The 252,567-nt window shown below is 40.5% G+C and overlaps 2 protein-coding genes across 6 annotated transcripts; one reads left to right on the top strand and one right to left on the bottom strand.

Annotated features, from left to right (window-relative positions):
- The first annotated feature begins 20,451 nt into the window (after window positions 1-20,451).
- ITPK1 (inositol-tetrakisphosphate 1-kinase) lies at window positions 20,452-204,519 on the top strand. 3 transcript variants are annotated; one of them, XM_089522430.1, is made up of 11 exons: window positions 21,489-21,561; window positions 49,139-49,273; window positions 66,845-66,869; window positions 121,206-121,331; window positions 143,868-143,985; window positions 175,500-175,598; window positions 177,355-177,395; window positions 184,849-185,014; window positions 194,758-194,825; window positions 195,717-195,879; window positions 200,631-204,519. In XM_089522430.1, exons 3-11 carry the CDS (start codon window positions 66,855-66,857, stop codon window positions 200,948-200,950), a joined length of 1,116 nt encoding a protein of 371 aa, XP_089378556.1. In that variant the 5' UTR covers window positions 21,489-21,561; window positions 49,139-49,273; window positions 66,845-66,854; the 3' UTR covers window positions 200,951-204,519. The 3 variants fall into 3 exon arrangements, with proteins under 3 accessions (XP_089378555.1, XP_089378557.1, XP_089378556.1); XM_089522429.1 differs by lacking the exon at window positions 49,139-49,273 and having other exon boundaries at window positions 20,452-21,561; XM_089522431.1 differs by lacking the exons at window positions 49,139-49,273; window positions 66,845-66,869 and having other exon boundaries at window positions 21,479-21,561.
- Window positions 204,520-216,232: 11,713 nt separating this feature from the next.
- Window positions 216,233-248,081, bottom strand: CHGA (chromogranin A). Of its 3 annotated transcripts, XM_089522427.1 has the most exons (9): window positions 247,866-248,081; window positions 245,626-245,672; window positions 230,286-230,379; window positions 229,886-229,954; window positions 228,053-228,151; window positions 225,695-226,255; window positions 224,707-225,158; window positions 219,557-219,607; window positions 216,778-216,867 (listed from the first exon to the last, which is right to left on the bottom strand). In XM_089522427.1, exons 1-8 carry the CDS (start codon window positions 247,912-247,914, stop codon window positions 219,575-219,577), a joined length of 1,404 nt encoding a protein of 467 aa, XP_089378553.1. In that variant the 5' UTR covers window positions 247,915-248,081; the 3' UTR covers window positions 216,778-216,867; window positions 219,557-219,574. The 3 variants fall into 3 exon arrangements, with proteins under 3 accessions (XP_089378552.1, XP_089378554.1, XP_089378553.1); XM_089522426.1 differs by lacking the exon at window positions 219,557-219,607 and having other exon boundaries at window positions 216,233-216,867; window positions 247,866-248,079; XM_089522428.1 differs by lacking the exons at window positions 219,557-219,607; window positions 247,866-248,081 and adding an exon at window positions 243,327-243,379 and having other exon boundaries at window positions 216,233-216,867.
- Between the last annotated feature and the right edge of the window lie 4,486 nt (window positions 248,082-252,567).

Below are 252,567 nucleotides of genomic sequence, written 5' to 3'. Positions count from 1 at the left end.
ATTCCATAGGTGTGAGCCATAGCATCTAAGCTGCTCTAATTCCATAGTGTAGGTACATTTTGTGGCAGTTGTGTCATGATACAAGTGTCATACTGACATTTTCATACACAAAACAATGTTTTTGGAGGCTCATATGGTAAGATCTGTTCTTGTTCTCTCTGTATGTGTATGTGCCTTCAGGTTGCCTGTCAACTTAAAGTGACCCCATTAATTACATTAGGATTTCTTAGGCAAGGAATACTCAGAGGTGGTTTTGATAGTGCTTTCCTCTGAAATATAGCTCGCAGCACCTGGTATTTGTTGGTAGTCTCCTATCCAAGTGCTAAAGAGGGCTTCCAAGATCATACAAGATCTGGTGCCTTCAGGGTATTTAGGCCTTTAGGGTATTTCTTCTATGTAGGGCCAATTCCAAATCTTCCCATGTGACACTTACATGATACTGTCCTTCTCTGTGGCACATCAGACATGCTAGTGAGAACTGGTACTGAGCTGGGAAGGGGAAAACTATCTAGCCTACTGAAAATGACCCAGATATCAACATCAGCCTAAATTCCTGCAAAGATGTCGTTTTTCTCTTCCCTGTCTGCAGAATTCTACCAAAGCCCACTAGATGGGGCACAATACCTTAAGAAGAGTTAAAACTCACTAGTCAGTGCTAAAGTGCTGAGATACTTCTAAAATAGTTGTGATCAACTTTAGTGTTATGACTTCCAGTCTAGGGTTTTCTATAAACTGAGTGAAAAAATGTTACGTAATACAAAAGAGAGGAATGTTGCAAAGATCTTTCACAAAAGAGATGCAATGCTAACTGCTTTTGGATGTTGTTGTTGTTGTGTACCTTCAAATTGTTTCCATCGTATGGCAACCCTAAGGTGAACCTATCATGAGGTTTTCGTGGTAGGTTTCTTCCAAAGTTTGCCATTGCCATCGTCTGAAGTGGAGAGATTATGACTTGCCCAAGGTTGGGATTTCATAGCCAAGCAGCTATGGTTTCAAAGCATCCTAGTCCAACACTCAAACCACTATGCCACGCTGGCTCTTTCGTATGGTGGCACACTATTATATTTCCACTGGTCTCCCTGAGTTTGATTTTACAAACTATTGTAGAAGAGTTTTATAGTCTATATATCTATTATCTATTCATATTCCAGCTGCCATTGCTCTAGCCTCTAAGAGAGAGAACACATTCATTGTGCCTTGAACCGAGCAGAAGTTTTCCCCTCCATATTCCAACTGCAATTGCTTTTATCTTTGGGGAAAGAAGAGCAGTGAAACACATCTCCCTAATGCCTTGGCCCCAGCAACTGGCAAAAGCCCCTCTCTCCATATTCTAATTGCCATTCCATTGGTCTCTGGGGAAAGAAGAACAGTGGAAGTACATTTCCATATTGCTTTGGCCAGAGTGGCTGTTTAGAGCCTTCCTTCTATATTCCAGCGGCCGTTGCCCTTGCCTTTGAAAGAGAAAAGAGCAGGCAGCATCTGCTGGACTTAATCCTTTCCCCACTATCACCACCTCCACCAGCACCCTTTCCTTGTGTATCTTGGCTTATTTAGATTGTAAATTAATGATTTGTAAGATTCTCTGGGAGTCTTTTTGGCAGAAGCACAGGCCGTAAACCATAAGGTTGTGAGTTCAATACCAGCCAGGGGCTGAAGCTCAACTCAGCCTTGCATCCTTCCAAGTTCGTTAAAATGAGTACCCAGCTTGTTGAGGGCAATTAGCTTACAGGTGTAAACTGCTAAGAGACAGCTCAGTGCTGTATGAAGCAGTATATAAATGAAGCTGCTATTACTAAATACCCTTTTAATAAAATAAAATAAAATTGGGCCATGAATGGAAGTCCAACAGAGATGCCTGCTTGGCTGCTTGGAGATCAAGGGCTGGGATTCTCTAAGGCAGAGCAAAGCAACTGGAGAGTTTCAAGGTTTTTTTCTGCTCTGGAATCTTCTGGAGGCCTCACAGATTGCCCAAAATGCCACTCCTGAAAAATAATAAAGGAGAAAAATTACAGTTCTGCATTTGAACAACCTTTTAAAAACTTTAAACAGTGTGTGTGATGCAATCTACTCTAGGCTAAAGAAAAATCTTAAACGAGAGCATAAGGTAATAATTCTCTCAAGGAAATTTAATGTTATTTTGAGGATTTTTTTCTGCATGGAAAAATATTCATCTAACATTTTTCTTTGCTGTCTTTTTCCTATCCTGTTTGTCACTTTCCCATGCCATCCTGGCTGGGATTTTTCACTCCATGGTGGGCTGCAGCAACTAGCTGTGGCAGCACAAATTGCAATGGACAGCAATTAATATTTATTTATTTCCCCCACCTTTATCTTAATATGATACCCAGGCTCACAATACAAATCAGGGGAAAAAGTTAGAACAACATATTTAGTTAATGAACATTTAGATAAAGAGGTTAATGTATAATTAGATAAGCAGCCACTCCATGCCATTGACCCTGCCCACTTATCAGCCACAACAGTGGAAGTGTGCTATCGCCAGACAACCAGCTGTCAATGTGGGGCTTGGTGTTTCATAATTTCCTGGTACCAGGGCAGCTGAGAGCCTGACTGAGACCAGAGCCATGGCTGGCAGCCAGAAGGCGTGGACTACAACACTGACATTCCACTGACAAAATTAATATAGGAAACCTTGTCCTTTCAGTACATTAGATTTATTGTTGTTCTTCTTAATTGTCAAATTGACATTGACCTGCGGTGACCATATGAATGAGAGATCTCCAAGTGACCTGGTCATCAGCAGTCCTGCTAAGCTTTTGCTAATTCAAGGTTGTGGCTTCCTTGATTGAACCTACCCACCTTTATTGTGGTCTTCCTCTTTCCCAGTTTCCTTCTAACTTACAAAGCATCATTGTCTTTTTTAATGAGTCATGTCTTCTCATGATATATCCGAAGTCTCCATTTAGTCATTTTGGCTTCTAGGGAGAATTCAGGCTTGATTGCTCAAAGACCCATTTATTTGTCTTTTTGGTAGTCTATCGTATCCACAGATACCTGGAGATGTCCCATTCATGGGATCACTATGAGTCGGAGTCGACTCAAGGACAGTTAACAGTGCTATCTGTTTTCTTCCAGGTGTTGGTGCTACCACTGCTGCTGTTTCAGGCGTCACTGCCATTAAGGAAAAATATGAAGACATGGAGAAGCTTCAGAAGCCATACTCTAACTTACTCTGGTAAATAAATAGTTTGGTAGAGAGTCATAACAGTGTCACCCTTATAACCCAGAAGGGGAAAAACTAGTTGTAAAGTGCATCTGGTGGCGCAGTGGGTAAATGCCTGTATTGCAGCCATTCACTCGAAACCACAAGGTTGCGAGTTCAAGACCAGCAAAAGGGCCCAAGCTCGACTCAGGCTTGCATCCTTCCGAGGTCGCTAAAATGAGTACCCAGACTGTTGGGGGCAAATTAGCTTACTTGCTAATTAGCTTACTTGCTGTTCACCGCTATGATCTTTGGAATAGCGGTATATAAATAAAACAAATTATTATTATTAAATTATCTATTTCAATCCCATTGCCATGGCAGTCTTCAGCAAGAGGCTTTATAGCTGACATGAAGCAGAATTTGAAGGTAAACACTGCTATGGCCATGTGCTAGTCTTGCTCATTTGTTCTTTTACATATAATAAGGACTGTACATCTGCACAGCAGAAATAATCCAGTTTGACACCACTTTAACTGCCATGGCTCAATGCTATGAAATTCTGGGAATTGTAGTTTGTTGTGGCACCAGCTCTGGTGCCACAATAAACTACCATTCCCAGAATCCCATAACATTGAGCCATGGCAGTTAAAGTGGTGTCAAACTGGGTTATTTATGCAGTGCGGATGCAGCCTATTTTAAATATTTTGATTGCACTGTAAGTGTATGGTAATATGTTTGCAAATTTGGTCTTGGGTTTTGCTCTTTCCCTTTATGTCTTTCAGAAAGTATATCTTGGAAAATTAAAAAAGAATCATAGGTGTCACTGGAAAAGAAAGGGGAAAGGCAAGAGGAGAGGAACATTGACAATGTGTTAATATGTCCAAGGTTTGGGAAGAGGTGATGTATAAATATAATAGACAAATAATGCCATCCCTGCATTGGAGACTCAAGCATCAGGACAGTTAATTGTAAGCCAGGTTGCTTTTGACAAAAGAATTGTTAAATTTGGGACAGAGACACTGCTAGGAGGAAAATATGCTGTTCTGAATTTTGCTCCCAAAACATTATTCATAGGTGTCAACACTCTAGGGAATAAAACTGGGCAGACTGCAAACAGTCTGGGCAGACTGCAAACAGCATGCACAAATAACTAATAGAATGGACAAATTCTGTGTCATATGTAGCAACCAGTTTGTATTGCTGAACCAAAGGCAAGAAGAATAACAGTTCACTAAATCAGCCCCAACTACTTTTAAGCATGAGTTTGCAATAGCCTAGATTTCAGAAATAAGCAGAGTTTAAAAAAGATTTGTTGGACTACAGATCCTAGAATTCCATGCTTGTAGAGGGTTTCTAGGAGTTATCGTCCAAAAAGGAAAATAACATTTCCAAGTTCTGGCAATAAAGAGTATAAGCCAAACTTCTTCACCCTTATTCTAAAAAATTAATTCCAGAACAAAGTTTTGTATTCTCCTTCATCTGTATTTTATAGGGCAATGGTTCTGAAACTGTGGTCTGCAGATCCCTGGGGAGCCACAATGTCCTCACAGAGGGTCCATGAAGTCTAGCTGTTCTCCTTTCCCCCTCCCAAGGCTTCCTGAGCTCAATCCAATGCTGAAAAGTGGAGAGGGAAAGAAAGAGGGAGGAGGAAGAGGAGAAAAGAGAGAGCTCCATCTCTCCCACCAGTCCAAGAAGCAACATTATGGCTCTGCCTCCCTACTTGGTAATGCAGCCACAAGGTTGTGAGTTTGATCCCAGGGCTCCAAGGTTGGCTCAGCCTTCCCTCTTTTTTTAGGTTGGTAAAATGAGTACCCAGCTTGTTGGGGGCAATTGGCTTACAAATTGTAACTTACTTTATTTATTTATTTATTTATTTATTTATTTATTTATAGTCTGCCTTTTCATGGGGAATTAAAGCGGGTAAACCGCTTAGAGAGTACTGAGTTCACTGATAAGCTGTACAGAAATGTAAATGCTATTGCTATGCTACTCCCTCTCCCTCTCTTGCCTCTGCCTTCCCAGCCCTCCTCGCCTTGGCTGTTTCCTCTCTGGTTCTCTGAAAGAAAAGGGCAAGAACATGCTCTAGCCAAATAAGTCCCCACAGCCCTAGCTGGGATTACTTCTCATTTGCTGGCCCTCTGGTTCCCTCCCTCCCTTCCTGTCCACCTCCTTTCACCAAAGTGAAATAGTGTGCAGAATGTTGTGCAGAATGTTGTGCAGAATGACAGGCTTTGGGGCTGTCAGTGTGTGCAAAATTGGAGGTCAAGAGAAATGGCTAGAGGCTGGCAGGCAGGCATAACCAGGGGTGGCAGGAGCAGCAGCAGTTCTAGAACAGAGAGAGCTGTAATCTGGATGTCTGTAAGCAAGGGAATGTATTACACACACATATGTGTGTGTATATGTATGCATGCATGCTTGTGTTTGTGTGTTATTCTGCCTTCAGGAACCTCCTTCTCTGCTCATCAAAGCAACGCAGGGGGTGGAGGAATGAAAAGCAAGCCCAATCTCTCCGCATCTCATATGTGCACATACACATGCCCAACAAGCAAAAATATAGTAGGAATGCATTCATTTATTTATTTCTCCCTTCTTTCCAGATTTGAAAACTCTTGATGAACAATTTTAAATAAATATTCGATGCACCGTAGGGTTTTAAATCTTGAGTTAAGTCTTAGTGGTTTGCAGCAACAAAATATATTTAAAGGGGGTCCATGGTAAAGATTTTAAAAAAGAGCAACTGTTATAGGACATTGTCAAGGTCCTCTGTTTTAGAACATCTGATATGCCTTTGTAGCTACAAAGGTACAAGGTTCCCTTGAGAAAACTGTGCTGCTATTAAAACTATTAGATGTGAGGAGTGGAATCTGGAAACCTCAGTGGAGAAAATCTTTCTTCTTTTGTTTTTCTATTTTTATTATCATTACACATCACAGAAGGATTTTGTTATATGCTTGGGACTTGTTTCCCTTGTTCAGATCTGACCCTGTGCTCACCATGGTATCTGAGCATTAATCTGTAGTTATTAAACTGCACAATCTTCTCTCCGGGGGGAAAAGAGATTTGGTCAAATGATTGCTTGGTAGCTTCTCAAGCGGGATGCAATATAAATCTGCTCATCACTGTCTAATCTGTTTGTCCATATTTCCATTCTCCAAAATGGAAAAATACATTGAATTTCTTCTGTCACATCCAGGAATCTTGTATCACGTCAGTTATATCCACAATTAAAGAAACCACAGATATCTGTGTTTACATTTTTTTCTGTTATTAATTACCACTATCAACTTCAACCTATGGTGACCTTGTGAACAAGAAACCTCCAAGATGCAACAGCCCTGCTCAAGTCTTGCAAAGTCAGGGCTATGGCTTCCTTAATTGAGTAATTCTGTCTGTAATGCAGTCCTTCTCTTTTTTGCTGCCTTCTACTCTGCTGAGCATGATTGTCTTTTCTAGTGAGTGATATTGTCTCATGATGTCCAAAGTACAATACCCTCAAGTCTAGTTATTCTGGTTTCTAGGGAGAATTCAGACTTGATTTGCTCAAAGACCTATTTATTCACCTTTTTGGCAGTCCATGGTATCTGTAGAACTCTCTTCGAGCACCACATTTAAAATTAGTTGATTTTCTTCCTGTCAGCTTTCTTCACTGTCCAGCTTTCACACCAATATAGAGAAATCAGGAATACTTTGACATGGATGATCCTGACTTTGATATTCCATGATATATCTTTACCTTTGAGGATCTTATCTAGTTTCTTCATAAATACCCTTCTTTAATTTAAGGCTGCATCCCCAGAAATAATCCAGTTTAAAAAGGGTTGGTTCTCAACCTTTGGCTTTCCTTATGTTTTGGACTTCAACTCCCAGAAGTCTCAGCCAGTTTGCCCAAATGATCAGGGATTCTGGGAGCTGAAGTCTAAAATACCTGGGGGAACCAAGGTTGAGAACCACTGAATGGAGCCACTTTGGGTTTCATATTGCGAGAAAGTTGGGATGTAAAATAAGTAAATAAATAAAAATGCATCTTGCCTATGAAAATTTGTTCCTCCACTACACGGAATTTTTCCATTCCCCCAATAACAGCCCAGTTCCTTTGTTTTGCAAAATGTGAAGCATGGCAAAGAATATCTGAGAAATAAGTAGGCTTCATCTGCAATGCAGAATTAAAGCAGTTTGACACAGCTTTAACTGCCACGGCCCAATGGTATGGAATTCTGGGATATGTTGTTTTATGAGATCTCTATCAGAGAGCTCTGCATTGAGCCATGGCAGTTAAAGTGGTGTCAAACTACATTATTTGTTAAGTACGGATGCAGCCTTAGTCTTCTGATTTCTTGACTAGTCTCCATTTTGATTAATGACTGAGGATAGGTATGGAAAATCTTTAATCACTTCAAAGTTGGTAAATCATCTATGTTTATTAGTTGTGTCTTCTTAATAATCAGCTGTAACTTTGCTTTGCATTTTCTTCCTTGACTTTCTTCAGTAGTCGTTCCAAGTCTTTGCTATTTTCTGCTTAGTAATATGGTATCATGTGCCTATCTTACATTGTTGATCTTCCTTCCTCCAATTTTCATGCCTTCATCCTCTGAGTGTAATCCAGCTTTACATACGATATGTTCAGTGTATATATTTAAAAGATAGGGTGATAAACTGCTGGCTCGTCTTACCCCTCTCGCCAGTGGGAAAACCATTGTTTCTCCATATTGTGTCCTGAGAGTGGCCTCTTGTCCTGAGCATAGATTACATAGCAGAACAATAAAATGTTATGACACACCCCTATCTTTTAGAGCAATCCATGGTTTTCATGCTCCACACAATCAAAGGGTTTGCTATAATCTATGAAGCACAGACTTTTCTCTGAATGTCTGTTCTGATTGCCAAGACATAAGTTAAGAGTTAGGCACTCTTCTTCCCTCAGTCATGGCAGTAATTTGCCCAATATCCAAGACTATCTTCTGTCATATCTTTGCTCAGCAATGGAATTCACTGAATGTTATGGCGCACTCCTATTTTTTAGCAAGACAGCTGTTCTTGGCAAGTCGTGGGCTAGCATACTCCATTCCTTCTCTTTAGCATGACAGACTTGTTGTATTTATATTTCTTTATAACTTTCCTTTCCCCCAGCTCAAGGCAGCGTAAAACAGTTAAAACAGACACAACTAAAACATTCACATCAAGCAAAAGCTTAAAATACAATTAAACTTTCAGTAGAATTAACAGACTTTAAAAACATGACCATTAAAAAGAAAGCAACAAATATAAACAGTGGAGCACATTCTAAACGGCCTTTTCTCCCTAAGCAGTCAGCATCAAAGATCTGCCAAAACAAAAAGGTCTTCATTTGCCTAACATATAATAATAATAAATAATAATAAAATTTTATTTATATGTTACCTCTCTATCAAGGAGGATGCCAGTCTAACCTGGGAACAACCTCCAGGAAGGCCCCCTCCTTTGTTTCCACCAGATGTATCTGTGAAGGTAGTGGAATAGAGAGTAGCACCTTCCCAGAAGATCTCAAGGTTCAGATGGTCCTCCAGATAACCTGGACTTAAGCCTTATAGAGCTTTACAGATCATAACCAATACTTTGAAGTGTGCCCAGAAATAAGACTGGTATCCAGTAGAACTTTTACAATAAGGTAACTGTGTGCTCCCTGTTGCCAGCTCTGGTTAGCTATCTGATGCAGGTTTTTTGGACTAGCCGAAGTTTCTGAACCCTTTTCATAGAGATCCCCATGTGCAGTGCATAACAGTAATCCAAATGGGATGTAACTAAACTATGGCTCTAGGAATAGGAAAAGCTGGCAGGCACATAAGCCTTAACTATGCAAATGCATTCATGGCCATCACTGAAACATAAACTTCCAGGCTCAAGGTTGAATACTAGAGTGCAACTGAGCTGCGATCCCAAGTTTTCAGGTAGAGTATAACCCGATCCATCACAGTTTCCGGTAATGTTCAAAATCACAGAGCATTGGCTTGCTTGAATTAAAGTCAGTGAAAACAAGCCAGGTCTGAAATCATATGTGAGTTTATTTTCCCTTCCACAGTCAGTAGAAATTTAATCAAAAGAAATATGTGTCTTGAAATATGTTTTGTTACACAGCACATGTTACATCATGCTTCTTTTTTATTTTCAACAAATGTTTCACAATGATTATTTGTTTTTATTCAGGCCCCCCGAAATGTTGTATCCAATTTATGCAAACATATAGGAAGATAATAAGAAAACTGAGTTTCCTCTTTGAATTCTCCAAAGGGAAAAGCACTTTAAAGTGTAGAATACTCTTGAAATTATGTTATGACTACTTGATGTTTTAATTGTAGCAGTGACAACTCTATTCAGTTTCAAAATGATAGACTAGAAGCTGCTGTCATTGATATAGTTCATGAGTTGGCAACATACAGCTAACAGACTGATTTTCAGTTTGTAATAAGGTTTGTGGGTGAATTATTTACTTTATTGCATCATAAATATAATCTGGATTTTTAATGGTCTGGGCAGACCATTGTTTAGTATTAAGGCCAGAATTAATTAATGTGCAACTTCTCTTGAGGACCAGAGAGCTGATTTTGGGTTTTGCAAACTGACCCGAAGTCTGATCACAAACAGATTCTAGATAGATGTGGAATTATGTATGCATTTTTTGTAGTAAATTTAATCAAATGATGGGTTAAGAAAATTGAAGAAATTAGTTTCCAATTGCTTTACGTCTTTCCCTTTCCCCCTTTTTCTGTTTTAAAATTATTATTTTAAGCAGTGCTGCATTGCTACCAGAGATTAGAAAAGTTACTTTACTGAACAAAAATTTACAGTGTCCCAGCCAGTTCTTGTACTGGCTGGGGGATTCTGGGAACTGTTATGACAAAAGTAACTTTTCCAAACCATGGTGGGGGAAAAAACTACATTCTTTACCTGTGACCTAAACCAAATCAGTTATGTATTTGGAGTTCTAAAATAAGAGCTTACAGAGATAATTCACCCTGGAGCAAAGTGGAGGGAGACCGGAAGATGAATAGTCTGCCAGGGCAGATGCAGCCAAAACCTATAAGAAATGAGACATCATAACCCAGGGCTAGACAGAATCTCTTCATGCTTTGCTTCATCTCCAACAGAAACCCTAATTTGCTTGATAGATTCTTCATATTCAGTCAGTCCATTTTATTGTACACAACCACAGGCTCTTACAGCTTTGTGAAGAAAAACTATTTTTAAGAGAACAATAAAATCAATATATTCTTTCTGTTGTTCTTTTGTTAAAGAAAAAGTATTTTCACCCATAGCTTCAACAATATTTCCTAAATCGTGTATATATACAATGTCACGTTTGAAAGAACATGGAATAGTTGTGCCTTAATGCTGTTGGTTTGGATCCTGAGTAGATCTGTTAATAAAAATCTGCTTCTGAAATGCTCCCTACTAGAAGGAGGAAAGGGAAGTGATTTTTGCTGAATTCTCCTGCAGCCTCCTCATCCACTCTCCCAAGCCGTGATAGAAGATCCTCCGGAACAGTGAATTAGGTGTAACAGAGCAGTGCCAGCAGAAGAAGAATAAAATGTTCCTTTCCACACATTCCCTCATACCTTCCAATATTTTCCAAATGAAAACTGGGACATGTATAGTCAAGGAACATGAGAATGTGGTCAAAATGTAAAAAGTTATTAATGACAAAGAACACACAAGCTAGGAGAGGCTGCCACAGTTTGCTTTTGCCTGAGACTACAGGAAAGGATAAGATTCTGCCCTCCTCTCTCTGCTGAGGTAATTGAGTAAAAACTAGTTTTGCACTTAGAACCTGGTTTGCAGCAATTGAAGGCGGCTGCAACAGAAAGGGAAGATGAGAAGAAGGAAAAGAAACTGACATTTTGAAAACATCTGAAAAAGTGGGACAACAGACGATTAATAAGAGGGACTGTCCCTGCCAAATGGGAACAGTTGAAGAGTATGCCCTGTAACTGGAGACTCTGCTGGATCTAAATGCTTTCTATTTGCAAAAGGGGCACTCTGGATCCAACCCTTTACTTTACTGATAGAAAAATCAACATCTAATGGAATAAATATAAAAACAATCACACTGTTTGTCTTACATCAGACTATGAGCAATTGCTACATTTCAATATTTTTTGTTCCTTCCATAGAGGCTATATATCTATGCCTTTTATTTAGAAACCATTTACCCTATAAAGTTAATGCAAACAGTGAGCCCTAAAAGAGCAAGCAGCTAATAATTCACTGGAACAGTTAGGGTGTGTCCAAACTGTCACTACTGTAATTCAGTTTGGTTTTATCTTTCAGTGTCCTGGCAATAATCTTATGTATTTTCTGGATCAGACAGTTTCCTCCACCTTTAAATTGCAAGCTAGGTTCTAATTTCCCTGAAACAGTGAAGCATTTGCAGAGTTCAACCTATATAAGCATTTATGCTCTGGTGAATCTTTTAAGAAGGGATTAGAAAGGTGAAAGCTTTGGCTTTTGCTTAAAGTCAGTGGCTGCAAAATTCCAAAAAGGGTGGACAGTAATAATAAAACAAGCTTATCATGAGCATATGCAAAAGGACAGTTCCAATATTGGAGAAAATTATGAGTGAGAAAGAATTATCTGAAAGATTTGCAAGATTGCTGTCCACAAAAATGTCAATGTCTATCTTTTTCATTAGACAAAAGTTTTCATATGGCAAAAGAAAACTGAAAGAGTGGCATATTAAAAAAATGGATGATGGATGTGGCATAGATTCGTAAAAGAAAGAGTTCACAGTGTTTGGTAAGAGCACTCTGAAAAAGAGCCTTTTCTCACTACATAGCTATAGCGGTATGATTCCCATTTAATTGCTGTGGCTGCATCCCATGTAATCTCGGGATTTGCAGTTTAGGGAGGCGTGTTTAGAATTCTTAGCCAAAGAGTCCTAGTCCCTTACCAGACTGCAAATCACAGAATTCCATAAAAAGCTGCCATGGTTGTTAAAATTGTGTAGTATAAAAGGGCCTCTATATAGAACACATTTTACTCTGGAAGGCAATCACATAGAGACTCTTCTCTTTTTAAAAAATGTACAGCAAGCTAGTATTTATTCTAGGAAATACATTATGATAGGGAAAAAGTAACAGTCCTAGTTCTATCTAATCGATGGGGGACGGGGACGGGGACATGGAAGGAGCCACACTTGCCTGACCTTTCCAGAAGACGTCTTTTCCAGTAGTTCATGTGGGCGGGTGAGTGGGATTTTTAGCCTGTGAACTATGTGCCACTCTTAGGGATTTTTTTCTTTTTGGGACGGTTAGGCTTTGCCTAGTCCCATCAAAAGCCTTGGACACCTAACTCCCACTTAAGTTTATTTTGACCCAGAATCAAACATCATGTCCCATAGTTGATTGAGCCACAGCCCAAAGCAGACTGAGTTTAAAATACTAAAATATTGTTTAGAAGTTACTCTTCTTTCTGATAGTCTGCCTGCCTCACCACCCATCACAGAGGGCCACATGAAATTAGACCAAGAGATAATAGCTTCCCACCTGTCTTCTCAGGAATATTTGTCTTTCTGTAGGTGATGAGGAAGAGTGGAGACGCATTGGTAAGCGCTGTCCCTTCCCATGTGTGGTATGTTTCCTGATCAACAATCTTATATAGAATCATCAACTCCAGGGCCAGTGCATACTTGGATCTATTAAGGCAGAAATGGTTGCCTCAAGAAATAAATGGTGGAAGTAGTACCAAGGTACTGGAGGAGAGGGCTATGTGCTGAGCACCTGCCTTTTAGCACCTAATCTTATGCATTTAAATTTGCATGAAGATGTGTCCTGTTCATCACTGTGGAAGAATGATTCAATAACCAATCCATCTGGCTTCTGTATAAGGAAAGGGAAAGTGTATCATCTTGCTTTTTTCAATTTCATCATCATTTCTGGGAGTTGCAAAAGCTGACAGTGAAATCACCCTCTGAGCAAACAGTCTGCAAAGTTTTAATCTTTTCATCTTCTTTGTGCTGTAATGTAGTTGGGAAATTTTCTTGTCAGAAGACCTTCCCTGAGGCACATCTATAGTCACACCATTGAAACCAAGGAAACATCTTCCTTTGAATGTCTTGGGGGGAAAATAAGTGACAATTTGTCTGCTGGGTTTTATGCAGTCTGATAGAAGTATTCATAGCTGGGAGCATCATCAGTAGATCAGTTAGCTAAGGGTTAGGGAATAGCAGGCCTGGGACTAAAATGAACAATTTTGCAGATTTTGGTAAATTGTTATCAAAAATTAACTGAAAAAAATAATTCCCACCTTATTCAGAATAAATGAAGAGGAATAGATTGTTACATTTCTTGCCTCAGATTGTCATAGCCACAGATCACATAGTGCAGTCACAGGCACATTTCTTTTCACACTCCCCCTTTGGGAACCAGTGTGTAAATCGCTGTTACCAGTCATGTCCGGCATCGGAACAAGCCCCTCAGGCCTTGACTTTCCTGTATGCACACAATAGTAATACTAGTGTTTATTGTACACATGAGTCATGACACACTTTGTCTGTTACAACATTCAACCATCAACACCACCAACTTTTCCTGTTCCTATGCAAGTTCCCCCTAGGAAAAAAAAAGAGCCAACTTCTGCCTAAAAAAAGGAAAAGAAAAAGTTCAATGCAGTTCACAACAAGTCACACCCAAAGCTAGTGATGTACTCAGCATCTCTGTAGCAGCAAAGTTCTGTTTCCTGCTCCATCAGGCTGGGTTTCCAGAAAGATTCTGCAGCTCACATGGAAGGCAGTTAGGAAAAATGAACTGGCCATGATATGCTGTCATAAAGCATGCCTTTTACAGAAGCCTGATTCTGGGATTTGGAAGATCCATCTTTTAGTTCACACCGAACCATGAAATACACTGAGTGACCTTAGTCCAGTCACTTTCTCTCAGCCTGACTTAACACACAGGATTGTTGTGAAGATAAAATAGGGAGGAAAGCCATGTGCACTGCTTTGAGTTGACTGGAGGAAAGGTGAGATACCGATGATAAGTAAATAAAATATAAGTTAGGGTGGCAAGCTTGCAAACCTGAGTGAGATTTTAAATGCCTACAACAAGCAAAAGCTAAAGTAGTCACAACTTCTTTCATCCATTCTTTACTTTCTTAGTTCTTCGTTGAAACCTACCACCACCATCATCTTAAAAAAACTGTCCTGAAAATTGCCTGCAAGTGACTTTTGGTTCCCAGAACATCTCTTCCAGTTTCCAAAAATGTAGACACAGCAACTCACTCAGGGCTGGAAGAAAGGAAAATGGTTGCCTGACCATCAACATTATTTGGCCCAATATTGTCTCCTCTGACTGGCAATTGCCTTCCAGGGATATACTAGAGTGGGCCCTTGGTATCCGGTTCGGTTCCTGGACCCCTCTGCGGATAACAAACTCCATGGATGTTCAGGTCTCATTAAATACAATAGATAGTAAAATGGTGTTCCATATATAAACTGGCAAAATCAAGGTTTGCTTTATGGAATATATATATATTTAAAATATTTTCAAGCCATGGATGGCTGAATCTGTGGATACTGAGGGCTGACAGTACCTTATGCAGAGATATCTCCTGCGACTGTATGCAGAGGTGCCAAAGGGAAAGAATCTGGGACCTTTCTACATGTGAAGGCTGTGCTGTTGATGCTGTGTGTCTTCAAGTTGTTTCTGACTGACGTGACTCAGGAGTTTGTCGAACTATCCTTTCAATAGTCCCTTCCTCTGGAGTTAAGCTCGAGATGAAAACTTTTAAACACAGATTTTATTGCACGCCTTCATGCCCGGACAGGAGGCATCTCGTACCCGACCATGGCATCCTGTACCCAATTCAGACCCATTCAAAACTTCTCCTGCACCTTACAAAGAATGGGAAAATCCAATTCTTTCAAAAAGTGCCGGAGAAGTACGGATCAGGTGCCATGATCGGATATGAGATGCCTCCTGGCTGGGCACAGAGGTATGCAATAAAATCCATGTTTCATAGAATCAGAGTTGGAAGAGACCACAAGGGCCGTCCAGTCCAACCCTTTGCCATGCAGGAACTCACAATCAAAGCATCCCCAACAGATGGCCATCCAGCCTCTGTTTAACATCCTCCAAAGGAGACTCCACCATTCTCCAAGGGAGTGAGTTCCACTGTCGAACAGTGTTGCCAATTTCGCGACTTTCACACGAAAACGGTGACTTTTCAGAGCTTTTCGTGTGATTTCCGTGCCCTCCTCTATTTCAGTGCATTTTCGGCGACTTTCAGCTCCAGCCTGAAAGCTGCCTGCAGCATGCAACCAACCCTTTGGATTGTAACAGTTTCAGCCAATCAGAAAGAGGGCTGAAGAAAAAACACACTCTCTCTCTCTCTCTCCAACGACTCCCTTTGAGAGCCAGAAGTTCAGAACGGAGCAAAGAGCAAACCAACCAACTCTGGAATCACACTAACAGTTTTTTCAGCCAATCAGAGAGAGAGGAGGACAGTGATTGATTGCCCCCCCCCCCTCAGGCATTCAGGCTCCGCTCCAGGCAAAGCGGCTGCTGGAGAGAGAGAGAGGCAGGCATTGGGCAAGCAACCAACCCAGGCACAAAGTGTTGCCCAGGAGGAGTGAGGGATTTGGCTGGCTTAATCCCAATTGCTTTGAATTTCCAAGTAAGCCATAAGTTTTAAGGCACACAATCACAAAGGCAATAGTTGATAATGGTATCATGGGTTGATGTTGGGACTACTGTGTGTGCCTGAGAGTGACATTTGAATTTCTGAATTCCTGAGCTTGGGCAGAGTGCCCCAAGCCTACCTCTCAGGGTTGTTGTTGTACTGTGAGGAGGACCATTTGGGTCGATGGGAGGAAAATCTAGTAGGGAAAAAGTAGAAGAATGGAGGAGAGAAAAAGAGGTGGAAAGGTGCTTCTGAGCATGGGCAGAGCACCTGGGTAGAATAATCAGGGATGTGTTTATCTCCATCTTCCCTCCCTTCCATGGGCTGCCCTACTAGTTAGTTGTGTGATGTGAATGTGATGTCCCTGAGACTGTGTGTGTGTGTTAGTGATTAAATATGCCTCTGAGCATGGGCAGAGCACCTGGTAAGTTGGCATCCCTGCTCTGTCTTCCAAGAAGTTTGTTTTGTGGCTCTCTTTTTCGTTCTCTTTTCCATTGCCATCCATACTGCAGAAATAATCCAGTTTGGCACTGCTTCTAACTGCAAGGCTCCCTGCGATGATGGGATTCTGGGCACAACAAACCACCAAGCCCAGAATTTCATGCATGGAGCCCTGGCTGCCGGTAAAAGCAGTGTCTCATGTCACAACAAACTACAATTCCCAGGATTCCCTGGTTGAACAAGGGAATTGCCTGCACACTTCCATATCACAGCCCCAGAGAATGAGTCTACAGGATTCAGTGTTGCCAATTTAAGTCCAGTTCTTAAGCTGCATTTGGATTTGATAATGATAATAATGATAATAATAATAATGGTGATGATGATAGAGAGATCTTGTAGCACCTTTGAGACTCACTGAAAGAAAAGTTGGCAGCATGAGCTTTCCTAGACTTAAGCGTATTTCCTCAGATGCATGGGAATTGTAGTTCATTGTGGCACCAGAGCTCTTTCTCACAAAACTACAATTCCCAGGGTTCTCTAGCACTGAGCCAGGGCAGTTGAAGCAGTCTTAAACTGGTTTATTTCTTCTGTGTGTCTTGGACCCAACTCAGGCTGCATCTTCACTCCAGACTCCAGAGACAATCCAGTTTCATACTGTTTTTACTGCCACGGCCCAGTGCTATGAAATCCTGGGAATTGTAGTTTGTTGTCACACCAGAGTTTGCTGAGAGAGAAGGTTAAATGTCTCAGAAAACTAGAATTCCCAGGATTCCCTAGCACTGAGCCATGGCAATTAAAAGGGTGTCAAACTGGATTTATTTCTGCAGTGCGGTTGCATCCGAACACATTTCTATTTGGCACAAAGCTTCCTGAACCCCCTTCATGTCAAAATAAATATCTTAAAAGGACTGAAAGATTCTTTGTTTGGTTCAATGGTGATTTTGAGAGTTGAAATAAGTTACAATTATTTTTATTCAATTATATTTACGTTTATTTGCAAAACATCCGCCATTTTAACATTATGGGAATTTTCTGGGAATTGTGACTGAAAATTCAGTGTGATGTGAGGGGATTCAGCGGGTTTTGGACAAGCATTTCCGGGAATTATCTCCGAGGCTTGTTGGCAACACTGCTGTCGAATAACTCTTACTGTCAGGAAGTTCTTCCTAATATTTAGGTGGAATCTTTTCCCCTGTAGCTTGCATCCATTGTCCTTTTCTCTCGAGCAGAAGAAAACAAGCCTGCTCCATCCTCAGTATGACGTCCTTTCAAATATATAAAGAGGCCATCCAGCCTCTTTTTAAAAACCTCCAAAGAAGGAGACAGCATTTACTGTCAGGAGGTTCTTCCTAATGTTGAAGTGGGATCTCTTTTCCTGTAGTTTGAATCCATTGCTCTAGGTCCTATTCTCTGGAGCAGCAGAAAACAAGCTTGCTCCATCTTCAGTATGGTGGCCCTTCAAATATTTAAACAGTATCACTTCTTAACTGTCTCTTCTCCAGGCTAAACATACCCAGCTCCCTATTAAGTCTCTGGTTTCCAGACCATGTTTAAAAGTTTTCATTTTGCACCTAGCTTGGGAGAAAAGGACGGGAGATAAACTTAGAGGCACTCCATCACAGGGTTTTATTGACAAGATTTGTTTAGAAGGGGTTTGCCAACACTCAGACACTCAAACCACTATACCATGTTTGCCGTACCACTAAGCTGAAGTCCTCAGAGCTCTCACCAAACATGTGTTTTCAGGGCTGTTGTTTCCTTCAACATTGTTTGTGTACATATTTTGTGTATGTTTTTACTCTATACTGTCTCCAAGATTATCAAGGACTGATAGAGCGTTGTCAGACTTTTGGCTAAGACAGTATAACAGGGCCAAGGACACTCAGAGTTGGGTTTTGTGGCCAAGAAGATTTTAAACCAGATCTCCCCAGTTCAATGGGGTAACAGAGTGACCAGATGTCCTAACCGCAAAGGAGGAGAAGGCATCTCAAATGTAAGACAGTCAATAAAAATGCAGGGTGTGACTAAATAAAAGCTAAAAACACTCATATAAATAGAAATTCAAGCTTCGTAGTTATGCTCAAAACAAGGATATTTTGAAATTCGTCCTGGAGAGAAGGTTGAAATGTAGGACATGGCATGGAAAAGAAAGAGACCACAAGTGCCATCCAGTCCAACTCCCTGCCATGCAGGAACTCACAATCAAAACAGGCTTGAAGGCACACAACAACAACATGTTGCAGTATGAGGAGAGGAGATAAATGTTGAAGGGGATGTTTGACACTGGAATTTGTCACACGAAGGAGATTGGGAGTTTATCCTGTGAATATCCCAGAAAAATCACATAATTGTGTGAAATTATTAGATATGATGTCATATAAAACCTGCCATTAAAATGGTCACAAAGAAGCATTAACGCTCATCTATTTATTTTCGGGATTTCAGTGACAATGCATTTCCGATATCACTTTATTTGCACAATTGCATATGATAATCATTTGTGCAATTGCACACCATTTCTGCTTTATTTGCGGGATGCTTTAAATGTGCTTTAATGTCTTTTTAATGTCGAAATTAGTCCCAGTGTGATAAACTGTGAGTTACCACACTGGGTGATGCCAACCCTAGTGATACTACTGCCCTGGCTGGGCCTTTTCTTTTTTCTTTCACAATATGACAATGTATGTATGTAACCTGAGTACAGAAAAACATTACTAAGGTCTCTGTATTGTGTGGTATGAGGAGAGCCAGTGCGCTGTAATGCTTTGAGTGTTGGTTTGGTCCAAAACACACTGCGGAAATAATCCAGTTTGAGACTGCTTTAACTGTCCTGGCTCAGTTCTAGGGGATCCTGGGAATTGTAATTTATTGTGGCACTAGAGCTCTCTGGCAGAATAGGGTTAATGTCTCACCAAACTAGTTTCCAGAATTCCCTAGCTTTGAGCCAGGCCAGTCTCAAACTGGATTATTTCTGCAGTGTGTTTTGGACCACTGATTCTGGAGACCTGGCTTTGAATCCCGCTGCATGATCTTGTCCAAGTCACACTCTCTCAGCCTCAGGGGAAGAAACTTGCCAAGAAAACCCCATGATAGGTTTGCTTCAGAGTCACCATAACTTGGAAATGAAGGCACACAACAACGACAACATGGTGTGGTATGAGGAGGCCAATGTGTGTATGGCGGGGAGAGTGACACTATAAGTTACCACAGTGGGGCTTTATTTTTGGCCTATAGCTCCCTCTGCACTACAGAAACAACCTGGTTTGACACCACTTTTAACTACCATGGCTCCATGCTATGAAATCCTGGTAATATTTGTTGTTGCGACAACAAACTACAGTTCCCGCAATTCCATATCATGGAGGCATGGCAGTTAAAGCTGGGCCAAACTGGATTATTTCTGTAGTGCAGAGGAGGCCCACAAAGGGGCACAGAGTGCCAAAACATACTACAGAAATAATTGAGTTTGAGACTGCTTTAACTGGCTCATTGCTATGGAATTCTGGGAACTGTAGAGATACTTAGCTCTGGTGTCACAACAAACTACAAATCCCAGAATTTCATAGCACGGATCCATGGCAATTAAAGCAGTGTCAAACCGGATTATTTTTGTAGTGCAGAAGAAACCCATGAAGGGGCACAAAGTGCCCAAAGACACAGCCGAAACAATCCAGTTTGAGACCATTTCAACTGCCCTGGCTCCATTTTATGGAATTCTGGGAATGTACAATACCACTATAAGAGTGTGGTGTGATAATCTGGAGCTCTGGTGCCACACAACAAAGGTACAGTTCCCAAAATTTCACAGCACTGCAGGTACAATCCAGTTCGAGACCATTCCAACTCTCCTGGCTCCATGCTATGGAATTCTGGGAACTGTAGTTCTGACTGTGAGCTACTTAGCTCTGGTGCCACAGAACAAACTACACCCCCTGGATTCCACAGCATGAATTCCACAGAAATGGTCTTTAAAAACTGGATTGTTGCCTGCAGTGCTATGGAATTCTGGGAACTGTGTGGTGTGTGTGTGTCGACTGTGGTAAAGATAAGCCGAGGAGGAGGAGGTGGAGGCAGTGCTTTGGTGCTGCTACTGAGGAGGAGAAAAAAGGAGGCGGAGGCCAGGGCCTCTGAGGGTGTGTCTTTCTCCTCCCTCCCTCCCTTCCTGCAGCCTCCCGCCTTCGAGAGGAGGAGGAGAATAGCGGCAAATGGAGCCCTGAGAGGCTGCAAGGAGGGACTGGAGGCTCTGGGAGTGCCAGGTCCCCATTGCCCGCCGTTTTCTGGGAGGAGAGGGAGCAACAACAGGAGGAAGCAGTGCCCCTGGCTCCATTGCATGCATTGCAGAACTGGAGGAGAAGCAACAACAGCAGCAGCCCCCTTTCCCTGCCCTGGACAAGGAGGGGAGGAAGGGAGGAAGGAGGCACCTTCTTCCCCTGGTCTCCTCCATCCGCCTCGCCTCCCTCTCCCAGGGCCTGCTGCGAGGAAGGGTGGCACCCAGCTGGATGGAGCCTTTCTGTGGCAAGTTTCCTGATGGCTGCTGAGGGCTGGCTGCTGCTGCTCTTCTTTGCCAGCCCCAGCCCCCTTTTGCAAGGGCTCTGCTGACTGAAAGGGGTGGGAAGGAACAACAACAACACACACACAAACACCAGGCTCCTCCATGGATGTGAAATCTTAAAAGGTTTCTTCCTCCTCCTCCTCCTTCTGTCCAGAGTTGTTCCCTGGGCAAGCCTAGAAGAAGAAGGAGAAGGAGAAAAGAAGGAGAAGAAGAAGGATCTGCTGGGAAACACATATCACACACACACAAATATACATACATACATGCACACACACATATTAATATATATCATATACATACACACACATACATAGATATATGTCATATATACACACACAAACATACACACACTTAAATATATATCATATACACACATACATACACAAATATATATAATATATACACACATACATATACACACATAAATATATCTCATATATATGTACACACACACATAAATATCTATATACACACATATAAATATATCTCACACATACACCTATATACCCACACATATATACATATACATACATACATACAAATTAACATAGACACGTATATAATCTCTGCGCACACTTCATTGGTTTTCATTTCTGGGCTTGCCCCCTTTTTAAAGACCATAAAAAGGAGAAGACCAGCTTGCTTTGGTGGAAGAGAAGATGCAGACCTTTCTGAAGGGGAAGAGGGTGGGATATTGGCTGAGCGAGAAGAAGATCAAGAAGCTGAATTTCCAAGCCTTTGCAGAGCTTTGCAGGTAAGAAATGGGGTGGGTGGGTGAGCAGACATGTCCTCCTTTTTCCAGGATGTGCCCTCCATCCCAATCTTCTGTCCAGGAGGAATGTCAAAATGTTCTTGATGGGGATGGCTAAGAAACATAGATTTCCCGCCTGAGTGTTTCCAGCTTCTGTTTGGGTGTGTCCTACATTCTTCCTTGCATGTCCTACATTTTGTGGTGTCATGTGTCCTCCTTTGTGGTTATGAAGTGTACAAAATAATTCATTCCCCCCCCCTTCCCAGTAGACTCAAACTTAACTCACTTTGGCATCTCTCCCTCTCTCTTTAGAATAATCATAGGATGGGTCTCTTGTTCTTTATCCATGCAGGATCTTCTGGTTATCAAACCAACCTGCAGCTTACAAGACAGTTTACAAGAAGATCCTGATAATTGCCACTTGGGGAATCCAGCTTTACAAATCATAATAACACCCGTGATCAAAGAAGGCGGGGGGGGGGAACCTTTGCCTGATGCCATGAAGATGGGAAAACCTTGTAATTTGCTAGGCAATTTTTGGCTGTCACCTCCTCCTCCCTTCCTTCCTACACTCTCTCTTAATATACCAATAACAGATGTGGTATTAATGTGAGACTTTGGGGATTATGTAGACATGTGCAGGTTTTTCATACTGAGGGAACTTCGTAACTGCACTTGTTACTGCTTTTAAGGAACTTCCTGTTATCATAATGAGTGGTCCATGAAGGCAGATCATTAGCCTTTGGACAAAGATGGCAAAGTAGGATGCTGGTCTTGAGGGTTAGTTTATTTATTTTGTGGTGGCTGGGAATTGCTTATAACTAATTCTCTGCCTCTGTCAATTTTAATAATAATAATAATAATTTGTTTTATTTATATACCGCTATTCCAAAGATCATAGCGGTGAACAGCAAGTAAGCTAATTAGCAAGTAAGCTAATTTGCCCCCAACAGTCTGGGTACTCATTTTAGCAACCTCGGAAGGATGCAAGCCTGAGTCAAGCTTGGGCCCTTTTGCTGGTCTTGAACTCGCAATTTTGCTTTATCGCCCCTAATTGCTTTCTCTTCCTCTTCCTTAATATACATCAGGAAAACTATATGTATTAAAACCAAGATGGCCTAATTGTTACCAGTTTGCAAAGAGATCTTGTTGCACCTTTAAGAGTATATGTATTACCGTATGTACTCGACTATAGGTTGACCTCATGTATAAATTGAGGGCAGGTTTCGGGGCCAGAATTATGCTATGACCCGTGGATAAGTCAAGGGTAAAACTTAGGGGCATGTAGCAAAGAATCTAAAGAGCCAGAGCCAGCCATATAACACCAGTGCTTAAGGATCTGCACTGGCTGCCTATTCGCTTCCTGGCGCAATACAAGGTGCTGGTTATAACCTATAAAGCCCTAAATGGCTTGGTCCCAGGATACCTTGAGGACCGCCTCTCCCCATACAATCCGCCCCGCACTCTCAGGACATCTGGGCAGCAGCTATTGAGGGTCCCAGGGGCTAGGCTAGCCTCCACATCTAGGAGAGCCTTTACCATCTCGGCCCCGACCCTCTGGAATTCGCTGCCCAATGAGCTCCGCTCGGCCACCTCCCTGGCCCAGTTTAAAAAGGGGCTAAAAACATTTCTGTTTAGGTCTGCATTCCCTGATATTTGCCCCAATTAGTTCTTCCCCGCCCCAAGCCAACAGTGGCAAGTTGGTTTTGATTGTTTTGATGTTGATGTATTTTAACCTTAACTGAATGTATGTATATGTATATTGAGGACTGTTTTGTAATATTTTATGATGTTGTACACCGCCCTGATTGCACAGAGGGGCGGTATAGAAATAAAATTTTTATTTATTATTTATAAAGGATGAAGCAAAGCAAAACAGTGTCAAAGAACTTACAAAATTTGTGCTTCCTCTTAAGACTGGATGGATGAGAGAGTAGAGGGGTCAGTGCTTCCAGGACAGATAATACTCTTGCTTTTCAACAGAGGATGGTTCCTTCTTTTAAATAAGAGTTAAGATACAGTACTTACATTTACCCATGGATAAGTCGACTCAGATTTTTTGGGTCAATTTTTTGAACTAAATTTCTAGACTTATATATGAGTAGATACAGTAAACTGTATGTGTTAAAGCAAGATAGCCTAAGTGTTACCAGTGTGCAAAGGGATCTGGTAGCACCTTTGAGACTATATGTATTAGCTGTATATATTAAACCAAGACGGTCTAAGTGTTACAGTACGCAACAGAATCTTGTAGCACCTTTGAGACTATATGCATTAACTGTATGTATTAAAACTAAGATGGTCTAAATGTTACCAGTGTGCAAAGGGATCTTGTAGCACCTTTGAGACTAACTGAAAGAAAGAAGTTGATAGCATTTGCTTTCATGGGCTTGATCCTACTTCCTCTGCCAGCTACCAGCTAGATCCTGCTACCAGCTTCGCAAATAAGTAAATAATCAATTTATGAAGGACATTTCTTTCATCGCTTCCCCAGCTTTTCTCTTCAGGGCTTGCATCTTTCATTCAAAATCTTCAAAGCCTTATTAATAGTAAAAAATAAGACAGACTTTTGCTTCAGGCTGGGAACCAAAATGGTAACACAGCCGGTTCTTCCTACTACACCAATGAATGACCTGATTGTCTTGCGATATAAGACCAGTTATTGAGGTTTACTATAAAGTAGTCCTGCTACAGACAGTGGTGGCTTCATAGAAGTATTGGGAGACTTCTGAAGAGGTGAACAGTAAAATCTTCTCAGGCTGTAGGAAGTTAAGTAATTTTTTAAACATGCTGCCAACTTCTTTCAGTTCCTCTCAAATGTGCTACAAGATCTCTCTACATACTGATTCTACAGACTAACATGGCTATATCTTTGAATTCTGAGACATAAGTTGAAATGGACAAGCAAAGGTTAAGTCCATTATTGGTGGTGACACCTTCATTCTGTTACTGGTGATGCTTGCTCCTCAGGCTTTCTTGTCCTGTTGAACTCTCTAATGCAAGTGCCATCCGTATTCCAGATAATATTTTGAGTGAAAAGCCAATGAAAACAATTGAGGCTTGATTGCCAAACATCCAAACCACTTTTCAACTGTGTGGCTGTTCTAAGACAGATTTCCTTGCTTCTTTTAAACAGTACTCCATCTTAATTTGCCAATGGTGTTGAAACAGTATGTATTTCCAAGTATTGTTTGTCTCAAAATGCAGTAGTTGAACTCTTAAATATTTTATTTTGTTGTGAGAGGTGCTGAGAGGATAGGAGTGATCAGATCTGCTGGCCCACAAACTTGGCTTGGACGTTGAATAGAAAGTGAGTCAATAAACTAGATGAAGAGAATCCCACAATTTGAGAAGAATTTGGCTATATGAACAAAATGTGTTGTCAGTGCGTGGTGAATTTCGTTTTCTAAGTAGAGAGAATCTTTGCTGGCTACTTGAACTTCTCAAAAGTGTGTTGCAATATACAGGAAGCTGTTTTAGACTGAATTGGGCTATTGGCCTATCGGCACTGTTGACTACCTTGAATGATGATAGCTCTCATACATTTTAGATGACAACTTTTGCCAAGCATGCATAGCGATGCCAGAATTTGAATCTGGAGCCTTCTGTATGCAAAATATGTGCTCTTCCAATCAGTTTCTTGGGAAGGTACAAAGTGTTGGCTATTACATTTAAAGCTCTACATAGTTTGGGTCCAGGTTACCTACAGCATTACTTTCTCCTCTATAATCTCCCCCCCCCCCCCCATGCTCATGTCCTTTGGGGGATATTTACTCTATTCAGTCAGGTCTAAGTTGGCAGCTATCACCCAGAGGACTTTTTCTTCCTCCTCCTCTAGACTGTGGAACAACCTTCCAGGAGAGATCTGACAGCTGAATATGCTATCCATATTTAAAACAGCATTAAAGACAAGTCCTTCTGGCAGGCCTATCTAGGTGATTTTTAAATTGTAAATTTTAAATGATGAATTTTAAAATATGGATTGTTTCAATATGTGTGTGTCTGTTGCTGTCCCCTGTTCCATGGGGACAGGTAGGTAAGAAATATTAATAATGATGATAATTATAATGATAATATCACTGAGGGACAACATCATCCCTCTGAAATAAAAATATGCCATAGGCTCCCGGCTACCACTCTTTGTATGATTAGTGCCATACTCTGACCAACTGAGTTGACATGAATGACATCTGAAAGGTTTGGGGAAGTTTATGCTGCCATTTTCAATATATCTTTGACTTGTATCTCAGTGGCCTCTGGCCTTTAGATGATGAGGAATTCTATTGTCTTTTGTAGAAATCCAATCTATGGTGAATTACTATTGGTAGTATATTTTCTGCTTAGAAAGCAGTAGATGGAATTTTATTGTTTTACCATCTGAATTGAGGTCATGTTCATGAACATCAGAGGTGGGAATCATGCAGCCCTCTAGAGATTGAAAGATTGCACCTCTCAGCAATCCTAGCTATCATAGCCAATGGTGAAGAATGCTCTTCTTGATGGATGCTTTCTCTTCTTAAAGAAATGTACTTTCATGTTTAGGTGGTTTGAAATTTAAAGCTTCAGAAGAGTGGAACTCTTGGTTCATGATTATTGGGATGAGAATGATACTGGTATTTTTGCCCCACTCCTCAACCACAGAGGTTCTCAGAGGCAGCCTAGATCTCAAGGGAGGTTAATTTTCTGTTGCCAACAGAGCTGAAATTTTATTACCTGTCTTTTATTGCCATTTGTCCCTGGTTCCCACATGGCCAAGAAGAGGATGGGCCTCTGCCTGCATTGAGATCCTTCAATATCATCTTAATGGACAACAGAGTAACATTTGGGACAACATATAGGCTTCATACTCAGGGGTAGCCGTGTTGGCCATGCAGCAAAATACAACAAAATCCAAAATCCACAAGAGTGATACATATATGCAGCCACCTCCAATGCATAAAATTCATTATGCAAGCTTATGTGAATTTCACTGGTTTCTCTGAAAGGCAAAAACCATACAAGAATTTCTTCATATTAAATGTTGTTGAATGGTACTGGATGGGAAAAGCATTTTACGCTCCATCCAGCCATTGCTTTACAGTAAGCACTTCACATCCATAATTTTTTTTTATCCATGGATTCAAGCATCCATGAAACTATTTTTAAAAATATATAAATTCCAAAGAGCAAACCTTGATTTTGCTATTTTATATAAGGGACACCATCTTACTACACCACTATATGTAATGGGACTTGAGTAACCACAGATTTTGGTATCCATGGGGGTCCTGGAACCAAACTGCAGCAGATACCAACGTCCCATTGTATTTATGGCCCTCCTTTTATGCATACTAGGACACAAGACAGCTTACAAAATAAAAGCACATACCCTGTGTTCCCACCAAACCTGCCTGTGAAGGTGGTGGGACAGACAGATGTACCTCCTCTGAAGATCTTAGAGCTTAGGCTGGCTCATATGGGAAGATGTGGTCTTTAAGATTTATTTATTTAGGTATTTATATCCTGCCCTTCAGCCCTAATGGCTCTCAGGGCGGCTTACAATATTATTTTTAATAATATTTTTAATATTTAATATTAATATTTTTAATTTTTAATAAGACAGCATCCCTCGGGGCCTTGGAGGGGGCAGGATTATCTATCTGACTTCCCCAGTGTGGGTACTTTGAGATATTTTAGACACAGGTCATCATAGCTCAGTGGTAGAGCATATGGTTTGCATGTTGGAAGGTCATAGCTTCAATCCCTGGCATCTCCAGGTAGTGCTAGTTAAACTCTGACCTGAAATTCTGGAGAGCTGTTTTCAGTCAGCATAAGCTATCTGATGAGTGGTTTGTTGTTACAGTTGACCCTCTTCATCCATGGATTCAACCATCCATGGTTTGAAAATATATTTTTTAAAATATAAATTCCACAAAGTAAATGTTGATTTTATAATAATAATAATAATAATAATAATAATAGCTTTATTTTTAGCCCGCCTTTCCTGGGATCAAGGCGGGTCACAACAGCCAAAAACACAATACAATCAATATACCATATAATATAAGGGATACCATTTTACAGTACAATTGTATATAATGGGATTTGAGCATCCATGGATTTTGGTTTCCATGGGGGGGTTCCAGGAGCCAAACCCCAGTGGATAGAAAGGGCTAACTATAATTTCTGTCAAGTTGACTTCAACTTATGGCACCCCATGAATGAGAGACCTTCAGAATACCCTGATGTCAACAGCCATGCTTAGGTCCAGCAAACTCTGGGCTGTGGCTTCCTTAATCAGGTTTACCCACCTGTAATTATGGTGTAGCGGCGTGAGCATTGGACTGTGACTCAGGAGAACAGGATTCAAATCACAGCTCAGCCATGGAAATGGGTGAACTTGGACAAGTCCTATTCTCTCTGCCTCAGAGGATGGCAATGGCAAACCCCCTCTGAAGAAACTTGCCAAGAAAACTTTGTGATAGGTTCACTGTACGGTCTCCATAAGTCGGAAACAACAAAAACAGTCTACCTCTTTTCTACTGTGTTCTACTTCACCAAGCATTATCAACTTTTCTAATTAATCATATCATCTCATGATGTGGCCAAAATAGGGTAGCCTCATTCTGGCTTCTAGGGAGAGTTCAGGTGTGATTTTCTCTAGGATCCATTGTTTTCTTTTTGGCAGTCCATAATATCTATAGAAGTGGGGAACCAAAAATTTCAGTTCCCCCTGATGTGTCAGGGATCAGTACCATATTTGTTCCCATTGATTACAGTTTTTGCTTTCTTTCCTGGAAACTCACCAAAGGACCAGTGGCCAATGACTTATGTATTGCCACTTTGAGTAGCATTGCCTTAGCGAATTTTAGTATTTTTAAAATTCAGTTTCCCCCACAAATGAAACTCAAGGCAGCTTAATAATTATTGTTGTTGTGGGCAATAATACAATACCTGAAATGAGTTAAATAATAAAAAATATCCAGCACCTGTCCATTGAAAAGCCTCCTTTGCTGCAATCACATTTTCAGGTACGATTCTACAAATGCCTTTGGACCTTGGTATGTATGCTTTTGAATGGGCCTTAAAAGTATTCTAGTCTTCTCTTAAGTGAATGGATGCCAGTCTTTATTTTACAACTTGGAGTTTCCATGAACATTTTTGTCTTTTAAACGGCCTTGTAGAGATTTTGTATCAAAAGGTAATATAAAGGTATTTTAAATAAATGTAGGTTAGAAAGTAAGCAAAAGCTATTTTGAGGCTGAATGTACTTTCTTCCTTTTCTGAACCCAGCCTGAAATTTCTGTTAAGTCATGAAACTTATGAGAACAATTAAGTTGAAAAGAGAGATCAACTTATCTCTAAAATTGCTGGGAAGATCAGAGATAAGAACTGTAAGGTACTCAATGCCAGAAAGTACAGTGGAAATGAACAGTAACAACCACTCTAGAAACTTGCATTGGTTTCTCCCACCCCCTTAAAAAATTAGAGGCAAAGTGTCAAAGTACGATACTAATCTCTTTAAAAAAATCACTTCTACTATCCTGTTTTGTACAGCATCCTTGTAAGGTTTTATGAAATCTCTTTTATTAGTCTCTTTCAAATATGTTTAAAAGTATAAGATCTACATTCTAATGCCAAATACCAACTGATTAAATATGTGGTATTTATTTAATTTATATTCTCGTTACAAGGCGGGTGCTTAGGGTGGTGAATCATATCTAATGCGAATATACCATAGTAAATGAAACACTAGTACAGGTATATCTTGATTCATCTTGGTTTCATTTTGACCTGTTTTTGCAAGAAAATTCACATTACTTTTGTATGTATTTTATCCTCAATAGCATTTTGGTATGTGTCAAGTTGTAGTATAATGTCCCTGTTTTGACCTGGTAACTATGTCCTAAAATTTGGAGAAGGAAAAAAAAAAAAGAATGATAATGGCGCTCTGATTTGAATTTTGACCTGGAAAGTGTGAATCAACTTGGTTCATATAAAAAGGCAGTCTGAACAAAATCCTTGAACATCCATTCTTTGAAATGAGCTCTGCTGAGACCAGTAGGGTTTGCTTCCATATAAGGACGACTGTGATCACATCTGTTTCCCATTAAAAATCAAGATGGCAAACTCCTGTGCTAAACTGGCCTCCTTGAATTATTCTGTCATTTGACTCGTGATAATCACAGTCGGTGGGAATGCTGGAAAGTTCTTAAAAGTTTTACCATATAGAGCTGAAGAAGAACTCTCCATTAAGTATTTACTTTCACCTCCTTCTGCAAATGTACAGGGACATCTTTGCTCGCCTTTCTTGGATTGAAATCTTTGGGTTTTAAATTGGCAAACTGTAGTCTGGGGGGCGGGGGAATGGGAGGCTGAATAATGCTACAAAGGAATTTACATCCAGTTTGTTGTGTCCTTAAATATATTACATGTTTCCTATGGATAAGGGAGAACATTAATTAGATATAATCATGGCAAAGCTGGTTCTCAGTGCAGTTGTGTTAATAAGTTTTAAGTGGGTTGGGATCTGAAAGGACAGCTTTAAAGTGAAGAATCAGTGTGCAGAAAGGGGATGCTGAATCCATTAACTGTGCATTTCCCTCTGGAAAATGATTCCTGAAAGCTACCTTTTTTTCATGGGGATACCAGCCTATTTTTTTGGACAAAGTCCCTCTGAGCAAGCCCATCTGTATATTGTGCTTGCAGTGTGGGTTGGCAAGTGGAATAGTACATATATTTTTTTCCCTTAGGCAAGAGTAAGGAAAATGTAAGGTACTGCACTTAGGGCAGAAAAATAAAATGCACAGATATAGGATGGGGGACACCTGGCTGAATGAGACTACATGTGAAAGGGATCTAGGAGTCCAAGTAGACCACAAGTTGAACATGAGTGAATAGTACGATGCAGCAGCTAACAAGGCCAATGCAATTTTAGGCTGCATCAATAAAAGTATAGTGTCTAGATCAAGAGAAGTAATAGTGCCACTGTATTCTGCTTTGGTCAGGCCCCACCTGGAATATTGTGTCCAGTTCTGAGCACCACAATTCAAAAAGAACACTGAGAAATTGGAGCGTGTCCAAAGGAGGGCGACTAAAATGGTGAAGGGTCTGGAAACCATGTCCTATGAAGAACGACTTAGGGAGCTGGGGATGTTTAGCCTGGAGAAGGGAAGGTTAAGAGGTGATATGATAGCCCTGTTTATATATCTGAAGGGATGTCATATTGAGGAGGGAACAAGCTTGTTTTCTGCTGCTCCAGAAAACAGGACCCGGAACAATGGATGCAAGCTACAGGAAAAGAGATTCCACCTCAACATTAGGAGGAACTTTCTGACAGTAAGGGCTGTTTAACAGTGGAACAAACTCCCTCGGAGTGTAGTGGAGTCTCCTTCTTTGGAGGTCTTTAAACAGGGGCTGGATGGTCATCTGTCGGGAATGCTTTGATTTGGATTTCCTGCATGGCAGGGGATTGGACTGGATGGCCCTTGTGGTCTCTTCCAACTCTATGATTCTATGATTCTATGAAGAGTGAACTCTGGACCAGTGCCACTGGGCAAAAGCCACAACACATCAATGAAGTGATGAGAAAGAAGGTGGATATATATAATGTTAGGACAGATAAAGGGGTTAGGTCCTTCGAAGTGTGTGCTTGGGAAGGAAGAATGGGGCATACTGATCTCAGTTTGCTTTATTGCATATTTACTGTTTTTGTCTGATGGTGAAAAAAAAACATTTCCTTTTCAAAACCAGAATGAATATCTCAATTAAAAAGACATATTGTAGGAATCACTTTGGGCTTCATATTGGAATAAAGGTGGAATATTAAATAAATATTTAATAAATATTTGATTAAATATAAACAAATAAACAATGCATTTTACATATGTGTTGCAGAAGGCTTGAGAAGAGTTATTAAGAGTTATGCCATCTTTTGAAGATTTGTTCCTCCATCACAGGGAACTTCCCCATTCCTCAAAATAACAACCCAGTTCTGTTGCATTACAAAATGGGAAGCATGGCAAAGAATATGTGAGTTGTGTCCTTAAATGTATGTAGTGTATATATTTGTATATATAGTGTACAACTGTATATATACAACTGTAGTGAGGATAAAATGCTGTGAGCTCCTTTGAAGGAAGAGGCAAGATATAAAGTTTTAAAAATTAGGATGGTGTTGTGATGGTTGTTTATTTTCCCCGGCCTCTGCACATTGTCTATTACTTGCCTCCTGCCTTATCTAGTAGGGAATTAGTGTCCAGTGGCTTGTAAAAATTTGAATATGCCAGGGCTGGTGTATGGGTGAAAGCAATCACCTGCTTGTGCTGAACATTTAAATGAATTAACCTTTTTTTAAAAAAAAGAAAGAATAATTTTCAGGACCAGCCCAGTATGGAACTATTTTCAGCATGGATTAAATTCACTCAGTCTGGAGTCCTTTTGAATTACAACAAAGCCAGATCACTGGAGCAAAGATGATGACTGTTTGAAACCTGTTATGTTACAGTCTAATTAGACAGCTGAAGTACAGTGTGTTTCAAGCACAGAAGAGCTCTTAAAACAGCTTTTGAGTGGGCAAATGAAAGATTCTCAACTTCTGCTCAGAGTAGGCAGGGTTTACATTTAGTGGAAAATATTTTGCAAAATCATTTGCTTGCGAAACTGTACATTTTAAGAGTGGTAATCCCAATGGTACGGAGTGATACCCAGTAAAATGATATTATTGGTTCTTCAGAGTAGTGGGGTTGTGAGTGTCACTGGTGTGTTTCAGTGTTAATCGAGAGGATCATAGAGTTTAATGCTAATGTTAAACAAAATCATAGAATCATAGAGTTGGAAGAGACCACAAGGACCATCCAGTTCGACCCACCTGCCATGCAGGAACTCACAATCAAAGCACCCCTGACAGATGACCATCCAGTCTCTGTTAAAAACCTCCAAAGAAGATAGCTAGCTACTGCAAAAGATATACTTAGCTGAGCTAGGCTCTTCAAGGCCGCTGGTTAAACACAGGCCATTGTATTCAGAGCCCTCCAGAGGAAGGAGGGGGTGATTATGTGAGTGCGTACGGTGGACACACACAGGAGCAAAAGGTAAGGGGCCATTTGCCCATCTGCACTTTACTCTGTAGCTCATTCTATGAGTCTACTGTAACCACTGATTCTTTTGCAAAGCCATGTACAGAAGCAGAAAGCACTATTATGTCCCTCTCAGAGGGAGTATGTTCCACTGTCAAACAGCTCTTACTGTCAGCATGTTCTTCCTAATGTTGAGGTGGAATCTCTTTCCCTGTAGTTTGAATCTATTGCTCCAGGTCCTATCCTCTGAAGCAACATAAAAAAGCTTGTTTCATCCTCAATATGACATCCCTTCAAATATTTAAACAGGGCGATCATATCACCTCTCAACCTTCTCTTCTCCAGGCTAAACAGACCCAGATCCCTAAGTCTCTCAGAAGGCATGGTTTCCAGACCCTTCACCATTTTGGTCATCCTCCTCTGGACATGCTCCAGTTTCCCAACAGGGTAAAAATTCATTAAACAAATAAGTAAATAAATTGCCAACTGTTACATGCTTTGCTGAGACAAAAGCTTTCCTTCTAGCTACAATGTGTGATCTTGATATCTGCTAGGCTTTGGTTCCAGGACCCTCCTGTGGTTTCCAAAATCCTTGGATGCTCCAGTCCCATTAAATACAATGATGTTGTAAAATGGTTCCCTTTATATAAAAAGGCAAAATCAAGGTTTACCTTTTGGTAAAGGTAACACTGTAGTTGATTGAATATATGTGTTTTGTCCCAAGAGCGATGCTATGGACTTTGGGTGTAGTAAGGCCTCTGGCTCTCGGGATCACAGCCAGAACAAAAGACTTGTCCACAAATTTCTTAAGTTTTCAAAAGCTTTACTGGTTATAACACAAAAACTCAAAACTGATCTCCTTTTTCTCAACAGTCCTTTTCAAATACCTTGCTCTCTCTTCTTGGTAGATTCTATCTTTCTTCTTCTGAGGACTATCTTTCTTCTTCTGTGGACTTATCTTTTTGTCAAAGGAAAATACTCTCTCCAGGTCTGACTTGGCTGAAATCTTACTACACACTGAAACTGACTAGAGGGAGACAGTAAGAGACCCTGGGATTTCCCACAATCCTTGTCTTTCTTAAAGCTATAGATCTGTATTTCCCCTCTTAAACTAATACATAGAAAACCTAATATAATCTTAACTAAATATATGTCTCACGAGCATCAAAGATGCTCTGGAGGCATGACAATATGGATAAACAACAACAACAACAATATTTATTTGTATTCCACTTTTTCACAAAGGAATCAAAGTTGATTCCAACAGTATAAATAAAACATCAAACAATTAAAAATTACAATTTTAAAACCCCAACCCTCTCCCCAATCATAAAAACAGTGATCAATACAGAAAAAGAGATTAAACATCAAAAAATTTAAAACTATCAAATAGAAATACATTAAAATTTTGGGCAGATTAGTGGAAGAAATGAATCTTCCTCTAGAGTAGGGGGGCGGAGGTGATGGTATCAAACCATTTTGGTGTCGGTAGCAATAGAGCTGTCAACAGAGGGGGGAGGCAAGTCTAATGGATCTAATGGATCTAACCTAGTCTGGGAAGGCCTGTCGAAAGAGATCTGTCTTAATAGCCTTAGCCTTCCAAGGTAGTAATATGTCAGATCTCGTCCGGCGGGTCGTTCCAGAGCCTGGGAGTGGCTGATGAGAAGGTCCTCTTGGTCACTGCTGAAAGTCTGGTCTTCTGAGGTTGTAGTAGATTCTTCCCAGAGGACTGAAGTGTGCAGGGAGGATTGTATGGAAGTAGGCGCTCCCGCAGGTAGTCAGGACCCAAGCCATGTAGGACTTTAAAGTTTAGAACCTTTGCCCAGAAAGTGATAGGCAGCCGTATCTATGGATACAGAGAGCTGACTGTATTAGAAGGGTATAGGGGGTGGTGTGATCAGCTGATCAGATTTGGAAAGTTTCTGACTGCTGTATTATATGCATACTGTAGCTTAATAGAAGAGCACATGCTTTAAATGATACAGATTGAGTATACCTTATCTGGAATGCCAAAATCCTAAATACTCCAAATTTGTCCATACGGATGGCTGAGATAGTGACGCTTTTGCTTTCTGGTGGTTCAGTGTACACAAGCTTTGTTTCATGCACAAAATTATTAAAAAGACCATGTATAAAACACTTTAGGCTATGTGCATAAGGTGTACATGAAACATAATTGAATTTCATGTTTAAACTTGGGTCCTGTCTCCAAGATATCTCTTTATGTGGTATGCAAATATTCCAAAACCTGGGGGGGGGGGGGGGCGGAATCTAGAATCCAAAACACTTCTGACCCCAAATATTTCAGAGACAAAAGGGAGACTCTGACTGTACAGCATGTGGAAAAAGTCCTATGTTCAATCCATGATGTCATCAGGTAGTGCTGGAAAAGACCGATATCTGCAACTCTGGTGAATTGCTACTAGTAGAACAAACATTCCAAACCTGGTGCCTTTTACATGCTTTGGCACTACAACTTTCATGGCATACATGCTGGGGGATGAGGGGAGTTGTGGTCTCCACACATCTGGAGGCCACCAGGGTGGGGAGGACTGATGTAGATAGCATTGGTTTCAGAATTGCTAGACAGAACAGCTGGCCACTACACAGATGAGTTTTAAAAAGTCAAAGAAAGCCATTGTTTGGGATATTTTAGACTTGCCCTTTTCTTCTTATAAAAGTCCATAAATATCATTTTTATGTGCCATGGATATATGGTATTCCTTAGCTCTTCTGTTTGACTTTTAATGGAAAGAACATGTGACATGGAAAGAACATGTGACATTACGCTTCGTATCAACCAGATAGTGAGTCTCAGGCAAGGCCAAGAATCCAGTGCATATTGTTGTAAAATTGTAATAATTCTTTGACATAAGAACTATCAGGAAGCTAATAGATTATGAATTAAATGGGCAGATACCGTATGGTTGACATGGTTGTTTTATGTAATATTTTTGAAAATGTTGAATGTTTAACTTCCTTCTAGAAGTATGATATGGCTAATCACACAGTTATATCAGGTAGATGAATTTGGTGTGTAGTGGTCTGAATGTTGGATAGAGACTCAGGGAGACCAGGATTCAAATCCTTGCTCAGCCATGGAAACTCACTTGGATGACTTTGGGCAAGTTATACTCTCTCTGTTTAGGAGAGGGCAGTGGTGAACATCTGAACAAATCTTGTTAAGAAAATCCTCTGATCAGGTTGCAATACACCCGAGTCATCTTGAGCGCACATAAAAACAACAAATAGGGACTAGCATATAAGGAAGCCATCAAAATTTAGTCTTGGTGGCAAGTTCTGTTTTATATCAATGAAATCTAGAGTTCTGGAGAACTCAAAAGCCTGATCACTATTATGGGATTGTACTTGATCCTAATGAAGGTAGATTTGGGGTTTTGCTTTTATTATGTCTGCTTGAGACTGTGACAACTTTACAGTCTGACCTCACAGACAAGACCCCATGATGATGACCAGTAGTAGCCCTCTGAGATTTCTGTGCAAAGAATGAAAAAAATTACCCAGGTGATCCTGTAATTGTTGAGCCACTCCTTCAGCTGTCACACAGCTACAGAGATCATTAACGAAAAGGAAAACTTGGAATAACTGAATACCTGAGGTTTTGAAATAATTAGGCTTAGTTCTTCATTCATATAGTATGTAGGGAAAATAAACTGGTAGCTGGTTCTTTTCCATGTTGAAATAAAGCAGCTGTGGGAATCCTCCTTATCTAAGTAAAGTCTGCTTGTTAGTATAAAGATGCTAATCTCTTCTATGGTATGGCAGTAAAAATATCACTTTGCAGAAGTCCATAAGACAGTATAACTTGGAGCTTTGTTGGAGTTCAACATTATTAATTAGGGTTAATGAAGATCTGATGCTTGAACAGTCTGATGCTGACTGTGCCCTTTCTAATCTTGACATTATCATCATGATGGTATTTCTGGTTAACTGTTAACTGAACAAATGATGTGGCCGATGATTAATTGGTAAAGAAATTGCTATAAAAAACTTGTTTATTGCCCTTCATTACACTGATAAAATGCGCCAGTTATTTCAATGACACTACCACTAAATTATTTCTGTGGTTGAATTGTGTTATTTCTTCAAAGTTACCCATACTTCCCTGTTCCACAGGGTATAAATTAGCAAGTGGTGGGCCTAACAAGGCACAGTTTGAATGATAAAGGGAATTATAAGATTTTAGATCATTTGTTTTTTATGGGATGTTGTAATTTAGGGTTCATGTCCGTATATGATATACTGGTTAGGAGCAATGCCACTCCAAGTGGTGATCCACAGTGAGTTTCGAAGAAAGAAACAAGCATAGCCAAAGGCACAAATATGGTACCACTTACTGATAATTATTTTGGGGAAAATGCTGGTCCACTTGGAGATGTGAAGTCCTAGAGGAAAAACCCTTAAAATAGGGTAATTTGTGGGTCCCCCCCCCGAAGTCTTTTTATTCTCAGAAAAAAGGGGGAGAAAAAAAATGGGAGGGGTCATGGAATATTTTACAATTAAGACAAGTTGCTGTTATGTGCTTCAAGATGACTTGATTTATGGCAGCCTTATGAATAAGAGACCTCTTAGGTACCTTGTCCTCAACAGCCCTGCTCAGGTCTTGCGGACTCAGGGCTTTGGTTTTCTTGATTTAGTCTATCCATCTCCAGTGTGGTATTTCTCTTTCCCTTTTGCCCTCCACCTTACCAAACATTACTGTTTTATCTAGTGAGTCCCATCATATGATATGGCCACAGTATTGCAGCCTCAGTTTAGTCATCTTGGCTTCTAGGAAGAGTTCAGACCTGATTTGTTTTAGAACCCATAGAACTCTTCTCCAGCACCACATTTCAAATGAGTTGATTTTCTTCCTATCAGCTTTCTTCACTAACTTTCACAACCATACAAAGAAATGAGAAATACGAGCAATCCTAACTTTAGTAGACAATGATATATATTTATCACTTGAGGATCTTGTCTAGTTTCTTCATAGCTGTCCTTCCAAGTTCTAGTCTTCTTCTGATTTCTTGACTGCAGTCTCTGTTCTCATTAATGATTGAGCTAAAGTATGGAATATCTTGAACTATTCTGATATCATTTAAGTTATGTAAATTATCTGTGGTTGTTATTTTTGTTTTAATGTAAACTTGCATTTGCATTTTCTTCCTTGACTTTCTTCAATAATCATTCCACATCTTTGCTATTTGATATTAGAGTATGGTGCCATCTGCATATAGTGTTCACATATTTATTCTTCCCAAAATTATTTGTTAAAACTATGTAACAGTGGAGGAGCAGAGGAGACAAAATAAATTTCTCTGTTTTATTAATGTTGATAGTTTTTTCTGTCATCTTCCTCTTCTCTCCAGCACTAACTTCTACTTATGTTAAATTCTATTTATTTATTTATTACAGTAAATTCATTTACTACTTGTCTTTCATTATGGCACTCACAGTGATACACATGTAGTTCCCAACAGTTCTGTCATCCAGGTGCTGACCACAAGTAAGTTTAGCTTCAGTAAAGTGGTTGGATCATATATCTTCAGATCTTCTCCTTGGACCATAAAAGTGCTCTTTTCTCTGTACCTTAATTTCTATTGCCTCTGCTTTACTTGTTTATTGTTGTTGTGCCTTCAGTTTGCTTCCGCTGTATGGTGACCATATTGTGGGGGTTTTTTTGTGGCAAGATTTGTTCAGAGGAGCCTTGTCATTGCCTTCACCAGAGGCTGAGAGTTTGTGACTTGGCCAAAGTCATGGCACAGTGGGATTCCCTGGTCAAATAGGGGTTCCAACCTTCATCTCCAGAGTCGTAGTCCAATGTTCAAACTACTGTGCCATTTCTCTGCTGTAATACTTGATCATATAAATGTTATACATAAAACCTGGTGGTATTAATGGTTTCTTGATGGTGTTAATGATTTTATTCCCGAAACCATTTTATACAAAATGCCAGTACTGTTTAATGGAGGGATGGGAATCATGTGTCCCTCCAGATGTTGGACTGGAACTCCCACCATTCCTCACCATTGTCTATGCTGGCTAGTTGATAGGACTTGCACTCCACATCATCTCAGGGGACACATGATTCCCACCCCTAATTTATTGGATGGATGGATACATACACACAGACACACACACACACACACAGACACACACACACACACACCTATACACATACACATATTAAAAAAAATCACTTCAGTAATCTTGATGTTTTGAGAAGCAGCAAGTAGAAAGCCATGCTGAGGTTCTTTTGAGTCTTAATGTTGCATCTTAATTTGATAAATAGATTCTGTGTTCTGTTTAAGTTCAGTGTTCAGCCTAAACACTTTATCTGGCATATGTGGGGTAACCATGCCTCTAATAAGTAGAGACAGACATGTCTCTAAGAAGTAGAGCAAACATTATTCAGTCACCATACCTGCCTGAACACACCTGATCTCATCTGATTTCAGGAGCTCAGCAGACCTGGCTAATATTTTGATGAGAGACCACCAGGGAATACTAGGGATTTAGAGGTTGTGCTACCAAAGAATTTCTGCCTGACACACTAGAGAACTACTTAACAGTTGTTAAGAGGTCAGTGCTGGACTGGGCAGACCAATGATCTGCTCTTGTTATAAGCCTTACATTATAAGGCAATTTCTTTTGTTCCTATGCATTTTAAAAACTGGTCAATAAACCTTTATCTCTGTGCAAGGAGCAAACAAGTACTGTAACATTTTAATTCCTCAGAACAATCCTCGAGTTGTGTCTCAGGAGAACCTCATAAAATTGCACATGCAATGATTATTGGATTATTTATTTATTTATTACTTTGAAACAGTTATTTCCTGATTAGCCTGTCACCCTCTATGTCCACATTTGCACAATGGGCATTGTTTCATGGGAGACTTGGCACAGATCCCTCTTCCTGTAATATATTTTCCTTTTCTGCCATGAAGTTAAAAAGTAACAGTCATTATAGCCCCATTTATTTCATTTTATTATTTTTGGCTAACTCTCCCTATGATGTCTGTTGCTGACATAAAAGAATAAGAAAAAATATTATTGGTTTTCATAAACTGGCTGGTATATTTAGCACTGTTCAGAGCTGGCAGTTTCACTGGTCCCAAGCTGAAATCCCTTGATAGCTATAGTATTAAAGCTTGAAAATATACTGCTTGAAAACACAAGACAGATTTGGAGACTTGTGAAATTTAATTCTAGAATACTGATTGCTGTCTTCCATGGACGTTCCTTTATTTTCATGTCCAATTCTTTATATGTGAAATAGGCACAAAAGCCATCTGATGTGCAAACTGATCTGGTGAATACAAGTTGCAATTTTCCAAGTCTTTGAACTTGAAAATTGTATGAGGGTGCCTTTGAAATACAGTGCAAACCTTGTGGTTTTTTGTTTATGAAAAAAAAAATGGTAGAACATAGCACTTGTCTGGATGGGATGTTGGTATACAGTCATTTGACTGTAATGTATAACTATCTTATTATAAAAAGACAAACAATTGCCTGGTAGCATAACTGTGCTTTCCAGCTTTTATGCAGAGAGTGAGAAATGGAGCCTTGGTTTCCTTATTCTGCAAAATAAAAACAGCCCAAAGAAGTAGTTATAGCTACCAGCTAGTCAAGTTGGTACAGTAGAGATGGCTCTCTGTATCCACAGATGCTGCTGCACCCCCATTCAACCATTCATGGCTTGAAAAGATTAAAAATAAAATGAAATACTGCAAAAAGACAACCTTGATTTTGCCATTTTATATGAAGGACACCATTTTACTACATCACTGTATTTAATTGGATTTGAGCATCCATTGATCTTGGTATCTACAGGCGTCCTGAAACCAAACCCCTGTGGATACCAGGGACCCACATGCACAATCAGTGGTGGCTAGTGACGGCTGTGCTAGTGACGCAGTGAATCTGTTCCTTGCTTTAGTCTGTTTTTTTTTTAAAAAAAAGCTATTTAAGACACTGGATGTATTTGGGGGCTAGAGGTCAGTACTCTGGATACTCCTTTAAAATTTGTACTCAAATTCAGAATAGGTTCACTGTCTCACTGACATGGAAGCTACCAATAGCCACCAACACTGATCCCTGCAGAGTTCAGGTGTAGTGTCTACTGTCGGAAGACAACTGTTACATTATTTGATCCTGTAAATACCATGCTGACTATTACAGTAGTTGTTCCTGTAAATACTGTGCCCAACAGCAAATAGTCAAAGGTCAGTTTGCTCCAGGGTAGCTATGCTTGCACAGACTTGGTGAGAGGTATGTATTTTATTTGTTTTAAATTCCCTTCCAACATCCGGGTTGAAATGAAGTCTGAATACTGCTCTTCCTCCCAGGGCCATTAAACCCATTTCTTACTTAGTACAAAATTTATAATCTAAAGGTATTTCAATGTTTATTCTCTTCCCTCTCCGCCTGCCTTAGATATATGCAAACAAATGGAAAATTATTTATATAATCCCAATATTCTTACCAAAGGTATATGTTGGAATTCCCTGAGGACAGGAAAACAATTAATTAAATACTATGGATAATTTTAAAAATGTGTATGATGGTTTTCTCAATAAATCAAAAGTTCTGCAGATAATGTCCTAGTTTTGTTTGGCTTATGGAAATGCTAGATATAGTCCCTTGAACTGTTTAATTTGCAAGGACCAGCATTTACATTCATTTCTTGCTTCTGTGCTTTCTGCATCTTTGTACTAAAGTCATTTTATGATTTCATACAAGTATCTTCTCTTGAATTTAGATGCCCCAATTAGCTTATAAGAACACAATCAGTTCATTTCCAGAACTCTGAGGAATAATGAAATTACTGTTATGGGTGGGAGGGTATATTTCACATTATTAAATTCATCCAGAGAATGATGTTAATATATTGTAGTGGGAAGAGTCATCCTAGTTGAAGATAGTTTCAGATAGTTGCATATTATTCATTCCTTATGAATCCAAAGCAATACCTGTGTGCAGTGTCTCTAGAGTCAAGATGAGCACAAATGCTGTAGTAGTTCATTACTCAATTAAAATAATAATGATGATGGGATTGAGTTACATTAGACTGGCTCCTGCCTTTCTCCCCCATTCTTTTCCTAAGCAAACGTTTGTAAAAAGTGAGTATGATTAATTAAATCTTCTGACTACTTGAAACTTAAATAATAATAATAATAACAACAACATATATATTGAGGTTAATAATAAATGTATGTGAGTGTAGCATCTGATAGAAAAGCTCTGGAACAGCAGGCTGGAAAACATAAAGCTGTCATCCTTTACATTAGTATTTAATTAAAAAAAATTTTTTTTAAAGGTATTTAATTTTTGTTTCTCTCATTTTCTAGTTAGAGTGTTTCTAAGTACAATCTCCAGGCAGGTTGAAAATGATTCCTGGCCTATAAATAGATGGTCAAGATAGTTTAAATAGGATATATTACTTGGCCTGTTATCTATTTCATTTTAAATACTGTTAGAGTTAGTATTTTAATAGGCATAAAAATAGAATCTGATTTTGAAAGTTGTAAATGGACTGTGGGTTTGTCCCTCCCTTCTCAACGTTAAATGGTGACTCTCTGGCAGAAGTCTTAAAAATTAACTGGGTCTACAAGGTTCTTCCCCACACCCACTGGAAAAAGAGTATTGAAGAAATAGGCCTTTCACTGACTGAAATAGTTTCCCTCAGAATGGACCAAGTGAAGCTACTTAGTGTGGGAATAATATTTGGATTTGATTTAATACAGCCATTTTAGAGCATAACTTTAATAGCCTGCTGGAAATATTTGGATTCCTTAATTTCGGTGGCTGTGTAGCTGGGTGAAACAAAAGCTCTTGCAATCTCACTAGTCTTGCTAAATTGAGACTTGGCTGCTGTTGCTGTTTTTTGAACAGTGTTTTCTTCACCAACTGTTATTTTGTAGGATTGGGATTTTATGGTTATTTCTGGCTATTAGGGCTCAGATCTGGGAGTGTAATATTTCCATCCTCAGAGTACAGAGATGTTTAAGGACTTGAAATGGAACTTAGCATCTCGAAGTTTATCTTTCCTCTCGTCAGTCTTAACAGAAACCAGGAATTTGAAACCAGCTTCAAATTTCAGTTGAAAGCAAAGGGTATGGTGCAGGGTGGCATTACCACCAATGTAACCATGCTTATAAAATTAATTTGTGACAACAAAGGAAGCATTTGATCCAAGTGTTGATGTTCTACTGTTCTGGGCTCACATTTCTTTGATACATGTTCCCCCCTCTGAGATTTACTAGAACAAGGTAGGCAACTGTGGTCCTCTAGTTGGTTTCTAGATTACCATTCCCACAATCTTTGCTGTCTGCTTTGCTGCCTAGGACTGCTGGGAAATTTTAGGCTGAAGTTGCTCACTTGTACCAGAAGGTACATATGAATCATATCATAAGCATTAAGTGATTCCCATTTTAGATAGACTCAGTTTGTTACTACAGCATTGTTAAAGCTCCCACCCTATCCCTGTTATCTAGAACTGATGCATATGCTGGAAAACCTTTGGTTGACTATTTTGATAAGGTACGAGAACCAGACTCAGACTCCTGAATGGCAGTGTCTTAAAAGAAGCTTAGTCATTTCCTCTTTGACATTCAGGAAGAGTGAAAAGGAAAGAACATGAAAGGGTTTGCGGTACATTTTGACAGGCCAACTGATTAAGGCATGCAATATAAATAACGAAATAGTAGCAAAAAGGCTAATTCAGAATCAGTTTTCCTGTGGTAGAATGATTAAAATGAATGGCACTTGTTAGTTCCGGCTAATGCAAGTCCCTTACATTTAAGTGCTCTGTTCCAGGGAGGATTCACAGCACCACTACCTCACTCCAATTGCATAAGCTTAATCTGTTGATGTGTACTAGATCTTAATAGTATTTTTTTGCCAGTACTGGGGGTCTGAATGCAGATATTCTAGGCTATGTGGATTTGGTGTCAAGAACAGATTAGTTAAAATGATGCTCATTCTACCTCTGAAAGCAAATTTACTCAGCCCACATAAGGTGTTATTGCTAGATTACTTGTGCTTTTAACTGTGCCTTTGGGTATTAATTTTATTCATCCTTGCTCTTGCACTGCTCCCATGAATGTGAGCTGCTCACCAGGGAAACTGAAAGTGGCTAGTTTTGATCTGCTTCCTTCCACATCCCAGGCTGTATCTTTAACTGTGTGAATCTCATTGTGCAAATGGGATAAGATTGATTTTGACCTTGCATAATTAGTTGCTGCACCCTAATGATGATCTATCAAAGTAATAAACTAAGCATCTTTATGCTTAGAGATATAACATGCTTCCAGCTTCTAAAAAGCTATATGAAGAGTAACAACAGGTACATCACACATGGGCCCTAGATTGGGGAATTTACTGAAGTATCAACAGTGCAAAGGTAACAGAGTCCTCAAATCATAGAATCATAGAATCATAGAGCTGGAAGAGACCACAAGGGCCATCCAGTCCAATCCCCTGCCATGCAGGAAATCCAAATCAAAGCATCCCCGACAGATGGCCATCTAACCTCTGTTTGAAGACCTCCAAGGAGGGAGACTCCACTGCACTCCGAGGAAGTGTGTTCCACTGTCGAACAGCCCTTACTGTCAGGAAGTTCCACCTAATGTTGAGGTGGAATCTCTTTTCCTGCAGCTTGCATCCATTGCTCTGGGTCCTAGTCTCTGGAGCAGCAGAAAACAAGCTTGCTCCCTCCTCAATATGACATCCCTTCAAATATTTAAACAGAGCTATCATATCACCTCTTAACCTTCTTTTCTCCAGGCTAAACATCCCCAGCTCCCTAAGGCGTTCCTCATAGGGCAAGGTTTCCAGACCCTTCACCATTTTAGTCGCCCTCCTTTGGACACGCTCCAGTTTCTCAATGTCCTTTTTGAATTGTGGCGCCCAGAACTGGACACAATATTCCAGGTGGGGCCTGACCAGAGCAGAATATAGTGGCACTATTACTTCCCTTGATCTAGACACTATACCTCTATTGATGCAACCTAAAATCGCATTGGCCTTGTTAGCTGCCGCATCGCACTGTTGACTCATGTTCAACTTGTGGTCTACTTGGACTCCTAGATCCCTTTCACATGTTGTCTCCTTAAGCCAGGTGTCCCCCATCCTATATCTGTGCATTTCATTTTTTCGCCTTAAGTGCAGTACCTTACATTTCTCCCTGTTGAAGTTCATTTTGTTAGCTGTGGGCCAGCTTTCTAAAGGGGGTTTCTGGGAGTGTGTGCCTTGCCCAAGGTCACCCACTTGGTTTCCATAGCCAAATGGGGAATCAGACTAGAAATCCTAGAAACTTACCCCTTTAGTACAACTAGAGCATGATGTAAATCAGCTTTCTTCTACCTGGGGTCTTCCAGGTATTATTTTTCTACAAGTCTCATCAACCTCACCCACCACAACAGGAGTTGTAGTCCAATACATCTGGAAGATTGTAGACTGAGGAGGGCTCATCTAAATCTGTATCTTTCAGTGTAGGAGCAGCTGCAATGGTGATGAAAGGTTTTGTGCTAGTGATAGAAATCGATGTGTCTTCATGTTGCTTTTGGGAAGCTGCTAAAGTTATTTCCCCCCCTTTTTTACAATGCTTTCTTTACTGCTTATATAAGTGACCTGTAACCATTTTTTAGCAGCAGATAGCTGCAAGTCTTTTTTCCCTTGGCTCTTATCAAGTCGGATATAAATGTGAAAGGTCGGAATTCCTGTATTTAATAGAAGAGAATTTCTCTGAGGTGAGTTAACACTGTGTCACAAGACAGTGGTCCCTGTGTTTATGTTTGTGTGTGTGTGCGCGCAATCTCTCACACACTGAAGAATGACCCAAATGAACTCAAATGTAGACCAAAAGAATAATCATTTCTCTATCAAATTCTTAAACTTCTCATTGTTAGAATATTTATAATGCCATGTTAGACTCATTAACAGGTAGTCAGAAATGCATAGGTGAAACAATCTTGAATAAATGAACTCTGTTCAGATAGCCGTGGTTTTATATTGACTTCCTCCATATCGACTTTTTATTATAATATATTCCTCAGAGCAAACATCTCACCTGGTTAAAACTTACTTGCCTGGTTTTATGAATTGCCACGCTTTGAGCTACAATTGGGCTAAAAAGGGACATGGTCTGCATATATAAACATCTCTTCATCAGCAGTTAAAAAAAGAAGTACAGCTGAATTATCTTCAGCAAGCTACTTTTCTGGGAATGAAGAAGAAGAAGGAGGGGGGCGGGAGAGAGAACATTATCCTGAATAATTTAGTAAGAGGAGGAAGTTTACAGAATTACCCAAGAATCTGTGGGAGGTTTCTTGAAGCAAAAGTATTCAGAGGTCAAGGGTTGTCAGGATTCCTCAACTTGCAGTTGGCATGTTGAAACTTTATGACCCTGAAGATATTAAAAGATATGTTCATATATGGCCATCCCACTTCCGCTATCCTGGTTCTTCAGTGCTGTGCCTCCATCATGCTTGGAAAGAAGTCCTGTCCTTCATTTTTCTTCATTTGTTTGTGTACCTCTCCTCTCCTCCTTTCCCAAGGCTGCAAAAAGGCAGTTGGAAGCTTCTATTTTTTTGTTTCTGCCCCCTAAAAACAGTGCTTACAACAAAAAGTAAAGTAAAATGTAAATAAAAACAAAGACTCCGTATTATGCAAATTTGTATTACAGTTGGCTCTTCATATTCCAGGGGGTTCCATTCCGGACCCCTCCACACAGATGGCTAATTCCATGGGACCTCAAGTCCCATTCTCCTCAATAGTGGCACAACGCAGTGGTGTTACTAGAATTGGTGTCACCAGTGCAGTAACTCATGGTGTCATCCCCCCCATTGATGTCCTCCCATACTACACCCATATGGAATTCCAAGTAATGTTTTTTGTACTAATTTAATCATAAATCATAATTCCCATATATCACTGACTCTAATGGTACTAGTTGTGACAAACAACTTAAAACTTATCTTGAAATTACAGTAGCATATACACAGAATTAATGTGTTTACTGTATACACTTGACTATAAGTTGATCTCATGTATAAGTCAAGGGCAGGTTTGGGGGCCATAATTATGGATTTTGATATGACCTGTGGATAAGTCGGGGGTAAAACTTAGGGGCCTCTTTAAGCAGAGGCTGGATGGCCATCTGTCGAGGATGCTTTGATTTAGATTTCCTGCATGGCGGGGGGTTGGACTGGATGGCCCTTGTGGTCTCTTCCAACTCTATGATTCTATGTAATGAGGGATGCAAAGGATGAAGCAAAAGAAAACAATGCAAAAGAACTTACAAAATTCCAGCAGGCATAACTGTTTGTGCTCATACTAAAGGCTGGATGGATGAGAGAGTAGAAGAGGGGAGGGATAATGCTTCCAGGATATATGACTTAAAATATAGTACTTACATTGACCCATGGATAAATCAACTCAGATTTTTTGGGTCAATTTTTTAACCTAAATTTCTAGACTTATACATGAGTTTATACAGTACATATACAGCATTCTCACTCCATATGCGGGCGTGCTGAATGCGGCTTCTGGTTTACGCAGAAATGGTGTGCGTGCCCACGGCATGGGCATGTTGTGCCGCTGTGAATACAAGCCCCATTCTATTGAATGGGGCTTGAGCTTACATGGTATTCGCCTTATGCAGAATGGTCCATAACGGATCCCCACATAAGGCAAGGCTCCACTGTACACAGTTTCACATGACTAAAGTGAAAATGTGATGTTGTTAAAGAAAATTTAATTTTTTTAAAAACCTGGAGCCTCTCCTTTCTCCTCCCATTGACCTTTACCCCACTCATACCATTCCTTCAGCATTTTAAGGGATATAGGCAAATTCCACAGCCTGTTTCTGCCAAAATACAGATGTTTGAGGAGCAGTGGTGTCACCCGCCCTTAGGGTGTCACTTGGTACATTCTGCACCCCTTAGTGATACCACTGCCATGACATGCACGTGACTGTGTTGGTGCAGCTGTCTGCATGTACCACCATTGAGGAGAATGGCACAGGCTGTCTGTGGATGCACTAATATGCAGATGGAAACCCACAGAAGAGAAGAGCTGACTGTACATAGTTTCAGTTGTACATGGCGATCTGCAGCCCCCATTGTTAGTTGTGTTTGCATACTCTCCCTGTCAACATCCAGTAGAAGCATACCATAGAATTGCATTGGAGGACCTAGAAAATGCCTAGAGAGAACACTTTGTCTTTCATTTCAGGTAAGAAAAGTAGGGTTCCAGATTATATGCAAGTTAGATATTATGGAACGGATGCCTTGCAAGGTCTGACTGTACCATTAAAACAGAAAAGCATGTTGAAAATACTAGAAAGGGAGGCTGTGAGCTCCAGATTTGCTTCAGTTTGTTCTTGGAATGGTAAACCATGGTCAGTCTCTTAGAAGGAATAACACTGATGTATACTGTATTTAAATTTTTCCTTATGTGTTGATATGGTTGCCAGAGTGCATGGAGAAAGCTCTTGTTTTTTTATTGCTTGTATAGCAAATTTCAGTGGGTGTTGCTTATCATGCAACCAGGTAACAAGCAATACCTGCTGAAATTCCCATGTCTTCACAAACATTAAAGATCTAGGAGCCCTCTCAGTTTTTACTTAAACAACTAAAATGTGTTGCATCATTGAAGAGATCACTTTGTGAACCTCCATGGATTTGCACTTATATTGTCCTTTCAGAATAATCTTATTTTTACTTTTAACCCCCTTCCTTTCTGTCAGGGTTAAAAAAAAGTCCTCACCCTCATCATGGGAAAAGGTATGTTTTGTTCTTTTGTGCAAATAGTTACTTGCTTAATGAATCATTTTTTCAATATTTTCCAGGGAATTGTTTCTCTACAAAATGTTCCATAATTATATTTTAGGCTAATAGGGTTGTAGAGATTTTTTCCCCAGGGGGATGGGGGTGTAAGGAGATGATGGGATCTTCCAGAGTTTTCTCTCAAACATCGCAGCTCCTTAACCCTCAAAATTGTCTGCCCCTAATGTACAGCCTCATCTTGAATGTCTGCATATCCCCACACTCCATTCCATCTGAATACATTGTTTAGGCAGATTGGCCTATATCAGGGGAACTGTGTTGAACTGTAAGTCCCAACTCTCTTAGTCAGCATAGCCAACAGTAAGGAATGCTTAGAGTTGCAGTCCAACTCCAGAGAGCCACATAAATCCCACTCATTTTACTTGTCCCAATTTTGTTGGACCTATTGAATCAATGGAACCTACATTATTGATTTGTTTACTGAATTCATTGGATCTAGCCTTATTGAAAGCAATAATTGGATTGAAGCCCATGACTTCAGCGCTAATACAGGTTATGGTTTGGATCCACTCCTCCTTTGGCCAATAGAGTTTTCTTTGCTTTTTATTTTGGACTGCGTGCTCTTCTTTGGCTCTTTTCATAGGGTAGCTTGACTGATATTAAATGACTTGCCAGTTTAATTCTTTATTAATGGGAATTTTCCATTGAAACACACTGTCTTCATCCTAGCTGTGCCTATGGCTGTAATCACTTCTCTTCTGAACTTCACAACAACTGTCATTTGACCTATTCGAGTATGAACATGTGGTGCTTGTACTACAGTGAATCATCCTCTTCCATTCTTCCTTGAAACTCTGTAGGGAGGTAAGACACAAAGAGATTAGGCAGACCACATATCTTGGTTAATCATTGTATCTGGTTCTTCCTGCACAGTGAAATAGGACAACCATTATGTCTATGCTTTGTGTCTCCTTATAGAAAATAGAAATTATCTTAATGCAATCTCTGTTGAGTTTGGTGAGAACTGATGGATTTTCTAAAGGAATTTCTGTACCCGCTTTCTGAAACGCATCAAATGATATGTACAAAAAATAACAATACAGTAAAAGCCAGTATGATTTAGTGGTTTGAGTGTTGTACTATGACTCTGGAGACCAGGGTTTGAATCCCTACTTGGCCATGGAAACATGCTAGTGACCATGTGCAAGTCACACTTTCTCATCCTCAGAAGATGACAGTGGCAAAGGCAAATCCTCTCTGAAGAAATTTGCACAAAAAAAAAAAAAAAAAAAACCCGTGAGAGGGTTCCCATAAGTTGGAAATGAAGGTACACAATAACAACAACAAACAACAACAGAAAATCCCATCTAAACAAAATAAAGCAATAGAAGCATTAAAAACAATTAATTCATAAAGCCAAGAAAAAATGGGCCACAGTTCCAGCAAGTGTGTCTTCCTAAACTGGAAACAGCAGAAGAGAGAGCATCCTTCCTTAGGTGCTCAGCAAGTGGAGCTCCATTTTCAAAATGGCCTTTCCTGCTGATCGTAATAACAGAGAAGGCTGATGCCTGAGGGTGTAGCCACGCTGCAGAATTAAAGCAGTTTGACACCACTTTAACTGCCATGACTCTATCTTGGAGAACAGAGTTGTAGTTCGGTGAGGTTTTCAGCCTTGTTTGTCCAAGAAGTCCGGTGCCCTACTAATCTACAAGTCCCAAGATTCTGGGTCCTAAACAGTGGAGCATAGTGGGTCTAGGAGATGTCTCATCCATAATAATAATAATAATAATAATAATAATAATAATAATATATTTATATCCCGCCTCTTCCATTTGGGGATTGAGGTGGGTAACAATAGAATTTATGCAGTACACAATACAAAAACAATAAAACCCACAAAACCCTGACCCAGCACTCCCTCCCAAACTATAACATTGACATAATAAAACATGATTTAAATATATATCAATACTACAAGATTATTCTACAATCCGCGAATGACAACAAGGTATAATAAGAAGGACGGATGCAACCGGTTCTGTGTGGTTATCACTCAGAGAAGGCCTGTCTGCCAGAAGAGAAAGGTTTTTGTCGCTTTTTTGAAAGTCTCCAATGAGGATAATTGGCGAATCTCTTCCAGCAGGTCATTACAAGCTTTAGGAGCCGTAGCAGAAAAAGATCTCCGGGAGGTCACTGCCAGTCTGGTCTTTCTTGGTTGTAAAAAATTTTTCCCGGAGGAACGGAGTGTACGGGAAGGATTGTATGGGAGGAGGCGTTCCTTCAGGTAGACTGGATCCAAGCCATGTAGGGCTTTATAGGTGATATCAATACCTTGTACTGTGTCTGGAAGCTGATAGGCAGTTGGGGTGACTTGAGGGCAGTTAACAACAACAACAAAAATACTGTTTTTTGTTCCAAAAACCTTAATGCAGTTTGCAGTACTGCATATTTTAACGCACCAAGGTGAAATAAAGTTAAGTAATAACTATATTAAAGCAATAGAACAAAACAAAAATTATTAACATAACTAATTCACCAAGAATACAACTATCCAGCTATGGCAGTTGTAGTCCATTTTATGAGGGAGTATAGATTGGGAAGGTTGATATAAAGTACTAGGGGCAAGCAATTTCCACTTAATCAAACATGATCATGTTAACAAGTGTTCTTTTTCTTGATAGCATTGCTAGTAAAACTAGATTTTGTTCAGCCCAGTTAAGAGCTTCACTTTTGTCTCATTTAGTTTAGCACTTAGTTTCATTTTTGTTTTAGGTCAGTGCTCATGTCTCTTAAAGGCATGTGTGGTTTGCAAACTTGACATTTTGTAGTTCTGTTTTTAAAAAACACACAACAAAATCAGCTTACTATTATTCCATAGTTTTGCTAATGTGGTTACAGCTGACCTATGGAACAGTGTTATTTTAGGCTTCCCCTACAACCAGAAAAATGTGTCTACTACAAAATGAACGGAGTTTCATTAAAATGTATTTCATGCTTCTGTTATGGAGTTGTGTGTTTGCATCTGTTTGTTTGTTTGTTTGTTTTTCATTTTGTGTAGAAGGTGAGATGAAGATCTATCACTTTGTGACAATCCACACCAATTCTCTTGCAAGGCCAAGAGACTCCTCTTTGACTTGGCATTTTCGTTTTGGGGGTCCTGTGTTTGATGTTGAAGATGAAGGAAAAGAGTCCAGTCAGAGTAGGGAGGTGTAGTTGCTGTGGGAAATAGATGTGTGGACCCTTGGCCACAATTATTTTTATAACGTGGGCAAGCAGATTTTCCATATGATGCCCCTTCCAAAGGAGGGCAACTTGTTCACAACAGCAGTTGCTTCACACTGGACCAGATCCTTGCCTTTTTTTCTTAATCTTGCCCAAGTTGCTGAGGGTGAAGGATTGAGCAGGGAAACTAAACATTCAGTTTCTTTCCCTCCTTCATTGCTACTTCTTTTTCTCACTGCAGCTTAGTGATTACACTGCAGCAAGAGAAAGAGGAAGAGAACATGTTGGCAGATGGCAAGGGATGCAACTTAGAGCGCTCAATCTGTTCTTTTTATAAGCGCTAAGTTCCACCACATAATTGCAGGCATTGGTATAGAATCCAGGGGCTGACAGCGGGTGAAGAGAAGAGTAGGTCCAGATCTTTCTAAAATATACCTATGTATTTTAAAACCCATTAGGATGGACTGTTTTGTTGGTTCCTTCTAGCCAGATGTATCTCTGGGAGTGGAGCTCAAGTTAGCTGGCAACAAATAATATTTGGATGTCCAGGATCAGTTCTTAATGCTTTTTACTATTTGAGCGAAAGAGGTACAGTTCACTGTTTAGTGGATTAATGCTGTTTTTCCCATAGTAGCTTGCTTATGGATACGTACACGTATGTATGTATGTATGTATGTATGTATGTATGTATTTACTTCTAGAAGCTTTGTGTTGGTTGTCTTTGGACAATCCTCCTCAGAAAAAGTGCTGAGAAGTCAGTTGCTGTTTTAAAAAAGAGTATGCTAAATTTCTCACAAAAGTAATTTATTCATGTGCATGAAACAGTATCCCAGCTTTGTAGACTGCCTTTAATACTGATATGGAATCTAGTTTTAAATTTCATTATTCTTTTGCATGTTTATCTGTGTGAATAATAGACGGGATGGGGATAGAAACGAAGTTTACCACACACTGGAATGCCGCCGCTGCCGTCGGGCATTCCAATTGCGTCCTACATCTGTTCCAGAGGGCGCCATTTCTGAGAAGTGTTCCAAAACTCTGTTTCTAGCCCCATCCCGTTCTCTGCGCGCCCCCATTTTAGAACGCAACGGGCTCGTTTCAGGGCCCGTGCAATATTCTTCAAAGTAACATAAAACATCATAGCCAAAATGACTATCTTAAAAATGGTGCCAGCATATCCACATTAAAAATCAGTATGCTAATTTGGCAAAATGGCTTCACATAGTTTGTAAATTAAAAAGGAAGGCTTAATCTTTTACTTCTCATTGTCACCCAGGAAAAGAGAAGCAAAGCTGTTAGCTTAAGGAAGTGTGGATGTGTTTCACTAAAATGTTTGTCATGTCACACTTTTTAAATCTGCTTTAAAAGATGTTTCCATGAGTTAAGTGACTATGGATCCAATAAAGAAATGTCTGCTAAAGCACCAGTCAAACACCATTTCTTCTTGTGCTACTGAAGAACAGCTTATCTTTCTTTGTCCTAGGGGAAGTAAAATAAACTCTTATAGGATTTTTGCCCAGTGTTCAGCAGTTAACATTTTATTTGTTGCACATCTATAACATTCTTATTCTGAGAAACCTCTTGATGGCTGGACTGTTGAAAGAGCATTGTATGTTTGCAGTACATCAACAGAAGTAGGGATAGTGGGTTGTATCCTGATTTGGATGTGTGCAACTTGGCTGGCTGAAGCAGATTTTCCTGTCTTTATTTTCCCCATTCCCCTGAAAAAGTTACAGGGAAGTTTGGGAGAAGCTGGTTAATGGATAGAATTGAACCCTAGTTGGATACCAGGAGACCAGAGTTCAAAATCTGCCTTGGCTGTAGAAAACTACTGGGTAAGTCGTGCTAACTACAGTCAGGAAATAAGACTAGGAATGGGAAGGGCAGCTATGGAGGAACTAGAAAAAACTATTGAAGAGTAAAGATATACAGCTGAGCACAAAAGTTAGAATTGTCCAAACCATTGTATTCCCCATCACTATGTATGGATGTGAGAGCTGAACAGTAAGGAAGCAGACAGAAGAAAAAGCAACTCATTTGAGATGGGGTGCTGGAGAAGAGTGCTGAGGATACTGTGGACAGCCAAAAAGACAAACAGATGGATTTTAGAACAGATCAAGCCAGAGATCTCATTAAAAGCCAAGATGATAAAATAGAGACTGATGTACTTCGGCCATATAATGAGAAGGCATGGATCCCTGGAAAAGAGAATAATGCTAGGAAAGGTAGAGAGCAGAAGAAGGAGAGGAAGACCACATGTCAGATGGATTGACTCATTCAGGTTGATGTGGGCATGGGATTGCAAGAAATAAGCAGTGACGTGGAAGAGAGAGGTTCTTGCCATGGGTCAAGGTTGACTCACGGGCAGTTAACAACATGTCATACTCTCTCAGCCTTAAGAGGAAGACATTGTTGAACCTCCACTGAACCAATGTTGCTGAGAAAACACCACCACACATCAGAAACAACTTGAAGGCACACAACCACCACAACAGCCTACCTGTTCACCATAGAAGACAGATCTTCGATAAAAAAATGTAGTGTCTTGCCATTTCCGTTGTGTGCTGGAACATCTTAGAAGATTTATCGATTGTCATGTTCTTCACTAGCTACTGTTAAGGGTGCATTGGGAAACATACTATTATCAGACTGACTAACAGTGACAGTAGTGACTGGAAAAAAAATGAATGGCAAGCCAAAGATTTTTCAGCTTATTTCTAGGGCCAAAGAATTTGAGTACTGAAAAATAAGAATTGTTGTATAGAATATTTCTCTCTCCCTCCATCCTCTTGCAAAATACATCTATCATAAGTCTGGGCTGTTTTGAGGCATTTCATTTTTCGGAGGAAAATCTATGGTATGCAAGGAAGGGTGATAAATCATTTCTAAACAGCCAAGTCTTCTAGTCAGCTGGGGTAATGATCAAGAGTACTTACAAAATTAATCCCCTGGATTGAGGATCATGAGTCAGCTCTTCCCTTTATGATGTCTGATAGCATGGCAGGTCTACTTTCAGATTTCTTGATGCATTGCCACCCCCACACATGCTAGAGAAGCCCTTAAAACTGAATACTAAAGTTCCTGGTTTTTTTTTTTTTTAAAGCAAGGTTTACGTAAGTTCACTGAGACAGAACATGCATTGATGACTAAATACTGCAAAACCCCTCTAATCTAATGCAAAAACAGGAAGACTGCAAGTAACACAAGTTCAAAAGGAAAAGGATTATAATGTCTGTGCTGAAAGGCCAAATTCTCTATTGTGGCCTAGGAAACCCTGATTCTTTAAGAATGTTACTTCTGATAGTATGATATGCATCCACCTCCTAAAAAGTTTGTTTGTAGCAATGTTTGTGATTGTAAAATGAATGTTTTACTCAAATTCACCTAGCATTTTCCAACTAAATTTTATTATCTGGTAATATATGTAATCTTCAGTGTAGAAAAAATGCCACTGACAAAAGTATAGATGAATGCTGCATTATATTAAATTAGACTATTATATTAAATCTCAGTCCAAGGCTTTTTTTCACAGTTAGTTGACTGATCCTTTCCTTAGTGGGAGATGCTGTGGGTTATACCAGGGTTTTTTTGTTTGGAAGATGTTTGCCCTTGGTCTACCACAAAGTTATGATCCCTTCCTAAAGCAATATGGTCTGAATATTTTCCAATGAAAAACAGTTAAAAAAACCCAACATTATACCAGGAAGGTACCGTTCATATTTGCCGAGGTTCGTGCATATGCAGTAGTTGTGTGCTTTAAAGTTGTTTCTGACTTACGGTAACCATAAGGTGAACCTAGCACAGTGGGGTTCTAGGGCTGAGAATGCGTGACTTGTCCAAGGTCACCCAGTGGGTTTTCATGGCCAAGCAAGGAATCAAACCCTGGTCTCCATAGTAATAGTCCAACTCTCAAACCACAATACCAAATTGCATATATGTATATTAATATGATATTGTCCTCATGTACATTTGTAAATGCAGTCATTATTCCCAGTGGGCATAGACCCACTGAATCAATGGAACTTAGATGAATTTTGATGTACCTGATTCCCAGTGGTCCATTGGATCTACTCTTACTGGAACGAACAGTTTCATTTAGTTAAAACCAGATAAGTGAAATGAATTAATATAGGCCCATTCTAGACAGGCCTTTAATACGCCCCTGTCATGTGCTAGGGGTTGGCCGAGGACCTAGTGTCCATACCGGCCTCACCCCTAGCATGTGATGGGGGCGTAAAAATGGCGGCGCCCTATACACATGGGCCCCGCCATTTTGACGTGCCGGACACTTAGCGTCCGCACGTCCCCCTGCGCTTGTGACATCACGAGTGTGCCATTTGTGCACTTGTGCGTCGTAAGTGCGACGCAAAAAGAAGCCGCTTTTTGCGGCTTCTTTTTCCGCCACTGGGAAGCCTCCCCGTTTGGAGGCTGAGGCTTCCCGGCGGTGGAAATGGAGGCGGCAGCAGATCACCCTTTTTGGGCGGTCTGTAAATTGCTATAGTGTAGACTGGAAAAGAATTTAAGTTATTTCAGGAAAATAATTTAAGCTATCTCACAAGTGGTCACAAGTGTTAGTGTTTCTGCTTAATCATTTGGCACTTCCAGCATTATAGTAAAGCAGGTTCATATTGCCATGGCATAAATCTTGAGGGAGATGTATTACTCTACACAAGCCCTGCACTGTACACAAGCTATGGACTACAAATCCCATAATCACCCAGTTATCAGATGTGTGCACTCTCGGTGCATCAGAACCATGTTGGGGGAGACTGCCCTGGCTGATTGTACTTACTCTGCCTCCTCTCTAATACTTTGGGTAGTTCATTGTGAGAATACAGAATCATGCCATTACTTCATATTACTATTTCAGTAATACCATTGCTGTGTGAAGTCTTGCACTGAAGCTTGGCTATCAGGGCTTTTCTTGATACTGTGGGAAGAAACAGGCTGGCACTGGACAGTATTACTCAGAAAGATGGTTCTGAGTCTAATCCATAGCAGACTGTTCTTGTGAACAGATGTAGGAACGCAGTTTTCCAGACTGCTTCCCCTTTAGCTACACCCCTGCCTGTCAGTTTGGGAAATCTATCCTGAGGAAATTTGTTGAGTACTACTAGAAGCAGGCTATCTCAGAAGATTTTAAAAGGTAAGTGATTTGGAGTAGAGTTTTAAAAAAATAATAATTTAGGAGAGCAATGAATTGGATATTTTTCATTTTCCAGTTCAGTGATGGGTATTCTTGTACAAACAGTATTTTATCCAACCTTAACAGTTAATAGTAGGCTCCCCCCACCCTTCATTTGACTAAATTAATCAACTGAATTAAAACCACTGATGATTCTGATATTTCAGGCTTTCCCAATAAGGTGCCCTTCATATGTTTTGAATTTCTATCAGTGCAGTCAGCATGGTCAATGGTCATGGAAGATGAGCACTGCAGTTGAAAATATTTGAAGGGCACCAGGTTGTGGAATGCTATATGTAGCATGTCATGGTTGGTCTCACTCCTGCCCCAACATTAGTGATCCATAAAAGTCTAGATCTTAGAAAAGTATCTTCAGAAGGAGTGGAGAAAGTATAACCCCAATGTCTTTTTGTAGCCTCCCCAAACTTACAGACCCTCCCCTTTACATTTTTCCATGTGACTTTTCATTCCAAAATTGCCCATGCAAAAATGTGGAGGTTTTACTTCCCTTACCCCAGTGAATCCTGCATCTCTTTCAAAACTGTACAAAATAGAAAACAGGAAGTGACTTCATATGAAGTCTGTGGCATAGAGAACATGGGGTGTGGTGTCATTAATATATCAGTGTGCATAGTTTTTGTGTCTCAGTTATATCAATTTCAGCAGTGGTTATGACAACTGATGAAGAATATTGGGACGGTAGTGTTGGGTGATGGTTTTATTTGGAAATCAGATAAGATGGAAGATGACAAATGATGACTTGTGCAATTGGGGGAAGGATTGTTGGATGTGGTTGAGGATAACACTCACCCTGATGAATGAGGGTTCGTCATCTGGGTGTAATGCTGCATCTGACATTGTATCATATACTGTGTCAAATGCTTCTTTTCTTGGATTCCATTCTAGTAACTATGGTTGGGAGTGCCTTTTTATCAGCTGCAGCTGACTTGCTGATGTGTCCCTTCCCAAAGGACAAAGACCTTGACCGTTTTTTGGTAACTTCTCTAGTCCTCAAATTTGATTGCATGCATACAGAGCTGCCCTTTAAAAATCTGGAGCTAGAAGCAATATAGATGTTGCATCTTAACAATATCATGCCCCTTTCCCAGCCATTAGCATTTCTGGACAGGGCCTGTTCCAGTTCCTGTATGTTCTCTTCATGGAAGAGTGTTCTTTGCAATAACGATACATTGCAGTACTTTGGCTCTTCAGATCTCAGCAACTTTTAACCTGCACGGCTAGTGGCAAGTGATTATGGGAGTTGTATTTTAAAACATCTACAGGGCTAAAGCTTCCCCAACTTGGCTGTATGATGGTGTTGCCACTTTGCAGGGACATAGCTATGGGGTAAGGTGCAAAAATTCCCCAATAGGAATTCTGAAACTTTCATTCAGACCCCAAATTTCTAGCATTGTAGAGAGTAAGGCATTGCAAACTGTTCAAACCTAGAACTCTTATACAGTGGATCCTTGTTATACGCTGGGGTTTGGTTCCAAGATCCCCCGTGTATAACAAAATCCGTGTATGCTCAAGTCCCATTAAGTATAATGACATAGCAAAATGGTGTCCCTAATAAAAAATGGAACATCAAGGTAAATTTATACTTTTTTGGAACATTTTCAAACCGTGTATGCTTAAATCCGTGTATAAAAAATCCGTGTATAAGAAGGGCCGACTGTATGTGTTAGTATTTCCTTGATTACTTTGCCTGCATCCTTTGTTTTTATGCCTGAACAGTGTTTCCAAATGCTCCATTGAGGTTGCTTTACGTTATTCCAATGCCAGAAATGTGAGAAGAAAATTTCATTGGAGGAGGCAAAATTCCTACTTGGGGGACAATGCACCGCTTTCCCCTTAGCTATACCTCTACCTGCCACTTTGGGAAATCTATCCTGAGGAAATTCGTTGAGCACTACTAGAAGCAGGCTATCTCGGAAGTTTTTAAAAGACAAGTGATTGCTTTGGAATTGTGTGTTTTGTCATGGTGGCATAGCCTGTGTGGTTTCCTTGGTTGTTCATTTGCCTAATTTACAGCTGAATTTTGTTTAGGATTTTTATTTTTGTTGTTTTTATGGATTTTTGTAAGCCACTATGGAAAGGCAATTTATGGATTTTTAAAAAGAAGAAGAAAAAAACACCCCAGAATTCAACAGGTTTCTTATAGCCAAATTACTTGCAGTCTGCATTGCATAATTATCACAGGAAAAGCCTAAGGCTATACCCTGCACATTGCAGATTTCTAGGAATTATTATTATTATTAACCTTTATTTATAAAGCACTGTAAATTTACACAGCGCTGTACATACAATCTTTTAGTTAGACGGTTCCCTGCCCTCAGGCTTACAATCTAAGAAGACACGACACAAAAGGAGAAGGGAGTGGTGGTGGGGAATGGGATCAGGTCCAGCAGTTCTCCACCTCCGAGGCCTGGACCAAGGCAGATGGACTGGAGGAAGTGCTTCACTTCTTAATTAATGGTTAAAAGGAGGCTTCCTGGGTCAGAGAAGGGCTAGCCTCTGGGAATGCTTCTCTAAACAATATAGTCTTTAACTCAGTTTTGAAACTGAATGTCTCTTATCCTTGCAGCATATCAAACCACTGAATGTTGAGTTAGAGGGATGATATCAAGAACCTGTTTTCTGGTCCTTACTGGACCTGCACATTATCTTTTATTTATTATTATTAACCTTTATTTATGAAGCGCTGTAAATTTACACAGCGCTGTACATGCAATCTTTTTAGTTAGACGGTTCCCTGCCCTCAGGCTTACAATCTAAAAAGACATGACACAGAAGGAGAAGGGAGTGGTGGAGGGAAAGGGTAAGAGGTCCAGCAGTTCCTCTCTACCTCCGAGGCCTGGACCAAGGCAGATGGACTGGAGGGAGGGCTTGGCTCCAAAATGGAAGGTTAATCATTATCCAGGGAAAATACATACTCACAAGTAGGATAATACATATACAGTACATAGCAATACAGGAAATGGATCGATAAACAGCCAACAACAGAACATCAGATAGTAAGCGACAATTATGCGATGCCTGGGAAGGCTTCTCTGAACAGGATGGTTTTCAGCTCCGTTTTGAAGCTGGTTAAAGAAGTGATGGCTCTTGCTTGTGGAGGAAGAAGGTTCCAGGAGTGAGGGGCAGCAAGTGAAAAGGGGCGAATCCGAGATGGGGCAGAGGAAATCCTGGGCTGAGACAGGAACCCTTGACTACCAGAACGGAGGGCCCTGGTGGGAAGGTGAGGAGAAAGAAGGTCTGATAAGTAAGGAGGGGCCAGTCCATGGAGGGCTTTGAATGTCGACAGCAGGAGCTTATACTGAATGCGGAAAGGGAGAGGGAGCCAGTGAAGGGATGCCAACACAGGAGAGATGTGGTCAGAGCGGTGGGTGGAAGTGATAATGCGTGCAGCTGAATGCTGGACAGAGATTAAGGGACGGAGGTGAGAAAAAGGAAGACCAGCCAGGAGGACATTACAGTAATCAAGTCGTGAGACCACTAGGGCATGGACCAGGATCTTGGCAGTAGAGGCGGAGAGATATGGTCGGATTTTGGCAATATTGTACAAAAAGAATCTACAAGCCTTGGCTGTGGTCTGGATCTGAGGGATACACGACAGAGAAGAGTCAAAGATAAAGCCAAGACTGCGGGCTTGCTGGACTGGTTGAATGGAGATGTTGTCCACAGAGACAGAAAAGGAGTGTTGAAGGTTGGGGTTAGGAGGAAAGACAAGAAGCTCCGTCTTGGACATGTTGAGCTTCAACCGCCGATGGCGCATCCACTGCGAGACAGCTGTAAGGCAAGACGAGACTTGCTGTTCAAGCCTTGGAGAAAGGTCAGGGGCAGAAAGATACAGCTGGGTGTCATCAGCATACAGATGGTAGGAAAAGCCAAAAGAGCTGATGAGTTTTCCTAAGGACAGTGTGTAGAGAGAAAATAGAAGGGGACCCAGAACAGAGCCCTGGGGAACTCCAACAGATAAGGGAACAGGAGAAGAAGTCTGACCCCCTGCAACTACTGCAAAAGATCTGCCAGACAAGTAAGATCTAAACCAGTCGAGAACAGAGTCTGAGAACCCAAGGTCAGAGAGTATGTCAATTAGGAGACAGTGATCAACAGTGTCAAAGGCTGCAGACAAATCGAGAAGAATGAGAACAGAGTAAAGGCCATTAGCCTTGGCCTGTAAAAGGTCATTCGAGATCTTAGTGAGAGCTGTCTCTGTAGAATGCCTTGGGCGGAAACCAGACTGAAAGGGATCGAGAATGGAGTTGGCTTCAAGAAACTCAAGACAGCGCGAATAGACAACCCGTTCCAAAACCTTAGAAAGAAAGGGGAGAAGAGAAATCGGACGATAGCTAGACAAGGAGGAGGGGTCAAGAGAAGGTTTTTTCAGAATTGGGGAAATGAGAGCATGTTTGAAGTCCGAGGGGAAGGAGCCTGTAGAGAGAGAGAGATTGAAGATATGGAGAAGCGAGGGCAGAAAGGAGGGAGCTATAGAGATTAGAAGACGAGTAGGAATAGGATCAAGAGGACAGGTAGCAGGTTTGGAAGAGTTCAGAAGTGTAGAGAGTTCATCCAAAGAGGCAGGAGGAAAGACAGAAAATTTGTTAGGCGAAGGCGATAGAAGATTAGGAGCAGAAGAATCAGGAGGGACTATCTCAGAGCGAATAGTGGTAATCTTAGAGATGAAATAGTTAGCAAAGTCATTAGGAGAGAAAGATGAAGAGACAGGAGGAGAGGGAGGTTTAAGCAAAGTATTGAAGGTGGAGAACAAACGCTGCGGGCACCTCTCATTGGCAGAGATCAATGATTTGTAATAATTCTGTTTTGCCATAGAGAGGGCGCGTGAGAAGGAAGAAAGAACAAATTTGAAATGGATAAAATCAGCCCACTTTTTGGACTTTCTCCAAAGACGTTCGGCCGCTCTAGAGCAGGACCGGAGAAACTTAATGTTGGGGGTAAGCCAGGGCTGAGGTCTAGTCTTGGAGGAAGAAGTGTGTACAGAGACAGGGGCAAAATGGTCAAGAGTTGAGGAAAGAGTGGAGTTAAATAAAGACATAGCTGAATCAGCAGAATCCCCGAGATTTAGGGAAGAGAGAGATGAATCCAGGGTCAGACCAAGATGGTTAGAGTCAACAGATTGAAGATCACGAAAAAGACGTTGAATAGTATGGCGAAGAGGAGGAGTATAAGTGAGAGCAAAGGAGATTAAATGATGGTCAGAGAGTGGAAAGTCAAGTGCCAGGTAGTCAGAAATGGCGCAGTTTGCAGCAAGAACTAGGTCAAGACAGTGACCAAGAGAATGAGTTGAAAAGTTGGAGTGTGGTTGGAGGCCAAAAGAAGCTAGCAGAGAGTTAAAGCGAGATGTTGTAGGGTTATTGGAATCGTCAACGTGGATATTAAAGTCACCTAGGATCAAAGTGGGGACTGAATCCGAAAGGAAGAATGTCAGCCATGATTCAAAGTCAGATAGGAACTGGGTGGCAGAACCAGGAGGGCGATAGATGACTGCAACCCGGAGCTGTAGAGGAGAAAAGAGTCTAATAGGATGAAACTCAAAGGAAGAGAAATGATAGCTGGGGGGAAAAGATAGAACTTGAAACTGGCAGGAGTTAGATAGCAAGATACCAACCCCTCCTCCTCGACCCTCAGGGCGGCTTGTGTGCGTGAAGGAGAGACCACCAAAAGAAAGGGCAGCAGTCCTCCCCCCCCCTTTTTTTTTTTTTGGTGGGCATAATAAAGGATAGCTGATCTGGTTCAGTCATCTACTTGTTTTTGCAAAGGCAAAACAGTGCGTTTCAAATAGACGGAGTATAACATTGGAGCTGCAAAACAACTCTTTTAAGGATTTCCCAGCCAAAGTAAAATAAACATTAAATATTTGCCTCTTGCCTCATTTGTTCTCTATGGATGTAGCATTTCAGTAAAGCTTTTGACAAGATCACCCATGATATTCTTGCAAAAGAAAACCTAGTTAAATGTGGGCTAGATGATGCAACTGGATTTGTAACTGGTTGACCAGCTGGACCCAAAGAGTGCTCACCAATGGCTCCTCTTCATCCTAGAGAGAAGTGACCATTGAGGTGCCACAGGGTTCTGTCCTAGGCCCAGTGATATTTAACATCTTTATAAATGACTTAGATTGATGGAATAGAAGGCATACTTCTCATATTTTTAGATGACACCAAATTAGGAGGGATATCTAATACCCCAGAGGACAGGATCAGAATTCAAAATGACCTTAACAGATTGGACAGCTGGGCCAAAACTAACAAAATGAATTTCAACAGAGAAATGTAAGGTACTGCACTTAGGCAGAAAAAAAAAATGAAATGAACAGATATAGGATGGCTGACACCTGGCTTGACAACAGTACATGTAAAAGGGATTTATAAGAGTTTTAGTAGAGCACAAATGGAACATGATTCAATAGTGTGACAGGTGAAAATACAATTCCGGTCTGCATCAATAGGAGTATGGTATCTAAATCAAGAGAAATAATAGTGCCATTCTATCCTGCTTTAGTCAGACCACACCTGGAATACTGTGTCCAGTTTTGAGTGACACAATTCAAGAAAAGTATTGACAAACTGGAATATCTCCAGAGGAGGGTGACTAAAATGGTGAAAGTTCTGGAAACCATGCCCTATGCGGAGTGGCTTAGGGATGGGTATGTTCAGCCTGAAGAAGAGAAGGTTAAAAGGGGACATGATGGCCCTGTTTAAGTACCGTATTTTCCGGTGTATAAGGCGACTGGCCGTATAAGACGACCCCCAACTTTTCCAGTTAAAATATAGAGTTTGGGAATATACTCACCGTATAAGACTACCCCTCTTCCAAAGCACACCAAATACAAGTTAAAAAACCATCAGATTTGATTTCAATATGGTAATTTTTAATTCAAATGACATGCAGGTACTTAGCAGGAAACCTTGTTGTATACAAAGCCTGCTTGGATTAGTCAGCTCTCCCTGCTTGCCCAGCCCTCCCTGTCTCCAAGACTATCAGAGCGGTAGCTGCTTTCATACGATCGTCGCATACGGTGGAGATGCAGCCGCGGCTGTTTTTGAGCTCCCCCCACCATATGCAGCGACCACAGATTCTCCAGTTCAACTCAGAGGTTTCAGCACCTGCCCTATAAGATGACACCTGGCATATAAGACGACCCCCGACTTTTGAGAAGATTTTCCTGGGTTAAAAAGTAGTCTTATACGCCAGAAAATACAGTAGTTGAAAGGGTCTCATATTGAAAATGGAGCAAGCTTGTTTTCTTCTGCTCCAGAGACTAGGACTCAGAGCAGTGGATTCAAACTACAAGAAAAGAGATTCCACCTATACATTAGGAAGAATTTTCTGATGGTGGTGGACTGTGGAATGTGCTGCCTTGGAGTCTCCTTCTTTCGATTTTTAAAAACAGAGGTTGAATGCCCATCTGTCGGGAGTGCTTTGATTGTGTATTTCTGCATGACATGAGGTTGGCCTGGATGGTCCTTGTGGTCTCTTCCAACTCTATAATTTAAGGAACATTTCTAATTTTCTTACTTGCAGACAAGGGGAAGAACCACCATGGTGTAGTGGTTTCAGTAGTGGACTAGGACTCTGGAAGATGAAGTTTCCAATCATACTGTACCATGAAAACTCAGTGGGTAACCTTGAGCAAGGCACACTCTCAGCGTCGGAAGAAGGCAATGGCAAATCTTATAATAATAATAATAAATTTTTATTTATATACCGCCCTGTGGCGAACCAATCCGGGCGGTTTACAGCATTAAAATAACATACAGCATAAAAACAGTTTATTTCCCTCCCCCCTTAAAAAGTAATTAAACAACATATCTAATTTAAAACCACAATAACTAGTTAAAATAACAATAAATTAAACAAAATAATACCAACCAATAAACCACTGCAACTTCAGTTCTAAAGAAAAGGGGGCTTTGGAGACATTACTGAGGAGGGGGAAATCCTAAGATCCTGAGGCCGGGATATTTCAGTCTGGGAAGGCCTGCCTGAAGAGATCCGTCTTGACAGCCTTTTTGAAGCTGTCCAAAGATGTTAATTGACGGATCTCATCCGGCAGGCCGTTCCAGAGCCTAGGGGCGACAACAGAGAAAGCCCTCCGGGAGGTCGCCGCAAGCCTCGATTTTTGAGGCTGCAACAAGTTCCTCCCAGAGGACCGGAGAGCGCGGGGAGGATTGTATGGGAAGAGGCGGTCTCTGAGATAGCTTGGACCCAAGCCATTTAGGGCTTTAAAGGTAATAACCAACACCTTGTACTGGGCCCGGAAACCAATAGGCAGCCAGTGGAGGGACCTCAAAACCGGAGTGATATGGTCCCTTCTGGATGTTCCTGACACAAGCCTGGCTGCCATGTTTTGAACCAGCTGTAGTTTCCGAACCAGGCACAAGGGTAGCCCCATGTAGAGCGCATTACAGAAGTCAAGGCGTGAGGTTACCAGCGCGTGCACAACTGTCTCGAGATCCCTTGCTTCCAGAAAAGGGCGCAGCTGGCGTATCAGCCGAAGCTGATAACAGGCGCTCCTGACCGTCGCATTAACCTGATCTATCATCAGGAGCGACGAGTCAAGGAGCACCCCCAGACTGCGAACGCAGTCACTAGAGGAGAGTGTGACCCCGTCCAGGACTGGTGGTTGCAACCCAATTCTTGGTTTCGGGGCCGCTACCGTGAGCACCTCCGTCTTGTTCGGATTCAGCTTCAATCTGTTTTTCCTCATCCAGCCCATTACCGCCCGAAGACATTCATTGAGAGAAGAGATGCCATTAGAATTCGAGGCCGACGAACGAGACATGGAGAAATAGATTTGGGTGTCATCAGCATACTGATAGCACCCAGCACCATAACTCCGTATGATCTCACCCAGCGGCTTCATATAGATGTTAAACAACATTGGGGACAAAATAGCTCCCTGAGGGACTCCACAAAGGAGCTCCCTCTTTCTGGAGCTACTGTCCCCAAACAGCACCCTCTGGGACCTGCCTGAGAGGTAGGACCGGAACCACTGCAATGCAGTGCCTCCGATACCTAATCCCCCCAAGCGGTCCAGGAGGATGCTGTGATCTATCGTATCGAAAGCCGCTGAGAGGTCTAAGAGCACCAACTGGGTCACACTACCCCTGTCGATGCTCAGACGCAGATCGTCAGTCAAGGCAACCATGGCAGTCTCAACCCCAAAGCCTGTCCTGAAGCCAGTTTGAAATGGGTCTAGATAATCGGTTTCATCCAAGACAGCTTGGAGCTGAAGAGCAACCGCCCTCTCGATTACCTTGCCCAAAAATGGCAGCAAAGAAACAGGCCTGTAGTTGTTCATATCCAGGGGGTCCAGGGAAGGTTTTTTCAGAAGCGGCTTAACAGCCGCTTCCTTCAGACAAGATGGAACATGCCCTTCCCTAAAGGATGCATTGATGATATCCGTGAGGAAATCTTCTCTGAATAAATATGGATGAGAAAAGTTCAATATGTCTACCCATTTCGTTTGAACTTTGATCTTCATGTAGTCAGTCAGGCTGGTCCTAGTGAATCATCGCTGAGTGAAAACCATTTTATTGGTGCTGTAAATGGGTTTTGGGATAGAGCATGAGTGTGTTTGACTACTGGTTTGTTGTCATTAGTTCCTTTTGAAAGTGCAATAAAAACTGTATTATAAAGGGAGGGTAATGTCCAAATCTTTGGGAATGACTTCATGTTTGGTTATTTTTGCCTTTGTCATGTTGCCAATGCAACTATGTAGGTATAAATGCCAAATATACCAAGAAGATTGTATATGGAAATAACCTGGATTTGAAAAATTGCTATCTGGTTAAGGACTTATAACTGGATGATGCAGAATTCCCTAGTTAAGGTCTGTTGTCGTCAAACACATCTGAAAAGTAGCATTAGTATTCTCTGTGTTGGAAATGTAAATATAAACGGCTGGGAAAATCTGAGATAGTGTTTTTAATAATATCAAACAATAACTAATCTTGCATTTTCTTGTCAAATAACTCTTTCTTTCTCTTTTCTTTCCTCAGGAAAAGAGGAATGGAAGTTATACAGGTGAGTACACCAAAACACTTCTCATTCACACATCCCCTCCTCAAACACCCATTATGTGAAAAATTACATAGATAAGTTATATGAAAAGATTATTTTATCTGTGACACTGAAGTCTAAACAGAAAGATTATTACATTTTAAATTTTCTTTTGTGCTGCTTGAACTAGATTGCTTATGCTAATTATAGATAGGTCCAGAACTTGAAAACATTCCTTGTTATGTTTTGGAACAGTGAAGTTATCATTTTGCATAATGAATGATTTTACTTGTTTAATATGTTATTTTAGAATGTAAGACTAGAAGTGCATTTTTAGTATTTTTTCTTTTTATCAAAAAATATTCACAAGGTACTAATGTGTAATATAATTCTTTAAAACTGACAATGAGTAATTAAAATCACAATAGATAACGTCATTGAATAGTGTAAAATAACATAAACATTAAAAAGTAATGCTTTCTAGTACATTAACTCATATTATTGCAATACAATCAGATAGAGGTAGAAGCCAGCCTTCATACAGTTTTTTTTAACATATAGTTAATCCCTAAGCTGCATAGTTGGCCTGGAATACCACCCTTAGAAAAATCCATCCTCACATCTTTATGTCCATATCTTTCTGTTAGAGATGGAGAATGGGTAGGATGACTGTCCTGTATATGTGTGTGTGTGCACACACACACATACACAAAACACCCTACTTTAAAACAAAAGATAAACTTCAAAAAGGGGAAAACTTATTTCTATGACATTCAGATATTGCAGTGCCAAGATTTTGATGGACAGGAGCATAATTGCAGTTCTTTTGGATTTCAGCTCTTGAATGTCTGTAAAAATGTAATAAAACCACATCTGAAATATACAGAGAAGAACTAATAAATCTTTAATATAATGTTGGCTTTGGAAAGAATTGAGTAACTGAAACGTGGCATGCGATGCAGGCTGGAGAAACATAGGGATGTCATATTGAGGAGGGAGCTAGCTTGTTTTCTGCTGCTCCAGAGACTAGGAGCCAGAACAATGGATGCAGGATACAGCAAAAGAGATTCCACCTCAGCATTAGGAGGAACGTCCTGACAGTAAGGGCTGTTTGACAGTGAAACACACTCCCTTGGAGTGTAGTGGAGTCTCCTTCTTTAAAGAGAGGCTGGATGGCCATCTGTCGGGGATGCTTTGATTGAAATTTCCTGCATGGCAGGGGGTTGGACTGGATGGCCCTTGTGGTCTCTTCCAATTCTATGATTCTACGATTCTACTATCCAAAAGACACTTTCAGTTTCTAGGCTAGCATGGCTTACCCAAGGACCCATTCCTTCCTTTCTATCAACATTGTCCTTGAATATTGTTATTAGTTGGCCCCATCGTAACATAATGTATTCACAACATCAGTGTATACAAACAGGATGGCAACATCTAGGAACCTGAACACCATTGGCTGCTTTTAACTGGAAGTTCACAGCTGATAATTGATCTCTTAGCAATTAATTCAAAAATAACTGTTTGGGAGAAGGTAAAATGGAAAAACGAATAAGAATATAATTTTGAGCCATGATGATAAACACAAATAAACTTTATGCTGTTGCATTGAGAAGTGCTGATATGTATATGTAATACATATCTGTATGTATATTTACTATAGGCAGATATTAGATACAAAGATTCAGCCTTGGAGGAGTATTATATATGGTCACCTACAAATGCATTCTTAGAGTCTGAAACGGCTATTAGAATGGAATATGTATCTGACTTCATGTGGTTCTGAATAGTTTATTACACTGTGACAATCTCCAGTTTTGGTATATTTAAGGATATGAATATATGTCCCCTCATGGCATACACATTGTTTTAATTGTATCTTTGAAAGTGGAATTTGTTTTTGAACTGCAAGTTCTATAATACCGTATAATTGGTTATTTTGGCTAAGGCTATTAGGAATAGTAGTCCAACCACCCATTCCTATGCCTAACATATAAGACAAGTACATTGTCATACACCCAAGCCTGAAGATTTGTTGATCTTGTCAACTTTTTGTGGCATACACTTATGGCTAGGATTGGAACTCTTCTTCCTTTTTATCAAAATCCAGATTGTAAACTTCTAGGTTGCATTTATATAGACAGTTATGTGGGTATCAAGAAACTATACCCAACCCTCCTTATCTAAGGATTCTGTATCTATAGATTCAACCATCCACAGCATGAAAATATATTTTTAAAAAATTCAAAAAGCAAACCTTGATTTTGGCATTTTATTTAAGAGACACCATTTTACTCTACAATTGTATAGAATGGGATTTGAGCATCCACATTTTTGGGTATCCATGGGGATGTCCGGGAACCAAATCCCAGCAGATACCAAAGGGCCACTGTACTTGTTCCTGTTGCTGCCGTTGTTCTTTCCTTTTCATAGCAGAACAGTATTTTCCTTTCAGCAGTGGTGGTGGTGATTCACAGCTTCACATTTCCCTGGTGGCGCAGTGGCCAGTACTGCAGCCACTGACATAAGGTTGCAAGTTCAATACCAGTGAAAGGGCTCAAGCTCAACTCAGGCTTGCATCCTTCCGAGGTCGCTAAAATGAGTATCCAGGTTGTTGGGAGCAATTAGCCTACGCTTTGTAAACTGCTTAGGGAGCGCTTAAGTGCACTGATAAGCGGTATAGAAATGTACTTGCTATTGCTATTACTCTTGAACAAGGATAAATAAGAAAAGAGAGGCATTTTGTACGGTTAAGGTTTTAGGTTTAGATTCTTGTTTCTGTCTAAACATACCTACTAGGAATTGACTTTAAAGAATATGGTAAATCTGCTGCAAAATTGCAATATACAGTGGACCCTTGTTATACGCTGGGGTTTGGTTCCAAGATCCTCCATGTATAACAAAATCCGTGTATGCTCAAGTTTCATTATATATAATGCATAGCAAAATGGTGTCCCTTATAAAAAAATGAAAACTCAAGGTTTGATATTTGAAATTTATACTTTTTTGAACATTTTCAAACTGTGTATGCTTGAATCCGTGTATAAGAAGTCCGTGTATAAGAAGGGCCGACTGTACTTCAAATATACTAAAGATAGTAATTCCCAACTCTACTTCTTGTGTATAGCCCTCTTTTTTTGGTATGCAGCTTTGGGCAATTAAGCTTTGTCTTAATAGCAAAAGATTGCGTAGTTCAGGAATAGGTTTAGCACAGAAAAATAATTGGCCCCTGCCAGAGCTCTGCTGCGCTGTAGATTTGGCCACTTTTACGTCTGCTGAAGAGTTCTTCTCATGACATAGCAAGGACTCTAATAAATCTTCACTAAGCTTATGACATGAAATCACTGCTAGCACTTGAAGATGTCACTTCTCCACTGCTAAACCATTCTGCATGCTGTGGAGGGAAAATGCTGAAGGTAGGATCTGTGCACTTGAGGGGTTTAATTGGAGCTCTTCACACCAGCTTCTACTGAAAATGGCCAACTTCTGAGCTAGCTGCAGCTCATGTACTCTGTTGCTCAATAGGTCCTTAATTAGGTTGAGCTCTGGGTTGCTGCTAAGCTTTAGAGCAGGGTGAGAATTGTGTGGCTAGACCACAACTTCTGTTGTCTCCTACTGGCTATACAGACAAGGCTTGATGGGTATTGCAATCCAATGGTATCTGGAGGACCACATGTTCCCCATACCTGTTTTCTTTTCCCCAAAAAACATGCTTTTTGTTCAAGAGCTGCAATGTCCATGTGAAATTAGATATACTCTTTTAAAAAATAAAATAAAATATCAACACTCATTCACATGTGATGTTTCTTAATACCCATGGAAGATAACATGTCCATGCATGCATGCATGCATGCATCCATCCATTTATTTATATCCCACCTTTCTCCCAGCCTGGAACTCAAGGCAGCTTACATAAAGGCAGAAATTACAATAAAAACACACATGGTTCAAAACATACAAAATTGTAATTAAAACAGTTACATAACAGAAAAACACTTGTTTATTAAAAAAATTAGTTCCCAAAGGCTTGCTAGCGGAAAAAAAATCATGTCCTGCTGCTGAAAAGAGAAGGAGCCATCCTAGTTTCCCTAGGGAAAGAATGACAAAGTATGGAAGCAGGTAGCATGGAGAAGATCTTCTGCATTCCCACCAGCTGTGCCTGCAAAGGTGGTGGGATAAAGACTCTTCCTGGAGAGAGGTGACTAGTAGAATGCCACAGAGTTGTATCCTGGACCCAGTGCTATTCAACATATTTATCAATGACTTGGGTGAAAGAACAGAGGGCATGCTTATCAAATTTGCAGATGACACCAAATTACTAATACCCCAGAGAACAGAATCAAACTTCAAAATGATATTAATAGATTAGAAAGCTGGGCCAAAACTAACAAAATGAATTTTAACAGGGAGAAATGTAAGGTACTACACTCAGCTAAAAAAGCCAATGCGATTCTAGGCTGCATCAATAGAAGTATAGTGTCTAGATTGAAAGAAGTAATAGTACCACTCTATTCTGCTTTGGTCGAGTCTCATCTGCAATACTATGTCCAGTTCTGGGCACCTCAATTCAAGAAGGATGTTGACAAGTTGAAATGTGTCCAGAAGAGGGCAACCAAAATGGTGAAGTGTCTGGAAACCATGCCTTAGAAGGATAGACTTAGGGAGCTGGGTATGTTAGCCTGGAGAAGGGAAGGTTAAGAGGTGATATGATATCTCAGTTTAAATATTTGAAAGTGTGTCATACTGAAGATGGAGTAAGCTACTTTTCTGCTGCTCCAGAGAGTAGGACCCAGAGCATTGGATTCAAGCTACAGGAAAAGAGCATTAGGAAGAACGTGACAGTAAATGCTGTATCTTTTTGGAGGTTTTTAAACAGAGGCTGGATGGCCATCTGTTGGGGATGCTATGATTGTGTATTCCTGCATGGCAGGGTGTTGGACTGGATAGCCCTTGAGGTCTCTTCCAACCTCTGATTCTATGATTCTAAGTTCCTCTCTTGCAGATTTTAAAGCTCAGGCAGGCTTATATTGGACAGCATCATGGAAACAAAGCAGAATGTAATAATATCAAATTACATTTTAATAAAACAGCGTGATAACAGCTAAAAGGGAGATCATAGTGTAAAATCAATTTGAGAGCAATAATCTGCAAAAGCTTGCTGAAATAAATCTACCCGTTTGCCATTAAAAAACAATCAATTATGGGATTAGATAGAGCTTTACAGGAAGCGTGTTCTAGATTGTTGATGCCACAGTCAAAATGACCCTGTCTCAGATACTCACTTAGATACTTGATTGTTCCTTGAACAATGTTTGCAATTTTTTTTCATGTAATAACATAGGTTAGATAGGCAGATAAAGGGTGCATCTATATTGTAGACATAATGCAGATTGACATCACTTTAACAACTATGATTTCATCCTATAGAAACCTGAGATTTATAATTTTGTTAGGCACCAGCACCCTTTGACAGAGGAGGTTAAAGACCTTGTAAAACTACAGTCGGCCTTCCATATCCACAGATTCATCAGCTTGAAAATATTTTTAAAAGTATAAATTCCGGAAAGCAAACCTTGATTTACCATTTTATATAAGGGGATACCATTTTACAGTGGACCCTTGTTATATGCTGGGGTTTCGTTCCAAGATCCTTCGTGTATAACAAAATCTGTGTATGCTCAAGTCTCATTATATATAATGCATAGCAAAATGGTGTCCCTTATAAAAAAAATGAAAAATCAAGGTTTGATATTTGAAATTTATACTTTTTTTTAACATTTTCAAACCGTGTATGCTTGAATCCGTGTATAAGAAGTCCATGTATAAGAAGGGCCGACTGTACTATGCCATTTTAATTAATGAGGCTTGAGCACCAGGGGCTTTTTGTCCAAGGGGGTTCTGGAATTTGCCCCAGTGGATAAGAAGGTCCTACTGTACAAATGCCAGAATCCCATAGGCTAGAGCTAGAGGAATTAAAGGGGTGTCACACTCCATTATTTCTACAGTGTAGATGCCTGAAGCAAAGACACTTGTGTTGTACAAGCTAAAATAGTTGCACCACAGTAAGTTGGTGATCATGAGAGGAAGATACAGTTTTGTCATGTTCTTACATTCCTGCTTCAAAAAGGAATGATGGGAGGGATCCTTTTTAAAACCGCTGGATTAATCAGCACACTACAAAGAAGTGAGTTTCTCTGCCGTCTATGTAAAATACTGCTGAAAATAGTTTGCACTAATTGTTGCTAGGCAACACTTGTTTTTATGAAATGTTGGGTTTATTTTCGTGTGCAATGTTAGCAGACAAAGCAAAGAACAGCCAAATGTATCCAAGGAAAAGAATCTTGTAAAATGCATCACCAATAACATATACATAGAGACTTGACTGGAAGCCCTCCAAACCAAGAAAGGTTTGAAGGATGTTGGAGAGTTGGTTCCCTAGTATCAGGAGAAGGGGAACAACCGTATATACAGTACTTGGCTATAAGTCGACCTCATGAACGAGTTGAGGGCAGGTTTTCGAGCCAAAATTAGGGATTTTGATATGACTCATGGAATAGTCAAAAGTAAAACTTAGGTGGGGTACAGACTGCCCAAAAAGGGCGGTCTTCCCGCGCCTTGTTTTGCTGTGCGAGGAAGCTGCAGCGGACAAACTGCGCGGCTTCCTCGTGCAGCAAAAAGAAACAGCAAAAAGCAGGTTCTTTTTGTGGCGCCATTGTAATGGCGCACTCATGATGTCACAATGGCGTCACGACATGCGGACGCTAAGCGTCCGTTGTGTCAAAATGGCACCTATTTGTACAGGACCTCGCCATTTTGACACCCTCATCATGTCTGGAAGTGCCTCCCCTCGCACGTGATGATGGCGCCCCATTGTGCCCGTCTGTAGAGCATCTTAGAGGCATGTAACAAAGGATATAAAGGATGAAGCAAAGGAAAACAGTGTCAAAGAACATACAACATTTCAGCAGACATTGTTTGTGCTCATACTGCAGGCTGGATAGATGAAAGAATAGTGGGGGTCAGTGCTTCTAGGACGGGTTATGCTCTTGCCTTTCACCAGGGGATGATTTCTTTTTAAAATAAGTGTTAAAATACAGTACTTACATTAACCCATGGTTAAGTTGACACAGTTTGGGGGGGGGTCAAATTTTTAACTAAAATTTCTAGTTTTATCCATGAGTATATACAGTATTATTATTTTTTTAAAAAAACCTTTTCAAATCTTTATATGTCAACATCTTAAAAAGGACACATCTTGTATTTTAAGACCCTCACCTGGGTGCTTTTGGAGGTAACACTTAAACATATGCTTTAGAAAACAAAGTGACCTTGGTTTTATAAAAGCTGATCCAACCATTTGTACATACTTGTTCGTACTGTCCATCCATCCATTGTCCACAGAATTGAGCCAGGTAGGTATGAGACAGGAAATTGTTTTGGTGTAGAAAATTTTCTTTATTGCAAATCCCACAAGTAGACACTGGGCCTGTACAGACAGGCCAAAATAAAGCTGCTTTGGGTCACTTTGGAGACATGCTATTTAAATGATGCATGTGTCCCTAAGAGTCCAGAAGCCATGCCAAAACCATGCTCCAGTCTAAGGACTGGACCACAGCTTTGGCACAGGTTCTAGCCTCTTAGGATGTATGTATCATTTAAACAGCATATCTCTAAAGTGACCTGAAGCAGCTTTATTTTGGCCTGTCTGTATGGGCCCACTGATACGTAGAGACCCCTATATATATCAGGGCCTGATGTGGAGGACCAACAATTATTGTTTTCCATTTTACTAGGGACTGGTACTGATTTTGTACAATTTGGGTATAGATGTTTATTTCTGGAAACTTGCCAGTGACTGGAAGCCAATGGCTCGGGGACTGGCTCTGGTCCAGCGATCACTACTTTGAGTAGCACTGATCTAATCCAATCTTAAACCATTACAACTAAATTCTGTATCTATATAATCCCCAAAATACAAATTATGTGGAACCAGGAGAATTTTCATTTCAAACATAAACGGTTTACTCATTCCATGCCAGAAAATTTTAGGCCATTCTATTGTTCTGGAAAGTCATTACTCCAGAAATTAGTAAAGACTTCAAAATTTCTTCCCTTGCCCAGCTCTCTCTTGCCAAATAACAGCCAGTTGTTTATAATGCTCTGATAAAATCACTTGAAGAATGGATAGAAAAGACATCACTAGGATGGAGCTAATAGTGCCTTGGATCAAATGTAAGGAAAACAAAAGAAGAAATATGTTGGCTAGTTGTGCAAACAAAGGAAAACTTTTAAATCTTCTTGAATAAAGCACACAGCCTTATGGTTGAGAAGTATTTGAAAACTGCTCTGATGGAATCACTTCATAGAACACCTGATGTTTCCAATTATAAGATGTGAAAATGAAAGGATTGCTTTTCATGGGGAAGCTAATTTTGTTATTATTAGTTGCCTTCACGTTAACTCCAACTTATGGCAACCCGTTCATAATGTTTCCTAGGCAAGATTGATTCATAGTTGGTTTGCCACTGCCTTCCTGTACATCTGAGAGAGTATGTTCTGCCCACAGATTTTCCCACTGATTTTCCATGGCTAAGTCTGACTAGCTTGACTACTAATGATAATCCAGCAGACAGATAGCACATTCTGGGCTAGAGAAATCCTGGATACTCTGCTATTTTGGAGCCTATTAATTTATGAAGGTGTGTAAATAGATAAGGCTTTGTTTATTGCTTAAGTAAACAGAAGAAGATATGTTCTCATGGCTTGCTCTATATCAGTGGTTTAGTGGCCCCTGATGATGTCCTCAGAGGTGGTCTGCAAAAACTTGAAAGGTGCTCAGCTCATCTTCTTCTTGCAGTGGAGCAGCCACATGACAAGTGCCAAGGCAAAGGCTGGCTAGGTGGGTATGCGTGGTTGCTATTCAATTTGCTCCAGCTGCAAACTGGCGGGCAGAAGCAGGAGGAAAAATCTTCTCCCCCCCCCCCATTACCTCTGAGGAAAGGTTTGATGAATAGTGTAACTGGTAATGGTTCAATGGTCAGGTGTTGTTGTTGTTGTTGTCGTCGTTGTTATGGTTTTAAATCTTGAGTTAGGTGTTGGAGGTCCATGGCAACAAAATATATTTAAAGGGGATTCATGGTAAAGAAAAGGCTAAGACCACTGCTCTATATGATGAATGGTTAATGGAACTGTTACACAGCTTATACCCTGAAGTTGATGGCATCACGAAAGAACACTTGTGATCTCTTTGCCTTCATCCTTAATTGTGATCTCTGCAAAGTGAAGGACCATAAAAGTTTATGAGGGACTGAACTAAAGCTTTTCATTTTGATTGCAATAATTACTTAATACAGTTGGTTGTAAATAGTAATTTTCTCTGACTCCCTGCTGATTGACATTTGACATCTTTCTTTATGGAATATCTCAAGGTTATGTATGGCTTTGTGTGCAAGTGTTTGTTTTCAAATTGTGACATAGCAACGGAGCGTGTTGCAACGATGGTCACACATAACAAGAACAAGCGTGGATGATAAATCATGATATATTGTAAGAAATGTTTCCTGTTGGATCAATGGAGCTAAAGTCCACCAAAATAAAATAATGAAGTTATTAAAATGTGTACCCTTGAGACTTCACATGTTTTCATTAAAACATAACCTTTTGTAACATTTGCTTATAAGTTCTTCTTCTCCATGTATGCCCTCCAAAGAGGACACTGACGTACATAAATTTTCCACTTGCTAATTTATATGCATAGATAAACAGTTTGGTTTCGACCAGACGGTTTTGTTGGACATTATTTCAGAGGTCTTGCGTAAATGAGAAACAATACGTAAATGCTTTAACAATCATATTTCTCTTTATGAACCTACTCAAGTTTTGAGATTCTCAGTAGAAGGCTTTCTCTCACTTCCACCTGTGGGCATATTTGGTGAGGACAAGTTTGAGGGCCTCCTTGGTGGAAGTGTCCATTTCTGCCAACAGGCAAACATATAATTTTGAAAGGCTTTTGACTGTTGCAGAAGGACCTTTTCATGGGAAATCCTGTGCCTTTTATCTTCATTGTTATATTTTAAATGCTTTTTCAATATCTTTATCATATTGTACCACATATAAAACATACAAAAGCAGTAATCTATCCCACCACCTCCAGTTACAAAACAAACGATAAAAACTGGCTTCCCAGTCTCCAGGTCCAGGACAGAATATCATATACGTCTTCAAAATTACTTAGTAAATATTTACATTACTTCCTTAAAAAAACCATACCTGATAAAACTGAATATTTCAAGATTACATGCATAGCCATCACTTCCTTCTTCTTCATAAAAGATATAAATATTCCTGATCTTTTATAAAACTATCCAGTGTCTTCTCTTGAATCAAAATGGACAGTTAATCCATTTCAGCTAATTCAAAGTTCTTCAATGTCTAGTCTTCTTTGGTTGGGAATCTCTTACTCTTCCAGTGTTTTACATGAAGTAATCTTGCTGCTAGGATCATAAAATGTAGCACTTTATAGTTCAAACTTTTAATCTATTCATTTGGAAAGCTCAAGGGGAAAAACTACCAGTAAGTTTTCAACTTTATTTTGATTTAAAAAAATATAATAATAATAATAATAATAATAATAATAATAATTTTTATTTCTATTTTCCCGCCTCTCCCAACGGATCAAAGCGGGATTACAACAGTATTTCAACAACAAAATATCTAAAATTACAGTTTAAAAACAATTTAAAACCATGTAATATCAAAGTATGACAGTACAATATTAAAACCACAATACATCCTGCGATAAAGTTATCTTAATTTCCTGAGGTGAAGTTTTCTTCAGATCTTATAAAAGATCAGGGGGTATGCTTGCCGGAAGAGATGTGTTTTTAGTGCATTCTTAAAGGCATCTAAGGTTGGAATCAGTCTGATCTCTTCCGGAAGATTGTTCCAAAGCGTGGGAGTCATAGCTGTGTATGCTCTTTGGGAAGTAGTCTCTAGTCTGACTTTTGTATGAGCTAGTAGATTCTTCCCAGTTGTTCTGAGAGTGCGGGGCAGATTGTACCAGGAGAGGCGTTCCCTCAAGTAACTCGGGCCCAAGCCATATAGGGCTTTAAAGGTAATAACCAACACTTTGTACTGCGCCCGGAAGCTAATTGGTAGCCAGTGTAGAGATTTTAATACAGGTGTTATGTGTTCTGACCTGGAAGTTCCGGTGACCAATCTGGCTGCTGTGTTTTGGACTAGTTGGAGCTTCCGAACTTGGTACAAAGGTAGCCTCTGTAGAGCGCATTGCAGAAGTCTAAACGAGAGATTACCAGTGTGTGTACCATAGTTTCAAGGTCCTTTCGGTCCAGTTAGGGGCGCAGTTGGCATATCAGCCAAAGGTGGTACCTAGCACTCCTGGCCATTGCATCTACTTGAGATGATAATTGTAGAGATGAATCCAGGAGTACTCCCAAACTGAGAACTTTGTCCTTTAGGGGAAGTGTGACCCCATCCAGGACTGGATAGCAAATTTCCCTGCCTGGGCTTGGGGTACCTATCACAAATACCTCTGTTTTCTCTGGATTCAATCTGAGTTTGTTTTCCCTCATCCAGCCCATTACTGACCCAAGGCAGGCGTCCAAAGGAGAGATGCCATCCTTAGTCACTGTGTCAGTCGAAGACATAGAGAGATAGATCTGGGTGTCATCAGCGTATTGATAACACCGCACTCCATGTCTCCGGATGATATCACCCAGTGGCTTCATGTAAATGTTAAACAGTATGGGGGACAGAATAGCTCCCTGACGGATGCCATATATCAGCTCTCTTTTGTGAGAGCAGCTGTCCCCCAGCCTCACCATCTTGAATCTACCCGAGAGGTAGGAGCGGAACCACTGGAGCACAGTGCCCCCGATACCTAACTCTCTCAGGCGTTCCAGAAGGATATCATGGTCTATGGTATCGAAGGCCGCTGAGATATCCTGCAACAATAGCTGTATCTGCTTCCAAAAGTCCCTGACTATCACATGACCACCACATATGATAAAAAGATCCTTCCTTTATTTTCACACTTTCAACATAGGCCTGAAACACGTGGGCCAAAAGAATTGATTTCTGGCCACATTGGAGATGCGCTGTTTATACAACGTACTTCTCCAGTGCGACTGAAACCATACCAAGACCATGCTGCAGTCTTTTAGACTGGAGCAAAAAGGGGGCGGGATAATCCAGCCTTGGCATCGTGACCTGGGTCCGGTGTTCGTGGACCACTTTCAGAGCGGGCTGTGCAATTGCCGCAAACCTGATCCTCTTGCAGCCAGAGTTACCTTGGGCTGCACTTTCCCAGCCATCTGCTTTGCCCCATGGATTCTTAGCTTCTTTATACATCTTAGTCTTGTTGGCCTCAGGTACCATCTGCGAGTAATTAAAAAAAATCTTTCAGATCATAACACAAGATATCTTGGTTCACATCCTTGATCCACATCCTTTCCCATTGTTCCAACTCAGTGTTATAGCCACATTTTGAAACCATTTGATCGTGCACTACTTTCTCAGATGCAATTGTCTATGTACTTTTTTAAAAAAGTGTCTTGTATTTTGTTAAGACAGTGATCACATATGTAAATGTATGGAAAGAAATCCCATCATATTTAGCAAGACTTACTTCTGAGTAAATCCTAAGGATTAAGGCATAAAATGGAACCAAATAAGAAGGAAATTACCAAGTAAACAGCTCAACAGCAAAGCCTGTTCCAAGTTTGAGGCCATGCTTCTCGAGTACTGAAATGAACAATATTAAGCAAATTGACTTTTGCAATGAATAGCTTCCAAATACTGTTTTCTGGTCCACTGCACTGTGCTGTTTTCTGGTTGCTTGGACTGGTCCATTAACACATCCAGTACACGCAAATACTCTTGAAGTAAAATTCACCCAACAGCAGGTTTATGTGTGTTTGTACTATGTAGGAAAAGATAACAAAACTCGAAAAAGGACATAAAAACATAATACATTTTATAAACTAGTAAAATGCCAAAATGTGTTTTTGTGAGGAAGGCTTTTGATGAAAGTCTTAAGGTGTTGCCTCTTTTTGTCACATCTTAACACAGACAACTACAAAGAACATGAATCAGTAAAAGTTAAACACTACTGATTTATGGATTTCAAGGCACGTTCTAAGCACTTGCTTACACCTTTTCTCTCCCAGTTCAAATAAATGGAACTTCAGAGTGTTTCACTTTGGTTGCTTTGCTCCCAGAAATTTTTTGTTTGCAATTAATAAGTTGAAAAGGGCACACTGATCCAGTGTGGATCTTTTTACCAGCACAGTTTTCCCTCAAAGAGAATCCGGTGGCAGATATATTGTGAACATCATTTCTCTCTCTCTCTCTCTTTGTCCTGTTTAACTTAATCCTGTGTAGTAGCCGTCTTGGGATTTGGGTTATGACTTTCATTTTATCACAGAATTTTGCTGATATTTTCTGTTTTTGTTAGTCCTGTTTGATCAAGAGCTTGGGTTTTTGTAGTCATTATTAGCAGTTTTAATATTTTGGGTCCTTATAGCTGAATATTTTATTCAGAATTGTTATGAAGGGAAACCATGGAAATGCGTGTGATCCTACACTGCATAGAAATAACGTCTTCTCATCCTACTGCTAAAAAACTTTCAGTATGCATAGCCAGCTATCAACAATTTAAGATTTGCAGATGACACCATGCTTCTAGCCAGAAAATAGCAAAGACTAGGCTGCATCCTCACTGCAGAAATAATCCAGTTTGATACCATTTTAACTGCCGAGGCTCAGTGCTATGGTATTTTGGGATTTGTAGTTTACTGTGGCACCAGAGCTCTCTGACAGAGAAGGCTAGATGTTTCAGAAAACTGCAGTTCCCAAACTTCCATAACACTGAGCCAGGGCACAAAGGCTGCATCCACACTGGAGGAATAACCCGGTTTGGCACCGCTTGGACTGCCTTGGCTCAAGGCTATGGAATTCTGGGAGTTGGAGTTTGTTGTGGGGCCTGGAGCAGAGCAGGAGCCCACAACAAACTCCAGCTCCCAGAATTCCATAGCCTTGAGCCAAGGTAGTCCAAGCAGTGCCAAACCGGGTTATTTCTCCAGTGTGGATGCAACCTTAGAGTGATGTCAAACTGGATTATTTCTGCAGTGCGGATGCAGCCATTCACAGGATAGTATAAACTGATGTCCACTCAGAGGCAGCTGACAACAACAACAACAACAACACTAAACTGTTGACTTTTTGAAGCTTGCTTTATGGGATGGCAATGAAATTGAAGGCATTTCCTACAATAAACTATGGTGGAAAGATGTTTTTGGACACTTAAATGGGAGAGGTTTGTTTTGATAAAATCCTGTATTCCCCAAACTGATATGGGTATAAGTCTCTATGCCTTTTCCATTTCATGTTTGTTCTTCATCCAAACCATCCCACTCTCTCACTATTTTTGTGGTGGCACTACAGTAGTCATCTCCAGCCCAGTGCCCTCCGAGATGTGTTAGTCTACAGCTGCCATTGTCACCACCCAGTATACAGTGTTGCCTGGTGATGGTGGCAGATGTAGTCTAACATATCTGGAAGGGTGCCAGGTTGGGGAAGGCTCATTGCTTGCCTTTCAACCTGATTCTGTAATTGGTAAATCTGTGTAGGCAGATCCTTTCCCCTTATGCCACTCAGCATGCACTTTAGCTGTCCTCAGTTCTTACCAAGGGATTACTAATGTGGTTGTCATCCCTTCTCTGCCTTCACAGCTTCAGGGAACTATATAAGTCGGTAATGTACAGATGTCAACTGAAATAACTTACTGGAGTGCTTAGTGATGGAATGTAGGAGCCAGTAGCTCTTGTATTTCATTGCTGCCTTAAACACAAATGTGAAGATGGTACTCCTGTGCAGGACAATTTTTATTTATAATATTTGTACACCACTTAATACTGCAAGAGCCTCCTGTGATTTACATTAGAAGTAAATCTAAAATACCTTTTAAATAAATATTATCAGCAATGCAAAATGTTCATCAGTACAAGAAAAGGGAAAAACCCTTCCCAGGATAATTTTTTTGTTAATTGTTGACCTATGGTGACCCTTTGAGTGAGAGACCTTCAAGATACCCTGTTATTGGCAGCCCTGCTCAGGTCTTGCAGATTCAGGGCTGTGGCTCTGTTGGTTGAATCTATCCACCCATATTTTTGTGTGCTCTTCCTCTTTTCCTACTGTCTCCTACTTTACCAAGCATTATAGTTTTCTCTAATGAGTTGTGTTGTTTTGTGGTAGGGATAGACTAGAGTAAGATAGCCTCAGTTTGGTCACTGTAGCTTCTAGGCAAAGTTTGGGTTTGACTGGCCCTAGGACCCATTTATAAGTCATTGGCAGTCTATGCTATCCATGCTACTCTAGCACTACATTTTCTATTAGTTGGCTCTCTTCCTGTTAGTTTTCTTCGTTGTCCAGCTCTCATAACCATACATAGAATTCTTGCTGTGGCATAAATGAAAATTTATTAAAAAAATCAAATCTTACCATATCCTGAGATAGGCCTTTAGTAAAGAACCTTGGCAGACTTTGGCGATAAAATGCTCAGATTTAACTGAATCATGTTAATTAGGTTCCTGGAGGACAGAGGTTATATAATCCAAACCTTTAGGACTTTTAAGAAGGACTAGTAATGGTTGTTGCAAGATTAATGAAGATAGCATTCTGTGTTAATGGAATTGCTTCAGGCAGATAGGTGGAGGCCAAGAAGCAAGGGAAGAAGAAGCTTGTAAGTTTTGGTGGCCTGCGATGTGGAGCTTCATATCTTGAGTTATGCAAATAAATGGTTTCACATTAGCATTATTTCAGTTTATCAGATTATACCCTTTTTGCATATTCATTCCTACATTTTTTCCCTCCAGAACCGTAGAATTATGATTCAGGAAAATAGTATGCCCAAAATGTTGCCATGGCATCCAATTTTCTGTACTCAAGACCATACTAAATGAATTAAAGGTGAACAACTTGTAACTTGTCAAGCCCTTCTTACCAAGTTAGATGAGTCACTCTTTTATTTTGTATCTTGCCAAGTTCTTTCAGAGCCGTCGTTGAATTGTAAGCAGTCTTTATTTATAGTTCCACCCATTTTTGAAGAAGTACAGTTAGTTTTTTTAAATTAGAATACACACTTCCAAAAATATTTTGATGTGAAATCCCAGTTGAATTAATTTCCCTTGGAGAAGGGATATAGTGGGAGAAGCAATTAACCTACAAAGAAATGTGGGAGATAATGGAGGAAATATTTGCTGTGTCTGGGATAATTTATAGATTCTATCCTGCTGCCATTCTAGAACAGTTTTAGGGTGTTTTAATTGTATGCTTTTGTGTTTTTGTTTTATTTATTTCCTTGATACTGCATTAAATCTTGGAGAGAAAGGATGCCAATGGGCTCAAACAGACAGGCCAAAATAAAGCTGCTTCCGGTCACTTTGGAGGTATGCTGTTTAAATGATGCTAAGAGGCTGGAAGCCACACCAAAGCCACGCCCCAGTCCTAAGGACTGGAGCGCAACTTTGGCGCAGCTTCTGGCCTCTTAGGACGCATGCATCATTTAAACAGCATACCTCCAAAGTGACCCGAAGCAGCTTTATTTTGGCCTATCTGTTTGGGCTCATGGTTATAGAGAATCTCAGACTTCAAATAGAACCAATCCCATATGGCCATGATTTTACCTATGGTCAAGCCCTCCTTCCTCTCCACACCATGTTTGATGGTTTCCCAGCCTTTCTATCCTCCTGCATTCTAGAAAGTTGATAAGCCTCTCTTAGGGCATAGTTGCTGGCCATAAGAGCTTTAAGTTAAAATATCCTGGTGTATGTGATACCATCCTTTTGCTTTCAACTTAACTCACCTCTGGAATGTGGACCCTGAAAATTTATCAGGAATTGCACTTGGATGTAAGGATGAAAGAGCTTTCATACCCTTTGATTAAATGAAATTTCAGGTTTTGAACTTCCTGCTTCCAGCCAGCCAAACATCCTGCTACTTAGCATTGATCCATTGTGCATTTTCTGCACAGGTGTTTATTGGACAGAATAGAAACATGTTTAATTCTTAGTCATGAGGTGTTCGGGTGTGTGGGTTTATCATCTTGGCTTGTATATAAAACCTATCTCACAGCTTCATCACTTTAACTATTCTTTATGACATTGTTGAGACTGAACATGTCACCCCATCACCATACAAACATTTTCTATTTCTATTACTATTTATATTCCTTCCTACACATATTGATAAAAATGCCTAAACGCTTCATTTGCATCTGACGAAAGTTTATGCTAGAAGTTATTTTTTCTGTTAGTCTCAAATGCAATACAGGATTTCATTATATCATTTCATATTGAAAAAAGACTAACATGGCTCTGCCTTTGGGTACTGAATCATTAATAGAGATATAGCACTGTTTCTAAGTGATTCATTTTTAAACTATTTTTCATGTGTTATAAAATTTCCAAATAACCCTCAATCTGTGTTGGCACCAGGATGGTGTACAGGAGTAACTAGAACAATAAAATTATTGAAACATTAAAACTCTGAGTAAGACAAAGAAAAGCATCAAATACAATAAAACAGAGATATAATTTTTTCCAGATATAATTTTAATCATGCATATAATATCCTTGTAAGATAGATCAGTGCTACCCATATTGCTAGTTGAAGAGAGGCTGTATGAAAATTACCTCTGCAGGTCAGTTTGGAAGTCCACAGCTAAAATAAAGTTTGAATATGGGCCTTATCAATTTGCATTTAATAGAAATGTATGTTCTGTTCTCAAAGTATCATTGAGTAGATAATAGTCCTGAAACTATCTCTGTCCCAAGGGAGCTTTCAGGACATACCTAATCATCCAAAAGTTGAATGGTTTCTAAACACAGGAATGTACAGTTGTAGTTAAATAAACTGTAGTTAAATTTCCAAATATGGAAATTTCCAAATATGATAGTGTGCATAGATCGACACGTAGTCCTCCTGTGTGTATTTTAGCGAGATGATGGGAAAATGCTGTGAACAAAGAGAAGTTGGACCATGGTTTTAGTCCAGTATAACTTTTGGATTATCAAATTTATGGACAGAGGTAACAAATAATTTGTCTTGCACTTCATTGGGCTAGGTGTTGTCTCCATTGGCTGTTCCAGTAGTGTTTCTGCAGTAGCAGAACTACTTTCTCAACTAGCCTAGGACCTTCTCAGTGCTGCCCCTAGGCTAAGCCTTTGAGAGATGAAGACTTTAAAGAAATGATTTTTGATGAGGGTGCTGTACTGTTTTCATTGTTTTAACTGTACTTTTTTTTAAAAAAAATGCTGCTTTTTATCATTTTAAACAATGTTTTAAATGTTTTAGAATGTTGTTCATAGTGCAATTCCATTTTAATGTTTTTTTTGGAGGGGAAGACAATATATATATAAAGTTAACAAGGCCGAGAGCAAATGGGATTTCCAACCAGGAAGGATATTCTAGATTTATAGAAACTATATAGCTTTGCCTGCTGTTCCTTCCAGAGGGAAAATTATTAATTTCTTATTTGAATTGCAAGACTTCTTTGGCTTGAAAGATAATGCATAAAATTATGCCCAAATTATGCCTAAAAGAACATTGTGTCTACAAGCTTTATTGAAATATTTGCCTTGATCTAGGGTAGTAATGCTGCCATTTTATCTCTGTTTTTAATCAGTAGTGCATGAAGTTCTTGTTAAAGTTTTTGGCCACTCCTTTCTCTTTTGGACTGTCACCAGCTAACAAGATTATACTAGAACACTTGTCTGTCTCACTTGATTTTCACCTCTTCCTCAGATGCCCAATGAGTTCTGACTTCTTTGTACTTCACTTACCCAGCTTGTTTTCTTTGCTCTGTTTTTAAGAGTGTGCCTAGCTACCCAACTCTGTAGGGGACAGGCCAAAAATAATGTTTTTTAACATGATCTGATGGCTTAACTAGAGAACACTGAGATGCAATTAATATTCAGTAAAACCTAACCTTTTTAAAGAGTAAAGTGAAAATGAGTTCTTCCTTGGAGGTTGCTCCTAGATAATGGAACTCCCTTCCAAAGAAGGCAAGGCAGGATTAGCAATTTAAGATGTTATTTAAGATGTTTCTTAAGGCAAGTTTTCAGCAATTTACAATGTTGTGGAAGGGCCTGGCAAATGCCTGGATGCTGTTCTTTCTTTTATTTATCATTTTAACTTGTGGTTAAACTGTATTTGTTTTATTTTGTTTTATATTTGTTAGCCACCTTGAGGTGAAAGGTGAATGATAAATCAAATTAAATAAAATTCCGTAAGTTGTAAACAGATGGACATTCTCCATAACTTAGCAGTTGATTTATTATTCTTATTTTATTATAAATTTTTATTATTTTAAAAAGAGAACAAAATTAAATCCATTCATTAAATCACAGTTGTAACACACACATTTACATACCATGTCTTTTACAGTCTACAAATCCTTCTTTCCACTTCATTCTTCTTTCGCGTCCATTTCTCCTTACATCCTTCGTAACCACATTCAAACTAGGTGAATAGTTTACATTTTCGTGGTATGTCTTGTTTAACTTCTTTAAATAAAAATAAAAAAATTACCTGTCCTTTAACTTTTCCAAACAGAAGAAAATCCCATCAAACTTTTATATCTTTAATATTCTCATCTTTTTATGTATGTCTCTTGTTAGAATCGGTTTCCACTTCTTGTCTAAATAATTTCCTACTATTACTAAATTATTTTCCCCATAATCTTCTTACTTTTTCCCATTGTTCCTCATAGTTAATAGGAGGACGTTAGATCAAACACTGGTAAAATCTCAAATGTATTGGTTTTGCCAACCAAAGACCATGGATTTGAAATGATCTAGTTCAGTGATAAAAATTGAATGAATGAATGAATCAATCATTTGAAATGAAAGAGGATTCTGGGAGACAACTGGAGAAAGGTTCCTTTAGCATTTGTGATAGTACATTTAAAAAGTTGCTTTCCTCCATTTTCCTTTCTTTTCATCTCTCTCTCACTCTCTCTCTCTGTGGATGCAAAAAGAGACCATTTGTTATTTCTGGATAATCTGCTAGGAGATGGTCAACTAAATTAAAAGCTGATAAAACATTAGCATAGATTGACAATCAGACTAGACAGGTTGGGACATAGCCATGTTTATAGACATGTCTTCCCAGTCTAGTTATAAAGCCAAGGGGTGTATAATTTTTGTAAAGAAAAAAATGCACTTATTAGGAGAATTGGTGACCTTATTATCTCTGTATAAGTCACCCCCAGCCTGGCATGTTGCTGTTTATTTGATTTATGTTGTGGGAGGAAAGTGCTTCCAATCACCCGTGTGGAAATGGGCCATATATATTTTTTTTGTTGTCTAGTACTGCTGTTTTAATCTACAAGATTGTTGCATTTTTTTTTAAAAGGAGGAAAGTACTGTATCATTGGGACAAAAGGGATGGTAGAGGCATCTTTGTTTTACAAAACCTGCTAGTTCTCTATATATTGTTAGAAATTGAAAACAGGAGTGTTATTTCTCATCTTACATCAAGAATAAGCAAGTCTTGGGAGTGTCCCAGCTAATAATACCAGATATCACTTTGTCATCAATGTATGCTGTAATTGTAATCAGGATAAAATAGTTGGTTATGGATCATATAGGAAAGTGCCATAAGCATTACTGTGATAGCAAGAGAGCAGTCATATACAGTACCACAATAAATGTGTTACTGTGAGGCATCAGAAGACTGTTTGTTTTTATAGCCACAGGCAAAGTGAGGCACTTAGATGAGATCAAAAAGATGAGATTTGCAAGTACAGTTGGCAGGTGGAGAAAAACAATAAGGAATGTGTAGAATTTGGGGTTTGTTTGCTTTTCAATAATGAGGAGGGAGGACTAACAGCTGGCAGAATGCTTTCAACAAATGATTTTGACACTGAAAAAAGTTGGATGAAATAATCCCTGAGTTAATGCCCAATTTTGCTGTTTTGTTTTGAACAGCTTTTGGCTGAGTACTAATCAGAGTTTGGGGAAATTACTTTTTGGACTGTAACTTTGGGAATGTAACACCTGCCAGCATGCACACTTTGGAGGGGATTTGGCCATGATGGGGGTCGTTGGGGAATTGTAGCCCTCCCCCCAAGAAACCCCTATGCACTCACAGTAATGTATTTGTCCTCAAGGAACATATTATTATTATAATTATTATTATTATTAACCTTTATTTATAAAGCGCTGTAAATTTACACAGCGCTGTACATACAATCTTTTTAATTGAACGGTTCCCTGCCCTCAGGCTTACAATCTAAAAAGACACGACACAAAGGGAGTGGTGGTGGGGAAGGGGCCTCTCTAGTAGGATAATACATATAAAATACATAGCAAAACAGGAAATGATTCAATCAAACAGGCAACAAGAGAACATCAAATAGCAAGTGACAATTATGCAATGCCTGGGAACACTGCCCTGAACAGGATGGTCTTCAACTCCGTTTTGAAGCTGGTTAAAGAAGTGATGGCTCTTGCTTGTGGGGGAAGAAGGTTCCAGGAGTGAGGGGCAGCGAGTGAAAAGGGGCGAATCTGAGATGGGGCAGAGGAAATCCTGGGCTGGGACAGCAGACCTTGACTACCAGAACGGAGGGTCCTAGTGGGAAGGTGAGGAGAAAGAAGGTCTGATAAGTAGGGAGGGGCCAGTCCATGGAGGGCTTTAAACATGGACAGCAGGAGCTTATACTGAATGCGGAGAGGGAGGGGGAGCCAGTGAAGGGATGCCAACACAGGAGAGATGTGGTCAGAGCGGTGGGTGGATGTGATAATGCGTGCAGCTGAATGCTGGACAGAGATTAAAAGACAGAGGTGAGAAAGAGGAAGCCCAGCCAGGACACAGTAGCTTCACTGGTCAGTACCTGGGGAAAAGACCCATGCTAGCCCAGTGGCCTTCATAAACAATAGTAAACCATAGTTCTTCATTATGAGGATGAGCTTCAGCAAGCCTTTGGCTCTTGTGCTTCCCTTTTCCTGTAACAGATCCATTCTTTTGGTTGGCAAGCTACAAAGGAGACTTCAGAGCTCATGACTTCCATGATAAATGAATAGCACTTGTTATGACATCTGAACTTTGACAAACTGTGGTTACAACAAGCTATAGTTCAAATTAACAGTGATTTAGGGAAGAGGTGGGCAAGCACATGGAGGCTGAGAACCAATTTTCCTCTAACCTCACGCACTCTGTACCCATTCATCTCCATGCCAAAATACCTCTCTTGGAAAGCCATATATATCAGTCAAAATGGCAACTGGAAATGGCGTAGTGTCATTTCTGTTCACCACTTTAGCTGTTACATGGGTAAAAGAGATTTTTAAGGGTTAGGGAGTGTGAGGGGATAAGAGTGTGTTTTTACACACAATGTAGAGTCTTGAGGTAGAGTTTTGTGTCAAAAATGGCCTGAAAAATCATACCAAAAATAAAAATGCGGGGAGGGTTCATGGGACTGCTGTGAAGGGTTTCAGAGATTGCTAAAATGGGGTTCAGGGCCTGCTTGCAGCCTTTGGGTTGTACTTTCCCAGTTTCCAGTTTAGGGTTTGGACAACATGCTAAACTGCAGTAATTGAAAATGAAAACATGTACTTGGTTACCTCTTGGGTCACAATGAAGGAGGAAAAGAAGCATGTGAACTCAAGGTTCATTGTGATTTATCCTTATAATGCTTGAGCCTTTCTTTAGCATTGTATGTCTTTGGAGCCTTGTGATCTGTTGGTATGGTCTGCTTTTGAGTGGCTACCTGCCCTATAGGCAAATTCTAGACAAGAGCTAGTATCATGTAGTGGTTTGAGTATTAGCCTATGACTCTGGAGACCAAGGTTTGATTCCCAGCTCAGCCATGAACCCTATTGGGTGACCTCAGGGGAAGGCAATAGTAAACCTCCTCTGAACAATCTTGACAAGAAAACCTCATGAGAGGTTTGCCTTAGGGTTTCCATATGTAGTGAATGACTTGAAGGCACACAAAAACAACAACAGTAATCTCTTTTGAGCATGGAGAACCAGTCAAATGACTTGTCTTTTAAAAGGCAAAATATGGTTGGATTTCTTAAACAATGCTATTTCGAAACACTTTAAAAGCAACGGCTGAAATTATATCTGAAATGTTCCCATCAATTATATCCTACTTTATCCTAGCTATAAAGAGAAGAATACAGTGCTGGTGACATTGTGGTATTCCCCCCCCCCTTGATCTAGACTTTCAATGGTCCTTGTCACATTTAGTGAACTGTACCCAAGGGTCATTTCTTGTGTTACTTATTCAGGTTTGTTAATAGCAGTGTGTTTGACAGCCTATACCAAGTAAGATTAACTTTATAAGTTACTAGAAAGAAAAGACACTGTTAAAATGGAAGGCGCTGTAGCATTCCCGCCCCCCCCCCCCCACTGGTATGCTTGTGGATAGGACACAAACAGTTCACATAGTCTGTGCACATACTTGCTACTCAAATGTTTTATAGGACAATAACTTTTACTGATTTATTTGCCTAGGCATACTCATCCCAAATCAGCATCAAACTCTGCATAGTAGGGAGCAACCAAAAGACACAGGAAATGTTACACAACTGAACTGGTTTGTGCTTGTAATTTCCAAGGCCTATTGCAGGCAAGAGGCCAGTGATTTTTCTGAGACATTTAATAGTTCAGCATTGACCTGTTTTCATAGTTTTCCTGTCATGTCTTAAGATGCTGGTCTGGAACAATATGTAATACGGGTGGCAGACCTTACTCAGCCCAGTGCTGTAGCATGGATAGACTGGTATGGTTCAGTTTGCAGCTTTTCTCCTACTTCCTTATACAGAAAAGTTAGTAAACCTTTAGCCGTTCAAATGTTTTGAGCTTCAATTTCCGGAGACTTCAGCCCCAGTGGGATTGTTTGAGTTGTAATCCAATACATCTGGAAGACCACAGATACCTGTCAGTGTTGCAGAGTCTGTACCTGTTTCCTTACTGCAGATCTTGAATAGTGGGCTTGGCAATAGGCTGCCATTTGGGGTTTTGCTAAAGGTACATCTAGTAGATTTGCTGCCAATTTGGTATCAGACTGACTGTTACAGAGGGGAAGGGTTTGCAGTACAATCCTGTATGAATTTGGTTCAAGTGTATTTTGAGGATCTATGCAGCACAAATCAGGCCCAGATCCCTCCCTGATGACTGAAAAAAATGGGATAAAGCGCTGTTTTTCAGGGCTTAAATCTGGTGAAGATACACCCTCTGGAGAAGTCCCCAAGGGCACCAAGGGATTTTTTCCAAGGAATTTCATTCCAGAGTTCTGGTAGGGTAAGCTTACTTAGTGGGATTTTCTTTAATTTCTCCCACCCCTAGTGTCCAGATGGAGCTTCATTTTACTGTAAGACGGGATAGCAGTGAAGTCCTTCACTTGTTGTTGGACTGCAGCACCTATCTGCTGTAGCCAGCAGAGCCAATTGAAGAGTAGTCCTGAGAGTTGCAGTTCAGCAACATCTGGAAGGCCACATGTCCTCCATCAGATGGGAGTTGTGTGTTGCTGTTGTGTATTTCACAATGGTTTTCTCAGGAGCTATAGCAAACAGCCATAGTGGATTTGAACATCAGTGCTTACCCAATGTCCAGTAAAACCAACTTTCTAATGGCATAAAAAGACAAAAAGACAATAAATTCTTGCCTAACAAGAATTTCTTTCTCCAATGCTTTCCTGTGTTGTGGGTTTGTTTGCTAAATAATTTTGAGAGGCTTGAAATTTGACTCCAAAGCCTTTGTTTGGGCACAAAACATGAAACTAGTGTTTATTCCATAGATAGGATGAAGGGGACTGTGTTGCTGTTTGTTTTCATCATAACATTGATGTACACAGTGTGTTAGATAAACATAAGCAAACACACACAGAAGTTCCTTCCCCAAACAAGCATTGTCTAAATTAGACAACAGGGGAGATGACAAAACACAGATGAAAATGGTGGGCCATGCATATTTGTACTCAGAAAAGAGCAGGTTTCAAGAAACTGGTGCCATAAAATACTCAGTTTGGGGCTGACTGTGAAGTCTTCTGTTTGTATCACTGTGTCTGCTAAACACTGTCCAAATCCTAGTTTGTAGTCACAACTAAAGGTTAGATGTGCAGGCTACAGATTGAACAAGTCAAAGCAGAATACCTTGAGAAGTAAAAAAAAAATGTAAAGAGGAGAACCGGGGTCAGTGTAGTGTGGTGGTTTGAATGTTGGACTACTACTTTAGAGACTACGGTTCAATCCCCTGCTTGACCATGAAACCCACTGGTTGACCTTGGAAAAGTCACATGCTCTCAGTCTCAGGAGAAAGCAGTGGCAAACCTCCTCTGGATAAATCTTGTCAAGAAAATGCCATAATAGGTTTGCCATAAGCCGGAAACGATTTGAAGGCACATAGCAACAACAAAGTGGAAAATAGAGCATATATGCTTGAGCAGAGGCGACAGACAAACATAACAGTCTCATGGTGTGCCCCCAGTCTCTCTATCATACGGACCTTTCACACTATATCTTTATAGCACTATGATTCCACTTTAACTGCCTGGCAATGTTTTATGCAGTCCTGGAGCTTGTAGTTTGGGGAGGGACTAGCACTCTCTGGAAGAGAATTCTAAAAGCCCCTTCTTCAGCTGGGAATCCCAAGATAGCATAGGATGCTGCCATGGCAGTTAAAGTGGAATCATAGTGCTGTAACTGTGTAGTGTGAAAGGGCCTATAATTACAAGATTGAACAGTACAGTATTATATTTGCATCAATCCTTTGTAGTACTTGGAAAACTATTGTTGGATGATAACTCCCAGAATCCCCAAGCTAGCGTAACTATGGCTGGGGGAGACTGAGAGGTACCGCCTTTTCAAGTTCTGTCTTTGTGTTTTTCCAGGGCCAATGTGACTACAGTGATCTTGACCTTTAATGCATTGAACCCATATGTTGGGTGTCCACTGACTACTGTTCCACCCACCTCAGTGAGGTGGTATTGTAAATAACCTGCAAATGTGCTGAGATCACAGGGCCATAAAATTCATAAAATAATATGCAGGGGCAAGTTCCACATTTTGAACTGCTTAGTTAATAGAGTATCTCTGCCACCACCTTCAAATATCTTATCATACAAATAAATAAATAAACTCAATCACAGTTATATAGGGTGTTTCCTTTGTGCATTGTACTTTGTCCTCTTTTCAGTTATAAAAGTATGCCATATGCAGCCTTCACCCCAGGCTATTTAATACATGCAATCAGGGCTTGCTAGCTTTATTTTCTTGCCCCCCTTGCAAAAAAAAAAAGGAGTACGGTCTTTCAAAACCATTCTGCATATATTTCTTGGCATTTGCTGTTGTGGGTGGAAGAGCACCATGAAAGAGAGTATAGGATGTTCACCTTCAGTTCAATTAGTTAACCAGGCTCTTTTGCTGCCTTTCAGTTGCATGTGAGAAGAGGTGACATCAAGGTGTGTGACTGCTGCTTTCTAAATCAAAACTTTTTAAAAAGTCACTTTCATTATTAATGATGATGAAGACATTGCCGTAGCTAATGATTTTCTATACCTTGTTTGTTTGTTTGCTTTCAACTAATTTCTGATTTATGGCAACCCTAAGGGCCCATTCACGCTACCTTTTAAACCGGTTTTGAAACCGTTTCTTCCACATGAAGTTCATATTGGGCCCGATTCTGTCACAATCCATGTCGAGGCTTGCACAAGGAAATGCCCCTTAGCGCGGGGTATCGAGATTCGGGCTAAAATCCGTCTTTTCTCAAAAGACCCGGGTTCTGATCGGGGCAAATTCAGGGAGGGATTAAGGTCAGAGGGTGGGCAGAGGTCAGAGCATTCCCTCCCCTCATCAGAAGGGAGGGGGAGGAGGAGGAAAGAGCTGAAGGAAAAAGGGGAATCTGGAGGCAAAGGGTGACAGGAGGCAAAAAGGGGGTGACTGACGGGGTCAATTCAGGGCAGGTCAGGGGGCCACAGCAAGCCAAGCCTCTGCTCTCCAGGAGGGACTTTTTCCTTGGGTTTTATTATTATTATTATTATTATTATTGGCAAAAAATGTGCATGTTTTTGGCAATAGATATATAAATATATACATATATAGATAGAACATGAGCAGGAGGAAGGGTCAATTCAGGGCAGGTCGGGGGGTGGGTGGGCACAGCAAGCCAAGCCTCTGCTATCCATCAGGGACCTTTTCCCTTTTATTTTCATTTTTTAAATCATTTTTCTCTGTCTATGCGCATATTTGTTGCAATAGATATATAGATAGAATGTGAGCAGCAGGAAGGGTCAATTCAGGCAGGTCAGGGGGCCACAGCAAGCCAAACCTCTGCTATCCATCAGGGACCTTTTCCCTTTTATTTTTATTTTTTTATTATTTTTCTCTGTCTATGCGCATATTTGTTGCAGTAGATATATAGATGTATAGATAGAACGTGAGCAGGAGGAAGGGTCAATTCAGGCAGGTCAGGGGGCCACAGCAAGCCAAGCCTCTGCTATCCATCAGGGACCTTTTCCCTTTTATTTTTATTTTTTTATTATTTTTCTCTGTCTATGCGCATATTTTTTGCAATGGGTAGATCTATATTTAGATCTGGCTTCCTCAGGAGCCCTTTGCAAGAAGAGTACTTTGCAAAAACCTTTTTTTTTCTTTGGAATGAATGCTGCAATGCGAATGAATGTTACAATCGAATGTAATGTTTCTCTTTCCAATTAGGCAAATTGGCAAATTGATACAGCTTTTGCTACTGTCTCTAAAGAATTCAGGGGTAGCCTAGGGGGGAAAATGCATCCTTTTCTGGCATTCTGAGGTGAGGAATAATAATAATAATAATAATAATAATAATAATAATAATAATAATTATTATTATTATTATTATTATTATTATTATTATTATTATTACCTGTATATGAGGCATTCTGGGGTGGCAAGGGAGTGGGATACAGGATACAGAGATGGCACTAGCTTGCATTTTGGGGTTGAAAATGGGGCCAAGGGCAGATCATAACCTGCACTGACCCAAATGCCCACAACACACACACACACACACACACACACACACACACACACACACGAGAGGTTTTTAAATTTGACAAGTGGTGCCTGGTCCTTTAAAAAAAAAGGAGGGGCGGAAAGCACACTTCAGATGAGTGCTGCAAACGTCACCTATGACCATCGTGGAACTAATTTGATTGACAGCCAGGCACCTTCACCTTAAACTCGATTTCTCCCAAGAGGGCATTCGGGTTAAAATGCCCCTGATTGGTAGTCAGCACTTGCTTCTGTGAGACTGAGAGGGTGCTATTTGCCCAAGGTCACCCAGTAGGTTTCCATGACCTAATGGGGATTCAAACCCTGGTCTCCCAGTATCCTAGCCCAACAGTCAAACCACTACACCATGCTGACCTTGACTGTGCCATTTTTAAAAATAGAGATTTTAGTCAAGAAATCAGAAGAAGACTAGGAAAGGCAGCTTTGAAGGTACTACACAAGATCTTCAGGTGTCACAATATATCATTGAATACTAAGGATTGTCCATGCCATAGTATTTCTAATTTCTATGAATGATTGTCAAAGCTGGACAGTAAAGAAAGCTGAAAGGAAAAGAATCAGCTCCTTTGTAATGTGGTTCTGTAGGAGAGATGTACAGATATCAGGAACTGTTTCAAAGACAAATGATTGGGTCTTAGAACAAATGAAGCCTGAAATTTCTCTAGAAGCCAAAATGACTAAACTGAGATTATCATACTTTGAACATACGAGAAGAGATGACTCATTAGAAATGACGGTAAAGTAAATGAAGTGGATAAAGTGGAAGACAGTAGGGAAAGAGGAAGGCTGCTTTACAAGTGGATAGACTCAGTCAAGGAAGCCACAGTCCTGCATTTGCAAGACCTGAGCAGGGCTGTTGATAACATGGATACTTGGATGTCTCTTCTTCACAGAGTCACCAGAAGTGAAAGTTGACTTTATGGTAGTAAACAACCAATAACCACTGTTGGTATGCTTTGTGTCCAGTGAATTCTTTCCTTGCTGAAATATTTCCTGTTCCTGTTCAAGTAATTTTTACTTGACAGTATTTTAGGATTTGTATGATTGTTGACCTAGGTTATGTTTGAGAGCTACATATTGCTGAGTGCGCTAAACATTTATGCACCAGACCTCTCAATTTGTTTCCTTCTATATCCACCCTATAACTTGATGTGCACAAGGAGCTATCCAATTTAGCAACCTAGAGAATAGCCCCATCCAAAGTTTGCATCAAAAAATACTACAGCTTGCAACTATTGCCAACAAAAGAAAATATCAGTTTCCCCAAGGTGGCTGCTTATCTTCTAGAAAAATGTACATATAAACAGGAATAAGCAAAACTCTGATAACATTATCTTGGATCGAGAAGAAGGGAAGACAAGGTTGCAGCCCTCCATTGTTTTGCTGTGCAAACATTTTTTTGCAGTTAGAACTTAGACTGTTATCCTTTACATGCTTACCGCAGAGTAAGTCCAAGTGAATTCTTGGACTTCATTGTCAAGTAGACTTCATTGTCAAGTAGACATGTATAGTATTGTACTGTGTACGAATTGTCCCACCCATTTCTTCATTAGCTTCCACTTGATTCATTTGGATGTCAGGGTCCCATGCATGCCATGATGATGATGATGATGATGTGTGCACATCTTCATACCCAATCAATGTCAAGTATTGCTGTTTATTATCTAGATAGCACACACACAGAGACACCAGTACAGGAAACTGCTCCTGCTTAAGGCATGAAAGCACAACTTTCTATGTGACTGCTGTAGTGTCACAAAGTGAATGCTAGCATTTAGAGACATAACCGTGTGTTAGTCTGGAATATCAGTATGCAAAGGGATCTTGCAGCACCTTTGAGACTAACTGTGCAAAAGAAAAGCTGTAGCGCGAGCTTTCGTAGACTTGGTCTGAGGAAATAGTCCAAGTCTGCAAAGGCTCATGCTACAGGTTTTTTTTGCACAGTTAGTCTCAAATATTCCTTTGCAAAATGAATGCTGTAAAATATAACAGCAAACTGTATTGTTTTAAAACTTGAGATTTATCAACTTGAGACCCAGTCAAGGAAGTTCCACACAGGCATATTCTGGAATTGTATGGTTTTTCTAGAACAGCCTAGCACACAAGAAAGCAAAAGAAGATGCCTGCCACAGATGCTGGTGAAATGTCAGGAATAAACTCTTCTAGTAAACGGACACATTGCCTGAAAAACCCATAAAAATGAAAGTAAAATGCTTTTGTACTGACAAATTGCTACAGATTGGGTATTGAAGGACAAAGAGAACATGGCAAATTTCTTTTAATGGAAATAAAAATTCTGATTGCACATACAGTATGCATAAAATGTAAACATTCTTGTCTAATCAAAATGTTTATAGCTATATGTTTGTGCTGGAACAGTGTTTTTTTAAAAGCACAAAGAACGCATTCCACTTTGCTTTTTATTTTCTCATATGCCAGAATGCATGCATGTTTTTCCTCAATGAACTTTCTCCTGTTTTGAGATTGCTCCTGTGGGCTTGCCTGAGGAATTCAGGACCTGACTTCAATACACTTGATTTATATGTCACTTGAATAATGACCTTCAAAAAGGATGGATGGCAAGACTGAAAATCTTTTTGAGCTAAATGAAGGGAAGATAAATAGACTCCAAATCACTTCAGGTTGTGTTATCAAGGCCCCTTTTCCAACCTGCGTGAAATACATACTAAAATAATATGTTTTAAGTCAGAATATGGAAAGATGGATTTTGGCTGGATTATTTCCCAGCTCCATGACAATCTTGCCCTAACCAATTAAAACAAGTATTGATTTATCACTGACTTGTACCGAAACCCTATTTTAGATCCAATTCATTAAAAGTTCCCATTAGTTGAGACAATCTTTTTTTAGTAATGAGCTCAGCCTTGCAGAATCCTGCAATGAATGTAAAGTGGAAATGGTTTCATCTCTTTTGATGTTTATCAGAAAGGGGCTTTATATTTGGACACAATGAACATTTTTAAAAATCCTAATTGGAATCTGTCTTTAGCATTTTTTTTTACTATGTTTGGATAGAAAGGATTTCAGTATCTTTTTGTTCCCAAATGTGTGACTAGAGGCAAATATAGGCAGCCAATTAGTGAGCTGACTGAATAGATTTTTGTTGTGGAACAAGCTCCCTTTTTAATGTTTTCAATTTTCAAATAAAATTTTCTGTGTGTTGGGTTGACAGCCAAAGAGGCAGAGCTGCTGGGAGTTTGTGCAATACAATAATAGACATCAATTCTACATGGCCAGTGTAGTTTTGTCAGGATAAAGCATTGAACTGGATTTGGGAACCAGTCTTGACTGAAAAGAATATAAATACCACTATTCAGACATGTTTTTTTTAAAGGGGGGGGTTAACTCATCATCTGAGCAAGGCCATTGATTTTATGCACATCAGTGTTTACATCATAAATAATGAATAAAGGGAAGCACATTGGATGACCTTCTAGTGAAGCACATTGGATGACTTTCATTTGACCAGTTGCTTTCTACCAGTGATGGCTGATGACTTTTCTGTTAGTGGAACAGTGAATTCAGTGTGGTCATTTAGTCTGAACACTAAAGGACTAGATTTGGGCCCAGAAGCTGAAATTCTAGAAAAAGCACTCCCCCCCTCAATTTTTTTTTTGATGGGGGAGAAGTTTTTCCCATGGTTTCAACAGTTTTTGCTGACTGATATCTCATAGCTTTGCAGTGGCGGCCCTAGGGTTGGCATCACCCCTTCTGACCTCATCCCATGTCACACCATACAGAATCCTTAGTAATGTTTTTGTACTAAAGTTACTCATAAATTGTAATTCCCATATATCACTGAATGTAATGGCAATAGTTGTGACATAGGTAGCTAGCAAAATTAATAATTATACCTTTAAATTATAGTATCACAGTCACAGCCTATATGTATTTACATGTACATGTGATTAAAATGAAAATTTGGTAAAATGCGATGCTTTTAAAGAAAATTTTAAACGAATAACATCAATTAAAAAAATACTGATCGCCCCACTCACATCATCACTTCCAATGAGTTCCTACTTTTTAAAGGGTCACAGGTGGCTGCCATATGTCTGCCCCTTATCTGCTAAAAGGCAGATGTCTGGAGAGCAGTGGTGTCACCCCACCTTAGGGTGTCATCTGGCGTGCTCCACACATTCCCGCACCATCCTGATTATGCCCCTATAACATTGTCTCATAGAATTTAATAGGGCCCAGCTAATTTGCAGCCCGCCCCCGGAGAGCTTTGCAACAACATCCTGAGTTTGTTTCCTTTGTCTGTTATGCTAAAACATTTCAGAGAATAAACCTATGAATTGGCATACCATATGTAATATGGTTACTTCATATATACACTACTTGTTTATTTTCTTCAGGAACTAACTGGATGCATAGTTTAAATTTTCATTGTTGGAATAGCTCCTAAACATGTGTTGTATGTACAACAGGACTAAACAAGAGTAGTCATGCTTCACCTTTAAAGAAGAAGGGCTCATTTTTTTTACATCTGCTTCCAGAACAAAAGTTGATTGTAGGTGAAAAAAGTTGAACTCTCCCTTTTCTTACTAATGTCTCCACTGTATTTCTTCTATCACTCTTTCCCCATAATTGGTGAAAGGTGTCTGTGACAATGGAGCACAGGAGACTGGGTGTGGGAGGGTTAACTTGTTTGATCACCTGCACTTTGTGTTACAAATTGCAGATCTGTGTATCCTGTGTTAGTCATCAACTAGGCAAACATGTGAAAAATTGCTCCCTTGTTATCTGGTGCTTCACTCCATATTTAATTTGGACCAGTGCCATGCTGACTAGGGTATTCTGGGAACTATAAACCCCAGGGTAAAGATTCAGAGCTCTGCTTTGGAGTGTAGACAATTCAGTCGCTTAAGGTATATGCACATTTAGGAAGGAGTAAATGGTATTGGTAGAGCCAGTGTGGTGTATTGAGTTGAATGTTGGATTCTACAACTCTACCAGGGTTCAAATTCCCACTCAGCCATGGAAATGCATTGGATTACTTTGGGCAAGTCACACTTTCAGCTTCAGAGGAAGGTAATGGCAAATGCCCTCTGCCAGGAAAATCCTATGGCCTTACGGTGGCCACAAGTTGGAAACAAGTTGAAGTCACACAATATCAACCACAGTCAGTTGGCCTTCTGTGTGTTTAGGATTGTCCTTACACTCACTGTTGTCACACTTACAGATTTTTTTTAAAAAAATGGGCTAAAAATTATAGTAGGAGGAATTGCATTTGCAGTAGGAAACAGATGATTTGATTAGTCTTGTATAGAGAATTTCCTCTATAGTAAACCTGGATAATGGCTCTGCTTTGAATAAATAATCTTTATTAAATTCTAATCATTTAATCTTTAATTTTTAGAGGTAATGCTTTCCAGTCATACAGGTAGATAGCTAAATAGCCTGTTTTTTCCAGTGATTCTAGTTTTTCTAGTTTTTAATGAACACAAATGATACTAAAAGAAAGTCTTTTAAGAAAAGCAAGGCCTAAATCCAATTGGAAGGCTCAAGTAAAGTAGATCCACTGAATGTGTGCCCTTGATAAGTCAACACTTATGAAAGCTTCATTGATACATCAGGTCTACTCTAGCTGGGACTAACAATTGGATTAGGGCCCAGGTTTTGTCACAATCCAGATAACCCCTAGAATCATGCTCTCCAGTAGTCAGGTACCAATTTATTTGATGGCTTTAAGGCAGTTTAACTTTCCTGGTTCAGTGAATTAATGGTTGGGTTTCTGTACATAAAGAACGTACTTCAGAGGTAAACTAAAATGTGTGTCTTCTAATGGGGCTGACAGTAGAATACAGGAAGTCAAAGATTACTGAGAATGCTGCACAGACAGTAGCCAAAATCAAGGCAGAGCTCATTATATGAAATAAAGATCGTTATGAATTAAACATCAGTTTCTCCAGGAGCTGTGAAAAGTGTCTAGATCTCCTGCTTGTCTTTATTGTAAACATAGATTGGTTATGCTGGCTTTCTTTACCTTTCACTGAGCTTCTTGTTTTACTCGTAATAGGTGGAAGGAGAGTTCAGCCTGTTACTGAACTAACAGGCTGAGAGCTAAATACAAGTATCTGATAATGCTCTAATTCAGGATTAGATTGGTTGACATATAATTCATATGTTATGTGCACCTCCTGATTCTAAGCCCCACCACACTATTGAATTTGCCATGACGGTTGTGGGGGGATCACATTATATGTTGAAAACAAGGAATCATACTCATGCTAGATAACAAGTTGAATATGAGTTAACAATGTGATGCCAATGCAATTCTAGGTTGCATCAATAACCAGCCTTATGAAGAGAGACTTAGGGAGCTGGTTTTGTTTAGTCTGGAGAAGAGAAAGTTAAGAGGTGATAAGATAGCCCTGTTTAAATATTTGAAGGGGTGTCATGTTGAGAATGGAGCAAGCTTGTTTTCTGCTGCTCCAGAGAAAATAGGGCATGAAACAGCGGATTCAAATTGGAGGGAAAGAGATTCCACCACAACCTTAGGAAGAATTTCCTGACAGTTTGACAATGGAACCTATTCCTTGGCAGAGTGGTGGAATCTCCTTCTTTGGAGGTTTTTAAACAGAGGCTGGATAGCCATCTCTTGGGGTGCTTTGATTGTGAGTTCCTGCATGGCAGGGGGTTGGACTGGATGGCTCTTGAGGTCTCTTCCAATTCTATGTTTCTATTATTCTGTTCCCTGAAGAACTCCACCAGGTGACTTTTCACACTTCACAATTATAGTGCTGTATTCCACTTTAACTGTCATAGCAACATGCTGTGGAATCCTGGAATTTGTAGTTTTGTGAGGATGGCAGAGAATTCTAAATACTGATCCCTAAACTGCGAACATCAGGATTCCACAGGATGCTACCATGATAATTAAAGTGGAATCATATATTATATTCTTGTTTTCTACTCATCCATAGGTTCACTACAGCAGTGGCTTATTGTGGACTCTCTTTTCTCATACCAGGGATCACCAATCTTATCTATAGCAATAGCAATAACAAGTACATTTCTAAACCACTTACCAATGTACTAAGTGGTTTACAAAGTGTAAGCTAATTGCCCCCAACAAGCTGGGTACTCATTTTAGCGACCTATGGAAAGATGCCAGGTTCAGTCAACCTGGAGTCCCTGGCTGGTATTGAACTCACAACATTGTAGTTTGTGAGTGAGTGACTGCAGTACAGGCATTTAAACATAGCACTACCAGGGCTTCTTATCTATATCCTCTCCCCCTCTGGTGCAAATCCTCTTCTCTCCTAAATTGGCTACATATAACACTTTTAGCACAACACTGCTACAGCTGCAAAACATGGTTAATGCAAGTCATGTTTATCTCTGTATAGATTTGCTTAAACTTGCATTAGATTTTTGCTGAGGATAGGTGCTTTGATCCCACAGTCATCCCAAGAAATTTTGCTGCCTGAAGCAGAGCAACAGATGTATCACCTCCAACCTATGGCACATTACATTCACACTCATAATAGCCGATACCAGGCATGCTATTTGATGACTTGAGACAGGCATCCCTATCTCTCCCTTGCTTACAGTGTCAATTTAAATAACTAACAACCTGAACCTTTTTTATGATACCTCATATCAGCTGCCTAAAGTGGCTTCACCCTGCTTAGTGGTAGGTCTCAGCTGCATCAGCCTAGTTCATATTTACACCATTGCAGGTACAACACTAAACCCATTGTTTAGACCAACAAAAGGAAAGAGGGAGAAATTGTTTCAGAGAGAGGAAGAGCTTTGGCTCTTTATTTGCATCATATTGCCTGAAGGGAATTGCCATTACATTTTCACTAGGTTAGTTTTGCTTATTTGTTTGTTTGAGTGACTCTCAAACATAAAATGATTGGAGGAGATGTATCGAGAAGCAGTCAGAATACTCTACGTATTGTCACTGTCACGTGGCACATACTGTCAGCATGTGGTGCTGTTATTTTTTTTTTTTTTACTTTTTCTGTTTCTTTTGACAACTCTTTACAAATGTTAGCCAAACTGGGTCACCTTCCTTGGAGATAAACACCTGAGACCCTGAAAACAGCAGAGAAAATTAATGATTTCATGCTGTTGGGATTGAGACAAAGACAAATGAAGGCACAAGGGATGCCCACAGAGACTGCTCTCATCTATGAATAGTATCTTGTATGGCATTTACCCTGGATCATTCAACACAGACTCTCCTGAGGGTTTAAGTGTAAACTTGATACTACTGGGCATGACAGTGACCAGATGGCAAGCCTGGGGTAGGATTCTCTTCTGATTTGGCCAGATGCCACATGCTTCCTCTTCTTTTATATACCTTTGGCACAATTATACCTCATAGTGTAGCTGGGGCACTATCACAAGTGTGCTTGGTCCAGAGAAAGCCTTCTCAATGACTTCTCCAAGACTATGGAATTCCCATCCACTGGACCACCTACTTTCTTTTCCCCAGCAGACCTTTTATTTGGATAGGCCTTTGACTTTCAACTGGTTGTGCAGAAAACAAGTTTGTTATTGAGGTGTCCTGGACTGCATTAATTTAACATCAAATCCAATCTTAAATGCCTTAAAATGGTTGTTTGGGGGTTGATCTGGTGAGAGCCAGTGTGCTATAGTGGTTTTAGTGTTGAACTAGAATTCCAGAAGACCAGAGTTGAAGTCTCTGCTTGCCCATGGAAATCCGAAGTGCCTTAAAATATAGGTAAATGTAAAAAAATCAAACAAACATTAAATCAGCAATCATATTAAATATTAATTTTAAAACATTTCAAAGCAGGTTTAAAACATAAAGATAACAGTCCAATGCATTTCAATAATATACAGTACTTGTTTTCTGCACAACCAGTTAAAAATCAAAGGTCTGTCCAAATAAAAGGTCTGCTGATGAAAGAAAGTAGATGGGCCAACTAACCCTACAGTGAAAGGGAATTTCATAGTCTTGGAGCAGTCATTGAGAAGGCTTTTGGAGGTGCTTTGATTTTGAGTTCCTGCATGGCATGGATTTGGCGTTTGGACTGGATGGCCTTTGTGGTCTCTTCCAACTGTATAATTCTATGAATATAGCTTGCTTTGTATGTTAAAGTGTGCAAGTCAGTCACACGCTCTCACCTTCAGTGGAGGACAATAGCAGACCTGTGAACATATGTGGCCAAGAAAGCCCCGTGATAGATTCACCTTAGGGTCACCCTAAATTGAAAATGACTTGAAGGCACACAACAACAACTGATGAGGCAAAATAACTGAACATGATAGGGTTTTTGTTTTGTTTTTTGGAACCAGCTAGAACACAGGCTGGTAAACTGGATATTTTTAATCGCTTTTGTGATTTGCTTAACATTACTAAATTAAGGGCAGGTATGGTATATAAAAAGGAAAATGTTCTGCCTCAGATCTGGAAAAAAATAACCCACACTCAAAACCCTGTAGCTTTGATTCCTGTGCCTAACCTCTAGCTCTCAAGAACTGGTTTGCATATGGTGCCCTTCCCCCAGTTAGATCTTTGGTAGCAGTTTATTGCTTCTAAACTCAGAATCAGTTATTACTTTCAATAACCATGTCTATTGATGCCAGAAATGGGTGAATGACTAAATTAGCTCTGGGCATATGTGCCTTATTATGTAGGACTTCTGTCATTTGCTCTTGTAACAAAAAGAGATCAAACTGCTTTCAACCCCAGCAGGCTTTATTCTGCTCTCCTGCTTAAGTTACATATCTCTTTGCTCTACACATCTTCAAGTAATCACCAGAAAAGTGTCTCCCTTGTGTGGCACGGCTTGTTGTTCTGTGCTGAAGAGTAATTATAAGAGTCGGAGTACATAAACAGAAGTGCGGTGCAATTAGCTCTTGTGGCTTAAAGTTTATCCAGGGGGAGATGAAATAAGGCTTTAGGAGGAAGATAATGTTTCCACAATACTCTGTTTTGACCTGAAACCAGATTACTAAAATGCTGCTGGGAGTACAGTCATGCCTCCATATCCACAGAGTCAAGCATCCACAGCTTTAAAATATTTTTAAAATATATACATTTCAAAAAGCAAACTTTTATTTTGCCATTTTATAAAAGTTACAACCATTTTACTAGACCATTATATTTAATGGGACTAGAACATCCACAGATTTTAGTATCCATGGAGGATCCTGGAATTGCACTCCAGCGGATACCAAAGATCCACTGTAGTATGTTCAGAGAAGTTCGGTAGATATGTCAAGACTTATCTCTGCTTCAGTTCTTCTTTGAATGATAGAATCATAGAATTGGAAGGAAGCACAGAGATCAGCTGGTCAAATTCTTGCCATTCTGGAGTATGCAACTAAAGAACTCATGAGAGATGGCCATCCCATCTTTGTTTTATGACCTTTAAAGAAACAGATTCCACCACCCTCTAAGGCAGTCTATTTCCCAGCTCTTACAACCCAGAAGTGAGTCCAATGTTTAGGTGGAATCTCTTGCAATTTGAATCTATGAGTTTCTGTTGTAGTCTCCGGAGCAGCAGAAAGCAAGCTCATCCCATCTTTAACATGACATCCCTTCAGATATTTAAGGATATCATATCAACCTTCTCTTCTTGATGCTAAAGATATCCAGTTCCCTAAGCCGTTTCTCATTGGGTTTGGTTTCCAAACTTTAATCATCTTGGACATCATCCTCTGGAAAATTTAAACTTATCAATATCCTCCTTGAACTGTGGTGCCCAGAAATGGAACAGTATTTCATATAAGGTCTGACCAAATCTGTATAGAGTGGTACTATTACAGTCTGCCCTCCTTATACACGGATTTTTTTATCCATGGATTCAAGCATCCACGACTTAAAAATATTCAAAAAAAAGTGTGAATTCCTGATAGCAAACCTTGATTTTCCATTTTATATGAGGAACACCATTTTGCTCTGCCATTGTATTTAATGGGACTTGAGCATCCACGGATTTTGTTATTCACGGGGGATCCTGAAACCAAACCCCAGCGGATAACAAGGTCGCACTGTACTTTTCTTGATCTAGACACTATACTCCTGTTGCTGCAGCCTGGAATTGCTTTTGAATAATTACTTCACTTTTTGGCTGCCACATCACACTTATTGTCTCATGTTTACCTTGCGGTCTGCTAATCCTTTTCATCTTCAAGCCAAGCATTACCCATCCTGGATTTGAGCAAATAATTGTTCCTTCCTAAATGTAGTAGTATCTAACATTTATCCTCATTGAAATTCACTTTGGTTCAGCTCTTCAACCTGTTAAGGTCATTCTGAATTCTAAGTCTGTCTTTGGGCTATTAGCTGCACCTCCTAATTTGGTATCATTTGCAAATTTGTTTAGTATAGCCTTGACTCCATCATCCTAATAACTGATAAAGATGTTGAACAACATTGGGCCCAGGAAATGGCAAAAGGTAGTATCCTCCCCCCATTGAACCATATTAAGATATATTGAGCAATAACTCGTTGTTGTTGTTGTTGTTGTTGTTGTTGTTGTTGTTGTTGTGTGTCTTCAGGTCTTTTCTGATTTATGATGTCCCAGGGGTGAACACATCACAGGGTTTTCTTGGCAAAATTTGTTCAGAGAAAATTGGAGACTGAGAGCATATGGTTTGCTCAAGGTCCTCCTTTTGGCCAAGCTGGGAATCAAACTCTGGTCTCCAGAGTCATAAACCAACACTCAAACCACTACACCAAACTGGGTCTTCATAACTAACTACTGAAGTGCATGATTTGCATGCCTGAAGTCCTGAACTCAGCACCAGTATTGTGGTTGAAGGACCTCAGGCGAGGTTATCTCCACTATCAGGCAGCAAGGAAGCCTAAAGAAGCTGATTTGTGGTATGAAAAATGGGCTGCAAGTTATTATTTATTGTAATGGCGGTGAGGGGTTGGTTTATTTATTTTATTGCCAGCTGCTACCGAGAAAAAATATCTAAGGTGGTAAGAGGATTAATGTCAGTCAAAGAAATGACCAGATTCACTGTGAGGATATCTTACTGTCTATATTCATGCATGGTAAACCCTTCCCCTGGTTGCCTCTATTTCCCTTAGGAAGGATGAGAACCCTCCCTCCCCAACAAAATAGTGTTAATTTGAGATGTGCTTTTGCAGCTTTGGTTAGCCATACTCCTCCTTGTGAAAAAAAGAGAAGACTACTTCTTTTGTGTTCATACAAATGCTTTTAATTATCACCCATCACCATTAACAACCCTAACAAGGTAAATACTGCTGATGACCTTTGGATATCATTATTGTTGTTGTTGTGTGCCTTCAAGTCGTTTCCAACTTATGGTGGCACTAAAGCAAACCTATCATGAGGTTTTCTTGGCAAGATTTGTTCGGAGGAGGTTTGCCATTGCCATCCTGAGACTGAGGTCATCCAGTTGGTTTCATTGATATAGACTTGAGTTTAAATAGCAGCAAGAGCGCCAGCATGGTGTCATGGTTTGAACACTGGACTATGTCTCTGCAGACCAGGGTTCAATTTCCCACTTGGCCATGGAAACCCATCTTGGGCAAGTCACAAACTCTCAGCCCCAGAAAACTCACAATAGAATCATAGGATCTTAGAGTTGGAACAGACCACAAGGGTCATCCAGTCCAATCCACCTTAGGGTCTCCATAAGTTGGAAGTGACTTGAAGTCACACAGCAACAGAAATAGCAACAAGAATGTATTTTACTGTCCAGACAGCTACTGATTAAATGTACAGATTGGGTAATTTAAAAGAGTATTCACTTTGTCTTAGGTTTTTCCAACTCTGTGAAGAAGAGGAAGCTACTTTTTGACATCTTTTATGCACAGTGGGAGTTGAACTCTCTGTCTGAAGGCCTTCTGTGCTGAGCTATTTGTCCAATCTGGCAATGAAGAGTAGAGGGAAGATTGGGAAACTTGCAAAAAGAAGTAGACTTTCTTCCTTGGCCTTTTGGTGCCTCAGCAGAACTTGAATGGATAATTAAATGAGCTGATTGTACTCTGTGTTTAACACCAGCAGGATAAATGGAAACCTCATTTGTTGAACTTTTCACTCTTCAGTTACAGTCTGCAGTGGGCTTGTTCTGCATTCCCCCTTTGCAAGCAGAATCAGGATAGTTGTTCTGTCACAAAGGGAGGCTTATATGCCATCAGGCCTCCATTGCTATCCTTTGGTGCCATTATCAAGAAATGGTAAATAGTTGAGCTTGTTCTGACATCTGAGTTTGGAAGGGAACTTTGCGGTAGGGAGTAAGAAGAGAGCCAGTGTGGTGTAGCGATTTGAACATTGGACCAGGACACTAAGAGACCAGTATTCGAATCACCATTCAGCCATGAAAACCCACTGGGTGACCTTAGACAAGTCATGCTCTCTCAGTCTTAGATGAAGGCAAAAACATACTACCTCTGAACAAATCTTGCCAAGAAAACTCCATGATAGGGTTACATTAGGGTTGCTTTAAATGAGAAACAACTTGAACAACATACAACAACAACAAAAGGGAAAAGTGGTATATACATCAGGATCCCAAATTTATCTGTCCTCTGGGAGATGGTTATTGTATATTCTTTCTTTTCTGTAGTACTTCCTTTGCTGTTTCCCCCCCCAACTGGACCTGTGTGTCTTTTGAACAACTGTGCTGGGTCAACATTCAACAAGCACAGCTCTGAATTTCTGATTGCTAGGCTACTGCTAATACGCATCTGTGCTAAGTCTCAGTTTCGTATCAGGCCTCTTCTGTTAAAGTATTTCTGCTTTCAACCCATAGATGTTTCTAGGAGTCCTTATGCCAGATTTCATTCATCATTAATAACTGACCTGAGGGTTTAATAAACATACAAACAAACAAACAAACAAACACATACTTGTGCGGGAGCGTTTCAGTTATCTGATGAAATTCTGTTCAAATGCTATTTTTCTGACTACATCCCCATCTCTCTGTGTAACACACAACATAGTTCTATAATTTTTGTGGGATTTTTTTTTGGGGGGGGGGCTATGAGGCTGTGTTCTAGAAGAGTTTATTCCTGATGTTACGCCAGCAGCTGTGGCTGGCATCTTCAGAGAATGTTGGAATGGAGCAGAGTGGAGTATATATATTGTTGGCTAAGAGGACCAACATATATTACCCCACTCGCTTGCATTCCAGCATTCTCTGTAGATGCCAGCTACAGCTGCTGGTGAAACATCAGGAATAAACTCTTCTAGAATGCAGGCTTCAAAGCCCCAAAAACCCACAAAAACCTATGGATGCCAGCCGTGAAAGCCTTCAACATAGTTCTATTTATGCATAGTATAGGTGGGCCTTGCCAGACTGACCTAAAACAAGAACCAGAACCATTTACCTGTCTATTTGTCCCTCCGATGGTCATTCGGTCAGGTTTCTGTTCCAAATCTTTGTCGTAGACTTCATGGAACTGTGTGCGATCTGCTGTATTGGAATTACTTGTAATTTCTATGTTTTACTTGTAATTTTAAGAGAAGCAGGGAGGGTTAAAGGGATTAGGGTTTGTCAATGTAATTGTTATACCGGCTTGTTGTTACCCGCTCGATCTTTGAAAGGGAGAGGCAGGATATAAATAAATATTTTATTATTTATTTATTTATATAACTTAATATAATTTAATTTAGCAAGCGTTGAAAAATTTGAATCTCCTGAAGCTGTTTCACAACCCTATCGACTATATACAAAGAGTGATAGCTAATGAATTCTTTCATTTCCTTAGTAATTTTTTCTCCCTTTTAGTGTGCTCTATTTTTATAACCCCTATTTTATATTTTATTCATTTTTATTTATTAAACTATTTGTTGATGTAGTTGTTGCATGTTTTAAAGTTGTTTCCATCTTATGGCAACCCTCAGGCAAACTTAATGTGGGGCTTGGGCAAAACTGTGAAAACTATGGCCTGTTACAGACTGCCAAAATAAAGCTGCTTCAGGTCTCTTTGGAGGTATGCTGTTTAAATGATGCATGCACCCAATCTGGAAGCTGCACCAAAGCTGCACTCCAGTGCTTAGGAATAGAGTGTGGCTTTGGCGCGACCTCCGGACTCTTAGGACCCATTCATCATTTAAATAACATACCTCCAAAGAGAGACGAAGCAGCTTTATTTTGGCAGTCTGTAACAGGCCTATGTTATGTTTTGCACATTTTCATGTTGCCTATCTAGCTATACCTGCACATAGAGGCCAGGAGGAAGGAAGATGATAGAATGGGAGTGAATATGGCAGGTTACTAGGCAGGTCTGAGAAAATACAGCAGAGGAGACCTAATATATAACATTGGTAGGAATCATGTGGCTTTCCAGAAGTGTTGGACTGTAAGTCATAGCAGCCCTAGCCAGTATAGCCAGTGGTGAGAAATGCTAGGAATTTCTGTCCAAGAGTATTTGGAAAGTTTCATGATTCATACCACCACAACAGAGGATTGAAGAAAAAAATCTGAAATTGGTCCCAGGGAATGAAAAATCTCTTGAAAAATGAACTTATTTGCCTAATTTATACTCTTGTTATTCTCCTGCATTGCCTACATATTTATAACTCACCCTATTCTGTTACTTGCAAAATAAACTCAGTTCCATTCTTGAGCATATTCCAGAATTGCATTATTTTTTTCCAGTCAGAACCCATTAATAGTTGTTTTATCTAGCTGTCGTGTCTTCTCTCTCATAGCACTTCCTCCCAAACCCTTGAGGGTTGTATAATATAGATATGTGTAATAGATTCACTCTGGGGTAATTTTTCCTGATGTTCATTTTATTGCATTCATTTGTGGAATCACTACCCATCCACCCCATCCATCTATACTATACTTGAAGAAAACCAAATTATGGAACTCCTTGCAACAAGGAAATCATTATGATAAAGAATTCAGCACTTTCTGAAGAAGCATTAATTGGCTGTCTAAAATTACATGAATAATTGCCCACTAATAATGCCAAGCTCCATTTCCACATGTTGTAATGTATTGCTTTGCTCCTGCATTGCCATTTTGTGACTGGTGGACCTCAGTCATTTTTCAGCTCTTTTAAGAGATACCTCATCATAAAAAAGTTGGAAACCCCTGTTTTGTTTAGTTTGTTAATAATGGAACTTAATAGTGCTATTATTAGTGAGTTGATCTACATGCAGGCCAACTATTTTTAACCTGCTTGTTCTTCCCACCTATCTCTATAGCTTCATATTTCAGTCTTTCTCCTCCTGCCCCATGACTCTAAAAGCACATAAGCTGCATCCTTTCTCTGCAGTTTGCTGAACAAGAAACAGTTTCTGAGCATGAGCAAAGTGGGTTTTTACACCTATTTGTTCTTCCCACCTCTGTTCATTGCTTCATATTTGAGTTTCTGTCTTTCCCACCCCATGCCTCTAAAAAGCATATGGCAACCCCAGTTCTTTTTGGGATTCATTATTGGTTCCTATACGTAATTGTGAGCTGAAATAACTGTCTGGACTGGAAGACGGAGAGGCGAGGAGATGAAAGGTAAAAGAAATTTCTTGAGGGGAGAGAAGCAGGCAAGAAACAACAGGCCTCTGCCTGCCAACAAGAAGAGCCCTCCTCCCGACCACCATCTTGAGGGGAGAGTAGCAGAGTCATGATGTGTTATGTATTGTTAATCTGATATTGGAAACCGCTTTGATCGTCCACGGAAAAGCATTATACAAATAAAGATTATTATTATTATTATTATTATTATTATTAAATTTGGAAAAGGAAAGAAAGAAGGAACTTGATTTTCCATCTCAGTCTTCATGATACACAATGACTCTCTTTAGTGCTAGGCTATATTTTATGGATCTAAAGTGCAGTATTGTAAAAAAGGGAGAGGTGTTTTTGAGCATGTGCAGAACGCATTTATTCCATCAACATGAAGTATCTGCAATTGAGAAAGAGGACATCTTAAGAAGGGAGAACACAGACTTTGCATGCATAACAGCCCAGTTTCAATCCCCAGCATTTCTAGTTGGGAAACCAGTTTGGGGCTCAGGAGATTTGTTCATGACACTTGCTGGACAACCTGAGATGAGCCACTGTCTCCCAATCTAATCTACCTTAGAGAGTTATTGTGACGATAACATTGGTGTGGAAGAAGACAGAGAGAACTATGTGTGTTGGCCTGTGCTCTTTAGAGGGAGGGTGGGAAAAATATAACAACCAAAATACGTGATAAATATTAATAAGAGACTTTACAGCAAAAAATGATTTTAAACATTTTTAAAATGAACTTGGAAGCATTATTTTTTGAAAAAGAAATGGCCTGGCTACAGCTTAGTTTTTGGTGGACTTTGATCAGCTGAAGTCTCAAACGTGGAATGAGGGAAAAGTGGTTTTCTGGCTTGGTAACCTCACATTGCAGCTGCTTTAGGAATGCCATATACAGACTTCACTCAGGGTCAATACAGGCTGGCGCCTGTACATTCTGTTCGGAAGAAGGAGCATCTCCTGCCAGAGAACGCTGAAATTAGCAGCAAAGCGTTGAATTGTACAATTTATGAAAATATGTGAGAGTGCCATAAATCTGATGCTGGAGTGAAATCTGCAGAATGCACAAATGCTTTTTTCCTTACTAGGTGTTGTATCACAAGGTATGGTCATGAACTCTGGATTCTGACACCACCTAATGTTAAACTTTAATTCCAAACTGTATAATGCAGGCTAGTTGTTAACTACTTCAGGTTTAGAATTCATAAAATTTTCCCTTAGATGTTCTGTCTAAGGGACTGTGCTGTGCTCTGTGGAATAAATGTGAGAGAAAAGAATAATGTTTAACATTTATAGAATGTTCCATAAAGAGAGGTCATCCAGGGGTAGCCATGTTAGTCATATAGCAAATCCAGTAACATCAAAAATCCACCAAAATGCCCAATATACATGTTGCAAACATTCAAAGTTCTACTGGCTTTCTTCATCAGGCGAGGTGTTAAAAACCAAACAGGAGAAACAAATTGAAGATGTTAATCATAGGCCTCCATTTTCTGTTTTGTTTTTTCCTTAGCTCAGACAGTGTGGAGGGGTATTTCTTGCCAGCTGACACCTCCTCCTTTTGGCCATGTGGCTACTGGGAGATTCTCAAAGTCCAGGAAATTTACGGAGGTGTTTGTCTGTTGAAGGATATCTTAGGCCCATTACAGACGGGCCTAAAAGTGTGCACTCCGCGCATGCTAGGGTTAGAAAGGAGCGTCCTTTCCAGACGCTCCCAACCCTAGCACGTGCAGAGCACGCACAAAATGGCGGCAGCCATTCCACACGGCCACCGCCATTACGACGGCGCCACCTCCAAATGAGGTGGTGCGGACGTGACATCCTTGTGCCGCGCGAGGGCACTTAGAGCGCCCTTTATGCGGCGTAAGAAGGAGCTCCGAAATGGAGCTCCTTCTGGAGTTTGCGTTGCTGGCGTAGCCTTCAGACGGCTGCGCCAGTGGCGCAGAGGAGAAAGGGGCCAAGTGGCCCCTTTCTCTGCCTCCCCGCTACTGCGGGGTGTCCTTGGGGCTTGAAGCCCCAAGGACACCCCTTTCCAGGCCGCGGGGAAGCGGCCTTTTGCCGCTTCCCCGCGGCCTGGAAAGCAGCGGATCGGGGCCTCGGAGGCTGCCGGTCTGGCAGCTGAGGCCCCAATACAGCGGGGAAAGGGGCAAGTGCAGGCCGCCCCAAATGAGCGGTCTGTAACCCGCCTTAGTAAGAACATTAGGGCAGTAAAGTAAAAAAAGTACAGACATGCCTCACAGCAGGAAAAAAAAAATTAAAGGGCAGCTGAGCTTGGAAAGTTACTTTTAAAATGAATAAATATAATAACATGTTGTAATAACAATCATAAAGATCCAAAACATCATCCCACAAATGCTCATTTTGGATGGCTCCAGTGAACCATGAGGTTTGTTCATGTTCAAAATACTGTAACTTTTAAAGCAGGCAGAAAAGATACTAGTGTACTTACAGGAGAAGAATGGTGGATAGGAGAAATGTTAATTAAACTAATGCATTTTGTAGAGATATTGGTTGATCTTTCAGTACATGACGTAGTCAAGTGCATGTAGCCCCGATCCATGACTTTCTTTCCCAAGTTTTGTTTGCTAACTGAGCAAGCAGCTGACTTCTTTCCCAGCGTTACAGTTCAGTTGCTGAGCTTCTCATTTAAAGGCCGTTCATTCCTGACTGTTTCTTCCTTTTTTAAAATCCCTTTTGTCTCCAGTTGTAGAGCTATGCACTGATTTCCCTAAAGAAAACGAACCTTTTGGGGTGAATGTGTCAAATTTGGAAGAGAGAAACCGCAAAGAGCAGGAGGGCAGCAATGCCAGCCAAAGAGAAACACTGGCTCGTTGTTTTGCTCAGCAGAGGGTCATCAGAAATGTACTCTAGACTTTGTCAGACTTGTGACAGGAGGTGATCTTTTGGTTGAAAAGGCCTCAACATCGTTGCTGGTTTTTCCCCTGTAAGAATGTTTTATGCCAGTTTGCAAAGGAAAGGTGGAAATGCTCCAAACTCTGTGCAATTTAAAAATGTTTACTTTTTCTACAGCTACGAATTGTTCTGAGTACATGGAGAACCTTCTTGCACATAGTTCAAGCTGTGTGATAATTGGTTGACACTGTCAGTTCTTGCTGCTACAGGTCACTATCTTAGAACACCTGGTTCAAATTCAGAATTCAGCTAAGACCATGCAAAGTAATCCTGTTCCTTATTTGAGCGGACTTTGGGGGAGATCTTTCCTAATGTAAGGAAAATCTTGAACACTGCAACAAGTTTTTATTCCATGCACCAAAGCAGTTTCATGTGGCTAATTTGTTACCCTTGTGTACCGTGTGTTAGAGAGCCAGTGTCATGTAGTGGATTGAGTGTTAGACTACACCTCTGTATGGTTTGATTCCCAGCTCAGTCATGAAACCCACTAGGGCCTGTTACAGACAGCCAAAATAAAGCTGCTTCGAGTCACAGTGGAGGTATGATGTTTCATTGATGCATGCGTCCTAAGAGTCCAGAAGTTGCACCAAAGCCACACTCCAGCCCTAAGGACTGGAGCATAGCTTTGGTGTGGCTTCTGGACTCTTAGGACGCATGCATCATTGAAACACCATAACTCCACTGTGACTCGAAGCAGCTTTATTTTGGCTGTCTGTAACAGGCCTAGGTGACCCTGGTTGAGTCACATGCTCTCAGCCTCAGGGGAAAGCATTGGAAACCTCCTCTGAACACGTCTTGCCAAGAAACCCCCATGATAGGTTCACCTTAGGATTGTCATAAGTCAGAAATGACTCAAAGGCACACACAACAACAACACACATTGTGCTGCTTATATCTGGTTGTGGAAAATAACAAGCAGTGTTGTTTTATGCACTTATACCCATCTCTCTTTCCTTTTAGATAGTGGATTTCTGAAGTGAATAGTCCTTATGTAAGAAGAACTTAAGAGTCGTGTGCAAAGAGGAAGGGTGTGTTAAAATAAACATATAGGGCTACTCTACCCCCAGCATGTTAAGTTCAGTAAGAACTAGCCCCAAGACTTCTTTATCTATTGCATCCAGTGTAATTCCCTCCTGGGCCTGCTAAATTGAAGTCACTTCACTGTACCTGCTTGTGCTTCGCTCTGGTCCCATTTTTAATCATCTACTTCAGTGATTCCCAAACTCTGACCTTCCAGATATTTTGGACTACAGCTCCCAGAACATTGGCCAAGATGTCTGTGACTTCTGGGAGTTGAAGCCCAAAACACCTGGAGGACCAGAGTTTGGGAATCACTGATCCTAGCTTAGTTCCCTAATATTGACTTCTCCAGTTTAGTGCCCTAAAGTGTTTTGGACTGCAACATCTGCAATGGCGATGCTGGCTGAAGAATGATGGGAGTTGTAGACTAATACTTTTGTGTTGGGAGAGTTGCTTTAGAGATACATCTTTGTGCTGTTCTTGTCGTTCTCCCCAAGGGCTTCACTTTACAGTCATAACTTGGCATAAGCGTGTGTGTTTCTGCATGCATGTGTCCCTGCAACAAAAGAGATTAAAAGCTAGGAGCACTTCCAGATGGGGAAAATGTGTGAGGAGTTTGTAGTATTTGTAGTTCTCCCAATGATGTTTCTGTTGTACTAGACTATGTGGGCTAGACAAAGTAACTGTTACATGGATTTGTAATTGATTGACTGGCCGAACCCAAAGGGTGCTCAACAATGGCTCCTTTTCATCCTGGAGAGAAGTGACCAGGGGGGTGCCACAGGGTTCTTTCCTGGGCCCAGTGCATCTTTATCAGTGACTTGGATGAAAGAATTGGTGGTATACTTATCAAATTTTCAGATGACACCAAACTAGGAGGAGTAGCTAATACCCCAGAGGACAGGATCAAAATTCAAAATGACCTGAATAGATTAGGAAGCTATGATAAAGCTAACAAAATGAATTTCAACATGGAGAAATGTAAGATACTGCACTTAGGGCAGAAAAATGAAATGCATAGATATGGGATGGGTGACACCTGGCTGAATGAGACTACATGTGAAAGGGATCTGGGAGTCCAAGTAGACCACAAGTTGAACATGAGTCAACAGTGCGATGCGGCAGCTAAAAAGGCCAATGCGATTTTACGCTGCATCAATAGAAGTATAGTGTCTAGATCAAGGAAAGTAATATTGCCACTGTATTCTGCTCTGGTCAGGCCCCACCTGGAATATTGTGTCCACTTCTGGGCACCACAATTTAAAAAGATGTGGAGAAACTGGAGCGTGTCCAAAGGAGGGTGACTAAAATGGTGAAGGGTCTGGAAACCATGCCCTATGAGGAACGCCTTAGGGAGCTGGGGATGTTTAGCCTGGAGAAGAGACGGTTAAAAGGTGATATGATCACCCTGTTTAAATAATTGGAGGGATGTCATATTGAGGAGGGAGTAAGCTTGTTTTCTGCTGTTCCAGAGACTAGGACCTGGAATAATGGATGCAAGCTACAGGAAAAGAGATTCCACCTCAACATTAGGAGGAACGTCCTGACAGTAAGGACTGTTAGAAAGTGGAACACACTCCCTCGGAGTGTAGTGGAGTCTCCTTCCTTGGAGGTCTTTAAATAGAGACTGGATGGCCATCTGTCAGGGATGCTTTGATTGAGATTTCCTGCATGGCAGGGGGTTGGACTGGATGGCCCTTGCGGTCTCTTCCAGCTCTATGATTCTATGATTCTAGTTATTAAGCACCAGCTGCAACATTTTATTTTCATCCTTGTGTAGATTTTTTTTTACCTCCAAGATATATTGGAACAATAAAGTATCCTTTACTTTATTTTAATTTTTAAAGAGAGTTACAGTGCATTAATGAAATTAAACCTGTGCATCATAACACTTTAAAAGATTAAAAATATCTGAGAGGAGAAAATGTACCGATCACATCATAAGATCACCTCAGCTATGTTCTAGTTCTTAAAAAGATTTGTAAGATTTACAATGCAGATCCAAGTAATGGCTGCCAACAACCCTCAGAAAGTATAGAAGGAGTAAATGTGGAGGCAAGAATTTTGACAAAACCCAGAAAATCCAAGGATCTATATCACAAGTCATGTTTCTTAAAACCAATCAGGAAAAGCTGTACAGCTGGTTTTTCAGAAAGAGATTGTGATTATTCTGTTATCAGTCTTTCTAGTCTTTGTGCTTTTCTTTGGTAAAGCTGTTCTTTAGGTTTAGCCAGAACAAAATACCAGTGCTATCAGTTAAATAAAACTGTATTTGGGTTAAATGTGAAGCTCAACAATCAGTGGAAGCAACATATCCTCCAACATTTCAAAGATGTAACCAGGGCACATGTGGTCAAGCAACATTAGAGTGTGGTCAAGATGGCAAAAGTTATTAATGCGAAAAAACAGACAAGCTAGAGACTGCAGCAGTTTTCCTTTGCCTGAGTCTATTGGAAACGGTAAGATTTCACTCCCTCAACCCAAGTTAATTGAGTGAAAACTGTGACGTCGAAGGCTTTCATGGCCGGCAATCCATGTGGGTTTTTCAGGCTGTGTGGCCATGTTCTAGAAGATTTTCTTCCTGCCGTTTCGCCAGCATCTGTGGCTGGCATCTTCAAAGAAAACTAATTTTTCACTTTGAACACAGTTTACAACCATTGAAGTAAGCTGAGAACAAAAGGGGGAGGGGGAAAGAGGAGAGAGAAACTGGGACATTTTTAAAAGCATCTTAACAAGTAGGATGACAGATAATTAATCAAGACTATCTCTACCAGATGTGTTCTATATGTAGCAAGCTTCTGTGTTCAGAGGTAGATCTGCCCATATCCTATCTAGTGTGTGATGTTGTTCGATTTAAATTACCAAAGGGGATGGAAACAGAAAGTGTTCATTCACTTGTTTTCCTTGGCAGCCATTCCCTAGATATTGTTCCCCTCCTAGCTGGTCTCACATGTAGTTTGGAGCCCAGATGGAATAAAGACACAGTGGGAACAGAAAGTGGGAGTAAGAGGAGCAGGCGAAGTAACTCACACACACATGCACTCCATGTTTGCTTTAAACGGCACTCTACCCTTGTATTAGGCCAGATTGGAGGAGATGCATAGTCTGCTATCATACGCACTTTGGGCAATTCATTCTTGCAATAGATTGGAGTGTGTGGGTGGCATAACCTGTGATGGAATATGGAACTGAGAGTTCTGAGTCTGTCTAGTATTTGCATTGTGCTCATCACCGTGATATTCTGGCAGGGTGCCTGCCTAACGTACGGTACCCCGGTCCACCCCCTTTTGCTGTTCTGTTTGAACAAAGTTGCTTATCTTCTCAAGAAGTTCTGTATTTGATTTTATTTTTTAAAGAAAACTTATATCTTGTCCTTCCATAATAGTTCGGAACTTTACACAGTTTCATTACAACTCCAGTTTATTAAAAAGCTATAAGTGTGTGTCTAATATTTTTAAAACAAATTATTTTTAAGGAGAAATGTATAATTGATAGCCATGTTACTATTGCTACTCTGGTAACTAGGAAGACATTTTGTCTTGTACCCATAGCTGGGAGTTTTGGCTATAGTCAATTGAAGCTGGTTTATCACAGCTGCTGCTGCTATGACACAATGGGATATAGATTATATGTTGGAATGCTGGGGATTCGCATGTACAGTGGGCCCTTGGTATCCTCTGGGGTTTGGTTCCAGGATTCTCTGTGGATAACAAAATCCGTGGATGTTCAAGTCCCATTATATACAGTGGCATAGTAAAATGGCATCTTTTATATAACATGGAAAAATCAAGGTTTGCTTTTTGGAATTTATATATTTTTAAAATATTTTTCTGCTGTGAGTGCTTGAATCAATGGCTAAAAAAAACCCTGTGGATATGGACAGCTGACTGTATAGTGGATACTTGGCCTTTCAAAAGCAAAATCTAGTCCTTCATTACTTAGAACAAGTCTTGAGTATCCCTTATCCCCAATGCGGACCAGAAGTGTTCTGAATTTGGGATTTTTTATTTTATTTTATTTTTGCTTTGGAAATAGCTGTACAGGTATTTGTGTATACATAATATACAGTACACAACACAAGTAGCATAGTATGTGCTGCGTTTGTGAGGCTAGAGAGAGACAAGGCTGAAAAGAGACTGAGGATCTGTGCAATGGCAGTAATCTGAGCACAGTGGTCAGCGCAAATCCATGCCTCCCGCTATTTCACAGTTCCTCACGTCTCTCTCCAGCCTTGTGTGTTATTTGTTTGCTTCATGTGTTGTGTATGAGACATGAGACTGGAGAGAGACTGAGGATCTGAGAAATGAACAAGCAGCAAAGGTGAAAGTGAGCGGTTGGCTGCAAAAAGTCTTGTTTTTTGGAGGTTTTCAGATTTCTGGATTAGGGATGCTCAACCTGTACAGTATGATAGAAATAGTGTCTTAAAGTTTTATAAAATGAGAGGGGGAGGAAGAAAGAAATGTAGCAGCACCTTTAAGACTAGCTGATGTTTTTATTTTAGCACGAGCTTTCATGGCAATAAACCTACTTCTGATGCAGTACTGAGTGAAAGTACTGCATCAGAAAGTTTTATATCCATATTTCAGGGATACAGTTGCAAGAAGACAAATCAGTCAAGACAGGCATTCAGAGAAAATTTTATTTATTTTTTAAAGTTCTAATTCTACAAGGAGTCAGCATGGTGTTGTGGTTTGAGTGCTGGACTGTCACTGTGAAGACCAGGGTTCAAATCCCCACTTGGGCATGGAAACTCACTGGGCAAGTCACAGTTGGGTTCAGAAGAAGGCTAATGCAAACTCCTCTGCACAAATCCTGCCAAGGAAACACTGTGATATGTTCGCTTTTGGGTTGCCATAAGTCAGAAACCTGAAGACACAAACCAATAACAACAATAAGTCTACAAGGGCGCATAATTTGTGGACTCCCAGATAGTGCTGGACTGCATGTCCCATCTCCTTTGCCAGCACAACCAATGGGTACAGATGATGAGAACTGCAGTCCAAAAACAGCTGGAGTTACATGAGTTGTCCATCTCTACTTTATCAGGCAATTGAACTATGCCATGAGCACTCAAAGTGTTTATCTTATGAAGGCAAAAATAGTTTTGTGACCTTAGGTGCCAGCTTGTTGCCTTTTATATTAAATAATGTAAATATAAATAATGTACAGTTTGGCAAATATCTGTGTGCACTGTAGCAGGGGTACATAATTCACTGTAGTGGTAGAATCCAACTTTTGGGTGTGTATGGATCTTCATTTGATGCCAGCATTTTCAGTTTAAAGAATTACAATTATCTACAACTTGGAAAAATCTTGGGTGTGAGAAATCGATTGCTAGGTTTCCAGATGTTTTTGGACTATACATCCAGTCATCCCTAACTAGCATGGCCAGTTTTCAACGATGCTGGGAGTTGTGGTCTTTCATCCTGTTAGTCCCAACTCAGCTAGGCCCAATCAATCAATTGCTGATGGTGAGTGGACACATAGGTTCGCAATAGTTTACTGTAGTCAGGTCTAACAACATGATTTAGGCTGTGATTTTGGATCCAAGCCTGGGAACTACTGGTTCATTACTGGGCTACTTAGTTACCTGAATCACTTAACCAAACATCTGTAATAAAAAGCAATTTTATTAGGTTGACTTCAGGTGGTTCTAGGAAATGATGGCTAATGGCACATAGCTGAACACCTCTTGGAAAGTCAACGCCCGTTGAATCAAGACATTTCTGGGGAAAATGACAGAATGCTCTGGTTAAATAGGGCAGGCTTTCATGCTTTTTACTGAAAAATACTGTTATATCTGATGGTGAATTTTCTTGGAAAATGTTATTAGAAACCAAAAATGTGATATTTTACAAAATGACACTTTTCTTTGTTTTTCATTACTATTTTCATCCAGCTTGACCTAACTAAACCAATAGAAGACCAGGGCCCATTAGATGTGATCATCCATAAACTGACAGATGTCATCATTGAAGCTGACCAAAATGACAGCCAGGCACTGGCATTGGTTCATAGATTCCAGGTGGGTAATATTCCTTTCTTCCTTCCTTCTTTTTTTATTTACATTCAGTGACATACAACAATATTCCAAGATAACAAAAACAAGAAAATAAAAACGACAAAAAAGAAAAATAACCATATTAATTCTAAGCTGACCAAACATCCAAATGTCAGTCCATTTGTAAATGTTGTCTATACATCAGTCTTTCAAATGTTGCAAGCATTAGATCCTGGATAGATCTTCTATCCAGGAAAATTATTTTTCCAGTAATGAGGTATTAATCTTTTAGCAGTCAAGTGGTTGCAAAAAATCCACTTTCATTGACCATTTGGTAATTTCCAAGAAACAGGTAAATAGTTCAAAAAGACATGCACTTCCCTGAATATCAAGGAACTTTCTAGTATCAAATTTACTAGTGTGATTACTTCCTGCCAAATGTAGCTACTGTAGGTCAAATCCAAAACATACATAAAACTAAAATATGAATAAAATACCGTATAGCTACCATGTGAATGCCAGACAATTTAAGTACAATACCCATAAATGAAGCAGAATTATAAAACTTGATTATAAAAATCTATATGAAAGATTCAAAGTATAAAAATGGGTAAAAGAGAAAGGGGAGAAATACAGCTTTAAAACATAAATACATAAAACAAAAAGATTGAACATCAGTTACACATCAAAATTCCTCATCACCTCTACAGTTTACCCCAATTGTCCCCACATATCTAGCTCTCACCTGTATTACTTTACATAGAAACTTAGCTGTGGTAATAGATACAGTGGACCCTTGCTATACGCTGGGGTTTGGTTCCAAGATCCCTCGTGGATAACAAAATTGGTGTATACTCAAGTCCCATTAAATATAATGACATAGCAAAATAGTGTCCCTTATAAAAAAATGGAAAATCAAGGTTTGATATTTGAAATTTATACTTTTTTTGAACACTTTCAAACCATGGATGCTTGAATCTGTGTATAAAAAATCCGTGTATAAGAAGGGCAGACTGTATTTTTGAATCTTGGCCACTCATGAAGTATGGAGTTCTAACATGGGTATCCCAGAACATTGATCGTTTGATATAGGGACCAAGATACTGGTCTCTTTCCTGTCGGTACAAATTAGACTTGAATAGAATATGAGCTAAATCTTCAATTTCTCAGTCTCCACAAATACAAGTTCACTCATCGTAAGGAATACCATTAAATCTACCATATCTTACCATGGTATCAAGCTGATCAAATCTAGCTTGAATAAATGCCTCCCTCAGGTATTTTGGCATTTGCATTTTTAGATAGTTTGGTCTTTCAAAAGTGTGTTTAAATCAGCTTAGCAATTTTAAATTGCCTACCTTACTAAGGGTGGCTATATCTTTTTGGGGCTCAATATCCTGGATTCTCTGTCTCGCACCCTTTTTTGCTTGATCATTGACTGTGCAGGTTACAGGAAGACCACAGCTCTTTATAAAGTTTGTTATATGCATAAACCAAGAGGACTGAAGATGGGATTGGGCCTGTTCTAAGAGACATAATTTTGGTAGTCTATCTGGCACCATTTCATTGATTTTACACCAATAATTAAAGATTTTGATTTTTGCTTACGAATAAATTGAATATATTTCTAGTTCAGCTCTAACAGCAGCCGCAGATGTTCTCTTGTCTACACCCAATATACATCTCAGATGTTGAGACTGTGCTAGTTCTACTACTGAAATAGGATTTAGTCCTCAAACTTCTGCTGCATATAAAAGCATAGGTGTAACCTTAGCTTTATAAACGTTAATTATTGGGTTAGAGAGCCAGGGTATTTGTGAGCTTTTAGTTTAAGTATGAGATTCAAATGGGCCTTTGCTCTAAGTGAATTTCTTTGATGATGATGATGATGATGATCAGGATCCAATTTCTGAGCATTATCAGTATTATATCTCCAACCATTTGCTGATTTAGAAAGCCTTAAAAAAAAAAGACTGTGTGGCAACCAACATACCCAAAAAAGCAATCTCTGCTGTATAAGACATAGTCAGAGATCTACAGCCATACTAGTTTTATGTGTTAAGACAGATGGTCATTGATTAATCAGAATTAGGTATTGCAGTTCTGTATAGGATGCTTGCTTTAAACGTTGTGTGTCATTTATTTATGGATAAGAGCAATTTATATACCTATAGTGGTCCTGCTGTATCGGTTGGGCTAGCCATGTGCGGATTGGAACTCCCATGGATCACTCTGCCACATATTAGCCAATGCTAGTGTGCACCCATGGACACACTGATGTGGACATGCACACATTGCTGCCCATTGACGAATCTTGGCTTCAACTACCACATTTTTTGCATTTGCATGACCCCACAGAACTGAGCCACACTGGATAGGAAAGACCCACCATAAATTGTTGGTTTGGATACTTGGTTGGCCTCATTTATTTATTTATTTATTTACAGTATTTATACCCCGCCCTTCAGCCCTAAAGGCTCTCAGAGCGGCTTACAATTATTATTTTAATTGGACGGTTACCTGCCCTCAGGCTTACAATCTAAAAAGATACGACACAAAAGAAGAAGAGAATGGTGATGGGGAAGGGGATCAGGTCCAGCATTTCTTCTCTCCCTCTGAGGCTTGGACCAAGGCAGATGGATTGGAGGGAGGGCTCTTCTTCTTAATTGAGGCCAGGCCCGATGGCGTTGGGCCTGCCTTTTCACTCCCTCCAGGCCAGAGGATGACAGTTGGCAAGAAGGGAGGGCTCTTCTTCTTCAGGCCCGATGGCATAATATTAATATCTTTAATATTAAGGGAACCTCAGATTCACTAAAAGATGCAGAGCCAAACCTAAATTGAAACATATGTTTTGGTTATAGATAATGCCATTTAGCTGATAGAAAGAGTTTAAACTACTTTTGCAAAACTGAAAAAAGGCAAAAGGTCAACACCAAGTATCTGATTTAAGATAACAATCCTATTATGAGCCCATACCTTTCATGAAAATGATCCCTTACCAATTTTCAAATTTGAGTTTTCCCATAAAGTCAGTTTGGCATGAGTGTATGGTTCAAATGGCAATTGACAAGCCATTTTGCCACACAGTTACAACCTCTGAAGTTGTTGGCAAAACCCTGCCATTTTAAAATAAAAATGAAACCAAGTACTGCCCATTTTAATAGAGGTACCAGAAATAGAAGTCTTCCAGAGAATATGGAAAACAAAATGGTGGGTAACAGACTGGAAACGTATATACAGCATATCCCCAACCACAAGAAAAGAGCCACAAAAGACTGCAGCACCTATAGAACCATAGCATTAATTTCCCACACAAACAAAATTCTACAGCATAGACTCCCATCATACAAGGAAAGAGAAATCCCAGAGGTGCAAGCGGGGTTCAGGAAAGAAAGAGGCACTGGGGACCACATTGCACATATACGATGGTTAATGGAGCGCATAAAGGAATTCCACAAGAAAATCATCTTGTGGTATTGAGCCACGGCAGTTAAAATGGTGTTATACTGAACTATTTCTGCACTGTGGATACAGCCTAGATGTAATATTTATTTTAATCACGTTTACCTTACCATGTTGTTGTTATCTTTCTGTGATTTATGGCACAAAGGGAAAGCAAATGTGGCCATTGCTTGCATTAGCTTTTCATCAAATTCCCTTTTGCAAACAATGATGTTAACCTTCACCTAAGAAAAGCATTAAAATTATGTTGCAAAGCAGCAGAACACATAATCTGCTTTTGTACTTTCCTTTATGACCTGGAAATCTCTGAGGAAAATCCCTTTTTGTCTCTCTAGCCCACTAATAAACTAGGGACTGTCTGAATATATGAGGAAGTGCAAATAATTTAGATAAGCATACTTTCCCCCTATACCTGTACCTTTTGTCATGTTGACAGGGATGTTCAGCAGACAAATTGCCATGAGCTAATTTTGTTTTTAGTGTACAAATTACCAATGTAGGGGCATGTGTTATTTTGGGATAGAAGTACATTGTATGTTCAGTACAAAAATGCTGTCAACAAACAGCATCCCTGTGCTTGTATATCCCGTATGTAGGGATGAAAAACATGTCAGGGTTAAGGGACTGCATTGCCCCTTCCAGGAGACCTTGGAGGGCTACACCTCCTTACAAAGAATGCCTTCTAGGGAATATCGGGGCATTTTCAACATGCTTTTCCCCCTTCAGACCATTTTAGGCCCAGGAGGAGCCTTTTCTTTTTTTTAACCACAGGAAGTGACCCAAACTGCTGTAATGTACATCATACAGTGCTGCTTTTGAAGATGGTTCATACATTTTGATGGAGCAAACTGCAACTGTCCAAAGGCTGATCACTGGGAATTCTCAGCATTTGTTGTTGTGCACCTTCAATTCATTTCTGACTTAGGCTGACCTTAACACAGACCTATCATGGGGGTTTCTTGGCAAGATTTGTTCAGAAACGGGTTTGCCCTTGCCATCCTCTACATCTGAGAGTGTGTGAGTTGTCCAAGAGCACCCAATTTGTTTCCATGGCTAAGTGGGAATTTGAACCCTGGTCTCCAGTCATAGTCCAATGCTCAAATCACTACACCATGCTGGCCCTTTAGTCTAAAGTATAATTGCACTGTAAAAAGAATGTAGTTTGACATTGCTTTAGTTGCCATGGTTCAGTGTTATGGAATCCTTTGTAGTTTGTTCTGGCACAAGAGCTTCTGACAGAATGCTAAATATTTCACAAAACTACAAATCCTAAAATTCCATAGCATTGAGCCATGACAGTTGAAGTGATGTCAAACTACATTATTTCTGCAGTGCAGATTAGACCTAAATCTCAGCATTCACGCCCTTTTTATTCCAGCTGCACTGGTTACTAATATGTTTCCAGGCCGAATCCAAAGTACATGGACATCATAAATGGATCAAGTTGCCTTACTTTCATTCTTGCCCACGTTTTAGGTTCTGCTTGAGACATCTTGATCATAAACTTTTCCATTAAACTTTCCAAAAAAGGGCATTTGTTGCAATGGCTCTACAGTTGTGGAGCTCATTTTCAGTTTATACTCAGCCCCTTCAGAACAGGCCTTTAAGAATGTCTTGAGAACATCTCTTTTGACTGCTATTTTTCCTTAATGATTGTACATTCTTTTTTTTTTTTTTAAAATAACTTTATTGATTATTACAATTACCGTATATAAAAAGCATTCATAACATACAATAAAAGATATAAAATACAGTTAGAAAAAAAATTATAAAATTTCCATTCTTCTCTTTCTAATCTTGTCCTATTACTTCCTTTATCTCGGAATCAATCCTTCCTTTGGTGGCTACAAATTTCCACAAACTCTTTATCCCCTTTTAAATAAACAATTATTAAATCTTGAATATATCTTTAAGTTTACTGTATCCACATTTCCATTTTCTATTCTAGTTCCTTCTTACTATTCTAGTATTCTCTCACCCCAGTATTCTCCTAATCCTAGTATTCTATCCAGTACAATATTTCAATTGGAATCTTATTATATCAATCCTTGTTTCACATATTTTAACCATAAATCCCACACCCGATAGAAATCCTCTAGTGATCCTTTTCCCAATAATGTTGTTAATTTATCCATCTCGAGCAAGCTCATCATCTTTAATCTCCACTCTTCAATTGTTGGTATTTCTTCCGTCTTCCATTTTTTTGCGATCGATGCTCTTGCCGCCACTATCATATAAAATAAAAGTCTTTCTTTATTTGGGTCGTCCTTGAAATTCTCTGTGATGTTTAGAAGATACATTGTCGGTCTTGGTTTTCCTCTAATTGGTAACATCTTTTTGATTTCTTTATGTATCTCTTTCCAAAATGTGTTAATTAATGGGCACTTCCACCAACTATGGAAGTAAGTGCCGACCTCCTTTTTACATTTCCAACAGGTGTTATTTTTATTAAACATTTTAGAGAGTTTAAATGGTGTCAAATACCATCTGTACATTGATTTATAGATATTTTCTTTAATTTCCATACTTGGTGTTAATTTCAGTCTTCCCTTCCAAACTCTCTCCCATTGTTGTAGATGAATTGGTTCTTTTATATCTTTTGCCCATTTTATCATATATTCTTTAATTACCTCAGTTTCCATTTCAAAATTTCTGATTAAGTTATAAAACTTTGCAATTTGTTTTTTTGGGTTATTAATAATTTTTTCTAGTTGTGCATCTACCGCACCTATTCCTTCCATTTTTTTATCTACCAGAAACCTCTCTCTAAACTGTCTAAATGCAAACCAGTCACATTTGTATCCCTCTATAGTCAATTCGTCTTGTGTTTTCATTACCCTTTGATTGTCCCGTATTTTTGTCAAATGTTCATATGTCACCCATCTATCTTCTTTTATTACTATTCGGCTAAATAACGCTTCATTCGGGGATGCCCAAGTTGGGATAACAGGGCACCACTTTTCCTTATACTTTGTCCATATTCTAATCAAAGATTTCCTTATTATATGATCATTAAATTTTTTGTCCAATTTAATTTTGTTATAAAATAAATATCCATGCAGGCCATAATTTAAATCAATTTTCTCCAAATTTAATATCCTATTTTTTTCCAGCCTAATCCAATCAACCAACCAGTCCAACACCGCAGCATAATAATACCACTTCAAGTTTGGTAATGCTAACCCTCCTCTCTCAATTGCATCTTGCATTACTCTTGTTTTGATACGTGATCTTTTATTCTTCCATATAAAACTATTTAAGTCCTTTTCCCATTTTATAAATGGCTTATCATTAATTATAATCGGGAGATTCTGAAATAGATATAACATCTTGGGGAGAATCATCATCTTTATTGTTGCGATTCTTCCCATCCATGAAATATTTAGATTATTCCATCTTGCCAATTCTTTTTTAATAAGTGCCCAAGTCTTTTCATAATTGTTCCTAAATAAGTCCGTATTTTTAGTTGTAAGATCACAACCGAGATATTTAACCTTATTTTCGAATTTAAATCCCGTCTTTTGTTCTATCAGTGATTTTTCTTCTTTGGTTAAATTTAATCCAAGTAATTTTGTCTTATCAGTATTTATTCGATAACCTGATACTCTGCCAAATTTTTTCAAAATTTTCAATAATTGTTCACAGCTTTCCGTTGGTTTAGCAATCGTCAGGACCAAATCATCTGCGAATGCTCTTAGTTTATATTCCTCTTTTTTATATTTAAATCCTTCGATCATTTCATTATTACGAATTGTTTCTAAAAGGGGTTCTAAAACTAATATAAAAAGTAATGGAGATAGTGGGCAACCTTGTCTTACTCCTTTGTTTATCTCGCATGATTTTGTCTTTTCTTCGTTAATCAAAATTTTGGTCTCCTGTTTTCCATATACTGTCTCAATCATTTTTAAAAAATTTGGACCTGCTTTAATGGTTTTCAGTACTCCAAACATGAATTCCCAGTCTACGTTATCAAATGCTTTCTCTGCGTCGATGAAAAATAAGGCCATTTTCCTGTCAATTTTTTTTTCATAAATTTCAATCAGATTAATAATATTCCTCATGTTGTTTTTAATATATCTATTAGGGAGAAAGCCATTCTGATCAGGATGAATCCATTCATTTAATATTTTTTTAAATCTTGAAGCCAATATTGAAACGAACAACTTGTAATCCGAATTCAATAATGAAATAGGTCTATAATTTTTTGGGGTCAACAGATCTTTCCCTTCTTTGGGTATTAAAATTGTCGTGGATTGCAACCATGTTTGGGGTATTTTACCTTTATTAATTTCATTCATCACTTCTACCATTGGTACTTTTATTTGGTCCTCACAAATTTTATAAAAATCATTTACAAATCCATCTGGGCCCGGTGATTTCCCTAGCTTGCTGGAAGAGATAGCCTGTGAGAGTTCTTGTATTGTTATGGGACCATTTAACTCTTCTCTTTGTTCCTGTGTAAATTCTTTCAACTTAATTTTTGCCAGGTATTTAGCTATCTTTCCCTCATCCACTTTATTCTTTTTATACAACTCTCTAAAATAGTTCAAGAAAGTTTTTTTAATTTTTTCCTGATCCACGATTAAAACCTCATCTTTTTTAACAGCTGTTATTGTTCTCTTAGCTTTCTCTCTTTTCAGTTGTGTTGCCAGTAATTTCCCCACCTTATTCGCTGATTCAAAATATCTCTGTTTCACATATCTCATTTTTTTCTCCATCTCATCCACCAACAGACTTCTAATTTGACTTTGTATTATTTTTATTTCATATTGAATTTTCTTATTACTGGGTTCTTTCTTTAAACTTAACTCTTTCACTTGCAATGTTTCTTTTAACTTGTCCATTTCTCTTTCTCTACTTTTCTTTTTTTCTACTGCTTTCTTTATCAACCAACCTCTTATAACCGATTTCATAGCGTCCCATATATTCTGTAAAGATGATTCCTTATTCCAGTTTTCTTTAAAATATAATTCAATATTTTCCTTTAATTCTTTCACAAGCTTCTCATCTTTCAGCAAACCTGTGTTTAATCTCCAACTGTATTCTCTTTTGCCTATTTGTAATTCTAATTGAACCGGACTATGATCTGACCAGATTTTGGGAATTATTGTCACTTTCTTTATATTTTTACATAGGTGTAACGATGCTAAAATTAAATCTATCCTAGACCATGTTTTATGTGGGTTAGAATAAAACGTGAAGTCTTTATTTTCTCCATTTTTAATTCTCCATGTATCCTCCAGTGCATGTAATTTCAGTAACTCAAAAAATTGTTGCGGTAGTTTTCCTTGATTGATTTTGATTTTTTTGTCCGAGAATCTGTCCAGTGTTGGGTTAATTACCCCATTAAAGTCTCCACAGAGAATTATATTCTCTGCTTCTATATTAATTAGGGTCTCTTTCAATTTTTTATAGAATTTATTCTTATTATCTAACGGGCCATATACCCCTATCAGTGTCAATTTTTGATTTTTAACTATTACCTCTACAATAATAAAATGTCCTTCGCTATCTTTTACAATTTCCTTCGCTATATATTTGTGGTTGACATAAATTACTACTCCCTTTTTTTTAGCCTTGGCCGCTGATATAAATTCTTGCCCTAATTTACTCCACTTTAAATATTTTTTATCTTTTTCTTTAATTCTAGTTTCCTGTAGGCAAACAATATCCAATTTCTGTTTTTGTAAATAATAAAACACTTTTTTCCTCTTCTGAGGTGTATTTAGGCCCTGTACGTTCCAAGTCAAAATTTTTAAATTTTCCATCATAGCAATGTATCTTCTAAACAAACTCGAGTCTGATTATATATGATATAAAGAAATTTTATTAGGGTATTGTTACATCAGTTCTTTAAAACAGAAGATTGTAGAGAAATAATGTAGCTTTAAATAGATCTACAGTTCTCTTTCTTCTTCTTCTTCTTCTTCTTCTTCTCCTTCCTCCTGTATTTCTTGTTCCTCTCTTCTTATTCTTTCCTCTTCCTCTAATAGGACCTGGAGGTCGAGGTTCATCAGATTCCCTGCCGTTTCTCCTTCCTTCTCTTGGGTTCCTCCAACCTTTAATTCCTTTTGATCTTTCTCCTTTTCTTCTTTGTCTCTATCCTTCCTTTGTTCTGAAGCCCGTCTCATAAAAGATCTTGCTTGATCAGGTGAGCTAATTTTTACTCTTTTCTTAAGCCACCAAAAGGTCAATCCTTCTGGAAGTTCCCAACGATAGGAAATTCCTTCCTTTCTCAGAAAAGTCGTGAGTACCGAGTAATCTCTTCTTTTACGAAGAATACGAGCAGGGATGTCTTTCATAACCTTCAACTCTGTACCGTTTATTCGAAGGGGGTTTTCATTATGCTTAGCTAAAAATGCGTCCCTAGTTCTTTTCTTTACAAAATGTAATGCTATGTCCCGAGGTAGGCCCCTTTGTTTAGCCACTATCGAATTAACTCTGTACAAATTATCAACCTCGTCCTCAAAAAAAACTGGGTCTTTATCTAAAAATTTAGCTATTTCTATTATTAAAGTTTCCTCTAGTTTCTCGTCTTTCTTCTCCGCTAATCCTCTAATTTTCACCGATTTTTCTTTCAATTTTTGCTCCCAAATTGCCCTTTCATCTAGGTCTTCATCTCTTTTATTTAGAAGTCTTCCAAAATCTGTTTCCAATTTTTCACTTCTATATTCTAGAATATCCACCCTTTGCTTTGTTTTTTGTATCTCTACAGTTAACTTATCAACTGTTTGTTTTATCTCTTTCAAATCCTCCCTTATCTCTTTCAAATCAGACCTGATCTCTTCCTTAATTTCTCTCTTAAAATTTTGCATTTCCTTTGTCAAATTAGAGGATAAGCTTAAAGATAGATTTTCAATTCTCTCTAAAATGAGTTGATTAATATCCATTGAATTTAATTTTTCCGATGAATTTCTTCGTTGGGTTTGGGCTTGTGCTTGCGCTTGTAATTTTTGCGATTGAGTTCTAGTATTCATATTCTTATAAAGCTTCTTTATAATTCTCTTCAACTATTATTCAACCCCAAAGTCTAAAAAAAAACAGTTTGATTATTTGGAACCAAGTTCAAAAAATCTTTCTTCACTTTCCAACCAACTTAATTTCCAGTTTTCTTCTTAATATCTTAATTTTTAGACTGAACTTTCGCTTTCTTGTATATATCCACTAAGACTCTATTTCAACACGTTACAACTATACTTATTTTCCAAAGTCTCCCGAATTCTATATCATATAATATACAGTATAAGTTCAAATCACAAACACCATTTCATTTTCAAAATTTCATTAGATTTCATTAAGTTTAAAAATAGCTATTTAAATGAAAATTAGGATTAATCCTTTTACTACTACCAAATCCTCAAACGTTCTATAATTTACTAAATATATTATATTTCAAAATTATCCTCAAGTGTGGGTACAAATAATCAAAAAGGAGTTCTCAAAGGTATATCTTCACTTCCTCTCTAAACCAATTTCTTCTCTTCTTTTTTATCCTTATAGAGTCCTTCCGGCTGTCCTTCGTCCTTATCCCTCCTATATCACCTTTATCTCTCTATTAAATCCTCGCACCTATCTTACTCAACTAATAGACGGATAATTAGAAATAGCGCGTTTACTCCACTTCCCCCAGTCAAACAGTTATTTTGACTTTCTCAGCCCTTCTTATATGAGTTTCCTTGCTGTTTATATTATTTATTATCTCACCCAAAAAGTTCCGTTTCTATGTCTTTTCGCGGCTATTTCAGTCCTCCTAGTGCGCGTCTATAAACTCCTTTCTTCTGTTGTCTGAGGGACCTTCTTATTTTCTTCCTTTACTTCCTCTTCCGATCCTACTCTTTCCACTGTACTTCCGGTGTTTTAGCTCTATGATTCCTCTTCTTCTCTCCTTCGTCACTTCCTCTAGTCTGTCTGTCTCCTCCTCTCGCTGGTCTTGTTCTCCTCTTCCCTCCTCCCCTCGGCAGTGGATTCCTCCGCGTCTCTCTCCCTCTCTCTCCTGCTTCCCGGACGTCTCAGCCCTCCTCCTCCTAAAGGATCTCTTATCTTCTAAACAGTCACAGGTGAGTTTTCAAGGACGTTTAATCCAAGTGTTTATTTTTCTTACTGCCCTTATCAGGCTAGTCAGTCATTGCCTTCTTATCCAGTACAGAAATCCCGTAGTCTCTCTCAATAGTCTTTCCTCAATTGGGCTAAAGTTATAAGATCCTCCAATGGGTAGGCGTATATATTCTTTCTTTTTCAAAAACAAGGAAAAAATACTAAATACTAATATCTCTTTTAAGATTTAAGCCCCGTTGTGTCTATAATCAATCCAAATATTCCAACTATTCCGTATCAAATATAACTCACCAGTCTTTAATGGGGTCTAGGATATTCTTATAATCCCCTTCTTCTGCTATATAAGGAGCTACTTAATCCCTTTTTTTTGGGTTTATCTCTCAGTTGTTAACTCTGGAGTGATCCAAGAAAATTTCCGCGTCTTTACGCTGCTGTTCTTCCTCTTATTTTAAAAAGTTGGTGGTCGCCCCTGTGCGAAGCCGCTGTTTTAAGCTATGCGGACGTGGATTGCTCTACAGATCCCCCTTCTCCAATGGCTTCCGTCCTCCCCACGTAGCGGGTCGAACCTACTGCTGAATCCTCAGCTCCGGAGAAGGTTTGGGACCTTCCGTCGAGCCCCCTCAGATCCCCCTTTCTTTAAGGGGGATTCTCCTGATGCAGAAGCGTCTGCTACCAGGAATTCCCGCTTAGCCGAGTCGTCTCCACAGAGCCTCAGTGGAGACCATCTCAACGGGGCGCCATTCCAACCCGGAAGTGGATTGTACATTCTATTGTGGTTGTGCGTGATCTGACTTCATAGTTACTATAACTTACCTGAAGTACCTAATGTATCCTAATAATCCTAAAAAGTGGCCAACAAATAATATTGAATAATTTTTTTAAAGTTATGGATAGTTCTGTACTACTAGCAACATTTTGTATGTTAACAGCAAAAGGATGGTTGAAAAAAGAATGAGGTTGAGTAGCTCAAGTCATATATTTGTTATCTATTTAAGTAGAAATACACCTGAGCTGTTCTCTAAGCTGTTCCCTGCATTTCTTTTGGGAGGTATAACTTGACCTGGATGTTAAGAATTGCTGCTTTTGCAAGTTCTGAATGTAGCATTTTGTGTTGCTGAGGTCTTTCTCTCCCCCCCCCCCCCCTCTTTCTCGAATTATACCTTGGGGACAAACTTCAAGGTGAAACCTATTTAAATAAGAGGAATTGTTCCAGTTATTATATCCACAATTGGGCAATCCACATTTGAAGCTGAAGTTTTTACTGATGCTCTTGTAGCTTTAAAATGCTTGTTCTTGGCTGTGTGAGCTCAGAGTATTAAATAGCTCAGCTGGAAACAAGCTCTCAGTTGTTGGTATTGAAAAGAAGGAATGATTTAAACAAAATAAATACAGGAGAATCTTTGCAGTGCTTTCAGCTAGTTGCTAAATTTCAAATAAACAAAGCAAGGGAATTGTTGTTCACAGAGATGATTCTGTTGTTGTGCTTTCAGAGAGCGTCTCTCAATAAGTGCACCCCAGTCTGTCTGTGGTTTATATCCCCTCTTCTGTAACTACTTGAACCAAGTACAAAGGAGCAGGTATTTCTGCTTCTGATAATCCAGGCTGAGCTTGGGAAAATTACCTTTTTGAACTACATCTCCTTGAACTCCTGAGCCAACATGGCCAGTGGCCAGATGGCTGTGGGTTGTGGGAGCTGTAGCCCTCAAAAGTTTTCCAAACTCTGAAACTGGCATAGAGTCCCTTGTGATGTACTATAGAACAGTACTAGACCTATCCTGGTTTATTTGCATTTCTTCTTTATTCAGGTTAATGCTCCTCCTGTTCTTCCAAGTTGTATTATAACTGAATTATCTCCAAATTCACCACCACCTTTATATGCTCAACCTCTGCTTCCAGTCCAGTAGTCTGTGCTGCTGGATTGGTTGATGCACATGATATTGGCTCTGCATCATGCAGCACTGACTCACAGTCATACCTTATGAGTCTTTTGCATTACTGTGATAATCCTCTTCTGGGAGCTGTAGACTTTTGTGTTAACTAGCAGCAGAAAATGCTCAGCAGTGCCTTGGTAATGATACATCATATCTTTGGTCTTGGAGTTACTTGATGTATTTGTATCCTTACTTAATAATAAGTTAGACCATGTACTAATTAATAGTAGAACTCAAAGATATAGCTGTGTTAGTCTGTAGAATCAGTATGTAGAAAGATCTTGTAGCACCTTTGAGACTAAGTGAAAGAAAGAGGTTGGCAGCATAAACTTGCAAACACTTAAGTCTACGAAAGCTCAAGCTGCCAACTTCTTTCTTTTCAGAGGTGCTACAAGATCTCTCTACATACATGTTGTAGCCATTCATAACAATTAAACAATTGCAAAGTGCAGTCATGGTAGTTAAAGTGGTATCAGAGCACTATGATTCTGTAGTAAGAAATAAACCTTAGTGTCTCTAGGTACCAGGAACAAAGAAGAGCTTTCATTTCTTTTCCTATGTCAGTGGAATGTTGTTATTATATGGGTACAACCTGCCTTCTTTCCTTACAGTTCAGTGACTCACTCACTCACTCATCATTCAAATTTTTGCTTTCTTGTTTTATAGATTTTAGTTTCTAATGCATTTAGTCTATAGTACAGCAGCAGGCAAAGTGTGGGATCAAGACTGCATGTGGCCTCCAAAGCTTTCTTTCAGTGGAAATCATCCTGGATCCATTGCCCCTGTCAGGAAAACAGTCAGCCAAAAATATCCGTTTCTGCTCTTGGAAATTTTTAGGAGCTGCAATTTTGAATTAACTTTCATAGGCAATCAGTACACCCAAACTCAAGTTTTGTTGCAGAAATAATACAGAACTAGATCTGCAAGATAGTAGAGCTGTCTCTCCATATCCATGGATTCTTTATCCATGGATTCAACCATTCATGGTTTGAAAATATTTTTAAAAATTAATTCCAAAAAGCAAACGGTTGATTTTGCCATTTTATGTAAGAGACACCATTTTGCTATGTCACTGTATTTAATGGGACTGTATATAAGAGACACCATTTTCCTACATCATTATATATATAATGGGATGTGAGCATGTGGGGTCCTAGAACCAAACCCCAGCAGATACCAAAGCATTGTCACCTGAAACATTGTGAACAACATTACCAAGTTCCAGCCCCCCACCACATACAGCCTTTAAAAAAATCTGACAAAAATGTCTGCGATGAAAAATTATCTCAGCAAATGTATTGCATATGTGTTGGTTATTTTTTTGTGTGAAGAAAGAGGGCTGAGAGCTACCCAAAGCAAACATTCCACCTTATATGAAGTTGTGCTTTTCTGGGTGTAGGAATTCTTAGATTGTACGCCATAGGAAGGTTTACTCTTTTATATTTATTGTTTTTATGTACAGTGCTGTGCAAACCTACAGCGCTATATAAATAATAATAATAATAATAATAATAATAATAATAATATTGTGGAAACCCCTGCGTTTGCACTAACAAACACTTGTATATACAGTCTTTTAAACACAATACATTAGAATTCTATTTGAGGTGAGAAGTTCTACAGATTAAAGTACTCAGTACAAGGTTGGTTGGTTGGTTTTTTAAATTAAAAATCGGTTTAGATAAATTTGCTTGAAGTGAGCATCTTGCCATGTCCAATCCTGATTTTTGTTCCCTTCTCCCCACCTGTATTTTTTTGCAACTATTGGTACCTGCAGTAGTTCATATTGTTGTTTGCAATGTGTCTTCAAGTCAACTCTGAATTATGACAACTCTATCACATGGTTTTCTTGGCACTAATTACTGAGAGGTTTTTTTGTTGGGGGGGAAGGATTCAGGCTCTGTGGCCCTGTTCTGGAAGAAATTATACGTGACGTACCACCACCATCTGTAGCTGACATCTTCAGAGAATGCAGGAATAAACTCTTCCAGAACACGGCCACGTAACCCAAAAAAAACCCCAGAAAAAAACCCATGGATTCCAGCTATGAAAGCCTTTGACTTCACAATTATTGAGTGGTTTGTCATTACTTTCCTCTGAGGTTGAGAGAGTGTGACATGCATGTTTTTTAATAAATGTTCTTTATTGTTTAAAAAACAACACAAAAATATACAAATTACGTACTCAACATAATTACATACTCAAACAACCATAAAATATTACCTGATATGTTTTCATGGCTGAGCAAAGAGTCAAACCCTGGTCTCTCAGAGTCTTAGACCAGCACTCACACCACTACACCATGGATCAAGGAGATGAAAATTAACTTCCAGACCTTGCCCACTTTTTTGGTACTATTAATGTTTCAACTATACTTTTGATTTATTATTGGGCACTGCCATAGGAACTCCAACCCTCCATTCATATACTTCACCCACCATAAAAGCAGTAATTTTGCTAGCTGATCTTCATTTACTCAATCTCAAAGTCTGCAGCAGGGAGTACTCACTAAATAAATGTGGTTAAAGCAAGTGTACATTAAACAAATGACTTCCAAATAATTCTAGTTCTAACAACCAGGGGTGAATCTATACTACAGAATTATAGCATCTTGATACCACTTTAACTGTCTTGGATCCCTCTTGTGGTTTGCAGTTTTTAAAGTGTTCAGAATTCTCTGACAGAGAAGAGAGCTCTAACTGTAATTCAAGTGAGTGTTCCACAGATTTCTAAGGGCTGATCCACCATTGTCAAAAAGGAGTAAGATCCAGTGGAAGCATCTACTGAGGGAATGGTTGAGAGGCAATGTTTACTTATCTCTACCTCTGTAGCTCCTCATTGTCACCAGCCACACTGTTTCAGAGGGTCCCTCTGGAACAATTTTTCAGAGGGATGTAAAGATAAAGACGAATACTGTAGTAAAAAATGCCTCCTATACCCCTTTTCTCTGATTGGAGCACCCTGTGAGTGAAAATCCAGTATCAGTCATATACTATTTGTCAGATGGGAAATAAAACTCATTTCTCTCAAAATGACCTTAATAGATTAGAAAGCTGGACCAAAACTAACAAAATGAATGAGGAGAAATGTAAGGTCCTGCACTTAGGCAGAAAAAATGAAATGCATAAATATATGATGGGAGGCACCAGGCTTAACAACAGTACATGTGAAAGGGATTTAGGAGTCCTAGGGCTCATTCCCACTTGCAGTGTAAATTGTGCTGAATCGCTTTCTCAATGGACTTTAGAAGTCAAATCCAAAAGGTCCCTCGTTCCCACTATCCAAGCGATTTTTTTCTTACCCCAATGGAATTGGTTTATTTTGTAGAACGTTTGTCATTCCCACTTGGTGCCCCTCTTTGAAATACATGTCAATCAAATAACGTAAGCCCGTGCGGGGGGTGGGGACATATCACTGACACACACACACACACCCCTTTTCCCCTTCACAGCTGTCTCTCACAGACTGTTCTCCTCTTACATTCCTCCCCTCACATAATGGCAGTGGTGGCCGGCTCTGGCCCCTGGCGGTCCCCAATGCCTCTGGCTGAGGCGCAGTGAGCTTCAGAGAACAGGTGGAGCTCCCCGACTCCAGGCTGCTACTGCATCCCTCACCCAGGACGCTGGGCCGCTCCACAGAGGTGCCGGGGCTGCATTCTGCATGGGGATTGTCATTTGTTTGAAAAGGAGGAGGGGGAGAGAAAGGCAAGGCAAACCTTTTGGGGTTGTTGTTTTTTTTTTTGTCATGGAATCGATAGAATGATTTCACAATTTTAGCAATTTAACAGTTGTGACATTGCTCTATCAATTTATCGATCAATTTTTATTTTTTAAAGCAAAAAGGCAGCACTGGGTGTGTGTGACATCTCCTACCCCTCTGCCATTCGTCCTTCCCACTTCACATGATGCAACTGTTGTTCCCACTTGTTGAACCTGCTGCAAAATCATTTAAAAAAAAAAAAAAGACCAGCAGGGAACTGCTCTTTGAATAATGCAGTTTTTTTCCGTTTGCCTTGCATCGTAGCAATTGCAGTCAATCGCACCAGCCTCAGAACTGGTTTCAAATGGGAATGAGGGTCATATAATTTGCTTGTCAATTCGTTTTTTTTCCCCCATAGTGGGAATGGGCACCTAAATGATCATGAGACAATAGTGTGATGTGGCAGCGAAGAAAGCCAATGAGATTCTAGGCTGCATCAATAGAAGTATAGTGCCTAAATGGGGGGATAGTAATAGTGCTATTCTATTCTGCTTTGGTCAGGCTTCACTTGGAATACTGTGTCCAGTGCTGGACATCACAATTCAAAAAGGATGTTGACAAGCTGAAATGTATCCAGAAGAGGGCAATCAAAATGGTAAAATGTCTGGAAACCATGCCTTAGAAGGAGAGACTTACGGGCTGGATAGACGGGGAGAAAGGGGTGGCGAGATGCCGTCCCTTTCTGCCCCTGACAGAGGCCGCAGCAATCAAATGGTGAGGCCTCTGGGAGCCCTAAAAACTATTTAGGGTGTGCATGGGGCACTATAGATGACGTACATACGGCGCAGCACCGTTTGAATTCTGCGCCACACATACGTCATCATGGCGGCCCCCATGTGGACAGGGCGAGCCATGATGGCGCCAGAGGCACGCTGTAGGGCTCAGGAGCTTGCGGACACTTTGCTCTCCTGAACCCTAAAATCAGCCCCCGGCCAGTGCATAGCACCAGTCTGTACCAGGCCTTAGGGAGCTGGGTGAGTTAGCCTGGAAAAGAGAAGGTTAAGAGGACTAAAATAGCCCTGTTTAAATATTTGAAGGGGTGTCATATTGAGGATGGAACAAACATGCTTTCTGCTGCTCCAGAGAATAGGACCCAGAGCAATGGATTCAAACTACAGAAAAAGAGATTCCAGCTTAATATTAGGAGGAAGCTTCTGACAGTAAGAGCTGTTCGACAGTGGAACACACTCCCTCGGAGAGTGGTGGAGTCTCCTTCTCTGGAGTTTTTTAAACAGAGGCTTTTTAAACTGCCGGGGATGCTTTGATTGAGAGTTCCTGCATGGCAGGGGGTTGGACTGGATGGCCCTTTTGGTCTCTTCCAACTCTAGGATTCTCTATGGTTTACTGTGTGGGATTTCACAGTATGGAGAAGGGTGTAGCTTTTGCTGTAAAAGAGCAAAATTGTTCTCTGTGTTACCCCTGAAATGAACTGCTATTGCTAAATAGGATTATCATTGCTCTGTAATCAATGTTCCCCATGTGAAAATAACTGAGCCGGTCTCCCAAGAGACATAGTCTTTAGCTAGCTGCGTAAGGTGGTAGGTATGCCTATTTAGCTTTGCTCCCTAGGCCTAGTTGAAGGAGAGATATACAGTGCTGGAGGAATGCATGGTCAAGCTAAAAATAAGTAATGCCTTAATATAGCCATTTTAGTTTGATGTTGCACAGAGGGGCATCTTCCTTGCTTGCATTTTTTTTAAACTGCATATTTCTCTTGGTGACATGGTCACACAGCTCTTCATTTATAGCAAAATTGCATAATCCTGAAAGAGGCCTTATGTCCAGAGTCCCCCCAAATATATCAAAGCAAAAGCAGCTGTGTGGCTTGTGGCACAGTATGTCTTTAATTGTTGTGTTTTACATTTATTTATTTATTTTATTATATCCTGTCTTCCTCCCAATAATGGGATTCAAGGCAGCTAACAACATATTTGAAACAAATTTAAAAAATAAAAAGCATTAATAAAAGCATAAATATAAAATCTAAAAACAATTAAGCAATTGATTAAATTAAGACATTAAACATTAAAAATATTAACATTTATTAAAAGACTATGTATAAAACTTTAAAATTAATGCACAGCATTAAAAGCCCACCCCTAGTCAGTTATTAAAAGTCTGGCAGCACAAAAATATTTTGATCTGCTGACAAAAGGAGAACAAGGAGAAAACCATTCTGGCCTCCCTAGGCATGGCATTTCAAAGTCTGAGAGCAGCCACCAAGAAGGTCCTCTCCCTTGTTCTTACCATATAAGCCCAATAAGGTGCTAGGATGGACGGAAAGGCCTCTCCAGATGATCTTAATACTCTAATGCGCTCATAAAGGGTGATGCAGCCCTCCAGATAACCTGGACCCAGACCTATAACCTGTATACCTGTATACGTAGATCTTTCTAGGTCAAAACCAGCACTTTGAATTGTGCCCAGAAACAGAGAAGCAGCTAGTGTTGCTGTTGCAACAAGGAAATTGTGTGTTCCTTTTACTTTTACAACTTAACAACTTAGACTGTTTCCGAATTGCAGAAATAATCCAGTTTGACACCACTTTTACTGCTGTGGCTCATTGTTATGGAATTCCGGAACTGTAGTTTGTTGTGGCACCAGAGTACTCTGACAGAGAAGGCTAAATGTCTTGCAAAACTACAGTTCCCAGAATTCCATAGTGTTGATCCATGGCAGTTAAAGTGGTGTCAGACTGAATTATTTCTGCAGTGTAGATGCAACCCAAGTATCTCCCATCCAAGTTCTAACCAGGGCTCACTTTCCAAGATAAGATGGGGTGCCTTTAGGTTATTAAGACCTTCCCATCATCTTCAATGTGATGGTGCAAAGGCTGTCATCAAACCCCGCAACTTCTTAACTTAGAATCATAGAGCTGGAAGAGACCGCAAGGGCCATCCCATCCAACCTCCTGCCACGCAGGAATCCCCAACAAATGACCACCCAGCCTCTGCTTAAAGACCTCCAAGGAAGGAGATTCCACTACACTCTGTTTAATTATTTGCTCAAGAATCTTTCCTGGTATTGATGTCAGACTAACTGGACGATATTTGTTAGGGGTCCTCTTTTTTCCCCTTTTTGAAGATGGGGACAACGTTTGCCCTCCTCCAGTCTGCTGGCACTTCTCCTGTTCTCCAGGAGTTCTCAAATATTATTGCCACTGGCTCCGATATTACATTTGCCAGTTCTTTTAATACCCTTGGATGTAGTTCGTCTGGTCCTGGAGATTTATATTTGTTTAGATTAACCAGATATTCCTGTACTATCTCTTTACTTATTCTGTGCTGAAATTCCCCTATTCTGTCCTCTGCTCCATTATCCTCAGACTGAGCACCCTTTTCCTTTTCCGAGAAGACTGTTGAGTAATTCTGCCTTTTCTCTGTCCCCTGTTAGCATTTTGCCATCTTTTCCACTCAGCGGTCCTATCATTTCCTTCTTCTTCCTTTTCCTGCAGACATATCAAAAAAAGTCCTTTTTGTTGTTCTTAACCTCTCTGTTTTGTGAATTATTTTTGGCTACCCATTTCCTTTGTATTATCTGCTAAAAAGCCTGAAACTGACCTGTTTAGAACTGTACTTTTTAAGCTTAATGTTTAGGAAAAAGGGTGATGATGAGTTTCTAATCTCCACCCTCCACTTCATTCTTGCTAGGACTGTTGGGTTTTCTCTCTATATATATGTTTCTGGTGTTTGAGCCCCATCTAGGGACTTACCCACCTTATGTTTTCCAGATTCTACTTTCAGCTACAGTACTGTACTAGCCCTTGTTAGAACCGCTCATTTGCTCTGGCTGGGCAATTAGGGGAGTGCTAAAGAGATGGATGTTTTATTGGCCCTCTGTGGTTAGCAAAGGAAAGACAAGGATTGCATAAATATTAAGCAGTCTCGCTGAAAATGTTACTACATCTCTGTGGTTCTGTGAAATGAACTAGAATAGAGATAGCCAGACGTACTTCCACACACATGTAACTGATAATATCAGTATCATTTCAAACCATTTTGATAATGGAGGGAGAGGATGAGATGGCACCCTCTTCTTGTTCCTTGTTCAGAAATTGACTAGACTTGCTTCAGCACTGCTAGGGGTACAGCATTTTTCACCACCACCTGAGGGTAGTGGCTTAGCATAGTGGACACAGGATGGGCCAAATGGCATTCACAGTTCTTGTGTTCAGCATCTCCTTACAACTCCTCTCACAACCTAACATCTACCACCTGAGGCAGCTGCTGCTTCATCCTGCCTAATGAGTATTTCCAGAAAAAGAATTCAGTGCAGTCCAGATCTATATTTGTGGGAGTATTATTAACTGTGTCACTGCATCACCGTAATTCTTGAGCTATTGAGTTAATTGATTAATTAATTTTGTTGGCAACCAAAAAGATATTAAGTTAGATAACCACAAATGTATCGGCTGTGTTGAAAAAGTTAACCTAAATCATTATTACTACATTGTTATGTTAAAAAAAACAAAGGATTATACAAGATAATCAACTTTCAACAAAGTGACTGAAATAAATGCTTATAAAGGATGAAACAGGTAACCTGTAATTGTATTTTGTGGTCTTAGAATTCCAGAAAATACAACACATGTGCCCATTTGGTACGTATTGATGACTGAACATCCCTAGTTAAGGGTGGAATTTGTAGCCAGCCTATGATAGAATGCCCCTAAAACAAAAGTCTTGAAGAAGCAGGAACAAGAGAGACTAAAATTGAACTCCAGTTTCAAAATGTCAGGAAACTTATCTTTGGAGCACCAAGGAAATCTAAAATTTCTACTTATGGCACGGTTTTATATGTTTAATAAAGCTGTATGATTGGTCTTGCCTCTATGGCTATTCTTCTGTAATGTTTGATGTTATTTTTTTAAATATGGTTAAAGAGAATTGTATGTTTGTGATCATAGAGTTGGAATAGGCCTCATTGGTAGTATTCAGTACTTTGGATAGTTTATCCAGTGAAAGAGTTTTAAACATATTCTTTCTTTCTTTCTTTCTTTCTTTCTTTGTGATATCAAACAGTAACAGTATTATTTCTGGTTGAATGTGAATTTAGGCATGCAAAGTAGGGATGATGAAATATTCTGTAGATCCTGAACCACCAATTTTGGGTTTGACTGGGAATCATAGCTACTCTTCACTTAAATTACTGTTTCCCACAGAATGAATTTACTAAGCTGCCAAGGAAATTGCACATTAAATTTGATAGGCTGCCAGGAAATTTGAAATTGAGGTATTATCAGTAACGCGCAGGTAAACTCAACTTGAGGAACCATCTGGTGCACTGTTAACTGTGTAATATATCTACTTTCCATAGTGATTAACTTTTGTGCCATATCTTTTAATTCCCTTAGGAGTATATTGATGCTCATCCTGAAACCATCATTCTGGACCCCCTGCCTGCTATCAGGACACTGCTGGACCGATCAAAATCTTATGAGCTTATTAGACAGATAGAGACATACATGCAAGGTAGGCTTGTAGAATGTTTTCATGGTATCATTGGTTTTTGTGTGTTGATATGGGTAGGAAAGCTTGTTCAGTTTTTATATATGTTTGTGAAGTCCTTCTAAAGCAATATTTCATTGTTGTGATAGAATACATATTTCCAGGATATTGGAACACAAAACTTTTTAATAGATGTCTTTCTGCAAGATTACTTCAAGACCACACTTCTCTTTCAGATACCCTGTACATATCCAGACATCTCTTTCTTAAAATAATCACAATATTATAATATTATAATATTTATACTATCATTATTAATAATTATTATATTACACGATTATTAAATTAGTCTCTTCCTCACACATTTTCAGAAATAAAATAAAATAAAGTGTTGTTTATGATGAGTTCTCTATTATACAAATACATCTATTATTTCAGACAGTTGCTGTTGCAGCCACATTTATTATGGAGTGATGCCAATGTGAAGCACAGGGAAACCAATTCGTGTTAGAGGTGGTTGCATCTTGGACAGAGCATCTTGATGAAGCTATTCAGAGCATGTCTAAGGGGCTGTCAGTGATGGTACATCTTTGTCCTTCAGTTCATTAAGATTCAATTGTGGTGGGTTGTGGAGTTGAGTTAGACCAAAAGGATTTGTGAACACTTTTGGGTAATCTTGCAGAAACATCTTCCTTTGTCAATTTGTTCAGTGCTAAAAGACATTAAGTCCCCAAGTTCTTGTTCTCCTGCTCCATGTAAAAAAAAACTCATTGTGTTTGATTTAAAAGGGGATAGATTTAGGCACTTTTAATTGTCGTTTCATGGTCTTGGACCTATTAGCTGCATATTTATTCCATGGTTTCTCTTTCTTCACTGTGAGGATTCATGGTTTTTCTTTCTTCATTGACTATAAAGTTTAAGAAGAATGAATCTATATTTATAAATGCTTCCAGTGCTAAATTTTGACTAAATATTAATTTGAATTCATTTCATTTATATCCCACCTTTCATCATTTATATCCCACTTTCTTCCAGGCAGGGATATGGCTTTCTTCTTCCTCACCTTACCTTCAGAACAACCCTGTGAGGAAGGGTAGGGTGAGAGAATGTCTCATGGCCAAATGAGGATTACTGCATGACACCACTTTTCTCTTTGTTGCTGTATTTGTTGCTTGGAGGGAGTCTTTTGATATCTGTTCAAATTGTCCTATTTGAACATCCTTTTGGGCAGGAAATTACTTGTTATTTTCATAGAGACATCCCATTCCAATATATTTGCTAAAATAAATTTGATTGTGTTCTATTGCAAAAACTGGCTAAGCCTGCTAAAAGAATATGTGAATACATTGAATAAATTGATTCCAAGGACCAACATATACTTTTCAGATATATGATCATGTTATTTTATTTTAATAAAATCAACAAAGAATTATGTTGTATCTTAATGGCTAATGTTTGTGTCACATAAGCTTTCATGAGTTAGGGTTTATTTATGATGTGAATGAAACAGTCTATAGCCTACAAAAGCATATACCACTATAAATGCTTTCGTCTTTCAAGTGTCATAGCACTGTTGATGTTTTTTGTTATGAGATACTTAACTAAGTTGTTGTTTTTAATATTGAACAGATTTTAAAGTTCATTTTTGTTTATTTAAGATATTATTTTACTATCCTTCAATAAAAACTGGCAGAGTAGATTATAGAGAAAGGAAAGATAAATAAAATACACCCTAAGGCTATTCCAACTGTTAACTAATTTCACTTGCATCATAATAGATAAGTTCCTAAGCTTAATTGTGTGAGCTACCTACTTATTGGCTAGTGAACGTGGCTGTTTTGAGTTTTCCAAAGTATTTCACCATTGGGGATTTCATCACACAAAAAAGAGGTGTATGTTACTGTTGCAGACAGTTCAGATGTTATTTGACTTCTATTTAGATGCACAAAAACAAAGCAAAAGAAGTCACTGTATTCAGTAGTGAAATTATGCTGAGGAATGAGTGGAAACCACTATGTAAGTGGAAAGGACACAGTCACCCTTATTGGAAGTTTCCAAATAACCCACAAAAAAACTAGTCCCGGGGGGCTGGAAAATGTTTCAAAACATATTTTTATTGGCTGCATCCACACTGCAGAAATAATGCCACTTGATACTGCTTCAGTTGCCATGGCTAAGTGCTATGGAATCCTGGGATTTATAGTTTGTTGTGGCACCAGAACTCTCTGACAGTGAAAGTTAAATATCTCACAAAACTGCATATGTCAGAATTCCATAGTATTGAGCCATGGCAATTAAAACAGTCTCAAATTGCATTATTTCTGCAGTGTAGATGCAGCCTCTGTCAGGTAAAAACATCCTGACGCTATTGTAACCATTATACTAAATTCAGGCTTGGGCTTATATTTGGACATTTGGACAGCTTTTATGGAATCTGGTTATTTTCCCTCTTTTTGTGTTTTTATTTTGTTATACTGGAACATTATTGGAAGTAACATCCCTTTTACAACAACAAAAACAAAAATTCTTTATTACAGTCCAGAGATTCAGCAAAGATTCCTTTTGAATGTAAATGTATGGAATTTATGAATGACAGACTTTCAGAAAATCCTGTTATTAACAACTCTATTCAAGTCTTGCAAACTCAGGGTCATGGATTCCTTTATTGAATCTATCCGCCTTTTATATGGCCTTACTTTTTTCTACTGTCTTGCACTTTCCACAGCATTATCATCTTTTGTACTGAGTCACATTTTCTCATTTATTTAGTATTACATTTATTGGATATATGATATTTCCAAAATACAATAGCCTCACTCAGGTCTTTTTGGCTTCCAATGAATTCCGGCTTGATTTGCTCTCAGTCTCATTTATTTGTCTTTTTGACAGTCCATAGTATCTGTAGAGCTCTCCTCCAGCACCACATTATTTGAATCTGCTTCTGTCAGTTTCTTCACTAAATGTATATTTAGGTTCCTCTTTTCCCACTCCCTTAAAAAAATAACCAAAATCTAGAAGGAGAAAAATGTTCTTAAACACAAACGTTGGTTTGTGGCTCTATAAAAGTGGGAGTTGGGTTGAGTCCATGATACAACTAAGGTTCTTCTGATTATGTATTTAAGTTTTGGAATGTGGCTACTGTAGAGACATGGTACCACAAGAATTCTTTCCCACTTGCCAAAACACTATCTAAAGAGTTGTATTGCCTGATTAAAGAGCTAAAGCCTCTAACTCCAAGGTATTATTCAGTTCTTTTTTACATAATAGTCTCTTGTACAGTCTGACATTTCTGCTATCTCTGCAGCAGACACACAGGCTCCTTTGCCAAACAGTGATTAAATATATACATCATGAGATAATTGACCTGTAATGAGTTTATGTGAAACTAACATTGCAGTACTTAGGCCTTTTCATGCTGCTAATTTTTGTGGTATGACTGCTACCCATGAAATGTTTTTGTTGAAGACATAGGTAGACATATGATACCTATGTTAAATTGAGGTATTAAGAGGAACTTCAAGCCAGCTTCTCAACCTAACAAAAGTGGAAATGGATGGGTTTTTAAAAAATATTTATATGCTCCTGTCTGTCTAGCTATCAGGCTGGCTAAAGACAGGTTGCATCTATGTAAAGACTGGACAGCTATGGCATATCTTTGTTGTTGTTGTTGTTGTTGTGGTTGTTGTGTGCCTTCAAATTGTACCCGACTTATGGCAAACCTATCACAGGGTTTTCTGAGGCTGAGAGTGTGTTGACTCGCCCAAGGTCACTTAGTGGATTTTCAGAGTCAAGCAGGGAGTTGAACCCAGATCTCCAGAGTCATAGTCCAACGTTCAAGCCACGACTACACCATGCTGATTCTCATGGTAGATATGGGGTGGAGGTCAATTTTCTGTTCCTGGGAACCTGCCCAGACTGTAGCGGCAGCCAAATTTGTTTTGTTTTGTTTTTTTAAGTGTGTGGGAGGGAAGAAAATAAAACTAGAAGTATTTGTTTCTGGTTTTGAAAAATCGCTAATTTTTAACAGCGCAGGGATGGCCCTGCAGTAAGGCAAATTTCCTATCTGAGAGGCTTCCAGGAAAGACAATTCATCACTTTTGGAATAGGAAAAAAAGAGAGAGAGAGAGAGATATGAAAGATTCTGGAAGGATTGAGGCCAGTAGCCTTAATATAACTTTTCCCAATTTGGTACTCTCTAAGTGTGTTGGACTGCAATTCTGGTATTCTCAAACAGTTGAAAACCAGCATGGTGCAGTGGGGTTTGAGTGTTGGATTGGGACTCTGGGAGACCAGAGTTCAAATCCCTGCTCAGCCATGGAAACTCACTGTATGATTTTGGGCAAGTAAATTCACAGTAACTCATAGAGTTAGCAGAGCTCCAGAATAGCGGGGGAAAAGCGTGTGTGAGGGAATTAAAATTAAAGTTAAAAAAATTACTGAGTTTTGTTTTACTCACATGATGGCTGGGAGAATGGTGCTTGTGCAGTAAAGTCCTAAGACTCCCTTCAGGTTGCCGTGGATTGTGGGGCACATTCTTAGCCATTCAGGGTGACTGATGACCAGCCTGTACAGTACATTACTGAAGAATATAAAACAGCGGGCACAACTATTTTGAGTAATCATAGGTAAATGTTGGTAGAATTTCAGGATTCCATAGGATGCATTCTGAAACCATCTACTCTTCTTTGCAAACATTGCTTCTGTTTGATTTATTGCACTGCTAGATTCAAGAGGAACATGAGGTCAGCACTGAGTCCTGGCCAGTTTTCCAGAGGATTGCCTCTTTGGTCACGATTATGAATTGAATACATTCTTAGATAATCTAGGCACTGCCTTGGGCTGTAATTAGCTGGTGCTAGGATTGGGCCATGAAAAGCAAATGAAAGATGAATGGAATTATCTAGAATACTGTATTTTACCTGTAACGATTTTCACCCAGTTGATGAAATCCAAAGCAACATTTGTGGTCTGTTTCTAAGAAGAAATTGCTGTTTTGTGATGCAGAAGGACAGCACATTGAAGGTTTTTTTTGTTTTGTTTTGTTTTAAAAAATTGCCTTGTGAACTGACCTCCAGTTCCCTCTTGTGTATTTCCCTTGCTTACTCATTACCCAAGAGATTTGTGAAAGTGTGATAGAAACAACCTCAAGAAAGATTTTTCTGCTGCTGGAAAATAACCTTGTTTTAAATTAATTGTGCCATTGTTCTTTCTCCAGAGATTAAAATATTACTGGTAGCTTCCTGCATGCCTGGTTAAGTTAGACCCTGAATGCTTCGCTTTCAGGGCATTTCCCTCCCCTCCCCATATCATATTAACTGTTTGCTTTATTTAATGTAAATTTCTGAGATTCCTTTTTAAAATGCTTTTGTGTCTAATAACTACAGTTATTGTGAGAAGTAATTCCCACTAAGCCATAAGAACTCAGTGGAAAATCTTGGTCCAGTGACTCTCAATCTCAGCCTGACCAACCTCACACAGATTTTGTGAGGATAAAACAGGAAAGGAGAACAGCCGTGTTCATTGCCTTGAGCTTCCCAAAAGAAAAACAAGATAGAAATGTGAGGAATAAATAAAATACAAAATAATATTTCTGGCCTTTCCACATTGGCAATACACTCCTCCAAACAAAGAAGAAGCCACTTCCCTATTCTAGATACAGCTTCCAACACCATATTGAATGCCACTGTAGAGGGTCTCATCCATATGAGGGGTTTAAAGAGTGGAAGAGGCAACAGGGTCCCAACATGTTCATAGAGCAAGGCACCAATTATTTTGCCTTATTCTGGTCCGTGACAGAAATGGATATATTCACTCATTCTGCTGGCTGAGATCACTGGCCCATCTAACCACTGGTCTATCAGAAAGGCAACAGGATTTTTTTTTTTTTCGTGATGAAGATAGCAGTGATTGAATCTGGGATCTTCTGCATGCATATGCTCTGTTGTTTGGCCTTCTCCTCTCAAAAAAAGCTTCTGCTTTTCTACTTTTGGAATTTTATTGACTGACTTTCAGAAAATTGCTTTTCGCTTTCCAAGATTCAGTCAGTCAGTCAGTCAGTCAACCTTTATTAGGCATAGAAAAACAACATGCATTTACAACATTTACAATAAAACTTCAGGATCGTTATTAAAATTTAAACCATAATCTTGTTGCTTCCACCAGAAAATTGGCCATTAACCTGGTAATGTGTGGATTCCGAAATCTTCCAATAGGTATTCCACTGATAACCCATTCAAAGAGATATTCATTTCCAATAACCTTCTTAATAATTTCCCCCTTGGCATTATATACAATGGACAAAGCAATACAATATGATGGAGAACATCAGAAGCTTGATCACAGTGACATACACGATTCAAAAATGGGGTCTGCAAATATCTGCCCCTGGTCACATTTGAGGGGTGTACCCTGACAGATGGCCATCCAGCCTCTACTTAAAAATATCCAAAGAAGGAGACTCTACCACAAGTTGAGGCTTTCATAAAGCAGGTTGAATATAGAGCTCTGCAGGTCCACAGACAATGATGAACTTGCTGACCTTGTCACAGAGGAGAAAGGAAATGGGAGTGTGCTCACAGATGGAGTGCACCCTCTTGTCCCTTTCCCTTAAAGCTACAACATCTGAACTACTTCCCCTTCCTTTCCTCTTCACCATTTCTTCTCCACCTTTTCACTATGTAGCAGATGGAGCCCCTCTTTTGACTTGAAAGGAATGAAGGACAAATCTGGGCATTGCACAAAGGACTAGAGAATAGCACCTTGCACTCCATCCCAAAAAGTCAGATGTTTGTATAAGCCATGTTTATGTGAGTACAGTGGACCCTTGTTATATGCTGGGGTTTGGTTATATGTGTATATAACAAAATCCGTGGATGCTCAAATCCCATTAAATATGACATAGCAAAATGGTGTCCCTTATAAAAAATGGAAAATCAAGGTTTGATATTTGAAATTTATACTTTTTTTGAACATTTTCAAACCGTGTATGCTTGAATCCATGTCTAAAAAATCTGTGTATAAAAAGGGCCGACTGTACTACAGAATTTCAGCCTTAGATTCCCTGATTGCTGAAGGAGGACTGGGAGAACATCTGGAGAACTGATGGCTGAGCACCACTGGTCTGTATGACAGACATGTCTGTGTCTGCACATGTATTCTAAGATACATGCTCATAGTGAGGAAGAAAGGAGCTCTTATCCCTGGGTGTTAATACTGCAGATGTGTGTTGGCATACCCATTTGTGGTTAGGTTTTTGGTCTTACAGTATTTTTGATGAGTTTTGATACACAAGGCTTTCTCATGTTATGTGTGGAGTATAGTGTCTGGGTCAAGGGAAGTAATGGTACCACTCTGTTCTGCTTTGGTCAGGACTAACCTGGAGTAATGTGTCCAGTTCTGGGCCCCACAGTCCAAGAGGAATATTAGCCCTATCCAGATGGGCCTTTTAGCACGTCCTGGCAACGTACTAGGGGTGCCTCAGGGCATTGCTTATATACGCCCCGCAACCCTAGTACGTCGCCAGGACGTCAAAATGGCGCCACCCTGTCTACATAGGTGCCGCCATTTTGATGTGACAGCCACGGCGCGTCCAAATGGCACGGCGCGGCCGTTACGTCCTAGCGCTGCTGCAGGGCGCTTGTGGCGCCCTTTCAGCAGTGCTGGAAGGAGCTCCAAAACGGAGCTCCGTTCACTGCTTGTATCGCTGGCGCAGCCTTTACACAGCTGCGCCAGCGATTCAAAAGAGAAAGGGGCCAATTGGCCCCTTTCTCTCTTTCCCTGCCGCTGTCGGGGTGTCCTTGAGGCATGAAGCCCCAAGGACACCTCTTTCCAGGCTGCTGGGAAGTGGCGTTTTGCCGCTTCCCTGAGGCCTGGAAAAGCAGCGGATCGGGGCCTCCGGGGTTGCCGCTGTGGCCGCTGAGGCCCCGATCCATCAGGGAAAGGGGTCTGTATCTCACCATTGACAAGATGAAGCTTGTCCAGGTGAGGGCAACCAAAATGGGAAAGGTCTGGAAACCATGCCCTATGAGGAGCAATTTAGGGATCTGGGTATGTTTAGTGTGGAGAAGAGAAGGTTAAGGGGTGACATGATAGCCCTGTTGAAATATTTGAAAGGATGTCTTATTGAAGATGCAGCAAGTTCTTTTTCTGCTGCTCTAGAGACTAGGACATGGAGCAGTGAATTCAAACTACAAGAAAAGAGATTCCAACCAAACATTAGGAAGAACTTTCTGTTGGTGCAAGAGCAGTTCGACAGCGGATCACATTGCGTCAGAGAGTGGTGGAGTTTTCTTCTTTGGAGATTTTTAAACAGTGGCTGGATGGTTAATTTGTTGGGAGTACTTTGATTGTGAGTTCCTGCATGGCAGGGGGCTGGATGGCCCTTGTGGTCTCTTCTAACTCCATGATTCTATGATTCTGTATGCCTGGAGGTGATTATAGGTATTTGTGGAGTGATGGGGGAACGATAGCTGTGCTGACTTAGCTCACAAAGTCATACACTCCCCATACATGTCTCCATGTTAGATGTGGACATCTGGAAAGGCAAAGCCTTGGTATTGGGAACTAAATCTACACAGAAATCCACATGCCTCTCTCCCTTCAGTTTTGCATATAGGATTAGCAGAGTGGTTCCAGTGGCCCAACTGCATGATGCCAACTCTTCAAGAACAATCTGTGAAGCAGGCTAAAGGTTGCCACTTTGGAATCTCCTGTCAGAAAACCAATTGCTACATGCTTTTTTATGGAACAACCAGCCCTGCCAACTCACTCGGAAATTCTATTATATTTTTGTTGGAGTTTTTTCTTACTTTCTTCTACTCTATTTTACTCTATTATAATATGATTTTGGATCCCCAACCATTCTTAAAGCAGATCCTGCGGCTAGGGAAATTTGCTATGAGGCAGGTAACGTGATTTATTAATGTTTCTAAATTGAGAATCCCTTCATTCCCCCCCCCCCTCCAGCTCCCTCCAGCTTTATGGGACTAAATCTTTTACTGGCTTGAGTGACCAAGAAAGGTCATGTCTGTTTCCAAAGCAAAACTGGTCTGTTTTTAGATTTGCTACTTATTCTGATTTATTTACCAACTCCAAAGGTTTCCATAGGCACAACTCTGGTAGATGGTTGACTAGATAATGTCAAGGCAGTTGTTTTCTGTAAATTTATGGATTTTTATTTTTTACTCACCCCTCCTTTTCCATCTTTCTCTAGGTTCTCCCCATGACTATATATAGTGCAGAACCCAAAAGGCATGCTTGTTACCATGGTTTTTGTGTTTTACATAGGATATTTCATATGTCAGGAATAAATGCAGCTTCTAAGTAATTGATTACAAATAACATGTTGGAATTAATTCCCTTTTTTCAATAGCTAAATTATATTATGAGCATAATGAGATGAGGAATGATTGCATTTTTTTGCAGTATAACTGCAACTGGTTTTGTAACTTTTGCATTTACAGGGTATGACCTCACTGTTTGGATATATTTTATATTACAGGCCAGTGATCAGTAGCCTTCTGATTATTGTTTTTTTAAAAAGTGACTAACATTAACTATTTTAGGTCCATTTGAATAAAGAGAAAGCAAATAGTTACTGCAGTGGGCCCCTGGTGTCTGCAGGGGTTGGTTCCAGGACTCCAGATGGATGCCATAATCCGTGGATGCTTAAGACCCATTAAATACAATGGCATAGTAAAATGGTGTTCCTATATAAAATAGTAAAATCAAGGTTTGTTTTATGGAGTTTGTATATTTTTACAATATTTTCAAGCCATGGACGGTTGAATCCATGGATGAAGAATCCATGGATATAAAGGGCTGACTGTATTTTAAAATGTCAAATAAAGCAATAACTACTTTTGTAGGCTGGAAATGAAAAGTAGGAGTTGATTGAATGGTTTCTTGTTGAGTAACATTTTGATTACTTAAATTGTCTTTTGAATAACATTATAACATTGTCTTTTGAAGACAATGTTATATTACTTACGGTTATATTTAACATGTTTTAGTGGTTGTGCAGAGGAGGGAATTTTTGCAACTGTTGCTTCGTAGCTTGCATTGTGATGAGCCACACAGTCATTAAATGGCAAGGAGAGGTTTCCAGTTTTCACTCTAGCAACCCTACTCCTCAACCAAGTGTGTAGCTTCAGAGAGACATTTTGTTCTTTTTTTCTATTTTATTTAAAGTCTTTTATAATCCGGTCACCTCTCGACTTACGGCGACCTCATGAATTTCATAAGGTTTTCTTAGACAAGAAATCAAGTCAAGATTATTTGTGCTGTTGTATTTCCAGTTGCTCTGTATGATTGTGAAAGCTAGACAGTGAAGAAAATTGATAGGAAAAGAACCAGCTCATTTGAAATGTAGTGCTGGAGGAAAGCTCTATGATGGCATGGATTGCCAAAAAGACAATTGAATGGCTATTAAAGCAAATAAAGCCTGAATTCTCTCCCTAGCAGCCAAAATGACTAAACTGTGTGTGTCATACTTTGGACTTACCATAAGGAGACATGACTCATTAGAAAAGAATGGTAAAGTGGGAGGCAGTAAGAAAAAAGGAAGAGCACTTTACAGGTGGATAGACCCAATCAAGGAAGCCATGGCTCTGAGATGGCAAGACTTGAGCAGGGTTGTTAATGACAGGATGGCTTCTCATTCATGGGGTTGCCATAGGTGTTAAGGTAAACTTTGTGATAATAACAAGAACAGGGTATTCTTTGGTGGCCTCCCCATCTGAGTACTGAGAGCCAGCATCATGTAGTGGTTTGAGTGCAGGACTATGACTTTGGAGACCATGCTTTGAATCCTGGCTCAGCCATGTAAACCCACTGGGTGACCATGGGGAAGCCACACTCTCTCAGCCTCAGAGGATGGTAATGGCAACCCCCCACTCCACCCCGAAGAAACTTGCCAAGAAAAGCCCATAATAGGGTTGCTTTAGGATTGCCATGTCAGAAACAACTTTAAGGAACACAACAACTACAACCTAACCCTGCTTAGCTTCCAAATAATCTACCAGTCATATCAGGAGATCTGTGGGGGTGGTAGGATCTAGTGGAGTACAATACATGGATTTCCCTATAATAGAAGAATGCAGACAGCTTTATGAAACAGTAGTTGAAAAGATCCTCATGAAAGATTGCCGAGGCTCTCCTTTGGCTGCTTGTAATGTGAGCATGGTTTCCAGAATTTGTTCCCAGCCTGGTGTGGCAGTAAATTAGTCTGATGCCTAACTAAATAGCAATGTGCATTCTTTATTTAGTAAGACATACACATTCAAAATTCTGAAACAAGGCAGTTCACTGGAGTGCTGGATGGCTCTGCACTGGAGCAACTCCAGGTATTGGGGTGTAATTCTCATCAGCCCTAGCCAGCATAGTCAGTAGGGAGGAATGATGGGAATTGATCCAGGAACAAATGGAGGGCCACATTGTCCCCAGCCATGATCTGGGAGGTGAGACATTACTTTTCCATTGCGCATGTTCTCTTATTGTTATCTGGCACTGAGCATCTTTTCTGTGGTTGAGCAACCCAAGTCTAGGTTTCTGATTTTGTTTTTAATTGAAAGAAACCAGATGGTTGGATCAATATAGCTAAAAGAACCACACATTGTTTTTGAGTCTTCTGCATTTTAAGCATCTCTAGTTGAAAAAGCTTATCCATCAAAAGATGGTTTAGAGAGTCTCAGATTTGAACGTTCAGTGGAATAAACACAAACATCTTGTAGGAAAGAACAAACAGTCATTTAATCCTAGAATTTGGGGAGTACAAGAAGTGAACAAAAGGCAGTTCCTCATTCAGTAGCTGTTGGCTGAAAAAGATTTGCCCCTTTTCTCTAGTTGGTTGACAAAAAATAGATACATAAAATTTTGCTCTCATTTTGCTATGCAGAAAGCCAAACTCTTCATCATGTTCTTGGTACAGAGAAATGCACAACTCAAGCAGAGGAGGAACAAGAAAGAGACACGGCGAATGAGAGAGAGATCTTTTTATGCTGAAAGAAGCTTTGATAAATTAGGGGAAAAAATAGCAAGCATGTTGACCAGCTGACAGTCGCATTTGCAGTGAATTCATTATTCATGGAGACTGAAGAAACAGGTGCTGGGGACAGGATGTTCTTTCAACAACAGCAAAATAATTGCCTGGGAAGAAATGCATCCTATTACATAGGATTGGGAGCAGCAGGGAGAGAACAGTGGATTATTCTTTTTATGTACCCAGACAAACTTCAGCAGGCATATGAATTAATGTAGTCACTTGATTAATGAAATCTTAGTTCATTTAATATGTGGTTTTTTGATTGATAAATCTGCATATATTTCCATATGCGCCATAGGCAGGTTTACTCTTTTATATTTGTTGTTTTTATGTACAGTGCTGCGCAAATCTACAGTGCTATAATAATAATAATAATAATAATAATAATAATAATAATAATATGAATGAAAATCCTGAAGGTAAAAATCAAGCTGTTTTTGTCTTAAGAGAGAGTGAGTCTGCACTTGCAGGGTGGAGATATGTGGCAGGAGTTGCTTGCAGAAGGTTTAGGGTTCAGTTCCTGGCTTGTCCAGTTGGAAGGGTTAAGCAGCAGATGATGGAGAAGACCACTGTCTGAGCTCTTGGAAAGCTGCAGCCAAACACTGCAAAACAATATTGGGTTAGAAATAATCTGATCTGAGGTAAAGTAGCTTCCTGTGATTCCATGCTGCAACGTGACCTTTTTTAGAGGAAGAATTTCCTCATGTGTGTTAGAGAAGAAGAATGTCTCTTCTTTAATAAATTTTGCCATCTCTCTCTGTATAAATACTTATAACTAAGAATGGTCTTTACCAAACTACAATTTCAAGTAAGGCCAGCTGCAATTTTAGATGAATGTTACAATAAGGTGCACAGAATCTAATCTAATAAAATCTGACAAATACAGAAAACAAAACAATGGCCCACAGATTCATAATGCTCAATATACATTCCAGTTGCCTAGAACGGGGACATCAGGGATTGTAGTAATTGCTGGACAATTGCATTGATTTCTCATGCAAGCAAAGTGATATTCAAAATCCTATAACAAAGACTTTTACGTACAATACAGTGTATAGAAAGAGAAATGGCAGATGTCACAGCGGGATCCTGGAATGGAAGAGGCACTAGGGATCACATTGCACGCTTACGTTGAATTATGAAATACACTAAATAATTTCAAAAGAAAATCAGCCTATACTTTATAGATTATTGGAAAGCCTTTGATTGTGTATGTAGATCGTCAAAAAAATCTATGGATCACTCTTAAAGAAATGGATGTGCACAACATTTGTTTGTCCTGGTGTGTAATCTACTCAGGACATAAGGATACCATCAGGACAGAATACTAAGAAACAGAATGGTTTCCAATTGGCAAAGGGATCAGGCAAGTCTGCATTTTATCATCCTATCTTTTCAACATATACTTTGAATTTATCATACACAGTGCAGGATTAGACTCTGAGGAAAAAGGCATGAAAATTGGAGGAAGGAACATCAACAATTTAAGATACATAGGTGATATCATACTACTAGCACAAAATAGCAAGGACTTGGAACAATTACTGAAAAAGTCAAGGAAGAATGTGCTGCAAAGGCAAGTTTACAGTTGAACATTAAGAAAAAAATAATAATGACCTTAGATGATTTACATAACTTTAAAGCAGATGATGAAGACATTTAGATAGTTCAAAATTTTCCATACTTGGGCTCAGTCATTAATCAGAATGGAGGCTGCCATCAAGAAATCAGAAAAAGACAAGGACTTGGGAAGGAAGTTGTGAAGGAACAAGACAAGATCCTGAAGTGTAAAGATATATAATTGAATACTAACGTTAGAATTGTCTATTTCCGTTTTTATGTAGGGTTGTGGAAGCTGGACAGTTGATAGGAAGAAAATCAACTCATTTAAAATGTAGTGCTGGAGAAGATACCAGATATCATAGACTGCTGAAAAGACAAATAAATGGGGCTTAGAGCAAATTAGGCCTGAACTTTCCCTAGATGTCAAGATACCTAAAGTGAAATGGTTGTACTTTGGACATATCATGAGCAGTCGTGACTCTCTAGAAATGCAATAATGCTTGATAAGATAGAACGCAGTAGGAAAAAAGGAAGGCAGCATTACAGGTGAATAGACTCAGTCAAGGAAGCCACTGCTCTGAATCTGCAAGCTCTGAACAGGGCTGTTGAGGGTAGTAGGGTAACTTAGAGATCTCTCATTCAGGGGGTCACCATAAATCAAAGTCAACTAGACATCAGTTTTCAAATTTGAAAACAAACTTTTTTATTTGTGGCTATTGTCAGATTGAAGATATTATCAACTACACACTAATTTATCCCTTGTACAGCGGCCCAAGAGAAAGATTTTTGAAACCCTTATGGAAGTGGGAATCCTCATAGAATTGGTTCAGTTTCTTTTGAGTGATACCAGTGGCAATGCAGCACATAAGGCCACCATTTTTGCTTTGCCTGAACATAAAATTAGAAAGAGAAAATTAGATAAAATTGCCACAAACTGTCATGGAAACTTAAAATATTAGTTTGATATTTTTGTTAGCAATTTAGAAATTTACCTATACTGTAGTTTGAACAGTTGATACTCTTTATATTGGCCTAGTATCTTTTGTTACAACTTGTAAAATCATTTAGTGTCATTTGTTCTTTCTTGTGTCTTCTGGGTTTTTAAAAGCTGTTTATCATGGCCATCATGTAGCTCAATACATTTTATAATAATGATCTTATATTAATAGGGTTGATTTCTTTTATTTTGAAAGATATCCACCCAGTATAATTTCAAGCATATTACTTGTTGTTTGGAAGACTGGATTGATTTAATTTAGGCAGTTTGTCATAAAAGTGAAGCAGCTAATACTGCTAAATTTCACCATGCTGGATGGATATTATATGAATTACAACTACAAAATAAACAAGAGGTCTCTGAAAATATTATGTCCTTTTCTCTTGTGTATTCCTGAGTGAGCAGCTTTCTGAGGCTCTCACAACAGAACAGCATTATTGTTTGAAGTAACTGTAATGCAAGATTCTAATGCATTATTTATCTCCTTAATCCCCATAACATCCTTTGTAAATAAGAAAAATCTGTAGTAATACTATTTTACAGAATAGTATTGGCTGATATATTTATATACATTATTATATAGTTTATCCATGATCAGACAAATGCTTTCTCCCAAAATGGGCTGGCATTATTTAATTTTATATGTGCCTTGACTAAAATGTCAAGGCACATATGGGACAGGAAAAATCAAGGGGGAAGGTAAATAACGCTGATCAGATAGTTAATGCCAGAGAAGATGGTGTGTTGTAAACAGGCATTGATATCCACTTGGGTCCAGGCTGATCTTCTTTTGCTGGTAATCTTGCTTGGATAGATTTAATATTTATTTATTTAAGGAATTTATACATCTCTTCTCAGCCCACCAGGGTTCCCGAGGTGATGTACAAGACATAAAAACATTTGACACATTACATACATTGATAAAGAGATTTAGGACTAACTGAAAACACTCCTTAAAATAATTCAAAACCATACAGCAGAGACAGACAACAGGGCTTCTGCTGAGAATCTAAAATTTTGGACAAGTTCATATGGGAAGAAGTGGTCTTTCAGATATTCTGGCCTAAAGCTCTTTAGGGCTTCGTAGGTACAAACAGAGCCAGCGTGGTGTAGTGGATTAAGTGCTAGACTACGACTCTGGAGACCAGGATTTGATTCCCAACTTGGCCATGAAACCTATTGAGTGACCTTGGGCAAGTCATATGCTCCGAACCTCAGAGGAAGGCAATGGCAAACCTCCTCTGGACAAATCTTGCCAAGAAAAAGTTAACAATAGGGTCGCCATAAGTCAGAAATGACTTGAAGGCACACAACAATGCACAACAGAGGTACAAACTAGCACCCTAAATTAAGCTTGGAAGCAAAGTGGAATCTGTTTTTATAAGAGTGGTGTTATATCTTCCATATCTAGTCTCTATATAAATCAGATCTTAAAAATCAAAATTTTAATCAGTCAAGTCTAATAGAGGTTTTGTAAGATTCCTTTTTCTTCTGGCTGGTGGCAAAGACTAGGTTGGGGTGCCAACTAAAAAGCTGGCATGCTTAACACATTTTCTCTGTAAAAGGATGTGTGTTTGTGTAAAAACACACACTGCACAGTTATGTAATACACAGATCTCCATCCCTGCATGTAGAAAAACAAGTAATTTAAGGAGAAAGAATTCCAGCTTAGCCTTTTGTCTGACAAGGTATGCTCTTGTTTGCATATGAACCCCTCACCATCAATCTGAAATGAGAAAGGCCCAGATATAAATTTATTACCCCTGGAGAGAAAGTGGCCTTTACCGTATTGGCTCATTTACACTGTATTTTGTGTCGTGATTTATTTTTTAGAAGGAGTGGAAATGTTTTTAAAGCAGCTCTCGTTGCCAAATTTCTGTTAGATAATTCACAGGTTGGAATGTTTCAGAATGTTTCAGAGCATCACCTATTGATCTGTCACTTGCTATGAACTCAAGTTTGGTTCTAGTATTCTAACAGGAAAGAATAATACACAATCAGTTAGGCTAATGTACGTAGAAATGTAGGCAAGGACCGTGTTTTGGAATGTTGTGAGTTGTCTTCAGTTGTATCTGGCTTAACGTCTTTAAAAACCAAATTGCAGTCTGTAAACAGTTGAAAAGGAAAATAAACTGATGTCTAAAGAAGGATATTAAATAACTCAGACAGAAAGGAAATAGTTTGTCCAATAAATCAAATCTTACTTTATACAAACCATGCTGGGCTGTGATGAGAAATGTCTACATTGCTAGATTTAGCTCTATTTTTTTTCTCTTGAGAAGCAGCCAGAATGTCAGCACTTTCTCTCCTTCCCTCTCTTTCTCTCTCTTTGATTTACCTTATGTTGTAGTTCACATACTCTTGTTAGGCCAGCATAAATCCATACGAATTAAACTGTCATGAAGCAAACCCCAGGTTAACTGTTCCACAATTTGGAGTAAACACTTAACTTAATGTGCAGCAAGGTTTTCTTTCTCAGCTTTGGAATCCAGGGACTGGCAGTCTGGTGAGACACTAGAGCTCTCTGGCTGAGAACGCCAAATGCGCTTCTCTGCCAGTCTCAGGATCCCATAAATTTGATAAAATGGAACCATTGCAGTTAAAGTGGAATAAGAGTGTTATAATTCTGTAGTCTGAATAGACTCCAGATTGAGGATGACTTTGTTATCCAAGCCCAAAAAGAGTGCTATCCAGATACACTTGATATAACACAGAGATCTGAATTCAATCATGCACCAAGCCAAGTTGTCCAATAAAGTCCCCAAAAAATCTGCTACTAATGTTTTCCAGAATATAACAGTGTAGTTTTTGTAACTGAATGTATTCTACTGTTTCAGTATGTTTAGTTATATACCAGACTTGACAGGGTTGAAAAAATTGTCAAAAATTACATTTTTCAACTGTTGAGAAACGCTAACAGGAAGAAACCTGCAGTTTGTGACTTACTCTGTGCAAAATTCACACATGGTGGTTTTGAACAGAAAACAGCATTTTCTGCACTGGCATTTCTGGAGAGCCAGTGTGGTGTAATGGTTTGAGTGTTGGACTACAACTCTGGAGATCAGGATTCGATTCCCTGCTTGAGCACAAAAAAACCCCACTGGTGACCTTGGGCAAGACACACTCTCTTTGCTTCAGAAAATAGCAAACCTCCTCTGAAGAAATTTGCCAAGAAAACCCTATGATTGGTCCACATTAGAGTCACTGTAAATCAAAAATTATTTGGAGGCACACAACAGCAATTAATATTTCTGTATTGAGATGTTACTTTCTATCAAGAAAATGCTGTTTTAAGCCAAAACAACCACATGTGAATTTTGTGTAATTAAACCCCACATTGCAAATAGCCTTCAAAAATGTGCTTTTCAAAGGCGTTTATTAAACGGGGTTTTACCAGCTCAGATCCGGGGTGACTGCAAATCCAACGATGCGGATTCATGTTATAATTTTAATGTATTTTCACACCTGGTTCCTTTCAATGGAAGCTCCTTCCGTGGCGCTTCCATGGTGCTTCCGAAGTGAATCCTTACTGGCTCCTCATTTTGGAGAAGTCGCTAAAAAAGTGAGTTGACAGGATTCGCATTCAAGCTCGCTTCGAATTCACTGCTTATTGGGCTGGTGTGGAATTCCAATTTGCTTGTGCTGTGGAACACCACTGCAAAACCCCCGGGTTGCAAATTTCCCATGATGCCATGCTGCAATTTTGCCCCATTTGCTTCCGGTGCTCCCCCCTGAATGAATGCATTCACATTTTAACGTGGACATGAAACATGCTGGTGAGGAGGGGGGAGATCAGAGGGGAGAGATAAAGGGAAAAGAGGGAGCAAAGAGAGAGAGTGGGGTTAGTAAAGTTTCTAAATGACTCTTTGGGGTGGGGGGCAGAACGTCCTCCAAAGTGGGGCCAAGGTGGAGGCAGGATTTACTTCCAAGTAGAACTGCAGTTTCTACACTGATTACTTTGCAATGAAAGAAATTTATTATTATTATTATTAATAATAATAATAAATTCTTTCATGGCAAAATAACAACAACAACAACAGTTTTGCTAGTGGGTGATACATTCAGATGAAGCAGAGGGCATTTAGAGATAGGTGACATTCCCTATTGTTCACGTGAGGCTAGGATGGAAGGTAGATCCAGATGACAGATGTGAAGGGAAAGAAACAAGAGGCTGGAGGGAGAGATGGAACTCCCAGAATTCCATAGCCTCAAGTCAAGGACCCCACAATAAACTCCAACTCCCATAATAATAATAATAATAATAATTTTAAAAATGATGATGATGATGATGATGATGATGATGATGATGATGATGATGATGATTTAAGTTATTAGTTTGCTGAGGCACCAGAGCTCTCTGGCAGAGAAGGCTCAATGTCTCAGGACACTACAGTTCCCAGAATTCCATAGCACTGAGCCAGGACAGTTAAAGTGGAGTTAAACCGGATTATCTCCCCAGGATGCAACCTAAGAGAAGGCAACTGTTACAGAGGGAAGGAGAGATGTAGATGACATAGATGAAGAGAATGACAAGAGGATAGATGTCGATGTGGATTAAATGGATGGGGGCTCTGACAGGGAGGAACCCTTTGAATTTGGCTGCCAGGGATGGGAAAATAGAAGGGAGGAAGAAAGGTGAAGCTGTCATTCACGTGAAAGTGGAACCAGGCTCCCTTCTTCACCCCGGAAGTGCAAAGGTTCAGAATGCCTTCAGGGCCCCACTGAACATTCGCAAGGGTCCCAATTCGAATTGTTGAATCTGCATGGTATGCACCGGTGTGGTAATACAATTTGCACTCAATCTACATCACGTGACTTGCCTTGGATTCGATTCCCCCTCGATTCGGAAGGGCAACGGAAGGGCAACCTGGTGTAATAAAACACTCACATTATAATATCAATTTGCATCGTTCGACCCACAGTCACCCCTGATCTTAGCTCCAATAACCTCCGTGTGATAAACGCCATAGGCTTTCTTGCAGCAGTAAGAAAATTGCTGAAATTACTCATTCCTACATTTGAGAAGAAACTTAGTGAAGAATTACATTCTAGGTAGAAATTCCCAACTTTATTTCACAGCATCTCAGCGTAAAAGGACAAGCAGCCCTTTCACAGAATAAAATTATAGTACTAGGATTCCATTTGAAATGTCATGGCGAAGTTCTGTAGCATCTTGGGGTTTGTTAGTTTGGTGAGGTATTAATGCTCTGTGGCTGAAAATACTCAATACCTTTCCCTAAACTCCAGATCTCAGGATTTCATGGGATGGAACCATAATAATTTAAAGTGGAACCATAATGCTATAATTGCAGTGTGAATGGTCCCAGGTAGCAGGTAATGGGGGAAAAACGTTGCCAAGGCCCTCACAGAGTCACCAACAAATTGCAGCAAAGAACCCTGGGCTAGGTGGAAAATCTGACGTGGTCTGAAGCATTTCCCCAAACTGCATCCGGCCGTATATGGTGTGACTTCAAAAACCATTATGCTATGCCCTGGTTTTCTACAGCTTAAAGGATTATGTTACCCAAAAAACTCTCCTTTATTTGTCTGCTTTTGAAACTTTTGAGTTCAGTAAGCTAATTAGCTTATACTGGCAACTGCAACAGTCTATCTCAGTTGTGAATTGTGTGTGTTTGCATATGTACACACACTTAAAGGAAACCTCTTGACCTGAAACAGGTATTATGAAGTCCCTTGGGTTTGTCATCAGACCAAGATGCTACTAGAAAGGTCCTTGTGGTTGACATGTTTTCATGAAGAGGCTGCTTGTTTTACTTCAGAGAAGTCTAAATTACTACCCTTCCAGTGTGACCTTTCCCACTGTGCTGTCCTGGAGCTGTGTGTGTGTGTGTGTGTGAGAGAGAGAGAGAGAGAGAACACTTGTCTTCCATCTATAAAACGTGTGATACAGGAATAAAAAGTACCCTCTCTAAAGTGGGAGTCACTGTAATCACCACCAATCACTCTGGAAAAGAATTGTTTTCATTAAATTAATTTTTGTTAGTTAAATTGGGTTGGACAGTGGCTGAAATATCTTCCATCTTTCCTAGGTAGACACAAAAGGCCTGGGTTCCCCCCACCCTCACGTCATCTAGTTCAGATGATGCAGACAAAAACCCCAGCAGCAGTATTGGATCCAAGACTGTGAGTCCAGATGTGGATCCAGAGAATCCAGCCTAATCCTGGGGTAAACAGCCAATATGCTGGGTAATTTTCTCTGGTTTGGCACAGTTTCCTGGAAACAGCATGGCAACCCCCATGCCCCCCCCCATTCCTTACCTTAATGTGTGTCCCTCCAAGTGAGAAGACCAATGTCACCACATCCAATGTGTAAACAGGGCAGCCAAGTGCCCCATTTCCATGTCACACATAACGACGGGGGAACTTCTTAGTTGGAGCGACACACGGCAAAGTAAGCAGCATGCACCTGTCTTGGTTGTGGGCCAGTGTGGAGATGGGTTTACAAACAACCTCCTGTCCCCATGCCAACCCAGGGACCAACTCAGGTGAGTACCAGGGCCAGGATAGAACTGGCTGAGCCTTTGCTATCCTGGCCTGTCTGCTCAGCCCCATTGTCTTCTGGATTTGTCAAGGTACAGGCATAGTTTTTAATGCTGTGGGGTTTTAAATTGATAATAACATGTACACAAGCAGCGGTGTGAAAATGGTGAGTAAAAGCTGCAAAGCAAATCTGTCACTGTGCAACACTGGTAACCTTTTGTTTTAGTTATGAGCCATTTTCCTAATGTTTTTAACTGAACTCACTCAAAGCCTTCCCTGATACAAATAAACCATTATGTTTGGAATACTTTCGTCTTCTGTAGATTAGGGATGGAAAGAATATTCAAAGATTTAGGAATGGGAGAGAAGCAGGGACACTGTGAATGCCAGGAAATCCCACCAAGGAGAATGGTGAAGCCCAGTATTTTCAAATAGACTTGGAGAACTGCTTCAACTCCCCCCAGATTAGACCTTTTCCTTGTTCTTCTCCTGTTGTGGCCATGTAGTGGCCCAGGAGCAATTCTGGATTGTTGCCAGCGGAGTTTTGATAGCCAGTGCATAACTATGCATGCATTGTCCAGGACCTTTGGAGATCTTGGACTATTGGAGGTCTTCCAGGACCATTGGCTATGTAGCGAGCCAAGGACAATCAAAGACTATCCCACCTATGTGCCAATTCATAACAACAGTGTCATCCTTCCAGAACCTTTGGAAGGACAGTAGAACAAATTCAGTTGCTGATAGTGGAGGATGTGAACTCTGCCAAAAAGAACATAATCTTCTATTCATTGTGCAGTTCTACCAGACCTGGTTAGTCTAGAATCTTCATACTGATTTCTGGTCACAGGAGACAATGGCGCTCTACACATGGGCGCAATGGGGTGTTGTCGTTACGTGCAAGGGGCAGCGCTTCCAGACGCCCCTCGGACGTGATGAGAGTGTCAACGTGGCGGCACCCTGTATAGATTGGCACAGCCATTTTGATGCAAAGGATGCTTAGTGTCTGTACATCGCAACACCATTGTAATGTCGCGAGTGCATCATTGGCGCACTGCAGCATCACAGTCGTGCCGCAAAAAGAACTCGCTTTTTGCAGGTTCTTTTTGCGGCACGAAGATGTGCATATTGTCCACTGCAGCTTCCTCACGCAGCAAAGCAAGGCGTGGGCAGACCGCCCTTTTTGGGCAGTCTGTACCCCACCAATATTCCTTTTCTGTGCTCAAAGAAATACTCTGCATACCCACTTCCTGAGAAGATCCACCAAGGACCCTTTCACACTCCACATTAGTAGTAGTAGTAGTAGTAGTAATAATAATAATAATAATTTATTTCTATTCCACCTCTCCATGTTGCCGAGGCACTATGATTCCACTTCAGCTGCCATAGCTGCATCCATTCGAATCCTGGGCTTCGTAGTGTGGTGAGGCTCTAGAGCTCCCAGGCTGAGAATGCTAAATATCTGTTCCTAAACTGCAAATCCCATTGCAGGATTGTAGGATGTTGCCATGGCAGTTAAAGTGGGAAATGGTACTATATTGATTGTGCAATCTGAAAGAGCCCTAGCTAGGCTCAAATTCAGTCATCAAAATGGAAAATAATCTGTGCAGGATGAAGAAGGGGGGGAACTGCTGCTGCATATTTTCTGACCTTTATGATTCTGCCTACAAATAGGTCTAAAAGGAAAAGCTGCTTAATGCTAGCATTTTTTCCTCCCACTTCCCCTCCCCCTTTTTTGAAAACTAGACACTGTAAGTCTTTCTATACCTTTTTATTAGAGATTTAAAGCCTTCCTTGGGGTATAATTTGGCAGTTTAAAACTTCAGTTAAAGCTTTCCATGGGCAGCTTGTTAATTGGATAAGAAACTTCTGCTTTGCCAGCAATGGAATCCCCAGGTTGTTTGTGGATGTGGTTGAACGAATTAACTCCTAGCTTTCTGGAGATTAAATTATCACTTTAGGCTTGTAGAAATGAGTGAATTAAACAAGGCCAATTGGTTACCTTGCAAAGTAATAAAATGATTCTTTTCACCCCTTCCATCTTTCCATAAGAAGCTATTCAACAATAATGTTTTGGGTAATTCTACAACCACAGTCTCAAGGATGATTTTTGTTGCCATGTTGGTTTAGGTTTCCTAACCTTTTCAGACATTGATACAGATTGTCTGCCATAACATTCCCTTTATAGAATGTACTACTAATATGTCTTATCTTCAATGAAAAGGTTTGTGATTGCATTACCACAAAAAGCAACAGAAATTGGTCTAAATCCAGTTGTTAATCTCAACTAGAGTAGACCATTGAATCCAGAGGAATTTGGTAAGTTATCACCTATGTAAACTCCACTGATTCAGTCATGGGGCTATTCCACTTCGGGACTGACAATTGAATTTAGGCTGTATTATGTTCCACTGTTGTTTTTTTCTTCATCAAAAAATGTATTGTCAAGAAGAATCTCATGGATCACACATTGTAGAAAGATGGGGTATCCTTTTTCTGTTTCTCCACAAGATGCAAGTACATAATATCTGAGTTTGCACATTACAGTAGACTGTGATTGAGACTGGTTGGAGTGCCAGTGACACATCAGTCAGAGATGTGCGATCCCCCTACAATCCCATTTTGTATGCCCATTGGAAATACAGTTTTTGCAAAGGCCCTTGGGGGAGAACTACATTTCCTAAAAGCCTGCTTGTAAATTTCAATAAGCAAATAGTATGATGACTATTAAAGGTCAATGATATACCAGATCTGGTTGTGATTCAGAAGTGCATTGTTTAGATTTTGGTACTCTTCTGTTTTTACTAATCTGTCCCATTTACTATAGGTCTCATAGAGTCACCTATAATGCTTTTCCTCCTTTGTAACAAATTATAAGTATTTATAAACATAGAATAGGTAATATATATAGTCTGTATCTTTAAACATGCAATAATTTTGCTTTTATGTATTTGATAAAAGATACGTTTGTTTGCAAAAAATGATTTCATTTCCTTATGCTTTCAAAGGAATCATGTATTAAAACATTGCTAAATAGATTCTTTTTTTAAAAAAACTGTTGTTGATATAAAAACTTTGAGGGAACAGAAACATCCACCTCCATTTTAATTCAACAGTTATTAAAAGGATCAGTTCTGAATTGGGGCTGGTAATCCCGCTTCTCTTGTTTCATAGAAATAGTTTGTGCATGTACTCTGTGATAAAATTGTGAAAAATTATGGAAAAAATAAACATGCTTTCCATTTCTGATCTTCTGATACACATCTGTTTACGGCTTTATATTCTTCTGTCAGTTATCACTAATAGAAATTATTGGAAACCATAGCAGCTCTCCCTAATGCTGGTATGTGGCAAAGATTTCTCAGGACAGCCTTGTGTTTGGATGTGGGATGGGAGAATGGGATTTGGATAGAATTGTTGTTTATTCAAGGCTTGGATTAGTATGACATAACTGGGACTCCCTCTGTTTGTTCTGTTGGAAATGATACGGAACAGTGAAATCTGCTGTCACATGCTTCCTTCTCTCTACTGCCCTCTTGTCTTCCAAAACCAATGTCTTTCCTTTTGTGCTAACAGGACACAGTCGGGGAATCGAGATCTTTTCATCTGTAAGCTGCAAATAAAGGCAGCATTAACTGGTGACTAGAGACAGGCTTGTTTCTGCTTTTAAGTTAGCAACTGTCATCTCAAAAATGATGAATGCAAGTTGCCGATTCAGGAACTACACTGAAAGTGTACAGGGTGCATCAGTAAGCATTGTAGGAAATAAAGTGATCTAAGGTGGGGATAGCAATATTGGTCTGTTCTGGTAAAAATTCTTAAGCTATCTTAAAAACCAACAAATTTTATTTGCTATAAGCTGCCTCTTGATTGGATGCATCCAATGGAGTGAGCTGGAGTTTGTGAAAACTCACGCCAGCTGAAACATGTTAGTCTTTAAGTGCCACAAGAGTCTTTGTTGAACATCGAGTGACTGATTACATTCATACACAAATTGATATAGATAGTGTAACATGAAATCTTGACTTCTAATCACAGAGGTATTTCAGATGGGTATCTATACTCAATTTGAAAAGAAATGTGCTTTGTACTTACAGTCCTCTGTGTGTTTTGTTGCATATATTCCACACTTTTATAATTTAGCTTTAAAATGTGTACAGGTTATGAGACATAGTCTTGGCCCTTGGGTCCCATTTGTACTCCATTCCAGAATTCACTGAAACTAAACCTGTCTTGATCTTTTCGGTGGCTATGAGCCCAATTTTCTTTAAATAGTCATTTTTGTGGCATTTAACTTATCTGAGAGCTAAAATCATCTTGATACTGAATGTGATGGATAGGTGCTGTTGGCATTTGAGATGTATAAAGATGTTCCTGGAAGAGGAGGATATCTCATAAGTTCCCATCTGCCTTACCGGTTTGGTTGACATGGCTATTTTTAAAGTTAACCAGAAGTCAAAAGTGTGGCAATTATGAGAAATTAATAATAATTCCCCCAAAGTCCTTAATTTCCCCCTTTTTCTCTTGTACCTATCTATGTTCACATGACTCTTAAAACTTTACAACAATTCCAGATCATGCTTCATTTTCAGAATCTCAAGGTTTGGTCTTTAAGGTTTCTCCCCTCTCCTTTCTTTCCACTTCTTCCCTCCTCATTCAGTCTAAACAAATAAGATGTTGCCCTGTTGTTGTTGTATTGGGTCTGTGCAGACAAAAATTGAGTTGGTGGCATATTATGAAACAATACTGCATCAGCTGCAGATACCATATATGCATAAGCAGAGTTTGTAAAGGTTACTTTTTTGTGTTATAACTTGTGAAATCCTGAGGTGGAAAGTTATTTTTGGCCTACAACTCCCAAGATGCATCTGCTGGTCTAGCTGTATTGACTGGGAGGTATTGGGTGTTGTGGTCCAAACAAAGCACAGTAATTTTCCAAGTTCTGTTTTATTACTGATCTTGTTTTTATTCTGCTTTTCAAAAGAAAGTCTGTGTTGCAATGAGGAATGTGTCCTAATTGCACTAGTGCTTGAGCTCAGCTGAGAGTCCCCTCTCCATTCAAGCAGTAGTGCTTGAGCTCAGCTGAGAGTCTTATCTCAAAGTCTCATTTGGTTGAGTGGCAGTGTTGCAGTGGGAATGCTGAATAAGTAATAGTGTAAAGCACCCCTTGCCTAAGAAAACCCTATGAAATTTATGGGGTCACCATAAGACGACAGGCAACTTGAAGGCACAGATACAGATAGTACATAAACAATATGTTTCTGAAGGGTTCCCTCCCCATACTTTGCATTTGCATTGGAGACAAATGGAGGGAACCGAGGTAGAACCAGACAGCTCTCTGAATTTACATGGCTGGTGGCAAAAAAGAGATTTGTGAACCGCAGACATATGGATGGGAACACAGCCAAAGATGTTTCCATGTATCTTGGCTGAATCAAGTGTTAGTCCTCCAATTAATTCAAGTTAAGGAACTTTCTTCTGTCAGAAGCTTGTAAATATTGCAGCACTGACAGTTTCAGGTTTTGCTGCCTGTTTTATCTAGCTTTGAAGCCTGGGAAACTTTTAATTTTGTTTCAGGGTAGGGAGAGGTTTTTTTTAGCTCCAAGTTGACCTCAAAGCATCAGTTTGTCTCTCAGTCTGTGTTTTTACCAGCATAACATGCCTGCAGTTATCTTTTGCAATGCACAGTAATAAAAGAACAACAGAAGGATCAAACAGAAGGATCAGTCTCAAGAGCCATACCTATCTACCTCCTGTCTTTCATGTTGGACTAATTTAATATTTTAATTTATTTAATTTGTATATTGCTTACTTATGGTTCAGTGTACACAAACTTTATTTCATGCACAAAATGATTAAAATGTTATGTACTGTATAAAACTACCTTCACGCTATGTTTATAAAGGGTATACAAATAAGAAACAAATTTCAGATTTAGACTTTGGGTCCAATCTCCAAGATTTTTCATTACATATTTGCAAATATTCCAAAATCTGAAAAGGGAAGCTGAGAGGGGATTTGACGTGGCTTACAAGGGTAGCAAAATGAAAAACCTGATGATCATATAAAAGTTAAAACCAGGATAATTTAAAACAATAGAAAATCATTTTGAAAACATAACAAGATAAAAATATAGTACCTTCTCTTCAGGATGATGTCCAGATCCTAAACTCTGGTGAATTGTGACTGTAGCTTTAAAATGTCTTAATCTGATGTGCTCCAGATTTGGAAGACCATAACCTCAATGATCACACACATGGTTGGGGATGGAGTGTTGTAACCCAAGACATCTGGAGGGCACCTGGTTGAGAAAGTCTGGTTTGGAGAAACAAGCCAAGAAGAATCATAAAGAACAATTTGAAGTTGGTTAGTTTCTCTAAACCATGCGTAAGGACACCATTTGGATATGATCAGACACCACAAACATTTGTGGAAACGTGCTTCCCATTGTCTCCTCATGGCTACTTGAGGGGAGTTTATGAGATCAAGATTTGTTCAAATCATGGTAAACCATAATTTAATATTATGTTTGAATAAGACAGTTTTCATAATAAGCTGTACCATTTGTGAGAGCAGTATAGTATCAGAACAGCAAACTCATGGCTCCAAATGTCATGAAAAGAAAGGAAAAAAGCACTGGAGAAGCGATGATATTGTACAGATTTGTGACTCTTTAATGTTCTATGCTTGCACATCGAGACCACCATATAAAACTGGAGTTTAGCAGCTTACAATTTTAAGTTTAATTTACAAGAAAGATGAGAGAGTGATATGATTTCTCATGCTCCTGGAGCCTTGAGTAAATCACATTCAGCCAAGAGGTTTCAAAAGTAGGCCTAATTAAATTCATATTTACTTTTTAAGAAAAAGCCATATGTTGAGCTTTTTCTCAATGCCACTTGACAACTTTTCTAGCCTTAAGGTTTATTCTGATATTGCATGTAGTGGCATTTAATGGCTCACATGTCTTGGCTGGTCTGGAGCTTTTTGCTTGGCAGGAATTCATTTGTGATGTACCTGCTGTCTGAGTCTGTGGCCTAGGTTATTAATTGATATGTGGGTTAGATAAGGTAACTGTTACATGGATTTTTAATTGGTTGACTGGCCGAAGCCAAAGGGTGCTCAACAATGGCTCCTTTTCATCCTGGAGAGAAGTGACCAGTGGGGCCCCATGGGTTCTGTCCTGGGGCCAGTACTATTCAACATCTTCATCAATGACTTGGATGACAGAATTGGGGGCATACTCATCAAATTGGCAGATGACACCAAATTAGGAGGAATAGCTAATACTCCAGAGGACAGGATCAAAATTCAAAATGACCCGAATAGACTAGAAAGCTGGGCCAAAGCTAACAAAAAGAATTTCAACACAGAGTAATGTAAGGTACTGCACTTAGGGTGGAAAAATGAAATGCACAGATATACGATGGGGGACACCTGGCTGAACGAGACTACATGTGAAAGGGATCTGCGAGTCCAAGTAGACCACAAGTTGAATATGAGTCAACAGTGTGATGCAGCAGCTAAAAAGGCGAATACAATTTTAGGATGTATCAATAAAAGTATAGTGTCTAGATCAAGAGAATAGTGCCACTGTATTCTGCTCTGGTCAGGCCCCACCTGGAATATTGTGTCCAGTTCTGGGCACCATAATTCAAAAAGGACATTGAGAAACTAAATTGGTGAAGGGTCTGGAAACCATGTCCTATGAAGAACGACTTAGGGAGCTGGGGATGTTTAGCCTGGAGAAAAGAAGGTTAAGAGGTGATATGATAGCCCTGTTTAAATATTTGAAGGGATGTCATATTGAGGAGAGAGCAAGCTTGTTTTCTGTGGCTCCAGAGAACAGGACCCGGAGCAATGGATGCAAGCTGCAGGAAAAGAGATTCCACCTCAACATTAGGAGGAACTTCCTGACAGTAAGGGCTGTTTGACAGTGGAACACACTCCCTCAGAGTGTAGTGGAGTCTCCTTCCTTGGAGGCCTTTAAGCAGAGGCTGGATGGCCATCTGTTGGGTATGCTTTGATTGGGATTTCTTGCATGGCAGGGGGTTGGGCTGGATGGCCATCTGTTGGGTATGCTTTGATTGGGATTTCTTGCATGGCAGGGGGTTGGACTGGATGGCCCTTGTGGTCTCTTCCAATTCTACGATTCAGTGATTCTATGATATATAAGAGACCAGTTGTGTAGCCAGTTACTTCAAAGTGTCTTTTGGTGGGTGAAAAGTGGGGATTCAGGGGGGATAAAAACATCAGTCCTTTTTGTCCCTTTCAAATTCAAATTGTATTTCATTTACTGTCATGAGTTTAGTACAACTTATGTAGAGTGCTGGACTATGACTCTGGAGACCAGAATTCAAATCCTCATTCAGCCAAGGAAACCCACTGGGTGGTCTTGTGCAAGTCACACTTTCTCAGCCTCAGAAGAAAGCAGGGCTAAGCCCTCTCTGAACAAATCTTGTCAAGAAAACCCTGTGATAGCCATAAGTCAAAAGCAGCTTGAAGACACATTGAGAACCAAATGTTCTCTGATAGACATGATATACAATTAAAAATGTATATGTAAAAATAAGAAAATAAAGCTGTTATAAAAATGTTTCTCTGTGAAGCGCCATGTATGTGTAAATTTGAAAGGTAACAGGGCACAGAAGCAGGCATTCATTCCATACATCCAGCATTTAGGAAGTGCTGCTATGCTATCTACCCATTTTTCTACTACTTAGAGCCACCTTCTCAGTTCTGTTTTTGAAGAGCTGGTTCAATGCATGAAAATGCTTCAGTCCCTTGTCTGGCAGTACATTTGTTACACATTATAGGAATTGGGATGCATGCCAACAAACATGTATTCCAGAGTGACAAGATTGCTTTGCTCCTTTGCACATTCCAGTGAATTTTCAGATTCTTGTCTAGCCTCTTTTTGAAAACATTCACAAAAAGAGACCCCCACCTCTCTAGATAATTGGTTCCATTGCTGAACAGCTATTACTTCCAAGAAGTCCCTTCTCGTGTTCAATCAAAATCTACCTTCCTGTAACTTAAAACCATTAGGAATGGTCCTGTGCTCTGGGGCAGGAGAGAATAAACCTGCACCCTTCTCTTTGTGTCAGCCCTTGAGATACAGAAGGTGTGCAATCATGTCAACCGTTCGGTCTTCTCTTCTCCACGTTGAACATGCCCAGCACCGTCAGCCTTTCCTCATGTTTTGTTCTCCATGCCTCTTATCATTCTTGTCGCCATGCTTTGAATATACTCCAGCTTCTCTATATCCTTCCTAAAATCAGGTGCTCAGAACTGAATGCAATGCCCCAGATGAGGCTTGACTTGGAAACTACAGTTCTCTCAATAGAATAACTCTTCATTGAGCAGAATGTTAGTCATGTTCCATTTAGCATCCAGAGCCAGTGTGGTGTAGTGGTTTGAGGCCAAGGTTTGAATTCCTGCTCAGCCATGGAAACCCAGTGGGTGATCTTGGGCAAGTCACACTCTCTCAGCCTTAGGGATAGGCAACAGAAACCTTCTGTAAATAAATCTTGCCAAGAAAACTTCATGATATGCAACCCTTAGTGTCACCATAAGCTAGAAACAGCTTAAAGGCACACAACAACAACAAAAACAACAACAACAACAACAACAACATAAAGCAGTGCTTTTTATGGAACCATTCCAGCCCAGTGCCGGCGGACCACGTTGCCACCACCACCACAGATCAGTAGCTGCTGGTGAAAATCAGTGGCTCTACCTGTGCTACAGTTGCCAAAAACTGGTGGCCATTGTAGAAGGTCTCTGTGCACAGCAGTGCACTAGAGCACCTTCTTGTACCATAGGACTCCTGACTGGCAGGGCAGGACATCTGTGTCCTTTCCAAAAGAGAAGGAGGAGGAGGCAGTTCTCAGCAGTGTACATATAGTAGTAATGTCAGAACCAGAGATTTTGATGGCTGCCGGTAGAACAGTTGAAGCTTCAAAAACAACCATGTTGCTACATGTTGCTCAATATAGCATAAGCTGTTGTGGTCTAGATTCTTTCCACCATCAGAACGATGTTGCTTCTACTGCTGCTGCTGCTGTTGCTGTGTGCCTTCAAGTCGTTTCCGACTTATGGTGACCCTAAGGGGTTTATCATGAGACTTTCTTGACAAGATTTGTTCGGAGGAGGTTTGCCATTGCCTTCCCCAAGACTGAGAGTGTGTGACTTGCCCAAGGTCATCGAGTGGGCTCCATGGCCAAGCGGGAATCAAATCTTGGTCTCCAGAGTTGTAATCCAACGCTCAAGCCACTACACTATGCTGGCTCTCTATATCTGTATATATTCATGTAAAAAAAAGCCGAGGAAATGTTGTAAATGTTGGAGTCAAGTAGAACAATGGCTATTAATGAAGGAAATCAGTTTTGGCACGTAAAGACTGTTTGAATTTTCTTTTTTGTTCTTCTTGTTTTTCAGATGAGAGAGTCTGTTCACCACCATTTATGGAGTTGACAAGTGCATGTGGAGGAGATACCTTGGAGCAAATAGAAAAGAATGGAATTGCGTTCCCATTCAGTATGTCATCCAGCTTTACATTTTGCCTGTTATGAAACTCTTAGAATAATTTTCTCCCTGATGTTCTCCAATAACAGGAGCAGAAATATTCCAGTTGGGCAGAAGTGAGGTGGTAAGAAAACCCTCATGTTCACATCAGAGCAAAAGTTGTAATTTAAAAAGTGTTCCTAATAGATTTTAGCAATTAATTGTACTTGCTCAAAATAAACGATGATGGGTAGTGAGTGTCGTTAATTGGGGAGAAAGTAAAAATGTGTGTTAGATTGTGACTTTGCTTACATTCTGAATTTATTCAGATCAGATGATGATGAACAATGTAATTTGATAGAACAAATTCACAAACTGTTGAGTAAAATGCTTAGCTCTAATGCAGTTGTTGTTGTTGTTATGTTTATGTTTATTTATATCCCACCTTCATCTCAGTAGAGGGACTCAAGGCGACTTACAAATCTAAAACAGTCCAAGTTAAAACACTATAAATATGCAAAATACAAGTTTAAAAAAACAAACAATTAAAAACATTACTTTGTTAAATTTTAAAGTTTAAAATGCTTTAAAACAAAAACAAAACAGCATCTCTGTCATGCGAAAGTCTGGTGGCATAGAAACATTTTTACCTGCCGCCAGCAGGGATGGAGCCGTCCTGGCCTCCCTAAGGAGTTCCAGAGCTTGGGAGCAGCCACTGAAAAGGCCTTTTCTCTTCTTTCCACCAAACGCAACTGAGAGGATAGTGGGACAGAGAGAAGGGCCTCTCTCGATGACCTCAATATTTTGGGGGGCTCATACAGTGAGATACAGTTCTATCTGTATTGGCTGGAAAAGGAGCTGTAAGCCCTCAAAATAATTTTTCCAAGTTCTGGTTTTCTTTACATTATGGTAGTGATATCTTTATCCTATTAATGTCACATTAATACAATATTTAATACAATTTCTATTAAATAGCCAAGCTGTTAAAAGACTGAACATTAAATCATTTCTTGCAATGACAGGAGACATTGGCATCTTCAGATTATAAGAGCATCTCTGCCTGACCAGTTTAATGATTCATGTGGTCCAGCAGCTTTATTGCCAAAGGGTCTACCCAGATACCTCCATGAAACATGCAGGTGTTACACATTCAAGAGTGTCCAAGAGTGACTTGAAGAACAAATACATCATTAAAATACAGTACAATGCAATACAAAACAATAAAACCTGCCAACATAAAGCACACTAAAGCACAATTAAAACATGGGGTTTTTTTCAGCTGGGAGGCCTAGATTGTGATACCAATGTTATTTTGAAAACCTGGGCAATTTTTTTTTAAAGACATTTATTTATTACATTGTTATACTACTTTTCAGCTTTTAAAAAAACTAATTAATCAATGCAGCAACTAAAAACTACCATAATTAAAACCATTAAAGTCACCACAATAAATGCCACCTGGTTTTTACCTGGAGCCCTTTCATACTACACAATTATATCACTGTGGTTCCGCTTTAACTCCCATGGCTGCATCCTGTGGAATCCTAGATTTTGTAATTTGATGAGGCTCTAGAGCTCTCTGACTGAGAATTCTAAATACCCCTGCCAGGATTTCAGAGGATGTTGCCATAACATTTAAAATGGAATAATAGTGCTGTGATTTGTGCAGTGTGAAAGAGTTAAAACAAACCTCTCTGGCGAGCTCATCTTATTCGTTAGGAATAACAATGAAATGTTTTGTTTTTGTCCATTTACTCAAAAAATTGCATTTCATTTCTTTCTCCTGTAGTTTGTAAGACAAGAGTAGCCCATGGAACCAATTCTCATGAGGTGAGTAACTACACAGGATTCAATCTGCTGTATTATTATTATTATTATTATTATTATTGCTTTCCATAGCTGTGCTGGCTAAGGAATTCTGGGAATTCTGGTCCAAATGTAACTTCACTAGGCCCTGAAATTGTAAGTCAGAACAGAAACGTTGGGAGGATAGAGGATTGCTCCTGCCAATAAGGAGAAATAATAAAGGTTCTTTCCTTTTATTTCTCATATTTAGTCAGAACTAATTGGTAATCTCATATGACATTTTCTTCTTCGTGGTCTCTGCGAATCACACAAATGGGTTTATTCTGCGCCTGCGCAGCAATACTCGGAAACTTCTAGAATCTCTGGGCAGAAAATAGTTTGCAACTTTCTGCAACTTTTTGGCGGTAGCTCCGCCCACCCTTATATATAGCCCCTAGCGGTCCTGCTCTCCTCAGTTCCATCATTCCGCTGCGCAAAGCAGCTCGAGGAACTTCGCTAGCATTTCACTTCCAATCTCAGGAATAGGATCTCTGGACATTGACCACTGGTACGACTGACCATTCTCACGGACTCTGTTTTCAACTGTGACCACTCGGTACAGCGTCGATGATGGCCTCTTTTAAGAGGTGTGCTAATTGTGGGGTGAAGACGGCCACGACAAGTGCATGCTCTGCTTGGGGGAAACCCATATTCCAAGCACTTGCTCCCACTGCAAGGCCATGTCCACTCAGGCCCTCAAGAATCGGGACCGGACCCTGAAGGCCGCCTTGTATGATAAGGTTTTGAATCAACCTTCCTCTTCGGGGGCCTCCGGTGAGGGAGAGGACAAGTCCTCCAAAGTCTCTAGAAAGAGGCAAGTGGACAAACAAAAAGCCCCCAAATCTTCTTGCCCTGACCGGGGCTCCAAACAGACCCGTTCGGCCTCGCCTTCCGCCAAGGTTCGCTGTAACGGACTACCAAGCACGGTTTCAGTGCCCCCACCAGACTCGAGACAGCCGACTGTCCCCTCGCCCGAGTCCAGGCCAACAGTGACTCCCACGCCATTAGTGCTTCCAGAGCCGGTTCCAGTCCCGCTGGAACCAAGGGTCCTTTTCTCTAGTCATCTTTCTGTTCCTATTGATGACCTCCAGATTGTGGACCTGGACCATTCCTCTGAGTCCGAAGGTGAAATTCCGGACTCAGATGTCCCACATTTTCCACAGAGGCCGAGGCCCAGGTCTCGCTCCCCGCCACGGGACAGGCCCTGGATTGGCTCTCCCCCATGCAAGGACAGGGCCACCCTCGGTACGGAGGCAGACGAAGCATCGGCCTACAACATGCCAGACAGGGATATGCCGGACAGGGACCTGTTCGACTCCTACCCGGATCTTGTTTACGACCACCGCTCTGGTCAATACCTTTTGCCAGTTGCTGCCTCACACCTTCGGCGCAACATTCCTGGACCCACGAGGATCAGGCCTGCACCATCCCATCACCTTGACGCAGCCCTCGGGACCGACAACCGTTCCAAGTGACCTTCGACACCGCACAGGGACACTTCCTCGGCTGGTGGCTGTATGAGCCGATCCCGATCCGCATCCCGCTCTCGTTCTCGTTCGGAGTCACCACTTTTGGGCATGGAGTCTCCATTGACCTTTGTGGAACCCGCAGCGCCTTCTCCCACCGACGTTGTAAGGGTTTTTGCCGACTGTATCATCAGAATGGCTGACACCCTCAAGCTGGAGGTTGCCCGCCCCGACGAGGATGCCCTCGATCCTGTCGAGAGGAGGATCCACGGCTCAGCACCAGCACCACCTGCATTGGCCTATCTCCCTTCACTGGAGAAAATTGCCAGGAGGTCCTGGGACACGCCTGCCACCATAGAGTCCACCTCCCGCAAGATTTAGAACCTGTATAGGGTGACACCGTCAGCTCCATCCTGGCTCTCAAATCATCCGAAGCCGAACTCGGCTATAGTGGAGGGAGCGCAAACAACGTTTGCTCCTCAACCATCTTCATCTCCTATGGACAGAGACAGCAAGAAGCTTGACAGTCTTGCCAAAAAGTTCTATGCCTCCGCCGCACTGGATATGAAAATCGCCAACTATGATGCCTGCATGGGGGCCTACATCCAGCTGCTCATGGAGAAGATGGATCCCACCATCAATGAGCTCCCGGAGGATAGACGAAGGATGATGATTGCGCTTTGCAATGAAGTCCATCTCATGGCGGGCCAGCAGATATCTCTGCTAGACATTCGACAGACTGTGCGTCCAAGGTGCTCTCGGGATCTATAGCCCTTCGATGCTATGCTTGGCTGCGCGCCTCCGAACTGACCCCTCAGGCTAGAGCAGCAATTGAGGACATGCCCTTCGACAACTCAGGGCTGTTCAATAAGGAGACCGATGAGAAGCTGAGCTTCCGATACTGTATGAAGACTGCTGCCAGGAAGCATGGGATGTTGTCCTCTTCAACCAAATCACACAACAGAGATACGGTACCCAATGGCCTTGGTACCTTCCAATCCAGTAGCGTTATCAGCCGCAGGACCAACCATATCAGGTCCCAGACAGGACACCTCAGGGTCGTCCGTCTCATTCGCCTTCTGCTCCTCCAGATTGACGTCAATCCTCACAACCCTGATATCAGCAGGGTTATAAGAAGAAGGACTCTCGAGGCAAGAGGAGGTTCTGAGGCTCCCCCATGCACCTCGTCATCACTTTTGGAGATAGATTAAGACCCTTCCTTGACACCTGGGCACCTATCGCTGCCGACTCATGGGCACTTAACATCGTCCTTAGGGGCCACGCCCTTGAGTTTCGCAAGCTCCCACCCACCGGAGCACGCATTTCCACCGTCCCCTCGGACACCCTTCTTGACGAAGTGCGCACCCTCTTAGAAAAAGGCCATCGAACCCATAGATCCTTCTCGGGCCCGATACTGCTTTTTCTCTAGATACTTTACTGTTCCCAAGAGAGACTTGGGTCTTAGACCCATAATGGACCTACGTTGTCTAAATTCCTTTATTATTTGCAAACGTATTAAGATGGTAACCCTTGCTTCTATCTTGCCACTCTTCCAGAAGGACGCCTGGTTCGTGACGCTGGACTTGAAAGATGCGTACTTCCATATTTCTATTTGAGAAGATCGCCGCAGGTTCCTTGCATTTGCCATCGGGACCGAACTCTTCCAGTACAAAGTCCTTCCCTTCAGCCTATCCACAGCTCCAAGGGTCTTCACGAAGTGTATGGCGCCTGTTGTGGCTTTCCTTCGTCAGAAAGGGATAACAGTCTTTCCATGCCTAGACAACTGGCTCTTCACAGCACCGTCTCGAGAGGCCCTTCTCCAGGACGTTCAATTTTCCCTCTCCCTTCTCGAGGCTCTAGGCCTCCAGGTCAACTTCGAAAAGTCGAACCTGACCCCCGCCAAGCGTATGGACTTTATCGGAACCACACTGGACTCTGTTGCACTCAAAGCGTTCCTTCCCTAGACAAGGTTTCAAGCCCTTTGCACAGCAATATTACCCTGTCTCTGCCAAAGACGCCTGCAGGCTCGACTCATACAGATCGCGATGGGACATTTAGCTTCTACCACTTTTGTTACTCCGTGGGCAAGACTTCGTTTCAGACCTCTTCAATCCTGGTTCCTCTCTGTGTTCGATCCCATATGGGACTCCCCTTCCAAGGTGCTTACCATTCCGAGGAAGGTACAAAAGTCTCTACGGTGGTGGCTCCAATTCGACAACGTCTGCATGGGCATGACCTTCCTTCCACCGCAGCCGGACGTTACTCTTACCACAGATGCATCTCTTCAAGGTTGGGGTGCCCATACCTCGGATCTCACCATAAAGGACAAATGGACACTCGCAGAGGCTGCGCTCCATATCAATGTGCTGGAGGTGCTAGCCGTAGAGAAGGCGCTCAGGGCCTTCCAGACAATTCTCGCCAACAAGGTAGTTCTCCTACTTACGGACAACACCACCGTGATGTATTACTTGAACAAGCAGGGCGGCACGAAGTCAAGAACATTGTTAGCCGTCACTCTCCAGATTTGGGAATGGTGCATTCTTCACAAGATTTTACTACAATGCATCCATCTCCCAGAAGACCAGAACGACTTGGCAGACCAGCTCAGCAGATCGTCCACCACTTGCCACGAATGGAGACTGCATCTGGACGTGGACGAACACCTTTTCTTCCGATGGGGAACACCACAAATGGACCTGTTCGCCTCCCCACTAAACGCCCACAGCCCGACCTTCTGCTCCCGGATTCGAGCGCCGGGCTCGACAGGAGACGCCTTCCAGCTCAGATGGTCACAAGGACTACTGTATGCCTTCCCTCCATTTCCACTCATCACGAGAGTGCTGTCAAAGATGCTGATGGACCACTTGGATGCGATCCTGATCACCCCGTGGTGGCCCAGACAGCCTTGGTTCGCTCCCCTTCTTCGTCTCGTGCAGGATCATCTCCGGCTCGAGTACCGCCCCGATTTCCTGTCACTACACGCCGGACAGGTTCTTCACCCCGAGATGCACTCTCTCCCATTGGTGGCATGGAAGATCCGGTGTTGACGGCTCTACCTGCCAACGTCCGCGATGTCCTGCTTGCGGTGCAGAAGCCGGACACACAGAAATCCTACAGATACAAATGGGACAGGTTTCTTGCCTTTTTACGAGACAGAGATATCCCTCCATCCCAGATCTCCATCCCGACAGTGCTTGACTTTCTCATGACCCTGGCCGATGCGGGCCTTTGTCTCAGCTCTATAAAATGTTATATCTCTGCCATTTCATCCCATTATCTGTTTGATGACAAGCCTTCTTTGTTCGGGGATACCCTCGTACGGAGGTTCCTCAAGGGGTTCAACAACTTACACCCATCGTCCTCCGTCCCAACCCCAGCATGGAGCCTGGACGTAGTCCTGGCCCAACTAGCCTCCAAACCTTTAGAGCCCATGGCTACTACAGACTTAAGACTGTTGACATGGAAAATGGCTTTCTTGGTGGCTATCACTTCTGCCCGCTGGGCGGGCAAACTATGTACTTTGCAAGCTGACCAGCCCTTTTTGCGTTTTCATAAAGACAAGGTGGTCCTCCGTACCGACATCACCTTCCTACCAAAGGTGGTGTCGGTTTTTCATATGAACCAGGACATTGTTTTGCCTACCTTGGCTCCGAACCTGACCACAGACTCTGAGTGCCAGATCCATTCTCTAGATGTCCGTAGGGTGTTAGCTTTCTACTTGGCCAGAACGTCGGATTCAAGACGTTCGGAAAGACTGTTTGTCTGCTATTCTGAAGCCAAGAAAGGACTGCCCGTGTCAGCTCAGAGGTTCTCCAAATGGGTGGTCAATACCATCTGCCTCTGTTACAAGCTGTCTGGTAGACCGGTTCCATGTCAGATTCGAGCCCATGCAACACGGGCGGTAGCTACATCCTCTGCCTTTCTGACTGGGGTTCCATTGGAGGATGTTTGTAAGGCTGCTGTCTGGTCCCAACCGTTGACCTTCATCAGATATTATAGACTAGATGCCAGAGCCAGACAGGAGGCAGCCTTTGGGAGGGCAATGTTACTTTCTGCTATACTCTAATCCTGTTGAGGTGTTAATAAATGACAGTACGTCTGATTTGTTTAATCCCTTATTATTATTGTTTATTGAAACTGGTGATTTCAGAAATTATGCTTTATGACACTCCCTCCTCCACTGACTTTAGCTTGCTAGTCTGAACCCATTTGTGTGATTCGCAGAAACCATGAAGAAGAAGGACAGGTTGCTCACCTGTAACTGTGTTTCTTCGAGTGGTCATCTGCGAATTCACACAAACCCGCCCATCCTCCCCTCAGTGTCTTGCTCTTGCTACTTTGCTGCCGCGCTTCAGAACTGAAGAGAGTGAGGCCGCTAGGGGCTATATATAAGGGTGGGTGGAGCTACCGCCAAAAAGTTGCAGAAAGTTGCAAACTATTTTCTGCCCAGAGATTCTAGAAGTTTCCGAGTATTGCTGCGCAGGCGCAGAATAAACCCATTTGTGTGATTCGCAGATGACCACTCGAAGAAACACAGTTACAGGTGAGCAACCTGTCCTTCTGGTGTCAACGTTACAGTATTTTTTTTATTACAAAGGTTAGATTAATGAAGAACTTTAATGACGATCTTTTATTCAAGACCAGTTAATGAAATGCTATTAGGTCATTCTCCAATGCAACATTGGAAGTTTCTAATTTGTATTAATATGTACAAGCATTAGATAAGTCTCCTTCCCAACTTAATTCCAGCTATCAATATCAATATGTTTATTGAATAGCCCGGGGACTGTTTCAAAATACCTCAAAACATAGTAATACAAGCAATGACTGACACACACACACACACACACACACACACACACACATATATATAATGTTAATAGAGTGCACTAAGTAGAATATACCGCAATACCATATAGATACGTATAATTCCAGCTATCAAATACTAGCCAGTTACTTAAAGCAAGAGTGGGCAACTTTAGTCCTACAGCTGTTGTTGGACTGCAGCTTCCACCAGCCCTTGTTAGCCTAGCCAGTGAAGAGAAATGATGAAAATTGCAGTCCAACAGCCAATTGATTTTTAGAAGGTTGTTACCTACTTGAAAGATACTCACATGTGCGCATGCACGCGCACACACGTGCACCTGGCTCTCCACTGCCCACAGAATAGCCGTTGGATGGCTTCAGTAGCTCTACAGTAACTCTGAGGCTTACTATAAGTGCATAGCTAGCTGTAACAGGTCCAAAACACACTGCAGAAATAATCTAGTTTCGGACTGCTTTAACTGCCTTGGCTCGGTGCTAAGGAATCCTGGAAATTGTAGTTTATTGTGGTACCAGAACTCTCTGACAGAGAAGACTAAATGTCTCACAAAACTACAGTTCCCAGAATTCCCTAGCATTGAGCCAGGGCAGGCTTAAAGCAGTCAGTATGTTTTGGACCATAGTTCCAAATGTGGAACTTCTACACTATGCTGAGACATACAAGCTTCCAGTCACCAAACTCTTCTGCATCAGAAGATGCAGGATAAAAATAAATTTTATTATTTTATTATTATTTATTATCACCTAGAGCCACTTCTGTAACTCTTGGCAGTATCTTCTATGTTAGAAAGCTTGAGAGTTGCAGTGACAACTTAGAGTACCTACAGTGTACACATACAGCAAACATAACTTTTGTTGTTGTTACTGTGCCTTCAAGTCATTTCCAGCTTATGGTGACCCTATCCTGGTGTTTTCTTGATGAAATTTGTTCAGAGGAGGCTTGCCATTGCCTACTTCCGAGGGTGAGTGCTTATGACTTGCCCAGGGTCAGTGAGTTTCCATGGCTGAGCAGGGATTCAAACCCTGGTCTCCTAGAGTAACACCAGTGCAACCATATATGAAACAATAACATTTGCCCTGAATTCCTAGTCCTTATTGAAATAAATGCATGGGTCTGTGTATGGCTTTGATTTCCCTCTATTTTTCAGATGGCTATCATATTCAACCAGGAAGGCCTCAAAGCCATTCAACCACCATGTGTGATTCAAAGCTTCATCAACCATAATGCGGTGTTATACAAAGTCTTTGTAGTTGGAGAGTCATACACTGTGGTGAAGAGACCATCAGTTAAGAACTTCTCAGCAGGTGTTTCAGGTAAGCTTAAAGAGGGACAGTTCAAAAATGTGAGCATGAACAGGACAGCATCTTGCTGATATCCTTCTTCAACCAGAAGAGAAAATGTGTTTCTTAAATTCTTTGAACTTGGGGAATGGTGGAGTGAAGACCCATGGAAATCTCTGGCACATTCTTAAACTTCCAATCTTATACCAGCCATTTCTCTGGTAGGCACATGAATGGAATACATGCAGAGAGCCATACGTATGCGTAAGGTTAAGGCTCTGTGAAATGGAGCATGAATACCACACTGTCATGATATGAGAACTAGAATGAGCCATCTCAAACTTCCTCTTAAAACAGAGGTACAAACACTTCAGCCTTACACATATTTGAAGTTCCGCTCCAAAAGCCCAGCTATGAAGGCCAGTGGTGAGGGATTATGGGAATTGTAGTCTTAGACATCAGGAGGGCTAAAGGTCCTCTAGCCCTGTCCTCGGAAATAACCAACAATCAAAACAGCAGCTGTAACTAGAAACTGTTCTATGGGCCCAGTTTTGGAAGCAACAGCACTAAACCTCTATTACTGGGATGAAAGTGGTCCTACCAATCATTGAACAGTTCCCACTCTGCCAGAAGTCATGCAAAACCCATCTCTCTCAGATATCAGGCCCACGGTTTGAGAACCACTGTTTTAAATAGCCCCTTAAAAATTTAGAAACTTATTTCTTGCAGCCTGGACTTTTTTCCTGTATGAATTAGTATGGCATGTGTTATGAAATGCACATGAATGAAATTCTTAGATTAAATAGATTATATGAACCCACTTGGTGTTTAGATTCTGCACCTGTGATTTATGGTGTCGTGGACAAGAAAAAAAGCACTTAGCTTAAAGGTTTCAGTAGATTTGTTTACTTTTTCTTCACTCCTAGCAAGTGAGAAATTCTTGGATGCAATCATAGTGCTTCCTGTGTCTGCCTTATAGTTGGCTCAACTGTCTTTCATGTTGAGTCTCTGCTCAATAAACTATGTTGTTCCTTTGTGCAGGTGCTTCATTACTTTTTAACCTAAGAGCCAGCAGTAGGATGCATTAAAATGTCTACATGCAGAAGACCCAAATTCCAAAATGAACCAAGTTTTTTAATAGAAATCATAATGCTAAGAAATGAGAATTGTTAATAAATAGTATTGCCATTGAGACTGGCAATTTAATCAGTAGATAAATCAACTAGACATTTAGCAGATTCACCTAAAGGAGCCAACTTGATAGGCAATGGTCAATTTTAAGCAATGTGACTGCAAGTTAAAAACACTTTTGTGGGAGCTTGTTTTTCTTCTGGTTTGTACTGTGTACAGGTACAGTATAATGAATAAGAAACCATAAAGAATAGTTTTAATCATATCGTGAGTGGTAGTTTGTTTTTTTAATTTTAAATTATTTCCCATATTTCTTCCTCGGAAAGCCATATTCTTTAGTGTCCACAAGAAAAATAGGGGTTTTTTTCGGTTTATATGGCCTACATGGCTCGAGCCCAGGCTATTTAAAGGTCTGTATTTCCCAGTACAAGCCCATTAGAATTTTAAGATCATCTGGGATGTCCTCTTCTTTGTCCCACCACCTTCTCAGGCTCATTTGGTGGGAACAAGGGGGTGAGGGCCTTCTTGGTGGCTGCTCCCAGACTCTGGAACTCCTACCCCAGAGAGGCCATGCTGGCCCCATTCTTGCTCTCCTTCTAGCGAGAGGTTAAAATAGTTTTTGCTGCTTGGTCTTTACAACTTTTTTTTAAAAAAATATTTCTTACCAAAAAAAGGCAGAAAACAATAACAAATACAAACAAAAACAAGCTAAAAATACAAATCCTTAAAAACCAACTTCAAAGATTCAAAGTCACATGGGATATAAAAGGGCAACATTACATAAAAACAGAGATGGACTCAGAACACAGAGATACCTTCTTTGCACCAGTTCAGTCAACGAAAGGGAATTATATTACAAAGGAAGACCCACTTCTGCTTCAATGTTATTGAGATAGGATATAAGTGGGGACCATCGTTCTTCGAAGATTCCACCCCTGCAACCTTCTAGATTGACCAGTGAGCTTTTCCATAAACCAAAAATTCCAAAATTGAGACCACCAATCAGTCATATTGACCTTTCCAGTTTTCCCAGACCTGGCAATTTCAATCCTGGCCAATGCCAACAAAAATGCAATAATATCTTTATTGTGTGATGTCTTGTTTTCATTAGTAAACACTGAAAGCAGTAAAAGTTCTGGAGAAGGGACAATTTTTTGCTCAGTTATTTCTGAAACTAAGGCGGGATACAGACCGCCCAAAAAGGGCGGTCTCCCGCTGTCCTGGTTTGCTCCACGAGGGAGCTGCAGTGGACAAGCCGCACAGCTCCGTCGCGTAACAAAAAGAACCCGCAAAAAGCAGCTTCTTCTTGTGGCGCCACAAGGCACCAATGGCGCACTTGCGGCATCACAAAGGCGCCGGGACGTGCGGATGCTATGCATCCGTCGCATCAAAATGGCAGTGCCCGTGTGTACAGGGCGCCACCATTTTGATGCCCCCGTCACATGCTAGGGGTGAGGCTGGTATGGACACTACGTCCTCAGCCAACCCCTAGCACGTGACGGGGGCGGCGCAAAGGTGCATTTAAACTGGGCCTAAGTTAACTACTGAGTACCAAAATGCAAATACACTTGGACATTAGTACCACATGTGCAGGAAGTTACCTCTATTACTACACCATCTCCAACAGCACGAGGTGGGGTTCTTAGTAATGCGTACAAGTTGTAGTGGTGTGAGGTACCATCTGTGCACATTGTACTAGTGTGAGGTACCTTTACAACTGTTGAGGTTGGGCTATTAATGCTGTGTGGTGCCGTTTTTCAGGGTTTCTAAGGGTCTGTATATAGTTTTTTATGTTTATTGTTTTTAATGCTTTTTAATGTTTGAATTGCTTTAATATATGTTTGCTTAATTGTATATTTTATCCTTTCATTTAACTTTAGTAACATTTTAAATCTGTACTGCTTTAAAATATTAACCACCTTGAGTCCTTTTATTGGGAGAAAGGCGGGATATTAATGATAATAATAATAATAATAATAATAATAATAATAGGTCTGATCCTTTGAATACTTCTTTGCATGGAATGAAAAATTATGTTATCTGTACATGCAGTGTTTGGGGCATTTTTTAAAAACCTTACTCCACCTGATGTACGTAAATTTATCACACAAAGTGAGGTCAAAGACGTAATGGCTGGCAACCATAGTTTTTTGTGGGTTTTTTTGGACTATGTGACCATGTTCTGGAAGAGTTTATACCTAACGTTTTGCCAGCATCTGTGGCTGGCATCTTCAGAAAATGCTAGCATGGAAGTGAGTGGGGTCTATATACTGTGTGACCCTTGGTTGAGAGGGTTTCTCAGCAGACAAGGGATCACTAATTAAATAGACACCTGGAAGCCTTACCATTCAACAACAGACCAACACACATATTAACATGTCAATCACTTCCTCTCAACCAAGGGTCACACAGTATATTATTATTATTATTATTATTATTATTATTATTATTATTATGCTTTATTTATATAGCGTGGTAAATTTACACAGCGCTGTACATACAAATAATAAAATAGATAAAGTAAACATGCCCATGGCATACAATCTAAAAAATAATAGCATAATACATATAAATAATACATAACAATACAGGAAATCTATACAGTGTGCCCGCGCCTAGTGCGGATGCATTTTACATGGCTTCCAGCTTACGCAGAAGCCTCTTGGGGAGGGAAACAATGATGCGCATGGCAATTGTGTGCGTGCGCCGCTCCGCCACATGCACGAGCCCCATTATTTCCTATGGGGCTCAAGCATAGGTGGATTTTCCCTTACGTGAGGGGATCCAGAACGGATCCTCCTGTGTAAGGAGAGGGCCCACTGTATATCCCACTCACTCCCATGCCAGCATTCTCTGAAGATGCCAGCTACAGATGCAGGTGAAAACGTCAAGAATAAACTCTTCCAGAATGTGGCCACATAGCCCCAAAAACCCACAAAAATTATCAGACAAAGTTTGATGCTTCCTTTATCAATAACTCATGTTGCTGAATATAAGCTGCATTTCACAGCATTTTCTCTCAGAACAAATTCAACCTTTTAAGGTTGTGGACCTTTCCTTAATTCAACTTAAATATTTGAATGAGAAATAAGTAATATTATAGCCCCAGATTGTTACAAGAATCAGGACATCAATAAGGAACTACTGCTTCACACAACACATAGTTAAAGTGCAAAATCTGAGATGTAGTGATAGTCACCAGCAGGGACAGGTTCAAAGGGGGAATCACACAAATTCACGGAGGATAAAACTATCAATAGCTACAACTCATCACAGTTTCCTCCATTATCCCAGGCAGCTTTTGTATATGCCAGTTGCTGGGGAATACAAGAAAGAGGATGCTATTTTATTCATAACCTGCTTGTGGCTTCACACAGGCATCTGGTTGGCTATTGTGAGAACAGATAGGCCTTTCATCTGACCCAGCATGACTCTTCTTATATTCTTAAATGCTTCTCTGATTTTCCAATCAGAATTATAAAATCTCTTAGGGGTGCCTTTCAGGCTATGTAGAGAACAAGAATGTATTTGCCTGAATCTGTTCTTGAAACCTGTGAGGCCTGCCACCAAGCCAGAACATAAGGCACATTCGGATGATCATTCTCTCCTGCTGTGTTTGTTTTTCTGGCACTTTAATTCAACATGGGCATCTTTGGTTGCATGAGTATATATAGTCCAGTCTGTTCAGTTTGATAAATTTACCTGTGTGTGTGTGTGTGTTGTCTTGTGTGCCTTCAAGTTGTTTCCGACTTATGGCTACCCTAAGGCAAACCTATCTTGGGATATTCTTGGCAAGATTTTTTGCCCAAGGTCACCCAGTGGGTTTCATGGCTGAGCTGAGAATAGAACTCTGGTCTCCAGAGTTATAGTCCAACTCTCAAACCACTGCACCACACTGGCTCAGGTGTGTGTGTTCATCTTTCAAAACAGGTGTTTTTAAATTGTGATCCATGAGCCAATCATGTGCAACCCCCTCCCTGATTTATTTATTTTGCTTTTCTTCCTGATACTTTGAAAATTGTTTTTAAATACTTTTTTGTGGAGGAGGACCACATTCTGGAACTTTCATCACATTCTGAAAGTGGTCCATCACCTCCAGATCTAGCCCCAGGAAGGAAGGAAGGAAGGGAAAGGAAAGTGGATAGGGTAAGATGAGATAAGATAGGATAAGATAAGATAAGATGGGGGAGAAATAATAACATATATTAGCATGGCTGTCTTCCTACCCCCCTCCTGTCCCGCAACAGTGTCCTACCACATCATAGCCTTTTTGCTTTGAAAAACCACACAGGAACAAATGTTGTAAAGATTCCTCTTCCTTTTTTCAGCAAGTCTGCCACTTCCCCATCCATTATGTGAGATGCAGGAATGTAGTTATGGAAGGGCACAAAGGTATTGATCCCCCTTCCCTGGCCCATAAGAATTCTCCAATGAACTTTTCTAGCATTGCAGACACTGAGAGACTGAAAATTATTCACATCTAGACTTCATGTATTTAATGCAACTGTATTCCCTTGGGAATGTAGCCTGCCCCTTTTCTTTGGCTGCCTAAATTCTGTTTCCAAATGTTCACCTGAAGTTTTAAGTTATCGCAGTGCTAAAAAATTGGGGAGTGAAGGAAAATGTTAACTTGGGGTTTTAATTTGGGGAGCAATACCCTCATTTCCCCCCTGTGTAGCTATACCCCTGGTGAAATAGAATAATGTGTTGCTAATTCCAAATTAGGGTTAATGCAAATGCAGGGAATGATGACTCCAAAGCCTTTAGAGGAATTGTAAATGCCCATAGAGTTTCAAGGTTGCACTGCCCCCTAGTGTTTGTGAGTTAAAATATTTTTGGAGTCCAATGTGATTTGAACAGCTAAATTTAAGTGAGGAGAAGGGAGTGGAATCAGAAAATAGAAAGCCCTAGGAGAGGTCCTTCCCCCCCCCCCCCCCAGGACAAAATGTTGTCGTTGTTGTTTTTCCTGTGGAAAGTTAGAAGAATTGGAGGAATATAAAAGGCGATAGGATGAAATGTTTCCTTTTTTGTTGTTGTTGTAGTTAACTGCCCTCAACTCATGGTGACCCAATGAATGAGACATCTTTATTCCTCCCTATCCTCAACCACTCTGCTTAGGTCCTGCAGGCTCAAGCCCATGACCTCCCTGATTGATCCATCCATCCAGCGTGTGTTCTTCCTTTCTTTCTGCTACTTTCTCCCTTTCCTGTCATTATTGTCTTTTCTAATGAGTTGTGCCTTCTCATAATGTGGCCAAAGTTTGACAGCCTCAATTTAGTCATCTTGGCTTCCAGGGAGAGTTCAGGCTTGATCTGTTCTAGAAACCATTTGTTTGTCATTTTGGCCATCCATGGTATCTTCAGCTCTCTTCTCCAGTACCACATCTCAGATGAGTTTATATTTTTCCTGTCCTCTTTCGTCATTGTGCAGATCTCACATCTGTACATGGTGATGGGGAATACAATGGCTTGGATGATTCTGACTTTAGTGCTCAGTTGTATATTTTTACACTTTAGGATCTTCTCTAGTTCCTTCATGGCTACCCTTCCAATTCCTAGTGAAATGCTTTTTTAAATGGGGTTTTATTCCCTCAGAATGCCAGGTTAGAATCATAGAATCATAGAATAGTAGAGTTGGAAGAGACAACAAGGGCCATCCAGTCCAACCCCCTGCAATGCAGGAAATCCAAATCAAAGCATCCCCAACAGATGGCCATCCAGCCTCTGTTTGAAGACCTCCAAGGAGGGAGACTACACTACACTCCGAGGGAGTTTGTTCCACTGTCAAACAGCCCTTACTGTCAGGAAGTTCCTCCTAATGTTGAGGTGGAATCTCAGGAGCTGTAGAGTATCTGGATTTGCACATTTGACAGAGCACAAGCTTAGAGAACAATAATCCCGGAGCATAGTGTAGACACAAACAATATTTGGATCCAAGATGTTTTTTTTGTACCTAGTGAGTGCTGATAGTTAATGCAAACACCAGCTTTTCTGAAGCCCATGGAGGTGAAAGTGAAGGCTTAGCTCTAGAAGTAGTCTTTTAGGAACTCTGTTAGTAGTGTTTTCAGGGACATGGCTGCTATTTAATTGATTTTTTTTAAAAAAAAATTGCCCTGAGTGCCATCTTGGATTTTTCTAACCCCATGGCAATTCCAGTGTATTTTGGGATGTAAAAATGCCATGTACTCATAGGACATTCAGTGAATATAAAATGAAAGGTATTGTGCAACACCCAAACACCCAGAAACAGAAAACAAATGTCCATATGAGGCAGAATGGGACTTTCTTTGTTTGCTTTTCAGTATCTGACAGATCATCTTGTCTTCTGGGGAAAAAAAGTCATCAACATAAATTTGGTGTCCTAAATATATTGTCAGGGAAAAAATTGGTTGTAAACACAGACACAGGCCCTTATCAGATGGTGGGCTTTGCAGCTCCAATCCGGAGTCACTCCTGGTCCAACCATATGAATTCATGTTAAAACGTGATGTATTATCACACGTGATTGCTTTCTATGGGGAGTACTTCCGAGCCAGATCCAAAGTCAATCCAAAGTGACTCCTGGTTTTTGTGAATTCGGCAACAAGTGAATTCACAAAAATTGTTTCCAAGCCCACTTTGATTTCAATCCGAATTGGTCTGGTGTGAAATGCAACTTTGCTTCTGTCCTGGTACACTCCCCCCCCCAAACTTCCAAGGTGGCAAATTTCCCATGATGCAGCGCTGCAATTTTGCTCCATTTGCTTCTGGTACTCCTTCAAGAATGGAGGCTGCATAATATTTCTATAATAATAATAATAATAATTATTATTATTATTATTATTATTATTATTTCTTTCCTGCCTCTCCTCAAGGCTGGAGATAGGGTACCCAAAGGAGAACAAGGCACCCTGCCTCCAGCCTTGAGGAGAGGCAGGAAAGATTTTTTTATTAATAATAATAATAATATTTCTTTAATAACAAAAATAATTTATTTCTTGCCTCTCCTCAAGGCTGGAGGCAGGGTACCCAAAGGAGAACAAGGCACTGCAAAATAATAATAATAATAATAATAATAATAATAATAATAAATTATTAGTTTGCTGAGGCACCAGAGCTCTCTGGCAGAGAATGCTCAATGTCCCACAACACTACAGTTCACAGAATTCCATAGCACTGAGCCAGGACAGTTAAAGTGGAGTCAAACCAGATTATTTCCCCAGTGCAGATGCAGCCTAAGAGAAGGCAGCTGTTACAAAGGGAAGGAGAGTGGAATAGATTCAGGGAGGTGGTACTTTAGGGAACATGGAGATTAAGGAAACCTGGATCATTTCTGCACTCCTCCAAAATGGGTCTCCTTCAGATCCAAAGGATTTACTTCCAAGTAAAGCTGCAGCTTCTACACTGATTATTTTGCAGTGAAAGAAATTTATTATTATTATTATTATTATTATTATTCCTTAATAACAACAATAATAATAAATGGATGTGGGCTCTGACAGGGAGGATAGATGTAAATGTGGCCAAAATGGATGTGGGCTCTGACAGGGAGGATAGATGTAGATGTGGCCGAAATGGATCTGGGCTCTGACAGGGAGGATAGATGTAGATGTGGCTGAAATGGATGAGGAGAATGACAGGAGGATAGATATAGATGTGGCTGAAATGGATGGGGGCTCTGACACGGAGGACCGTTTCGGTTGGGCTGCCAGGGATGGGAAAATAGAAGGGAGGAAGAAACGTGAAGCCATCATTCACATGAAAATGGAACCAGGAAATGGCCCCCTTCTTCACCCTGGAAGTGCAAAGGTTCACGATGTGTCCAGAGCCCCACTGAGCATGCGCAAGGGTCCCAATTTGCATTGGTGAATCCGCATGGTATATACTGGTGTGGTAATTTAATGCGCACTCGCCTGCTTTGACTCAAGAATGACCACAATTTCGTTCTTCACATGTGATAATTCATCACATGAATTGCCATGGATTCGAATTGACTTTGCTTTCCCATCACTTCAGTCAGATTGGCTCTGGATTTTAGTTCAAATTTCAAGTGTGATAAGGGCCACAGACATACAGACACACACAGAGAGAGAAAGCAAATTTAAAAATGGATATAAGCCCTGAATGAAAAAAGCTATTTTTGTTTATTTGCAGGAAAAGCTAGTATTCTTATCCCAGTAACAAAACAGTACCCGCTGAAAGAAGTGTCCTCCCATTTCTCCACCAGCAGGCAAAAATCATTTTATTTAGACTGACATCTGTCTATCAACTGGTTGCTGTGGGAAGGTCTTTCAATGGGGCAAGGTCCACTTTCTCCCACATTTGCTATGCTTCAAATGCTTTAAACTGTTTTAATCCAGTGCCATTTTAATACAAAATTTATTTAATAGCTTTTAAATTGATTGATTGTAGTGGTTTTCTGTTTTAATCTACTTTGAAAAGCCATCTTGGGTCTGCATGAGACAAAAGCAGGATTGAAGTAAATAAAGTATCATTTTTGGAATCAAATACCAAGGCAGGAATTTGGGCTTGGGGGGGGGGGGGCTTTCTTTTTCCCCCGTGGCCTCAAAATTTCTGGAGAATTTGTATCTCCACCTGTATATAACCTAGACATTTCAACTTCCAGAATTTTGTTTATAACATTAACATTATACTTTCAATTTACAGATAGAGAATCAATATTTTTCAACAGCCACAATGTATCAAAACCAGAATCTTCTTCCATTCTAACTGCAGTAAGTATTGCGAGCTTCTTTCTGGAAATAATTACTTGCTAAATGGTTCACATTTTGTATAGTTCTCTGAATTAGTAGTTGTCTGTTCTTAATTCAGTCTAGATATCATTGCTGTAGCTCAGAATCATCTAAGAAAGCTTCTTGACATGCCTTGTAGTGTCTTTAATCTCACAGTTAACAAAGAAAGCTGATCTACCAAGTTGCATGTTGTTTATTCTGACTTGTCTCTCTAAGGGAGAGATTTGGGGGGGGGGGGGCTATGTTTTTAAAAAAGCTATATCTAGAAGGATCTCCCAAATCAACCTGTCTGGAGGATTTGGGGAATATAGTCCCAAGAATTATCTTTGCAAAATCTCTTTTAGAATCTTAAGCAGAGCTCTTTCCTTTCATCTGTTGTTCTTGTTCTTGTTATTTAAATTGGAAATGCCCAGGATTGAATGCAGGACTTCTTGCATACAAAATATGTGCTGTGCTATTGAGTTATGCAAACATGTGCTGAAAACCTCAATAATTCCCATAAGACACCTGGGAAAATTTGCAGTTTGATGTATAAATCAGACCACAGATTTTAACTATACTGATAGCATAGATACTTGAGTAACCAGACCTCTTCTACGATTGTGTAACCATAAGATCATTCTGTGAGTTTCAGGTGATATCTCTTTTCTAAGGTCTATTGTATCAGTCTTGAAGTAAGTTAATTAAATTTAACCTAATTAAATTAATTAGATGGAAAAACCTGACACTTTCCCAAAGACTTAGATTTAATTGATTGACCTGCTATTCTTGTTTAAATTTGATGGAAGGAAAATAGGAGAGCTTTGTAATTGGAACTCTGCTCTCCCCATTTATTAAACATGCCCCCGTTTTTCGTCTCCTTTCTCTTTGTAGCTCGATAAAATAGAAGGTGTGTTTGAGAGGCCAAATGATGATGTCATCCAGGCAATCTCGAAGACGCTGAGGCAAGCGCTGGGAATTTCTCTCTTTGGGATTGACATCATCATTAACAATCAAACTGGTCAGCATGCTGTCATCGATATTAATGCATTCCCAGGTAAGAGTCAGCTGCTGTAGTCTGTTAAAATTAAATGTAGAACATCCAGCATAGTGTAGTGGTTTGAGTATTGGACTACAACTCTGGAGTTGTTCTTGTTGTTGTGTGTCTGTAAGTCATTCTTGGCAAGACCAGGGTTCAAATCCCACAGACATGGAAACCTACTGGGTGACCTTGGGCAAGTCACTCTCTCTTAGCCTCAAATTCAGCCAAGAAAACCTCTGATAGGTTCACTTTATGGCCGCCATAACTCGGAAACAACTTGAAGGCACACAACAATGACTAATGTAAGGATTTACTTAAGCCCCTTTCGGAAATGTCTTACAGTCAAGGAAAGTGCAGTGGAACAGTCCAGAGCCTGTTAGCTACATCCCCAACATCATAGTATTTGCTGGCTTCAACCATGACCACTTCAAGGTGCAGCTGAAGGTCTGAACAGGAATCTATTTAGGTGACTTCCTGTTTCAATGTATGGGCTGTAATCTCAGGGAGGAACCTACACTTGAGAACATCTGTATGCTCACAGAGGCTCCATTTTAGAGCTTCCATCACCATGGAAGTAGTGTGATGAGGCTCCAACAGGAAATGATTTTGTCAGCAGAATGAAGATGGGATAATTGCCCCTACCCAGAATCTGCCCTGGAGAATAGGAAGGCTCTCCAGGGCCAAGTTTCAGCTTTTGAGGAAGTGGAGACATATGAAATTTTCATAGCACTGTCAATTAACAAACAAAGAGGATGGCTTTCATTTGATTCATGGTGCCTCTGAGGTTTACCACACAGGGCTTTTTTCAGCTTTTTGTCACTCCTGGTTCAGCTATGCGAATTCACGTTATAACGTGAATGTTTTATCACACCTGGTTGCCCTTCCATTGCCCTTCCAATAGGTCACAGGGAGTCAATGGAGCCAGGATCGGACTAAAGGAGCAGGCACGGGATGATGGGATAGGTCACAAGGGGTCACTGGGGCCAGGATTGGACTAAAGGAGCAGGCAGGGGACGATGGGATAGGTCGCAGGGGGACACTGGAGCCAGGATCGGACTAAAGGAGCAGGCACGGGATGATGGGATAGGTCACAGGGAGTCACTGGAGCCAGGATCGGACTAAAGGAGCAGGCGGGATGATGGGATAGGTTGCGGGGGTCACTGGGGCCAGGATTGGACTAAAGGAGCAGGCAGGGGATGATGGGATAGGTCACAGGGGGTCACTGGGGCCAGGATTGGACTAAAGGAGCAGGCAGGGGACGATGGGATAGGTCGCGGGGGTCACTAGGGCCAGGATTGGACTAAAGGAGCAGGCAGGAGATGATGGGATAGGTCACAGGGGGTCACTGGGGCCAGGATTGGACTAAAGGAGCAGGCAGGGGACGATGGGATAGGTCACAGGGGGGCACTGGAGCCAGGATCGGACTAAAGGAGCAGGCACGGGATGATGGGATAAGTCACGGGTCACTGGAGCCAGGATCGGACTAAAGGAGCAGGCGGGGGATGATGGGATAGGTTGCAGGGGGTCACTGGAGCCAGGATCGGACTAAAGGAGCAGGCAGTGGATGATGGAATAGGTCACAGGGCATCACTGGGGCCAGGATCGGACTAAAGGGGCAGGCAGAGGATGATGGGATAGGTCGCAGGGGGTCATTGGGGCCAGGATCGAACTAAAGGGGCAGGCAGAGGATGATGGGATAGGTTGCAGGGGGTCACTGGGGCCAGGATTGGACTGAAGGAGCAGTCGAGATGATGGGATAGGTTGCAGAGTGGCAGAGAGGACGAGACAGCATGAAGGAGGAGGAGGGGGATGAAGGAGCAGGACGCAGGGGGCCAAGGGGGGCAACATCAGAGTGATCTTCCACAACAGACCAATTCAAAGTGAAATCAAAGTGAGCTTGAATGCGAATTCTGTGAATTCACTTTTTTCCCAATTTCACCGAAATGAAGGGTCACTTTGGAATCACTGCAGAAATGCCACGGAAGGAGTGCCCATAGAAAGGAATCATGTCTGATAACACATTCATGTTATGATGTGAATCTGCATCGTTGAACCTGCAGTCACCCCAGATCTGAGCTGCAAAACCTCCAAAAAGCTCCATGTGATAAACACCTCTGTCTCCCTTTTCTGTCCCAAAGCTGATTTCATTAGTTATCAAATACACATCAGCCTCTCTGCACTCTTTTACTGTTTCTTCATTTTAGCCAGCTATCTCCCTCCAATAGTATCTATGTAATACATCCTCTTGCTTTTCTAGATTATCCCAAACTGGAATTATTCCTGTGAGCATTCCAGCCATTTACATGCTTCCAAGGGTCAGATTCTTTCTATCTGTTCCCCTTCTTTAAAACTACAAGATTTGAATAAAGTGCTGTACAGGTGAAGTTATTGTTCCATATGACTGCCATAAACATGGTGACTGAACATAGCTTGTTAGATCGGTTGTGGGACTACTGCCATACCTCTTGTCATTAACTGCCTGTGAGTCAACCCCAACTCATGGCGACCCTATGGATGAGACTCTCCAAGACTCCCTGTCTTCCACTTCTCTATTTAAGTTTTGCAGACTCATACCCATGATTTCCATTATTGAGTCTAGACATCTGGTGTGTGACCTTCCTCTCTTTCTGCTACCCTCAGTCTTTCCCAGCTTTATTGCCTTCTCATTATGTGGCCAAAAATGACAACCTCCATTTGATCATCCTGGTTTCCAAGGAGATTGCAGACTTGATCTGTTCAAGGATCCATTTGTTTGTCTTTTTAGCTGTCCGCTGTACCCTCAGCACTCTTTTCCAGCACCACATCTTAAATGCATTTATTTTCTTTCTGTCTGCTTTCTTTACTATCCAGCTCTCACATCAGTACATGGTGATTGGGAATACAGTGGCTTGGACAAATGTAACTTTAGTACTCAGTTGTATATCTTTACCCTTTAGGATCTCATCTAGTTGTTTTATAGCTGCCCTTCCCATCTGTAGTCTTCGTCTGATTTCTTTGGTCCACGGCACAGAAACACTTACTATTTTGATTTCCTTCCTTGGGTGGTATGATGATAAGAAAAGCAGGTTTAGACTCAAAAGAAGGAGCAGTGAAGATAGGAGGAAGGAACATCAACAATCTAAGATATGCAAGCGACACTATAATACTAGTGGAAAACATTGCAAACTTGGAACAATTACTAAGGAAGGACAAAGTCAAAAGTACAAAATGTTGAACATTAAGAAAACAAAAATAATGACCACAGAAGACATAGATAAATTCAATCTAGACAATAAGGAAATCAAAATAGTTAATCTTCTGTTTGAGAGGCAAAGAAGGGTCGAGCCTGGTTAGTACTTGAATGAGAGAACACCAGGGAGTACCAAGTGTGCAAAGGAATAATCCTGACTGAAATATGTTTTTGAGAGCCACAGTATAGCTCCAGGTTTATGTAATACAATTTGTGATTCTGCAGGAGGCATTCATGTGACACATGTATTTTCTGCAGCAGTCCCAATATGTGGAGGTAGTGTTGAGGTTTAGGGGAAGTGGGGAAATAACTTGAATGGCAGTAATATAGGAACTGTAGTTTGACTGTGACAAATAACCTATTTCTCTGAATTAAAAGGTTTAACCAAACCAAACAAAATCAGTTTTGGGACATGTCTCCTGTGTTTGGATTAACATTTCTTACTATAGACCTTAAAATGTCCAGATTTCCTTGTTTATTTTATTCTGTCATGAGGATTTATCATTGCTCTGGAAAAGAATTTGCCTTAGAAAGAGTGCAGCTAGCAACTTGGTAGGTTCCCTTTATTTTGCAGCACTCTCACATCACTTTGGAGTAGAAAGTTGTTTTATCTCCTTCTTTCCTTCCATGTTTAGACATCTAGGGGTTGTTCCAGCTAAACTTAATTCCCTCTCCTGTCCTGTCATCTTAGAAGGTTCCAAAGGAGGAAAATGCTATGATGAGACTGGAAGTCCCACTACACCATCTTTTTAATCATTACTTTGATTCATCCTGAGCATATGGTGTGCTTGGAATGGATTGTCAACCCCATCCACTCTGCTGTATACTTTTAATTTTTAATTAATTTATAATAAAAGATTGCCTTTCTCCCAAAATGGAATCCGCGCCCATAAATCTCTCCTTAATGATGAGTTATTGTCCTCCTTCCAGCATTGTCATTCATTGTTGTCAATTAAATTAAAATTTGTCATTTCGGGTTGTCATTTTCAGAAGTTGGAGAAGTTTTTGGCCTGCAACTCCCAGAATCACTTGAGAGTTGGATCGGCCTAAAAAGTAGCCTAAAAAAGTAACTTTTCCAAGTTCTGGTTACTTTGTTATATTGACCCCAAACAAGCATATATATCATATGGAAAATAAATCCACTATGAGTGTAGCCACACTGCAGAAATAAAGCAGTTTGACACCACTTTAACTGCTATGACTCAGTGCTGTGGAATTCTGGAATTTGCAGTTTGACAAGGTATTCCATAACACTGAGTCATAGAAGTTAAAGTGGAATCAAACTGGTTTATTTCTTCAGTGTTGCAGCAGCCTATGAATGCCAAAGTAATATTCTTGTGTTTTTTAGAGGTGCCGGTGATTTAATATCTCTGTTGGTTGTGGTCCCATGGAAAGTGACCTTTTGTTAATAGTTGCTCCCTGCATACTTTGGATGAGAAGAAAGATGGAATGAACCTATTGAAAGAACTCATCTTGATTGGAAAAACTGCCCTCATCTGATTCTTTCTTACCTCTTTCTACCTAATTCTTCTCTCAGGTTATGAGGGTGTCTCGGAGTTCTTCATGGATCTCCTGAACCACATAGCTACCGTCCTGCAGGGCCAAGCTCCAGAGGTGTCCCAGCTAAACCGTAGCAAACATCTGGCTGAGCAAAACAGCAGCCTTGTGGGGGAGCGGACATGCTGTGTTGCTGCAGCCTGCCGGAGCCTGGTGGGCAAAGACTCCTGGATTGTGGACAGCGAGACCAACAGCTCCATGAAGCTTCAGCACCAGAGACTAGGCTGTAACTCTGCGGTGTCTCCAAGCTTTCAGCAACACTGTGTTGCCACATTGGCAACGAAAGCTTCCTCCCAATAACCCAATCTGTGCCACAGACTGAAAGAAAAAGAGAGAGAAATAACCCTGTAGGCTCAAGGACCAGAACAGGCTGGTTGATAATGCTACTACTAAACAAAACAAATCTTTGTTGATTCAACACAAATTTAAAAATGAAAACAAAATTAGTGGTCTGGGTCCACTTCATCAGATTCCTATTGTAGATCTGTAGTGAATTTACACATGTGTATGTGTATTTCTGTGTGTCTGTGTGTGCATGTGTCTTAATCATTAGACCTTAATATGGGAGGATGGGTTTTATATTCCACCCCACCCCACTTTCTCCCTTCTTTATAAGTTTTAGGGATCAGGATCTCAAGGATAAACCTCAAAGACTTGATAGAATGATGCTAAAATGTGTTCAGATGTTCTTGGTTTCTTCCCAACACAACCCAAAGAGTAAAATGAGATGCTACATGTTTTTATGTGTGTACTGAACACAGTAAAACCTAAAAGCCTAAGTTTGGTGTTGTTTACTTTGATTAGAGTCACCTTCAAACTGTCTCCTCTATTTCATTTGTCACTGTGAAAAGTAGAGTATATCACCTTGTTAAATTTAATAATAGATGGAAGTTGTTGCAACACTGCTAGTGTCGTTTGCCAAAGGTGGGAACCATGTGGCCCTCCAGATGATGGACTGCAACTCTCAGCAGACTTAGCCAGGAGAGCTGATGATGGGGGATGCTGGGAGTTGCATTTCAGAAACATCTGGAAGACCAGATTATTCCTGTCTCTAATTTATCTTGTCTCACTAGTGGTTGGGAATATTAGCATATCTGACACAAGGGGTAACCCAGGGATGTTCATTTTTAACTAGTGTGTCTTCATTTTCTGCTGCTTTCCTGATCCTTAAATCACAGTAGATCCAACTCTCTTTGCGACTACTACTCCCTCATTTTCTCGACAATGAGCACAATAAGAGAGTAGAAGCTTAGAAGAGTTACTTTTTTGGACTTCACCTCCTAGAATCCTCCAGCCAATGTAGCTAATGTAATCAAAAATAACTTCCCCAAGTTCTGATTCCATTACACTACTCTATCTGTGTCTCTTTCGGTTGATTCTCTGGGAGAATATCACAAGGACAATGCGCATTAACCTGTCTTTTGCAATCTGGTCATATGTTCAGACCCATGAGCAAAGCAAAAGTGCCCCCTTATGCCTATTTCTTTCAGTGCAACATCATCTTTGTCCATCTTCTAACTGGTCAGGACTTTGAGAAGGTATTGCTTATGAATTTCTTGGTTTCCTCCCTCCTATTTGGGGCACATGTTCAAATTGTTAAAGAAAATGCTATTAAAAGTCTCATACTTGTGATATTCACTAGTGGAATAACTGAATATTTACATGGGCTTGGAGTCAATGGACTGGTTTGCACATTGCCTAGAATGGGGCTCTCTGTATAAGGTGAGGGAGTTTATGAAAGCACAACAATCAACTGAGATTCAATAGGGTGATGCTACTGATGAAAAATCTTCCTTGACTGAAGCAGGAAGAAGGCGATTCTCCTTAGAGCCCACCATGGGCCCTCAAAACCTGCACCAAAGGGCTGGGAAACCCTCTGGTGCAGATTTCTTGGTGTTGTCAATGGATTGGGAGGATAGGGGAAGGGAAGGGAAGAGAAGGAAAGCGGGAAGGCCTCGTTGTGTTAGTGGATGGCAGCTAGCATGTTGGATTTGGGCCAGAAGTGGACAAATCATAAGAATGTGGTCTCCTGTCAATTTTTCTGACTGCCACACCTTCCCTCTCCCCTACCCCTTGAAAATATGTTTTTACAAAGGAGTAAAAATGGGAGTGGAATTCCACTTTCTTTTGTAGTGCAGTCTGCAGCAGATCCAAGGGTGACAGAGCTCACTCACATGGAGTCAGGCTGTAGTGCCATGATGTAGGCCATAGGCATAACCTCTCTCCCTGTTTTCTTCTTTTTCTTGGAGGGGAAAAGGAGCATATTGAACATGCAGGTATATAGGCAACGCCACATGTTATTTTGTGACGTTATACAAGGAAGCATGAGTGCTCACAGTCCCTCAGAACTGGTAAAGATAATCCATTCCTGGAAGTGTGTAACATATTATCCCCCCACTGATGTTAGATATTTTTAGATCTTTAAGAAGAAAGAGAACTGAGGAGTCTCATGAAATTTTGGGTAGGGGAAGAGGGAAGTGACCAGAAATAATGCAAAGACATGTATTTGTCCAACACTCGGGGGTATATTTTGTGGAAAGCCTATAAGTTTTAGTTTTGTGTGGGGAAGGGGGTGGGGAGAGAGAGAGAGAGAGAGAGAGGTTAATATCGCTATAGGATTTTGTTTTTTACAACTTCAGAAAAACCCCTGCAGTAGATTATAAACACTATTAGTCTTTTCTTTATTAAATAAAAGACTGTTAAATAGAATTTAAAGATCATCAGACATTCATTCTGGACTACTGTATCAAATTTTGATCATAATGATTCTAAATAATTACCTCCCCCAATCCCAAGATTTGTTGAAGTGTCATAATAAATTGTAGAGTTTTGCCTGTGATTGTTTTACATGCAGTGGAGTAAATACGAAGCATGGGTTGAACATGGATTTGTTAGCCACTTTGTGATAGAGCAAGCCCTTTGTAAATCCACGAGCTAAAAGAACAAACTGAAACCCTTTTGAAAAGAATTTTGTAAATTTTTCTTTTCAGCTTGATTTGGTATGGGTGTGCATGTAACACAAGCCACGACTTCAGGTTGCCCTAATGCATGGCATTTCTGAAAGCAGCTAAGTCTCCAGAAACGTTTAGTAAATCAAAATTCATGATGCCATCTTGTTGAGTGTCAGTATTGTAGTGTTGCACACTGGCTGCTCCTTGTGTGGGTCAAGAAGCAAACATCTTGAGGTATCATCATGCATCTTGCTTTACAGAACATTACAAGGGAGAGCAGGAGGAGGAGTTGTGAATTTAGCCCTTGCTCTTGGAGAGCAGGCAATCTGGAGCATATATGGTTGTCATATGGCATTACTATCTTACACATTTTTTTTTTGTTAACCATTACCCCAACCTTTACCCATCATTTGTGGAAGTGGCAATATTAAAATTGGATTATGGGACAAGCAAGCTAAAAGAGAAAATGTTCAGTCTAGTTAAGTAACAGGAGATGTTTCAGAATTGTTTACATCAATCTGCGTATTGGATCCAATTGCAGTGTCCTTATGCTGTTTCTAATTTTAATGACTAAATTTATTTTCATGGCTGCCTTCTAAATTTTGGTTGGCTTATTTTGCACTGCTTGTTTTCTCCAAAATAAACTACTGAAATATAATTATGCGTTTTATATTTGTTTACAAATGATTATTAAGTATATTTTGTAAAGTCTCTGAAGTCTTAACAAAGAGTATGTCTTATAGAAATGCATCCCAGATCTTAACTATAACCAAAGCCTGACTTTTAATTCTGTACCCTGGTAAGTTGCCAGCATCTTTCTCACCATAACTATAACTGATGCTAATTTAAGAGAAATTATGATGTAATTTTTTTTCATATCCCACAACTATTCTGTAATTAGATGGCATTATAACTGGATTCATCAAGTATCTTGTTGTTCTTTTGTTCATTGCTCTACTGTCTTAATATATTGAGTCTAACAACAAAAACAATAATATAATCCTGCTAATTCCTGTAGGTGTCATGGAAAACATGGGTGTGCAGCTATGAATAACACAGCAGTGAGTAAGTGTTGCTAGAATTCAAACAAAAAGCAATTAAATCAATTTTATATCTTGGACTGCAGTTGCACAATAGCTCTGTCTTGAGCTTCTTGTTTGTTTTGGGGATGTTTCCATGTTTTTGTCTCAAAGGCAGCTTTCTGTGTGTAAACTTACCCTCCTGAATATCTTCACATTTGGTCATGCATGATATTCCCTGTCAAACATAGACTTTAAATATTTGAAGGAGTGTCATACTGAGGATGGAGCAAGCTTGTTTTCTGCTGCTCCAGAGAACAGGACACGGAACAATGGATGCAAGCTACAGGAAAAGAGATTCCACCTCAACATTTGGAGGAACTTCCATGATAGTAAGAGCTGTTCGACAGTGGAACACACTCCCTTGGTGAGTGTTGGAGTCTCCTTTTGAAGGTCTTTGAACAGAGGCTGGATGGCCATCTGTCAGGGGTGCTTTAATTGTGAGTTCCTGCATGGCAGGGGGCTGAACTAGATGGTCCTTATGGTCTCTTCCAACTCACGTGATTTTAAGGAGATATGCTGTTTAAATGATGCATGCATCCTAAGAGGTCAGAAGCTGCACCAAAGCTACGTTGCAGTCCTTAGGACTGGAGCGTAGCTTTGGCGCAGTTTCCAGCCTCTTAGGATGCATGCAGCATTGAAACAGCATACCTCCAATGTGACCCAAAGCAGCTTTATTTTAGCCTGTCTGTATGGGCCCTTTATCCTCTTGTTAGTCCTGACTAGGGTAGATTCATTCAATTACTAAGATTTACTTGCGTGTTAACTCACCATTTAGCAATTGATTTATCTGGTCTAGTCTAGCTGGGATTAACCAATAGGATCCCAGCCATGGAGTCAAAACAGTCGAACATGTTTCTATCTGGATGAAAAACAGCAACATTGTTCTGAGGTTTTCAGTATGGCTCAGTTTGGCCCAGGAAAAGCCACCTGTGAGTGACAGGTGCCTATTGGATAGCACCGACAGACCATGGGTCACTTTTAGTACTGCAGTGCAAACTTTTATGACTTTAAAGTAGGAGGTTCAGTGAAGGATGAAAGTTATTATGCATAAATTCATATAAGTTTCTTTAAATGTTTTTCTTGTTCTCCACTTTTTAAAGAAAAGTACAGCCATGTGATGAATGGTCTGTGTAGCAAGGTTGAGGGAAGGCTTATTTTGCACTGGGAAACAGCTTATTGAAGTAATGTTCAGTGTTCATGTGTGTTCATTGCAAAGAACACTCAGTGACTGTCCTTAGAATATTATGTATATTTTCCCTGGGACAGTTATCTTTGGCAAGGAACTGTTTCAACAAACATGTTTAAAAACAAAGCCTCAGCAATGGCCAGGCTCCTGAGATCTTTATTAGGCCATTTGGCCACACCATCATATATAGGAGGTATTGAAAATCCAGGAAATATTGAGGACACACATGAAGCCATCCTTAAATATACCTTTTGTTTGTAAAGCATGTGTGTTACACACCGCTCATTGATAAAAGTGGAGACATTTGTGAACTTAATGCTGGAAGATTTGCCACAATTTAAGCATGAAAATGGGGGAGAGGTTGAAGTGTTCTAGTGAAATGTTCTGGGGGAAGGGTAAGCAAATTGGATAAGAAATAATTTGTCCAGAAATAGTTGGTGGTAGAGACTTCTTCAAATTAAAACGAAATTTTGAATTAAGTTGTTTTTCACATCATGGCTGATCCTAAATAGTTTGCACAGGGAGATGGTTCTGAAAGAATTGACTTTAGGTTGGGGTTTTTTTTTTTTTCAATTTTAAATCAGTTCAAAATTTATTTGCTATTCTTTTGAACAGTTTTTGTAATAATGAAGTAATCATTGAAATTAATATTTAAAAATACTAGATGCTTACATCCTAAAACATAGATTGGAAATAAGATCCAGTCAACCAGAATGATAAATGATAGCAGCAGAATAAAATGCAAGATAACATGCACAGACTAACTTCGTGGGTTTTTTAGTATCCTGTACAAATGTCTCAGCTTTTAGGCAAGTGTGTCTTGTGCTGGTTCTTTAAACCATAGCAGGGTCAAGCCAAGTAGACTTCTTGTGAACTAGCCAGCAGCCTGTAAGGTGGTTTTGTATATACACATGGTAAATAAGTGCAATATAGATGTGAAACCAGCATCATTCAAGGTCTTTCCAGTAGCATTCTGTGTTATGCCGGTAACAAAGCGTTGGGTTGTACTCAGCTGAACAATATTTGGAGAGCATTGTGCTGAAAGGTGGGAGAAAGAAAGAAAGAAAGAAAGCTCAGGAGTTTATCAGACAAGGGAAATTGGAAGTATAATCCAATGGCAATCTGAACGCAATCATGGGGTTTAATGTTATTGCGTGATATATATGCAATTTCGGGCAATGGCAAGCTATTTTCAGGCAATGGGAAGTCAGTTCAAACGCAATTCGAATTCAAGTAATTTTGCTGAACTAGCAAATTCATGTGAATGCGTTCTGGCCCCACTTTCTTTTCATTCGAAATTAAGAGAAATTCCTCCTGTGTGATAAACTCCTCAGTGTGGTTCATAATGGTCCAAAAACTGTGGCAGAATCCATTACATGTATTGTATTATGGGCAGGTGTGGACTGAAAGGTTTTAGAGCATACTTGGGCATAAATCCACATACTGGAAAGGTTCAATTTCTGTTCAGAAAACTCATCTTTCCAGAATACTATACTATAATAAATAAATAAATAAATGTGTCGCCTTCAGCATGAATGTAATACTGTACTCATCTGCACTGCTTTAGTTCCCCGGTAGTGAACAAAATGAGAAATGTTCTTTACTCTTTCTCAGAATCTGTAACGTTGTACCCTATTTATGTAAATTATTCATGGCACTAATATGTAGTTAAAAACAAAAATGGGATGTGTGTTGAAGTATATTAGTAATGCACCTACATTAATATTGTTGTTTTCACTGGGTAAAATTGAAAAGGTTCTACCCTGGTTCTCCCAGATACTCTTGGTCTCTTTGTGTACATTAAATGAATAGTGTGACTTTGTCATGGGATTCTATAGCTTTTAAAATGTATAACAGTCTCACAAAGTTGTTGTCAGCAGCATTGTAAATTAAAGGAAAAACCTTTACACATTTTAAAGAAATCCTAGCTGATTTAACTGGATGAGTTGATAATAGGTTGGTTTTGAATCTAAATGAGATGATTTGCAAATGAAAATGTGAAAATATCATTGTACACTTAAAAAAATAGTTTTCCAGAAATTCCCTGGAGGAGGACTTTATTTTAAGACAGTGCTTGTAAATAAATGAAAAGGTTACTTACCTGTAACTGTGGTTCTTTTGAGTGGTCATCTGTGAACTCACACAGATGGGATATCTGTGTCTGTGCAGTGCATCTCTTAGAATCTTTTGCTGTTGTTATTAGCTGCCCTCGAATCGATCTAGATTCATGATGACCCTATGGATGAGACATCTCCAAGACTCTATCTTCCACTGCTCTGCTTAGGTCTTGCAAATCCATGCCCATACCCCCCCCCTCCAATTGAGTCTGTCCATCTGGCATGTGGTCTTCCTCTCTACTATCCTCTACCTTTCCTAGCATCACTGTCTTTTCTAGTGATCCACGCTATTTCATTATGTGACCAAGGTACGTTAGCCTAAATTTCTCATCTTAGTTTCCAAGGAGACTTCTGGCTTGATCTATTCCAGGACCCATTTGTTTGTCTTTTTTGCTATCCACAGTATCCTAAACACTCTTCTCCAGCACCACATTTCAAATGAATTGATTTTCTTTCTGTCTGCTTCCTTTACTATCCAGCTGTTGCATCCGTTCGTGGTAATGGGGAATACAATTGCCTGGACAAGTCTAACTTTAGTGTTCAGTTGTATGTCTTTACTTTTCCAGATCTTTTCTAGTTCTTTCATAGCTGCCCTTCCCATACCTAGCCTTCTTCTTATTTCTTGAACTATGCAATATGTGTTTTGACAGTATCTCCTCCCAACCTCCTTATGCATGACCAGCACACTTTCTGCCTAAACCATAGTTCCCTGGACAAGGAAGCAGCAGCCAAGGCACTAAGGAGAGCAGAATGCAATAAAAGGAGGAAGGGCAGAGTTGTGTGATTTTCCTGATGACCACTTGAAGAACCACAGGGACAGATAAGCAGTCACTTTTTATTCTTTGTGGTCTCTATTATTCACACCAATGGGAGACTAGCAGGCTGCTCACCAAAGGAGGAACGAATGTCACATAATGCAGAATAACAGACCAGCCCTTCCAAACACGGCCTTCACCTGGGACCTTGTATCTAGTCTATAATGCATTATGAAGGTCAAAGGCTGGGACCAGGTGGCAGTTCTGCAAATGTCCTGAAGTGGAATGCCTTAGGGGTGTGGCTGAAGCAGCCATTGTTCTGGCCAATTGTTCTTCACCTGAGCCAGAGGTTCCTTCTCAGCAGGAGCATAGGTGGGATGGATAGTGGTGGCAATCCATTTAGAAAAGTGCTGCACAGAGACCGGTTGACCTTTCTTGTTAGTTGAGTAGCAAAGGAAAATAGTGGGAAAGGGGCTGCTGCCACCTGGCATCCCCCTCCAGGTCTGATGGAACTGCTGGCTGGGCAGGAAACAGATGATGGTGGCAGGGGAGGAGTTAGTGAGGCTGCCAGGTGGCAGCAGCACCATAACCCCACCAGTGGCCACAGATGATGGACAAAACAGGTATCTGGGTTGGCAGATGTGGGGTCTTGGGAGAGGCAGTGAGTAGCCACCCCACTGCACATTCAACCCCTCTGTGGTGTCACCCAGTGCAGTCTGCACTTCCTGCACACCCTAATTATGCCCCTTGTAGTCTCCTACCACATCTGGGAGGAATCCAAAGCTTGTTGGTTAGAGGACTTCAAGGAAGAATCCTAATCATCTTCTGAACCTGAAGACTCCAGCTGCAAAGTTGTATGGGCCAACCAAACTAGAGAAGCAGCTGGCAGCTGAGTATGTCTCAGATCCACTGACAGTATCAATGAGGCTCGGGTACAAGGTGACGTAAGTGTAGGTAAATGTGGGTAGCTCAGACAGGTAGCCTAAGTAAGCCTCTGAGATGATGCATGCAAGATAAGGACTGAATTATTGAAGGTGAGCACAGTCAGTACTAGTGATGGTACCAAGTTGTAGTGGAGCTGATGAACAAGACAGGGGTGGTCAAACATGCTGTGGCAGCGAAGGTAATTTTAGCAGAAATAATAATAATAGTTCACATTGCCTCTCATAATAATAGCAGGGAGCCCCAACATGATGAGTAGGTCCTACCATACAGAATTCTATCACATTGGCTTTGTGGGTCGCGGTGGTACTGACATGAAGATGGGAACTGGTATACCCACAGCCTATGTGACTGAGAATGTCAGGACCTAGTGCTAGCCAAGCCAGTATGGACTGAAGATGTTGACATGGTGAGCGTGGAACCAGAGGAAGCGGTCTATCCCGAAGAGGGAATGGTAGGTAGGCTACATTGGTCCATTCCTGTGATGTAGAGCGAACCAGAGACCTCAGGGAATCAAGTGTCTCACCTTCCAGTACTGTGCTCACAGTGATCACCTGTGGGGACTGCTTTTACACTGGAGCACCAGTATCACCTTCCAACTGTAGAGGGATGCTTGGATAGGAGCAGAGAACTCCTCTGAAGGTGCCCAAAGCAATATGCAGTGATGTGGAATATGGAATTCTGGACATACAATGAGAAGAGACTACAACAGAGGCCAAATACAGTAGCATGTTTTCAGCTGCACAGTCTGCTGCTTTCAAGGCATTCTCCTGAAGCCTGGACGAGCAATTGTACCACACCTAAGGGGTGAACCCCTACAAGCCTCTATATTGGGCTCCTATTCTGGACACAAAAGGCACTTTGAACGTCTGTCCTTTGTGATCGTACTCTCATAGGAAGGGCACTTCCTGGAGGAAGTGGAGGCCATAGGTTCCTAGGGGCATGAGTGGCCAAAAAACATTGAATCCAAATCACAAAGGGAAGTCACGAATGTCCAAAGTCAAATATATCAAGAAATCAGAAGCCGAAATACCAAAGCCAAAACAGAGAGTAAGGGAAGTAAGGGAAGTTCATAAATTATGCCAGTAACCAAAAAGACAGGAAGAAACACTCGAGAACAGTTCCTAACAATGCTGATGCTGCAGTGGATGAAAAGGAATTCTGGATTTAAGTGGGATGTGCATTGGTGATGCACACAGAAGATGGGAAGGGCTATTGCCAAAATGTATATTGCAGAGTTCTAAAAGGTTCTGAGAGATACACTGTGCAGGCACAGATTTGTGTGAATCACAGAGACCATGAAGAACTTTTGTATTTTTTTAAAAAAGCATGATATATTGGTGAGCACTTTTTTTCTGTCTAAATTTTTTATTACCGGTTAAATGGCTTAAACCTTTCAACTCACTTTTAAAACTCACTGTCCGTGAAGACTTCCCAGCTTCCCGCAACAGCAAAGTTTACAGAGTGTGCAAAAACTGTAGCAGAAATTGGGTATTGCTCTTTCAAAGCACTGTGTTGTTTTTTTTACAAAAACAAAAACACCCAACTACTAGTAGTAGTATTCACTCTCAATTTGCATGTGTGCCTTAGTTCCCTGTGGCAAAATGGGTGAGTCTGTCAAAGAATCCACTTTTCACTAACCCACAATAGGACTGTCCTTTCTCTGCCCCAGTGAACTTTCCAGAATTAAAAGATGTTTTTTTGAACTAGAATTCAATGCTGCTGCTTCTACTGCTGAGGCCCAATCTTCATAAAGCAGATGACACTGAAACTATTCCTGGACTCAGTAGCAAGGCTGTAGGTTCTCTCACAAGGGAAAGAAGTGGGGGAGATTTTATGGAATGAAAGTCCAGAGAACTCCAACCATCACCCAGGACAAAAAAGAAACACAATCAAAACATTGGTAGACCGAGCAAAATGCATCTGCAAACCCCACTTCTTGGAAGATGAACTGAAGCACTTGGACCGGGCTCTACAGGCCAATGGTTATTCCAACTCAGACACCAGAAGGGCTGCCAGGCCCAGGAATACCCAGAGAAGTGAAGACAAGCAACCACCCAAAGGGAAGATATTTTTACCATACATCAAAGGAGTCACAGACAGAATAGGCAAAGTGGTGAGGAAACACAACCTCCAAATGGTTTACAAAGAAGAACGATTTACAATGGTTTAAATGGTTTACAATGAAAAAATCCAGCAAATGCTTCGCTCAGCCAAGGACCAGAGAGACCCTCTCACAGCCTCAGGAGTTTACCACATACCATGCAGCTGTGGACAAGTCTACATAGGGACCACCAAACGCAGTGTGCAAACAACAATCAAGGAACACGAGAGACACTGCAGACTGGGCCAGCCAGAAAAATCAGCACAGAAAAATCAGCAGTAGCAGAACATGTTACAAACCATCCTGGGCATAAAATACTGTTTGAAAACACTGAAATTCTGGACCATGCCAACCACTACCATGTCAGGATGCACAGGGAAGCCATTGAAATCCACAAACATCTGGATAATTTCAACCGGAAAACAAGAAACCCTTAAAGTGAACAAAATTTGGCTACCAGTCCTGAGGAATAGCAAGATCAAGACTCAGCAAATGCAAATGAGAAATCTCCCAGCAGACAATGAGCACTAATCAAGCAGACACTCATCCTCTTTTGCAGACCTTCCCACCCTGAGGCCTGCCATTAGCAACAGAACAATCCACATGCAAATCATTCCTGCCTTTCCAGATCACACAATATATATATATATACCCCACTCCTTTCCAGGCAAGCATTCTCTGAAGATGCCAGCCACAGATGCTGGCGTTACGTCAGGAAGAAACTCTTTTAGAACATGGCCACATAGCCCGAAAAACCCACAAAAAACCATGGATGCCAGCCATGAAAGCCTTTGACTTCACACTCCAGAGACAGTTCAACAAAATCCTTGGAACTAGATGCAACATTAATGTGATGGAACTGTTTTGCTTTTCTCTCATCTCCCTCCTTCGTGTCATCCAAAAACTGGCTGTGCAGTATTCCCATCCACCCTCCAGAACAGGTTGTCCCACTGGATTTAAGCCCCTTATCCCTTACATCTTATTTTCCATTTAGAGTTTTAATTTATTTTTTAATTTATTTATATATTAAAAATTAACATTAATAGAACCTCACATACAATCTGAATTGATACAGTCTAGGCATCTGAATGACTATGTTTTATGTCAGCTGATTGACATAACATGGGGCATGAGCTGGCATAGACTGGAACTCTCTTTGTGTGCGGCATCCACGTTGTGTGTGTGGCATCCATTGGACCTATCAGAGTGTAATCTAATACAGTGGGTATCCACCAGAGTTTGGTTCCAGAACCCCCCATGGATATCAAAATCCATGGATGCTCAAGTCCCATTAAATACCATGATGTCGTAAAATGGTGCTCCTTATATAAAATGGCAAAATTGAGGTTTGCTTTTTGGAATGTATATATTTTTAAAAAATATTTTCAAGCCATTGATGGTTGTATTTGTGGATAAGGAATCCGTGGATCCAGAGGTACAAGGGTGATCAGTGTGTGTGGACCAGTAGAGGTTATTGAACAGTGGCTCAAAGCATGCTAGGAGTTCTAGTCCAACATCATTTGGAGATCCACACCTTGTACATGCCAGTCTATTATCACAGTCATAACACTGAAAAATAAAGTGTAAATGTGCAGTTTTGTTTGATTCCCAACAGAGAAAAGGAAGAGTTACCTGTCCCCGAATCATTTTCATGGGCAGATGCAGCAACAAGGTAGAGATTAAGGAATCACGACTTCCTTTTTCTGTAAGCAACCCATAGCATATTTGTGGGGGTTTTTTCTTCCACCATTTGCACAGTGATGGCCTAGTGTAAACTTTTAGTATGTGAAGAGAAGCATATAGTGTTTTAATGTTGTAAATATATACAAGTACTTTGGCCAAAAAAAATGTGATTTCTGTCTTCTAGACACTGCAGCTCATGAAAAAATAATGGAGAAGTCTTTTGTTCTTTTGTAAAGAAAAGAAAAGAAGTCAGTGCTTTTTTTTTTTTTAACTCTGAGAGATATATTTTTAAAATTATTTATTTCTTTGGGGCCTCTCCTCTTTTTCCTTAGTGTGTTTACAAGTGCATCTATAGTACACAGTTATAGCAACTTGATACCACTTAATTGTTATGGTTGTCTTCTATGGAATCCTGGGAACTGTAGTCTAGTGAGGTATTTAGAATTTTCTGCTAGACAGCTCTGGGGCATTAGTACCTTATCAGACCACAATTCCCAGGATTCCATAGGATGGAACCATGACAGTTATATATGAACTGCTGTAACTGTTTAGGGTGACTTCTATGCCTCTTTCCAAATGAGATCCCAATTAAGATCCATTAAAACAGATTATTTGCTGTCATTAGTAACTAACAATATTTTGTTTATTGAGTCGGGACCTGTTTTTTAAAAGGCTTATTGTGCCCAATTCAATGCTCAAACACAGATGAGACCATTTTCATACTTATGCCAAGTTTGCATAAGGATTTTAATGTTTCCTCTGTGTGACTGTGGTGAATTGCTTTGGTCCTATGCACAAAATTACTTTTATAAAAAACTAAATGATTTTTGTATTTAATGTGTAGATAGATAGTGATAGATAGATAGATAGATAGATAGATAGATAGATAGATAGATAGAAATATATCTAATAAAAGAAAAATCTGGGCTTATATAAAAACCAAAAATACTCACTTCTGAGCTTTTTAGTTGTACAGCATGACAAGTCATCCTTCTCAGTAATAATTTTACTCAGTAAAATTACGTTGTTGTTTTTCAATATTGACATCTCCTTTTGTCTTTTTTTGCCAAACACATGTGATAGAACTCACCCCCCACACTTTTAACAGTAGAGTTATAATGCACTCACATTATCATCTGTTGTTGTTTCTGTGTCTGTTGTGAAGACAAAACTGTCTTTGCCCCCAAACACCTGATTCTAAATAAAGGCCTTATTCCAATATCTTGTCCTGTGTTCTTGTTAATGAATGCAAGATAGTTGAGTGAAGCAAGGCTGTTCAACAAGGCTGGTCTTCATCAAGAACAAAAAAAGTCATCCAGGTTTCAAGATGCCAGTGCTAATTTTGTTGGTGTTACGTAGCTTCAGGTTGACTCTGTCATATGGCAACCCTATCATAAGAGGTTGGGGGCTAGATTTATTTAGAAGACGTTGCCTTCCTCTGAATATAGCCCACAGCATTTGGTATTCCTTCTTGGTTTCTCTTGCACTTACTGAACAGGCCAGACCCTGCTTAGCTTCCAAGATCAGACACAATCCGGTGCCTTCAGAGTATTTCGGCAGGTAGTGCTAATTTGTTGCTGGTGTGTGCCTTTGAATTAAATCCAATTTATGGCGAACCTAAGGAGAGCCTGTCATCGGGTTTTCTTGACAAGATTTGTTGAGAGGGCGTTTGCCACTGAGTTCCTCTAAGACCAAGAGAGTGAGACTCTCATGGGTTCCTATGGCCAAAGGGGGATTTAAACCCTGGTTTTTCAGAGCCCTGGTTCAGCATAAATAACGATACTACACTGTTAATTCAGACTCCATCTATTTGTTTTTATCATTTTTGGGGCCGATTAGCAATAAATGGGTTTTCAAAACTGAAAGCTAGGGGTGGAAAACCTCTGTGCCTACCGCTATTTCTTTGTTACATTGCCCAAATTTACAATTAGCCCATGTAGCCCTGCCACTTTCTCACTCACGTTTTGGACATACGAGAAGTTACATCTGAGCCAGAGCTTAGGAAGATGACCATTTAGCATTGCAACTCCCAGACTATTGACATGAAGATGTGCAAATTTTTAAACATATGTTGAATCATTTCTACTCTGAGCAACTTTTAGGAGTTTATTACATGGCAGAAATCTCATGCAGAACTGGGATTTAAAAGCACCCCCCCCCCCCCCACCGGAAAAGACGGTTGATTTTCACATCGTTGTTAAACTTGTGTTAACCCAAACTGAAAGTAAACAAAAGCTGCTCCTTTTTACTTTGGGGATTTTCCGAAGGTAAAAAGGAACGGCTTTTGTCAACTTTCTGTCCACTTTCTGTCCAGGTTAACACAAGTTTAACAACGGCGTCATGTGAAAATAAATCTGCTTTTGCGGGTTTTTTCTAGTTTAAACCTCTGCTTTTGCACAGGATTTCTCCCGTGTGATAAACTCCTTAGACATGTTGAAGAAAAGTAGTAGTACTCAGCCTCTGTTGATCCCCATAGATGGTTGACTTCAACAGAGTTTCAACAGTTTCAACAAAGTTTGGGGCCATAGGTTGCCCACCTCTGTTTCAGAGAATTTGACTAGCCTAAGGTCACTCACAGAAAGAAAGACAAACACACACATGATGAATAAGGATTCAAATCCAGCCCAGCCCAACCCAACTACATTCAGCATTTTGTACTGGTCACTGACCGTAATAAATTTCATTCATTCATTCACATTCAGAGTTCTGTTCTTTACAGCTTCATTGAACTACAACTGAGAGAGACAAAGGAAGGAGCCCAAAGTTGTGTGTTTATTTTTGTCCTGAATTTTTATATAGAATATATTACAGTCAGAGTTTCTCATCTTTTAATCAAAAGATTAACAAATTATTGCAAGTTATTATTATTATTTATATCCAGGAAAACTAGTCATATGAGAAGTAAAACATTCTAGAAAGCTGTCATGGATTTTTAAAAATACAGAACAAAACAAAATAAAGGAAAATAAAGGGGAGTGAGAAAGCAATCCCTTTTTCTCAACAGAAGAGTTCATGAATAACTTGCACGGCTTGTGATACTGTAATGCCAAAGTTACAAGAAAAAAACGATAGCTCATAAATCGAACATGAAAGCGAACAAGAAGCAAGTGATGATGGAGAGCAGTACTACTCCACACACATACAAACAGAGGGAGGTGGCCATTTTTCCTAGCGATACTGGCTTTCTAGGCAGAAATACACCTGCTCCATTATTACATTCGCCTTTCAAAAATTAAATCAAATTAAACTGCAGTGTTTAAAATGGTGAATTAAAACTTCTGGCTTTTTGCTCATGTCACGTGTTGTTAAAGCATCAACCCCTTCTCAGGGCATGGAGCTTGTGGGCCACTTTCTCCAGTTCTGCTTCTATGGCAGCCAGACTTTCCAGCTCTTGGTCCTGGAAGAAGAAAGGAGACACATGAAATTCAGTGCTGCCAATCATTACAACACTGTGTGTGCTTATCCACTAAAATTTCACACATGAAAATGGAGACATGTGACCAAACAAAATCAGGGTGTGGTCAAGATGGCAAAAAGTGATCAGTGAGGAAGAATAGAGAAGGTAGCAGTGGCCGCAGCAGTTTGTTCTTGCCTGGGTCTATAGGGAAGAGCAAAATTATCCTCCTTCATCTCCCCTCTCCCCATTGCTGAGTTAACTGAGAGCAAACTAAGGCCTCATTCCCACTGTGTTTTAAACTGGTTCGTGAATCGGTTTGAGGCAGTTTAAATGACTCTGGGTCACACTTGAACCAAATCGCTGAAGTGGTTCAGAGAGGGGGGGCATGAGCTAGAGCTATTTAACCCACATCTTTTGATGCTGGTTTTTTCCACCTCTTTTTCAATAAATCGATTCAGCACAAATGTGAACAAGATGTAGATTTAAATTTGCCCTTTGGCCTGCTGAATTGGGTCCATTTTGAATCGATTGATTTGTCAATGTGAACAACATTTTTACAGGAAAAAAATGTGATCAGGGCAAATGTAGTGTGAACCACACTCGGCTGTCGAATCAATTCAATTCCTTTCAAAAATTAAATCAAATTAAACTGTAGTGTTTAAAATGGTGAATTAAAACTTCTGGCTTTTTGCTCATGTCACGTGTTGTTAAAGCATCAACCCCTTTAACAACATGTGACATGTTAAAGCATCAACCCCTTTAACAACACGTGATTTATTTGTATGTGGGAATAAGGCCTAATTTTGCACTCAGTTTGCCATAAATTGAAGTAAGCTGTGGAGGAGAGAACAACGGGGAGATTTTGATAGCAGCTGAGAAAGTGGGACAACAGAGGATTAATCAAGACTGTCCTAACCAAATCAGAACAGACGGAGCGCATGCATATGGTTCTGCAAAGGTGGAATTTCACCTTTCGGGGAGACCATTTGGGAGACAGAGAAAGAGACAAGACGCTTTTCAGTAATGACCCTGTGTTGTTGGTGGTGGTGTGGTTATTATATTTACTTATATCCTGCTTTTTTCCAAAGAAAATGGGACACAAAGCAGCTTACAAATTAAAAATCAATACAACTAAAAACATACAGAAGTGGACATGAAAATGAAATTAATCTAGCATGATATTAAAACATCAATATATCCATGAGACATCAGTCATTAAGAGAATAAAATACAATTTAAAATTCATCTTTAAAATGTATCTTTAAATTTATATCTTTAAAAAGATAAAACTGCCATTTGAAACGCAGTTTAAAAGATATGGTTCTCAAATTCACTCCCCAGAGAGATTTGTAAAGCTTTCTTTGCTTCCTGTTTTAAGACTTATTTTGAAGATTGTATTTCTAACTACATTTCTCAACTTCTGTTTTATGCTAGAGTCTTGGATTTTATACCCAGTATTTGTGTGCTCTATAGTTTTACTGCCTCTTTTGTTCTGTTTTATGAAGTTTTCTTTCGAATGGAAAAGTAGGGTTTAAATATCTTAGATAAGAAAAATAATAAGGTGAGATTCTAGACAAGTTTTAAAGACTGTTCTCTCTCTCTTTCTCTCTTATATTCAAGTTTTTAGAAAACTGTCCTGGCTTTTTTGGGGGAAGGGAAGAAAAGAAAAGAAAAAAATTACAACACAATCCTTTTCTCAGAACAGAAAATCTATATACAAGTCACAGTGCTCTTGAGGCTGTAATCCAAAATTAAAAGAGAAAATCAATAATAAAGGAAGCATGAAAGCAAACTGCAAGCTGACTAGACTGACAAACTGAACCTTGCATCAGCTTTGATGATGGAGATGGAGACAAAGGCCACCAAACCTTTTTCAGAGACACAGGAAAAAGGGGAAAGTCCAAGGAATTGGGGTGGACAACTGAGGACCCACAACTGTGATTCCTAGCATCCACTGCCTGAAGATGTTTCCTCATTTCTCCTAATGGTAGCACCAGCCTTTCTGAATGAAGATTGCTGCCCTACACAATTCTGATCTAATTTTCTGATTTGTATATTACTTGTATACCTCAGCACCATATTGGAAGTATTTTTCAATCTGGCATTCATTCTCAGTTCCTTCTGTCCTCTTCTTCTCAGCGTGCAATAATTAAATAGAGATTCAAACAGGCCAGATTAGCAGAAAATGCACACCTGCAAAAGCAAGGGTGACCAAATGGATCCCTTGTATCTAAGAAAGATGGGGTCACTCTAATGCAAAAGATCAAGACCTGTGGCTCTCCATGTGTCAGTGAACTGCAAGTCCTAGAATCTGTAGAATGACAGGAGTTGCAGTTCAGCATCTAGGGGGGTTATACAATTCAATTACCATCCTTGATCTAATGTGTCATGCTGTGAGAAATGAAGTACACTGGAAACTGCTGTTCAGAAGATGTTTGTCCCTTTGTTGAAGAGAATTTTACATGCTCATAGAAAAAAGCTAGAAGTGAGTCAACAGATACCCAGGTGATGCTCCAGTTTCATTAAATTCTCTGGGTGGTGAATGAGACACCAAACAGGTTTTTCTGGTCACAAGAACATCTATGGCTCTCATGCAACATGAAACAAAACTTCACTAATACACAAAGCGAGAAACACATGTTGTAGTGGTTTGAGTGTTGGACTACAACGTTTGGCCATGGAAACTTACTGGGTGTCCTTGGGCAACTCACATTCTCTCAGCCCTCTGAACAAATTCTGCCTGGAAAACCCCATGATAAGTTTGTCTTGGGGTCACCATAATTCAGAAATGACTTGAAGGCACACAACACTCCAAGAAAATATTACATGTCTTCAAACTGACTCTGACTTATGGCTACATATGACAATCATTTTTTAAAAAATAAAAAATTAATTGTGTAAAAGTCCCTGTTATACCTGCCGTGTTGAAACATGTCACTTGATAACATTGGAAATAACACAATTTTTTTTTAAAAAAAACATTTCACTTCTAAAAACAACAAATTAAAAACATCTACAAAAAGTTTTAAACAAATTTTAAAACACCACATTAAAATACTATAAAACTGATTAAAAACCATAAATAAGTTAAAAACAGATAAAGCCCTGTAGCATTATCCATAGCCCTGGCATTATCACACACTTTGCTGCCACTTCCAGTAACTCCATTAAGTCCAAAATTTAAAAATACCCCTGAAAGCACATTCTGAAATAAAGCCCTCTGGCTACTCCTTCTTCAAAATAAGTCACCAGGTCATGTTCGCTTGTTTAAACCTGTGACTATCATTTCATGCTGTTCCCCTGTCTAGATCACTGATGTGGGCCTGATGCCATCCCAGGGGATCATCTTTTCCCTCCAGCCTCTCTGTTCAGGTTTCCTTAATAAAAAGGCAGAGAGATTTGTTTAGAGCCAGAAGCTCTATGCCTTTCAATGTAATGAAAGTGCAGACAGAGCTTGGATTCAGCGTAGGCAGCAATATGTTCGCGACTTAAAGAGGATTTGGTAGGATCACAGGAAATCCTTCACTTATGGGGCAAGATGCACTGTTTCTGTTCCAGTGCCAAGGTGACTGTGTCTCTGTGTGTGTCTTTTTCTCTCTGTGTGTTGGTACACACATATGTACAGTGCAACTCATCTAAAAGATACTACTTTGCATGTTATCTTCTCCTGTGATTGGCAACAGGAAAAAAGAAACCCAAGTTCCAGGTCTAAAACACACTGCAGAAATAACCCAGTTTGGGACCGCTTTGTCCTTAGTGCTATGAAATTCTGTGAACTATAGTTTTGTGAGACATTTATCCTTCTCTGTCAGAGAGCTCTGGGGCCACAATAAAGTACAATTCCCCTGATGCCCTAGCACTGAGCCAGGGAAGTTAAAGCAGTCTCAAACTGGATTATTTCTGCAGCATGTTTTGGACCTCACACTACCTGGAACAGAGATGGGCTTTCTGTGTTAATCCTGTAAACATTCCTGAACCCCATTTCCCATTATCCCTAGCTAACATGGCCAATGGAGAGCCATTATGGGAGGATTATTTATTCAACACCTAGAGGGATGAAGATCCCCTACTCCTCTTTTAAAAAACCAAATGAAGCTGCTTTATTTGCCTAGACAGTTCAAAACATTTCCCTCAGAGTGTGGTGGACTTCTTTGGAGGTTGTTAAATAGAGGCTGGGTGGGCATCTTCAGGGGTGCTTTGATTGTGAGTTCCTGCATGGCAGGAATTGGACTGGATGACCCCTGGGGTCTCTTCCAATTCTATGATTCTGTACATAGCAGTACATTTGGGGAAAGCGAAGCTGTACAATTCTATGATTCTGTACATAGCAGTACATTTGGGGAAAGCGAAGCTGTACAGAATGGTAGCAACTCCCCAGGGGTTTATCACAAGTCTCCCCACCAGCCCTACTTACCATAAGTCTACTTAAGCCACCAGAAAGGCCATTCAGTCCAACTCCCTGCTATGCAGGAACACACAATCAAAGCACCCCCGATTAAAGACCTCCAAAGAAGGAGACACCACCATATTTCAAGGGAGTGTGTTCTGTTGTTGAACAGCTCTTGCTGTCAGGAGGTTCTTCTTAATGTTGAGGTGGAATTTCTTTTCCTGTAGTTTGAATCCACCGCTCCAGATCCTAATCACTGGAGCAGCAGAAAGCTTGCTCCATCCTCAACAATCCCCTCCCAACTGTGTTTCTTTCTCAGGGGCATCACTAGGGGAGTGTGGGAGTGCACACCACATCAGGTGACTCTCTAACAGAGAGTGACACCCCTGCTCCTCAAACATCTGCCTTTGAGCAGAAATGGGCTGTGGCATTAAACTGCATCCCTTTAAAACACTGAAGAGATGGTGTAAGTGGAATGAGACTCAGTAGGAGGAGAAAAGAGAGGCCTCAAGGTTTTTTTTAAAAGTTAAAAAATTAAAAAAAATAAAAGTTTTAAATTTTTTAAACATTTTTTTTGAAAAAATTACATCTTACCAAATTTTCACTTTAGCCACATGATACTATGTACATGGAAATACATTTAGACTGTGCATATGATATTGTACTTTAAAGGTGTAATGTTAATTTTGCTAGTTGTTTATGTCACAACTATATCAGTGATATACGGGAATTACGATTCATTAGTACAAAAAACATTACTAAGAATTCTGTATGGTGTGGTATGGGAGGAAGGTGACACTGTGCATTATTGCACTGGGTGACACCAAACCTAGGGACCCCACTGTTTCTCCTCCTAACAGCATAGTTGTTGACACCTCAGTAGATAAACCATGGAAACGATGTGCTCTTTTCCTCCCTCTCCTTTTATCTTCTCTGAACTGAAGGTGCTGCTACTGAGTGACTGTTGTCAAGTTTTGCTGGCTCCCTCCCTGACGGTTTTTCAGTATCTTGTCCTTGAAAATACAGAGATGAAAGTGTGCTAAAAAAGGCACAGGCTATGTTCTGAGCAAGAACTACTGCCATTGAGGGAAATGGGGATAACTGTTCTCTTTGCTTTGTGGCAAGTTAGGCATGCCTCTCTTCACTGGCAACTAAAGATTAAAGTTACTGGATCAAGAGGAAAATAGACAGCTCTGGGATTTCATACTCTACAACTGTCTTGATTTGGCAGAGACAGTCCCAATTAATTCTATTTTTTCAGGTGGTTTTAAAATGTCCCTGTTTTATTTTCCTCTCTCCACTTTCTTCCTTTGCCTCACTGCTTACTCCAATTGCTGCAAAGTGATTAATTCAGCAGAGGCAAAGAACAGGAGGGAGCAGAGCGTTGCCCGTCCCAGTAGGCTCAGGCAAAAGCAGACTGCTGCAACCTCCCTCATTAATGACTTTTGCTATCTTGACCATACTCTGGTTTTGCTTGGCAGTGTGTGTCCTGGTTTTCTTCTGTGAAATGTTTGATGGTATGGGATTTTGAAACGATGTATATAGGCCCCATAACATATATAACATGGGTGGGGAAAAGTATCAATCACAGACCAACTCATTTTTGTGCCCCCAAGTCCTTCTGAGGTTCACCAAAGCTCCCAGACTTGCCTGGAAATATTTAACTTACTTGGAGGGTTGAAAACGCCCTCAAAATGCCAAAAACCACTGCTTGAAGTAGTAGTTAAATGAAAAAATATGTCCCCAAACCTCTTTAAATGCCCCATTTTGAGGTGTATAAACTGGATGTCAGAGGCCCTTTCATACTATACAACAATAGGAGTATGATTTTTCTTTAACTGCCATGGCAGCATCCTCTGGAATCCTGGGATTTTCAATTTAGGGAAGAATAGTTAGACTTTTCAGCCAGAGAATTCTAGTGCCTCACTGCACCACGAAACACAAGATTCCATTCGATCGCAACCTCTGTTTTCCAACCCATGGTTACTATGCCTTCACATTTCCTGCCTCTTCTCTGTACCAAACCTCCAGTTTTTGCACAGCTGAGAGAGCTCTGACTGAAAAGGTTGTGAACATTATTATTTTTTAAAAAAGGTGTGCTGCTAGATGCAAAATATGCAGATAGAGAAAAAAAATCTTTGTTGCTGGAAAAAACGAGGAATCAGTTTCCTGCTAGAGACAGAGCATGGAATGGAAATGTGCCACAGCATTAGGTATGCAGAGACTTTTGCATTCTTATGCTGTTATAAATATTTTAAGAACATTCCAGTATTATTGGGTGCATCGACACTATAGAAATGAACATCACTTTAACTGCTATGGCTCCATCCTACAGAATCCTGAGATTTAAAGTTTTGTGATGCACCAGCACACTTTGGGAGAAGAGGAAGCCGTGGTGGTGGCAAAGGAGAAGAGGTGAGAGTGACACTCCTGGCTTCACCACAACCAGGCTCCCACTTGAAGAGGAAGCCATGGCAGTGGTGAAGGAAAAGGGCAAATATGCCCCTCCTGGCTTTGCCACTTCCTGTCTCCCTCTGGAGGAAACTATGGCAAAGGAGAAGGGGCAAGCATGCTCCTTCTAGCTTTGCTGCTGCTGGGTTCCCTCTTCAGGAGGAAGCCCAGTGGTGATGAAGGAGAAGGGACAAACATGCCCTTTCTATCCCCTCTCACTCCCTCACTTGCTTGGCTGCCTCCTGGGTGAGTGGGCACCTGAGCAAGTGAGTGGAGGTGGCAGGGGAGGCCATCACCTTGCACCAGATGACACTAAACCTAGGGATGCCACTGCCATACACAACATTACAACCAGAAAGAGAACATGCTGGAGTGAATCACCCAGCACCTCTGCTTTGGTGCAGGAAGTGGGAACTCCAGAACGCACCAGGTCTATAAGATCCTTGATACTCAACTCACCAATTATGATAGAAACCATGAGGGGAAAAATGGAAAAGGCATTCTTGATTCATACAATATTATTGATTGATTCATTCATTATGATTTCTATGTACAAATCTCTTAGGCAGTCTAGCCAGAGGAATTTCTCTCTCTCTGCATCCCCTTGCAGAGTCGATTTAGATGAATTAATGTCAGTCTTATCCTTCCACTAGGCCTTACAAACAATGTCTTTCCTATTTCTAATACAGGGTGATTCAAAAAGAATGGTGCAAAACCAAACAAAAACAGCTTTACTTTTCACCATTCTTTTGAATCACCTGGTACTACTACTGCTATTGCTACTCCGATGAATAATAATGAAACTGTTATGTGAAATCAGGGATGGCTCCTTCATGGTTTGTTGGATTTTAACTCCCATCATCCCAGTAGCAAAGAATGATGGGAGTCATAATCCAGCAACATCTGGAGGGCCTGTGAGTATCACTCAGCCACAAAACTCACCCTCTTGGGACTCAGCATATTCCTGGAAAAATTATTCTTGTAAATGAAGCAGGCCTTACCTCTGTTTTCCTGTTAGCACTTCCTTCTTCATCCTTCTTTTCTTCAGGCATGGCAACAAGAGGAAAGACTCTTTCACTGTTCTCCTCCTTTGAATGATGCTTCTGTGGTCTCCTTTCGTTTTCTTCAGAATTACGGAAATCATACTTGTGGGCCCTAAGAGCCAGTTTCATAGACCTGTCTGGGTCTTCTTCATTGCTTTCAGTTTCTTCTGCACGCTTTGTTGTGGTCAGTTGCTTGGCCAGCTCATCCATCTTGTTCCATCTTTTGGCATCTTCTAAATCTCTGGAGTTCTCTTCTACTTCTTCACTTACAATATCCCTGGCATGGGAGGCATCTTCATCCTGCTTTGCTTCATCAAGAGGGTGATGCCTTCCTCCTTTCACATGGTGGTATCTCTCTTTTTCTTCTACAGCCTTTTCATCCTCTGCAAATCCCTTAGTGTCTTGGTTATCTGGGGGGAAACGGTCAAGATGTATATGGATTATTTATTTGGCTTTGGTTAACTAAAACTCAGTCTTTCCTTTCTGCAGCCCTCAAATTATTCTTGCTCTTCCAAAAGTGCTACATCAAATACAACATTTTTAGGAACACCAACAAGACATTTCAAATCTAAAAATGCAACCATTACACCAATCCCCATCAGAATCTCAGGTATTTCCATAGCAAACAACCAGTACACATTATAGTAAGGAAAGAGAGCAAAGGAATGCTGTGCTTCAGATGCCTGGAAGCAACGCATCAGATTCATAACTTCTCCATCTATTAAGAATTTTGGTAGTCTGTCTGGTACCAAATAAGTATGCTTAGCAATGGGCTGCAGAATACATATGGTCTTTCCCACTGATGCTAAAACCAATGCTACTTAGGCAATAATGATTAAATACAATTTATCACCTGGCTACTAGAGTCAGAGTGAAGCAGACTTTGGATGAGTATAGACCACAAAAAGTCAAATGAAGGGACTTGGACATAAGTGGGTAGACATACCATCCTCTCTTTGATCCTCCATATCTTCTAAACTGGTAGGATGTTCTTCTTCAGAGGTACTTCTCTCTTTCTCATCCTCCACCTCTTCATCATCTTCCTTTTCCTCTTCCTCCTCCTCCTCTTCCTCCTGGTCCTCCTCTTCTTCCTCTTCCTCAGCCTGGTCTCTGACACTGTCCTCTCTCTCCTCTTTGCTTTCCTCTTGTCTGTGTCTGGAAGCATGCTCCTTCTCAAATTCATCTGTTCCTAGGACATCTTCATCCTCTCCACGTCTCTGCTCAGGTGGCTCATCATCTCGGACATCAGTGTGGATGTTGTTGTCTACAGCCATGTCATCCCAGGGCAATTCTTCACCCTCACCAACCTCATTGCTCTCAAATCCTGTGGTGTTCTCCTTGTCATCTTCAGTCTCAAAATCTTGAGTCCTGGGCTCTCTTTCCTCCAAGCTGTTTCTTGCCTCCTCTTTTGAAACACCCCGTTCACTGTTCTTTTGACTCCTCTCTGCCTCTTCCAGCTCAGCCAAGGAGGCAATAGGATCCTCACTGGGAGAGCCCTCAGACAGCTCTGAAAGTCAGAAAAATAAAAGGAAAAAAGGAAAGATGAGGGTGTTTTCTGTATGAAAAATAACCCCAAATCTGGATTTTCTTTGCAGTCTGCTTATCTGAACAAGCTCAAGGACACTCAGGGGCAGCAGTTGCCTTAAAGTAACATAAAATACAAAAGAGAATTTCCAAGCTCTTCAAAATCAAATCCTTGGACATCTTGATTGGGAATCCATTAAAAAGACCAGACAATTTGGTATGCTCTTATTTAACTTTTAATTTATTAAACAAATTGAAGCTTAATCCAGACAAGACAGAGGTGCTCCTCTGATCAGGGAATTGGAGCTGTGCCTGAGCTGGATGGGGTTACACTCCCCCTGAAATCTCAGGCTCGCAACTTGGGTGTGTTCCTGGACTCATCCTAATCCTGGACAGACTCGTCCTAATCCTGATTTATGGGTGGCAGCAGCTGCAAGCAATGGAGGGTCTGTTCTCATGTCAGTTGAGACACAGCAGACTGATGTTCCCACCATTCCTTCCCACAAAAATGTCTGGTGTGACAGTCAGAAGCATGATTCCTATCACAATTCTTCCTCCCATTGGGGATTACTGGAAGAAGAGGGAAATGTCTACTGAAAGAAAACAGACCGCTGTTGCTCTCAGTGGCTGCTGCCTGGTAAATGAGGATTAGGGTTTTTTCTCTCCAATCCCTACATTTTCCCAATCCCTACATATTCTGTAGGGATTATGAATATGAATCAGTCATGAATGAGTATCTCTAGGCTACATATTCATAATTGCTATTGTGACTTCCAGCTTTTATTTCCAGTGATTGATAAGGCTGCAGCACTGGCCTTATTCCTTGGGCAGAGTGATGCCATTGTCTCAGACAGATGATTTGGAGTACCATGAAAGGTAGTAACATGGGTTACTCAATTTCCTTTGATTAGGGATGCCGGCGTGTAAGATGGAGAGGGCTCTTCTACCTTCAATGGTAGTGCAGAAGAGGCAATTACTTGTTGCTTGTTTCCTGGTTGCATGACAAGCAACACCTATAGAAATTCCCTCTTCAGCAGTTATCTACTGGATAATAAGATCCCATTGTAAGACTGAAAACTGGATAGGGTTCCTGTACCTTTAACTGTTGTGTAGAAGAGGGAATTTTCTCTAGATAATAAGGATTATTATCCCATAAACTTTTGTGGGTACCAAAATCAATGGATGCTCAGCTCCCAATAAATATAGAGGCACAGGAAAAAGGTGTCCCTTATATATACTTATATAACATGGCAAAATCAAAGTTTGATCTTTGGAATGTATGTATGTATGTATATTCTCTCTCTATATATATATCTATCCCCCCCCCCCCCCGTGTGTGTGTGTGTATTTCTCAGACCGCAGATGCTTGACTCTATGTTTACTGCTAGGGATAGGGAGAGTTGCTTTGGGGATTTTCTGCCTTTGGGGCCAAAATAATTTGGCAACTCTTAAAGGCTATGCATACTGACTCAAGGAGAGCAGGCAGCACCTTTTTAAAAAAATTATATGAGGCATCAAAATGTCTTGGGGTTGATCCTATGAGAAGAAGACAAAGAAGGGTTTGTATTTGTTGCTTAGAAGCATGACATGACTATGTAGCTGAAGCTTTTTCAGCTGCTTCTAACAGTGTGGGAGCAGCAGCAAGATCATATCACATGCTCCCATCACAGCAGCAAATGGCTTCCATTGTGGAGCAGGTGCGTGTGCCAAGGCCATCTGAAATCACATCCACCTTTATGTTACTCTGCCCAGATTTTGTGAAGGTTATGCTGACACCAACCTCTTTCTGTGTTCCCCTCACTTTGGGTTTCAAGGACTTCAGAAAGCTCATCTTCGAAGCCATGGCTTTTCTTCTGCTGCTCTGTCCTTTCATTTGCTCCTATTTCACACACAGAAATTACCAAGGAAGGAAATAAACATTTGACAGCACTTTCCTTTTAAAATATAGCGCATTCCCCCCCCCCCCCGGCTTTTGTGGCTTTTTTTTCCTTATTTTCCAGTATGAACGTTTTCAGCATAGTCCTTCTCATAACAACCAATACATAAGAAAACCAAGAAATTTATCCATAGCTGAATTTCTTCAAACTTTAAACTGCAAAGGGTGAATTGACCTTATGAATAAAAACGCATGTTATGTAAAATTTTGTGTTTTACCGTGCACGTCTATTTTTGCCTTTCAAAACAGAAAACAAGAGGACCAAGGTGGTACGTACTGGGAATCGGACTGTGGCATATGGGAAGAAGGGTTTAACCATGGCATGAGCAGCCATAAAACCATAATTACAAACACACTAAGACTGCATCTGTTCTGCAGAAATAATCCAGAAATAATAATTGGCACTACTTTAATTGCCATGGCTCAATGCTATGAAAATCTGAGAGTTGTAGTTTGGCAGGACACCAGAGCTATCTGACAGAGAAAGGTAAATATCTCGCAAAACTACAGTTCCCAGAATGCCACAGCATTGAACCATGGCAATTAAAAATCAAAGTTTTATCTGAAATAAACTTTTAGTTATACCAGAATCTCAGTTTAGTAGTACTCCTTTTGTGCTTTTGTGATCAAAGCAATTTTCCAAAGTTCAGTTAATTAAACTGTATTTACAGTAGCACGATAGATATCTATGGTGTTATACTGTGATCAGTTATGTTATAACACAGCCATCTCTGAGCTTAAATATTCATCCCACCAGGAACAGGTGTTGCATTAAAAGATGGCCTGTAAACAAAATATTGTGTGTTCCACACAAAACCAACCAACCTTCAGGGAAGCTAAATTCTTTGCCAATCTTCACACCCAAACCCAAACTGCATTAAACTAAATTCTGCAGTGACCTGAATAAATTATGCAAAACCCTGTTTGCATAATTTATTCTACATTTTAAATGCTGCTTAATTTATTTGTGATTTGGAGAAGATCAAGGGACTGGGTAAGGCACAGTCAACTACTTGTCATTCAGCCACCACAGGAGTTTCTGATCACAGACTTTTAGTTTTATGTCTAGGCTCATTAGGACCAGAATGTTGTCGCTGCTGTTGTTTTAATGAAAACTATGGTTCACAAGAGTAAAAGTTATATTGTGTGTTTTTCTGCATTCCTACAGTAAATATTCCTAGCACAGCTTTAAGCACGAATTACATTCTGGTGAACTGGAACCAAGTCTTTCTAACAAAGAATTTTTTTCCTGTCTTTCTGAGGCGGGTTACAAATCGCCATTAGGGACGTCCTGAGGACGTCCCAGTTTGGAAAAGGGGCGTCTCTTTTAGACGCCCCTAGCCCTATCACGGACTCAGTCTGTACAAAATAGCGGCGCCCTGTTCATACGGGCGCTGCCATTTTGACGTAACGGATGCTCTGCGTCCACATGTGGCGCCACGGAAATGACGCCGTGAGTGCGCCCTTTGGCACTTGCGGCGCCTCTTCCAGGGCCTGAGAAGGAGCACGATTTCCACGCTCCTTCTCTGCAGCGTCCTGGAGCCGTGCCGTTTAAAGGCTGCAGCTCCCCGACGCTGCAACCCGGCAGTTTGTAACCCGCCTCTGTCTCTGTCACACAGAAACACTAACCCACATACACATACACATACACACACCATGATTCTAGCAGAACAGTACCTTGGAGTGCAATTTCCTGAAGTTCCTTTAGTAAGTTTTGATGACGAAGAATGGAACGGATTCTTTCATCTGTAAGAAAAGGAACTGTTATGTGAACAGTCCATTGGCATAATGAGTTGGCATGAGATATTTTCCATCCACTGTGATTTCATTAGCACATCAGAAGGCTGATTTAAAAAAAATAAGTTAATTACTGGAACCTACTTAAAAACAGAAAAACATTTAATTTAGAATACAACTTCAGTGTCTTCATTCAACTTGAATGTTTCCATTAGCCTTTGTTTTATCAGTGGTTAAAGTTAGATTTTAAGGCATTGTACCAAAGCCAAGTCAGGCAAGTCAGAGCTAACCCTTTCTTCTATCCCTGTAGAAAGGTATAGAGAAAAACAAGGTACTGTACCTCCTTGAAGAATGTCTAGGCATTCCTGGCTGATTGGGAGTGGATTTGGTTTTGACACTGTATCGGAAATGACCTCAGCAATGCATTTCATCACCTAGAAAGAGAAGTATGTATTTGCATGCAGTTATTTACATCGCATTCTTCCTCCAAGGAACTCAGGAAAGTACATGTGCTTCCTCCTCCTCCATCCCTCATCTTATCACCACAACAGCTGTATGAGGCAGGTGAGACTGGAAGTTTGTGAGAAGCTCAAGGAACCCCAAGGCCTTCATGGCTGAATGGGGATTTGAACATGGGATCCAGCATTAACTGACCACTACACCATGAAATGTTTAGGGTTCTAAAATACTCAGTGTACATTCCTCTGTGTCCTTTATCTGAGGCCATTTTCTTCTTTATTTCTTTTTCTGAATTAGAAGTTTACTTTAATTCTGAACCATTTGTTTAACTATTCTCATGAAGCATCTGTATCATAGCAGGCTACATTAACTTTGGATAAAAGGCAATTGGTAAACTCTCCAATACATGATTCCATACAACAGTTCTTTACTGGCTCCTACCCAGACATCTCCAGATGAAGGTTTTGATCTAAAACATGAAATAGATCCACCTGCTTATTTTAAGCATATTAAAAAGCAAACTTCTTGGACCATTTCTATTTGTCTAACTTTTGAATATAAAAAGGCTACACAATGTTACACTCTCAGATTACAGAATGATTATGAATTAGTATTATTAACTAATTATCTGAGGCCATTTTCATGAATAATGAATAATGTAGATGCGAACAAATGATCAAGGGATGTGGTGGCTTAGTGGTTAAGATGCCACTTCTGACAACTGGACAGTGGAAGGTTGGCAGTTCACGTGCTGCATGATGTGATGAGCTCCTGTCACTAGTCACAGCTTCTACCAACCTAGCAGTTCAAAAGCATGCAAATGCAAGTAGATAAATAGGTACCACTTTGTGGGAAGGTAACAGCATTTGGTGCAGTCATGCTGACCACATGATCACTAGAGCAGTCCTCGGACAATGCTGGCTCTTCGTTTTAATAATGGAGATGAGCACTGCCCCCTACAGTTGGTTACAACTAGACATTCATGTCAAGGGACTATCTTTACTTTACCTAACAAGTCATCAGTATAAACAGTGCCAAGCAGAAAGAGAGAGAAGATGCTCAGGGCTCAAATGGTTGGTCATTTGCTACTAATCTGCTTTCCTTCACTTTTTCATTTAATATTTTCTTTTGTTGAAAATTGATATCCTATTTTCTGCCCAAGGTTGATGATGATGATGATGATGATGATGATGATGATGATGATGATGATGATACCAGTTTAAGATTAAACACACTATGTTAATAAAAATATTTCCCCCCCAAAATCAACATATTTTAGAGCTGTGGTCAGAAATTGCTCAACAGTCGCTCTGCTGAAATACGGATGCTATTCCATTTCCACTAAGGTTGTGGAACCCAATGTTTCAAGTATTGGATCAACAACTAAGTGTTATTGACCTGTTCTATATTGTGCTGTCCATTTGGCTTTTCTTTCTCTTAGTTTTGATCTTTATGGTTTGGGGAAACTTTCTGGTACTGTAGCTTGCTGTTGGCATAAATTAAAAGATCACAGAGCTAACAACAAATAGTAGTTAAGAGTAATAATAAGAACAAATACTTTTCAATTACATTCTAACTTTTGATATAGTAGAATTAAAGCTCTGCTGCCCTCCAACACACACACAGAGAGAGTTTTTTATTGGTCTCAGCTAAAAACATTACATTTCTTTTAAACCTCATATTTTCCAAACCGACATTAAAAACTATAGCTTCATATCCCAGTTTATCAGTCATGAATATGGAGGATTAAGAGCCCAGGAATATGTTCAGAAATGTTTAAAATCTGCTTTTAGAACCTATGCAGAGCTGCACGTCCCAATTTAATCGTATTTGTAAAGGAGGCAATAATTCACAGTGGCTCCCATATCAATGAAGCAAGTAAAATGGGTCAGGGTGGGAACAGAGGACATTTTAAGCTATGATAAAGTACTGTTTCTTTCTTTCTCTAAGTGAAATACTTAACAAAACAAATCAAAAAGCTTTCTAAACTGAAACCTATCATCGACCACTTCAGACTGAAACCAGATTATTCCAGCTGCTCTTTCAATCACAATGAGGTTGGTGATTGGTTCTTAGTTGCCAGTCATGTTCCTTACTCAAGGCCTCTCCAAATGTTTGCAGCGTGTAAGTGGCAAATCCTTCTCATCTCTGTAGAAAATTACTTTTGCTGTATTGACATTTCAGATTAACAAGTGGAATGACAACCAAATGGAAAGAAACCATTTTACTTCTGCGTGCTTGGTAGACAAGATCAAAAATCTCTGTGTCTCATTTTTGTTTACAGCCAACACTTAACTGTCTCCTCTTTTCGCAAAAAAAAGGGCAAAAGGGATTGAAGATTTGCATTGAAAGTACATAAATTAATGTGTATACATATAAATCTAGAAAGAATTAATACAGCTAATTGCTGACCTGGAGCCCATTCGCACTATACTGGAGTTCTCAACTTTTGGTTCTGCAGATGTTTTGGACTTCAGCTCTCAGAATTCCTCACTATGGTCCAGGCTGGCTAGTGTTTCTAGGAACAGAAGTGCAAAAGCTAGAGAACCAAAGGTTGAGAACCATTGCACTACGTGATTATACTGCTATTATTCCACACCATGGTTCAACCCTATGGAATCCCATAGGGTTTGTAGTTTGAGGGTTTGTAGTTTGAGGAGGCACTAGTGCTCTTTGGCTGAGTTCCTAAATGCCTCACCCTACACTGTAGATCCTAGGATTCAATGTGTTGGAAGCAAATCAAATACTTCTAGAGATGGAACCAAGGCAGGTAAAGTGAAATAATATTGCTGTAATTGTGTAGTGTGGATGGGGGACTGGTGATCATGACCAGGTCACTTGTGAGACTGCTAAGTCTGCTGTCCAGGAACTACTTCTTGAGGAGCAACTTCAAGGTTCCTGTTTCTTCTTCAAACAGCCTATGTATTCAAATACATGGCTATCTTCTTGAAAATGGGCGGGGAATGTGTGGTCCTCCATATGTTACTGTATTTCAAGTCCTGGACATCCTAACACAACATCTGCACAAGTTCACTTTCCCCACTTCTCCAACTGGAGGAGAACCATCTAATCAAGGGGAAATTTTAAAGTTAGCTTTACTATAAATTCTATTGAATCAATAGGTCTATTCTAGTTGTATCTAGCAATTGGATTGAAGGTGGTGTGAGGAATATACCATCCTCCAGATGTTGAACTACAGCTTCCACCATCCCTCACCATTAGCTATGCAGGTTAGTGTTGCAACATATGGGCAGCCACATCATTACATAATCCCACTCTCCCACTCAATTGATTTCACAACAGGTGTATTCTTCATCCTTAGTTCTCCACTTTTCACCTAGCACTGTATATATCCCAACAGTTCTTCTTTAAGGGCTTCGTTTTAAGCATTTTAGCCCATTCACACATTATAAGAAATATGTTTGGTGACATCTTAAGGAGAAATAGACTTATTGCAGTAGATTTATTTCAGAGGTGCCATGTTTCATGCACAACTCAGTTAACCCACAGTTGATCTTTCATATTAAAGACTGCAGTGACCTCTGAGCAGATACAAACAGTGCCAAAATTCAGAGTATGGAGCCTGTTGGAAGGCTTGATCTGGTACAAAGAAATCATGCTGACGCATGGTATAAGTGTTCTAATGCGGATCTTTTGTTATTTGACTAGACAAATCATATATTCTTTGGATTTTCTCAGCAACTGTGCACAACTAGCCTTCAAAGCTTCTCCCTAGTAGTCAAAGACTGTAGAGGGGGTGGTGAGCATGGGAATGAGGCCTATGCACAGTGCATCCCTTCATTGCTTCTTCTGTGGAATAGCAGGATCACTTATAACTATTTGGCAGAGTTAGGAAGGGATAGTGAGGGAATGAGCATAAGCTATGCCTGTCTTACCTTCTACCATAGCGGGGGATCTAGAACTTGGAATATTAACAGAAAAAGAGATTCCACCTCAACATTAGGAAGAACTTCCAGACAGCAGGAGCTGCTCAACAGTGGAACACGCTCCCTTAAAGTGTGGTGGTCTTTAAACATAGGCTGGATGGCCATCTGTCGGGGGTGCTTTGATTGTGTATTCCTGCATGGCAGTGGGTTGGACTGGATGGCCCTTGAGGTCTCTTCCAACTCTATGATTCTATTATTCTAATTTGTGTGTGTGTGTGTGTTAATCACTGGTGAGCTCCAAAAATTAATTTGTTATTGTTAACATCAGCAGTAGAAATCTTTCATTTGTTACACGAACCATTACCTTAATTGCTACTTTTTAAAGAAACCATAAGCCATCTGCAAACTCGTCTGCTGCTGTTCTATCTAAATCTTTGCCAGTCTGCACTCTTGAGCCCCTGTGCCATATAAAACCTTTTACAGCTGCAAGACAGAGCTCATTTCAATCTAATGCCTTCCCAGCCTTTAAATAGCAATTTATCTCTGATTTCTAATCACTGATCAGGGACAAGGGCAGAAGAAGAATGAAATCATGAGTCAAAATTCACTATTTATGATATTTAATGAGTTTTGCAGGTGTGGGCTTTGTCATGTACAAAGCAAAATGTGAATTTGTTTTCCCTCATTATTCAAAAACATTCATTGAATTAGCACAACATGTTATTCGTAATACATTTTTAAAAGCTTTAGATTTAGAGGCATATGACTGTTCTCTAGTTTTGAAACTGGCTACCTTTTCACTGTTAACAATGCATTTCAGCATCATTGAAGTGGGATGGGCAACTTTGGTAGTGATAAGGGTCAATCTTCATCCCAGAACCGAATATAGGCAGCATTAGGCCCCAAAATAACAAAGTGGCAAGAGGGGGGGGGGGAGTAAAAAAATGGAAAGCCAATTTCTAATATGCTTTGAGAGGATTTTTCAGGATGGGGTGGGGGGTTCCAACTTGCACAAACCCAAGCCACATCTCCTGCAGGTTTATATCAGAGCACATATACACAAAAAGACATGTTTTACCCTCTGCCCAATTTTTGACGCTTATTTTGGGCAGGGTGTCACATTTTGCCCCCACTTTACTGGTGGACCACATTTCACTTGCCCCAAGCAGAGAAGAACCACTTGTGCAAAATCACGTGTCTCTTTGTGTCCCTCTCTGCATGTTTTGGATCACCTTTTGGGTGAGGTGGAATATTCTATGGTCAGGGTGATATGTGTCTATATGAATAAGTCAGTGTTTCAATTATGTGTTCTTACTGTAGTGGGTTACATATTCACAATTTTTACTTGCTTCTCCGTAAGCGCCAACATATTAACAGCAATGTATCTATTGTAAAATATGAACAGGGCAGTCTTAAACTTCGTCTTGGACTGCTCTGACATCTGAGACATACAAAAACCTGCTTGGCTTAAACTAGCTGGACAGGCAGCATGTTTCTGGGTTTCTCAGATATCAGAGTTCTGGTCTTGGAAAAATAAGGGTCATGGATGCCTCTGCAATAGCTCAGAGAGGGAGATCCAATATGCTCTATGGCCCCGTGGATGGTGTTTCAGGGAACCATAGAGCTGCACTGTAAAGTAACTAATACACTCAGTAGCATTCATCGTTAAATGCATAAGCAATCAAACTGTTGATGACTGTGCAGTATTAGCTATTGAAAACATTAGAAAACAGAAATCTTTAACCTGCTGCCTAAACGACAACCAAATTGGGGCATGAAATCATCATGGAGAAATTAGTTCACAACTGAGTTCACAACTGAGTCCTGCACCAAGTGCCACAAAACTTTATAATCCCATGGGAGGGAAGGAGAATGGGATTTCCAGAAGATCATAAAGCATGGCTCCACTGTACCATGATTAAACCTTAGAAAATTCTAGAATAATAAAGTTAGCAAGTAGAGCTTGGAAATGTTACTTTTTTGGACCACAACTCACAGACCTGCCAGTCATCATAGTCTCTGGGAATACTGGCTGCAGATTCTTGAAGATGTAGTCCAAAAAAAAGAGATTTTCCATACTCTGTAGCCAATCACCATATTAAGCAGAGATCAGGAATGAACGTTCATACATCTTTGGCAAGTAGATCTAAGACCAGAAGTGAGGCTGAATTAATTAAAAGTATGGTTGCATTCTTCTACTTTTAATCTTGATTGGCTTCATAGAATATCAGATTTGGAAGGGATCTTGAAGATAATCTGATCCAGTTTCCTGTTTTGTGAAAGATGAATGGCTTCATTGTTAAAACGCTTCTGATGTTGCGCAGCGTGTGAGGCAACACATCAATGTTGGGCACCAGATTTTCCACCTTCATGACTGTAGTCAGCAGCTTGTGAGCTGGAGAAACACCTCTCCCTTTCTCAATGAGCAAAGAGACACTGTAAACTTCTCTCAGATGAGGCTTTTATTCTTAGAGTGCCTGAGGGACTTTTCAGACTGGCAGCATCCTACAGTACTTTACAGCACTTGTTGACTATCTTTTTGATGTCACTTCTGTTGAAATGCCTAATCATTATGGCTCACAGTAACCCTTTAATGCCTGGATACTATTAAAACCCACATTGTACATTTTCCCTGTGACTCTGGCGGGTTACAGATTGCCATTTCGGACGTCCTCAGGACATCCCAGTTTGAAAAAGGGGCATCTCTTCTAGACGCCCCTACTCCTATTACGGACAGAGTCCGTAACAAATGGTGTCGGCCTTTCCCCCGTGACTTTTTTTTTAATTTCCCCCTTTTTACTGATGTTTTAGGCATTTTATCTTGTCACTTGTATTCTTATTTTACTGCCAGCTATTGGTATTGGGGGTTTTATGATGTTTTAACTGTTTTATACTGTATAATTGGGGGGTTGGAGGGGCTTTGTTGTTTTACACTGTTTTTATATTTTCTGTACACCGCTATGATCTCCAAGGAATAGCGGTATAAAAATAAAATTAATAATAATAATAATAATATTGATGTAGCGGATGCTGTGCCTCTGCACGTCGCGCCCCAGAAGTGACGCTGCGAGTGCGCGACTAGCACCTCGCGATGTCTTTTCCGGGACCCAGGAAGGAGCACGATTTCCATGCTCCCTCGGAGCGTCCGGAACCCACGCGGTTTGGCCACTGCGGCTCCCGAATGCTGCAAGCGGCGGCGGTGAGAGACCGCCGCAATCCGGTGGTATGTAACACGCCTCTGTATCCCAACATTCACATATGCTACAACACTATACCTGTTTTAGGGAAAATCTTACAATTTCTCTCTTGGTTATATAGGCTATGTAATGAGCCTGAGCCCAGAAAGTTGTTTGGAATGTCAAAGCTCAATCTGAAATATATAGCCCACAACATATTTGTAATACCTTTTAATAAGTTTTCTGAATATTAGCTGTGTGATTGAGGCATACTGATTTGAGTGTTGAACTATGACTCTGGAGATCAGGGTTCGATTCTGCACTTGGTTATGAAACCCACTGGGTGCCCTTGGGCTCAGCCTCTAGGGAAGGCAGTGGCAAACTTCCTCTGAACAAATCTTGCCAAGAAAACCCCATGATAAGTTCACCTTAGGGTTGCCATAAGTCAGAAACAACTTGAAGCCACACAACAACAACAAGTGCATAACAAGAAGAGTTATCCTAATTCTGATTAAAATCATATCTAATCTGGGTTTCTGTTTACATAGTGGCCAATCTGATATCTATAGGGACATGAAAACCAGCAGGACATGAATACCAAACTAGCCTCCTGTTCACTTTTCCTTGCAATTGGTATTCCAAACCACACTGCCTCTGATCCTGGAGATAATATAGTTGACTTTTTAGCTATTGATAGCCTTTATCTCATGCCACACAGGTACATATCTATAATTAGAAAATTAGAGTTCCGGGCTCAAAAAGACACTCTTTCTGGATACGTTTGAGCCCTGTGGCTCTCTTTATGGAAATTGAGACTACTATCCACTGAACAGAGATTCTGGAACTGTTTTAAAGGGGAGAGGTCAGCATTGTCAGACAGGTTGGTATTTTGCCTATTGCAAGTACTTGCAAGGGAGGACAAATTACTTTCCCCATCTATTATCATTTGAGCCCCCTTAAATATGAAGACTCTAACAAGCAGCGTGTGTACTTGGACATACCCTCCATGTGTTCAATATTGCTTACTCCCAAGTATGTGTCTACAGGATAGATTGCAAGCAGGCAGCTATTACAACAGCCATCTTAACATTTCTTTATGCTTCTGGTTGATAATGCCTGAAGAGGCTCAACTCCATAGGAATCGTGGTGGTTCAGTCTCAACCGATCCTTTCAGAGGAACTCAACCCGCAACATATTCAATAGTCACCCCCATTCTGGGCTCCATGCCATCCATCCCTATTAGGATGGCCTGTAGAGATTTTTGACAGGGTTGCAAAAATCTGGATTACTTTCAGGAATGCAGAGAAGCTGGAAAGCTCACATTATGCACTTATAGGAAGGGAAAGTCATGCTCTTTTTAGTTTCTCCTGTAGTCAGTGGTGGCTAGTGTCAGTGTAGTGATGAATCAGCTCTGGGTTTCATAGAATCATACAATCGTAGAATCGTAGAGTTGAAAGAGACCACAAGGTCCATCCAGTCCAACCCCCTGCCATGCAGGAACTCTCAATCAAAGCAATTCCGACAGATGGCCATCAAGCCTCTGTTTAAAGGCCTCCAAGGAAGGAGACTCCACTGCACTCCGAGGGAGTGTGTTCCACTGTCCAATAGCCCTTACTGTCAGAAAGTTCCTCCTAATGTTTTTTCCTGTAGCTTGCATCCATTGTTCCAGGTCCTAGTCTCCAGAGCAGCAGAAAACAAGTTTGCTCCCTCCTCAATATGACATCCCTTCAAATATTTAAACAAGGCTATCATATCACCCCTTAACCTTCTCTTCTCCAGGCTAAACCTCCCCAGCTCCCTAAGTCATTCCTCAAAGGGCATGATTTCCAGGCCCTTCATCATTTTAGTTGCCCTCCTTTGGACATGTTTCAGTGAGAACTTGAAGGGTGGGAGATATATTTCTGTGGCTGGGGTTCAGCAACTGGCACAGGTCCTTTAAAATTCACACTAAACTGCAAAAAGAGTGTCACTTCCTCACTGACTCAGAGGCCATCAGCAATCATAGCCACGTGCCTCTAATTTAGAAAGATCTCTTGAACTGGTCAGCATTGGGTCTGCAGACTGCAATCACAATCTGGGCAAAATGAAAGCATCAGGCGGCTTTCAAAATGTATGCAGCAGCAAGCAGTCTAAGATTTTGTACAGGATGTGCTGAGCATTGGCAGGGCACACCTTTAAACTGTTTTTCAGAGATAAAAGAGTACAGTACATTTGGATCTTTTTTTCTTGTTAAGGATATGCAGAGATTAGAGTTGGTTTAAGACTAATGGCACTTTCCTCTCAAAATCTGCTGCCCAAAGCTGCCACCGCCCATCCAGTTGCTTCACGGTATGCTCAGCACTGCAGAAAGGTGAATGGTGAATGATGGGTCTACCTAGTGAAAAATCAATGTGGAGGTGTTGGAAGGTTTTGTAATAGAAGGAGACTGAATTCAGAACTCACATTGCACTTCCTGCATTGTCAGCAGTGTTGGATGAACAAAGTCAGCATGGGATGTGGTGGCAGAGCAGGGGGCCAAATTTGTTTCAGTTGTTTACAGTTTGGTACTTTGCAAAGAGAAGTGAGCTATTCCAAATATGCTTTGGAAATGGCAATATCATTCATTCAAATTTGAGCTGGGAAATATTACTTTTAGCAGAATATAACCCCCAGAAACTTAAATCCAATTGCTAGTCCCAACTAGAGCAGATCCACTGAATGGTAAATTATCATTGAATCAATGTGGTGTATTGGTTTGGGAGATCAAATATGACTCCAGGAAACCAGTGTTCAAATCCCTGTTTGGCCATTGAAACTCACTAGGGTCCTCAACAGACCAGCATGAAACGCCAGAGTGAGGGCAGAGTGGAGCTGTGGTGACCACACACCGCCTGCCCCCATGCGTTATGCCAGCATCACATTGTGTACCCCACCGCATGGCGGGCAGTGTCATGCTACGTCTTTGGCACAGCATTTAGATGCGCTGCAGCAAAGAGCCACGGAAGAACCGCGGCAGCTATGGTGACTTTTCTGCAGCACAAAAGGAAGTATCTTTTGTGGTTTCTTTTTGCACCATGGACCTTCTGGGTTGGGGGCGTGGCGTGCAGCCGCCTCTTAGGGGTGGTCTGTCCAGCCCCTGAGTGACTTGGAGCAAGTCACACACTTTGCCTCAGAGGATAGCAATGGCAGATCCCATCTGAACAAACCTTGTTAAGAAAACCCCATGATAGGTTCACCTTAGGGCTTCCATAAATCAGAAAGTTGAAGGCACACAGCCAGAAGTCTTAATTTGTGTATATCCCATTGATTCTGTGAGTTTATCCTACTTGGGCTTAGCAATTGGATTTAGATCAGAATCTCCAAGGGAGGGGTTCTAGGACTTCAAAGAAATAACTTTTCATACCTCTCCTGTATACCATGTTGATTGTGCAGAGTACTTTACATGTTTTCTTACACAATCCTACTCAGAAGACCACATGACGTTCAGTGGGAATAGAGTTTCTACCTTCAAAACTTTGCTCTCCCAGTTCCTTTAAGCAAGAGGTTATTACAACTCCCATTTGACTCATGGGAACTGAGAACCCTGTAAGTAACAGTTACTTACTTCTTAATAAATACAATTCAAAGTGCTGGCCATGACCTTTAAAGCCCTACATGCCTCAGGTCCAAGTTATTTGAAGGACCATATTCTCCCTTATGAACCTACCCATGCTCTGAGATCTGTCCAATTACCCTCACATGTACATCTGATGGGAACATGGGAAATGGCTTTCTCAGTGGCTGCGCCCTGGCTCTGGAAGTCCCTTCCCAGAGAAATTAGATTGACACTTTCTCTACTTTCTTCACATAGACAAACAAAGACATATTCCAACAGGCATTTGATGAGTAATGATATAAGGCCCATCTTACACAATGCGCTGGAAATTGCTAAGTGATGTATGTGTGTATTTTAATATATGTTTTAACCTGGTTTTATTTTTTTTCTGATTGTTTAATTGTTTTTTAACTGTTGTATTTTGTGGATTTTTAACAATGCTTTTTAATTGTTGTAAATCACTTGTTGTAAGTCACAGTCTTGGAAAAGTGCAGGAAATGATTATGATAACAACAACAACTACAATGATATTGGGTAATAATAATAATAATAATAATAATAATAATAATAATAATAATCACTGTTTCTCTTCCCCTCAATTCAATACAAAAATGCTTGAGCCATTCATATCAGCATAGCAGACTAGCATGGGGCATAATTCTGACTGTAAGCTATGGTTATCATGGTCTTGTATGCAATAATTGCTTGGGGCCTACGCTCCTTTTCCTTCAGCAACAGGAAGAATATCTTAATTCAGGGATGGGAATCATGCAACTGTCCAGATGTTGTTGGAGTAAAACTTCCTCTAACCCAACCCATTGGCTATATGCTGGCTAGGGTTGCTGGAATCTGCAGTCCAACATCTAGAGGCCACAATGTCTTGCCCCATCCTAGTGCCTTAAACCAGGGGGTGGGAAGTGTGTGGTGTACCAGAAGCAGTTGCATTTCAGTTCCCATGAGGCCTAACCAATGTTCAATGGTTAGAAAAGATGGGAAAGTAGTTCAACATCATCTGTTGTTATCATTGTTGTCGTTGTTGTTGTGTGCCTTCAAGTCTTTTTCTGACTTATATGACCCTAAGGTGACCCTGTCATGGAGTTTTCTGGGTCTGAGAGTGCATGTCTCACTCAAGGTCATCCAGTGCATTTCCGTGGCCAAGCGAGGAATTAAACCCTGGCCTCTAGAGTTGTAGCCCAATGCTTAAACTACTACATCATCCTGGCTGTCACACTATACTGGCTGCAAATTCCCTATTCCTGCTTGAAACTATTATCTGGGCTGTTACTAACTTCCATTACTCACTTGGGTTTTACCATGCCCAACTCTGGATTCAAACCACTGACAACCAACTGGGTATGCTGTGGTACAGATGGCACCATTAAACGTTAAGGAAGAGCTTGCAACACAGATTCCTATAACTGCATATTCAGATAGCTGTATGTGCATGGCTGTGATGGAAAGAATACATTTATGGGCTTATTAGAGTTCCCTCAAATGGCCACTATTGAGCAAGCTGGAACATCTTGCCAAATGCTGCTGTACCTCTGACTGGGAGAAAGGTCTGCACAATTACTGTGATTTGAACCAGCAGAGAGAACAAGCATGAAATCACAGCCAGCCCCCAAGACCTTTAGAAGCCTCCAGAATTGTCACAGAGCATGCTGGGAGCTCCAAATAAAATCACCCTCCAGGTTGCAATTTGGCAAAAAGAGGTCTGAGTGGCATTTATTATAGCACTTGGGCTGGTGGTTTGGGAGGAGAGTTAAAGATAATCAATCTAGTAGAGATGCCAACAAAAGCCCTTTTCCACCCACAGAAATACAGAAATGTTTTTTTAGCAGATTTCATTGAAAGATGGGGGCAGAGATGGGGAACCTGGAAGTTCAGATCTATCTGCACTTACTATGGAAACCTCTTGCAGTAAACTGGAAGATGAAAGCAGTTTTGAAAGTATAGCATATTAAGCAATGCATTAAAGAATGTTTGAGAGCAAATTGCCAGGTTGTGCACACATGCATGCTCACACACACACGCCAGCAACTACAACAGGTTTCTGCAATCACCCCAAAATACAGAACAGTGGTTCCCAAATGCTGTTGGACTCCAAGAAACCCCAGTGAAAGATTAAGGATTCTGGGAATTGTAGTCCAACATCTGTGAATCCACTCCTTGTATTAAAGCAGTTTTGCATCCACACCCACAACATAATAATAAATAAATGAAACTTTTATTTCTATCCCGCTTTTTGTCGAGACAATCAAAGCAGCATACAAAGATTAAAATACCTCAATATGAGAGATGGAGGATGTTGTCAGTGGGTTAAAATTCACCTGCAAGTCTGTGCAAAAGAAACAAACGCTATAACCCAGCAGAGAAGTTGTATTCAGAAAAACAGGCTTTTGTGCAGTGTGATGCGCAATTGGATGTGAGGTATCTAGTGTTTTCGTCCTCTGCTTTTGCAGGTGTGGACAGAGATGAGTGTTCCCATCAAGCTTCCAATATGGGTGTGACTGTGCATTCATCTTATTCTCTCCGGGGCCTCAAGCAGTATCTGCACAATATGTGCATGTATGTGACTCTGTCTACAGAGAGGATGAAAGCAGCATCTACTCCACCCAAGATCTGCCTCTCTCTAGTTCAGTGTATACAAGCTACATCACAATAGGTTACCAACAAAAGACAGGTGCACTATAGAAAGTGGCTCTAAATAATATGACGTAAAGTAGGCTCAGTAAAGTAATACATTTGTTTATTTTAACACATGTTTCTCCAAATCAAATATAAAAGATATGCCGAAAGAAAGAAGACAGAGAGGAGAAAATCAATAAACCTCTACTTTTAAGGACAGATTAACAGATAAGGACGAATACATTCCCAGAATGTCTGTTTTCTCATAGTCCTCTTGTCACACTCTCTTGGCTACAGTTATTGGGGGTACTGTCATCTTTTCTCTTTTTTCATTTCATTTGTGCTACAGAAGCCCCTGGATCCAACCATCTTTTCCAAATTAGGGATGGAAAAATGTGTCAAGCTTGCTCTTCCCTGCATCTGAAACTTTTAAATATCAAGCTTTGAACAGGAAGAAACATGTGAAGGTAAATAAAATAAAAACTGAATGGAAATGGGATATTTCACTCATTTATGTTGGCCAGGTTCAATTGGCACAGCTGTTCCCGGCACAAAGAGGATAGTGCTGCACCTGCTTGCCATATAGCTCTCATAGATCAACTATTTCTAAGTAAAAAAAAATGCTTTGGTAACCTTAATACAGGACCATCATATCCACAGAGACTCAAAACAAGGCATTTGAAGTGATAGGCTTAGATAATCAAATCTATCAGTTTTGGATTCTTCAATATTATTTTTAATTTTAAAAAAAACCTCTGATATTATCCCAAATATGAAAAATGTGCAGAGCTGGGTAAATTTCTTGTTCTTAAAAAAACTGAAATAAAATTTTCACCCAGGCCACTTCAAATGTAGGTTTTGAATATCCACCTTCTAACCATATCTCCATATCACCTTACATGCATCATCTACACTATTTATTACTGGAACCTCTGGGATACTGACACATTTGCACAATGTCTTTTTGAATGGGTGTGCATTTTAATTCTGCTTTACTAAGGCATTCGTTCTAGTGACAATATTCAAGTATGTTACCAGTAACACTTAAGCCCTTTAACAGCAGGGGGTTAAGTTTAGCTTACAATGGACTTATACAGGATATAATTGGAAGTCTAATTCACTAGCCTTCAGATGCTCAAGAGGAGCTTCTACAGATGGTATTGGAAACTGGTGAAATCACACAGAGATCCTCATTGTGGTCACATAAAATGCAAAAAGTAAAAAAAAAGTGAGGAAAGCTCTTTTCTAAATAGTTGCTTTGCACATCACACAGCAACAAACCTGGGCTTGTCCCAGCGTAGATTTACAGTCATTTGCTTGCTGGAATTTTGTAACTTATTTGGCATTGTATTCCTTTCCTTCATCCTTTAGATCTTTTGGTTGCATGCCCCTAGGTTTTACCCTCGGCTTATCAAAATCCATAATTTTGGCCCCCAAACCTCTCTCGACTTATACATGAGGTTGACTTATAGTCGAGTATATTGGACAGGGGCAGGCAATCTTTTTGACCCGGGGGCCGGGTTGCTGTCCCTCAGACAACTGGGGGGGGGGGGGGGGGGTGAAGCCAAAAAATAAATAATTAAATAATTTTTAAAAATTATATAAATAAATAAACCGAGACAAATGTAGGACAAGATTTTCAAATGGAGGTCACTTTTTTTAAAAAAAAAATGGAGGGCACGCTGAAACATTTGCTGATTTTTTTTAAAAATGTTAATATAAATGCATGTTTCTGAGGCTTCTATAGATAATTGCCCCCCCTTGCCCCCCTTGCCCGCCGCTTGCCCCCGCTTGCTCCCCCTTGCCCGCCGCTTGTCCCCCTTGCCCGCTGCTTGCCCGCCTCCTCCTGATAGGCCAAAGGCCCCGGCGGCAATCGGCGGCAGGACTGGGCTGGGGCCGGTCCCAAGGTACAGGATAATCATATACATTTTAAACTATTTTGTTTTTGCAACTCACCTTGGCATCATCTTGAGTTGTCGGATTTGTTACTGGAAGTGAAATTACTGTGGGAGTGAAAGAACAAGACAGAGAGAAGACTACCGTTAACATTATCACACTTTTTGTGAGATTTCCCATTTAGCTGGTGAAATTCAGCCACTGCTAAACTTAGCCTTCGCAAGCTAATGGTGAAGGGTCTGGAAACCATGTCCTGTGAGGAACGACTTAGGGAGCTGGGGAGGTTTATCCAGGAGAAGAGAAGGTTAAGAGGTGATATGATAGCCTTGTTTAAATATTTGAAGGGATGTCATATTGAGGAGGGAGCAAGCTTGTTTTCTGCTGCTCCAGAGACTAGAACACAGAACAACGGATGCAAGCTACAGGAGAAGAGATTCCACCTCAACATTAGGAGGAACTTCCTGACAGTGAGAGCTGTTTGACAGTGGAACAAACTCAGAGTGTGATGGAGTCTCCTCCTTTGGAGGTTTTTAAATAGCTGGATGGCCATCTGTCGGGGATGCTGTGATTGTGAGTTCCTGCATGGTCTCTTCTTATTCTATGATTCTATGATTCTAAGCTGGATCTGAGGGTGGGGAAAGGCTGAGGACTCCATGAATAAAAAAAACATGGGTGGCGTAATAAGCCACAAAATTGTTTTGTGAAATCCAGATTCATGACTTTGTTCATTGAACAAAGGCAGAAAGTTTGTGTTCTCCCTACGCTTACTGAAACGCTCATCTAAAGCAAAGGCTGGCAGACTGCAGTACTAATTTTATAAGGGAGAAAGGGTTGGTAATTGATCACTTGGTAGTAGATTGTGGAATCTTCTTCCTCATTTTAGTACCAGTGTGGCGATTTGAGTTTTGGATTATGATCCTGGAGAACAGGGTTCAGATCCCCACTCAGCCATGGAAACCCCCTGGGTGGTCTTGGGAAAGTCACACTCTCTCAGCCTCAGAGGATGGCCATGGCAACCCCCCCCCCCCCTGAAGAAATGTGCCAAGAAAACCCCATGATAGGTTTGCTTTCAGGTCGCCGTAATGACTTGAAAGCACATAACAAGAACCACAGCCACAGACCCTGAGTAAGCTAGATTGGTGGAATCTTTTCCTTCCAGTAGCCAGACTTTGAGTTACCCAGTTGGTGGATTAGTTCCTATCATTTGGTATGGATTTCAAGTACACAGAGATCTGTGAAAGGGAGCTGGTGGAGAGCTGGGTAGATGGGTGAATGAAAGCGTAGAGATTGAAAGACAAAGACATTGCAGGGTAAGCTGGGGCTGTCCAAGTGTGCTAGGCTAAAATGACCTTTGGCTGCTGGCAGCATGGAGTAGTGGTTTGAGTGTTGGACTACAGCTCTGCAGACCAAGGTGCTCAACCATGGGAACCCTCTGGGTGACCTTGGGCAAGAAGTCACACTCTCTTAGCCTCAGGGGAAGGAAGGCAAGGGCGAACCCTCCTCTGAACAAAACTTGCCAAGAAACCCCCAGGATAGGCTCACCTTAGGGTCACTCCAAGTCAGAAACGACTTGAAGGCACACAACAACAACAACAACCATAACGACAATGGGAACTTATTCTGTTTTTCAAAAGGAATTTTCCAGCCTCTGAGGTAGAGGTGGCAACGTTTGTGCCTGGGCAACAACCAGCCCCAAGGCAATCCTGTTAAGACGCTTGGCAAGGGAGCTGCGTTCAAATCCCGACCCTGACCCCCTTTCAGGGAATCCACAAGACCTGCCCTCCTGTCCCCTTCAGAGCAGCCCCGCGGGAAGGCAGAGGCCCTGCGCCGCTCTCCAGGGTCCTGAACGGGAAGCCCAGGCCCAGGGCTGGACCCACGCCTCTCCCGCGCCTCCTCCGTCCGCAAGGCAGGAAAGACCCGGGCTCACCCCACTTTAACGGCCATGGCTCAGTGCCAGGGGATGCTGGGGACTGTCGTTTGTTGTGGCACCAGAGCGTGTCAAAACGGATCGTTTCTGCAGTGCGGATGCAACCCCTCTCTCTCTCCCTCCCTCCCTCCCTCCCTCTCTCCCTCCCTCTCTGTCTTTCTCTCTCCCCTTTCCTTCTCTTCTCTCCCTCTCTCCATCTCCTTCCTTCCTTCCTTCCTTCCTTCCTTCCTTCCTTCCTTCCTCTCTTTCTCCTTCCATCTGTTTCCCCTTCCATTCCTCCTTCCTTCTCTCTCTCTCCTTCCTTCCTCTCCCTCTCTTTCTCCTTCCCTCCCTGCCTTCCTTTCCTTCTTTCTCTCCCTTCCTTTTGGCTTACCTTGAGCTGCAAGGAGGAGGAGGGCAGCCCCGCTTGCGGCTAGAGGCATCTTTGCCGGGGGCGAGGGGGGCTCTCTCGGTGGCTTCCTCTAAGGGCTGCAGCAAAGGGCTGGGGCTGGCCAGGAGAGAGGGCTGCGCCTGCCCAGGGAGGAGGGCTGCTCTGTGCCTTGGATGCCTTTGGCTGAGGCTGATCCCCGACGGGGCACTGCAGCAGCCCAGCCTCCTTTATACCTTTCCCTCCTCCCCCTTCTCCTCCTCCTCCTCCTCTCCTCCATCCCTCCCTCCGGAAAGAGCGTCAGGAAGAAGAAGAAGCCATGCCTCCGATGCCAAGGGCTGGGGGTGGCAGTGCCCATGGGGAAGGGGAGCCAAACAAGCCCCAGGTCAGGAGAAGGGCTCCCCTGCTCCAGGGCCAGGCAGAGAGGCAGAAGAAGGCCTCCTGGCTGGGCAAGGGAGGCTGCTGGGCTAGTGGCAAGGGGTCTGTGCCAAAGGCTGGCAGCCCCAGGATGGCACCAGGGTGACCAGGCTCACCCTCCTCCTTTTCCAGGACAGGTCCTCCTTTGCCAACTTCTGCCCAGGAGGAATTCCAAAAGGTCCTCCTTTTTGAACACGGCTTTACATCTCTTAGGAGTGCTTTTGTTTTGTTTTGTTTTTTCCCTTTGGCCATGTCCTCCATTTTTCTTGCTTGCCCTCCATTTAGAGGTGTCTTGCCCTCCTGAACACTGGAGACCAGGTCCATCAGACACGTCCGTCTCCTTTTCTAGGACAGGTCCTTCATTTCAGCCTTCGGTCTCAAGTGTCCTCCATTTTGAGCATGACCAAGACGGATGAATTTACACACACCTGAGTGTTTTGAGCTTTTATGGGATTGTGCCCTACATTTTTCTCGAAGGTCCTCCATCTGGTGGTGCCTTGCCCTCCTCTGCAGTTAGGACATTCCTACAGTGAATGCATCACAGGGTTTTCTTGGCAAATTTCTTTTGAGGGGGTTTGCCACTGCCATCCTCTGAGGCTGAGAGAGTGGGACTTGCCCAAGGTCACCCAGTGAGACTGAGTACTTAAAAAATAAACAAGTTCTACAAATTTTCAGGGAGCCAGTGTGCTTTAGCAGTTTGAGTATTCTGGAAAATGAGGGTTCGGACCCTGACTTGGCCATGGAAACCAGTTGTGTGGCCTTGGGCAAGTTCCACTCTCTCAGCCTCAGAGGAAGGCAGTGGTAAACCTCCTCTAAACAAATCATGCCAAGAAAACCCATGATAGGTTCATTTTAGAAGTCAGAAATGGCTTGAAGGCACACAACAACAACAACAAACACATTTGAGCATGAAAGGAAAAAGCTATACAGCCATCCCTCCAGATTCGCTGGCTTCCCATTCACAGTTTTGAATTTCTATGGATGGGAAAATAGCACGCCCATAAGGACGTGTGGCCATTAAAAACAACGGGGCTCCAATATTTGCAGTTTTTCTGAATCATGAGGGGGTCCGGAACAGATCCCCCATGAATTGGAAGAGACGAATGTATATGGTAAGTGCCAATTGCCTAGCTCCCATTTATTGTAAATATATCTCCTTCCGCAGTCCCTAGAACAGATTTGCAACTTGTTTTGTGTTATGTTGTGAAGGATCAAAGTATACCTCAACCCAATGCCTTCCAGGTGTGATGGACTACAACTCCCGGCAATGGCTATACTGGTTGAGAATGATGAGAGTTGTAAGCCAATACATCTGGAAAGTACCTGTTTGGAGAATACTGTCTGAATACTGTCAAGGTGTCTGAAGTGTGCATTTCGTGACCAGTTTCAAGCTGCACCACTGGGTCCTTTTTTTTTTACTGTTCCTCCCACCATCCCTGCACCCTTTTGCAGGAGTGAACCATGGGCAACTGTCATCCCATTGGATGGCCATCCCTGTGAATCTGCACACATTCACATGTGCAGCGCTTCACCAAGACAGAGCATCCAAGCAGAGGTGTGCCCATGCAGATGCCAGCAAGGTACAATCATGCCCCCTTTAATTCCCCCATCTCCCCATGCCCCCTCTTTGACTGTCTGGTTTATGTATTCTTTACTTATCTCCTTGAAAGGTGTCATGCTTTCTCTTTTGGGCATTGAGTATGTCAACTCCACCCCTTTTAAATGTGCTCCTGCGATGGGGCAGTTATATGCACAATTAGGATTAGGGTTAGTATACAGCCTCCCTTTAGAGCTGCTCTGGTGGCACTGCATTACATATATGAGCGAAGGTGTGCATTTTCGTCTGGGTTTTCTCCCTGTAGGGCAGCTTGAGAGCAGTTTCAAGCCAGCTTCAAAGCTTGCATCATTTGCCCCACAATGGGGACCCCCAAGTCCACCCCACCCCATTGTTTTGAGTAACAACTGGTCTAGGCTTCTTGCTACAAAAACTAGTTCTAAGCCTCCAGCAAGCACATGGGGAAGGTCAAGAAACCAAGTGCAGAGGCAGTGCTCAATTTAAAACTTGTGAACAGCTCAAGCTGTGAAGCAACAGGATAAGAACGGTCTGTGACAGCTTTTTAGAAGGTCATGACAGTCTTCTTCACCTTCAGATGTGCTGCCCAGAGGCTTGTCAGTGTTTAGTCAACAAGCAATCAAACTGTACCAAGGTAAAATTGCTTTAGGTAGGATGTGAATCAACATAAAGTCAATACTGAGTCAACAAAGATGTTGTTGCAGAGTCAGAGGCTGCAGACACTGCCTAAGGTTTGTTGGAGAACCATCTGTTACTTAGTTACAGTTACATTTTAGGCCTCATGCACAGTTTTTGCTTTGATCACACCCCTTGAGCTGTCTCACCATCAGACAATCAAAGCTCTCAGGATTAGCTGCTGTGTTTTCTGGCCCACCACATGGGAATCACTGTTTTTAAAGCTCAACACCAGTGTGAGAAGCAAGAATTTCCTCTACTGTACAGCCACAAAAACTGAAGATGCCAGCCACAGATGCTGGTGAAACGTCAGGTTTTGCTATACCAAATGTGAGGAACATCCAGCTACAGGCATCCTAGGCTAGAATCACTTTAAGCCTGGCATTTCTTCATCACCGCAATCCCTCCATACCCCCATTTTCTGATCTTCTGAACAGTTGCTTACAGATCAGATCAGATGCATTTCTGGAGGAGGGAAAACTGTAAGGTTTAATTGTGGGGATGAATAGATATAACTACCCATCTACCCCCTGAAGACAAGGAGTGCTCTGGGCAGGGGAAGACAAATCTATTTCATTTTAGGAACCACTGTAACAAGTAGTCACCGTTTGCCTGCACATGATATGCACATATTCTGAGAATATCTTGCATTTGAGCTCCTGTTTTAGAAGATATTTAACTCACAGCAACTGGCAAGACAATCCCTCTTGGGGAAAAAGTGGAATATGAAGTCAATAATAAATAATCAGATAAGTGGAAGGTATATGGAATTCATGGTTGAGAGCCAGTCAGGCTGAGGAATAAATGAGTGATTTTAAAGGTCTAAGGGGCAAAGCAGTACGGCAATGCCATGATCAGTCCTCATTTGGCCTGAGACCATGGTGACTGCACTGTCCACTCTCAAAGCGAGTTGCCACCATGGTCCCAAATGAGCTTCCAGCAGGAATATTTTTTACCTCTTCTTTTGCTGGCATCTTTAGTATTGCCTTAGGCAGCCTCGGAGTGGCTTCTAGTTGTCTCAGGGATGTGTGTCATCTGCATGCCTTGCCCCTGAAGTGTCTGGAAGCTGCTCCTTTTGGCCCGTTTGCTTCAGGCCTAAGTTAGCTAGAGATGTGTGTGAGATAGTGTGTAATGTTTTAAATGTAATAAATATTTAAAATGCTTTGTTATATTTAACTTCTGTAAATAAAGAATTGGTTTTAAATTTTTGGTTTTAAATACTTTTGGTCTCTGGGAATGCTGTCTAACTGAAAGCTTGGATTCAGACAAGGTGCATGTGGTGGCAGCATTCACTCTAACACTCCATTTTCCCCCAATCCCAACAGCTCCTTACCTTATACTCTTGAATACAACCAAGAAATTAGACAACATTTACCAACCCAAGTTCATGACATCACAGTTGCATTGGGGGATTCTTGTTTAGCCTCATGGCTATTAAGATGTGAGGTACCACAGGGTTTTATCTTATTTTGCATGCTGTTCAATATCTATATGCAGTTGCTGAGTGAGGTCATTAGGGATTTGGGAGCTGGGTGCCATCAATATGCTGATAACATTCTACTTCTCCTTGTCATCAAAGTCAGGTGCTGGATCTGTGCCTGGATGCTGTAATAGGCTGGATGAGGGCCAATAAACTGAATCTGAATCCTGATAAGACATAACTTGGGCATATTCCTGGATTCATCTGTGCAAATTCTGTGATGTCCTTTCCAGGCAAACATTCTCTGAAGATGCCAGCCACAGATGCTGGTGAAACGTCAGGAAGAAACTCTTCCAGAACATGGCCACATAGCCCGAAAAACCCACAAAAAACCATGGATGCCGGCCATGAAAGCCTTTGACTTCACATCTGTGATTGGGGACAGCATGGACTGATCCACCAGCTAGTCTTTCCCAGACAAGGATAATCTGTCCACAGTTGTTCATGTTCAAGACTACTGTAATATATTTGGTACAAGCTTTAAATTGTTTGGACTTTTTAACCTGTTTTAATTTGTTCTTTATTATTTTAGCCTACTAACATTATTCTTTCTTGTTTTGAAT

Source organism: Sceloporus occidentalis, unplaced genomic scaffold, assembly GCF_023333645.1.
Source record: "Sceloporus occidentalis isolate IW3139 unplaced genomic scaffold, rSceOcc1.0.p SCAF_4, whole genome shotgun sequence".
NCBI classification, from domain to species: Eukaryota; Metazoa; Chordata; class Lepidosauria; order Squamata; family Phrynosomatidae; genus Sceloporus; species Sceloporus occidentalis.
The sequence above is the reverse complement of the archived record's forward strand: the minus strand, read 5'-3'. Positions and strand labels throughout refer to the sequence as shown.

Bases quoted from the DNA above. Each gene is read 5' to 3' on its own strand.
- ITPK1 (XM_089522429.1), top strand. From the start codon at position 21,467: ATGCAGACCTTTCTGAAGGGGAAGAGGGTGGGATATTGGCTGAGCGAG. The intron at 121,332-143,867 runs GTGGGTAATATT...TAATTCCCTTAG, and splicing joins CATTGGTTCATAGATTCCAG to GAGTATATTGATGCTCATCC. The intron at 185,015-194,757 runs GTAAGCTTAAAG...TTCAATTTACAG, and splicing joins CTTCTCAGCAGGTGTTTCAG to ATAGAGAATCAATATTTTTC.
- CHGA (XM_089522426.1), bottom strand. From the start codon at position 247,914: ATGCCTCTAGCCGCAAGCGGGGCTGCCCTCCTCCTCCTTGCAGCTCAA. The intron at 229,955-230,285 runs GTACAGTACCTT...CTTTTCTTACAG, and splicing joins CCTAGACATTCTTCAAGGAG to ATGAAAGAATCCGTTCCATT. The intron at 228,152-229,885 runs GTACTGTTCTGC...TGTGTGAAATAG, and splicing joins TCAGGAAATTGCACTCCAAG to GAGCAAATGAAAGGACAGAG.